General features: G+C 41.3%; 2 protein-coding genes across 18 annotated transcripts; both read right to left on the reverse strand.

The window, feature by feature from the left end:
- Positions 1 to 7,037: 7,037 nt before the first annotated feature.
- Positions 7,038 to 232,305, reverse strand: tenm2a (teneurin transmembrane protein 2a). 16 transcript variants are annotated; one of them, XM_055016437.1, is made up of 40 exons: positions 231,946 to 232,305; positions 182,020 to 182,382; positions 160,716 to 160,760; positions 160,545 to 160,583; positions 159,030 to 159,320; positions 152,395 to 152,445; positions 72,688 to 72,894; positions 64,842 to 65,073; positions 54,935 to 55,173; positions 42,987 to 43,109; positions 41,251 to 41,456; positions 40,393 to 40,588; positions 38,788 to 38,889; positions 38,142 to 38,336; positions 36,621 to 36,821; positions 34,558 to 34,743; positions 33,579 to 33,605; positions 29,162 to 29,308; positions 28,629 to 28,839; positions 26,875 to 26,994; positions 25,177 to 25,438; positions 24,627 to 24,894; positions 23,269 to 23,412; positions 20,852 to 21,101; positions 20,438 to 20,458; positions 20,075 to 20,304; positions 18,787 to 18,941; positions 18,392 to 18,493; positions 17,911 to 18,084; positions 16,998 to 17,635; positions 16,546 to 16,721; positions 13,336 to 13,571; positions 12,941 to 13,237; positions 12,170 to 12,727; positions 11,785 to 12,054; positions 11,218 to 11,628; positions 10,922 to 11,032; positions 10,441 to 10,708; positions 9,949 to 10,079; positions 7,038 to 9,496 (listed from the first exon to the last, which is right to left on the reverse strand). In XM_055016437.1, the coding sequence occupies exons 2-40, from the start codon at positions 182,243 to 182,245 to the stop codon at positions 8,759 to 8,761; spliced, it is 8,484 nt and encodes a 2,827-aa protein (XP_054872412.1). In that variant the 5' UTR covers positions 182,246 to 182,382; positions 231,946 to 232,305; the 3' UTR covers positions 7,038 to 8,758. The 16 variants fall into 16 exon arrangements, with proteins under 16 accessions (XP_054872412.1, XP_054872411.1, XP_054872414.1 ...); XM_055016436.1 differs by having other exon boundaries at positions 41,251 to 41,477; XM_055016439.1 differs by lacking the exon at positions 160,545 to 160,583 and having other exon boundaries at positions 41,251 to 41,477.
- LOC129350328 (uncharacterized) lies at positions 106,035 to 108,630 on the reverse strand. 2 transcript variants are annotated; one of them, XM_055016454.1, is made up of 3 exons: positions 108,391 to 108,630; positions 106,816 to 107,943; positions 106,035 to 106,109 (listed from the first exon to the last, which is right to left on the reverse strand). In XM_055016454.1, exons 1-2 carry the CDS (start codon positions 108,403 to 108,405, stop codon positions 106,984 to 106,986), a joined length of 975 nt encoding a protein of 324 aa, XP_054872429.1. In that variant the 5' UTR covers positions 108,406 to 108,630; the 3' UTR covers positions 106,035 to 106,109; positions 106,816 to 106,983. The 2 variants fall into 2 exon arrangements, with proteins under 2 accessions (XP_054872429.1, XP_054872428.1); XM_055016453.1 differs by lacking the exon at positions 108,391 to 108,630 and having other exon boundaries at positions 106,816 to 108,037.
- Positions 232,306 to 288,358: the final 56,053 nt, after the last annotated feature.

Below are 288,358 nucleotides of genomic sequence, written 5' to 3' on the forward strand. Positions count from 1 at the left end.
TACTATACTATGTCGAAAAAAAAATTTATTTTTCAAACATGTTGTAAAAACGTGCCATATGATGAAATAATGTAAAGGAGGCCGTGAAAAACACTCCAGAAAGGTTTTCTTTCAAAAAAAAATCATCATGAATTTTGGCCCAAAAAAAAACGCCTTACTATACTATGTCGAAAAAAAATTTGATTTTTCAAACATGTTGTAAAAACGTGCCATATGATGAAATAATGTAAAGGAGGCCGTGAAAAACACTCCACAAATGTTTTCTTTAAGAAAAAAATCATCATGAATTTTGGCCCAAAAAAAACGCCTTACTATACTATGTCGAAAAAAAATGTGATTTTTCACACATGTTGTAAAAACGTGCCATATGATGAAATAATGTAAAGGAGGCCGTGAAAAACACTCCAGAAAGGTTTTCTTTCAAATAAAAATCATCATGAATTTTGGCCCAAAAAAAACGCCTTACTATACTATGTCGAAAAAAAATGTGATTTTTCAAACATGTTGTAAAAACGTGCCATATGATGAAATAATGTAAAGGAGGCCGTGAAAAACACTCCACAAACGTTTTCTTTTAAAAAAAAAAATCATCATGAATTTTGGCCCAAAAAAAACGCCTTACTATACTATGTCGAAAAAAAATGTGATTTTTCAAACATGTTGTAAAAACGTGCCATATGATGAAATAATGTAAAGGAGGCCGTGAAAAACACTCCAGAAAGGTTTTCTTTCAAAAAAAAATCATCATGAATTTTGGCCCAAAAAAAACGCCTTACTATACTATGTCGAAAAAAAATTTGATTTTTCAAACATGTTGTAAAAACGTGCCATATGATGAAATAATGTAAAGGAGGCCGTGAAAAACACTCCAGAAAGGTTTTCTTTCAAAAAAAAATCATCATGAATTTTGGCCCAAAAAAAACGCCATGTCGACAAAAAAATTTGATTTTTCAAACATGTTGTAAAAACGTGCCATATGATGAAATAATGTAAAGGAGGCCGTGAAAAACACTCCAGAAAGGTTTTCTTTCAAAAAAAAATCATCATGAATTTTGGCCCAAAAAAAACGCCATGTCGACAAAAAAATGTGATTTTTCAAACATGTTGTAAAAACGTGCCATATGATGAAATAATGTAAAGGAGGCCGTGAAAAACACTCCAGAAAGGTTTTCTTTCAAAAAAAAATCATCATGAATTTTGGCCCAAAAAAAACGCCTTACTATACTATGTCGAAAAAAAATGTGATTTTTCAAACATGTTGTAAAAACGTGCCATATGATGAAATAATGTAAAGGAGGCCGTGAAAAACACTCCACAAACGTTTTCTTTAAAAAAAAAATCATCATGAATTTTGGCCCAAAAAAAACGCCTTACTATACTATGTCGAAAAAAAATGTGATTTTTCAAACATGTTGTAAAAACGTGCCATATGATGAAATAATGTAAAGGAGGCCGTGAAAAACACTCCAGAAAGGTTTTCTTTGAAAAAAAAATCATCATGAATTTTGGCGCAAAAAAAACGCCTTACTATACTATGTCGAAAAAAAATGTGATTTTTCAAACATGTTGTAAAAACGTGCCATATGATGAAATAATGTAAAGGAGGCCGTGAAAAACACTCCACAAATGTTTTCTTTAAAAAAAAAAAAAAATCATCATGAATTTTGGCCCAAAAAAAACGCCATAGTATACCATGTCGAAAAAAAAATGTGATTTTTCAACATTTAAAAACGTGCCATATGATGAAATAATGTAAAGGAGGCCGTGAAAAACACTCCAGAAAGGTTTTCTTTCAAAAAAAAATCATCATGAAGTTTGGCCCAAAAAAAACGCCATGTCGACAAAAAAATGTGATTTTTCAACATGTTGTAAACACGTGCCATATGATGAAATAATGTAAAGGAGGCCGTGAAAAACACTCCAGAAAGGTTTTCTTTGAAAAAAAAATCATCAAGAATTTTGGTGCAAAAAAAACGCCACAGTATACTATGTTGAAAAATGTCATTTTTCAACATGTTGTAAAAATGTCCCATATGATGAAATAATGTAAAGGAGGCCGTGAAAAACACTATGGTAAGGTTTTCTTTGAAAAACAAATCATCAAGAATTTTGGCGCAAAAAAAACGCCATAGTATACTATGTCGAAAAAAAATGTGATTTTTCAACATGTTGTAAACACGTGCCATATGATGAAATATTGTAAAGGAGGACGTGAAAAACACTATGGGAAGGTTTTCTTTGAAAAAAAAATGATCATGAATTTTGGCGCAAAAAAAAACACCATATGTCGAAAAAAAATGCGATTTTTCAACATGTTGCAAAAACGTGCCATATGATGAAATAATGTAAAGGAGGCTGCGAAAAGCACTCCAGAAAAGTTTTCTTTGACAAAAAAAATCATCGTGAATTTTGGCGCAAAAAAACGCCATCGTATACTATGTCGAAAAAAAATGTAATTTTTCAACATGTTGTAAAAACGTGCCATATGATGAAATAATGTAATGCAGGCCGTGAAAAACACTCTAGAAAGGTTTTCTTTGACAAAAAAAAAAACATCATGAATTTTGGCGCAAAAGAAGGCCATAGTATACTGTCGAAAAAAAATGTGATTTTTCAACTTGTAAAAACGTGCCATATGATGAAATAATGTAAAGTGGGCCGTGAAAAACACTCCAGAAAGGTTTTCTTTGAAAAAAAAATCATCATGAACCTTGGGGCAAAAAAACGCCATAGTATACTATGTCGAAAAAAAAATGCGATTTTTCAACATGTTGTAAAAACGTGCCATATGATGAAATAATGTAAAGGAGGCCGTGAAAAACACTCCAGAAAGGTTTTCTTTGAAAGAAAAATCATCATGAACTTAACTATAATTAATGTCAATAACAGTAATAAGTAGTGATAAGAACAATCAGAACAAAAACGTCATAGTTTAGCATGTCGTCCAAAATGTGGAAAAAAATGTCATAATTTAGTATGTCGTCCAAAACGTCACAAAAACGTCATAGTTTAGTATGTCGTCCAAAATATGACAAAAACATCATAGTTTAGTATGTCGTCCAAAATGTGACAAAAACATCATAGTTTAGTATGTTGTCAAAAATGTGGAAAAATGTCATAGTTTAGTATGTCGTCCAAAATGTGGAAAAAGTTTTTAGACCAAAGGCTATATTATGATGTTTTTAGAGTCACATGCTATACTATGACGTTTTTTGGACTAAAAGCTATACTATGACGTTTTTTGAGCGACATGCTATACTGTGACAATTTTAAAGAGACATGCTATACTATGACGTTTTTTGAGCGACATGCTATACTATGACGTTTTTAAAGCGACATGCTATACTACGACGTTTTTAGACCAAAGGCTATACTATGACGTTTTTAGAGTGAGAAGCTATACTATGACGTTGTTTGAGCGACATGCTATACTATGACGTTTTTAGACCAAAGGCTATACTATGACGTTTTTAGAGTGACATGCTATACTATGACGTTTTTAGAGCGACATGCTATACTATGACATTTCAAGAGCGACATGCTATACTATGACGTTTCAAGAGCGACATGCTATACGATGACGTTTTTAGACCAAAGGCTATATTATGACGTTTTTAGAGTGACATGCTATACTATGACGTTTTTTGGGTGACATGCTATACTATGACGTTTTTAGAGCGACATGCTATACTATAATGCTTTTAGAGCGACATGCTATACCATGATGTTTTTTGGACGACATACTATGCTATGACGTTTTTTGGGTGACATGCTATACTATGATGTTTTTAGAGCGACATGCTATACAATGACGTTTTTAGAGAGACATGCTATACTATGACGTTTTTTGGACCAAAGGCCATACTATGACGTTTTTAGAGCGACATGCTATACTATGACGTTTGTTGGGCAACACTCTATACTGTAGGCTTTTTAAATTGACATATTACTATGACTTTTTTTTGTTCTAGTTTTTTTTGTTTTTTAGCAACATATTCTAAGAATTTGAACAGTTTTAAAAATTACTATACTTTTACTTGTGCAATGAAATATTATTCTATGGCATTTTTTAGATGACATATACTCTGTTTTCTTGAAAAACATACTATTTTGACAATATAGTGCACTATGACATTTTTTGAACCACATATACATGACAATTTTAGGCAACATCCTATCATTTTGTACTTTTTGAACCACATAATAATCAGTTGGGTTTTTTGCTGACATGCTATACTATGAACTACAGGCCATACTATGTTATTCTTGAAAAGTATACTATGACATTTTCTGAACTACATTCTATACTATGACGTTATACACAGAGTGCTTTGGTTACATGTTGATTTATAATCTAGATTTTTTTCTGTTTTGTTTTTTGTTGGGATTACCACAGACCTGACCGTGAACACCGTTGACACCCACCCGAGGGAGACGCTGCCTAAGATCTCAAGGCTCCTTGGTCGTGGTCTTTCTGGTCCTTCTCCAGAACGCCTTCATCAACTACGTCTTCTTTTGAAGAGGCCCTCAGATGCTGCAATCTCTGACCTTAAGGAGGAATTGCTACTTTCACTCTAACGAGACGGCGGTTATTTTAAAGACCCAGCTCCTGGCAGCTTTGAGTGAAAGTTTAACACCCATTCAAATGGAACTACAGACCGTTAAATCTGAGCTGTCGGTCAGTATTTCAAACATGAAGTCTGACCCGGCTGCCCTAAAGCACACTGTGGGTGAAACGGAAACTTCACTCTCCACATCACCGACAACATCGTCACACTCCACAGCAGAGCACCTGTCTGCTGAACTTTTAAAAGTGGACTATAAATGTGAAGAATGTGAGCAGCAGCAGCAGCCTGTGAGCAGCGGAACAGATGTGATCAGAAAGAAGTCATTTTCTTTTTTCTTTTCTTTCTGGTTGACTTGATGCTGTCAGATGCAGATGTTGGAGCTGATTCTGATCTTTCAGGATAAAAAGCTGCTTTTCCTTCACAGACTTTTCAGGAAATTATTCTCTCGGGTTTTCTCTGCTATTTATATTTTTATTATCTGTGATTATTTCATTATTTCTTTATTGTAAAAATAAAGTTTGAGGCATAAAGACTAATTTAGTTATTTTAATCCTGAAATCTTTGATGTAGCAGGACTAAACTTCCATTTTCCTTCTTGTACTTCTGATACTAGAACTAAACGTATCTTCAACATGGATCATCTGCTTTTAATGAATCAGCAGCAACATCACAACAAATGAGACAATTTTCAACAAATTAATGAAACTGATGTCATTTAAAACTATCAGTCTGTTTTAGTGTCAAATGAAAGCTGATTACTGACAACTAGAACATTACCGTTACTGTTTTAATCACATTTAAGTTTCCTGAACGTTACATTCATGTCAACCAGCCATAGTTTTATGAACTTAATGAACCACATTACAGGAACACAACACACTTCAGCTGTTTACATGAAACTCAACACATTAGCTTGATGCTACATTAGCTTTAATCAGGCTACGACTGAGCAGCTAGCTCGGATCGCATCGCTAACATTAAAGTTAATATTTACTATGCTAACTTTCTTCTCTGGTCAACACACACTGAAATAAACTCCACCAACATCTGGAGTGCATGGCACACATTACATCTGACACTAAAGCTGCATATAAAGTGCAATAAAAGAGGCACCGATACGAAAATAAACATTAACTTACCGAACTATCAGAGTCCTTTCAGTGTCTGCTGGTAGAATCAGCCGAAGGTAGAAAACTGGTTAAAACAAGCCAACGGGCAGGAAAACTGTCTGTGGAAAATGTTCTGCTGCTCCACCGATAAATAAACCAACAGTTATTATATCAGAATTAATCCAAACGAGGAGAGCAGTGTCTCTGCTGCCGCTTCCATAGGACCTGTCAATCATTCCAGACCAGACTGTCAATCAAGTACTCCCGCCCCCTGGCTTCGCAAAACTTTAACGCTTTATAAAAAAAAAATGAATATTGGTTTATTTTAGGATCGACCACCTGATCTCTCATTTTGACCATGAAAACTCACGGAAAAAAATGTATGTACAGTCTATGCACCGTACTCTGTTTGGCTCCACACTTGCTGATGACCACTTCCGGTCTCAGAAAATGGAAAAACGGACCTTTTTTCGTTTCTGTCTCTTACTGATTTTACTTTCTTGTTATTCTAAATATAAAACGAAAATCAAAGCATTTAAAAAAAAAATCGTATATCCCTTTTTGATCATGAAAAGGAAAAACGCCTTGTATTTCAATTTTACTTTTTGTATTTTAAAACAAAAATCAAATAACCACTCGTTTTTTGTTTATCAATACCCGTTTCAGAACGGAAAATCCCATTACCAGATCCGTACACGGACCGTATACCTACCCTGCAAACATCCTGGTCCCAGATACCACAGGACATCTTCAGAGTTCCTGCGTCCTACAGAATATTAGGTAGGTAGTTTTAATGTTCTGGCTGATTGATGTGAATTCCTACCTTGGCTCATCACTCCAAGCAACTCCTTTGCCATAGTAATCATTTGAGCCATTATTAGAACAAAATATTGATAATAGTGAGAATAATACTGCCAAAAAGTGTTTTGTAGTCAATAAAATACAGTAAAATAACATCAGAAAATACCACGTATCTGCAAGCACTTTACAGTTAACAGGATGTTGGTTAATTTTATTGTGGCACATTATCGTCAGTATCAGTAACTATGTGAAAATGGGAGCTGTGTGTGGTTGTTTACTGAAATGTTCTGCTTTGTCTTTCAAACAAAATGGAGCAAAAATATTCCTTATCAGCGAGTGATGCATAATTAACAAAGAGGGGAGAAAAAAAAAATCCTGCCTGTTTTAATTAACGGAGCTTTCCAGCAAAGATTGCTTTGAAATGCGCGTCGTTGTCGTCCTATGACTAATTTGGATGTATGTTGATAATGATAATGGCTCTCTGTAAAAAAATAACATCAGTAGTCTGCAAACACACACACACAAAAAAAAAATGAGATGAAAGTGAACTACACGTCGCTCAGTTGAAGTAAACAATTATGTTTTATTGATAAGGTTCTCAGAAGAGTCTCGTTTCAGTGAATGTATAAGAATCATCGTTGGATAATACTGATTTGGTACATTATGACATCCAGCACGAGTCTCTTCACAGTGAGAGGGATCCATTACTGCTACTGCTGTTGGGATCTAGGACAGAAACATCTCTGCTTCCAAACAAAAAAACAGTCAAAAACAACAAACTGGGGATTGATTTTGTAGATATGGAGTATCAGAGTGCCACAAAACTCTAGAGTAGTAAGACCAGCTAAAGATTTTGCACATTACAAGCCACTTCCTCTTAGAAATATAAAACTTGATATTCTGAACAATATTCTACTGTGCTGCATAAAGGTAGGTCTATACACTGTACATCGAAATATATTTCGAAAAAACAGATTTCACAGTTTTAAAGACTTTATTTAAAGTATAAACTGTTTTTTTTTAAAACACTTTATTACATAAATTATTCTTTTTGAGAGTGACTATTATTTGCCCTGGCAGCAAACTGAAATTAATACAAAAACAAAATGAACATTTATTACATATTTTACAAAAGAAAATAAACTCATCCATTAATGTTCATTTCGAATAGAACTGGTGACTCATTCATGATTGTCATATAGTACTAAGAATAAATAAATAAAAAACAATAAAATAAAATAAAATAAATACTAACTTAGCATGTTTTCCGGACTCTGTGAGTGTTGTGTTTGATCGTTCTGTACAGAAGTGCCTTGGTGAAAGTCTCACAATTCTACCGCGACTGAAACGTACAAAACTACGGCATCTACAGTATACGCAACATCCTGAAATTTAGTGTAGTCTGACACATATGTAGTAATATGATTCTTCTCCCCATTTCAAAATAAACAATGCTGTGTGATATCACTGTCCACAAATATAGCCATCACTTTTTTGAGTTTGTTTTTTTTTTTTTTTTTAAAAAGTTCATTTTCTCGTCCACAACAACTTGGATTTTCAAGGATGCTGTTAGCCTGTGTGTTGCTTGGTTGGATGTGCACTGCCTTCAACAGCAGAGGACTGGTCCATGGTGGACGATGGGAGGCCTGAGACAGGGAGACGAGTCATAGTATTGGACGACCTTTAACATTACGCTGTCTGTCGTGGTTTATAATGTCCTCCTTTAATGCGGAGTTGTAATGGCTGCACTCTGGAGTGGCTTTGTCTCCGCTTTGGTCCCTTTGCCTTCAGTATCTATTAGAGACAGACAAGCCGCAGATGGCAGAAGCTGCCACAGTACAACTAACTCCCCCGACGTGATCAGTAGCTGTCGTGGTCGCTCTCAGTGTGACCCAAAAAATATGGGCGAAAATATCACTATCTTTTTTAAAAAGGGGAATTTTCTTATTCATTAAGCAACAGTTCTCAAAGTTCTTCAGTGCTTTTTCAGTTCGAAGTTTTTTCAACAACAAAAACAAAAATGAAAAAAAAAATCATCTGACTAAACTTGAAATTTTTTGCCTGTGGCAGTAAAATTAACAATATGTTTTCGGATAAGTCATTCTTTTCAAAAGTCCCTGCAGCGTTCCGTGAATAACCCCGTTTGTTGGTTAATTCTCCATGGGTTTTTCAGAAAAGTAAGGTTGAGGAGGTGGGGTAGGAAAAAAGGAACAGAATTTTCAAGAAGTGATAGTGAGAGAGAGGGAAGAGTCTGCCCTTCAAGTGAGATCAGATGGGCTGTTACCTCCTGCCCATCTCGTTCTGTCTGAGAAACTGGATGTTGTTGCTGCTGTCAGCCAGTTCTGGATACTGCTCCACAGGCAGTACATAGTAGCCATCGTAGCCCTGTACTCTCCCTGTCGTTAGGAGCTGCTGTCTCTCCCCCTCCGTCCAGAGGCGACTGCCTCCCTTCCCATCTCGAGCCCGCTGCTGCTCCTTGGCCCAGCCTCCTGCCAGGGCCCTCTGCCTGGCCAGCTCCAACAGTCTTACCTTCTCTTCGTCCACCACATCCACAGCGAGCCCGTACCGAACGCTCAGTACTAATGATGGAACTGCAAACTCCACAGTTACTCCTCTCCTCGACCTGCCGCTCACCGTCACATTGATGCCGCTCTCCAGTGACTTTCGCCCATTTGTCAGCCCCAGAGCCAACAGGTCGCTGTCAGCAGAGCCTACTTTCACAAAGTAGTGACAGTCCTTCCCATCCTGCGTGTAATGTGTGCCCTCTAGGTACTGGGCACCGTTGAGCACCAGAGCCACTTTGCGGCTGTCGTCACTGGCCAATGCCGACACGCCTGCCACCACTCGGCCCTCCTTCAGTGCCAGCATCACTCCTCTGCCTATTATGGGGGTGCTGGTGCCGAACCAGTGGCCCGGTTTGTCTTTGCGCCGCCGACGCTCCTTGTTGAGCAGTCGACCTTCTAGGGCCATGAAGGCCTGGTTGTGGCGCTCTGCTGCCTGCTGCACACCAGTGATGAGCTGCAAAAGAAAGTGGAAGAAAGCTTTGTCATTTGCAGAAAGAGATGATAATATATTAACACATAAATGACTGTAACTAGTAAATATGGCAGGAGAAAGGTGGAGGATGATTGGTATCTGTATTTGTGTTAAATTCAGGAGAAAATGGTACTTCAGGGCTGAACAGTTTGAGGATTTTTTAATTCAGTCTTCATTATGTAATTGATTGAAAACATGATGAAGAATTACCACAAGATACCATCATAAGCGTGACTGTCACACAAGGATGTTGTGAGTTTGTAAACCCACTGATACGTGAAGCACCCTGCATATTCCAAATTGCTGCCTTTGCGATTTTTACATTGCATTGTTTCAAGATGCAATTTCAAATTTAAATTGATTAAATATTCAGTCCTAGTGTACATTAGACTTCATTATAAGAACAGGTATATCTTTTGCACAGCAGACCGTACCTGTCCATTCTCACAGTGCTGGGTGGCCTGCAGCTCGTACGGTGGCTCCACAAAATAGAGCGAGTGTCGAGGGAACCCTGGGATTATGTTGCTGAGCTGGAAGCCAAACATTACCAGCCAGCTCTTCACATCTACAGCAGCAGACAAGGGGGGGATATTATATCACTGAATGACAAAATTAAACACAGTAGTAGCAAATAAATCATAAATTTTACTCTAAAAAACGTGTGTTTGCCTCTGTGACTCATCTGGTGTTATGCAAAGCTATCAACCACTGTAGAAATATGTAGTCCACAACAATCAGTTTCTACTCAACAATAAAGATCATCAACAGTGGTAGAATATAAAGGAAGTTGAGCTTGTTCTTGAGTGAACTAAAATTACCTGTTTTTTCTGTCTACCTTTTAATAGAAAACCATTTTAGATAGAGTAGATAGAGTAAAATGTCTCAGCATAAATAAAAAACTAAATTAATACATATTAGTCCTTTACCTGTGACATAGTTTTTGACATCCAACATGTCACTGAGTGGGTTGTTGTTTTTGAACATGTACAGATTAAATGGAGAGGGGTCTTTTCCTATCTTGGGCCAGATGCTGTAGTCAGGTGAGGTCCACCGTCCTGCCAAGACGTCATAGTCTCGTTGGGTGAAGTGAACCAGCTTCGTCAAGGGGTCGTACAGCCCACCGTGGAAACCCACCACCAGCGGGAAGTCTGGGTTAGAGTCGAGGTACACTTCGCCGTAGGCTGTGTACTGCACCTGGATGACACAGAGTTAGTTCGCTTTTGGTGATTCTTTGCTCTTTGTGTCACGGCAATGTCAGATTTAGAGTCTCGCTGAAGGGTGCTTTAGCTCAGCAGAAGCCAGAAGTCTTTATTTATGCACTTTTCTTTTGTCTTCAGGAGGAATAACACAGTTTTTGTAGCAGTCATAAAGGTCGAACAATAAATATTAATTTGCTTTGAGTTTTACCTGTTTGATCATCTGTCCATTGCTGCTGAACACTGCCAGCGGTGTACCAGTGTTGTCAGAAGCTATGTAGTATTCCTCCCCGCTGCTCACCTCCATGGCAAACAGATGACCCTGATCATGAGATAGTTAGAAACTCATCTTTAGTTTATCTTTAATATTTTAGGATACATTTTTTTGCCCATTTAACAGTAAATTAGCTTATTTTCCTGGAAAATATTATTCAAAATTTACTGACATACGAAAATCTAAAAATGGGTATTGGTAGACATGGCACGTCTCCGTCCTCTTAAACCTACCTGCAGGTCATAGTAAAGTGACGAGATGTCAGAGCTGGAGTGATTGAAGATGTGTGTAACCCTGGTCGGATGGTTCAGGTCAGCGTAGAAGAACTGAAGGTGTTGCCCCAGGCTGTTCCTCGTGGACACCCTGCGGCCGAGCCCGTCATAGTGATATACAACGCTCCAGCCTCCGGGCCCTCTGTTGTAGGCCCGCAGGAGTTGACCTTTGGAGTTATAGTCAAAAATGTCTGAACCACGCTGGCTGAGGAAACCGTCTTCGTCTAGACGATACTGGACATCTCCCAGGCGTGTAATGCGGTCTCGGAGGTCGTAGCGGAGTGGCAGGATCCGGGCACTGTTTCCAGGATTCAGCAGGTGGAGGTTGCCGTTTAGGTCATAGCTATAGCGCCAGGTAGACCAGTCATTCACCTGGGTAGAACAGTGAGATATATACGTGTATCAGTATAACTTGCTGAGCACTGACAAATAAAAAGGCAGCCACAGATTACAGCTCAAATTAAGTGCAGTGGACACTTCAGCCTGTAAAGTGCCTAACATTCCAGTCTCTCTACACAGAATACTCACCTTGACGCCGCTGAGCTGTCCGTCTCCATCATAATCATAGCGGTACTGAGTGGTGTTGGCATAAGGCCCGATCTTGAGCTCCCTCTTCACCACCCGCCCCATGCTGTCGTACTGCACCGTCATCCAGTACATAAGCGAACGGAAGATCTCGTACTGGACCTCCTTGATGCGACCATGAGTATCAAAATGCTTACTCAGTGTCATAACGGCTGTGGTGATTATCTGATTGATGTCGTAGTAAATGACCCCAAATTTTCCAAAGTGCTCCACCTGGAGGAGGAAGGAGAAGGATTAGAAAAAGGATGAGTCCTCTAGCAGCCAAAAAAAGATACATTGACAGTTGTTTTGCTTTATATTGCGAGAAAAAGGAGCAAAAATTCTTCACCTTTCCAGAAATCTCATCATATCGGTACAAGTCAACAGGAAGTGGTGTCTCACTGATGACTGGCTTCATGCTGGCAATACGGAAGCTGTTGTCATGGTAGGTGTAGTCAAACCTTGCGTTGACCATTCCCTCCTCACTGAAGCGATAGATCTGTTTGTCGATAAGTGGGCCCATTTTGCGATAGCGGATGGTGCAAGAGAAGCCCCCGCTCTGCAGGTTGACCATCTTCAGCACACCGGCTGTCTCGTCATAACCAAAAGTGACGGCAGTGCTATCGTAAATGATCTCTGACAGCTTTGCCAGCTTGCCATATTTGTAGAGGACACGACGGCCAGTGCCCAGATAATGTGTGGCTTGAGGTCTGCCATCCTCGCTGAAGTCGTGGATGATGGAGGCATTGCTCTCTGGAGGGTTGTACGTGTTGCGGATGTAGCCAACTGACACGTGTGTGAACATGGTGTGGCGAGCGACGCTGGGCATTGTGACAGCCGTGACACGACCCGAGGTGTCAAACTCAAAGACGTACTGTCTTTGACTCTGCAGGAGCAGCACCATGGACTGAAAACAGAAAAGGAGATGAAATGCAGATTAATACAATAGCAATAACAGCACCACGAGTAAATTGCTCTCCCTTGACATATCTGAACCTTCCTAACCATGAAAATTATATTTTACTCAGTTCTACAATTTAAATCACTATACTTTCTTGCAATTTCTTCCCTTTGTAAGATTTGACTCTTAGATGACAATGTTAAAGATACGTATGCTTACTTTGTCAAGGTAGCTGTAGCTCCACACCTTCCCGTCCACAAAAGAACGAGACAGGATGCGTCCCTGGGGGTCAAATTCTGTCCTCTCGCTCATGCTTCCCCTCTGCAGCCCAACAAGCTGACCGGTGCTAGAATAGGAAACATTGACTACAGCCAGGCTGCTGCTGGGCAGCCACATAGCTGGCCTTCCCTGAGCATCGTACATGATGCGCAGCGTGAACTTGCGGTGGTCATCGTAAATCTTCTCTGTGCGTGTGTTGCGATCAAAATCGATGGAGAGAAGATTGCGGCCATGAGCCTAAAGTAAAGGCAGATACTTCTCAGTTACGGTTTGATGCCAGAATGCAACTTTTGCAAAATACATGTTAATAATTTAACTGGCCATCGCTGACTTACCCTTAGCTTCCTTCCGAACACGGTGATCTTGCCCTTGGTCTGCTCCTTGCGCAGACGCCACTCAATGGAGTTGAGGCCGTTGTCCGTGGGCAGGGTGATGTTCCTTCGACCAATTGTTGGACTGACAGAGCCTGCCAGGATGTGGGGCTCCGTGTGGAAACTGATGCCCATTCCATTGGCGTACATCACTCTCAGGGTGCCGTTGTTGCACAGCTGATAGCTGTTTCTCACCTGGTCTGTGGGGGAAACAAGTAAACAGAGCGTAAGAGGCAAGGACATCTGAGACTCATCTAATTTCACTAATTTCAGCCTCTTTGTCTTGTCTCCTCTGCCCTCCTGCCTGTAACCCAGAAATCAATGTTGCACAATCACAAAGGACATCTTGACTCCTAAAATGCATCTTGAAGATCGAGGACGTTTGGTGGAGAACCTATAAGCGTGTTTTCCAGACATGTGACAGGAAAGACAGAGCTGGAAAGTACAATTAATGTCCAAAGCAGGTCTGACAAATTTGTCTGGAATATGTGCGTATCACTTAATCATAATATAAGTCACTCTTTGTTTGTCTAGTACTCCTTTGTGTGCAAAAACGCTTTTATCCTTCAATGCATGTGTTTAAAAAAAACAAACATATGGCATCTGTATATTCTCATCACATTCTGTCATGTTGTGGATTGTATTATAAGTGAATATATACTGTTTTAACACTGTTTGACTCATCTGACAGAAATAAAATACAGTGGCTGGTGATGGAAAAAAATTGGACAGGTGTTACAGCTGCTTTAAAACAACGGCTCACAGGTGAGGGTGTCTCATTTTGTTAAATGCCTGTTGTGTCGACTCCTTTCTCCTCATGTATTATCTTCACCTTCTCTATTCACATCTCTAGTGGGAGGGATTAAAATAAGAGGAGAGGCGTTGAGAAAAGGAATAAACTGAAAAATGAGATGGGAGGCTAGTCGTGTTCAGATTCTGCCAACTCCAGAAGAAATGCCAGAAACAAATTCCACACATGGAAGTAACCCAAGGTATTTGATTAGGTTCTCTGACAAAAGATGGCATGTTAGGGACAAAATGCTGAAAAAAAAGAAAAAAATAAGCTGGGTCAAGAGATTAGTTTGATGTGGAGGATATGGACATTGGGTGAGAACATTCATCCTGTATATTGCCCCTAATAGCTGCCATAACCTCCAGATCTAGAAGAAAGGCTCTGTGCTTTCCATTTTTATGACCTTTTAGCTGAGGTTACACAAGATCATCCCTCCTTGATTATTAGATAGAGCCACATGAGAAAGATAAAAAGATTGTGGACTAATTTCGGTTCCCTCAGAAATGTTGTATAATGTTACCGTCACATTTTTCATAAGCCTTGCTGCATTTTTCACCAAGGTTGAGGAAAAATTACATAAGCTTTTGACTTTTTATATTCATCTGATGCTTCTGAGACAAGACAAACTCACAGATCGAGGGCTGTGCTGACAGACCCAGATGTTTACTCTAGCATTTACCACACAGAATCCGAGCTTAAACCTGATCCAGTCAATCACACACGATCTGATAGCACAGCCCTTTCATGTCTACCAACATCTAATCAAAAAGGGAAATTCCAGTCGAAGCGGCTCATGTCAGCAAGGAGCAGATCATGTCCATGAAATGCTTACAGACCTGATTCCTCCTTAAAAAAATATTCTGAATGAAAACCTTCGAGCTAAACAGACATCTCCCTACAATCTCTGTATCGCTACAATTTAATGACTCTCTCACAAGAATAGAAACAGATAAGCCCATGCCTAATGCTGGCTCAATTATTCCTCAGATGTCTGAAAACAGACTTCCAGACGTCCTGATCGCAACGAAGTGATTTAAAGAGATAAAATTGTTTTTAGCTCACTGGGAAGATGCAGAGTTGGAAGCTCTTCTTCTTTTTTTTTTTTTTTTTTTTTTTTTAACAATTTCATTTACAAAAGGTGTGAGGATCAGTTGGATTTTCCTTTTGAAGTCCTGCCATAAATGACAGTAATCCATAAGGCCAATTTGTAATAAAGCTCCAGGCACATTTTAACAATGCCTCAAACAGACAAGTGAAGCTTTTTCCATTGACTTGGCAGCAACAGCCTTTAGATAAATCTTCTGCGCTCTCTCTGTCTGAACAACCTCGTAATAAAACCGAAGTGAGGTAGAGGGAAAGAAAGAGAGAGAAAGGGTGAAATGAGAGCTCGAGGGCCAAGGAGAATTCACTGTGCAGGAGTTAATGAAGAGAGCGAGAAAGAGCGGAAAGAGAGGGAGATGGTTAAGTGAGTATGTCAGCAGAGAGCTGTGCTGAAACCCACACAGTGCAGAGGAAACCTTAAATGACTTACAGCTTTGTGAACAACTCTCCTTCTACCGCAACACAGGTGGATCACTGAATATATCTACAACCTATTCTCAGGCCTTCAGAATGCTACATTCCGAGCTGCATTCATACATCTGTCACGCCGGCTGCACTGGTCAAGGAAAGGGAGACAATTATTCTTCGTCTTTTTCCTCCTCTCTAAACAGACCAAATAAGCTCGGGGATCATGGGAACTGGTTGAGAGCTGTATTTGTATGTCAGTGTGTGTGTGTGCGTGTGTGTGTGTGTGTGTGTGTGTGTGTGTGTGTGTGTGTGTGTGTGTGTGAGGAGAAAGCTTGAGGGATGAGGAGGATTCACTCTACATCAGTTAATGAATTTTGCTGTGATGATACTCAAAAGCAGGATGATCCCAGCTGGGATTAACAATTATATATTGGTAATTTTACTCCATGAGAGGGGGTGGGACAAGGTTGGATGGGGGGGAGTGAAGAGGGAAAATAATCTCCTGGAGCAGATACATAACTGAGTTAAAATTACAACACTTTCAATTACAGTCGGCATTCACATCACAGAGGGTGGCTGTGTTTTTGAATACTAAGATGAAGCAGCTCTCAAGTCTGTGCAAATCTGGCTAAAGCACTGATAGCATAAAAGCAGATCATTTTTTAAGGATCACATAAAAATCGCCCCCAAAATAATCAATAAACAACATTTATATTGAATTTTGCTTCATGCATTTTTATGATGATGACTCCAGCGCAGCATCCGTCCACCTTTGCGCCCCCACACTCTGCAATTTTTACAAGTATTTAAAAATTCATGACCGGATCATTTTCCACTGCATCCCCCCCTCTCCGTGCTGAGTGTGTCTCTACCTTGCACCACAGTGTACGACGCTTCCACAGAGGACAGGTTGGTGATGACCGTGACATCGTCGTCCCTGCTCGAGCTCTCAATGTCGATGTTGATGGAGCGCTCAATCTCGCGGTGCAGACTTGTCACCATGCCCGTGGGATATGTCACATTGGTCAGACGACCCTCGCTGTCATACCTGAGGGGACAGAAGGGGAGAGATTGCAGTGAAGAATTGCAAGGAAGGGACATGTTCCTGCTTGTTCTGCATATTTGTTGCAACATGTGTGTACAACTGAGACGTGCGCTCACAAAAATACTGCTCCAACCTACAGGTCAAGCTACGGGGATTGGTTGCAGTTACAGAACCTAACACTGGGGGGCAGCAGTGCACTGTGTGAGAACATGATGAAAATAAACCCAGCATTCTGTGTTTTAGATGGATAGAAGAGAGAGCTCTGTATCACACACTTACTGGTAAAATGTGGTCCATCCAGTCTCGTCAGCTTTGGTGGCAAGGAGGCCTGTGTTGCCGCTGTAGCCCATCAGAGCCACCTCCTGACCCAAGGCGGACACACTACGCAGTCCCCCAGTGGGGTCCAATCCCAGGGTCACCACTTGATTTTCAGGCAGCAGCACCAATCTGAGCAGGCCGGCTCCTCCTCCCTGGCCCACGCCGTCCCTCCTCACCTTGACAGTATTGTTACAGTTATCCACCAGCATGGCCAGCTCGCCATCAGGGCCGTAGGTGAAGTTAAAAAGAGGCTCTCCGGTCACTAGGCTGATTGTCTGGATGTGAAGACCCTCCCCGTTGAAGACATACAGCTCCTGCTCTCTTGGTGATGCAACTTCATACTGCGCAGATCCCCCGTACCCCACGCTGGAGAGGGCAGGACCGGGCCGGTTTGCCCGGACGGCTCTGATGCGGATGTTGTTGAGATCTGCGATGAACAGTGTCCCATCGGGGGACACAGCCAGGGATGTGGGAGAGTTCAAACCGGCATCGGGGGAGTAGCCATCGTCACCGTAAAAGCAGTTGCAGTTGACGTCGTTTTTGCAGTCGCAGTCAGAGGCAGCACCAGCCAGGAGGGAGATTTCTCCATTTGTGCTCACCTACAAAAGTGCACAGAGGAGAGCAGAATAATAATGAGACTGGAAGAAAAAACACAAGTCACCACTAAATAAAAGAAAATGTATTACTCAAAGCGAAATTCATTTTGAGTTAACAAAATTTAATGTAGTCGGGAGACCTGAAAGAACATCTTAAAAACACCCACACAGCTGCACCAGCTGTGCTGTCAGGTTTGGTGAACAAAAATAACTTTATACCAACAAATTCACTCCAAAACAACCAGACAGCCAATGTTCAGAATCTGTCCATCTCTTACCTGTCGAACTCGGTTTATCTTTTTCTCATCAGTCTCAGCGATGTAGAGGATGCCGGTGTGGGACAGGGCGATGGCGGTGGCGCTCTCCAGGGCTGCATGAATAGCCAGCTTACTGAGGCTGTAGTCGATTCCTGGCACTTGGCAATGCATAGGTCGACCTGCTATAATGCTCACCTGTAGGAAACAACAAATGTTACATCCACATAATGGTGGTAAAATGCAGCTATGTGATTTGCTATTGAAACAGTGCAGATAACATTTTTCATATTGTAGTAAGACTCCAGAGAAGTAGAGAATTTTTACGACTAATTAAGCAGTAATTTTGAGTTCACAGCAAAACTTAAAAAACCGTGTTAGAATTTGAACTTTTACTGTTAAATTGGCTTGAGAAAGCCTAATTGGGACAAAATCTTGTCAAAGCCCTATAGCGAGTGTCCGCCCTAAGGGGTTTGCAGTGGTCATCAAGCCTTGTGGTACGGACCTGGTGGTTCTCGGTGATGCGTAAGATGACATTGTTTTCCAGAACGTAGAGGGAGTTGTCCATGGGGTTCACTGCTAAGTCTGTGGGCCACTCAAGACGCACCTAATAGGCAGAAACAGAACATGAGACAATATCTGCACTGAGGGAGACGTTCTGAATGGATGCCAAGGTTCAGACAAGTCTCTTCTTCATTTTTTAAGTGACTGCAGCACTGCTCACTTCCTTTTGATCCATTAATTTATCCATTGACTCTTTAATCCCTCCCTAAATCAGTCTGTGCCTGACCTCCTGGCTGGCTCGTGTCCATGCAGTCATCATAGCTCAGCACTAAGGAGCGCTCTTAAATCATCATCTATCACACCATCACCTTTTGTCTCTTTTTCATTCCCTCCTACCTGGCTGACGTCCATGCTGGTGTCACAGCTCAGCGGCCGTACGGCGGTCAGATCGTTGGCCCCCAGCAGAGTGGAGATGATCCCATTCTGGTCCACCTTGCGGATCATGGTGGCGTCCACGAAGTACATCAGGCCATTTTTATCCACTGCGATACCTGTCAGCGCCGAGATGAACACCGTGAGTGACGACTCATAACTCAAGCACCGCAAGCAACCCATAGACATTTTAAGTCAATTAAACTTCACTCTTTCCCCTGCTGAAAACGGATAGCAGCCCTGGCAGCTGAATTACTCGATGCTTCAACAAATGAGAGGGAACACAGTGATGAAACGGGCATTGAACTGTTGAGAAGTGTTAGTTTTGGGATGAGTCATCGGGATGCGGAGCTGAGCTCATGCTCCTCTTCTGAGGGCAATTGTAGACTGCAAGCATATTGTCTAGAATGGCAAGTGATCTGCAGCACTCTCCTTCCTTTTCCTGCATTTTTTGTGATCCCCGTTTTTCTGCTTTTCATTAGTTTATACCTCTCTCTGTATTATCGTTTACCGGTGGGGCGGTGTCAGCCTTGTCGGCCCAACAGGCAGCAGGCATTCAGAGAGGTGTGATTGTTCAAGGCAACTGTGCCCCAAAATAACTTCTAGATGCACTGAGACACAAAACAACAGATGGAGGATACAGCGAAGGGCACGGAATAAACGAGAGAGGGATGAAGAAGAAAGAGAGGATGAGTTATAGAAAGAGAGGAAACAGGCAGAGAGAGGGCGAGCTGATTTGCCGGCTGACTTTCTCTGTGACAGGTAAGAAGGAATCAGAGGCGCATTGTCTCCGTCTGTCTTTCCTCATCTTCTCTCGCCAACCACACACACTCATGCATAGTGTATATATACTAACATCTGCAGACCTACATGTACACACACTTGCGTCACTGACAAGAAATGTGACAGTGTGACATCTTTGACAGTTTGGTGTCACAGTGTTCTAAGATCCAATGATCCACAAAAATAATTCCATTATAAGTTCAACATTAACCCGGTTTATAACCTCCTTCTGTGTCTGCCCTGCTTTATTTGAGTCACAAAATGGGCATATTATGAAAGATCTTCCCATCAGTTAAAAATTTAAGGCACAATCAATTCAATCTGAACTGCAAATCACAATCAGAGTAGAGATCTGCCGAACAAAACGCCTTTCCAAGAGGGAATTTCACGATTATTCTCATTATTTTAATTCATCTTTTGAATTCGGGAAAATTAGATTTAAATTGAGATAACTGCAGTTGCTCCTCACCTTTGGGGCTCATGAGTGTAGCTTCAGTAGCCTTTCCACCGTCGCCACAGCGTTCGTCAAAAGGCAAGCACTGCTCCCCTGTCCCGGCCACCACCTCGGCATTGTCCGACAGCAGCCGGCCACCCGTTAATGAGCGAACACGGTAAATTCGTCTGGAGTTGGTGTCTGAGATGAACAATGCTCCAGATACCGGATCCACTGCCAGGAAGTACTTATGGGTGGGGTTATTACTAAGGTGACAGAAAAAAAAAAGACTCCATTAGTATGTCAGTGAAGGGCTCTATTTTATATTTCCACTAAGCATGGTATTTGTGTTTCCTGTATGTGCACTAGATGTTTAGTTCATCATCATAAGGACCCTACCTGTGTCTGAAGTCTTTGTTCCTTCAAAGGAGATAAAAGCACAACAAAACAAATGTTAATTCACACAGTCTGTGGAGAGCAACCTACAGAGAGCAACACAAAGCTAACTGTGGTGTGAACAGCAAAATTTAAACATGTGTAAAAACACCCTGGAGAGATGAAACCTCGTACAGTTTATAATTCCATCTCAGTCTTGCCATCCCCAGTGTCTCACCTCACTTCTTTTATCCAACCTGTTATATGTGCTGAAAATATCTAGTCTTTATCCTTCTTGCTCTTCTGTTGACTGACTTCACTAACCAGCCCTTATTCTGTCACTGTTTTTCCTGCAACATCAAGAAACCCTCTAAATTCAAAATGGCTTTTTTTTTTTTTTTTTTTTTTTTTTTTTAATAATTGATTTGGAATTTTTACCTCAATTCCAGGATGCCAGTAGTGTTCATAGATGGATAAACCCGGCGCACGAAGTTGAGGTCCCCGACATACAAGCTGCCGTCGATGCCCATTGCCAAGGCAACCGGTGCCAGCAGCTTATTGCCGTCCGCGAGGCCGTTACAGCTGGGGCATGAGATGCTGCGCCTGCGGCCATTTCCCATGATGCTGGTGATTACTGGGGGCTGCTCGGTCACAAAGATGTTCTCACCGCTGCCTTTGTGAAGGATGCCTGGATGTGAGGGAAGATGAAGAGGACAAACAGAAACAAATGTTGATTAAGGGTCGTTATTCCAGAGCAGATTTGGGAGCATTCTAGAGTTGTGATGGAAGCTTATGTAACTAATTTCTAGCCATGCTGGTAGAATAGCTCCTTGAACAACCCAATGGTGAGGAATTCTAGCATGGTTTCCCTGAACTCTTTGCTAGTGTCACATATACTTGCTAAATAGTGCAGTGATGAGCTGTAGCGTTTTACTGCGAGTTCACGAGGGCTCCAAATGGTATAAAGAGAAGGAATTGGACAGACTGTGGTGCTTGGAAACAACATATCACCATTGAAGCCAAACTACCAAAAGTCAGGAAAGCCATGAACATGTGTAAATCCTATGGGGACATTTGACTCCAAATACAAACAACTTTGGAAACATGCAATAAACAGCCACAACAGTGACCAGATGGTGCAACTTAGACATAAACTTACTCTTCATGTAAGAACTGCTGAGACTTGTTTTTTTTTCCCTAAACTTTCTCCTTGAAATTCAATCCAAGTAAAGCCTGATCCTCTTCATCTTTCATTGTGTTGTAGCTTTCTTTTTCTTTTTTGCCTTATTTAGAGTTCTCTTTTTTGTTATTGTGTTTATGTCTTGAGGTTTGTTATTTATAATTGTGCATCATTATGGTTCAACTTCTGTTGTTTTAAATGTTTCTAAAGAAATTTGACTTGACTTCCTGGTAGATTACTTGCCTATAAAATCCATGGTTGCAGAGTTAAAAAGGGGACTGGAGCACACTGATGCGTTCTCTGCAAACAGGCATATATTTCAACACTACTGTGTCTTCATCAGGGTCAAGGTGGACGAAGACATGAGGTAAATAGATATATTCAATCTAAACGAGGTGTAAAACTGTCATTGGATAACTGACCAAAAAAGATGTCAGCTTTATTGGATGATAAATCCAACATTAGGAGTTTCCAAAGTCAGTATCCAAGTGCAACGCCATGACAGAAACATAGGGACAAAGACCTCTCTTAAAGTTACAGAGATAAAAGTGTAAAAAGCATCTGAGCAAACATTTGTCAGAGGTGACACTCTAGAGGACACATTAAAAATCAAGTAATGCATTTATGTCAGAGGACTGACATCATGTCAGACACAAAACAAACCTCTCAAAGTTACAAGGATAAAAGCATAAAAGTACAGGTATGAATATCTGTCAAGTATGACAGCTTAGAGAAAACATGACAAATTCAGCTCTTCATTTATGCCAAAGGGCCCCATTGTGTTTAAAAGTGTGGATCCAATATCCCTCAGTTTATGATGTCTCTACCTCTAGGAGAAGGGACGATTATTTTTATACCCCAGTGATGACTTAAATGTTGGGCAAAAGTATAGAAAACATGGATAATGCATTTGGCTGGAAAATGGGGAGAGAATTGTGTTTTTGCCATCCATGCTTGTTTTTTTGTACATCTTGGGAAAATCATGCTTTTTGTAACCGATTTTGCTGTGAATCACAACAAAAGAAATATCTGCACATCTGTTTGATGAGACAGGTGTGTAAAAGAGGGACGAGCATATCTATAAGTTTCAAGCAGACTCCCACACACTGTCTAACTCACAAAATACCTTTATTAGTGCAATGTTTGGTGCTAGACCTTCATCAAACCTTTTTCCTGATGAAGGTCTAGCATTGAAACACTTGAGGAGCACAAAAACGCTGTGAACAATGTGAAAGTCTCTCAAGAAAGTCTGCAGATGGAAGTTCTTAAGTAGATGATGGTAGCTATGCTACTATAGATGAGGCAAAGTAGAATAAGATTTCTTGAAAAAGGAGCCTCTGCCCTCCAAAAGTGGACCCCCTGCTTCACTGCTTCAAGTGGCTGCTGCTGACTGGTTGGAGCACAATTTTAGTAGATGAGGAAGTCATGCTAGGTGAGACAACACAAGCTCTTCCTGTGAAAATCATCACTGTCAGGTAAAAAGAGGTGCCGTGAACCGCAGGAAGCACGGTGTGGTCTAAAACCTCCCCAAGAAAATAGCACGTTTCGTGAGATATACAGTATTGTAAATTCGCCACACATGGGGAGTTAAATAAATATAGACTGGGAGGAACAATGGAGGAGAACCGGTAAAGTCTGCATTCATTTGTGTGCAAATATGAAGGTGTGTACGTACTACTGCGTGTGTTGAGAATATGGTGCTTGTTGAGTGACCAGCCGCCCAGATTGGTGGGATCCAGTTCGTATCCTTGCAGGATGGCGGTCCTCTTCTCCCAGAGGATGAGGCTGGCACATGACTCGTACTCATAGCCCACGGACACTACATGTAGGAAAAGGGAAGAGAAAAGTATGATTAACAAATTAAACAAAGAATCACGTAAGAAGCAACACAGTAAGAAAGGCTACGCAAAACTTCATCAGATCAAAATCTCTCAAGTTCATTTAGTATGTGAAACATGTGATACACAGAGAAGCTAGTTAGCACCTTTACCAAAATCTGCACTCGCACCTAACTAACACCCTGGCATGCTGCTAAATCAATTAAAAACCTTGTTAATTGGAAAAATTGCCCAGTAGGCCTTTAAGACATGGAGGCCACTGTGAAAACTCTGCTGGTAGAAAAACTATGGCCTAATTATGCATCTGTCCTGACTGAGTCTCTTTTCACTTGAATAAATGCGCTGCACATTTAAGAGAAATGAGCTGAGATCAGGTTGATACATTAAGATGTAGATACATGCTGTACAGTATGTGTGAATCCATATGTGTGCAGTTGTGTTCCTACTTGTTAAATGGAAAAGTGTCTCAACACATCAACTCCCACTTGAGTTGCAGTGAGAGTGCTGTTGCCAGCACATTTTCAGCTCCAGTACAAACAGTAATGTAGTATACCTGCATCCGAATCTACGGTTAGCAAAACATAACCTAATCATCCGACATGTATATCCTTTATATTCCTTGGGAAATGCAAAAATGCAAGTTACCCTGGGGAACCTTTGGGATCTTTGAGTGAATGTAATTTCCCAAACAGTACGCCCCTCGTGATTTAAGTCCACACTGAAGCCCCAGATGTCCACTGCATCTGTGGCCTGACAGCAGTGTTTGGCTGACAGCATCTGTGAGCGACTGTGACAGCAGAATGTAATAGCACTGAGGCTCCCCTGGACTCCTGCTTGCTGCTCCAGTAGTTAACTGCTAGCTCACCCTGATGGCTAATAACCCTTCACCACAGTTACGGCTGGCTGAGTGAACCGAACGCAGCTTCAATGAAATATAGACGTACGGAAAAAAAAGAAAAGAAAAAAAAGAAAAGGCAAAGGCACTTTACTGTGGCCATACTGCGAAGTGGATCCAAGCTGGGTTTCTGGTGTATTATCTCTCCTTCAGCCTTCCTAATTAGCCTCTCTCCCTCTGTCATAGCCAGTGCTGCCTTGGTGCTAAAGTGTCTAATGTATTCAGTGAGTGCAAGGCTGGAAAAAAAAAAGCTCAGTGCCCCCCAGCATAACTTTTCCACTATCCATCCCTCTCACTTACCAACAGCTTCAGAAAGACCGAAGACTCTCTGCCCGTACGCATCTGTCTTATCCCAGATGTATGTGTAGGCCAGGTTGGGTGAGGCATGGAACCACTTCTGGAAGAGGTGGCCCTCCACTGCTACCATGAGGTGAACCTTCAGCAGGCCCATGGACACCACCGCTGGGGTCATGGTCACCTTGAGCAGGGAGCAGTAACCCTGGGTCCTGGAACTTAGGTAGCACAGCTTTAAACTTGTGCCAGGCACCTCGATCTGCTCATGCAGCACCTGGAAGACAAAGAGAGGATGACAGGAGAAAGGGATTAGGGGGATTAGAGAGAGAGGGAGTAATGGGGGTCACGCTTCCACTGATGGCTGAAGGACAAGAAATGGGAAAAAAACAATGGAAGGAATAAAGCAATAGGAAAGAGGGGAACAAATGGGGGGAAGCTATGGAAGCGGAAGGAGAAAGAGAGAGCTACAAAAAGATAGGCATATAGGAGGAGTGGGAAGCGAGCGAGGGAACCAGAAGGAAGATTAGCCGGCTGCCAGAGGTCAGTGGTACTGCACCTGTGTCTCCGGTATGATGGGTTTCTCCCCTGGCTTGGAGCTGAAGAAGGAGGAGAGAGGGGATGCAATCACAAGAGGGTCAGGCCTGACGAAGCCGCTCAGGTCACAGCCTGGGATCGTGTTCTCCTCTGTCTTAAGCACCAGAGTGTCCATAGCATAAAACTGGCTCCAGGGCAGCCACACGGTGCGCTCCTGGCTCAGGAAGGGGGCACGCTCGAACCGCAGAGTCAGTGATGCACCACCATTAGCTATCAGGTCAAACCTGGAGAGGTTTGCGAGAAGAGGATGGGAATGAGGTACAAATGAGGAGTGCTGTGGTGGATGGATAGTTATTTGGACAGTGTCAGAGTTTCTTCTTCCTCTTCCTCTAATATAATACACACTCCACTGTTAAAGGAATAATGCAACAACAAATCACCTGAAATAAATACTTTAATATTATTTATTACGGCACAATAAACTGAGACAACACATAACACGCCTACATGTCTAGAAGGCCAGTCTAGACTTCAGTTTGGTCTGAAATATGAATATTGCACGGTTAGAACACTGCACTGAGAGTAGAAGTGATTTTATTAGATGTCATCCTTGAACCTTCTGTCACCAAATTATGGTTAACAGCTGTAGGTTAATGCAGACAAAAAGGTCACATACACAATTGTCATGTCTAATGGGAAAATGGGCAGAGCTTTGTTAAGTGTCTCGAACAGTTGAAGCCTAGAGGAGCCAAGAAAATAGCACTCAGGGAGACCAGAACATGCTTGTTCAAGTCTGTGAAACTGGTAGCTGCGTCTGAAATACAAGGTCAATTAAATGTTACAAGGAGTTCCGATATTTCTGGAAGGGAAAGCTGCAAAGAAACCACTGATAAGAGAAGACTATTGCTTAAAAAATATCAGACAGGAGACACCAAAACTGCATGTTTAATGAGCGGAGGTCAGTCTGGAGAACCAGTGGATCAAATTTGGAAATAACATGTTTGAGATGTCAGACAGCTAAATTCAATATAAGTTGTAGTGGGGAAATTGGACAGAACAGTCAAATCAAAACAGCTCCCTGAACTCCCCAGAAACTGGAAGTCCTGCAGAGGAAATTGAAAGACATGTAAGATGAGCCAACGGAATATGTTTTGAGAGAAGCTGTTAAAGATAAAAAAATATGTTATTTAAGGAATCCGAGACTTTATGGTTGTTCAAGTTTTTTGCTTTAAGCGCTTCTTTGATCCCTCTTATTTTTGGTTTGACAAAATGTTAAATACATCGAACATAATATAATGTGAATCAAAACATTCTCAGTCATGAAATCAAATAAATTTTGTGCTATTAAACATTTGAATAATGAATGAGTGAATTCTGTACATTGCATATCAAGCAGTTTGTGATTCTTTCACTGTATTCACCTTAATGCATATGTTAATTTCTTATATTTTGTCATGAGAGATTGTAGTGTGGTGTTCTTGCTAAATACACTGTCTTCAGTGCTATTACTTTCTTTGCTGTGTCTAATTGTTTGTACCACAGACAGCATAGTTTTCTTATAGGATCAGTTTCCTAATCTAATCTAATCTAATCTAATCTAATCTAATCTAATCTAATCTAATCTAATCTAATCTAATCTAATCTAATCATACAGGACAGCCTATGTGGTGAGGTAGTTTCCAAATTTCAGCAAGCAGTGCTGGGTAGCTGTTGTACATACATTCCATCTTGCCGTGTCAGCGTGTATCCGTAGTGTGGATAGTTGACAAAAGACACGTTCACCCCCACCAGAGGGGTCCCATCTGTAGTCAACACCTGACCCCGGATTAGAGACGCCAAGCTGCAAGGAGACAGAAGAGACGGAGTGAGACAAAAGCGAAAGTCAGTCTATCAATCCCGTCTTCCTCGCCATCCATCATCTGATTTGATTAATCTCTCTATCTTTCAATCATCCAATTTGCCCAGTCATTTATTGCTCTGGTCTTCCTCCACTCATTAATTAGAAACAATCAGCAACCCCCACCATTTAGATGAGCTCGTGTCAATCATGTAAACAAACCATGACAATGGAGATGGATCTGCGCGCACGTCCGCCGATGACTAAGTGTGCGGATGTACGAGTGGCTGCATCCTCGAGAACTGATGCACATAGAATAACATTTAAAACACTGCAGGGTAACATCACGGTGATTAGTTATTTCCTTTGAAACATCTGATGCCGGCTTGTGTAAATATATGCAGACAAAAAAATCCGCACCAGGACGGCACCTCAAAGCTCCACTAAATCTACAGGGAATCTTGGCTTGCTTGCCTTTGGCTCTGGGATTTGTTAAGGTCTTGGACAGCTTTGCAAGCCATTCTGGAGTCTATTTGATATTTGTGTTAGTGAATCTAAAGATAGTATATTCTCCATGCCATGCATTAATTCACTTAAATGTCAGATCTTCTAAGAGCATCAAAGTGCAAATCTCCCAGGGATGCACAATTATTTTTGCATCATATTACTGGCAAAAACACAATGAAAAAGCAACATGTAGTCCACCTGTAATTGGTTTAAGCCCCTATTCAACATGAATGGAAATGTATTCGTCCAAAAAGCAGATTTCTTTTTGCTGACTCCTCCCCTTAAATACATCTAATCAAATCCCAATAGTTTTAGGACAACTAACTAACTAACTAACTAACTAACTAACTAACTAACTAACTAACTAACTAACTAACTAACTAACTAACTAACTAACTAAGATAGGTTAAAAAGCATATTATCTTTAAAAAAAAAAATGACTAAATGACAAAAATGTAAAAACCTAAACTAAGCTTTAAAAAACACAAATTTGTCAAAAATAAATAATTTGCAATAATCAGACAGGTTAAAAATAAATAAATGAATAAATATAAATTCTGTGGTCCTAACCCAACCATTAAGTCATTAGTGTCTCAGCTGTGATCCATAGTCATGTGACAAAAAAATCTGTGACTTTGCGGCTGAACTGCAGGCAGTGTTTACACAGAGAAGATAGGGGACAAGTATGGAAACAAATTTAAAATGTAAAAAGTAAGGGTTATGTTTATTATTTCACTACTGAGAGCACTTGGAAAAATGTTGTTGGGCTGTTTCCATAGAGGTGCGAGTCTTTATATAGCATCGAAAAATGACACCACAGTGAGTAAAAACTGCAAAAAAAAAAAAAAAAGACCAGAAATTGCTTTGGGGTTCAGAGGGTTGGTTATATTTGCAGAAGCTTATGGGCTGAGCCTAACTGATATTGGTTTTTCCTTTGTTCTCCACTTAAATAATCTAGAGATGATCTTACTGTCATTTTACTGTGTTTCATCACTATACACTCATGAGTTGGAGGCTTAATGCTCAAATTTTGAAATGCCGCATCTTAGATCTTTGAAGTCTGAAGGTAGCTTTGTCAGATTCTTCTTAGTTGTAACTGTATACGTTTTCTCGTGTGTTTCCTGCCATACCTGGAGTTGAAAGGGTTTTCCCCCGGGATGACGTGGGTGCTGTCTCGTCCCACAAGCATCTTGACTCGGTCGTAGAAGGATCGGACTCTGGGCTGGGACGTTGGGCTCTGCTGGATGACTTGCAGAGGGTCCCGGGAGCCCCTGCACAAGGGGCTATTCTGGCAGGGACTCTGAATGCAGCAGTCTGGGTCCATGCAGTCTGTCAGTCCATCTGATGGAGGAAGGGAAGAGCAATGATGAGGTGAGGTGCAAAAAACGCTGCCCTAACTTCTTCCATTCTTGATTTAATATTTTGATCATCTTTGTTTCTGTCACAGAGGAAAGTACATTTTTTTCCTATCCGTCATGAGGGTCTCCTCAGGAGGCTTCAATCTTAATTCTATTTCTTGTTCAATTCATTATTTGTAACTGTCATCCATTATTCCTCTCACAAGCGGTTTTTCTTTAATATTTTTTTAAATGCATTCCTAAGTGAAGGCTGCTCTTATAACAGCTCCACCCCTAATTTTTCCTCCCTCTTCTCCTCAGTTTACCTCCTTCGTTGTCCTTGTTGTCAGCGCATGAGGTCTCCATGGCAACGCTGCAGCCGGGGCCCCTCCATCCTGTCTGACATTCGCAATGCCAACTCTGCTGGCCCATGGTGCACTGGCCATTCCCGTTGCACAAGTTAGGACAGCCATCTGGGTGAGGAGGATGGGAGGAAGAGGGAGGCAGGAAAAAGGGAGAGAAAACAGGGGTGATGCTTGTTTGTTTCATCGCTAATGATGCACAGATGAACACATCCTTATACGCACTCATATGGTAATGATAGGATCAATGAGTCTCACTCATTTTAATAACCACATACTGGTAGGATACTGTCAGTGTTGATGGATAAAGAATCAGTGTAAATCAGCAGCTGAGTTTTCATGCACACCTTTCCATCTTTATGCGTCTACACCTGAGGGATGGCTGCTGCGTGCAAGTATGTGTGGACAGAGGTGGATAGATCACTTTATTCACTTACTGGATAGAGCCCCACCCGATCATCACTCTCTCTCTCTCTCTCTCTCTCTTGCAGTCTCTCTCTCTTACTTATGATTCAGTGTAGGTAATGGGATTCTGATGGCCTGAGAGTAATGCTTTCTCATGAAAGAATGAGATTATGTTTGACAGAGTGTGTGTGTGTGCATGAGCGTGAGTGTGTGTGTGATGGCAGTCTATGAACTAATAAACCTTCACTTTAGCTTATGCAAAAAAAAAAAAAAAAACCCAACCAGAATCTAAGGCCCTGGAGCCAAGTAAGTTCTGTAACTAGCATAGCAAGGGCACCCTCAACTCAAGAGTGACTTTAAGGCAAAGAAAAGCAGACATTTTAAGGAGGGCTGGATAAGGGGATTTGCAATTATACAGGGTATGTTCTCATTCTAACATTATCTGGTAATGGTTTATGGCTTGTCATGAAAAACTAAAATAATTTTTTGACAAGAAGATTGATACCGCTCTCACATTTTTCCGTTCAGTATGAGGCTACAACCAGCAGCCAGTTCACTTTGCATAAATACAGGAAACAAGGGAAATAGCTATCAGCACCTCTAAGCAAACTAATTAACATGTTACATCTTGTTTATTTCATTTATACAAAAACCAAAGTGTGAAAACTTAAATTTTGTGATTTCATAAGAGGTGTGTATGTGTGGGACTATTTCTTGCCTGGCAGCAGCGACTTCCTGGAGACTTGTTACTGCACGGTTGCCAGGAAACCAGCAGAGTCTCCTGGAAGTTATTGTGCTTGGCCACGAAGAAGTCCCATGCATAACCCCTCGTAAGACAAAAAAATTTGTTGTTTTTACACTTTTGACAGAACCAGGCTATCTTTTTCTTGTCTTTATGCTAATCCAAGCCAATTAGTTGCTGGCTCCAGATCCACACTGAATAGAGAGATCTGAGCTTGTATCAATCTTCTCATCCAGCTCGTGGCAAGAATTCAAATGCAGTATTTCCCAAAATGTTAATCTATTCCTTTAAAATCATCCCGATATTAAACTAATTTCACTAAATTGGGTTCATAGAACATCTGCTAAATGCCAAGAATTAAATGCTTTTTTTCTGAGACCCTACTGACATTTTTGTATCCCATTTGATTATTTGCATCCATAAAATATTGCCCATCACTGTATTTTTTAAAAATAAAAATCTGTAACTCCTGATAATTTTTCTATATTGCTCCAAATCACACCTTTCTAACTCCAATTTGAGACTGTGTGTTTGCCACGTTACCATCTATCAAGGAGAAGGGGTGGGGGGGCAACATGACACACAATGACAATGTTTTCTCCAGCAGCACAAAGAGCCCCAAACAAACTTGTCACAGTGATTTCCTGTTCAATAAATGAGGGAGCGGGATGCAACACTCCTAAGTCTACCCACAGGAGATAGAGGCAAAGACAGGGTTGACTGATAAAACAATACGTGCATGCACGAAAGGCACACACACACACACACACACACAAACACACACACACACACACACACACACACACACACACACACACACACACACACACACACACACACACACACACACACACACACTCAGCACTCAGCACCCTGGAGATATGACCTGACATTTCTCACTCAGTAGTAGTGTGCCGGCACAGAGTGAGGAAGGACAAAATAACACAGTAAGAGATTATGAATATGAAATGCTTTTCACTGAGTTCTGCTCAGTAGATTATTGAACATATTTTCACTCAAGTTGCACTGTAGGATTTTGCCCTCTAACAAATCGCTGCATCAATAAAGCAATGCATTATGAATACAAATAGTGCAATCTAAACCGTGGCAGCAGCTAAATTAACAGGCATTTCACCCCGATTGGCATTTTATCATATGTCTCAACCACCAGACGATGAGGGGAAAGTCAACAAAGGACTTTGAGGGAGACGCCGCGCCATCTTGTTTCGGGTGGGGAGGCGGGGGAGCTTAACGTCTTTCAGCTCAACTAGAGGAATCAAATCAAAGGTTTTATCTTTAATTATTACCATTTTCTGCATCAGGGGACTACTCATGATGCTGTATTAACAGTCAGGCTGGAATAGATTGTCCCAAAGTATTGAGCTCAGGGAACAAAGGCAGTTAGCAGTGATTGCATGTTAAATGGAGTTGCCATTTAAAGCAGCCAAATACTTATGAAGCACCCGGACAGGACAATCCATAGTGGGCATTGATTGGCTTGCCTGGGCAGGCCGGCACGGGGCTCCTCTCTCTTTAATGCCAGGACCCAGTCGATACCCCCTCATACTAACTAGAATAAAGTGGGATTTCAGAAACTATTAAGTCCACCCTCCCCAGTAATGTAGTTGGACTCTGATGAAATCCCCTTAAAAAGCAGGAGAAATTGCCTTGGGTTATGGGTCAGCACACACACTCTTGTGTAGTATGCAGTGTCTGTGGGTGTGGATATGAAGGGGTATATGACGCGATAGATACTGTGTAAGACTCCGAGGATGAATTGAGAGAGAGAGAAAGAGAGAGAGGCAGAGATAAAGAAAGAGACAGTAAGAATGAGAACAAAGTGTATAAAAGAAACTTGACATTGTACTAAAAAGTTCCACCATTCTCTCCATTCCCCCTGTCTCCTCTAAAGGTCATAAAGTAAAGGTCATGGCCATAAATCCATGATCACAGCTTATAGATGAACCAGATAGTTCTGTACTTTCTTGACTAAACCTCCACTCATCTACTCCTCCTATTCTTAACAAGCTACCTTAGAAATTACATCGATTGCTTTATTCCACGTTGTTCCCTGACCTGTCTCTTGGCTTCCCTTTGGCTCCATCTGTTCTTCTTTACACTCCCTCTGTCTCTTGCTCCCTCTTTAACCCTGCAATTTACCTTTTCTCTGGGCTGGTTCTTCATAAAACAATGAGAGCGATTCCATTAAGCGTAGAGGGTGAGAGGACACTCTCAACGGTGCTCCAGGGACCTGTACTGTCAGGCAATCTGTGCCGCTCCGTGCGACCCGACAGAGGTTCAGCTGCCGGGCTATCTATTAAGCATTCGTGTTGTGTGTGTGAGACAACTCACCCTGGACCTGCATCCTTCTCTGTTTGCATCAATGTCTTAACCTTTGCTGTTATTCTGTTTATCTTTGTGTGATCTGACTAAACTGTATTTTGTAGTTTTTTTCCCCGTGGCTTACGTTGGCAGGGATGGGTTTGATGAAAAGATAGAAAATCTGGAATTAATACCGTACGCTTGCTTGAGTCACGCTCGCAAAATCAAACACACACATGTGCACACAAAATGAATTTATTAGCCACTCTACCATGGCCACAACTGTTGCCACAAATACCCAATGTGAACACACACACACACACACACACACACACACACACACACACACACACACACACACACACACACACACACAGACAGACACGCACATACACGTACACACACACTTAGCGGCTCTGTATTTTTGACACCACATTAGGGCCATGCATCAGTGGCCTATGAAATTCCCCAATTACCTCAAAAGTTCTTTACAACTTTCATCATTTTCTCCTTGTGTGAAGCAGCTGTGTTTACGCCATACATGACTAGAATACCTGAGCGTTGTGTTTGTGTTTTCAGGTTCCACATTAGGAATATTGAGGAGAACACGCTCACACGCATGCACGACCACACATTCACAGCACAGCCCCTCAACACTGCTGATACCACACTAGGCTCTACAGTACCCCACAACACATCAAGGCTCAATGACAGCTAACCCCTGCTGCAGTGCACTGCTGTAAGTGGGAGTGCACTGCATGTAGGGAGTCATCATTGAGACTGGCACCCTAATCTACAAACAGATAGCACCACAGAGTCTACAGAGCCAAGCCAGGCCAAAACCCACAAATGCAGCAGCTAGCTTCTACCACCACAGGCTAAGAAACAAAACACCAGAGTCAGATACGGTACCTGCTTTGTCAACCATGCTCCCATGGTCTGCAGTGGGAGAAAATGTGCAAAAGGTAAGAGATGGGGAGAGTTTTTTTTTTTTTTTTTTTTAAAGTAAATGCAAGCAACATCATGCAGAGCTGAAATGAATAACAGGCAAGCTGAGATAAGCTAACACTGAGAGTGTCTGCTGCTAGTGAAGTGTGCTTTGCACCAAGCTGAGGCCTGACAACTCTTTCATCTTGGGCTGATGCTGCAGTCAAAGCAGCCCTACTTTCTGATGGGGGAAATGGGAAGATCATAAACTGTTATTCCCCTGTGTATATGTATGTGTTGGCGTGCGTGCTTGTGAGTGTATATATGTGCTGCTTTGTGTGTCTTCTGGTGTTTGTTTGGTGTGTGTATCAGATTGCAATCACAGTGCTTCTGGTGACAAGGAAATGAGACTTTGTGTCTCAAAGCACTGCCGGTGAATCAAAGGAATCTGGCACTCATCCATCCAAAGTGACAGTGATGTCAATATGAGACAGTGATTGACTGACAAAAGACACTCACACACACTCTTGCACAACTGTGCGCATGCACACAGACACAAACAATGTGAAAGAGTTATTTTTTGATCACAGTGAGGTGAAGAGTTATGCCTTTCATCACATAACTTTGGTGTTTCAAAGGCCATAAAAAAACTAAGACTCCTGGGGTCTGCAGTTGAGAGGCAGCCTAAAAACAGCTAAATCCTGCTCTTTTGTAATCCTCACACCCCCACGTCTAAGAAGTTTGCTCCTCTTCTCTCTGTTCGCCCACCTTCTACATCAACCCCCTTCTTCAATTCCCTATGGCCTTCCTTTTGCCTCCCTTCTCATTTCCAAATTCCTTCAGCAAAGTGAAAAGGAGCTGCCAGTTTAGACTGACTGGGTGCTGGTGTTTCTGTGCACACCCACGTGTTGACGCACAGACACACATCAAACACGCACCTCCAGACACACACACATACACTTACCGATGGTGCAGTGCTCTCCATTCCAGCCCTGGTGACACTGGCATTTCCCGTCCTTGCAGGTACCATGTTTGATGCAGAGCGGGTTGCACACACGCTGGTCACAGCCGGCACCGGTCCAGCCTTCCTCACAGCGACAGGCTCCGCCCATACACACTCCGTGGGTTCCGCAGTCGACCGAGCAGACCTCTGCAGGAGTCACAAACAACATTTCTAGACTCAGAAATTGATGTTTTGTGTTTGTGTGATGATACTGTTACTCAGTGATTGTGTTTAGATGCCTTTTCAGATGTCTGGGTTGCGTATCTGTTGTTTCAACAGCATCAAAATGACATTTCAAAGTGGAGCAGGTACCACATGATTGTTGAACTAATTGAAATGCCTTTGAAACAGTGGTGACATGTAACCAAGGCATCTTAAATCTTTCAGTTTTAAAAAGAAAATCATAAAATGTGTTATACGCCATCCCATGTGACAGTAAGACTTCAAATTACTTCGACAAGCGCAAAAAAGAGAGTACCTTTAGCTGTAAAACAATCAAATGCACATTACGCAAAATACTATTCTCCATCATGCACCTTTAATTAAAACCAGTGATTGCGGTTTTGTGACGACAGGGTTTATTTCCTGAGCCTCCATTGCAGTCAGTGTCTGGGAGGCTCAGATGTTGAAGGCAGCGACGGTGCATGTGGTGAGCTGTGACAATCCAGCTCATGTGCTCGGGACCCCCCGCTGTGCAGGGAACACACTATGTACAGACATTTTGATGCACGCTTGCTGAGAGATCCTGCGGTGTGAGACAATGTTGTCTTTATTAAAGTTAAGCATTGCTTTTCTCATAACAAATGCCGGCGCTCTGTTTGTGCTCCAGAGATGGGGAAGCGTTCTCGGGCTGGCGTGGTGGAAGCTGCCGTCTCTCCTGCAGTGGGAGCTTTACGGCTTTATTTTATTCAGATAAGAGACTGTGAAAGTTGAGTATTTAATTATAAAATGCATTTGAATGTGAACTCGGCAAGTTTTACAAGAAATATCTGTCTTCTTTTTTTTCACTCCATCCTGGGGTGCAGCTGGGAATTATGAGCGTCGTGCCCAAGAAATAGGACTGCAGACTCCTTCCTACTCTTCTATCCCATCTTTGGTAAACTGTATGTGCCATATCCACAGTATACACACTTGGATCTGGCATTTACTACCTCTTCTGCACTAATATTACCTAACTAGCTCCAAAAGCATAATATAATCAATTTAAAAGTTCCAATAAATCTGACAGCAGTCCAATAATACCTCTCAGGTAATCATGCAATGGCCTTCCAACTGCTCCTATACCATCTAAATCTCGTAAGAAGGCTTCTACTTTGTTCCCAGTAAAACAAACAAACAAACAAACAAAAAACTGCATGCTGATCTGTCACAACTATGTTGCTGGTAAGTTTAGAAACTGCTTATGATTGGTTGCTCTGTGTGTGTGTGTGTGTGCGTGTGTGCGTGTGTGTGTGTGTGTGTGTGTGTGTGTGTGTGTAGGTCTGTGTTTGTTTTGTGTCTGTGGGCTGGGTGCGGGGGTGATTTTGTGATAGTTTTTTTTTCTCTAAAATGTTCTTAATTTTTTTTTCTTTTGTCTTTGCTGCATTTTCTTACATTTCATTTATTACATGTTGTTCCTGTTACGTAAAGCCCACTGGAATGAAAATTTGGAAAGTAAAAGTGCCTTGCTTTGCTCATTTTTTGATTTTGAGCACTACCCTGATAATCATAAAAAATAATAATAATAAAAAATAGAGTCATCATCATACTGTCACTGACGGTCTACCGGGAGAGATGATTTTATATAGTCTTGACAGCAAAAACTTGCCACATTTCTGTTCTGCATGTTCCAATTTGGCATGTTGTGGATTCTGTGGTTTTGTTGATTCAAAATAAAGCGACAAACTAATTAGCAGTGTACCCTGGGACCATGAAATATGTTGGGATGATGGGTCAGAAGCTGTTTCTCTCCAACTCTGACCCTCCATCTTTACTCTGTGTGTTTAACTCTTGCAGCTGAACCAGCGCTGCACTGTTGGACTCACCCATGGAGCAGTCGGGTCCCATCCAGTTGGGGTCACAGCTGCACAGCCCGGTGTCTGGTATGAAGGCACCGTGGCCATGGCACTGGTCTGGGCATTGGGCCCTGGGCAGCTCACAGTGGAGCCCTCCCCAGCCTGGCTTACAGTGGCACTCCCCATTCACACAGATGCCGTTGTTGGAGCATGTCGGATCCAGGCAATCCACTGCATTAAGCCAGTGATACACCAATGTGAAAAAAGAAATAAACAGAAAAAAATGAGTAAAAACTAACACAAGCTCGAAAACGTCACATGAGAGCAGATGATAGAAACAAATTAATAGTTTTTTGAAGCGACAAAGGACACATTTTCATTACTTTTGTATAAAAAAGATAATGAAATAAAGGAAAACATTACCAGACATGTTACCAAAGCAATTAAAGCACACGATAATGAACGGATAAGTCTATAACTGGGGCATAGCGGCAAATGCACTCCAATATCTGAGAGAGCAGTGAGCTTCGCTGACACATCATTCGGTGTGAGCGTTTGCCTTTCGTGCGTCAGCGTGTGGATGCATTTATGTGTATGAGCGAACACACGGGGGAGAACCTGACACTGTCAGTCTGCCAGGTTGACAGGCAGCTCTGAGTCCGTGCAGTGAGTGAAAACCAATTTGACAAATTACCTCCTCCCGGCACAGCGCCCACCCACCCCTCCTCAGGCCTCCTCTCATTGCTCTGTCCCGGTCACTCACATCTTCCCTCTCTCTCCTTGTCCTCTTATGTGTGACACCACTCTCTCCTCCACCTCCCTCCTGCTCCACCACCTCAGGCATGATTGACCCCACCGCACAACTTCGCACACACATATTAATAAAAGCGCACACTCGCCACATAACCTCGGCCCTCCATTTCTGTTTGCCTGGCAGAAATGGCGGATCACAGTTATCGATTTTCATGTCGCTGGCACTTCAGGTAAATTGTTTGAGGGACTCTGCTGTGATGAATATCAGATTTGAGACCAGAGGAGGGGGAAAAAATGGATGAGAGGGAGATGGTGAGAAAAAATGAGGTGCAGAAGAGAAAATGCTGACCTTGTTCCCAGGCCCTGTGTTTTGACTTCTTCTGTCACTCTCCCTCCTTTCTTCCTCTTTGTCTTTCTACTTCACCCTTGGCACGCTGCTTTTTTTTCTCCCTCCTTTTTTCTCCCCTCAATTCTCTCTTTCTTCATACATAGTCACCTCTCGCCACCCCTCCCTGCTTGCCATCTTTTATCTCTCTCTTGCTTTCTGACTGAGAATGTGGTGTGCTGATCCTTCTTAACAAGGATCAATAGAAGCGATTCCAGCCCTGAATAAAATCTCTGATGTGTTTGGCTGCGGTATCATACTTCATCTGTATATATGGAAGAAACGACCCTCACTCGGTGTTAGATTATGCCATGATGAGGTGTCTAACTGGAATCGGAGGGGAGTGTGTTTGTGTGTCCGAAACCCTGACGCACATTTAAACCATCCCTGACAATCACCATTAATGCTCTCACCCTCTGCACAGTTCTGCCCTTTGTAGCCAATGGAGCACACACAGTTTCCATCAGTGCAGGTGCCGTGGCCGCTGCAAAGAGGGTCTATGCACTGCGTGACCGGGACGTCGCACTCGGGTCCTTTCCAGCCGCTGTAACACACACAGGAGCCCTTGTCGTATTGGCCGTTGCCGCTGCACAGCACTGGGCATGCCGCTGGATGGGCAGAGAAAAGGGAGGGAAAGAACGGGGTAGAGATTAAACCCTGTGCATGAGAAAAGAAAGAAAAACAATTAGCGGGCTTTTCAGAGATTCTCAAAAGCCACACTGCCCACCCGCACGCATCCATACCCACCACGCAGGAGGGCGAATAGAGTGGTTAAGGGGCTAGAGAGTGCCAATGACATGAAGAGTAATTACAGGCAGAGGTAACTAAACTATTCATCAAAGCTGTCTATCCCAGGTGAGCGCAGAGCCAGGGAGTCGTTAGCTCGGGGAGCTGCCATTCATCATCAGTCATCTTGTCTCAACTCCACCTAAGGCCATGCGCCATCTTACTGCTCTTAATCCTCTCCCTTCTCCCTGTGTCTGCTCATCTAATTAGACGGTGGAGATTTTTTTCTTTCTTTTTTCTGACGGAGGCAACACATTTGTAAACAGCTAATACCTTTGGAGCAGTCCATGCCATGGAATCCTGGGAAGCAGTGGCACACACCAGAATTACACTCGCCGTTACCATGGCAATTGCGCGGGCACTCTTGCACTGAATCTGTGAAGAAGATGAAGTGAGACAGAGAGAAAGAGGGGAGGGGTTGAGAGAGAGTTTGATGGCGAGCATCAAAGCATTCCATTAAATCATTGGCACCATTCATTCTTTAGGATACTACAAATCGAAGCTCTGCGTCGCACGGTCGCGCAGACATCAAAAAGCAAACACCCTTCTGCCCCTTCAAGATTCCATGTGTTGCCTGTTTTCTGTGCATTTTTCATGGTGTGGGGAGAATGCATTTTGAATTTCTTAAGACGGTATCAGTTACCCATCCGGCAATGCTCTGCACACTGTATCAGAAAATACGAGCGTTCCCTCACTTTGCACCAACCCTTCTCTATATTCTCGCTTCCTTGTTTTGGAAGTTTACTCCTCACTCTTGTCTGGTCCCACCAAGGTCATTAATACTTCATCCAGGTGAGGCTGTTTGGTGCAGCAAGACTCTCTGTGCATATTTCTGCCTGCTTTATGCGTCTTTTAATGCTTTATAACACTTTGGTGGGAAGAAACAGGGTCGATGCTAATGAGGAGGAGGCATTTTCGGACTTTTATCCATTGCTTCTTCCCTTTTGCATTGCTTTTTTTTCTCCCAATTTCCACTCTTCTTACACAAAGCATTACTCAGCCTATCCACGCCGCCAGCCTCTCCTTCTCCCCACTCTCTCTCTCTCCATCTTCAGCCATTTCCCCCCCAAAAATCTAAGCCCCTTGTCTCCCTCTTACCCTAATGCCACCCTCTCTTTCACTCCCCTCTTCAGCTCCTCCTCCTCCCATCCTTCACTCCACTTCATTCCATTCTGGCTTTGCCCCTACCATTATGCATTTCCTCCAACTCCCCCACTCTCACTACTCACTCTAATTCTGCCCTCACCGCCTCTGCCTCTCCATCTTTCCATCTCTTCACTACTCCTACTGCTGAAAGCTCTACCCCCAGATATTGACAGTGAAGGATTCTTTAACTCTGCTTGACTCTCTTCTATCCGTCCCCCTCCCTTGTTCTCACACCCGTGGGCTCCGGCAAAAAAAGGGAAATTATTTGGGATGCCATGTCAGATCCTAAAATTATTGCGTTTACAGGGCTGTGGCACAGTTTTATTTGGATAGGCTTTGGTGCTCCTCAGTGGGTGATTCATCCGCTTCGTGCATTAACACACACTATGTAAGTGATTTTAAGCTTTTTATAATAAAAAGTCGGGTTTCTGAATGCATTTTGTGTCCAAGTATGTATTGGCAAAGCTAAACTTTTAACTCACTGAGTGGTTCTTCCTGCTGGGCAGTTTTACTGTGGTTGTATTACTATTGGGAACATTGTGTACATGCTGCTAGTGAGTATTTTTGCACATTGGGAAGGTGTAAAGTCATTGAGAAACATAGATTTTGTTGACCAAAATACTACTATCCCTGGTCAACTACCTTCTAATCTCATTTTAGCTCCCTGCCTACCTTTCCCTGCCGCCTGCGCCATCCCTTCGCCCACAACAACAAACACCGACTCTGTCTCACCCATGACATTTGTGCTGAAGGAAACTGCCTCTCTCTCCCGGCCGTCATTGTAGAAGGCCAAGTGCCAGGCACCGGCGTCCAGGTACTGGACAAACACTGCCTCATTGAGGACCACAGTCTGGATGCTCCTCCTCTCCCGTGGAGACTCCACCACGCTCCACTTCTCCTTCCCATCGAGGCGCTCCATATAGTCATACTGCAGGGAAGAAGGTATAAGACAATGGAAGTGACAATGCAAGAGGGAAATCTATAATTCAGCTATGAAGTGCTGTGGTGATACTTTTTCGACTTTGGAACATGACCCATAGTTGTACATGCATTAAGATTAAAGACTTGGGGGAAGTAAATGTAGCTCAAAGATTGCCAGGGAAGCATAAAGAATGCAACACAGAGCTGCTAGTGGGTTCTCATTCTCTTTGAGAAACATTTTAGAAACAGTTTTTTACTGCAGCAAAGTAGCCACAACAGCATGGTTTAGCAGCTTAAGTCAGGTCAGGCAGCGAAACAGTTATCTGCATGCAATTATCCCTTCCTGCAAAATGAATTCATTGTTAATTGAGTAGTTTCTAATTAATAGGAAGCAGTAAAAGTTACATTACTGTGAAATTTAATTAAGTATAAATCTTAGTCTAAATGAGTTTTTTCAAACAACTATTATAATGAATCACAAATGGATTCTAACATGTCCCGTGAAACAAGCAAGGTTTTGTTTTTTTTGTCTGCATTCTCCCTTGTATTTGATGAATATGAAGATTGTTCATTCATTATGTAGCTTTTGTAATGAATAAAATAATAATCCTGTGAGTAGCCTATTACCCCAAAGGGGGTTCAGTCTAGATTTGCTGGTACAGATTTTACCTGTGCGTGTGAGGGAGGCAGGCCCTTGCGGATGTAAACTCCGAAAAGGGCGTCCTTGCCGAGGGAGATGTTGAACTTGAGGAATTGGGGTTGGCTGAGGTGGAGCAGGGACCTCCAAAACACTCCAGGAGGGACTTCTTGGGTCACCCGCCTCCCCACCTCGATGTTGCCTGTGTCTATACTGCTGTTCCGGCCGGCCCACGGACCTGGAGCCAGGGGAAAAGAAACTGCATAATCTGTGATTACGGGCATTGATTGGTAGAGCCAGCAGTTAATCATCACTGGAAATAATCTGTTTTGTTTTGTTTTTTAAAAAGAACAAACTGTGCACCATTAGTTCTGCAAACTGTGTGCTAGAGTTGAAGCGAGTGTCGTTATATGTGATGCTGGGATGCAAAGTGATGCATTTGTGTCGAAGCCCGTTGACTTTGTTGTCTGGGCTGAAATAATAGAGGTGCTGGTAGAACTGCAGAGGTTTCCTGAGCAGACAAAGCAGACAGAAAAACATACAGCATCCTGCAATCGGGTCAGTCATCTAACAGCAGAGTGTCGGGGCCCAGACAGAAAAAGACAAAGTGAGAGGAGTGCACGCGCCTGTGTGCAGAATATCGAAGAAACGAAGGTAACAATGAGAAGAACAACAGCAGCATCTGGCCGAGACGGCTGGGGAACACAACACAACAGTCCTCTCATTAATACAGAATACAGACACGCAGCAGCAGCCCACACGTATACCTATAGTACAAGCTGTGTGTTACTGAGGAGAGATCGAGCGAATGAAAGAAGAATAGATAGAAAACCACATGGGGGCTTTAAAAGAGAGGAGGGGAGGAGGTGGAGGGGGGGGAGTGAGAGAGAGAAAGAGAGAGAGTGAGGGGAGTTTTACCTCGGTGCTGACTGAAACGATAAACCGAGCTCAACACAACCCAGCGGAGTGGTTAAACAGCACATACTGATAGCACGGCTCGCACTGCATCATGAATTACAGCAATATTTTAGTTGTGTGAGCCTGTTTGGGTGCAAAAATTAAAAACATAAAAAATCTATTGGGCTGCTTTAGTATTTTATACAGCAGAAGCAGTATTTAAAATCCAAAAAGGATAAGACTGTAGGCATTTCTTTCATTATTGTTTTTGATTTTTAGTAAATCCAACAATCTGTCCTTCAAAACTTCCTGACTTTCCTCCCCTTTCTGTGGCATTCATGCCTCAAGCCAAATGGTTCCTACTGAAGACACAAATCTTCAAAATAGGTCAAAAATACAACATTTTATTTCAGGTAGGAAACAGTGATTTCTGCAAAGAACTATTTACAGCTGTGCATTGGTGCACATTTGGCGTGCTCATTTGTATTTATTGCACGAAACTAATTCAGAGTAAGCTAGTGTCCTTGCTTGAACATGTCACAGTATGCAGCGTGCCAAATTAATATGTCTTTAATAGCTTTTGGACAACAATGAAGCTCTATGGCGCAGAGAAATAAGCTATATAAGGCTTTGGCAACACAAACAGTACTTGTTAGGATCTATTTATTGTTGACTTTGGAACTTTTCATAGGATGTGTTGCTAGGAAGAAAGAAGGCAGAATATCAGCAGTGTAATCCTTTAAGTATATAATTTTTTTTCCACATGTGAAGTATTCAGTGCCACGGGCAGATTGTAGAGCTCAGTGTGTGTGTGTGTGTGTGTGTGTGTGTGTGTGTGTGTCTGTGGGGTAGGGGGGGGTGTAGCTCATACCTCGGCCTCCAGAGGGCAGTGTGGCCACATCGCTGTTGACAGGCAGACCAGCTCCCAGTCCGTTGTTGAGCACGGGGCCGTCGGATGGCTTCAGCTGCCACGTCAAACCCAGCAAGTTGATCGCTGCACACAAAAGACATGGAGAGTGAGGGGATGTGTTTGGGGAGTGGGGGGGAGGGGGAGGTGTTGGGGGAGAGAGTGGGGGACATATGACTTGAATGGTGGATTGTCTACAAGTCAAGGGGATGAAAAAAAAAACCAACAAAACTTCAGTTGAAAGCTCATCAAGCCAAGAGAAATACAAGAGGCCGGCCCTCTTAAGTCTGATCTGCCATTTATCCTGTAGCTTTTATAGAAAGTTGCCTTTATGCTTGCGCCAGCGTGTATCAATCAAACGCATTGTTATCAAAGTGGCAGGTGACCTAAAGCACAAAAAACAGTGGCGCGTCTCACCAAACATACAATTAAAAACCATAAAAATCCCTCCCGTCTTTCTTTACCTCAACCTCTCACAAACCGTCTTTCAGCGTGACAGCATCTTCTGCTTTTATTTGGAAGTCTTTACACCATCTCACAGAGAGCCGGTGACAGATTGCTCTCTGAAGAGAATGCTCTATGACTCTCCTTTTCCCTTCTCCTCTTCTTTTGTCCTCTGTTGTGTTATTGTGCGCTGGTGGTATAAGGCTGCTCGAGTGTGTTCGCTCTTCACTTTGTCAGCTCTTTACTCTCCCCACGTCTCTTCCCTCCTTAGCCTGCTGCCAAGTGTCTCCTCCCCACCCCCCCGCAAAATATGAGGAAAAACTGAACAGAAAGAAAACTGCCTGCTCCCTTACTGTATGCAAAAGTTCAGTCATTTCTTTCTGGTGCATTTCTGTTTGTTGCAAATGACTGTTTTGATCTGCCGAATGCTTTTTGAACTATCTCTGGAGTGGAAAGATTGGATCGTTTGCTTATGTCTGAATATTTAAACTATAGTAAAGGCACAATGTGCTTGCAGTATTGTGTGTATAAATGCATACTGTGACGTGATGATACAAGCAGATGTGTGATTGCCTACAATGCATCATGTAGATGTTGCTGCCAGCTTCCCAGCTTTGGCCTTATCCCCTTTTTCCACACTAGCCTCACAACACCTGCATCTGAAGCCTGGGAATCAATTTCCTTCTTGTCAAATTCTATCTCTACTTGCCCAGGGTTTGCACACACAGGGATGAGCGTAAAAGTTGCAGAAGAAGGGGCATGCGGCTTTAGGATTTGCTGCCGGGGCAGACTCATTCTCACCCCCGATCTCCCCGTCTCTTTCCCTCCCCTCGCTTGGGTTCTTTGTTTCTTCCTTTTTATGTCTCCTCTCTTTCTCCCCTCCTTCGCTCTTGGTCAAAGGAAAGCGCTGACACCTTGGCTGCCGCCCGGCCTCCACTGTCAGCTCTTTTTTCTTATTTTCACAGAAGGGGGGCCCGCATAGAAAACAAGAGGCAGAGTGAGAGAAGCCGAGAGTGCTCCGCCCTCCATCTCCTTTCTCTTATATCCAACTCTTGCCCTGTCCTCTTTCATCGCGCTGACCTTCATCCCTCTACTTCTTTTTCCCTTAATTCTCCCTTTTTTCTTCCTTCTTTTCTTCTTATCTCTGCCTGTCCTTTCCTTGCAGATAACGCAGACATGCATCCACGCACACATGCAGGCAAAGATGCTATCACAGGGAGCAGTCGATAGAAAGATTGCCTATTGAATCGGTTGGAGACAGTAAGCAATTGTGAGTCTATTGTGACGGTGCTCTCAATCTAGGTCATCCCCAAGAACACATCAGACAGCCCTATGGTTAGCTTATTGTGTACGTCTGTCTATTGTGTTTATGTGCCGGTGAGGGCTGGTGCACACGTGTGCTTTTTTTCCCTGAATTAGTTTTTCTTTCCCCCTTCTGCATTTTTTTTTCTTTTTCCCTGTCAGTGGCTGTGAGAAGTTGACCAATAGATGGCACACTTACTCCTCGGTGACAAGAGCACAAAAGCCAACGCTTTGTCAACAGGTTTCTTTGCAGCAAGACACAGAGCAGGAGAGACACAGCGAGAAAGGAAAGACAAAGAGAGACACTTGTTATCATTCTCTTTACAAGTACCATCCCTCATTTTAACAACACTTCCAACTTTGTTAGGGTGTAATTTTAGCTAAAATGAAACTGCTGAAATTGATGTATTTAGCTTTGTGTTGCCATAATTTTAAGCATTTTCTTTTCTGATCATAATTGCCATAATTACTGTTTTCAAGCTGCATTGGAAGGCTTTATTAAATGCCATGCCAATAAAGCCTATCTGAATTGAATTCGACTGACAGACATGGGGAACAAGAGAGATAGTCTGACTTGGGCTGTGTTTCCATTTAATCTCTGTCTTCTCACTCATGTTCATTTTGACAGACACACATACACACACATGCAAAACACGCATGTATAGACACACACATGCAGACAGGGAAAGATCACAGAGAAGCAGGTTTAACAAGCAAACGAGTTGGATTAAAAATAGATCAGTCGCTTCGCAAGGTTTTTATGTAATCTCAATGCATAATTTAGAGAGGTAAAGTGCTTGCTGGTATCATCTGTAAAAGACAGCATCTGAAGAAGCAGCGGCACACGTGATCCTGTGACAAAGAAGAAGAAAAAAAACAAAACAAGAGGACGAATGACAGACAGAGTGACAAGTGAGACAAAGAGGAGGAGGTGGTGGCCGGGATCGGAGAGGGGGCATCGGTCAGGAGCTCTTGGAGAAATTGTGCCGAACCTCTGCACACAAGAGGAGAGGAGCAAGGAACAGACAGAATACAGGAAGACAGCAAGAACTGAGAGAATATTAAAGAACATATAAAATCCCCCGAGGACGGAAAAAAAAGGAGCAGAAAACAGGCTACAGATGATGCTGCGGAGAATGGAGGAAGAGATGAATAAAAGCCCCCACGGATGAAATGAGGAAAAGCAGAAAATGAAGGTGGCAAGTGGAGAAGACAGATTTAAGGGATGAGTGGCCCTGTATTCATTGACTGGTTGGGTAAGAAAACATGGTTGTGATTCATCCTCTGACAGTAAGTGGTTCACAACACAGGCAATCAGACAGAAATACAATGCACATGTGCATGTTTTGAGAAATATTTATATGTCTCCGAGTTAAAGGGTGCAAATGGATTTCTGCATGAAAGGAAAAAAGAGAGCAGTAGAGATGGAGGAAGGTGACTTTGTGGCAGACTGTGCACCGAGTGTCCCCTGACTGGAAAATATTGTATCATCATCATTCTGTTCTCTGGAACATGTTCCAGTGGTTCAAATTCTCCCCCCTCGCTCTCTCTCTTTTTCCTCCTCTCTGTTCTTATGCCTCTTGCCCTTTTCTGTCTCAACTCAACCTTATCATTGCCTATTCAAATGGCGGCATCTCCAGTTCAACTGGTTGTGATGCTCCTAATTGCAGCAAAGGCTGAGGATTGCCCTTTTGCATGTTTTTGCATGTAATCTCTTGCAATGCAAGAAAAATTACAAATAGTGCACAATCGTATGCACTTACACACATGCGTGCACACACATAGGCAACACACTTTGATTTGCCTTCTCCCCTGGCCATCCTGATAAATGTATATTAACTGTTCTAATTCACCACTAAATTAACAACTCTGACCTCAATTAGGGCAGTAATTGTAGCTGAAACCAGCCCCCCATCCTCGGCCGGGCTTCTAATTGGTTTAGGAAACCTTTTCCCTGCATTTCTACCTTTTGCTCGCCCCCCCTTCTCTTCTCCGAGGCTCTCACTTAACAGGCTGGTAGACAGTTTACTGCCCAAAGCAAACACATGCACCAAAAAGCAGCCACCTGAGAAAAAGCACCTCCACTGTGTCTTCCTGCATCACTCGCACCCTCCTCTCCATCTCTGCGGCACAGGGGTGCAGTGCTAATATTGGAGAGACTGAGGAAAAGAACAGTGTGCTGCCTCAGGTTCTCCATATTAAGGCCATTTGGGATGTTTCTTAGAATTTACCACACAATATCCACTTATGTAATCTATAAATAAGGCAGCTTTCTCTCTCTCGGCTATGTTTTGAAGGCGCTGCTTGCTGAGATCATTTAGAGTCTCAGACAGAGGGACGGGGGCGGTGGTTTGCTGCTGCCCTTGGGGGTCATATACACTGAGAGAGACAATTTGTCTGCTTCTGAGTGTGTATCTGCGTATGCATGGTGAAAATTGCATGGTATTAACAACAAGCGCTCGCACACTGCAACCCCCGACGGGACCTCCTCACCCAGCTGATGCAACTGAACTGTAATTGACTGCAACACAAAAGGTTTTGCGTCGCAGCTCCTACCTGCAAAGCTGCATCCAGCGGATAGAAACTCACTCAATCACTCAGCTGAAATGGCTTCCTTATTGGCAATGAAATATTGAGATGGCCTGACGCAGATGTAGCCACGTGTGCTCGTGTGTGTGCATGCATGTGTGTGATTGGCTAAATGAAAAGAGATGTGAATCTGAGTGATGTCCTCCTTTCTGAATCCTCATTTCCTCTTCAGATATCTCTACCCTGACGCTCCCAACCTCACCTCACCCCCACCACATCAACCCACTCTGCCTCGTCTCATCCCGCCCTACCTCGGTCCTTTCCCTCTCATCGATCTGTATTAGAAACAGGATATGAGGAACTATGCTATCTTATCACAGATCAGAGAGTGGGAGAGAATGAGTGAGGACGAAAAAGTACGTTCTGGAGGCCAAGAGACGGAGAAACTGAAAGAAAATGAGAGACAGAAAGAGCATAAAAAGAGAAGGACAGCAAGTTCTTTCACTTCGCCTTCATCCGTCTCCTGTTTCAAACACGGGACTTGTGCAGCACCATGGGCCTAATTGGACTAACGATTGGGGCCAGATAAGACCCGCACTAATGAATAAATGAATGAGGAAATAAATGAATGAAATGAGCCCACGCACGCTAATGCGGGCAAAATGAACACCGCTCAGCAATGACATCAGTGCAAATCCTGGCTTTATGCACACATCAAAGCTTCGAGTATTATGTCCTCCAAAGCACGTACAGCAACTCTGGGTATACTAACAGAAAGTCAAAGGAGGAACACTGATGTTACCACTTAAACAACTGCGCAGCCTGCTTTGTATTACTTGACCAGTGCTGATGACCCCTTTATCTCCCCGGTGCAGATGGTATAGCACCTTGTGCCTGGTCCTGGCCATGCCCTGCCCTTTTCCTGGACTGGCAGCGTGTGGTAAGATCCTAACCTTTATCAGTGCGACAGGCCCTGCTGCTGCCGACACACTCTCCATGTCTGATCTTTATGCCCAGGTTCCTGCATTCACCATATGCCCAACTGTGCCTTCACCTCCACACACACACACACACACACACACACACACACACACACACACACACACACACACACACACACCAAATGTATGTACACAGACACCTACACTGGCATGAGTGACACATCCTGACCTCTAGCTGTTCCACCTTGGATCAGCAGAAGGGAAGCCACATGCAATGTGAGAGGGGAGTTTGGGGTCAAGGAGCTGGCTTTGGAAAGGAGCCACATTGTGAGAGCTGCAGGTCCAACACAACTCAGCACCTGACATGCTCAAGATTTGTATTTACATTTAAAACAAGGGAGAAAATATGTAAAAAAGAGTCACATTTATTATTTTTTTTAAATTAAAAGTTTGACAACTTTTCACTTTGCAAACAAAGAGGAAGTAGTTCTGGTCTAAGGGATGTTTAATATGTTAGGAAAGAACATTTCTTCTTTTCATTTGTGAAATAATGAATAGTTCTATAAGAATATTCAAATAACCTAAGAAGGAAGCATCACTCCTGCTAAGAGGAGACTTTTGTGTATGTACATAATATGAAATTATCAAAAAACTTGTTATATAATTAGCAACTTATTTGCATTTTTCTCAGAGTTTTACTTCTATTTCTAGAAGCTTGTACTACAACGCTGTTTTCCTCACTCAAGGCCAGGCTGCTAAGAAAAATCTCAGGGGTTCAGGGATGATTAATAAGAAAAGGAATAAAGAACAAATCTTGTACTTGTGGTTCAGAAACTCGCAAATTCTCAGTGTTTGCTTCGTCTTTGCTTCTTTATTGTAATATATTGAATAGCTTAATGAATAACTCGCCAACTGGTGACCTCAGTGAATTAAGATGTGGGAAAATGAAGCAGAAACTACAGTTTTGAAAAAAACTATTCACATACGCACTGCAAGGACATTAAGGCTTGCTTTTGTAAGGGGGGGTTTTATGACTTGGTTGTGACATCACTAAAGTGAGAACAATCAGGTAAGGTTATGTTTAACTCCGAGAAATGTGGATTCTAACGGTAGCTTTGAAACTGAAAAGGTCAAAATGTATACTTGTACATATGATGGAGCACAGGTTTATAATTATGAGCCTCCTAGATGTCAAAGAGTTCAGGAACAGACAAGGATTAGAACAGACAACAGCCATCGGTGAGAATTTAATTAGTGGTGTGAGAACAGGTGGAGAGCATGGCAGGTGACCGATGTTAGCTAATGATAGCTGACACGGTGCTTACATTATAGTATTGGTAAGTTCACATATCAGGATAAAACAAAACTAGTCCTGACCATTTAAGGCTGGCAAGAGGACTGATTCTTACCCATAACAAAAACTAATACACTACAGTCATATCTGACGTAAATCATGACGGCATTTTAGGACATGGAGAGAGAGGTGGGAGAGAGCTGACGAATTTGGAAGGTGAAGAAATATCAGAAAATAAGACTTTCGCTGTGCAGTTTGTGTTTCAAATGAGCTGAATTTCTGTGGCAGATCCAGTAGCTGCTGCTGACGGTGGAAGTGAAGCGACTGTGTGCGTCGACGCAACCGAACCCGCTATCAGTCTCACACTTCCAGAACTTCATCGCACCTTTGTGAACATAATCCCGCTGTCTAAAATGAGTGCGGCACACAGCCGAGGTTCTCCTTACAGATGCAGCAGCGAATCCGTCTCCTCACCTGCATCCAGACACTACAGCTAACTCTGTTTCTCTTTCTGTTAGGGAAAGGTGTGGGCTCAGGCTGGAGTTTGTGCATCTTGCGCACTATAACACACATAATTAGATCAACTTGCTAAATCACACCCGCTTGAACTCACTACCACCTCCTACCACACAGTGCACCAAGGCAGAGAGGGTGATATAATGTGGCATAATATGGTGCCTCATGAAAAAAAGAACATTTTTTAGTAGCACTGTTTGAAGTGTCACCTTTTTATCTGAATTTCTGCCTTAAAAAATATTAAATCCTGCATTAACTTTTCAAACAATCATTTCCAAGAAGTATTAATTATACATTAAGTGAATAATTCCACCTGCAAGTTGCTCTTTAACCTCTTGCGGTGTGTGGGAACCTGATTTAATTTCTCTCCATTTTTGGCAGTGCACCAGGCGTGCAATAGATAACTTTGAAAAGAATCAGAATTCAGCAAAAATGTGTAAAAATTCTGATGAATGGCAAAAATATACCAATATGTGTTTGGTTGTATTTAATCTTATCTTAGTGTATTTTTAGCAAACCTACAGAGCTTGGAGCAGGGAAATCATTAACATGTTATTATGTAAGGGAACAGTGATATGAATGCACTGATGTGAAACACTTATAACTGTCAAGAATGGGCAGTAAGCGATTGTGATCAGTCTGGAACAGCGAGACAGCAATGATGGATGGAAAGTGGTCGGCTTAGAGGCATGAAGGTCACACTCGATGACAGTGTATCTGTGTGTCTGAGCGTATGTGTGTGTGTGTGTGTGGTGTGGGTCTGTTTAATCAACAGACAGGGGAGCTGAGAGTAAGACTAAAAATACTTTTGTCTGTGTGTGTGTGTATGTGTGTGTGTGCGCGTGCGTGCGTGCGTGCGTGCATGCATGTGAGTGTGTGTGTGTGCTCTCATTCATCAGTGGTGACAATACCATGTGGAGTATGCCACTGTGCCCGACAAATTCAGCAGTCGCACACACGCACACATTCACACCGACCACTCCTGCAAAGGTGACACCAGCGCCCGCTAGCAAGTTTACTCATTGCAGTCAAGGGCACACCTGTGTCTGTGTGTGTGAATGTATGGGTATGTGAAAACAGTCCACCTGGACACAACCAGTCTGACATGTCCTCGATCTTTCATCTATCAGACCAGCCTTTCCTCTCATTTCTAACCACAATGCATCTCCTTCCTCGCTCCTTCTTTCTGTGCATTTTCTGTCCTCCAAGACTCACATCCTTCTTCTCTTTGTATCCCTTCTAACTTCCTTTGTCATCACCCCCTCCTCCCCTGTTCGTGTCCTCCACAGATTCTTTCTGTCCTTTCGTCTCTCTGTCACACTCCCTCTGTTCTCTGCTCGCTGTGATCAATTAGGAGACATTAGTCCCACAGATATTCCAGGCGACAGAAGCCTCAGGAGGCCACGCTCTCCTTCATCTCTCCTCCTTCTGCCTCCCCTCACTTTCTCCTCTCCTCACCTGGCTGTCTTGTCACTCCTGCTCCTCCTCCCCATCAGCTCCCTCTCTCTTCCTGGCAGTGCAAACAACAGACCTCACTCCCCACCAAACACCAATCTTGTGCTCTCACGCCATACAGTGCTGACAGTGACATATCAGCCTCAGTCCTGCTCTCCTCCATCTCTCCAGTGATCAATCCTCCTTTTCCTTTCCCCTTTATGTGCCCCCCCTGCCCACTGTGCACCAACTCTCTTCCATGCCTTTCCCTTTCCCTCTATCCTGCTCTCTTCAGGTTGCCATTCACAATGATGGACCTGTCTTCCCTCCTGTATGCCAACCGTTCACCTGTATCCTAGCAACCACCTCTCCTTTGGCTCTGTTGCTCCATGCGGAGCAAGCAAACAAGACACCGGGGGAATGAAGAACAAGCACTCTCGTTTATCCTCCTCCCTCCATCCGTTCAGTCATTCCTTCACATGTAAAGAGGAGGCCATACTCCACTGGAGTTTGGAGCAAAACACTTTAACTGAAAATGCAACTGTCTGTCCTCACAAATAAACTCTCTCTAACTCGTACAAACACTAACACGGAATACAGAAATGCACAGACTCACAGCTGCACATGCCTTTCTCTGCCCATTTTGTGTATCTATGTGGGCATGTTTATCTCATCCCCATGGCTCCATCCTAACAGCAGGACATAGTGAATAAGCTTCAAAGAGATATTGTTGGTTGTGCTCCTGAAGCATGCAAAGTCCTGCCTGTCTAAAGGGCTCTCAGTATGTACGTATATATGTGTGTGTCCGTGTTTCTGGAAGACTGTCAAGCAATTTTTGGGGCTTTATTTATGGTCTTCAGAAAATAAGAAAGAATAAAAAACAAACATTTGAAGGATAGCACACCCTCAAAGCTACACAATCAGACACATGCACATTGTATAGGCTGCTCTTGCGGCACTCGCACACATTGGTGCAAAAAAAGAAAAGTGCTGTTCAGGCACATGTGTCCTGGTGTAATTTATGAGTGGGCTCCTGGGCGGACGCCTCAGAGGGGTCCTCTTCACGCTGCATGGCTCTGGGTGCTCTGCACAATCCCCCCAGTGACTGCTGGGCCCACACACACACACACACACACACACACAGCCACACAACACACAAACAAGGTAGCACAAAACCCCCTTATGAGCAGTGAACTCGCCGCACGATTAACGCTACAAAAAGCTAGGTAAACACAAGGGTTTCAGGCTTGGCAGCACTGCTACAGCTCTGTTCACCATAGACAAAGCACCAGAGCAGAAAATATTTCCTTAGAACAGCTGAAAAGAGGGTTTACAGTTAGCAAATGTAATAATAACAATAAAGTATCATATCAGCCTTGTTCGGCTTACTGAATTATAGCCAGCTGGACAATTATGTTTGGTGTTAAAGCACACACATTTGGCGTATAAAAAAACAAAAATACACAAAGTGGAGCTTACAGGAAAACTTATTACAAAGTATTGTGCTTCATTCCCTCCATCAGTTCTATTAAAAGACAACACAATACAGTATATTTAAACTGGATTGTGTGCTTACAAGTCTCTTCTAAATGTAAAAATACACCTATGAATAAAGTAATCTCTTACTGTGGCTAACTACTAATTATTTAGACAGACAGGCCCTGTTGTTAACAAGTTGTATGCATCTGGCAAGTAACCCATTGGTGCACAAACACTGATGTAGTAGTTAAAAAGAAAGTAGCAGCAGCAATTAGTCTTGGAAACAGACACATTTTTCATTATTTTCCTAATTAGATTTATATTTAACAATTAATGTGTTCTGATGAAAACAAATATTTGTGCCACTAAGCACTGCTGGTAAAATGACAGTAATAAAAAAAGATGAATAAACTGAGGTTTTTGGTTGCTGCTGTGCTCCGATACATCCCTGCCCTCGATTATCAACAGGGGAGCTGTTTTTGCACTTTGTGGTACTTGTGGCCTTCCTTCCTCTGCCCATTCCTGTTTTGTAGCTCCATATGTGGCTGTCCAGTGCAGGCAAAGGGCCTTGATCTGCTCCGGAGGACACACACCACTCTCAAGGGCACTCGGTGGGGATACGAAAAAGCACAACAAACCCACACCAATGTGGACACGTGCACACACAGGCACAGATTTGAGCACGCATACACAATTTGGACACATCCAGGCGAGCGGGGCGGCACACGCATGAATGCACATATACAAACTCACTGTGGATGGATAGATGGATGGTGATGTATAAATAAATATATATATATATTTATAAATAATGTAAAATTATATTAATAATGTATGTAGAGGCAATGAGGGGGTTGTTCTTTCTGCTGATGCCACTGTTTCCTAAGATCCCCCCATCTGTTGACTCCGGTCTCTGGGGTGAGAGGCCAATCAGAGGCTCAGTGGCACATCTGCCTCCTTTTACTCACACACACACACACACACACACACACACACACACACACACACACACACACACACACACACACACACACACACACACACACACACACACACACACACACACACACACACACACACACACCCGCATACACTAAAACATACACACTCAGACGTACTTAAATTTTCTCTCTTTTTTTGCTCCTCCTCTTTCTATTGTGTCTCTCTCCTACACAAACACACACACAAGTCTGCCTTCTCTTGACCAGTGAATGGGGTCAAGAAGAAATAAAATCCATGCCCACATTCACACTCCCACACACACTAAGCAATGCTTTCTCTTTCTGCTCACAGATCCACCAGCAGACAGCCATCAGAATCTCTTCCTGATGTGCTTGGTAAGTGCTCTCCTCTGAGTAGCCGCCGTTCTTTTAAGTATGGCTATCGCACGTTGGCTTCAGATCAGTGAAAAACATACGCTTTCCTGCTGGGTCTGTTAGGATTCCTACCTTGACTGATACCTGCTCACGGAAACAGTCCCTGTATGCTGCGGTTTATGCATCTTCCTATCTGCCCTGACTGGCTGTTTGCTGATGCTGAGTGGAGGCCAAGGCTCCTGCTGAGGCCGATTTTGACAGTGCAGCACAAGACTAAAGTGACAAAGCTCACGCCTTCTGAATCTGCTTTGTGTTTAGAACGGGCTGTTAGTTTGACACTTTTTCCTTGCAGTGTGGGGGATGAATAAAAAAAACCCTCAAAGTTCACACGTTGTAGGTCAGAACAAACAGAACTAACCAACCTGAAATAAAAGAGCTGTTTATGTGTGGCAGCACTTGTATTCATTCAGGCGTAATTCTGGTGGGCTTTCTAACACTTCATTGGCTATATATATATATATATATATATATATATATATATATATATATATATATATATATAAAGTCCTAAGTTATTTAAACTCCTCATCAGAAAAAATCCTCTAATTAAAACAGTGAAATTATAATTAACGCTCTTCATGAATAATATTCGCTTACCAATGAAGTAGGACAGTAGGATGGCCAGTAGGGCAGCGGCTGCAATGGCTGTCACTGCGGCGCATTTCCAGCTGCAGTACTTGGACGGCTTCTTTAGCTTGAAGGCTGAGCGGGAGAAGGTGTTTCTGGGTAGCAGGCGAGGAGGTGGAGAGTACACTGTTCCCGAGGTCAGAGGGTAACCGGGGGAGGAGCTACTGAAGAGAGGAGTGGTCCCCGACGACGTCTTGAACAAGAAGTGCCTGTAGACAGTTAAGAAGGGGGGAAATAGGTCATTCCACAGGTAGAAAGACAAAGATGTTATGATATTAGCTGATACTTTCTGAAATACAAAGGTCTGGTGGCTCTGCAGGAAGGTAAACACACCAATCTACCACTCGATCAGAGTCCAGATGACAGGGTCACATATATGCAAGCTTCTGTCCAATTTTTCTTTTCCAATGAAACCTTCCTGCCATATGGGTGTGAACATCCTTGAACGGATTGTGTGTCCAATTCAGCCCTTTTCCAGTCCAAGGTCTCTTTTTAACTTCCACCTGCTTTACCTTTTTTTTAAAATTTCCTTCTGTGCCCTCGCTTCTCTTCTTTTCACCCCACTTATGATGTGCCTTATTTCTGCCCTTGATGGCTGGAGAGGATCAGTGCCGTCCCGCCTTTCCTGTACTCATTGTCCAGGTGGGGTCAGAGCTCAGGGAGAGGATAAAAGCAGGATTTGAACCATCATCCCTTTGCTCATATTACCCATTATCCTCTGCTATCACTGCACCTGCTCACCCAGTTCCTCTCTTCCGCTACTCTCCCTCCCCTCCTCTTACCGATGCCTATGTTAAATCTTTTTTTACCGTCACTCAGCTCTTTCTCCTCAGCATCTTCTCTCTCTAATCATGTTTTCCCTTATTCATTGCATAGAAGATGTCCCTCCCTCCTTTCAGAATCTCTTCTCTCATCTGACCTTGGAGGAACACTGTTGCCTCGGTGAGGAAAAGAAATATTGCACTTGAAGAATATTTTAAAGGACACGGAAAGAAAGAGGGAAAAAACTTTTATGAAACCTTTGTGACATCTTTTGCGACACACACACTCAAAGCACACATGTGGAGTGAGGAGCTGCCCCTACACAGACCTCAGGTGGTTTGACAGAACAAAGCCCTCAGGTGCTTGTGACATATCAGAGGGAGGAAGGTCACCCTACTGCCTCAGAGATGACTGAGGAAGAGGAGTCTTTGTCTGCCAGGTTTGTGGAACTTGCTTGTTTGTGTGTTTGTGAGTGTGAGTGTGGAGGTGTGAATGCTCTCCTACTTCCGTCCTTTTAAATTTCTAACCTTGGGAGTGAGGACATGTCTGATTTTCACTTCGTCTAAGATCAGCCTGAGCCTTCGGGTCTTGATGTTAAACGTGTTGCCATGGGTAATGGACGATCCTGCTTCGTTGCAACTTTCTATACTATACTTCCATAGGTGAAGTGAGAAATATTGACCATCTTGTCACAAGGCAATGTTCTGCTGAGAAACTTTGTGTCTTGGTATTCGTGTGAATGTTGCTTTGACACACCATCCACCTAAACACCTCCAGACAGCAGCAGCCTCCCCCAGCAGGACAATGTTCCCCACCACACTGCAAGGATGCACAATCCAGAAACACAACAAAGAGCCTGAGGCGGTAACTTGGCCTCCAAACTCTCCAGATCTCAATCTGACTAAGCATCTGTGGGATAAACCGGAACAAGCCTGATCCACAGAGGGTCCACCCTGCAGCCCACAGGACCCAAAGGATCCACTGTTCTCAGTGCCAGACACCACAGGACGCCCCCAGAGGTCCAGTATACATGCCCCAATTGGTAAGAGCTGTTTTGGCAGCACAAGGGGGACCTACACAATGCTAGGTGGGTGGTTTGAATGCGTGCCTCATCTGTGTATCAGAAAACAGGCCAAAAAGAAGTGGTCAGACAATAAAACAGCGACTAACCAGCTCAGCTAGAGTATCCATTCCACTTTATTTGGAAGTACACAAGAAAACTACGTTAGGTCAGAGTCGAACTTGGAAGTCAGTTAACTGTGATGGATGTTTGGGCAGTTTAGGCAATTATCTCACAGTCTGCCTGTGTTTTCTTATCCTTTAAGTTTGGCTTATCTAATGGTTTATTTAATACCCAACTGATTATTTAAGTGTGCCTAATCTGGCGTCTTCTTGTTTAGGATGTTACAAGGTTTGCAAAACTAAGCAAATGACTTGGTGATGGCCCAAACAATGCCCAAGACACAATATTCATGGTGAGCAGTGAATGTTATGGTTAGAGAATGTAGTATGAAGAGGTAGGGCAAAATCTTCACTTCATAAATTACAAGTAGTCCTCACTAAATGGTCTTCAATCAAAATCCAAGTGAAGTCCAATAAGTCTCATGTCCTAAACTCGATGTTAAGTCTTCTAATTCGTATTTCAAGCCATGTAAGTAGGAACAACAGCAACACAACTTTACTTCTAGTCATTTATTAATTATCGACAGCTAATGTTGTGGTGATTTATAGCTCTGCATTAGTGTCCATTCGTGCTGCTCTCTGCCTATGTAGACTGAATGATTACAGGAATTCAACCAACTAAAAGGTGACAGAGATACAGTCCTCCAACAAGGCAAAAGCACAATGCCCCTTGCCGATGATGCTATACCTAGGGTGAATACTAATTGGTTAAAAGGACGGTTAGAACCAGAAAGGCATTAACCCCAGCAGGAGTTCACTTCTGCTTGTGGCTGCAGACAATACGAGACCTACAATAAGGCATTCATTGTCCAACAAAAGGAGAAACAACAGCACCATCACAAAGAAAAGCAGCCCAAGTTTCAGGTTGTCCACATATTTTTGACAATGCCCCAAAGTGGCAGCAGACAACTACAATTGGTTGACATTTAATGCAGCACTGACAAGAGTAGCATCTGTTGCCCTTTTGCCATTTTCAGTTGTTAATTATTACTTGGACTACAAAACCTCAGGTGAAAACATTTAGCTGACCACAGCTAATGCATTCCATGTTTGCAAGGCTGAGTTGATTCTATCTGTTGTTTACGTAAACAAGGAGTTAACCTGCAGTACTCCTTCTTGCATTATTTTTAATATTTGGACTTTGGGAGGATAGCGAGTCACTCCAAAAAAAAAAAACAGCAAAAGCCAAGAAAAGTCATGAGTCATTGGTGTTTTTCTTTGTCAAGTGGAGTCAAGTGGAGTTTAAGTCACCACATTTGTGACTCCTCTCTGCCTCCAGACCAAGACACATGACTCATATCTGCACAGATGTGTGTCAGTGCAGTCTTCTCTCTTCTGTAAACCCACTGTGTCATTTATTCAGCCAGGGCTAACCGTGGCCAGTAATAAGCCACCACTTTTACAGGATTGGTCGATCTCTATTCAAAACAGTGCTATACCGCTCTTTGCGGTCTCATATCATTTTGATGCCTTTAATCACTGCTGTGTGTCTAAACATGTGTCTGCTCTTCTAAAAACAGTTGGCGAAAACAGGTAAAATGCTCAGAGCATGAAGATTTGGTTTGGGAGCACCGTTCCACTCTATCAATTATTCAGTCTCTGCCTCTCTCTTTCTCTCTCATCATTTCATGCCACTGAATGTTGGATTGGTATCCTGCTGGATTCTATTCATTTTTTTCCCGCTTTTCCAGCTTCTCCTCTCCTTCCACTTCTCCCTTTACCTGTCAGGTATTCTGTGTGACACCAAGGAAAATAGGCAAAAGAGAAGGGAGAGAAAAAAACTCCACTAGACAGATACAGGCTGAAAGAGCATGAAGGGATGGCACGCAAAGAAATATGAGGTTATTGTCTAAAAATACCACACTCTCGGTGTCACTGCCATCAATTTTTTTTATGCATGCATGAACCTATATGCTCCCAAATGCAAGGAAGCACATGGCAAGCATGTGGATTTGAGCTACCACACACACACACACACACACACACACACACACACACACACACACACACACACACACACACACACACACACACACACACACACACACACACACACACACACACACACACATACACGCGCACACACACACTCTCCAAGGTCAAGCAGCATGCGTCTTTGCTTTAACTCATTTCCACAGCCGCTGAAGCACTCTGTAATGGCAAGGCCAGCGGTAATTAATTACAATACTAATGCATGTGTGAACGCACGGAGAGGGTGAGCGGGTGAATTACTTGCATTCTACGCAGCACAATGCATATGATTTGATGTGCTGGTATGTATTTGAACTTGGGCAGCGGATCCTTTTCATTCCCTGGCTTTGTTGTTTGTGTGCAGAAGCTCCACTGTGAGCTTGGTGTGGGATGGGAATATGTCTATGGGCCATACTAATTACGACTACGAATGGAAAGTGTCTAATGTGCTCTGGGGAGGTAATTGACATTGATTTATGTTGCGGAGGACTATGGAGGGGTTCTATCATAGCAGGCAGCCGGCAATCACAACTCTGTATCATTAGGCTGGGGTGTGTGTGAGTGCGTGGTTTTGTGTGTGCTAGTGCATTTACGTGTGAATATTGTGAGATTTTTTGACAGTGGTCCAGCATGGAAATGTCACACATAATGAGAGAAAGCTGACAGAGACCCCCCTAACTGGTGCCACCTCGTTGTCATGCATCCTGTCTTATACATGCAACACACATACATACAGAAAAAGGAAAAATCTAACTCTCTCACATGCTGACACTTGATTTACACAGACTTAGACATAGGCATCCACCCACGCACAAATAGTAAAAATTCATGTCTTTCATGAGACTGCCCTGTTTGATTTGCATCGTCGCAGCACAAAAAATGGCATAGGCGAAAAACAGAAGATGCAGATGAAGGCTATAGATTAGAGGACAGACAGGGAGAAGAAGGGAGGATGCATTTTCACTCCATTCCAACCCTGCTCCCCATTGAGAGAAAACAGGACCTGGACAATTAACCACAGAACAGAGAGCATGCTGGGTAATTAGCAGGAAGTCAAAGCTCGCATTCCCCTTGAGCGAACAAACGCACACCGCTTTTGTGCGCCCACACGCATACACACACACTGTTCATTTTCTCGGCTCTCGCAAACATGTGGTTGCTTAGGATAGCACTCCGAGAACCATCATCAGACAGAGAGAGCAATTAACAGAGGTGGACGAGATACGGGGGTGACTGGAAAACAGTCTGATCTGGGAATGAAACAAAGGGCTTGTGGAGCGGAGGATGCTCAAGGACGGCGTCCAGAGAATTCTCACCTACTACAATTGTAGGAAAATCAATCGACAGACGGATACAGTGGCATTCATTTGCCGAGTGTTGCTTTGATGAAGGACAGGAGGAAATTCTTAAGTGACTGATGTTTGTAAAAAAGCAAAAAAAAAACAAAAAACAACTAAATGTAGCACTCATCTAGCTTTGTTTGTTTTCTGAAATAATGAGGCTTTCTAGGTTGTATTCTGATTTTTTATTTATTTATTTATTTATTTTTAAAAAAGGAACAGTTGAGAAATGACCACCAGCCTAATTTATTTTACCGATTACTGACTTAAAAAATAAACCAAGTGTTTCTAATATTTTTGCATGGGAAATATTCGGAGCCTGATATGTTTTGAAATCAGCATCTCTCAGCTGTTAGTGGCATTGAAAGGTACTGCTGCATTGGCTTCAGCCCCAAGCCGTGACAGTTGCTACTATGTTGGGAGAAACTTTTTAATATTTGCTTAGTCTTTAAAATGAATTGCTGAAACAAGTGAAAGTGCAGCTATGAAAAAGAGATCTTAGTTTATTATGGTAGTAGTTCTGGATAAAAATGCTGTATATTATGGTTACACTATACTTTATAAATGCAAGGTCATATCATTAATAAACTGCATGATATTAAGCAGTTCTCTAATGCACATTAATGCTTGCATGGCTGGGAATGAATCTTTCCTTGGTCCTCCCTCGTCTTCTTCTTCATTCTGTGGTTCCAACAGGTAGCATCTTCGTATCTGTCCCCGCAGTAATGCATTTGAAAGTAACCTGCAGTAACCCCTACCCCACCCCACCGCATCCTCCACTGCTCTTTCCAGATAAATTGAGATGCTGCAACCTTCTCGGTGATCTTATTTCTCCCCTAGAGTTGTGGCCTACAGTGGAGCGAGCAGGGGAATGTCCTGAGATCACAGAGAGAGATTGAACCTGGCATCAGGCAGCCAAGAGGCTCCAAGGGACCGATTGGAAATCAGGTGCTTTCTCACAAAACGCTGCAACACATGTACACACATGCACTTGCATTCGCATGGAGAAATGCATTCTTTGTCTCTGTTTCTTGTACACACACACACGCACACACGCACGCACACACGCACGCACGCACACATGCGTGCACACACACCTACACACACACACACACACACACACACACATATATAGAGTGGCATCAGCCATCTATAGTCATTTATCTCACACCGGTAAATGTATCCATGTTCTGTGGCCCCCAATCTCCCTCCTCTGCCTTTCTATCTTCTCTCATACACACTCCCCAAAACAATCTCCTTCAATCACCACCTCTCTCCATTTCTCTCCCTCTTTATCTCTCCCTCCTCTACCGTAAACCATTCCTTTACCCCCTCACACACTCCTCCATCCTCCCTTCCACCCCCGCCACTCTCCCGACTTATATTTCTTTGCTATATCACCGCTCCCTCCCTTCGTCTGTTTCTATCTCGCTCCTTCTGTGCCAGTCATCCAAGCCCTAGGGTGTTCTTAGGTGATCAATCTTCATCCTCTCAGCACTGTCACACTGCCGGGTCACGCCAAAACACACACATGCACGCGCGCATGCACACGTTTACTATAATGAGTGGACAACAAATGCCAAGATTTACATATGATTACATTGGGGAGCCGTCACAGTTTAAAAAAAAACAAAAAAACCTCACATGCTTGAAAGTAATGACACACACAAATGTACACAATCACATCCTCCCTTCCTCACATGAGCAGGTTACTCATCTAGCTGCTGGTTATAATGAGATGGAGGACAGCCTCTGCCAGCTCAGGGATGGTGTGACTCTCTGGCTCTGCCCGGCTGGCTTGGACCCAATCGCAAGCTCCAGCAGCTCCAGCGAGTCCACCCAGCCTCCGCCACAGTCTGGACCAGAGCAGAGGGCCCAAATCTGGGCTGGAGGGCGGAGCTGGAAACTCTGGGTGCCGCTCTGGGCTCCATTCGCAGCGACAGGATCGGAGCCATGCCCAACCCCACCACCTGAACATGACCAAATACTGGCGCTGCAGAAGGGCTCAACAGCGTGGGTGTGTGTATGTGACGCTTCATTTAAATCTCTAGAGATGGCAATCACAGACAGCTGCAGTGGAAAGAGGATTCATGAATTTATTTTGGTTTCATCACAGATCAGTGTGTCATTTTGCAGCACTGCAAATCACAAGAACCTACCCTGTCCTCAAATTATGTTATGGCATACATGTCACCGTGGTAACAGGTCTTGATAAGCAGTTGCAACTGGAAATAGCTCCTTTTCAAAGGTCTATGTATTCTTCTTCTTACCCATCATGCACACCGGCACGATGCATCAGCATAGGTTGAGTATGGACCTGAGATCAGTGAGGCTGAATTAAACATGGCGAGGCCTCATAAATACTGCACAGGGCCAGCACTCTGGGGAGCCTATCCGGGCCCATCAGAGCTGGAAGCCCCAGCGCCCAGCAGGAGAAACACAACTACAGCTTGCAGAGTAAATGCTCAGAGAGCAACCGTGCGCATGCTTGCAAGCATGTAGGCAGTGTCCCTCTCACTGCATGCCTCATAAATAGTAATACGCTGCATGAATGCTCTGTTTGCCTGGTAAGTGTTCTTTGTGTACTGGCAAAAGCACACATGTAGTGTGTGTGAAATGATTTGTCTTTGCTGCTTCCTCACTGCAGGTTGCAAGCATAATAGCATTGATACATGTCAACCATTTATGAGTGTCCTGCTTGGAGACGAGGTAGGGAATGCACACTTTTGTGAATCACAGCCCAGAGCAAATTTCCTTCTGGTTTGGAGGTTTGCAGATTGATTTATAACCAAGGAAGGGAGATGTTCAGCAACGCTGTGTACATTTGCATACTTTTCTGTGGTATTGTGGCTGCTCAGTGAACTTGAAAGTATAGATAAATCTTTTATTTGTGATGGTGTTTGAAAAAACTATGATAGTCTTCCAGAGACAAATTAGAGCTGTTCAAGTAAGGAGTTCAGATCTTCTGCCTTTCTTCTTAGCCTCAGATCCGCAACATTCATGCTACTGTATCACTTCCTTGGATGAGTATCCAAGGACATCAGTCTTTCAGACATTCAAGCAATTTGTCGCAAGAAGAATGGTAAATGTATGAACTCATCGTGGGGGAGACAAGCAATGATTGACTGAATGAAAAAATGGTATTAGGTGGGTGTAAAGCAACAAAAAAAAAACATAAAGGACCCAATCACTGCAGCATTTATGAGAGGAAAACATTTCCAAATACCAAGTCAGTTAATTCCAGTGCAATTGCCATGATAAGTGGATTCACTTGTGGAGGCAGAATAATTTGTGTGGTGCTTTGAGGTAGAGTTTGACTATGGCAAACTTTGACTGGCTTAAATCACTTTTTTTTCCCTGCTGATTCTTTATTCATGTTTGGTGAATATTGCTTGGTGTGCTGGAGAAAAGTTTTGTGATGTGTTTCAGTTTTGGTGGATTTGCATTGCTGGTGAAAAGGTCTGCACCCCACTGTGTTCTCAAAGCCAGAGACTGTAGTAACAATGGCAAAGTCCTTACAGGCAAGTCTTGCCATTTGGCAGCTGTCTTGGTCGAACTCTGGGCAGTTATTTCGAGCTAACAAGACTAGAAACTTGTCTGAAAGAATATGAAGAGCTATAGCTGCAAATTCAATGGTCGCCATGACATAAAAACTACATGTAGAGAGTCACTAGTCATATCTGTTGAAAACTGCTTTAAAAGTTTGGCGATTTTGCCCCAAAATAAAATGTTTCCATCCATGAGCACAGTTTCTCGACACTGTGCTTGCATCAGTGTAACAACATGGCTGGCTGGATGTTTTCTGGTTTGGATGATTGGCTTTTTAGTGGGAGGGGTGAGGCATGTGTGGTACCATTGCCATTGTTGTTGATACAGAATTCTCCCCATAGATTTATAGTCAGGATTCTTTAAGTTGTGGGTCTGTGCCTTGTATTATTCCAACAATGCTGATCTCTAAAGGAATGGAAGGTCTAAAATGGAGCTTTTATCCTATTGTGTTGTGTCTTCCAAAACACCAGAGCAGCTAATATACCTCCTGAATAAACATTTGTACTTTAGCAAGCCAGCAAGAAGGCAATTATGGTATGGCTGGCAAGTGAAACTGTTGCTGTGAAGTTATGTGAGCAGATAAGCGGTGGTAGCTTTCAAACTAACCCCATAAGACTACATCACAAAGGGTCCAGCAAGAATTTCATGAATGTATGCTAAAAAAAAATTTGCAACTTTGTGTGGAATTGACCTAAGTGATGTTTTTTTGCCTCCTAACACTGACCTTGACTTGATTTCTATCCCAGGTCACTATGAAGATTGCTTTCCTTATTTGAGTTTATATTCTTAACATTCTTCACTGTACAAGTTTTATGTTCACCTGAGTGTGTCAGGGCTACTTTCACAGTTCTTATTTTCTTTCCTGCCATTTTTCTGTTCAGACACCATCACTCTGTGTTTGCGGGAATGTTGTCGAAGCAGCACAGCTCTGACCTTTCATTCCTTGCTATTGATTACTCAAGTCTTATTCCACCGCTGTGCTTACTGTAAGCGGCTCCAGATATCAACAACAGGTAAACCTGCCTGTTGTAAAAACAGGAGAAAAATATAAGCGAGAACATATTTTTTCTGACCTGGTCTCCAGCGGGACGTTACTGTTGAGCACCCAGCTGTCTTGTAACTGGACTGACTCGGGGGTGGTCGGACCATCTCCAGTGCCGGGAGCCGGGGCGTGGATGGGGTTTCGTCCCCCTCTCAGGGTGTTTCTGTTCAGGCTGTTGGCAGACTGGTGGGACAGGGTGTGGTGGTTGTGTGGAGGGGGCAGTGGAGGCCGCAGTGTGGACTGACTGTGGTGGTTGGCAGCCCCTGAAAGAAAACAAGTAGAGAGAGAAATTTAGGAGATACACTTTTTCCGTCAAAGAGAGAGTCCAAGATTAAAGGAATCGAGGATTTCATTCCAAAATGGTACAAATCCAAAAGTGGAACAGAAATGTTATTTGATATTTGCTGTTTATTTCTCAGTATGTCAAAAGCAACGCTCTCCAGCTAGCAAATAACTTCATTAACATTCCATTATGTGCTACTTTTATCTCTGCCATCATTTGTTCGGTGTTGGTGTCACATTTTCCAAATGGTCGATAACTTATTTGAAAAGGAAATTCCAGCTAAATAGATACACAGAATTCGATAATCATCTTTTCACATTTTGCGCCGCATTTTTCTCTGATTTGTCCATCTTCGTTATTTGCCAGGTCTTCCACTCGCATCCCTCTCTCACTTTCACTCATTCTTCCCAGTTTTCTTTATCACAACTAAGAGAATATTAGAGCACTCAGCACAGCATGTGCCCTCATCTCTTGCTCTCAGACTTGGGGGAACATGTCAGCTAGAATCCAATACCAGCTCTTCCAACAATGAGCTAATGGACTGTTGAGTGAGAGAGCTGAAAAACAAACTCGGATGACTCAGACAAGAACAGCCATTCACACACCACCTTTCTCCCTCTCTCCCTCTCTTTCTCTGAGAATCAGTGGGGGATTTGAGCCCATCTGTAGCATGTGTGTGTGGATTCACACATGAAAATCGATAAACCACATACAATACAGTACAGACGGCCCGAAACAACTGCATCTCTTCTGGTGAACACACTGCCAGGTGCAATACTACACATCTAATGAAAAAAAATATTATAACATGTCATGAACAAACTGTCCAGACCTTCATTCTGCTGCTGCCTGAATGGAAATGTTGATATTACTGCAAAGCGCCCAGTCATTGATCTTACATTTGGCTTTGAGTTCTGGCTTTACAACATAGTTTGCTATTTCTTTCATCAATACTACACATTGCACTTCAATCATTATTTTACACATCTGAGCGTGGAACGCATTATAATGACTGTTTGTTTGCACATTGCCTCTCTCGTATTGATCAAAGGTTGGACTAAGCATGCATATGCACACATACGTGTGAGGTGAAGACAACAAAAGAAACTGCTTTGTCAGGCAGCCTGATCACTCTTGCCCTCCTCCGTTTGTCATCTTCTCTTGAGTTAGATAAGAAAAGAAACAGTGTGCAAGACGCAGAGATGTCTCTGTGAGTTGCACTTTCCTGACCGCTTTTCTGCTTTGATATTTGCCAGTCAAGAGATTCCTAAGAGAAATAAATCATAGCAACTTTACACACACACACACACGCGCACACACACACACACACACACACACACACACACACACACACACACACACACACACACACACACACACAAAGACAAATACACGTTGCAAGCGCATAATGCAAATACACTGAGGAATTAAAGGTATTTATAGTGCTGTCTCCTCATTTCCATTCCTGTAAATGGGTGTTTAGAGCAGATAAGGGGCAGCGAGCGGCTCTGCAACTCCAGCTGTAATGGCAACCAGTTTGTAAGGTGACCTGATTCCTCTGCGATACCAGTGGGACGCAGGTGTCACCAACATGGCGGTGAAGAACAGATGCTCGTGAAAGGAGAGAAGAGGGGAAGGAGATGAGAGAAAGATGGGGCCTGACCCCTGCTACATGGGAGCAACACAAAACATCTGTTTGTGCATGCAAAGATGCTCCTGGGAGGAACCGAGACACATACATGCATGCACACGCTCATATATTCAAACATATACACAGTTAGACACCTGCAGGAAAAAGCTAAACTCTTGCATCATACATGCGGAGCGTAAATTGATATTAAAGTATGCAGCAATTTTTATGTCTTGTACTCCCTCCTCCTCCTGCTTCCTATACAGCCTCATTTCTTCATGAGGATTGTTTCCCTTCTCTTTCATCTTGCTTTTATTTGCATTTTGTTTGTGTCCTTTGCCGAAATGTAAAGCACTTTGAGATAAACCCTGTTTGTTAAAAGCACTTTATAAATAAATTTGACTTGACTTCCCCTCCCTGCAATGCCCCTATAAATGTGAAATAGCTCCTACGGCATCCTATCTGCATAAATACTTTTATCTAGCTTAAGCGTATCAACAATGCACACAACAAAAAAGCCATATACAGGGAGGGGAATAAAAGGCTTGCACGCACACATGCAGGGAAAGACGCAGTCCCTGAGATGCAAAAAATAAAAGTCGGCATCCCTTTGCTCACTCACTAGCCCGCTGTCTCCCATGTTCAAATCTGCGTACAAAAATGCATGCCTTTTGCCTTTGTTCACTTTCCTTCCATAAATATTGAACAGTTTTTTCATTCAAATTCGGATGAATAATATATGGCACACCTTGTATGGAAGACTAATACATGTTTTTTTAGCCCTAGTTTTCCATGAACTGCTGTGGCCTGTGTGTGGGTATTTTTTGTCTCTCTGTATTATGCACCCATAGGCACCCTACACCACCAGGAGAGTGTACTCTTTAACTATCCAGCCACTACACCCTGTACTGTTGCAGAGATTCACATTTGGAAATAAAGACATTTCACTTATGGACCTAAAGAAAAAAAATGGAAACCCTATTATCTATCATCTAGCAGCAAATTCTATTACATGGCTCGAGATAATGTCAGAAAAATGCAAATTCTGAGAAAAGTATTGTCTGCAATTCTATGCATTTACTCTCTTTATAGCCTCCTGGGATGGCCAGAAATGTCAGGTACTGTCATGTTAACTGAACATGATTGTTTTTTTTTTTTTAAATTCCCCACCGAATCAATATTTGCAGAATAGTAATTTCTCATTACTAATGTTTTACTCTTGTTATTGCTGAGACATACAACAGCAAAAAATTACATACTTTTATTCTTCTAAGCCACACAACCTTTGGTAAAAAGTTTCTTTTTTTTTCAAATAAAAGCCTCTCTAGATGTGCTGCAAAATATTTATGATTAGAGACAAATTGCTTACTTTTTGCAGCTACAGCACAGGAGATTGATGTCAAAGAAATTCGTTTTCATGTAGACTTCGAATCCATAAAAAGGATCCTTAGAGCTTGTTGGAGAAAACACAAACACATTGAGAAGTGAGGTCTGCCTGAAGGAGCAAGGCCCTCATACAAGGCTTTTTTTTTTTTTTTTTTTTAATACGAGAACTCCTGGAGAAAACCACAGATTGCTCTGGCGATGCAAACACAAATCTGACTAACCACTGGAACAGCAGCAGTGCACAGCAACGAGTCGTCTGGAGGTAAATGGGTCCAATAAATTAAGATAGGAGACTTAGTCAGATGAATTGTCTGGTTGCTAAACTACAACCCGCAGGTAGGCTAATAGGAACAACCGTTTTACCAGGAACCCGGTCTGATAAAAGACAAAACATGCAACAAGGAAATGGAGCAATTAGTGAGCAGCCAAGCAGATCACATTTTATTCCACTTTATCTTTTCCTCCTTTCTTTCCTCTCCCTTTCACTCGCCGGTGTGTGTAAACAACAATCATGAAAAGATTTCTCTCAACAGCTCTCTGTTTTGTTTTCGCAGCCACTTTTTGTGGAGAAGTCGCTTCTGACTGCTGTTGAAGCCTGACCCAGTTTATTCTGTCCAAGGTCCCCTGGGAGTGGAGATGGAGGGGTTGGAGAGGGGGACGGATGAGGAGGAGGGGGGACCATAGCTGTAAGCTGGTGGGTTTGGCTCGGACTAATCCCTGGAAGTTCATTATGCTCGCCAATTCAAAGAAGCCTCATTCAGTAGAAGGGCATTAGCCTGTCTGCTAACCTGCCATCCCCTGTAAAACACACTGTGCTCGCACACACAAGTGAGAGGCAGGGGCTCACCACACTATATTAATCTCACAGTGTGTGTGTGTGTGTGTGTGTGTGTGTGTGTGTGTGTGTGGCCAGCTGGCAGCAGGATCCAACCAAGGCAAGTTTGTTTTTGCAGCCCTGGATGGGCATACTGTTTATTGACATTTTCTGTGGTTAACAGAGAAAAGTCACAGGGCAGGATGTGCATCTATGTGTGTGTGTGTGTGTGTGTGTGTAGGAAAGAAATGCCCATTCAGCAGTTAAAAAGGGATCATTGCAGGGCTCAGCTCCCACCCCTCACTCCCTCTCACTCCCCCTCTGTCTCTCCATCTCTTTATTTCACGCCCCATATCTCCATTGCTTCCACTTTTTCCCCTCTTTTTTTGAAAAAAAAAAAAACAACCCACAGCACCAACCTTCATTGTTTTTCATGCACCTTGTCTCCGAGCTAATTGCTATGCTCCCCATGTTTTAAAGTGGTATATTCCCATGTGCTGCTGCCGCTTCTGCTTCATACGTCCTCTGTCTCCGAATGTCACATGCTCCTCATTTGTCATTCTTCTCAGAGCTCGGAGGCTGAACACGGAAGAAGGAGAGCTTGAGGTGAATTGCACGCAGAAGCCCCCACATTGGTGACAAAGAGGGTTAACTGTCATACTTTTTTGTTTAAATTACACACAAAATTCCAGTACAAACAGGCACAAAAATAGAGATAAATGTTAACGACATACATTTGCACATGCACACACACACACACACACACACACACATGCACACACATACATCCACCGCCTCGGCCTTGGCTAGTCATCTCTGTCTAATTAGGAGGCAATAATCCGCTAGAGAAGAGTCATCAAATTCAGCCAAAAACAAACACTCTCCATGAGCAGAAATGCATGCGTGCATTTCACCCACACACACATGCATAAGACGATGCGCGCGCAAAAAAAAAAAAGCACAAATCATCCCACTGCTGCGCAAATGTCACCCTTACATAAGCACCATTAGGAAGAACAACATTAGTGGAGAAGAAGGGAATGTGTCTTTGTTGTGCCTTTGTTTCTGTAGATTTGTTTCAACAAAACCATTAAACATTCATTGCTTCGGCAGTGACTTGAGGTGGCTTCCCTGGCAGCGGATAGCTAGCCACTTTAGAAGAGGCTCGGTCTAAAAATAGCTTAGTGTTCCCCATGCATAATGAATGGCCAGAGACAGCGCTAACGCTAGCTCTTTCCAGGAGCGATCTGCTACGCTCCGTTTGGCCGTCTCAGCTCTCCCGGCGTTCCGACGGAGCGTTCCCAGACAGGTGCTCTGAGCCAGACAGTATTCCCATATAAACATTCACAGACCAATTCCCAGCCAATCCTTGGCAACGCCGTTCCGTTCCCATTCACCTGTCATGCTTCACTAGGAAACACAAGTCATGTCTGTCCACCTGTTAGCTTAGGTAATGGTGGACTACTTTGGAGGAACACACACAAACACACACATCCAAACAGCATGCAGCTTCCTGAGGATTATCTCGCTGTGGTCAGTTTCTGCCTGGCTTGGTAAGGCTCATTTCCTGCCCAGCATCCACTCTCTACAGGACCACACCAAACACACACATGCAGACGGCCACGCACATCCACAACACATGCATAAACAATTACTGGTTATAGGTGTTTTATTTGCTCACAGCCTTCCTACATGCCAGTGTATGTTTACGCAGTGCCAGACTGCCACTCTAAACTCATTTAGGTCGATTTTAATGGATGCCCAAAGCCAAGGACTCACTCTGCACCCATTAGATCAGCAGTCCTGGCTGGGAAATGTGGCAATTTGCAATTTCATCTCCATGTTGTTCTCCCTCAGTCCAAATATCTCACCCTCTAAGCTCTCATCAGTTCACCCTTTTTTTGAAAAAGAAAAATTCACATTTCCCCTTTTTCTTCTTTGTGTCTTTTGACTTCTTATGCGTCTTGGTCTCTGTCTCCCTTTTCAGCCCGCTTTCTCCATCTATTTTTACTGGTGCGCTTTGGATGCTTTCTTCTCTCGTTCCTTTTTGATTTTTTCATGCAAGATGTCTCATTAAACAACTTCAAAAGTCAAAGTTTGACTTTCTCTATCTCTGCTCCCATTTGCCTCTTTGTGCCTCTTTTTCCTGCTTCTCTCTCGTTTTTTTTGCCTTTCTTTGTCTCTCTTGCTCGCTGTCTGCGCGTACATGCTCAGCAGAGACTGGAAAGAAGCCCCAGAACAGAAAGTGTGGGTGTATGCGAACAAGAATGAGAGAAAGAGAGAGTGTGCCTGCAAGCCTCACTCTCCCTCTTTGCCAGTGTCTGCCATTAGGGTGTCAGTGGCAGAGTGAATTTATTTGCTGTGCGGTTACTGGGCTAATGATTGATGTTGCCCCAGCAAACAGTAAACCAATTAGAAGGCTGATGTAACGTCATTTTAAAAGCCTCCTAATCACGTTGCTCTTGAACCTGGGACCCGGGCCTTCCCTAATGAAGATTTATACTGGATCAAAGGAGAGCCTAACGCCATTAACAATAGATTGTATTCCACCAAAAATCACATTAGGACTTCTCTGCCCACCCCTCTCCCTCCCATCAGGCCTCTGCTAAATATATCTGCTGATTACAAGTGCAGATGCACAGAGGAATGGAGGAACAGGGGAAGAGCGGGAAAGGGAGGCAGAGAGGGACGGACAGGCAGAGAGTTGGTCCATGGTAGCTAACTGTTGAGAATAAATGTGTGTGCTGATGAACAAACTCATCACTGCAGATGTTTGCATGTGTGTATAAGGCTGTGTGTGTGTGTGTGTGTGTGTGTGTATAAAGCAGAGAGAAATAGTTGTGAGGTGCTGATATAAGCACACAGGGCCTGTAACAGCCAACAAGAGAGAGGCCAGTGATGAAAGAGGAAGCTCAGAGCCAGGGAAACTAACTAGTTTGTCTTTGCTACACTGATCCTCCTGCTGGCACTTAAAATTCATCATCCCCTTACCTTTCACTTTCCGCTGGATTATTGATGTCATATGGAAAATAAGTAGAAGCACACCTACTCAGCGGCAACCAATCTGCACTCTGCACAGTGTCGGGGTTGCTTTCACTTGCATCATTGTTTTCTTTGGCAATAGCTGACAAAGGTGGGAGGGTTACATTTGAATTGTAATCCATTAACAAATCACCAATTGTAGTTGGAAAATTGTCATGAGGGCCACAAAAGAAGTCAAGTTTAGGAGCAGTTTCCTTAAAAAAATCACAGAGCTTTTTTACATACACTCAATGCCACATAATGGATTCTAATTTAATGATGATATATGTATTAAAATATAAGCTGTAAAATTATCTGAACATTAGAAATTTACCCATGAATGACTGCAATTAAACGGTTTATTTGATCTAAATACACCATCCACTACTGACCGATTTTACCTCAAGTCTCCAACTGTACATTTTTATAATCCTCCTACTATTACAAAACAATAAGACCAAACAGACCCTCTTAACTTTGGATTGATTCCAGTGCCCACAAACAAATGCTGACTTCAGAGGAATGCAGAGAAGCAGAAACAAATGCTGAGACGAGAACGAGATGTGACATTAAATTAAAGCGAGGGATCGCTTGGCATTTTCCTGAACAACTAAATCAGATCAGGAAATGGACACATGATGAGGTAATGCAGTGACCCAGGTGATGAACGACATATTGATGTGAAGGTAAAGCAAACGAAGAAGAGAAGAAGAGGATGGAAGTCGAATGGAGCGCTCTCTTACCCGTGGAGGAGGGCTGGGCCCGGAGCAAGTATGAGTCCTCCGGGTGGGGCTCCAGGTGAGAGTGGGTGGAGTTTTTCTCCAGCAGGGGCACCTGGCATTCCCTGATCGGTGGAGACGGGCCGGGGGAGGGGTGGTGGGGAGCGGACGAAGAGGACGGGAGGGACGGAGGGAGCAGGGTGGAGGAAGAGGTTGGAGGGAGTGGACGACCTGGAGGATGGAAGGGACAGAAAAGAGGGCAGAGAAGGACGGAGGGGACGTTAGACAAAACAGATGGCTCTGACTGACAGTGATGCAGAGGCCTGTTCAGAGAGGCAGGTTTAATGAGGTATGTGGATATCTTTGATGAATGTCTTAAAGGGTCAGTTCACTCAAATTACAGAAAATGGTGATTTTCTCTCTGTTAACTCTGGAACTTATCTCTGAATTGCTGCCTCCAACCCATTTCAGCGGCGGGAAGAAGCCATTGGTTTTCACTGGAACTACTTTCGAACAAATATGTAGCTCCCATGAAAACAATGTGTTTTGTGGAGTAACTATATTGAAAAGAAAAGAAAGAAAAAAAAAACTTGGTAAAAAAGCTGCAAAAATCTGGCAGCAAGAGTTCCAGAAAAAGTATGCTTAAAAAGTCTTTCAGAAACTGTAAAAACGGGTATAAAAAAACAGGTTTTAAAAAAATGGTACTTTGGTAGCTTCGTTTTCTTCTTACAGTGTAGAGTTTCTGAGAAAAAAAATACTTTAAATGTGTATGTCTCAAAGTTTACAAACTCTTTCTGCAAAGTGGGATGTAAATAGAAAAGTCTGCATATATCTTAATTGTTTGTAAAATGGATAAAAAAAGACCTGCTGCTGGTTGTATTCAAAGATATCCAGTTAACCCGTAACTAAACTTGCTTCTTGGAACCGCTCCTGATAACGGCAATAAAGCAGCTTGAAAACAAACACAGGATGTTTCTGAGACTCAACACAGAGACAGATTCACACAGAAAGCCTACAGATCTCCTAAACACATTAATGAGCGACAAAGGGAGTTTTTAAGTGCGCACACTGCTGATACTTCAAGAGTTGTTGTGATTTCAGCGCCATTCTCACCAATATTCCATGAATATTTTGTCATGAATTGGTTTATAGACACAAAAATTCTAAAATATTTATTTTTTCTGCTCCATAGAAATGCCAGAAAGAATGCAGTGAGATTTCTGCTACTGTGAATGAAATTAAAAGTCTTTTTGTGCAACAGCAGCTTCTGTAGCCACAGTAGCCATAATTACAAGATAATAATATATACTAAACATTACTATAAGCAGCTTGGAGTCATAAATCAGCCTATTTTTTGTCAGGTATATATTGGTATCTAAGCTACACATCACACCGGACCAAACAAAGCCAGAGTTGCATTTTCAATTAAGCCAGATACACTTTATTCCTCATGAATTCAACTTTTCATTTATAAATGGAGAAATTCACTGTTTCTTCTTCCAAATGTTACACAGTTCCGCTTTAAAAACCAGTGTTGGGAGAAGATTTTCGCGAGGACCTACATCCATTGTATGATTGTCCTCTACATGGGTAAGACAAAAGAAAGTTATCAGCCGAGTCTTTAAATAGTAGGAGCCATGGGATGCGTGGACACAATCAGGCTGTCCCATACACCAGAGAGAGGAAAGAGGGATGGAGAGAATTCACTCTACTCTCCAAAGGTTTGGAATCAAGGACAAAGACAAATCTAATAAATTCTATTTAGAGACGGCTCAAAATATAGAATAATTATGTCTGCCATATTTGCAGCTCAATCAATCAACAATATGGCAAGAATGAGGCCACCGAGTCCAGTCAATCCACCAAAGGGCTCAGGTTATTAGAAGTACTAATTAGATAGGCGACCAAAGACGTTTTAACACAATCACTTATTTTCTCCTGATTCCACATTCCAAAAGAAAAAAAAAAATTATAGCCCTAAGAGCTTGGTGATGTTTTCTTTATGCAGATTAACAAATAACTTTTTTTTTTACTTGTCCTTTACAGCATAAAACCGACTAGCTTGTCTCTAGTTTTACAAACTTCATCCATCATTTTCTTTACTTGCTGAAACCTTCGCCAGGAGAAAAAAAATGGCGAAGCTACAATGCACAGTCTTTCAGGCTCCTTTCCTTTTCATCATCCTCTCTCTTTTCAGAGAGAACAAAAACAGGCAGGAACAGAGGAGGAGAACGACAAAAAAGATCTTGAAGAAAAAGACAAGATAATTGAACATTCATCATCACACTATTTTTCTTTCTTTTCTTCCCTTTCCTTTACTGACGCTTCTTCAGAGAGAACGGATGTGGTGTGATTGTAATTTGACAGCATTCACCTTCCCATCACAGAGTATTGACAGAAATCAAAATCTGTAAAGGCCATGATAGGCCGATATTGCTTGCATCAGGGAAACAGAACCTGAGCGAGGGGATGGGAGGGAGGGGGAAAGATCAATGGAGACATCATTTAAAAAAAGCAACAAAAAAAAACAACCGGTTGGACGTAGTTGTTGGCTAACTTGCCCTTCTGTGCTGTATCAAAATGAAATGCATTAATCATGGAGAATACGTGTTCGACTCCAGGTGCTGTCATGGCTTTGTGGAGATGCATTTGATAGAAACAGAGGCAGAATGATGCTCTGTCCTGCTGTCCGAACTGCTCCAGCTTAGAGCTTTGCGTCATGGAAACCAGAGCTCGGATCGATCCACAGCCCCGCGTTAACTACACCCCAGAGAGATGCCAGCCTTGTCTTCTGTTTAGGTATGTGTGTGTGTGTGTGTGTGTGTGTGTGTTTGTGTGTGTGTGTGTGTGTGTGTGTGTGCGCGTGTGTGCGTGTGTGTGTGTGTGCGTGTGTGTACGGTCAATCTCATCTGAGCAAACAGAGAAAAATGGATAAACAATGGCAAAGTAAACACTGTGGCCGACAGAAGGGAAAAAGGAGATGGACAGGGAGGGACAGGGAGGGACGGTGAGAGACGGATGGCGAGGAGAGACAGTGAGGTCACCGGGGTAACCAAAAGGGGGATGATAGAAATGGAGAGGAGAGAAATGGTCGGAGAGAGAGAAAAGGAGGACAGAGAGGAGAGAGGACAGTCCAGAAGCTATGAGCTGACAAAACTTATTGCCAATAAAAAAACGGTGGAGAAAGCAATAGAGGAGGGGAATTAGGCAATAAGAGGGGACTGAGCAAGATGGAGGACAGAGGGGTAAAAAAAAAAAGGAATAAAGAGGTGAAGAGGGAATATGTAAAAAAAAAAATGATCTAAATGAATCAATCATTCAAAGGAAGGCGAGGAACGATGCGGCTATTTGCATATTTCACAAGGCCTGTAATGAGGCTATTGGTGACAATGAGAGATCAGCGTGTTCACCTTTACTGCATGTTTTTATCACAATTCTGTGCATGCCTCTGCTCTCGTGCACACATACGGGCTATGTGTATGTACTTATTAATATTCTAAATGACTTTAATTACAAAAAAAGGAAAAATTGCACTAGTTGGCCAAAAGCAATTAAGGGAACTTTAATCTCCTTAGCAATTATGCTGTGGGGCATCCTTAACTCAGTCATTTCTGTCCGCTACATTTCTAGAAAGGTCAGTGGAAATTGCTTTGTGTTATTAGAACAAAGACTTGGCAATGAGCTCACGTGGTCCTCTTGACGATTTGTTTCATCGCTATCCTTCAGCCGCCTCCCCGGCCATCTGTATACATCTCTCAATCCTTCACTCGGAGCCTTTAAATCTACAGTTCTCTCGCAAGTGTTGATTAGTGTGAAAAAGAAGTTATCGCGGAGGGTGGGGGGGACAAGAAAAGAAAAAACAACAAAATCTCGGCATCCTAAGACTCTCGCGCTGTATTAAAAGCATTAGCAGTGTCCCTTGGTGATTTGACAACAATGTAAAAACAACACAATCATCATTAGATAGGCTTTGACTTGCTTGTGTGACTCATGCAAGTGTCGTTGCTGTGCTACTGTATGTGTCTACTGAAGCAGCTCAGTGCGAGTTTTGTTTAATCTACTGTTTCTACATGAAGCCATCCCATACTGTGCAATGGCATTAAACACGAGACGTAATTTCTACCTCTTCTCTTCTCTTCGTCCTTGCTTTCTATTTCTATCCCTTCCTCCCTCCCTCCCTCCCTCCCTCCTGCTTCAGTCCGTCCATCCGTCCCCCCATCTGGCTGAGGTGAGGAGTGGTAGGCCGATGAGAGGAGAGTGGAGTCGAGCAAGGGTTGGAGCGACAGCTGGAGCCCAGTCAGACAAGGAGAGACAAATTACCCCTCTAACGAGAGCCATTCATCATCTCTTCATCTCTCCCTTCTTTCATCCCTCTCTTCATCTCACACCTCTACATGAAATACAGTGCACCTGGATAGCAACTCTGGATGTTTTTTTTTTTTGTTGTTGACCAAAAAAAAGTACAAAAAAAACCACAGATCCACCATGTGACTTGTTCTCATTTTGCTACTCCTCCTGTGGTGCTGAGTAAATCCACACGTGCTTCTATAAAGAAAGTAACGGGGGTAAACAACGAGATGAGGGGCGACGCGGAATGATTGAATGAGCCGTGCGCGGTGCAAAAGGGAGGAAAAAGAAGCGACACACCCATGCTGGCACATGCAGAGACTCATTACCATGGCTGCTGTCAGCACAGATGTTGGACTGAGGGGGAGCTGTCAGTCAGTGTGTGTGTGTCTAACTATACACGTACATGTGTGTGTGTGTGCATGTGTGATAGTGCCTGACAGTGATCTGAGGGCTATTTAGACAGCTGCTGACACAATGAGCCCTTTTCTCTATTTATCTATACAGTGCAGTCTGTCTCCTCCATCTCATCTCTCTTCCTGTTCCTCCCTCCCTGCCTTTTTCTCAAGTCCTCGCCTCCTCTTTCCTCTTATTCATTGCTTTTTAATATTTCACATTTAGTTCGACTGTGGCAAGACGCACACCTGTTGTTGCCTTGTATGTGTGAGCAACAAATGGATGTCGCAGCCTATCCAGGAACTGGTCTCCTTCTGCTTTATTCAGCAAATGTGTTCTCCCACAGCCTCTACCTCGCCGTTTTTTTATTCTCCTTTTCTAATCAGTGCCATCGTGGAAAATGAGTGATAAAATGAGTAAAGAGGGAAGGGAGAGATGACAAGATGATTCAACAGACGTGTTTTAATTAATAAAGTTGGGCTTTCATAGCCTAAAGAGACGATTGTATCGCTGGCTCTTTCTTTGATGTGTAACAGAGTGTCTGGGTTCTTCTCTGGCCTAGAGCTCTCCTCTGCTCGCGCTCAGTTCCTCTCTTTCATCTCGCCTGCATCACTTCATGGCTTCACGACTATGGGGCCCCTCTTCCTGAAGGCAGGCAGATCCTCCAAACACACACAAACAGCCGGGAGCTGAGACTGAAGATGCCTTCCAGTTGGGAGAAAAGGTGCTATCCAGATTTGCAGCTTCACACTGTTCTGTTCTACACTGCAGCATTTCTCGATTTCAGCTTTTTAAATTCCTTTCTGAATAACAATCAAGGCTCATCATTTTCAACAGATTTCCACTGAAAAATAATCAGATTTTCACCCGATTTTCACCTAAATGTGTGTTCTGTTCACCCAGAAGTTGTCACTTCCGATGCACTGTAGCCTGCATGTTCTATTCATTTGAACTGACGTTTAACTGGATGTTACTAAACAATATTAAGTGGATTTAAACAAGTCGAATTTGCATTAATCAGCTGTCAGTTTCAGTCATTTATCTATTCATTTTAGCATGCTCGTTAGGCCTCTGCAAGTTTAGAAACTATTTTTGTTCTCTCGACAACACGCATTCTTCAGGTATTGGAGCTATCTAAATATGATTTCAGATTTTCACTGAAACACCCAAATTTCCACCTAAACGTGTTCTGTTTGCTTCTCTGCACCAAAAATTTGTCATTTCTGATGCACTATAGCCTACATGTTCTAATAATTTGAGCTGACATTTAACTGGATGTTACTAAACAATATTAATACATATAAGTGGATTTAAACAAGTCGAGTTTACAACGAACTGCTGTGAAATTCAAATATTTATCCATTTATTTGAACTTGCTGTGTAGGCCTCTGTGCAAGTTTAGAAACTGGTTTTTATTCTCTCTCCACAACACATATTCTTCAGGTGCTAGAGCTATCTAGAAATGTACCACATTATTATTTTCTCCTTTAGAAAGTGCTCCCTGGCTGGGAATAACTGGCTTACAGTAAATTATGTCCTTATTTTTCTTGTAAACAGCTCAGAATATGCTTTGTGTTACAGAAAGCGAAGAGGAAAATAGAAGAAAAATCTCCAATCCGGAAGCAGTTACTGGCTGTTTTTTTTTTTTCTTTTTTTTGCTTCTGTCACATTTTCACTCACTGTGGGCTCATCATTTTTTTCTGCAATACAAAGTCCTGCACTTCTATTAAAACAGCACAGCCATGGCTAAAAGGAGAGAGAATTTTAAAAAAAGTATTTTGTTTGGTATGACACAGTTGTAATACCATGAATCATGAAAAAGAAAATACAAATTTTTCAAAATTTTGAAAAAAAATGCATCATGCTATAGATATTTAACCATTCCTACATTTACAATCTCTTTTTCCACACTGCTACTGCACATCTTCTCCAGAAAGACGTATCTCCAAGCTGAATGTATTTTTCAACATCTGGCTCTTCTGTGTGCTATTTCTTTTTAACCATGCATGCACTTATTTTATAGATCAAGTATCTCTCTCATTTGTTTCCATACCTGTCTTCTCTCTGCTCAGTGTAAATGTAACAGGGTCAGTAGCGCAGCAGTGGTTGTGGGTTAAATATACATGAATTGTTGTATTAGTAAGATATAATATACCATATATATTTAATTGTTCTTCTATTGTTATTATGCTATGACGCCATCTTATGAATTAGTTTTTCCCGCCTTACCTCTCCTCTTTTGTTTATGTGTTCTGAGAGAGAGGAGTACAAGTCTTGTGTGACGAAAGACTTTGTGTGTCTGTTTATCGACTGTAAAGGGCTGTAATAAACAAAGATCGCCTCCAAAAAAACATCTGTGTCGACTGAATTAATACAACGCAAAAAAGAGAAGCCATCGGTTACATAAACACAGCCTGCATTTCAAACTAAAAGTCCCAATGAGCAAATCATGGCTTCTCAGTTGCACCAAGCAGCGCAGAATTTTAATTTTTTTGCAGAGTCTTTTAAGTATAAATGATTTATTTTTGGTGATTTCTAATATGAGAACAGTAGAATAAAGTAATTTGACGAAATACCATTATTTAAGCTTATATTTGGATCATTTACTCATCAGAACTGCAAATCACACACGATTACTTCAAAATCCTACAATTCTTTTTAACTGATTTTGTTCTGGTAAATGGCGGAATTTTGGCACTTTTAAAAAACATAATATCCCTTTCAAACCTGTCAGTGGGTTTTGGGGGTTCAGAGTATTAATACAATAATTGCTCATTTTAAAACCCAGTATTTATCCAAAATTTGCATAATGGACTTTTTAAAGTCTGATTGATTTTCATCATCACCTTTTTTTTTTTAAATCAAAGCTTCTAATAATGAGTTCTCTTTGAAGAAAAAAGACTTAACAAAGTGTCAAATTTGGAAAATCACGACCAACTCAACAGGATGTGCACAAGAAGAACCATCTGCAGAGCAGAGAGATGAAAAGATAAAGGCAGAAAACCTCTAAAGATCTTCGGCGTGTTCCATATTTTCAATCACAAATCAAACCCCACCTCTGTGAAAAATGGCACTGAGGTCATTCTGCAGTAATAGGTTCGGATGATTAGTGACCTCTTAACAATATCCTTTGGCCTTCACACAACGTGAAGTGCACAGGAGTAATGGAGACTAATTACTAACTAATATGAACCAAAGTTTCAACAGAAAGGATGGAAAAAAGGATGAAAGGATGAAAACTAGATAATGAACTGAATAAAAATGCAGAACGTCTCATCGATTTTATGACTCGTTCAATGAAATAATAGAGACAGACCTTTAAAACTGTTTGAAAGTCGCAATGTTGTACAAGACCTTGTGTAACATAGTGTCGACCAACTGTTTTAATTTAGTAATAAAATCATATATTTATTCATGAACAGCCTGTATTGACATTCAGACCCTGCAAACCCACTATACACAGATGGAATGGACAGCTGAAGATGTACAATGCATCCAAAGGCTTAAACACAACCGGATTGAGTGAAGACTGTAAAAGGTGCAGGCCAAAGTTGACTCTACATTCAAAATGTTCCCTTATTTGAATTTGTACAAGCTACACAACCCAGAAAATAACTGAACAAATGATGCATATCCACATATAGCGCATACACATGGACACACATTTACATTCACACAGTCACATACATACAACCCTCGGCATGAATTCTAGCACAACATTTCTCAGTAATTCCAACATGTGGTTCAGGAGGTCGTTCCTCACTGCTGTCTTCACTCGAGAGGCAGTCGTTTTTTTATTTATGTTGAGAGGAGGAGAGATGAGGACAGACTTAACCTGACACTGAGCAATACACTCAACCTTTACCCCCCCCAGGCACGAATGCAGTCCTGGGTCTATCTGCATTTGCTAATTGAAACATGCCTTCCTTCTTACTGGTATGTGCAAATTGCTATGTGTGTGTGCGTGTGTGTGTGTGCGTGTGTGTGTGTGTGTGTGGCTACACCTAGCATTAGGATGCTACAACACACTCATGCTGTCCACTGTCAGAGATGTCCACTGTGTAACTTGGGGCAACCAAGGAGGCTGCATTACCATATAAATTACATCCATGTTGTTGCTGCTGCTGCTGCTGCGGATTGATGGTTTTGTTATGGATTCTACGCATCGGACCCTCATTGAAAACAATCAAAATAAATAGCCTCCTCCTCCCACATAAATGCAAACACACGCACGGACGCATGAGCCAGCACACTTGGCTTACAGGTGCACGTGAAAACACAAAACCTGCACAGACCCTCAACCCAAGGTGCAGGGGGGGTAGACAACTGTCCTCTCAGCATCCTATTACCTCTAAACATGCTCTGTAATGACTGAAAGGTGCAGATCAACGATGGAGGAAATCAAAATCTTTCTGTGTTGGTGTGGAATTTACAAAACGCTCAACGATGCATCTGCTTTTTGCTGCTGTGCTGAGTTCACTAGGCTGCCCAAAGCCTATGAATGATTCAGTCTGACATAAATAATACACATCTGAAACAAAATAACATTCCAACATGGGTAGATAATAAGAGTACCAAACAAAAAACAGAAAAAATATAGTTTTTTTTTTTTACCACTGAATACATGATGGAGTTTAAAAAAAAAAAAAACTAAATTATTTCCAGGTTTGCCATTCTTATTATAAAATACAGTGATAGTAACTTTACAGTACCAAACTATACTTTTCAAAAAAACAGAAGAATCAAATCCAAGCATATCAAATAGTTGGAAATAGATTTTATGACCTCAGCAAGGGTGCTTCCATATTTTCTCACTCGAGAGAAGGGTTGGGAGTGACATATGGACAAATTCCTTGATTACTGGAGATAACACTGGGTCTCGGCACTTAGCGAAGACACTAATAAAACAACAGAAACCTGCCGGCAGCTTTGGACAGACCTTCTTAGATTTATATTGTATCTAGAAGACCAATATCTGTGTCTTTGTTACTTGTACTGGAGAAAGCTTTTAGATGCTGCAGCACAGAAATCAGCAAGATGAAAACCTGTGCAGCGAGTTCTTTCCTCCAATCTGCCGCACTCGTGGAAAGTTTAGTGACATGAGGAAAAATTGTGAAATTGTGTGGTCACGACTTAGGGGAGGATTAATATGCTTCAGTTAAATTTCAAGTCAAGATATTCACCTGCATGTTGTGTTACAAAAACTGGTGAGTTCCAGTTAATTTAAGTTAAAAACCAGCTTCGATTAAAGCTGCAATTAATGTTTACTAGAAGATTAAAGTGAGGCCGGCGCACTGTTCTGACAAAGATCAAGGTGAGAATTTGGAAAGAAAAATGCTTTGCCTAAAATAACAAAAATGAACTCGCTGCTCAAAGCATCTTCACGACTAATTAGCACTAAAATATGAGTCTTCGAAGCCTAAATTAAATGTTTACACCAATGTGAGACATCCCAAATTTACACACAGCTATTGTAGTCATGTCTCTAGCACACAATCATTCTGTTCTGGATAGAAAAACGTCTTTATATTCATTTGGGAAGATCACAATTCATGAAATTTTGAGAGACAAGGCTCCGAGCGAAAACAAAACTACACTACCCACAATCATCTGAAAACACTACAGTCAAGAAAAATCAAATGCATTCAGAAATTGCACATAAAAGAAAACACGAGAAATGTGAAAGCACACAGAGACGCACATTTCCTAGCATTCTGTAGATGCTCACGCTTTCATATTCACACATGCTCAGGTGCCCACACAAATACCTATTCAACCATCCGCCAATTGCTGCAGATGCTACGACAAAGTAGTTCCATAACAAGCACAAAAAAGGACAGAAAACAGCTGAAAAACAAAGACGAAAATTAAAGGAAGGAGGGGAAAATGATTTATAAGAAAAAGAGATGAGAGAAAGATGAAGATGGGAAGTCATCCGTATTTGTTTGGTGCATGCATGGATCTGCTAGTTTGTGACCTTGTGCGGATAGAGATAGCGCTTTGTATTGTGATGTCATGAATAAAGACAATTTCAATGAAATTGTCTTCCTTTGTGTGTGATGTTACATTATGTGTGTGAGGCTGTGAGGCTGAGTCAGCACGGTCTCCTTTGACAATATGCAAACACATGCATGCACACACAGAGAGCCCCTGGTATCCTCTATGTTGGGATTAGCCAAAAGTGGGGTGATGTATTTAGAGCCAGTGGATAATGACTGTACTGTGGCCTGTTGCTGAGAAAAACCTCTACTGTCTTTGATGTTCTGTAGTCGCTATTTATAGTATCAGCAGAAAAAAAGGACTGAGCGCTAGAAAACAGTAAGCCACATTATGTTCTCCCTAACTAGCTTTCTGTTCAGCATTGTTCTCCCTCTCAAGGTGAACAGGCTCCGCTCTCCGGGCAAAATTTATACCTTTTGCACCTCGATTTGGATACACTCTGCTCCTCAGCGCTGTGAGTGCTATTCAGGTGCAGTTTGCCGTCGTCTTGCTTTTGTGGCACGAGTGTTTTGCAAATAATAGGAGGAGACACAATAGAATCTCACTGACTCCACATGATTTGACAAAGGTGCTGTCAATTTGCGAGGGCCATTGTCACAGAGATAATTCTCTCCTTTTAACAAAGGAAAGAAAAACTTAATCAACCTGTATTATAAATTTGAGGAAAAACAGGCAAACTGCAAAGAACTGTAAAGGGTGTCTTCACTGTTTTTTTGTTTAGGGATTAAAAAAAAAAAAAAACTGAAAGAAAAGAAGCGTAGGTGCAAAAAATAGATGACCACGACATTGGGCTCTTTTGTACCACAAAAGATGCAACAAAAAAGCAGTGTGGTCGTTAAAAAGATGAATTTGTTGACGCATACACATGACGCAAGCTTGTATTACACAATATTTCTTTTGTGCAACTTTTAGTTATTTTCCTCCAAAGCTGTTTTAATCACGTCAGCTATTTCACCTTTACATACATTTCTTTAAATAGGTCATTATTACAATTTATCATAATAGACATCCAATTTATTTTCACAGTTTGACTTTAATTCTGGAGCTCAGTTAATGGAATTGACATTTTGGAATATTACTTTTTTTTGGATATCAGACAAATCTTTTGGCAGAACTGCCCCTTTTGCACTCTTCTTCACTTGCTGAATGTGCTTCGGAGGTGAGGTTAATCACTGATTGCATTATTAGCTGCTGCCTTAGTAAATCAGATGTTAATTACATGCAGATTGCAAGCTCAAACAGAATGAATGGTGCAGCACAAAGTTGCACCGCACTGCCATGGATGGAACATAAATCTATCCCGGCCTTCCTCCTCACTGTGTCTAGCCCTTTAAAGTTGCTTTCATCTATCTACCTACCTACCTACCTACGTGTCTGTCTGTCTGTCTGTCTGTCTGTCTGTCTGTCTGTCTGTCTGTCTGTCTGCAGAACATGCAGTTGTCATACAGCATTACAATTAGCACAGCTTGCATCAGCTGACATCAGCTGACTCAGAGGGATCTGGAAGTCCCCATGCTAATGGACTTCACATGGAGTGTTGTGCGTCTCCGTGTATGCCTAAGTGTGTATTTCGGAGCGCTTGTTTGTGGTCCCATTTTGCACAAACACTCTCTTGCAAACGTGATGCAACTCCCCAAGGCACAACCTGCAAAACCCTTTCAGCTCATAAACAGTTGTGCCCAGCCAAGCAGAGGCAAAAGCCTTTACTAGGCATCGGAGGAAACAGGCGGCCCAGTCAAATGTTCACCGTTCGACTATTAGCCTCACCCCTCACTATGAACTACAGACCTCGGAGACAAATAATAAATGCTAATCTTTGTAGGACGAAGCCAAGTCAGTCAGTTTAAGCTGAGAGCGTTGAATGAGATTTTTAATTACTGCATGACCTGGGGTATATTAGCGCATATTAATGAGGATCATTAACCTAGAGGTAACTAAGACCCCTCCTCCTTAACTACAACTGATAGCACCTCTGCTGTCTGATGCTAAACTGTCAGTGTGTGCACGTGTGTGTGCATGCATGTGTGTGTTTTTAGAAAATATTTCATAGTTGGCTTATTCTACCTTTCCTAATAGACCGCATGTCCTTGGTAAAAGGAAATAACTGAAGTAAAGTCTTTTACAGTTGAGGAATTTTTCAGCTGAAAGTATGAACTCTAGGCTAAAAAAACAAACAGTGTTGAATACAGAACCTTGGCTTGTAACTTTTATGTTTTTGTGCCCATTTGCTGCAGATGAAGCATGGCAGGGGCAGACACTGTAGAATTTTTCATCTGTCTTTTATGCAGCCTCACACACACAATTTTTTTTTACAATGGACAGAAAGTAGCTACGGCACAGAATAAAATGACAGACGAGGAAAGAGCAAAGAACAATTTCAATTGACATATGCAAAGGTCAAGGTAATTTCAATGGATAAAGAAGACAAACAGGGAAAAAAAGGAGGAAGTTTTTGAGGTTGAGGAGGAACAGCGGAAGTCTAATTTTGCACCCCCTGCAGTGTAAATGTCAGCGACGATGCTGACGTCATCCAACCATTGTTTCTGAAACCCCACCCCGTCACTTTTCTCCAACCACATGTGCCAGCTTCAGCCTGGTAGTGCCATTACACTGCAGTCTCAGTGGTACAGAGACAGACGCTTTTATCTCAGAAGAGGGCAGACCGGCCGTATTTGGCTTGTAACACACACACACACACACATATTCACAAACTCATTCATGCACAGATGCCTGTGCAAAGACACACACACACACACACACACACACACACACACACACACACACACACACACACACACACACACACACACACACACACACACAGAAGCACACACATACACTTTTTTATCTCTTACTTTGTCCATTTCTCTCCACTCTCCTTTCTCAGCAGTTTATCCTTTCATCTTTACATAACTGTGAGGTCCCTCTGTGACCTGCTCTAAAAGTAGTTGTTCCACAGTATGCACACGCAACACCGCTAATCCGCAGTGCAGAGACCCATCCACCTGAGGCTCATTTCCCACTCCAAATCTATCTCATATCTCCACTCACATCAATATTCCAAGTGGAATACAATACCAATAAGATAATGAGCAGAGGGCCGGTGTGAGGAGACTCAGTCGCACTGATACATACACACATATAGCACTTATACTATAACATATACAGAGCAACACAGCAGAGGGAACAGGGCTCCTTTGTGCTGTGAATCCAAGGAAAGAATGAGACCCATGTTGTTGAGAGTTCTGGGTGGTTATATGCACTATGGAGGCAATCACTTGAGCAGTGAGCTATTCTGTCTTGAGCTGGTATGGCATAATGGGGCATAATACTGCTCTCTGGTAGCCATTTACATTATATAATCTGTAAGTGTAATATGGCTGAATGCACCAGATAGTGTTTGCACTGTGCTTGAATTTAGACTATGGAAAGTGGGGCTGTGGTACGTTTTATGCAAATTGTGTGTTTGAGCGTGTGCAATAGCTCAGTGTGTGTGTATGCATCTTCCTTCAGTACACCGTGCATTAATTGCCATTCCCAGTGGTCGTCAAGAGAGCGCAGGAGTCCTGTGGGACATCTGCACCTTCATTAGACTCTACTGATCATCACACTGCAGTACCAAGAGAGGGCCTGTTCCCCTCTTTCATCACTCCTTCTTCACTTCACTACTCCCTCGCCTCTCTCCCATTTCTGCCACTCCTCGCTATTTCTTTATACGTTGCATTATTTCTCAACCAGACCCTGCAGTGTTGTATTCTTTACAGACTATCTTCGTGGCATTTCTGGCCTTATTAGGCCGCTGCAGACAGAGAAAGAGAGAAAGAAGGATTGGAAAAAGTGAGAAAGTTCTAGAGGAGCTGGACTTGAACATGCTCGCCCTCCTAAACCGCTGCTCCGCTGTGTATCCTTCTCCCTCGATTTGTAATGGCTTATGATTTCACCGCCTCCCCTCTCATCCTTCAATATTTCTGTCACCCCTCTACCCCCCGTTCTGCACTTCCTCTCCCCCCTCATTTCACACGTTCTTTCGCATTTTCATTCCCATCAGCCTTCCTTTCGTCATTATCTCTCAGTTAATACTTCTTACTGTCTCGGTCCCGGTGCAAGTGGTTCTTACCCCCAGGGGGTAGGTTCGCTCTCACTCCACAGACCCCTGCAGACATGTAATGCACCCCCTCCTCCGACTCATCCCACCTCTCTCTCCCTAACTCCCCCTCTCTCTCCCTCTCTCTCCCCTCCTTTTCTCCGCAGTGGTTGAGAGACGCCAGCTGGAGGAAACAGAGAGAAATGTGCCCAATTACAGCATTGGGAACTGAAAGTTGGCTAATTAACTCTAATTCGCTAACAAACTGGTTTTTCACCAAGAATCATCTCTCTCTGTCACATGGCATACACATGCACGAGAATCTGCATTAGCATGCACTGCCAAATTAAAAAAAAACTAAACAAAACTAGAAAATGCGTAGACATCCATCTCACATCCACACAAGTGCAGGTACACATGCACACAAACACAAAAGTAAAGAAAAAAAGAAGGTGCACCCACTCTTTTCCCATTTCCACACATACACATGCCCACACGAACGCACGCAGACCCACTTGCTCAGCTGTATTTACTGCAAGGGCAATATGTTGATTACGTTAGAGTGGCTGATTATTGCACAGTGACAGTAAAGGAAACAAATGTCTTTCATAGGCAGGCATCTATCTCTGCGAGAGGGCTTCGAGCTATAGACTGGAGCGGCAAATGACTGCGCTGTATCCAGCTATGACAGACAAAAGAAAGAGTGCAGGAAGAGGAGGAAGGGGGGAAAATAAAAAAAGAAAAGAAGAGAGCGATTGCACAAATGAGGTGCAGGGAGAACAGAAAAAAAGTCAGAGGAGCCTCAGATGGAGAGGAGAAAATGGAAGAAATAAAGGATGGTATAAAAAATGGAAGGAGAGGCGAGGAGATGGTGTGAGGAGATGGGTAAAGAATGATTCTCTGGATTTTGCACTGAACCTGTAAAGCATTTTTTTTCCCTCCTACAACTGGATAATGGTGGTTAGAGGGGAAAACAATAGGTTTATGTGGAGCAAAGATGCTATCTGGGGTAAAACACAGACACATGCTGTAGGATGTTTCATTACTTATAGACTGTATAGGGAATTAAAGGCAGCATTTGGAGCAAAGAGCTTGTCAGTGTTGAGTTATCAGAACAGGTGTCCAATGGGTGCAACTTCTTTAAAGTGGCATTGTGATTCTGCAGCTACACACACAGTATATATGAGTAGGAAGGATAAAAGCATCTCTTAAAGCCATTGTTAGTGAGTCAGGATATCCTCTCATCCCTCTCAATGAATCGTGAAATCCTCCTAGATTACCAGACATGATAAGCAGCTTCTCACATATGTGTGTGATAATACACGTATGTACATAGGAGGAAGACGCACACACACAGTCAACACAACAGAACAGATGGTTTTAAATGGGGAAATGCCACTTCTCAGCTCCTGCCAAGCCATTTACTTGCATTCCTCTCCCTCGCTTCCCTCTTTGACCACTCTCTTCTCTTCCAATAAATTTCTGCTCCGTGCCTTCCTCTCCAACTCTACCTTTCTCATTGATTCCCCTCGCAATGAGATTGATAGTTACTCTTCTTCTTCTCGCTCGCTCTGTTTCTCTGATCCACCTCCTTTTCATTTTCCACTTGCTCCATCTCTGTCCCTCTCTCACACCTCATTAGTAATGCTAATACCCCAAGTAATAGAGGACACCATTCAGCGTACGTGTGTGTATGTGTGTGTGTATGTGTGTGTGTATGTGTGTGTGTATGTGTGTGTGTCGACATGACCACACACTCTGGAAGGGACTGTGTCTGGGAAGGGGAGATGAGTTTCCCCCTCTGATCCCATTTCTCTGTCTGGGCCCTGTTCTCCTTCTTGCTGGGAGAAATCCGATGGAAATGCAATCACAATCAGTTAGGGTCCAGACGAGGACGGACGAACGCACGAACACACACACACACACACACAAAACGCACACGCATAGCACGCACACACGCAAACATATACTCTACTCCACTACCGCGAGGGAGCCATGCAGAAAATTGTTTTGGACATGGTGATGAGGAGAGGGGGGACGGGGTGTGGTGAGGGGGTACTTTTTAATTTACATTTTTAATGTAAAATATCATTCAAAGAGGGAAAGTTAGGCATCTCATTATACTGCTTCTTTATTACGCGTACGGCACATCAGTCTCAGGGTACTGTGTCCTGGAAAATATGCACACTCACACATGCATAAACACACGTGTGAACAACCTGCGGAGCCCTGCAGCCATAATCACCACGTTAAAAATGGAACTCTTCCTCAGACACCATAAATCTGGAATAATCTACTCCGTCTCCCACATATCATCAATCACAAATAATCTTTGGATTTACTCCCTCCCTTTACTCTGCTCAGGAGCGGTCACTATAGAAAACATTTTGAATAACAGGAAAACTAGCGAGTCTTCAAGTGAGAGGCAAATGTTAAGAATCTCACTTTGAATTTCTGTTCTGCTTGTAAGTGGATAACAAGTGTCCTTACCTTAATGTCAAAACAGATCGTTTGCCGGCTTTTTCAAAAATAATTCAAATGACAAATCTAATCTACCAGAGTTAAGGTTTGGTTAAGTTGAGATAAGGTTAGAGAAAGGTTGTGGTCATTTATAAAAGAATAAAACATTACCTGCAGCTCAGATGTGAGATGTGAAGTTGTGAAGACCCTTTGTGAAACATTTTACATACCTGACTGCACAAGGTGTTCCAATAAATTATTTTTTTTGCACAATCTTAGCTATTTTCCCACTTTCAAACACATTTCCAGTTATTACTACCAACTCTGAAGCAGCTGTAATCAATGTTTTTTGAAAGCTGAAACACTATAAAACAGAAAGACATTAAAACACCCCTTAAAGGTGAGAAAAACTATAGAGTTGGGTGATAATTCTCAATGGATTCATTAGCTGATTCTTTTAACAATACATTTAGTCACTTTTTTCTCAGAATATGAAGTGGTGCAGCTTTATGTGTGAACTCCTCTCAGCAGCTTACATGACACGTCTATACCTCGGAATTTTGAATATCTTTATTGTGGATTGCATTACGTTTTCAGTGTTATCTCGTAGCCAAAAGCATTTAGGAGAATAATGCAATAAGGTTGCTTCTCCTGCAGTGGAAGGAGTGCTTTTTCTTTTTTTTTTTTTTCCTGAGGACAGAGGTGGTTTTCTCTCAAATACAGATGCTTGCCCTGTGTGTTTGCTCTACACAGTCTGTTGATTTCCACGCCACAAATACAATAAACGGTTTCGCGGCAGAAAATCATAATGTCTTCTTTCTAAACTCTTACTCTGCTCAATCAAACGAGGCAGTTTGCGCCCTCAGCGCTGCCCCGCCTCTGAGGTCACAGCCAGTGATGTCATGCCAAAATGAGGCTGCGTGGCCCTCGCAGGCCCCTGGTGCTCCCTGTGGCTGCCAATGTCATCCGCGATCAGCGCTGAGCCATCATTCTGACGTACGGGCCGCCGTGAGGATCCAACACCTGCAGGAACACCAGTGGTGACGCCTCTGATGGCATGTCTTTGCCTTTGAACGTGCAGCACTGTGCCAAAGTTTCAGGCGCTTAAGATGTATAGCTTCTTATCAGTCTCGCAGCACAATCAGGGAGGCATCTGATATTCATTTAGCAGCATGACGACGACCCCAATCAGCCGGAGCCGTAACAAACTATCTTCAGCGAAAAGAAGAACAAAGAGTTCTACAACAGATGGCATGGCCCCCCAAGAGAGCCCTGATCTCAACATCATGGCGTCAGACTGGGATTACATGAAGAGACAGAAGACAATGAGACACAATAATTCCGCACAATAACTGTGGCAAGTTCTCCAAGAAGCTTGGAACGACCAACATGCCAAGAAAAAACTGTGTGCAAGTGTAGCTGGTGGAATTGGTTCTATTTTAAAGGCAAAGGGTGCTGATTGGATTTTTCTGCAATTTGTATGAAGTTAACTGACAAAAAACTACTCATGGCATTATTTTTGAAAGCATCCTCACTTTACCTTCAGCACTGCGAATGACAGCGTTAATGAAGCTGCACGTGCAAGTCTGTGCGTACATTATCAACATCTGCGTGTATCTGTATTGACCGGGATCACACCTGCCCATGTCAGCAGTGATTTGAATGTTCTCTGAGCAGAAGTGTGAGTTGACACGCAGCTAATAAACCATCCATCTGACGGGCTGAGTTTGATTGATGCCAACAACATCAAGCATCTATTTACAACCTGGTCCCAGACATGCAGCGATACAAATACCAACCTGGTGTCCTTATCATGTTGAATAGCAATTTTAAAGCAGCGGGATTTATGCCAGCCCTCTGATAATCATCCCACAAAGACCCTCCTTGTCAAAAAAAAAGTGTAGTTTCACAAAGTAATGCAAACACGCAGTTGGAGGGCGAACCTGACGCTGCCCTTCCTCTCCTTCCTCCTTTTTTCTCTCTCCTTTCATGCTGTTTTTTGTCCTCTACAAGTCTCCTGCAGTTCTTAAAGGCTGAGACGGCACCGTGGGTGTCTCATCACTACTGAGTCCACACGCACACACATAGACGGACACACACATATTGTGAGTTTCTTTTGTGTTGCCTTTTAAAAAAAATGCACCTTTAGAAGTGTGTCTGTCAAAATGAAATTGCTGGCTGCATTACAAGCCTTTGAAGGTATTGAAAACTCATTTTTACAATCACCCCACAGGCAGGTAGAGAGATGTCTGTGTGAGTGCGTGCAGTTAGACAGTTTTCACCAGGTGGGCTTCGGCAATATTCTTTGTTCTTTTAGTCGGTTTGCGACTGATTATGATTGTCCTGTTGTCCTGGGTATAGTTTTGTTGCCAAGCCTGTTGTTGTTGCTCGTCAGACCTCCACCCACCCACCACATCTTCTTCGTCTGGATAATCCTTACCTCCTTCTTCCCTTTTCGAACTCTGAGCAAAGTCATTTCTCCCTGAAACCCCATCGCTGGGGGGAAAAAAAAAAACAAACTTTCAAAGCCGGCCAAACAACGAGTCACACGTACACACATTCCCCTATGAAAAGACACACTCCCGCAGAGGAACATCAAGAGCCGCTGAACGGGCATAATGGTTTTCTGATAATTATTCATAAAGGTGACTTTTGTGCCAGTGCCACTAAGTGCTCGAGCTCAGCAGCATGGAATGAGCCTGGAGTTAGTCACAACACAGGCAGATGACCAACATTATGGTCAGGCTGAAACAGACTGACACACACATACAAACACATACAAACACACACGCACGCACGCACGCACGCACGCACACACACACACACACACACACACACACACACACACACACACAGAGGAGGGCGATCAGTTGAGCTGCACACATAAGATTCCTGCCTCATCGTAACGCTTCAATTAGCTGCAGAGGACAGTCTGGCCCCACACACTGATGGCCATGCCTCCCATCTGGGGTTACTGCAGTCAAACAGGCAGGCGGATGGACGGACAGAATGACGGACAGGCTGATGGCCCTCCACGCTGATTAATTCTGAGAGATGAGCAGGGCGGGGTGAAATCAGAACAGTGATGGAAATAATCAGAAGAGGCAGTGAGCTGTGCTTTTCCCAGAATTACAATGTGGTCGCGGGGAGCATATGGTTGTTCTCCATTTCACTTTCTGCTAGCGTTACACCTCCGGCTCTACGGTTATATAAGTCGAATTCCTCTCTTTGAAAACAATCTTTAAAACTTATCTCTTCCACATTCTGTCTGAACCCACTTTTGTTTGCAGTTGCCGGGACATAAGCGGGATCCATAGCGATGCAACAACAACAACTGTCCCGAAGGAGCCGGGGGGAGGGAGGAGGGCTGCATCGCCCCTCCATGATCTGTCCCTTGAGAGCCCCCCCACCTTCCCTCACATTTCTATTCACAGTGTTTTTTCTCCATCTTTGGTTTCTAGAGCGGTGCTTTATCGTTCCCGTATGGAAGTTGTTACAGAATGATTGTGGTGGAAAAAGAAAAAGATCAATGAAAAATGGCAAGGACAAACTCCCCCTCCTGTCTATCTGCTCACCTCTCTGTCCGGACCCCTCCTCATCTCCCTCCCATTCTCCCTCCATCTCTCTCTCTCCATCACCCTCTCTGTGGTGCAGGATAGTAATCCCATTAGGATCAATATTCCAGGCGAGTGAGCATCCTTTCACTGCAGCAATTACAAACCTTTAGAGACATAAAGGAGAGCATTTCTTCACAGCTTAGACCATCAATCAACTATTTAGCTTCACAGGCAAAGGATGTTGTGTCTGTGTGTGTGTGTTAGAGAGAGGGAAAGTGTGTGTGCGTGCACGTGCATCTGAATTCTGCAGTACTGTTCCGTCTGCGTTACTGAAATGACTGTTGGGATTTTCGTCTTATAGATCCTATTATGGGTGTATGAATACATGAGAGAGCGTCTTAATGCACACTTCCCATCTGGCGGTGCAACAAGGCCCTATCATCTCCCTTGTGAATGCATGTATTAGCATTGTCCACAGTGGGATTTCACAGACGGCTAAGCTTGGGTGTTTAGCCAGGGGTTAATATTTCATGCCTTCACGTTATCTCCCCCACCCTCCGCCCTCCTCTCCTGCCAGCCTGTGCACCGAACCCATGCCTCTGCAGCAGCAACACTTCATTGCTATGCCAGTGTGATAAACATACAGTATGCTAATTTAACAATCTTTGAACTCAGTTCCTTGACAGCTGTGGAGCCTTCCCATGATTGTAATTCTACTAAAAAATTGGTTCCTTGCTAACATAAATACCGCAGACAGACTCCCTCTCTCGTCTCCCTCTGAATACTCTCTTCCCTCCTTTTTTTTTCTCCCCTTCCGTCTCTAATGAGGTGGCGTGACTGACAGGAATGTGAGGGCATATCACTTCTCATCTTGTCAGCTCTGCGGCCACTTGTGCCCCTCAATGTCACAGGGCTCCTCTTTGCCTGGAGGCCCCTGGCTTCCATCTATCTGGCTGCTCCACAACCCCCATCTGGCACGTTTCGCTCTGAGACAGAGGCAGCCTTGAGTTGGGCCACATCTGGAGGCGCCCTCTGTAAGCAGCCTCTGGAGCGCACAATGGCCAAGATAACGCTAAGACAACGGGAAAATGCAATTCATTAAAGGGCTTTATATACATTCTCGGCAGTGAAAATTTAATCTGTCTGGGTTAAAATTTGTTAGAGAGTATTACAATTTAATCAGTTCTTTACTGGAGCAGAAAATAGAAACTGCTATACTGTAGGTCTGATCAGCAGTGTGGGTTACAGTAGATCCTAAAACAACAAACACTAAATATTAAGGCTTACAAAAAAACAGCCAGGAAATGACAGATCCAAATGGCTCGCTATTTTTGTCGACAATTCAGAGCTGCATCATAGCCTGTGGCTCACACTGTCAAAATGATCGTTCTAATTCTTTGCCATGAAAAAATTCAATTAGACTATCATTAGACCAGGCTGATGATGAGGTTCTGTTTATCGTTAACTGCACATTATTCGATTCTTCATTTAACAGGCAGCGCCTCATTTACTGATGATCCATTTAACAAATGCTTTTCTAAAAGTTTCTTTTTGGCTGAAAATGTGGGGAGTTTTTGAATGTGTTTGTCTGGAGCGTTCCACAGAAAATCAGGGTGAATTGTCGTGTTTTCTGTTTGACACATGCTATCCGCCTTACGTCGCACAATGACAAATTCCCCTTTCCTGCCAGTCTGACTCAGAAATTCGAGCATATGACTACATGTGAAAAAGCGAAGGGAGTGGCAAAGGGGTTAGCAGTTGGATGGCTGTATACAGTCCAGAGAAAAGGGAAGTGGAGCCAATGGCGTGTATGCATGTATGGAAGAGTGTTAGTGAAAGCAGCAGAAGGGGCTTGATGGCACTTGTGGTAGTGGATTAACTGTTACATCCACAACAGAAAGCCGTAGCAGGAGAGAAGAGGGCTGAGGCTAAAGCCAAGCCCTCTTTTCGGAAGGGATTTTTTTTTAACCAACAATGAAGTAGGAGAACAGATTGACTCCTATAGGGCCAGCACTGTCTGTTCTTGTTTTCCTTTGTCCCGTTTCTATAAATCTCCAAATTCTGCACTCCAAGAATGGAATCCGCTGCAGTTGGAGGATGGTGGCGACTAATTATTTGGCTTTACAACCCTTGTCCTTTCTGGTGAATCTACCAGATGCAGCTCCCGCAGATCCATTCCTTTAGCTTCCTGTCACATTATCTCACTTCAAGCATGTACATATTTCCACACACACCGCAGGTCCCCATACCGATCACCCACTCGCTCCTCTGAATACCCAGGAGACGGAGAACACAGGCTAACAAGGGAACAGGGGATGAAAACAGAGCGCCTGAAGAAATGGAGCGCTGGAGGAAAAAGTGGCAGGGTTGAGGACATCTTTCCTCAGAATCAAACTGTGCATATTTTCATCTTTGCTCATAGACCGACTCCCACAGGACATCAGTACGCCAAACCAAAAGCCTGCTGTGTCTGTTTACTCTGCGCTACAAGAGAGGAGACAGAATCAAACTCATTTTCAAGAAAAAAAAGAATTATATCTCCTTTGATACCATTGTGTGTGAAGGCAAAATCTGCGAGCAAAGCCGACTCATCGAGCTACTAAGTCTGGTTCCAATACTTTTGAGGCGCTAAATGCCAGCTTGACAAATATGAACTAAACACTAGTTTGTGTAACATACTGGTCAAATATAGAGGAAGGCGGGCAAAAGACAGGGAAAACGGTCACAGTCAAGCGCAATAATAGAGAGATGACATTTTTGATTTTAGCCAAACAAGGTGAAAATTGAATATACAGTGTGACTGCTTTTATGGAGTGCATATTCACAGCCTTAGAGACTGTTTACAGAGGCGACTGGCAATAATTGTTATATGGTGGCTTCAAAAAAGTAGATAACATCTACCATATCACATACACTGCAGCCTGGAACACAAACAATGGCTTTAATATTTATCTCCTCTCACATTCTCCCAATTATAATGTCAAGAAAATCATCCCTGTGAATCAGCAAATTTTCCCTTTTGACAAAAGGCCTGCAAAACATATTTAGAAGAAATAAATGCATGGAAATGGAACTCAGTAATATGAGCAAATTCGATGCTTTGTTTGTGTTCTTGCCTTTTTTCACCAGCTTTTTCTTGCCGCTCTCATGCTGTGTGTTAAGTGTGTGCATGCGTATGTTTGTGAATAGATATGTGCTGACAGGCTGGAGCCTTCATCAGACCCTGCATCTTTGTCAGACCGCAGGCTGACTGACTGATGAGGAGAAGAGCAGCAAAGTGGAAAATGAGAGAAGAGGAGCAAGAAAAAAGAAGGAGGAGGCGTGAAGAAAAGAGCGGAAGAAGGAGGAGAAGGAGGACAAAGCTGGACAAGAGGATGTGACAAGGGTGACTGAAAAGTGCCATGAAAAATAGGCTCAAAATCATGGCTGCGCTTGTGCTCGAACCATGGTGACGAAGCACAGGTGAGGAGGAGATGAGATTGTAGCCATCAACGGATGCGATGGAGGAATGGAAGGGAACAGTGTTGTGGTGACTCATCTACAAAAAAGCAACTAAAAAAGACGAGTCTGCTTTTAGCGCTACTGTAGGTGTGTGAGTCCGTGTTTGTTTGTGTTGCCTGTAGCCGGAACTGGTTTAGATGAGTGGCAGAGTGTAATAAGAAATGTGACCTATTGATTGGTTGTAGAAAGATGTCAGTGTGTGCGTGTGGATGACGAGGCAGCAGTCGTGGCACTGGGACAACAACAAAATGGCTCTCTCTTTTCCTTTTTTTTGGGGTATTTTTTATCATCACACATCTTTAGCATGTAACTCAAGACTTGGCTTAGCGACAGATAAAATCAGATTATTATATGATTATGATGTGTGGTTAAGGTAACAGCGCCTGCGGGCTGCGGTGCTTTATTATATGTGAGTGTTAAACAGAGGAGGAAGTGGGCTTCCCCCAGATTGACACTCCAATTAAATGACTGTGCGGCGTGTTAAGAGCAGCTGCAGACCACCCGGGGAAGCAATAAATAATACTACGTTGCTGGCCTGACTATAGTCGATGTTTGAAGAGCCAGCTGTGGGAGAAAAACATTTACAACATAGCTAGTATAGAACGCTTACATCACCCTCTCTGTTCTTCCTGGATATCAGTGTGTGTGTGTAAGCAACAGATGCAGGATGAAAGCGTCTGTGTTGAACTTGATGCTGCTGCTTGACTCTCCGTATTGTTGATGAAAGCAAAAGTGACTGTCCAGAATGTACTGAAAGCTCTTGTGCAGCGAGCTTCTTCTTTCATGCTTCATCTTGTCAGTGTTCCTGTGTTTGCAGGAGAAGAGATCAGAGGAGTAAGCACACAGGAAGCCTAAAGAGTGACCAAACAATCCAAATGCCACGCAGCTGATTGATTAGCGGACCTGACCTGGACTCCAGCGTCAATGAGATGGATCATGAAAGAGGATGAAAGAGGAGGATGTTTGTGTGTGTGCGTGTGTGTGTGTGTGTGTGTGTGTGTGTGTGTGTGTGTGATGGACTCCTAATACTACTATAAAAGGCCGTTCAGAGCTGATCAACTGCGAGACACTTGGTCAATTATTGATGAGGTTGTCTGACATTTCCAGAAGAGGAGAGAGTGAGACAAACTTTCTTTATCTGTGCCTTAATTTTTCTTCCCCATCCACTCTTTCGCAACTATTTTTTTTAAACTACCATCCAATTTATGGGTAGATGCTTCTATTCCAGCTTCTTTAGCTCATGAATAGGGGTTTGGGGATTTTGTGTTCAGAAAGTATTTCCTTTAAGGTTCGTGATATGAGGGATAATTTTATTTAAAAGCATCCAAGTTTCCCTAGTTTAAAGGGGAAAACAATCTTTGGTGCCACTATGAACCAAAATCCTTTTGAAACAAGCGGCCCAAAAACCAGAATGTTTGGGAACTACTAATTTCATCTTCAACAATATGCTATATTTTATAAGCTAAACTAAAGCTTGTATGGAAAATAGTAATATAAAGTAACACATAGTAAGTAAGGCGGCTGCGGAATAAAAAGAACAATGCATCTCTCTGTCATGTAATGAGATTTATAGTACTATAAAATGGAGGCACTAAATTGAATTACCAGATTTGAGTACAGATGAGTAATTGTACTTTATTTTCTCCAATTTCTCTACACTAGTGGTTTGTACTGCTATGTCTGAGAAGGAGCTCCTCAAAGTCTTCAAAATAACTGTGATGATCATGTCATGGGGATGGGATCAGTGTCTTATCTGGACTTGGAGGCTACACACTTGCAACAGGAAGCTCGGGATACAAATGTGGAGTTTGAGAGATGCGGATGTTTACCAGTTCAAGAGGAGAAGGCTACTAACGAGACGCAATTGAGCTGCTTAAGTTAATTATGGAATAGGATCCAGCATTCTTAGGGCTTGACCCTTATTAGTAAGTGAAAATCAGGATATCTCACCCTCTGCTGCACAGACTCTGACCATTCCTTTTAAAATTTGTCTCTGGTGAGAGTGTGATACGAAATCGCTACACTGCCAATTTAGAATTTGCATGAATATTGTGAGGCTGATTTGTCGACGCTATTAAGTGAGCGGTGGTTTCACAGGCACAGGAACCTACAGATTTGACACTGAATGTGATTTAAGGTTCCCCTGAAGTATCACCATCCTTGAAACCAGATGAAGGCACGAAGACAAAATATGTTGGGTGAGAGAAGGAACAGATTTTATTTGCATAGAGCAGAGTCAAGTGCATCCTTCATTGTTTCCTGTAAGCCTTATGTTGCACCACATATCCGATGCACTGTGCATGTTCCCTTTTATCTGCGTCTTGAGTTTATGATCCTCCCCGCCTTGTTCCTTCCAATATCTGCTTGGCAGCAACCAAACCGTGTCGACCAATTTATGTGGAGACGCATTGTCCCATACGGGGCCCATCTAGACAATCAAGGGTACCTGATGAGACCCTGGGGGAGATGAAGGGAGGGCGGTGTGAGGAAGGAAGGATGGAGGGGAAGCATATACAGGCGTTGGAGAGGGGAGGAAGATGAGGGTGGGAAACAGGCGCCGAAAAACAATGAGGCAAAATCAGAAGATAAACGAGGCGCTATTTCAGTGGCAGGATTTATGTACTGTCAACATTACCCTCGCTATTAGGGGGAATCCAATTACTCTGCGCCTCTCCTCTCCTTTCTCTTTGGGAGAGAGGGAATAAGGGAGCAAAAGAGTGAAGGATGAAAAGAAAATGGATACAGAGAGAGCGAACACCTCTGCATGATTTATCCAATTTCCATCACATATTTAGATATTAAGGAGAGGGAGCGGAAGACGGAAGGCAGAATGGACTCCAAAACTGAGTAAAACAGACAGGGAGAAGCAGGAAGCAACAACAACAGCGCAGAGCAAAAGGATAACACAGAGAGTAAAAGGACGAGACTGAGAGCTCATGTAAAAGAGAGAGAGGGGAGGGAGAAATTATGAAAGGGACAGAGGAAGGGCAGATTTGCAAAGACAGAGGCTCCCTCTAGATTTAATTGCATGCACCTCCGCTTTTAAACGACTGATAAATTATACATGAAGGATGCTAAGACAATAATTATGAGCAGTTTTAGCGCAGAACAGCGGGATGAGGACAGACAGACTACGGTGGAGGAGTGGAAAGCTCAAGTCGGCCAAGAAATTCTCCACGGAGAAATCTCTGGAGAGCACACAGGGTCCAGGAGTGGAGGAATCACAGTGCATTATCATGATATTATGGAGACTACGCAGCGCAAGCCAGTAATGGGTAATCGCGCTGGAGCACGCGCATTGAGCAGCACAAATAAAGAAGTGCGCACACACACACACACACACACACACACACACACACAGGCATTGGATTTCTTTTCAATACACAGCCTTCAGGTTATAGCCCCAGCAGCTTTGGCCCTTCACATTTTTGGCTTTATTTGTGTGACCTAGCCTGCAGCACACATGCACACCAAGGATCCCTGCATTTACAGTTCTCTTTTAGTGTTTTCTCTAACATCTCCTTGACTGAACTACATTTTTTTTTTGCCCGCTCACTTCATCCATCCGTGCCCTCTATCAGTAGACTTTTAAGCAGGAACAATATATTCTCCCTCAGTCTCCTGATAATCATTATAAATCTCTATTAAACCCCCACCTTCTGGATAGATGGGGAGCGTCAGCCCACATCTGGCGCTCCGAGTGTGTGTGTGTGTGTGTGTGTGTGTGTGTGTGTGTGTGTGTGTGTGTGTGTGTGTGTGTGTGTGTGTGTGTGTGTGTGTGAGGTGTTTGAAATCTATAAATGAGAGTGTGGGAGAAAAGGAGAGGAAATGAGATAAATACAAATTGACAATCTAGCAAAAACAAAGCGATGACAGAAAATCAAACATCTCTTCCCCGCACACTGTCCGTCCGCTCTCGCTTCAGTGTGTGTCGCTCGTCAGCTCGTGTGTGTGTGTGTGTGTGTGTGTGTGTGTGTGTGTGTGTGTGTTTTCATGAGCCCTTTATCTTGTTTTGCAGGGCTCATTCCAAAGCTGTACGGGAGCAGTCAGTGATCGCAGCAGTGCTGTTGTGCCCTTAAGCACAGCCACTTAACCCAGACTAACTCACTCACTCAATACACTCAATGCCCAGTCGGGTAAAAATGGAAAGCCTGCAATGGCATGCTGCTTAGCATAAAAGCTAAAAAAAAGGGCATAAAGCCTCGCTAATGCTGTGTCCACCGTCCGTGCACTTGTCATATCTGCTATAGCTGAAGGTGAAAGGCTGTGTGTGTGTGTGTGTGTGTGTGTGTGTGTGTGTGTGTGTGTGTGTGTGTGTGTGTGTGTGTGTGTGTGTGTATGTGTGTCTGTATATGTGTGTGTGATCCTTAGTGGGTAGCTAGGGGCACTGCCACAGTGGATGGTACCATCAGCTCCGAGGCAAATAGTGACTTAGCTCTAACTGCTTCCCTCTGCTTTGTGTACTAACACACACTCATGCACACTCATGCGTACACACACACACATGCACACTCACGTGTACACACACACGCACGCACGCACGCAGGCACGCACGCACACATGTTGAAAAGAAAGGTCAATTTCTTGCCACACCACTGGTCTGCCCAAGAAACCTGAATTGATTGATTTGACTCAATTCTACCGCAGGCTGAGACAGAGATAGATAGAGTGGGAGAAAGTAGACAGATGGACAGACAGATAGAGCATATATATATATATATATATATATATATATATATATATATATATACATATATACATATATACATATATACATATATACATATATACATATATATATATATATATATATATATATATATGAAGAGAGAGAGAGAGAGGACTAAGGTTCTAGAGAGAGGTTGCAGCAGAGTCACAAAGAAATATGTTTTCTTGCGTGTGTTTCTTCTTGTAAAATCTACAGAAAAAAACAGTTCTGTCATTATCTATTATCATCACTATCACACACACACACACAGACAGACACACACCTACCTACACACCTTGGTGTGAACCTGGCATCAGAGAGGTGTGTGAGGAGAGGTGCAATTGGATCCCTCTATTCTAGTCGTGGTGTCAGAGAGGGGAGATTTTGTGTGAACAGATGGTGTTTACCTAGTAGCAGGTTGGTTGGATCACCTAAACACCCCCCTCTGCCGACCATACCATTTTAGCAACCATACAACTAACACATAGACAGCATACACACACACACACACACACACACACACACACACATGGATAGGAAAGCTTATGCAAAAGAAGCACACAGACTAAAACAAAAAAGAAAAGACATACACGCCATTCCTCTCATCTGAATGAGGGGTGATAACTCACCAAGCCGCTGTCGGGGAAAAGGATAGAGATAAACGAGGGGTGACGAAATGAGAGAGAAACAGAGCAGCTACAGAGGGAGCAGCAGAGACAGAGAGAATGAGGGAGAGGAGAGGAGAATTGGGCCATTGGTGTTTTTTTTTCTTTCTGGTCTGTAGTTATGTAGGTCACTTTTTCCTCCAACTCGGGTGTGGAGAATTTGTAAATCTGACATAATAAGGCATTTGGCCCGCAGTGATGCTTCTGAAAATCTTCCGTCTTTCCTGCTCATTTTCACTGCACCATTGCACAGGCAGCCGAACGCTGCTTTACCTGGTGATCTGAGGAGTCAGAGTGGGGGTGAGCGAGAGAGGGAGGATGAATGGAAGGGCGATGGCTGATTAGTTTTTTTTTTTCTTCTTTTTGCTGGGGGAGTGTGAAGAGGAGGAAAAGAAAAGAGAATATTTAAATGGAAATAAGAGTCCACACACACACACACACACACACACACACACACACACACACATTCTTGTATGGGCACCAAAGTGAGATCCGAGTATATTAACCTAGGAAGTGAGGACCACCCTTTCTGCTATACTTAGAGAGAAATGAATGTTACATTTCGACAGTAGGTGGCTCCCTGATTCCAGTTATCACCTCAGATTCCTCAAAAAACAAAGAATAAAAATCACTATAGTCAATCACAGATTACCACTGAGGTGAGGACTTTTTTGTAGGGTGTGCTATGAGGTTCGCCCAGCAGGGGGTGCAGTTGGGGTCATTTCTTATTAGAGCATAGAACTATGTTATGACTTTGGCTATCATAATCATACTTTGCTACTATTTAAATTTCACAGTACAGACAAATAATTGAATAATATGTAAGTTTAAATGTTGTAGACAAGAGTTGTACAGTTTGAGGAGAATAGACAAGCAGAATACTAACTCTACATACTAATACTGTCACCATAAACAGTGCACAAAGACACAATGTACTTGTGCCAATTCTAGTGACCAGCACCTTATTTATTTATTTCAGTCAGTTCAAACTCAGCTGCTGCTTTTGTTCATCCCATGCCATTAAACTTTGACAAAATAAATCCAAAGGTATCGCCTTGGAAATACTTCCTTCATTAAGCATTTGTTGTGTAATATGTGTGAACATTTTGAAATTGCCTGACTGTAAATAAATGTTAATTGCACATTCAAACATCTTAGTGCCATGAACTACAAAAATGCAGAACAATCCAAACAGCATCAACAAGCAAGAAAGTGCGACTTATTGAACCGGATAACTAGAACATGTATTATACTGTACATTGAAGATCTTCAAAGTGCAATTTTCTTCCTAGCAGACCTGCAGTTCAAAGTGACTATTGTGTTGTACACAAAGTTCTTTATGTCCTTCCAGGTTCTTCCATCCAAGGCGCTCTCCTTTTTAAGACATTGCAGACAGGGCTCTTTCCGTGGAACTCGTCGCTCTGCGATAAAATTAGCAAGGTGTTTATGTACCGCACTCCTTTCAGCGTCACTCCACCGTCTCTTCACCTTTAAAACAGGTTTCTCTACAAACAGCAAAGACAGAAAAGACAAAGAATGGCTTCAAAATCAGTCACAAAAAACACATAACTGTAGTTTTGAAGCACAGTGCAGTCACACAGTTATTGACATATAGATGCAGATAGATGCTCCTCTATTTTAATGTTTGCTGATTTTATATCTAGTGTCTTTGAGTGTTTTGAAAAGTGTCATAGAAACAAACTGTTATTATTATTATTATTATTATTATTATTATTATTATTATTATTATTATTATTAATGATAATAATAATAATAATAATAATAACAACAATAATAATAATAAATTATAGCTTGGCACTTTAAGAGTAGTAGTAGTAACTGATGCTGCATTTCAAATTAAATGAGCACAGAGCATGAAGACAAAAAAGCTAACCGCTCAATTCATTACACTCTGGACTGTTTATGTTTTTGAAGAACTTACCCAGCACACCCTCTTCCACAGTCTTATTCTGTTTCCCTCCCTTCTTCTTCTTCTTCTGGCAGCGTTTCTGTCTTGTTCCTGGACTCTGATCTACTGCAACAACTGTAACAGACAAACATTAGCACCTGTTAATAAAATCTCAGGGACAATGTGTGTTCAGTTAACTGTTAACATGCTAAAATTCAGAGGCAGCAGCTCTTCACAGGGATATTACTTTAATAGACAACTATTAAAAAGGACAGAATATATTTTCTGTAATGGAACATTCATCTCATAATTGAAATAAGCAGCAAGGATAAAGGGAAAGAAATGGTGTTTCCTAATTAGTAGACTTGAGAGGAAAGTAGTGTTCTTCTTTTTACTAACATAGTGAATCCCAAACAAATTGTTTATTGTGTATTTCATGATGAACACCATTTCACTCACCATCCAGTTCTGATGAGAGGTCTGAGCCACCATCTGGAAAACAAGAGCAAAGATAAAGTGAGACCTCATCCTCTGCAGTGTATAAAAAGAAGACAGCTGAAGCATAAAACTGTGTAAAGAGGCCTACAATTTCAGATTCATGATACATCACAAGGCATGAGCTGATGTCCCTTCCAGGTGACACCAAGCCCTTACAACCACTGAGTAGTCAGACAAACCTGCTATTCCTACAATGAATGTGCAGCTTTATTGATATATTTGATCTTTGCTGAAAGAGGAATAAAATAATTCAGTAACACATAAATCAACTTTCATGTCCGTGTACATACACAATCTGACTGAAGGGCAAACTCCAGAATTCCTCATATTAAAATTCTAAGGGACATGAATGCAATTTCTGTTGCAAGCCTTTTGCACATATAGTCACAGAAAGCTCTTAAGACAGCTTTGAAGGTTTACAGAATTTACCTGTTGATTCCACAGTCTTGGTCTGTTTTCCTCTCTTTTTCTTCCTCTTCTTCTTTTGTGGGGTTCTGTTAACCAGATGTGTTCCTGGACGCTGATCTACAACAGGTGACAGACAATAGCACCTATTAGAAAAGTCTCAGGTGATGGATATTCAGGGTCCATGTGTAATCAGGTGCTGACTGTAAAATCTGATTACCACCACCTGACAGTTGGCTGTTAACATTTACTTTCTTTGGTCAAAACTATAAGCAGCAGGACAGGATGATGATTTAACATTAAAAGGCATACTAGATATTTACTGTGATGGAACATCACTCACATAACTGTATATGAGTATCAAACTGTGCTGACACCTTTGTACTTCATACACTTGAGAAAACTATTGCTCTTCTTTTAACTGAAGTATAGAAACATCAAACAGGGTCCTTTGCCAAAGAAAATAGTTTTTTGTATACATCATAATGACGCCATTTCACTCACCATCTAAATCTGAACTCCCATCGTCATTGCAGGGCTCACATCTCCTCTCAGGGGATGAGAGTTCTGAACCACCATCTGGAAAACAAAAGCAAAAAAAAAGTAACTATCTGTACCATTTATGACCTCTATTTTAGTATTTATGACCTTTATCTGTCTTCATGGTGTTGACCTCTGTTAATTTTAACATCTTTTGTCTGCCTGCATGAACCCATTTAGTTTGCCGGCACTCACTGATTATCTACATTGTCATGCTCAGCTTAATGAAATGATTACTAGACAATAAAATGGTGGGCACAGCTGTGATATAGACTGCATCTATAAACTCCATGTCACTCACCATCTGAATGCAAATTCCTATTTTCACTGCAGAGCTCATGTCTCTTTTTGGGGGATGAGAGGTCAGAACCTCCATCTGAAAAACAACAGAACACACACACCGATCACCCACAACATTATGACCACTGACAGTTGAAGTGAATAACACTGATAATCTTGTTTTAATGTTATAATGCACTATTCTTCTGGGAAACCTTGAGTCCTGACATTCATGTGGATGTTTGACATGTACCACCAACCTAAACATGGCAGGCCAACAACCTCCCTCCCCCCATAGCAACAGCAGTTCTAGATGCCAGTTTCCACCCTCAGCAGGTCAATGCACCCCGACACACCACAAAACCTGCTCAGGAATGGCCCGGGGAACATGACAGAGCTAAGCTGTTCACCCGGGTTCCACACTCCCCAGATCCAGATCTGATTAAGCATATATATATATATATATATATATATATATATATATATATATATATATATATATATATATATATATATCATCCAATACAACACCACCTTTAACTGCAAATGTGAACTGACATGTCAACAGTAACTGAGGGTAGGCATTAGAGTTATTTGTCCATACTGTTTACATAATAGCCCAGGCATTCAAACTATAATTTAAATAAAAAAAGAAAAGCATCATCCTCACATTTGTGAAAGTAGAACAAGAAGACTGCGTGGCAAAAATTATTGAAAGAATAAGCAGTAACTGAAAAAATTGCAAATTTTTTGGACTACTGCAGCTCTTATATAAATGCATTTAATATGAACTGTGTTTTTACCTTCATCCACCTCTTCACCATGTTTCCTCTTCCTCTGTTGGACACTCTCAGAAGTTGGTACATGACTTTTACCTAAAAAAGAAAACAGAAGTCATATATCAGTGTTCAGTGTCCTGTTACAAAGACTATTGCTCATTAAAACAGCTCTACTGTACTACTGACCCTTGTTCAGGAGTATATTACAGTTAAACTAATGGTGTTCAGCAGGACTAAGTGAGCGTAAATACCACATGCAGAAGGATCAAGTGTATTGAGGTTCCTTCCTGATAAGGTGGCCATGCCTTGTTCCATCCCAAAAGGAGGTTTACTGATTTTTTGCAGTGTGCAGTGCCCCATGAACCTTGCAACTTGTTCCAGCAGTTGTTCGCAGAGATCCAGAAGCTTACAGAGTGTTGCAACATTTTTTCGTAGCTTAGCTGACCTCAGGAGTTCAGGGTTTTCTGCCTTGCTTTCCTTTGTGTATTTTCCCAGACAGTCACGTATGTTTGTCTTCACACCGGGTCTTGCACAGAGGCACGGATTTTCAGCAAGTATACCAGCAAAAATCCCAGAACAAAAAGAGCCAGGCATGTAGTCCTGAACAGAAGCCTTATCAGATAAGTGCTGCCATGTCACTAGGTCACCTCTGCCTTTAGCCAGGACTATGGCGTTGTGCTTAAAGTCACCTAAGTTTCGCAGTTGTCCCAAAAGAACCTTTCTTTGTTTTGATCCTAAAGGAAAGCTGAAGGCATATGCTACATCCTTCTGCTCCATATGTTTGTGCTGCAAATGCCTTGCCATCTTTGTAGATGGTTTGCCACAGTAGAGGCAGAAATACCTTCTGTACACTCTAACTTTTTGGTTTCCATTTTGTTTCTTGTTTTTTCTTTTCACATAAGTTGTTGGATCCTTTTGTCTTTGAAAGTTGCACATGCCTCTTTGCTGATCGCCATCTGCACTTGAATTTGTGTCTGAACCTTTGACCGCTTCTTCAGTGGACAATTTCTGAGATTGGTTTGGACTTTTCAAATCTTCCTTGTCACTGGGTGATGGTGGTGTCTGAGGTGGAAGGTATTCTATGTCCAATACTGACTCACTACATTCAACCTCTGGTGGACACAAGTCTGCATCATGGAGGACACAATCCAGCTGTAAGTAAAAAAACATAATTAGGAAAAATGTAATTCACTGAGCATGTGGAACATCAGAGAGTTATCATTACTCATCATTTTGGGAAAATGGATTATTCTACTTTGATATTCAGTGATATTATGTGAAGTTAACTGAAAGTACTAAAGTTGTAATAAGTAAAAATTGATTACAATTGAGATATATATATATATATATATATATATATATATATATATATATATATATATATATATATATATATATATACAGTATAAAATACATCAAAACACACCATACAGTAATGATGTGTTTTGTCTGAGTACACTCATATAACTTAACATGTGTGCACATCTCCTCTCTTTAAACTGACTTATTAGAGGGACATGAGGAAGCAAAACAATTCATATTGAGCAATGTCCCATTCAGTCAGTCTGGATAGAGCAAACATTTTAGAAAGGCACGTACCTGTGTTTGCGTCATAGCCGTTGCTTCCTCGACCTAACACCAAAAGGAAGATTGCAAATGTATTATTTGTTTTCTATTAAATATCATAAAACAAATTATTCCACTCACAGGTAGCAATATGTAGCATGTTTTATGTTGTTTCATGCTTACGTATTAACTGCATGCTACATTTAAAGTTGCCTCCATAAATTTCACGTATAAATGACAATATAAAACATTAGATTAGCACTGAACGCCTTTTTAAAGTGAATTGTTACACCCATATATATATATATATATATATATATATATATATATATATATATATATATATATATGTGTGTGTCTGTGTGTGTGTGTTCTTTTTTAAGCATCCTGAATGAATAAAACTACTTTTTACTGCCATATATGTATTGTAGTAAGAGGTCCCATCAGAGAAAATCTGTATGATTCAAAAACATTTTGACAATATTTATTGCTACTTACCACTTGAGTATACAGATATGTCAGGCTCATTAGGTAAAAGAAGGGCTGCATTTAAAGAGAACTTTTTAAAGTTCATAATTTGAGAAAAATAGTGTAGCAGCATCTATTTTTCCCTCATTCTTTAACTGTCTCACATCTTGACTGAACAGTCTCAACCAACTGTACAATTTATAAATCTCAACAAATTTTAACAATTGAATACTTTTTCTTTCCCTATTATATCCCACTCCCCATGTTCTGTTGCTTAGTGACAGAACTGAGCTGTAGCTTGTCTTGCCAGGATATTAAATCTAGGCCTAAATGGTGTCAGGGCCATTCTCATGCACGTCTGGAGGTCATTGGTAAAACTGGAACCATATTTAGTCTGAATTATGTTCACGACCTAACTTTCATGCAGTTGGTTTGTGTGTTTCCTGAGGGCAAAATTAAGTGAGATTAATGGGCTAGCAGGTATGTTGAGCATTAAGTCAGAATTTTCAGTGAACGTGGATCTGCTTAAACCTGCTAGATCTCCATGGTAACTGATGCTGTGGAGCTACATCTCCATGGTTACTGATGCCGTGGAGCTAGATCTCCATGGTTACTGATGTGTTGGAACTAACCTGGTCCAGATCAGGTTATGTTCAGTTGTTAGTTTACTAAGTGTTTCCTCACAATTTTTTATGAGTGATACAAATTCTCAGCTGATGAATTAGGTTTTATCTGTAAACTTGCCAATCTGTCCATTGCTAAAACCACTGAATGAAGCTGTTGCAGTATCACACGTTGGATGAATTGCGTTGCCGTGGGAACTGACATGTATGCGGTTGGTAATGCAGAAAACGTATAAATGTGTTTCATTCTGAGTTGTTGTCAAGTCTGTTTACTCTGCTGGTACTGCAGCGGATAGAACACTGGTTAGAACATTGATTATTTATCAGTATTCATTACAGAGAACATTAATCAGTAACTTTAGTTTCACTTTGATTTAATTCAAATTAAAGTGATTTCCTTCATTATGACACAGTGTCCGACCTACATGCACTTCAGTACAATATCGTGTTTAAATATCTGCTGCTGTCAGTTTGAAATAGTTGGCTGCATTCATCAATAAAATAAATTCATTACACACGTTTATCAGTTTTCTACCAGCATTCCTATCACATCGTTTCCAATAGTATCTTTTTACCATCATAAATTAGTATGTTCCTCATAGTTCTCCATTAAAACAACCTGTTGACTGAAGCATCTGAACATTGATTCATTTAGTGCAGAAAACAAGTCAAATGATGCCTTAAATTCTCCTATTTGTGTGACAAGTTCATAACCACCTTCATACCTGTTAACTCTGACAAGTTTTAGTTTTTGTCAAGCTGAATTCTACAAATAAAGCCTGACTGTGTTAAACTGCCTTCATAGTTCAGTCCTCTGGCCTGCTAAATACTGTAAACAGTAGAAAAGCTGCATCAGTTAAAATAGAAGCATCTTGTCAAATTTAAAATCCCCTTCTACTATACTGATTATAGCTCTGGGTCAGTTCAATGTTGCTTAAAATTCACGTTATTATACAAAATAATCTACATTACAGTAGTAGTTATAAGTGACTACAACTTAACTGAAGTTAACAACCCTGTTTTACAATAAAAACACAAATGTTTTAAGTTTCTTTTTTGCACAATAGTTTCACATAAACAGCATTAACAGACTTGTAAAAACAGAAATCTGAGCTTTCAGTCTTACCTTTACATGCTTTGTTAAAATCGTCTTCCACTGATGAGTCAAAGTTTAAATCCCACAACTCTGCTCTTCAGCGTTAGTCCTGCTTGTTGCTGTTCAGCCTCGCCCTGCAGTGTGGAGGAGGGAAGCCTGACCCTGAAGGGAGGGGAGCCTGGTCCTGAAGGTGGAGGAGGGGAGCCTGACCCTGAAACCAGCAGTGAAGGTGCAGGGGGGGAGCCCCTCCCCTTGATGGGCCATCAGCCACCACTTAAGGAGCAGCAGAAACTGCTCACAGTATTCACCCTAAACAGCAGCATTCACCTCAGCATGTATACACTGTTTACTGGCTGCAGAGCTGGAAACTCACTGAATTAACTGTCAAATCTGAATGTTAACAGTAAAGTCCCTCTCTTGAAGTTTAACAGTAGTTAACACCCATTATCAATGTTGGAAATTCTTTGGTGAAGTAACAGTAACAACACTGCAGAATGAACATACTATGAGTTAAAGTTGTGCATTCAAAAGTTTTATTTTTTTAAACAAAAAAACCTAAATCAAACATGTTAAACTGAAAGGTGGGGGAAGGGCAGGTTCCTGCAGAAAAGTGAAAAAGTGAAGATTGGAGAGGCAGCAGCAGTGAAGGTGCAGGGGGGGACCCCTCCCCATGATGGGCCATCAGTGAAGGCTGAGCTGCAGAAACACAAAACTCTCTGAACCACAGCATTCAGCCTAAACTATAGTATTCACCCTAAACTACAGTATTAACCCTAAACCACAGTATTCAGCCTGAACTACAGTATTCAGTTTAAACTACAGTATTCAGCCTAAACTACAATATTCAGCTTAAACTGCAGTATTCAGCCCAAACTACAATATTCAGCTTAAGCTGCAGTATTCAGTCTAAACTACAGTATTCAGCTCAAACTACAGCAGTATTCAGTCAAAACTATAATATTCAGCTTAAACTGCAGTATTCAGTATAAACTACAGTATTTAGTCTAAACTACAATATCCAGCCTCAAATACAGTTCAGTCTAAAACTACAGTGTTCAGCCTCAATTACAGTATTCAGCCTAAACTACAATATTCAGCCTGTTGGAATTCAGCCTATTCTGAAATTAGTCATAAAAGAATAAAACAATGTGTTAGGCTGTTTCCTCCTGTTCTTTTGATGGAGTAGTCAGGAGAATTCAATTCAGGTTAAAAAGAGTCTTTATTACACCAAGATTGAATGTGCAATACAGAGGTCTGGGTCTGAATGCCTTTTCCTAACAGACAACAAGTGTTCAGTCAGTTCGAGCAGAGTCAGACTGGCTATTTCTCCCCGACCCAGTTTTTTACACTCTAACAGAGTTGTGTGACTATCTAAGCGTTGATGCGCAGGCGGCTGGGCTAGCTTAGGTTCCTCCCTTCTCTGATGTGCTGCTGACTCGCTTCCCTGGCCTTGGTTCTTCTTCTGTTTTCCTGTAAAACAATGATACTCTGCACAGCAACAAAAACTACTTTTCTACTGCTGTTCAAAAAAATGTCAAGGGCACTCTGTGTGTTAGAAATGAATCAATATCACTCAGTATAATCAGCATTGTATATTTGTTTAGCAAATACATCTTTCTGATTAACTATTATAAGCAATTTAGCAGTAAGCATCCAACATTATCAAACATTGAGTATATATTCCCACAAGCCTCAGTTACACTATTCACCCTAAACTACAGTATTCAGCCTAAACTACAATATTCACCATAAACTACATTAACCTTATACTACAATATTCAGCCTAAACTGCAATATAATACTACAGTATTAACCTTGCTGCTGTCATACATACATACATACATACATACATACATACATACATACATACATACATACATCCTTACATACATACATCCTTACATACATACATACATACATACATACATACATACATACAGTCATTTATTAATTCATTCATTCATTCACATAAAGGGTAATATTTTGATGACTAAATTTTTCGCTATATTTGATATAAAGCAAGCCTAAAAATATTTTACATTCCAAAATGTACCGAAAGCTACTAAATAGCACTGGTGAATGTTTGATTATATTAACTTTATCAATGATACAAACATTGGGCAGAATTTTAGGAAAATGTTCCATAATTTCTGGAAGGCCAATAATTTTGGCTTCAACTGTACAGGTGGAGGTGCCACTCACTCTACTGATCCCTGAGCAACACACACTGAGACCATGTGCTATACATAGAACAGTGTTCCTGCCCTGTAGCTGCTGTACATTCTTTCAACATTCAATTCATATGTGTTTAATGATAAGCAGGCTAGTCTAAGGGAGAAAACTGGATTTTCAATATCGTAGCAACAAGCAGTCCAAGCACTGTTCTTCAGATGCATGTCAGTTTAAATAATCTGTGAAAGCCTTGTTATCTTTCAGTTCTGTCCAGCTGTGTTTGTGCTAGATTACGTGAGCAAAGCGGAAACAATTAGGAGGTTTTGGGTTTAGAAAGTACAATATGTATTTTACTGTTGATGATAAAACATGTTTTGTTTGAAATGTTTTATAGTTTCATCTGCATGACCACAAAATATAACATTTCTCTAAAAATGCAGAAAAGCTAAGTGAAGGCACCAGGTTTTTACTCTGGATGCTATCAATGTCATTGTCAGTATCTTGATATTGTTATTACTAAAATGCTGTGGTCTTCAGTTCTTTAAATGAATAAGAGTAATCACACTGTACTGTGGAGAAAATATAGGGCACTCTCTCCACAGTAGTTACAACAGAAGGGCCTTCCAGGTTTATAGACTTTCAGTCTGGAGTCAAATGATCGTTAAACTTACTGTACTTCATCCTGAGTATTACCTGTATGTTTGTGATATGTTTTATGCCAATCCATCTCATAGGTGAAGATATTTCACTCTCAATAAAACCTCTGTATACAAGGCATCCTCTGATGACCTTGCAACATTCAGAGCAATCCAGCAGATAGTTTTTGAAGTGTCCATGTATCTCAATAGTGACATAGAGAGAGAGAGAGCGAGATAAGAGATGCAGAGAACCCAACCTTTATTTTTAGTTTCCCTGTCAGGCACCAGGACAGCAAAAGTCAAGTTTGTCTTCTTTCCATGAGCAAAGTAAAGTTAATGAATGAAGCTCAACACTTCAAATGGTCACATTAAATGTGCAATTTTGCTCGAGTAGGAAAAAAATGAAGTGACCAGTGAAGAACACAAAGATATTATTCTCATTAAGGAGATATAGCAGGCTGAACAGAGGTCATTGTATTGATGACATCATGCAACAAAATAGACACACTGAATTTACCATGGAACCCTTTGTAGTTAGCATGGCTAGCATTTATGTTAGCCATGCTAACTACATTATCTAGTTTCATTATCTCTGAACAACCTTCTCAATAAAGAACTCTGTGAACCAACAGAGATGTCCATTGGGGTCTGATTAGAAACCTTGTTCCATATATACTTTGTAAGAGTTAATATTGTTGCAGTTTAAATCTCAGTAAGTCATGTATGAACACCTAAACATACATGTTTAGGTGCTCATTTGGAACTGATTCTGCAAGGCTTGACATATTAATGTTGACACATCATTTCAGTATTATGGAAATCAGCTTCTAATGCATTCATAGCTGTCACATGTAAAGAACATACACCTAAAACTATACATCTTTAATATCTGTTATCTTTATCTCAGCATGTGTAAAATCCTCTTTTAACACTTGTTTACTTGCTCAGAGGTTTAGACCACAATTACAGTTGTGCTCATAAGTTTACATACCCACAATTTGTAAATATGTACTGTTCTTTAATGAAAACATGAATGATCAGAGCAAATACATTTTCATGATAGTAAATAACTTTTATCTGACCACTAACCCTAACTGAAAGAAATGTTTTTCCATGATCAAATATATTTTCTGAAAAAATGTACAATATTTCACAAATTTGCCAGTGTATGTAAACTTATGAGCACAACTGTAATAGTACATGCTCATACTGTAGATAAATAATAGGAGTACTGTGTAAATATTCTAAAAGGGAAAGCTACTTCAGGGTGCACCAGAGTCAGAAACACCAGCCACTTAGTGACAATGGTAGCGTAATGTGATCACAAATTATTTAAATTCCTTATTTATATTTTCATACTGTCACACTCTGTGTTTTAATTTTATGCTTAAATTCTGTAATTTATTTGAAAAATACCAGTAATAAGTACATTATATTGAGTATAGTGACAATAAACAGATTCTTTCTGAACTGTACACCCTTCTCTTGTGCACCGACTGTGCTGAGAAGTAAAACAGAGAATGAAACCTCCTTAATATGCTGTCTGATAGGCCGTAAGGTCACAGACATTTCTCACAGGCAGCCTATACATGAAGAAGAAACACAGTCAAACACAAGTCATGTGAATTTTACACTGAAAGAGGTTTTAGGTTGAGATTCATTATCATGAATGTAAGTCAATTAAATTCAAACTCTTTTTTTATTATTTGTAAAGTGAGACATAATATTAAACTACCATGCAATTCCATACAATGTACTTCATTGAACTCAACCCTCTGTCTCCTTCTATTGTTATGATCGCATGGGTGCAGTAACTGCAATGACCAAAGAGGGAGCCAGAGAGCAAAACATATTTTTCTGGCTCAGGCCATTGCAGTAACTGCAATGGCCAAAGAGGGAGCCAGAGAGCAAAATATATTTTTCTGGCTCAGGCCTTTAGAGGCCGCTAGAGAGTGGAGAAACGATTTTTCTCACTTGGGTACAGTACAGTAGGGGGCAATAGAGAGTAAAAAGTGTGTGTATTCAGAATATATACACACACCAAAGTGTGTGTATTTTTTTAGGGTTTACTATTTTTGTGAGGACCAGTCTGAAACTTTGTCAGAAGCATAGATATGACCTCTGGAAGCCATTGCAGTGAAAATAAAGTGAGGACCGGCCTAAATGTCCTCACTTTGTAGTTTGGTCCTCACTCCAAGGGTTAAAAATTCACACTGGTCCTCACCATGATAGCCGTACAAACACACACACACACACACACGCACACACACACACACACATATACATACAGTGAGGTTTGCAAGCTCCAAAAAAACCCACAAATTCCTTGATGGCTGCTGAATTTTCAGTGAAGGCCAAGAATGTTTGGTATTTCATGCTTGCCTTCCTTCAGAGACTTTTCTTGTAAGAAGCAGTGGGAGATCTGAAGTAGAACGACAATTCCTCCTCTCATTAATAATTCACCTGTAGATTTGACTGGTCCATGACAGAGGTAGGAATAAAAAGAAAGAAAGAAAGAAAGAAAGAAAGAAAGAAAATACTTAGAAAATACTTAGAAAATACTTGAAATTCCAAACCTGATGTGGAAATGTTTTCTTGATGACACTGCGGTCCTGAAACATCGGAAAATGTGCACATACATGGAACTGCAGAACCAGAAACATACACACACATACACACACATACACACACACACACACACACACACACACACACACACACACACAGAGGGGCAGACGGCACAGTGTATGAGGTCTGACAGTGTTCTCCAAGGACCAGCTTGTGTTGCTAAAATAAGGCCGTGTCTGGAAAGAGGTGGATTCCCCTGGAGTGGGGCACAGAAGAGCACTAAAAGCTAAGTGGAGATGAAAAAAAATAGCCTCTAGAACTGGAGGAGAGTGAGAGGATGACGGAGAAAAGCAGGAGAGAAGGTGAAGGGCAGGAGAGGAGGTGGAAACAAAATCAAGGACAGATGAGGAAAAGGGAAAGAAATGAGAGGGAATGTGGGAGAAAACACATAATTCTAAGTAAAACCTTCGGAGCGCACTTTATGTGGTGTACTTTTACTTTCAAAGACGATAAAATTTCATCCATAGCATATCGGCGGCTACGCGATATAAACGGCCATTATCTATGTAATGTGCAACGATAAAATTACTACAACTGAGGAGGATTTGATGCGTAGAAATTATGGTAAAGAGAATGAAAAAAATAAAACCGCTGCACGGCTGCGTTAGCCAGGATGCGATGTAAATGTGAGCGATAATCAAACAGGGAAAAGAATGTGATACAAGTTGCATATTGCATTAGAGCAGAGGAGTTGATCGAAGGACTTTGACAATCTAATAAGAGTGACTTCTAAAGCAGACTGTCAAAAAGTAGCTGGTTGTGTAGCTCCATAACTATTAGAAATGTTTTATTTAAGCGCATGAGGTGCAAACGGCATTGTAGAAAGTTATTTGAACACTGAAATGAGCAACAGGCTGCAAAACTTTATATCTTTAGTAGGTTAAGTGGTGGGTTGCTTTATGAATTTTGCAGTAAATGTGTGTGTGTATAGAACACACTTTGAATATTATTATTAATCTTTGATATTCTTTTTTGCAATCAACCTCGGAGAGTTCATGCAAAGAGGAAAAAAGTACATAGATGGACACTAAAAAAAAATTCTACCCAACCGATTTAGAAACATCACCTCACAGGAGAGGTGAAACTGTGATGTGCAGCTTTTATTATTTGCATTTCTTGCTCTGTTTTTTTTACACTAAATAAATCATACATTAGTGAGTCGCAGTCCTACGTATCCACAAGTCTGCACGTGCACGTATGATCGAAGTGAGCGCACACAGACTGCCACTTTACAACTTGGAGCAAAAGCCACGGAAACCCACGGAACAAGGGTGTTACATTGGCAACATGTCTGAGAGCTTTTTACTCTCTTCTCCGCTCCACCGTTGCGGCCCCCCTCCTGCTTCTATCCTTCTGTTTCTACAAGGCTCTGTCCTTCTTCCTTTTGCCCCTACGTACCCTCGCCCCCTCTCTCTCTTTCTCTCTCTCCATCTGTGCCTGTGTGTACGTACATTCCTTCTCCATTAGCTGCTTTTGTTGCTGTACCAGGGGACACCAAAGGGAGGTCTGGAGAAACGAGTAAGAGAGAGAGGGATGACAGAAAATAAGAGATATGGTTGAATGCAGCACCTTGTCCACATACCTGCTCTCATGCAGGAGCCACTAGAAAATTACAGGGTTTAAGGGTTAGGATTGTGTGGAAAACAAGAGCCAAAAACAGCAGAACAAGGAACTAAAATAATAGCTTTTGCAGATTGGCAGCATTGCAGCACTGTCTTTAACTGGGCTTGTTTTGGGCATTTGTAATTTTTTTTTTATGCGCTTGTGTATGTATCCATTGTTTTAAGAAAACATGAGGCATTAGTGGGCCGGCTGCTGGTTGAGGCTGGAAAACAAAAAACATTCAAATGAGCTGCTTTTAAAGTCGCACTTGAAAAAAACAAAAAACAAAAAAAACAACACAAAACAACTGCCTTGATCCCTTTCACTGGGCCGTCACTCATGTGGCATGTTTTGATTTCCCACTTTATTTATTCCACGCCACATTTGCTTGTATTGCTTGTTTGTTCTCAAAGATGAGGTTGCGGGCCCTGAAATTGGCTAGTGGTGCTTTAAATTTGTGCGGCCGCGAACGGGTCACGCAGCTAACTAAAGAGGCACAGAGGAGTGAATTTTGGTCATAGAGCCTTAGCTGTGTTTTTAAAAACATTCTTAAGCTTTTATCAGGAAAGCCTCGGCATCTGCGCTCAGCTCCGGCGGCCGAAGTCATCTCCTTCCGGCCAGCTATTCTAATTGAGACTGCGACAAAATGAAACGACAAGTCTCCTGTCTGATGCTGATGCGGCCTGGGTAATATCCTTGCTGTGTCCCTAGTGCGCTGTTTCAATTTCACCCAGTCGGTGTGAGTACGATAGAACGAGATATGAGCGCATGGGCGCCGGTTGGGGGGCGAGAAAGAGGAAAAGAAAAAAGAAGTGTGGCTGTAAACAACCTCAACCTGTTCTCCAAGCGCTCCCTGTCTATGTCTGCACAGAGAGCGACGAGAGACCCAGAGATAGGGATGAGACGAGCTGGAGTGTGTTTGAGGAGAAGCACTCCTCCTACTGTCTCCTCTGTCTGCCTTTTCTCTCTGCAATCCCTCTTTCCCTGCAAGCCAGTGTGTGTGTGTTTGAGTGGGTGAAACACCGCCACAGTCCTATAGTCTCCCGTGAGACACTACTTCAAACAGACTGCAGAAGTACTGCCAAGGGTTCACTTGCTGGATATGTGTGTGTGTATCCATCATCCATGTGTGGAGCATTGTGTCTATATGCAGAGATGCTCTTTAGGCCTCCGTGTCCTGCTCCTATAGCGGTTTTAAATTCATTAAATTACAGAAAACAAACTGCCATCAAAGCGGCACACTGAAGCACCCTGACTCTCTCTCCTCCCTAAACACACATGACACTTGCACATCTACAGACAGACGTAATTAAACAAATCCATGGTGTCTATTAGGCGTGAAGGCCTCCCTGCTGCGAGAGGCATATTAAAACTAGGATTCGTCCAAAACAATTACAAAAGCCCATAGATCCGGTCTCCGTAACCCCCCCGGATGCCATATGTGTGTGAGTGTGTGTGTCAGATCGCCTCTATCACCTTGTGTGGGCTTTACACGGGGAACACGGGTTCCTTTGCTCACATTGCTCTTATGTCTCATGTTTTATTTAATACTTGGCAGTTGTTGATGAGAAAAGGCAGTGGGGACCTTGAAGCAGTATGCTGCACTAAATAAAAACCACTTTGAACAGCGCAATGGCAATGACTCAAGTCTCATTATATTTGAATATGTGCTGTTACGTTCAAACACTGATTTTGTGCAGTTAACAATGTGAAGAGCTACGACAAAAAGAGCAAAGGCAGATTAACTGACACAAATATACAAACACGCAAGGTGGAGGAATGATTTTCTCCCATTACTGGATCAGGGAATTTTATTTTTTTTATTTTTTATTTTTGCACCACCTGGAAAATACAAAACCATTACCCACCATCCTTCTCCCTCCCTTCCCCCCCTTTTAACACACTTCTACACCAGTTTTTCAGAAATTGCAGTGTGTCACAGCGTAGAAAAAAAATCTGACGCCATGTCTATAAATCATTAAATGACTTTGCCCCAAGATGCAATGCTGACTTGCTTGTACAATATGAAACTACTAGAGCTCTTAGATCATCTGAAGCTAGTCTGTTTTCTGTTCCCTGAGTAAGAACAGAGATAAGTGGGGCTACTTCGTGCATGTGGAACAACCACCAAAGGTCTGAAGTGTTAATTTCCATGAATGTATGTATGCATGTATTCATTTTGTCTCATTGTGTGGATGACTTTTGAAACAAGATCTTCAAATAACCATTTTCCCAATGTCTCTTATGTAACGTGTAAATATTTGATTACAAGTATTTTTTGCATGTGAAATCCATCAAACTGCATCATGGTATGAATTCTGCAGTAACAGTAAATGATTTTCCTCTTGATTTCTTTCCTCTCCGTTCTGTCCGTCCATCCATCTCTACCTCGCCATTCTCTCTGCCTCTCCATCTCCTCCTCAGCAGAAGAAGTGGGAAGTCTACCTGCTGGATAATCCTGCATTACATCCTTAATCCCCTCAACGTGTTCACATACACACACACATATACACACACACACACACACACACACACACACACACACACACACACACACACACACACACACACACACACACACACACACACACACACACACACACACACACACACACACACACACAGTGCTAAACAATAGATGCAGCTGTTGGAGGATTTGCACACACCTGCATGTGCAGCATAATTTTTTTTCTGGAAATAGTAGGTAATATTAATAGTACGTGCACTGTCGAGTGTCAGGTTTTATTCAGTCTCCTTTTGACTATATTCTTCCTAGTGAACACATACTGTGACTGGATATAGAAGCACTGTTTTCTCCTGCTGTGACACTCATAGATTGGACAAGAACAGCCGCTGCCACTGGAGGGTCTGACAGTGGGCTGTCGAAGAATATTTTAAAGAAAATAAAACAGAGGTGTACTAAAGTTTGAAGCGTGTGTGTGTGTGTGTGTTTATGTGCATACGAGCGTGTTTCTCTGGTGGGCAAAAAGGGCAAAAGGTGAGAGAAATGAAAGCGCTAGAAAATAAAAACAGTGTGAGGGATAGAGACGGAGCAGCAGGCGAGAAATAGACAGAGAGAGCGAAGCAGAGACGGAGAGAGTATGGAGATCTCTGAGCAGTGGTTCTCATTAAGAAGTTGCTCCGGGGTCCAGTCACTCGCCATTGATTTGTTTAAAATCCAAAGCTCAGCCATCGACAACCTCGCCGTCTTCAAGTCCCTGTCAAAGCCAACAGCCACACACATCGCACACAAGCTGCTCTAACAACAAATAACGAGTCATATCGCTGAGATTTTTCATTTTCCAAGCACAGTATAACATTATATTTTCAAAATAGAAATAATGATATATTCAACTAGACATGCAGGACATTAGAAGTCAAACAGATACAAGAAAACTGAACCAAAAGTCTGAACTTCTCAATCATTTCAGACTGTGTGTGGGTTCACATACTCCAGACCTACTCTAGTGCACGAGCGTGTGCGCCTCTGTCTGAACAGCCAGTGAATGGAGGCCAGTGTCAATCAATAGCAATCTACGGCCAGCCTTCACAATGCTAATGGAAATATGCGATAGCTGGCATTTTGGCCAGCACCATCACTGCAGCATCAGTCTGGAAGCACACATTTGTACATAGACACAGAGAAAGGTTAGACAGACAGAGGTGAGAGTCACAATGTGTGTCAATATGAGACACACACACATATACAGAGAGATGAATGTGCTGTGTGACATTGTTTAGGTGATCAAGAATGATCGATGGAATCATTTCACTGCCCCCTCTGCCCTGCTGCATGGCCCATCTACCCTCATCTCCCCCTTAAGCACTGGTCATTAGTAACACATACACACACATGCACAGACTGAGTTTCACTTTGTCATCATCCCTAAGGCAAGGTCACAGTGCCCTGTCTCCTCAAAACACACCTTCTGTTTAGTGTGGCAGCTGGAGCCATTCTGTGGTGAAACTTGTGTGTTTGTGTGTTAATTCATTCAAGCCTGTGAACTGTGATGAGACAGAGATGAATGCTGGTGATGGAGAGAAGGAAATCGTATGTAGCTTTATGTTATGCACTGAGCAACAAAGCTGTTTAATGCTTTATTTGTGTAGCACGACTGCAGTGACCTTTACAACTCTTTTCAAAGTCGCACTCTATGGTTCAAAGTGAATATAATGCAGAATCTAGTGAGTAAATCCCTCCTGAGCTGTAAATAGGCCTACACTGTGACTGAATGAAAAAAGAAAGAAAATGGAAGCCGTGATGTTTCTCCGTTTTATCGTCTCCTTGTGGAAGTGAGAACATTACGTCGGCTTAATTGAGGGAAAAGTGAAAAAACATTTTAGCTCAATGTGTCATCCACCTCGCAAAAATGATGGACGGCTAATGTATCTTTTTCGGATGAGCCATTTTAGTGTGTTCATCAAAGTAATTCAAAAGTAATAAAACTAACTCTGTAATGCATTACTGTCTGCATGCAGACAAGCTCGAAGTCCTTCCCGTGATTTAAAGCACACATGCGATCGATGATATCTTCCTTAAGAATGGATGTGACAGCAGTCCAGCGAGGAGATGAATATAGCATTGTAGAGAAGCAGTTCCCTCCCTCACGTTTGCACTTACCCCACTGCCATTTATGCATTAAGCCACTCCATTATTCAAATACTGCTCCCCATGGTTGGGAATTACCTCGATAAGGTTTACCCTGACACAACAAGGGCAAATATAGAATAGCATCACTTACAAGAGTAGGCTCATTTCCTCTATTGCTTAGCAGAAACAGCTCCCTTTCTGTGCTTGTGAAACAATACTATATTTGACCTATTTTTGCTCCAGAAGCAGCACAGCGATCTACCTGACTGTTCAGCAGCAGCACAGTTCTTTATATCTGCTGGATGCAAGCCTCTGTAACGCACGAGCCATTGTCCTCACCCCATCCCTTTAAATCGGTTTCACATCTGCGGCGACTTGACAGCCAGGGAAGCAGCCTGTAGCTGGCAGGGCAGAGTGACTCAGTCTGGGCTGGAGGGAAAAGGTAGTCTCTCCTCCTTTTTTATGTTAATAACACAGACCTGAGGAAAGTGTTCAGTGGAAGGGAGGAAGAGATGCAGGCGAGAGAACAAAAGAAAAGGTGAAGAGTTCAGGAAGCTGGAGTCAGTGCTTTGGGGAGAAGGATATTAAAGATGAAGGGAGGTGCTGAGAAGGATACGTGGACGGGAGCTAGTAGCAGCAGCAGCAGCAGAGAGGCAGCGATAGCAGAGAAACGGGAAACATTAGATAAGATGAAGAATGGAATGGAGAATGGTTAGTCGGGTTCCGAGTTTACAAACAACAGTGTGATGAGTCAATGAGTCACGGCTGTCGCTGCAACACCAGAAGGTATAATGAGGCTGTGTAGATGAACGATGGCGTCTCTAAGACAAAAACTCCTTTCCAGCAGAAACGCAGGGATCAATTTATCACTTCAGCCTGACTGTAATTGTGACACTTTCATCTGTCTCATAGTTAGCTTTGGCATGGATCGATCACTTAGAGCGTTAGTGTTGCATAGCTAACAAATGGTGTGACGCTGCATCCTACCCAGCTGCACTGATTGGGGATATGATGGTTTGTTGCTTAAGGGAAAATTAAAAGGTGAATAAAAATGATGAACAGCCATGTATAAATATTATTCTTGGTTATTAATATGCAGCGTAAAGTAAGTGAAAGGATTTAAATTAACTGCGATGTCAGCTTTTGTTTTCCTTGTCTTTTTATAAATTAGCTTTTTAAATGAAAGCAGAGAAGCCGGCGAGATAAGAAGACAATGAGACAGTGTCAGGTGTGGATGGAGGGATGGGTAGAGATATGAGAGGAGTGGGATGTGTTGGGGTATAGGTGACACACATGGCAGCGCCACATGCAGATGGTACACATGGATGAGCAGCCAGGGTAGTGAAGCATAAAACCAGCCAGCTCACTGATCAGCCACACACACACACACACACACACACACACACACACACACACACACACACACACACACACACACACACACACACACACACACACACACACACACACACACACACACACTCAAAAGCATGCTGAGAACGCCAGTTAGCTTGCCAGCCCTTTACTCACCCAAATCACCACTGTGAAAATTAATACCTCCAACCGTCCATACGAAAACCAGTCACACACTTTATAGCAGACACACATACACACCAGAGGAATCAATAAACACATTAAATATTTACGTAGGAAAATGCATCTATAAAATTTGTGAGGAAACCTTTTTGAAACATTTCACTTTTAAAGCATGTTCAATAAAAAACACTCCAAGATCCGAACGTCTTAATATCAGCTGTGTTTAATCGTAACGATTTCCCTTCCTTCCCCATTTGCTTTTCTTCGAAACCGACTTGAAAACTGAGATCGACTGCCAAGCTGACTGCCTTTCCATCAGCGAGCCACGCGCACACAAACACAACCACATTCCCGCTTACCTGATGACAGACGGGACAGACTGAACAAGACAAAACACAACCCGTAATTTCACGATTTCAAACATGCACAAACGCATTATACGCCACCACTGACGGCCATGCACACAATAAAACATGGCGAGTTGGTGAGGACACAGGGGGCCTGAAAGCAATCTTCCAAATGACCTTGAGTGGGGAGGACAAAACGCGTGATGGAGGGAGAAAAAAAAAGCCAATGCGACGAAAAGCAGTGAAATACATAATCTATCTCCCCTGGCAGAGGGAAACAAATGCTTTCAGTGTGATTGAGGACACATCGCCCTCACACATCAACACACACAAACTTCTACACACATTTTGGCTTTAAGAAGATAGGGTGGAAAGTAGAGAGAAAACTCATTTTCCTAAAGCGGGATGGGAACAGAGAGGAGGAATTGAATGTGATGGAGAACGAAGGGAAGAATCAGTGGGTGAAGAGAATACAAGAGTCAGTAAAGAGGCCAAAATAGGTGGAAACAAAGAAGGAGAGGGAGCGAAGCAGACAGAGACAGATGGACGGAGTAAAGACGGGGAAGGGAGAAAGAGAGATGACTGCTAGTGACCGGCCTTTGTAGATGACTGTCGTTGCTCACTTTTGAGTCAGCTTCGCCGAGGCAAAGTCTTAATGACTCACGGCCCAATACTCTGCATAATCAAGCTGTGCGTCTGCGGGTCTGTGTGTGTCGACGTGTGTGTGTGTGTGTGTGTGTGTGTGTGTGTGTGTGTGTGTGTGTGTGTGTGTGTGTGTTGCGCATACGAGCCACTAGTCTTGTAACAGAGAACTTTATTACCATCTGTTCCCACACATGCTTATTTGTTTAGCCGTGACACGCACGTCTTCTTCAATCGCTTTGCTATTTTCTCTCTCTCCCACTCTGTGCCTCTTCCAATCACCTCTCCTTTTGTGTCCTCTCCTCCCCTCTGCCTCGCTCCCCGTGTGGAGGGGTTGTGTTCCAATAAATAGCGTCCGACCACAGAAAAAAAAAAAAGGAAAAAAAATAATCACGGCCATTATCTCAGTGGCTTCCTAACTACCTCGCTCATCTTTGGAACCGTGCTCCAGCCATTTTAATCAAAGCGTGTGTGTGCATGTCAGCCAGTCTGAATGTTGAGTGTGTGTGTGTGTGTGTGTGTGTGTTGCCTTAGTACCTGTAGAGGCCATTAGGTGGAGCTGGTGCCTGACTGAGAGAAAAGGGAGAGAGAGGCAAGACAGAGTGCAACCGAAGGGAAGTCTCACTCTTTTCTACCTGTTATTGCAACATTTTTCTGGCACTGTGTTTTTTAAGGTGTCCGACTGTGTGTTGTAGGCTGGAGCGCTCGTGTCCAGGAGCATTATTATTTATGGTACAGCAAGTATCACTTGGTAGTAGAGATGTTGGTTGTAGAGAAGAAGAAGAAAAAAACCCTTTTTGTGGATCTTTAAAAAAAAAAAAAACTAAACATTTTTTGTGACTTGTATTTAATTAGTCACAGCAGGAAAAGCAAAACATTACAGGTGTAGCTAACAATAACATGTCCAATTAAGCCTCATGCCGGGAAACAAACCTGCACAACACTGGAAGGAACAACCTAATGCAGCCATCATTATATTTTAAATTACACCTATATTTTGCCAGCTATGACTCACGAAAAGCTGTGCATTGAAACAAATAAATATATATGTAAATTATTGATACATCAGATGTCTGTCAAGTAATAGAGGACATTATCATTTACTTTTCCACTGAGAAGGCTCTTTTGAATTTGAGCTTTTGCCAGTGTGCTTGAAATCGGCTCGACACAGTGTGAAATTCTTCACAATGAAATTCAGACATCTCAGCAACACACAGACCATCCTCGAATTTGTGAAAAAAAACAAAACAAAAAAACACACAAAAAAAACCACACACAGACGCACATGCACCTGTGCAACCACAGATCTTGTTGGCAGTTCAGAGAAAAAGGGACGGTAGCCTGGAGGAAGGGCAGGTGTCCACAGATGGAGCTCTCCCTGTGTCTCTCTCTCTTTCTCCGCCACAGATGGACCCAATCACACCTATTTCTCTCTCACATGCCCCATAGCTACATAATCAGCACGAGTGTGTGTGTGAGCGCTTCTCTGACTTGTTTATTGTCGCATAAAAGGGGTGTCTTCTGAATGAGTCTCTAAATATGCATACGTCTAGGGCGAGTTTAGCCTACAGCGGAGCACATGTGGTGTTTACTGTGTGAAGTATTGGCTGAGCAATGTAGAAATACTAGGCTTCTATTTACCTATCAGTGTGATCAAACCAAAGCAAATCTTACAGAAAATATGGGGTCAGTCAGGTGGGTTTACTTTCGTAAAACACACATCAGTGTTTCATACAAATTTAATCTTCAGATTGAAATCTGTCTTAATTTTCTGCATATTTGGTGACAGCTGAACACGTGGATGGCGGCCTGCAGAGGCTCTGTCTGTCTCAGACGGCAGGGGGTCCCGCCAGCCAATGGGACCACCCGATCTGTAAAGCAGGAAGTGAGCCACCCGATCTGTCATCTGTCTTCATAAACCCACCAGTCAGGACCCTCCTAATTAGTCACCATGGAAACCATGGCTAATTCCCTGGTCTGCCATGCCAATCACGTCCTGTCTGTGGCAGCAATCAGAAAGGCCCATTTATCCACCGCTGGGCCGGATCCCTATAACAGATGTGTGTGTGTTGGTGGGTGCTTTTGTGTGCAAGTGTATGCGTGTGGGCGGTTCAGGGAGTTTGTGTGTGTGAGCTTGTCAAAGGCCTGTATTTCCTTAGACAATGTTGCCTTTATCTTCTAAAAAAAACAAAAAAGAACAGCACATTATGCCTGTCTAGCTTGTAAATTCATAATGTTTGTTCAGATAGGAGGCAGATGTGTCAGAGCTGCTAAGAGGGGTGTGTGCCACGTTGTGATTGTCTGTGGGAACTGTTTGATTAGCTTGACGAGTCCTAGCAGTCCCCTCACACCCACAAAGCAATCAAAGAACTATTATATGACTCGCACACAAACACAAATACACACCCGGATACAGACACAGAGGCATGCTGAAGAAACACTTAACCTTTTCCCTCGGAGGTCAGATTCTTCTGTGAGACAATACGGCCCGCTAAATATGACCCCCGCTGATCTAAAACAACCTGCTCAATTTACACGCCGCTTTGATTTTCAAATGAAAAGCCCCATCACATCTAAATATCCAATCAATTAATCAGAATTGAATTAGAAAAGGCAAATACCTCAAAATAACCTTGTAAATATTGAGGGACACACACATGAATAAATTATGGATTGATTTGGGAGAGGGGAAACCCGTGTTGCGACCATTTCTTCCCATCAGCCACCTGTCAATCACTGTAATCACCATCAATTGGAACGAGCTCACCAGAAAGCTGAGGTGGGTGCGGGGGGCCTGACACACAAAGATGCACTGCACTAACTTCAAATCAATGACCAAAAAAAAAAAAAAAAAAAAACCCAACACATTCACAATCGCAATACTGGCATTTGCGGATGCCAATCTCAACTTCAAGGGCACATCAAAGCCAAGTTCTATTCAGATGTATGCCGTTTGATCACCACCACCGCCTCCACCATGAACTCGCACATTCTCGCACACACACGCCATCATATGTGTATATAACCTACATCATGGCGAGGCATTAAAATTCAAGATGTGTAAGTTGGAAAAATGAGAAATAATTCAAATTCCGCATGTGTCCATCCACAGCAGGAGAAATAGGGCTGGATCGGCTACAGTCAAGTTGCAGCGTGGCTCTATTGTTCCGTACAGTGCTGTCTACAGAGAATATAGCACAATGCCATCTGATCGCTGTAGTGACAAAGAAGTATGTGCGGGGTCTTACCTGTCTCATGAGAGAGGGTCTTGGTTCTTCCTGTGTTGCCTGCGTGATGCATCGCTCCGTACTTGTCGCTCTCTCTGATTAACCCTCGACCCTTATCTCCTCTCCTCCACGCTCCACTCCTCTCTGCTCCCGTAAGAGTCCTCTTTTCTTGATTCTCAATCTTTCGCGCCCCTTGTTTTCCCCCCTTTCCTGCCAAAGTCCTTGCCGCTCGCCGGCTCGCTCGCCTTCTCCCTCTCGCCGCTGTTCTTCTTCACTCTTGTTTCCCCTTTCTTCTCCCCTCTCTGTCTGTTTTCAGTCAGCTCTGTGAAGCCACAATCCGCTACCTGAGCGCCGTGGCAGGAGGAGAGAGAGGAGAGCGATAGAGCAGGAGGACGCACACACTCTTCGCGCTGCACTGTGGATCGACACACCAGCACACGTGTAGCTGTTGCACTGCTGCAGAGATGAACGCCACACACCAAAAGACCAAAGGGAAAAGAAAAGACGAGCGCAATGCCCTGCACTGCTTTTTTTCCAGGAGACTGCAGGTCTTTTTTTTTTGTCTCCCTCCTGTTTTCTAGTCCTCAGTCCTTCTTTTTTTGCTCAATCCGTCACAGATCAAGGCCAGTTCGGGCACTGGGGGGGAATGGATGGATGAGGAAACACTGAGAGTGAGAGTGCCTTTCAGCCTGTGGCAGGCAGAGCAGAAGACAAGGAGAGATGTGGCTGTGGCTCCATCCTCCATCTGCCCACAGCTGAGACTGAGAGCAGACTCAACACACCCGCTCTCTCTCTCTCTCTCTCTCTCTCTCTCTCTCTCTCCGAGCAGCGTCGCACCACCGAGATGGAGGGGGAGGAAGGATGACGGCGGGAGCTAACGAATGAGCCAAGGGAGAGAGGAAAAAAGAGGAAAGGGTGAGACAGTGAAAGAGGGCGAGCGTGGTGGTGGAAAGAAGGAGGAGGTAGGAGGTGGCAACAAGGGCGGGAACACGCAATGGAGCCCACGAGCGCTCTGGAGTGAAAGAGTGACAGAATCATGGGAATGTGACAAAGCATGAACATCAAAGGCGAGCGGGGGAAAAAAAGAGGGAGACTGAGAGAGATGGGGGGAGAAAGGATTAAATGATATATAGGAGATACAAGCGAGTGGGCGGTGACAGGAAAAGAAAGGAGTTGAGGCAAGGTGGAAGGAGAGGAAAAGACAGGGCTCAGGTTAAAAGGAGAAAAGATGAGGCAGCGGAGCAGGGATGCGGAGCGGGAAAGGAGGGAGGAAGGGCAGAGGACACTGCGGCGATGAAGCCAGTAATATGTCAGATCTCACATGGGCGCGCTCACATCCACACAATGTCCCTAAACAGGAGCAGAACAATGTCAAACAAAGCAGGAGGATGGCAGCCACAGAAATATGTTTTTTTTTTTTTTTTTTTTAGCAAACTCTCACCCTGCAACCAAACATCAACCTCACAGAATAAAAACATGATTAAAAAGGAGGAATCATTTTCATTTTGAGATAAATAACAAAGGATTTTTTCGCATCGCAGGCACACATAAACAGCACACTGTGCATGAAGCCAGCAAGATAAAGCCACAAAGATGCATTTCTCTCCTCTTTCTCCCTCACAGACTCCAGCCACCAGCTCAGGTAGCAGGTTACCAGGTGATTGAAGGTCCTCACGCTGCCCAGTAGAGGGCAGACATCCTGTCACATATGAAGCACAAGACCGAGGTCAGTCGGCTCATCATGCTATTATAATATTAACATAATCCCACATTACTGCGCACATTAATCAGCATTCAGTATGCATCCAGACACATCACTTAACTCACTTATAAGACATTATACAGCCCTGCATCATCAAAGCTCTTCATCATCTAGAAATAATTCAGCATCAGTGAGATGAATGATATTTAAGATAGTCAGTTAATGCTAAAATAATCTGGAATATTGGTGTTTTTTACTCTGTTTTTAACATTATGGACAGTAAAGTTTGGATACTAGTGTCACAGAAATAAATGTGATCCAAGAGACATTCACATGGCCACACTCACACAGGCTGAAGAGTAGTTATAAAATTGCTGCTCGAAAGAAAAGCCATAACTGACACAAAGCAAGTGTGCGTGTGTGTGTGTGTGTCTGTATGTGTGTGTGTTACACTACAGAGGGAGGATAGGATGAGAGGTAAAGGACGATCCTGGAGCCACCACTCCAGAGGACCACTGTCAGCCTCATTTTCCATTTCTTCATGTGACATTCTCCGACGCATCTATTATCCTCAACGAGTCCCACAATGACTCGTGCACGACGCGCCGCAGCACCCCGACATGCACATATGTGGTTGATATGTGTGACCACGCACACATGCTCACACATATGCATGCGGAGATCAAGAGCGGCACACACAGGGCCAGATACTCCCTCCTCGGTACACACACTTGCATACACAGGTGTTGAGAGTCGATTTGCAGCAGGAAAGAAGGGAAGGAAGGGAGGAAGGGGAGGAGGGGTTGGCTCATGGTTATGACTTCATCGTATTAAAGTTGAGAGCGCGGCCCAGGTAGAATCGGAGGGAGCGCGGGGAGGAGACGCTGGATTTCTAGATGAGGTTCACGTCGATTTGTCATGATAAAAAACCCATCTGAGACAGAAACAAATTGCTTTCTTGAAAACACCTTGTAATACTTCATCATGCACACATACACACACTCCTGCGCGCATACACATGTACGTACGCACACATGTGAGCGCAGAGTGATACATTTTCTCACGCAGGTTATTTATCAATGCCATTCAACATCATTATACCTGGCATATCTGTATAACCATATATATTGGATGTATATGTGGGCTACAGAGAGGCTCCCACTCTTTGTGATTCACTAGAGAGTCAATTCAACCTGCTGTAATTCAGTATGGAGGACATGAGACTGTACAGAAAGGATGTAAAGAGAAGAGCAGGAATATGTTCAAGGAACGATGAAAGAGAGCACATGGAAAGGTCACGCAGGCAAAGGTGTGCGAGGATCATGTAGAAGCATGAGATGAAATAAAACCTCTGCATGTTAAGCCTTTTATGTAGATTTACACTTCCTCTCACTCTTTATCTCCCTGTTACACTCTGAGGTTAATAACAGGTTTTTTTAAATCTCAAACTATGCAGGTCGAAACGCAAGGTGTCAATTTATACAATCCTAGTGTGTTATTTTGTATATTTCCAATTCTTTATTTCTTGCTGTTTCTTCACTTCACAATTCTTTTCTTCACTCAGTGACACTTCTTGTTCTTTCCCCCCCTTTCCCTTTGCCTGTTCCCATCCACCTACCTCCTCTTGTTTCTCCTCCCTCTACCTGCCTCCTGAACTGAAACACCAAGGGATAGCAACGAAGTGGGAGGGAGGGATAGGGGAAGGTGTGCTGTAAGGTGCCCCGTGGGTTGAACATGGTCATTTGTCATGAGGCTGAAAGCTTAAGAAAAGACTAGTTAACCTTTACAGCTGATCCCCGTGAGACACAGAAAAAACACAGCCCAGCAAAACACCTCCAGGAGAAGGTGGACCCTGCACGCACACTCACATGCAGCATATTCTGCAGAAATCGATAGTGGTGAAACCGTTCTACGGGAAGCAAGAGGAGGTTACCCTTTTTTTTTTTTTTTGTTGTTTGTTTCTTGTTTTCACTCCACCCTCCCCACTCCAACTCTGGCTCTTTTCCCTCAGTGGAAAGCCTTTCTGTCTCTATAGTCCTTTTCCTTCCTCCTTCACCCCGCCATCCTTGTCATCCCCACACCCTGCCAGAGTAATTAATCACCTTGTGCTAATGAGCTATTAACTAATGACAGATTGACATGCCTCTGTCTGTGTGCGCATGTCTGATTGTGTGTGCGTGAGTGTGTCTTTGTAGGCATGTGTGAGTGTCGCCAGAGCCACCCTCAGCACACTAATGTGATTAATAAGGTTAAGCTCTTATTAGGCAGGGTGTGCACGGAGTACATGCACAAGTGCCACAAAAGGCAAACCCCACCCCACCTCAAAAAAAAAAAAAAAAACACAAAACACAAAACATTCATCTTTGGGCACAAAAAGAAAACATTTCTTTCATCCACAGGGCAAAGAATGACTGGTGTCAGCTCAGTGTAAGTCTTCGTATGAGTAAAACTAGGGCACAGGAAAAAAAAAAGAAAGAATCGCATCAAATCCTTTACGTTTCACCATACATTCTCATTACCCAGAGGCTGACTCTGCTATACACTATCACATCTCAGGGAAAAAGAGGGGAAGCAATCCAGTAATGCACTTCACTACAACCGAGTTGAAACCTTGCTTTAAAAAAACAACAAAAAGAACTGCTGTTGTTTCTATGTCAACATTTTCATTCGTTTGTCAACATTTCAACATTTTTACACTCATTCCGTTGACGAATCATATGAGCCCATGAAGATCAACAAAGCGCTGTGTGCTTATCTTGCTGTTCTCGGCAAGAAAAAAGTCTCCTCTATCCGTATACACTATCACATCTCAGGGAAAAAGAGGGGAAGCAATCCAGTAATGCACTTCACTACAACTGAGTTGAAACCTTGCTTTAAAAAAACAACAAAAAGAACTGCTGTTGTTTCTATGTCAACATTTTCATTCGTTTGTCAACATTTCAACATTTTTACACTCATTCCATTGACGAATCATATGAGCCCATGAAGATCAACAAAGCGCTGTGTGCTTATCTTGCTGTTCTCTGCAAGAAAAAAGTCTCCTCTATCCGCACACACACACACACACACACACACACACACACACACACACACACACACACACACACACACACACACACACACACACACACACACACACACACACACACACACACACACACACACAACACACACACACACACGCACACACACACACACACACACACAACACACGCACACCGTGCTCTATCACCTGAAGACTGGTTTCAGCACCACGGACAGCAACACAGCAGAGGCGCTTTATAAACACATCGCATGTGTCCTTAGAACAATGTCCTTGTTTCAGTTCACAGTGTGAGACTCCTTTTTTCGGAATAACGCTCACATCCTAATAGAGCAAAACAATTACAGTGCGAAAGGGAGGCACTTTGTGAAACTGTAACACAAATAGGAACGTGTTGCTGGAGACAGGTAGTTACAGTGGAAGAAGTCTGTACCTGGAGTCTGTTTAATCAGACGTATTGGACTTTAAAGCCTCTCTTCTGCAATTCCAAGAGAAATGTAGTTACAGCACGATCATTTGATACTCAAGAGAATCCTTGCACTACATAATAGGGAGGCTAACCTAGCTGCATGTGAGTGCACAATTGTAACTGCACGCGCCAGCACATGCACTGTACTGTATGCGCTAGTGTGTGTGTCTGACCTAACAGTGCGTCCCTCCGGAGAAGTTTTGGCGCATACCGAGACTCATTTGCATTCTTGCAGCTCTCTCATTTTTTTCCGTGGCTTTAGAAGAGAACAGCTGCTTAATGGTCATAGCTCTTCAGAGACAGGACATTGGGAAGCACAGAGGGGGTTAGCCAGAGTTTCTGCACTGCCAAGCACACGCGTACATGGGCGCAGGCGTAGACACACACACGCTGATGCACACACCAGGTAAAGTCTGTTTCAGCTGCATTTCTGAGAGTGAGATGTGACCATTTAGCAGATGTTCTCCTTCCCAGTAGTGACTTTGGAGGCTTTCCACACTGTTTCATTTAACTACAATGGAAGACAAACCTAGATGCTCATGCATTATATTGCAGCCGCTGTGACAACAACGGCGAGAGATCCTTTGCTCGGTACAGCAAAAACAACACTGGCTTTGTTTTTAACAGGGTAGAATTAATGCATATGTTAACAGTAAGCAGTATACTACATGTTCCAAGCAACTGATAGTGGGAATAATACTGATTCTGTACACCAGTGAAATCACTGAAATCTGGAGTTTGGAGAGGATGGATGGGTGGACGGAGCAGTGGAGGGTGTTTGTAAAACCTGATTTAAAAAGCAAAGGAGGGGATTGTCAGGGAGGTTGAGTGCTTTTTCTATTTTATGTTGAGCTCACGAATTTAAACCCTGCACCACAGACACACTGACACACATCCAAGCACAAGTACATGAAATGGCCTTCATCTCCATGCTCATTTGACTGTTTGACTTGCTGACACACACCGACGCACTGTTTCACGAGATGTTAAAAGAAGGGTTTTGGTGAAATAAAAGCGAAGTAAAAGAGGGTTATCACCTCACAACAGGGAGTGCGGAGAGCCACCATGGTTCTATAGTGTTCTCCTCAGAACAGAACTTTGACCTTTATATCTCCAACATTACTCAAACATCCTCATATTGTCAACAGAATGCCAATGCAGAACCAGACACGTGCACAAAAAGCAACGGAGTGATGATTGATGGAACACTGCCTGTCTAAATGAAGGCTGTATCTGGAGGATGATCTGACTTAACCCTAACATTCTATGTGTGGTCTTTATGAAAAATTCATAACAACCCTGTCTCCCAAATATTACGCTCTTATACGCTGAAACTGCATCATCAATTATGCTTTAAGGGGAACATATCGTCTGCCAGGTTACGTGTGTGAAATATCACAAATAAATCTCTAATTAACATGTATTTGCCATTTATTTTACTGCTTTACTGTCAGTGATTTTTAGCCAACCAATCACGTATTAGATGGGATGGCATTCTTTACCTTGGTGACCCAGAAACCGAGGATTAGCTTCAAATATGCTGTAAAAGGGCTGTATTCAAACTCCAACTGTACTTTTTCCTAAACTTAACCAAGTCTTCTAACATGTAGTTCTCATTGTGAACGTGTCAACCAAGATGACAAATCAACCGATTTAACCAACTTAACCGAACAAAGTTAAGTTTAGTGCCTAAATTAACCAAACTTTAGGTGAAAAGAAAACTTAAACTAAGACAAACTCTCTAATCAACCTATCTTTTTCATTTATTTTATAGCTTTGCTCCTGTTCAGCCAAGCAATCATATATTAGACTTTAAAAAAATGTTTTTTTTCAGTTTTATCAGATTTTTAGTGATGGGTACACTTCACATGTGCCAGCATGTGCACAATATTATCATTGTTCTTTTTTCAGAAGACAATTTCCCATCCAATAAAATAAAATAAAACTAACAGAAACATGAACATCTTTATGGACATTAGGGAGTGACCATTACATTGTCTTTAATTTTTTAGACTCAAAATTAAATTGGGCTTTTTAATTTATATATACACAACCCATTTTTCTCAACATGCTACAAACCAATCTTGTTTTTTATTTACAAATGCTGTCATCTCTTCCATTTTATAAATATCCAGTGTTATATCCCACCATGTTGACATAGACTCTTTAATTTGATAACCTTCATCTTTCAGACTAGAAGCCTCGCCTACTAAATTATGCACTTTTCAAAAGTAGATGAGAATACAGTTTAGTTGTATAATATAATTCTTGCAAACTGTGGTGACTTATAAGCAGGATTTCTTGAAAATATTATATTCAAAGGATGTGTCTATGCTCTGCACTGTTAACTAATATTGTCAGCCATTACTACACAGCACTACAAAGTCCCACATGTCTATTTAAATATCTGTTCAAGAGGCTGTTATTAAACACTTCTCTGTGGTCCATTTCTGCAGATATTTCACAAATTACAGACATTTATGTGTTGGTAAAATCAAAACATCTCACTGGCAGCGCCACTTCACCATCAGCCTGCCACAAACTGTGATGGCATCATCAGCAGATTTGTTGACCGTCCAGCAACAGCTGGTTAAACCATCCAAACCTCTTGCCATGTTGGAGGACAGGTCTGCACTATGACTCCAACAACTGTGTTTGGTTGTGATTCATGGTTACTGGATGAAGCCAACTTATTTTTGTGAAACCCTTGTGCCTCACTTGAAAAAAAAAGTGTTGTTTTGTTGTTGTTAGAGGCCAAAAATGTCTGTGTCAACACAACTGCAGCAAAAATATTATACATTTCACACGCTCAGATCTTTTAACTAGCTTCAGTCCTGAGCATCACCACCAAATGTTCAGTCATTTTCAGAATTTCAATCCTTTAAATGCCAGTTTGTTTACACGTTGCTTGCAGAGAAAGAGGCTGGATTGATATTAGGATACGAAATCATCAAATTTTCAGTATAGATGTGTAAGAACAAGAACATAGAACACATCAACAACATCAATCTAATGTTTGTAGTCATGGTACTGTGTGTGTGACTCAACTTTTTACATTCTTAGGCTGTAAACATTTTGACCTTAGCTTGTTGCTTCCAATGACACTTTTCTGGTCTCATGAGCTCAACATGGCAGTTTTTCCTGACACTAAACATGCAACAGCAGTTTCAGGATAACAACAGACAGATGCATAGGCATAGATTCCCCTCCAATAAAAACAAGAAAGAAGCAGAAGTCTGGATCTTCATTTAATTATGAGCTCAAACAACCACCATATATATAGTGGAGAATTGAATTAGATCCATATATATCACATTATATTTTGATTTGTCACTTGGTGCCTGAATATTGAGTTTTCCTCGACATAAATAAAGACATTTCTACCACAAATTGATGCAGTAAAGACACAAATTGGAGCATTAAGATTCACCAGGAGCAGGAAATGAAGTGTTTGACACAATTTTCCTGTGGGAGAACCTCAAGACTTAATGTGTTGTATTTAAATGACACCTACATTTATGGAAGAATGAATGAAGTCAGACAGGACCATTAGACCAACAGTGAAAAAGTTTTAGGCATTTAAAGTAAAGAAAGGACAGTTTCGAACCTAATGCCATTAATAGAGTCTATTGATCAAATAACTTCATACAAAGTGACATGCCAACTGTTGCAGGATTGTTTGTTCATCTCTGAGGTATTTTGTTATTACTCCAGCTGCATGTTTAGTGTCATTGCCATGCACTGCATTATGAATCTGGGAACCAACAAGTTGCCTCGTTGATGGTACCGCACAATAGAAAAGATTCTAAAGTGCATAAAATATTTGCACCTTACCGCAGAGGAATTTAAATGGCAGAAATAAAAGCAGCAAAGAAAGATATAAATACAAAAGACAATCTCAGATGCTCACATATCTGGATGTTGATGAGCACCCGAGAGGGTTTGGAGAACCCAGATAGGACAAAAGCAGGGTGGGAGGGAGACGAGACAGCTCTAACATAGAGACAAATGACCTCCCAGCATCACAAACATAGTGGGTCTGAGGTGTACAAGGTAAATACAAGTCTGTCTACACAGAATAGAGAAGGAAAAACACACAAAGGGAGACGCTGAGAGCTAGATCAAACACGAGGATTGATGGGCTTGTAATTTTCTCTTTTCTGTCCGCTAAAGATGATGAATCCCTCTATGAGGAATTTAATCAAACTCCAACAAAGAACACAGGTACTGCAACAAACCTGTCATGGGTAAGTAAACAGAGCAGCACAAACAAATACAAAGCCTGTGTGTATCCTAAGGGGGAAAACACACACACAAATATTCTTAAAGTCTAAACTCAATTAAAAGCTTCAGTGTCCTTCCATAAACAAACACTATATTTAAAAAAATGTGCATTTTCCAGGAAACAAGGAGCTGATTTCCAGCTGGAAAGTGTATGTGTGTGTATATATATTTGTCCTGTATTTGCTCTTTACTGGGCACAGTGAGGAGATTATGATGCCTAAGTCACACAGATCAATACACACAAACTACAGCCAAATGAATTGCTCGAGACAACGTAAGGACATCTACAAAAATCGTGCACGGACGAAAATCAGCCTTCGATGGAGAGCACTGTAGACGTCCTGTCCATGTGAGCTCATTGTTGCTCTGAGCGGTGTGCGCTTAAAATAGTTATTGTCAGTCGATAAGCAATTTCTGTGTGAGAGCCTTGAATGTACCATCCATTAATTCATTCACAGTACAAATTCCCAATAAAAAATGAACAATAAAATATGCATAAAAATAGAAGAGATGCAGGAAAGAGAGAAAGATGGTGGAGGAGAGAGAAAAAAACGCAAGTGGGTTTGGGGGTTTCTGTCATTATGATGGATAGATCGAGTGAATCGGGGCTCCCAGAAGGAGAAGTATAAAAATAGGATAGCACCTCTCCCTTGACACCGCTCCTCGCTGCACATTTATCGAATCACAAGTCTCCTCTTCCTCTCGTTCCCGCCTCCTGCTCTCCTTTCACCTGTGACTCCCCTGCACCTTCCGCCCTGTTCTCCACTGCTTTCTAGACATCACCTCGCAGCAGCCTTCCTCCTCTGAGCCGTTTCTTCGTCCGCTTACACCTTCACCCAGCACAGAAACGAGCTAAACCTCCGTCCCACAGGGGCTTCTTCTTCAGCACACTCAGCCATAGAGGATTTAACCATTTTACTGATCCCAGATGACACACTAATACTGCACACTGGCTTCTTTTTTTTCATAAAAAAAACTATATTTACACCCAGGGATTGCTTAGAGACCCTTCTGTCCTTTTATCTCAGCTGCCTTGCCCTGCTTTGTATTCATGCTGCTACACAGATACAACACATTCAAACTAGTGGTCTATGAGGGATACTAATGGAAGCCGTTCAGAGCACCACTTATTGTCCTGTGTGTCTCAAATGCTCAACAAAGCAAACAGCACTGAGACCACTAAGGCAGGAAGAGGCAGTTCTCTGCCGCGGCTTTCCCCAAGTTTTTCACTCAAGCCTCACTTCCATTCTTCCTCTGTCCTCCCCAATATCTATCACTTTCTCACTCATTAACCACACCCCTCTTTAGCCATCCCCCCCATTCCTCTTCCTCTCTCCGGAGAGGAAAAACAAACAGCTGTCAGGGTCAGGCTTGCAGATGAATTCCAAATGACTTTGAAGGGCAGAGGGGCCGACCAACTTTCTCTAGAGGAGAGGCCGGTTACATTCGCGCATGTGCATGAATACAAGCACACAAACAGCATAGAATAAATATGGTCCAGGCCTCCGACCCGCAAACACACACACAGATGCACACGAGGCGGCAGAGTGCAGTTACTCTTTTAATCAATACTGCATCTTAAGTCAGCCTACTGTCAAGGTGAAGGCAGCTTGTGTGTGTAAAGTGAATCCGCGGCCGGCTGCACACACATCGTGCAAAAGTGTGTGTTGTGTGTATGAGTGGCTAAAGCTCCCATGTGATGACACAGATGATGTAAATCTCAGTAACAGAAATGCATTGTGCACAGGTTTGCCCACTTCCTCTCATTTAGATTTATTTCACGAGCCCTCCTCCAAACTTTCTAAAGACATAAGAAGTCGATTTCTCCTTCGCTGGCTTGCCACCCATGGCTCTATTTGCAGCTCCTCGCTGTGTCAAGATGAGTCGATGAATCATTTTTCATCTTATCAATCATATCTATGCAGTATCTCTCCATCTTGTCTGTTGAGTCCACTCTCTATCACTGTCTGTTGCCATTCATCCATCATGAATAAGAGAGACCTTTAAATGATTCAGTGGAGCTAAGCAAAGGTTTAATCAAGATATTTGCATCAGTCTTAATTCTTCTCTGCTGTTTTCTCACCGTTGGAGCCCTCTGAAAGGGGGCCTCGAAGGTCTTTGTTTCTGGGATTATTTTTTCTTCTCTTGATCAGGATCAACTAAAAAATGACGCCATTTTGCTCTGATTCATGTCGCGGTCACACTGACTTATTACAGTCAAACCACGACATGTAAACAGAGTCACATGGACTGACAGGTAACTCAGTGATTGAGCTGTGTTCTAAAGTCCAGTCATAGAGATTTATTGCACTAGTGTAACAAAGTGCTCATGAAGAAACAACTGATCATGACCAGTTGTTTTGTTCTTGCTAGAATAAGTTTTCATGCCAGCCCAAACAAACCAAACCAAACAAAATGGTGCTGCATAGTTAATGTGGACTGTACCAACCACATTTGGTGTGAAAGAACAAGGCATGTGTAGAAAGCCTGGTATTTATATCTGTATTTTTTGAGGCAGAAAAAATTATTTACAGAAAAAAGTGGAATTAGGCAAAATAATCCAGTGTGTCGTTTCTACACTCCTATTATTAAGATACTTATGTGTTAATATTGGAGTTCTTTAATAAACTATTATAATATTTCTGAGTATTTAAATGAAATATTGGTTTAGGTTTTCAATAAATCCAGTAATAAACATGATTAATCATTTCTCCAGTGTGCTACATAGCTAGACTAAGAAGTATACTGTTAGAGCTAACAGGCCTAACAAAATCTGCTTCATATTTGCAAGTTCAACAGGACACAAATGACAAGTAATGTTTTAACTTCCTCAGCAAACAATAAAAATATGCAACCATGGCTATGTACTACGTTTTGCTTCTGTTTTGTTTTGCATCGGTACAAGCAGGTCTTCCAAAAATGATGCTCCAACAACTGCATTCTCATTCATGTTTTCACAGAAACATCATTTTGTTCCGAAATAAACTAATCTCATGAGACTAAATTGTTTTCACTCAAAGTTTGGTTAGGTTTAGGCATCAAAACTTCTTTGTTATTTTAGCAGATTTCCAGGCTGTGGTTGATATTTTCACAGAAAGTACTTGGCTCATATTTTGCACCAAAACTACTTTGTTAGGTTGAGCAAAATAGTAGTTTAGGTCAAAATACGACCCTTTTGCAGCACTGTTTGAAGCTTTTCCTCTGTTTTCTGGGTTGCCAGGGTAACATTCCCACCCCATCTAATATATGAATAGCTGACTGCAAAAGAGTGACAGTAAAGCAATAGAAGAAATGGCAAAGATGTTAATTAGAAACAGTATTTACAATATGTCACAAACAAACATAACCTGAAAGACAATGTGTTTCCCTCAGATTCATTTTAGTTATATAGGAACATGAGTTTTGACAGGGCTGAGCAGGTGAAGCACAAATACTCATCTTACAGGGAACACCAGCTAGTTGACAGATTTAGTTTTTTTTCCTGAAAACAAATAATTTTTAAAAATACTTGTGGGAAACACATATTTACAGAAACCCACCATTCGTGCTCTGCTGAACAGTGTATTCAGATATGCATCCACATCTCGTCTGACCTAAAAAACAAACTCCAGAGGAGCTTCAGTGTTCCTTGACAAGAATTTCCTGGACCTTTTCCAAAAAAAAAAAAAAAAAAAAAAAAAAAAGGAGCGTTCACTTGGTTTGCACATACGATTCACATCTTTTTCATATTACAGTGCAGTCAGTCACCCATTGTGCCCTGTATGGGTGCACGTAAACTTATTATGCTAATTTGCCGCCCATCGGTATATTTTATAAGAACCCCACTGCGATGCAATACAGGCGTACTACATGTTCGTGCTTCCACCTGCATTTGTCTTTCTGCAGCTGTAGAAAAGATCGTAATGTTGGACTGGTTTCAACGTTAAAAAAATCTATATTTTTTGGAATAATTTTCAAACCACATGTTACTTGTACTTACGCCTCGTGGAGCAGATTTCAACAGTGGCTGACGAAACTTAATTCAAGACTTTATAGTGCTTGGGTATATGTCTGTGTGTACGTGTCTGCTCGTGTGTGTCTGTTAGACCTTCCAAGTCTTTGAGTTTTGGCAGGAAGATCAGAGAAAACGTGTGTTGTTCTGTTTGTGTGTGCATGCATGATTGTATGTGTGTGTGTGTGTGTATGTGTGTGTGTGTGTGTGTGTGTGTATGTGTGTGTGTGTGTGTGACCGAGAGAGAGAGAGAGAGAGAGAGAGGGAGAACCGAGTAGGCATGAAAGTGAGATTCTGCTCTGAGACGTTTGATGTCGAAGAACAGCGTCTGCTGTCTGTCTGCCAACTGCCAACCCTCTATCACCGTCCCAACACATGGCCTCCGCAAAGTGTGTTCATGTGTGTTTGTGTGTGTGTGTGTGTGTAAGGGGCCTGATTAGGCAGGGACTTGGCTTTGCGACATCGCTACAGAGCTAGTTCGACTCACAATGCACACCTCGCTGTGTAACGTGTGGGCCTGAGAACACAAAATAGGATTTAGTTTTGAATCACATGACAGAGACAAGGAGAGATGAGGGAAAAGATGGGTGTGCATGTGTTTGTGTGTGTGTGTGTGTGTGTGTGTGTGTGCATGTGGGTGTATTGGAAAGGGTGAGTAATCTCTCACTTTTCATACCTCTCATCCCACACCAGCAATCTTTGGATGGGTCCTTAACATACAGAGTCAAGAGCACTTGGGGCTAATTGTTAACTGATGTATCTGTGGTTCTGTGCACATGTATGTGAGCATTTCTGCGTGTGTTTTCACGTATGTATAGGTTTTGTGCAACACTGTGTGCGACACAATACTCCAGCATGGCTGATATTACAAACATGCTACCCTTGTTTACATCTCACAACTTTGTCCAAGTACAATAAATGAGCACAAAACACATATAAGACAAAATAAAAGAGATGATGAAATTTAAAAAAAAAGTAAATGAAAGATGCCATCATCTATATTTGGCCTCAGAAGGCCAAGGGATGCTTTCATGATGAATTCTAGTTAGGTGGGAAGAAAAAAAAGATCCAGCAGATGTGTGAAGAACTGAAAGATGGAGGAACAAAAGCAATGAGAGAGAAATGGAGAAGAAAGGCAGAAATGGGATCTGTTAAAAAGTCAAACACTTGTCATTGACTCACACTCGCAGACACGCATGCCTACGCAAAGTTACACAAGTAAACAAAACAAAAAACAGTGATTGAGGTACTAACATACACACACAAACATAAAAACATACTGAGATACTGGCAGAGCAAAGGCTAAAAGATCAGGTGAATCTACTGAGCAAAGACACACTGAGCTTTCTTTTGCACACTTCTTGACATTTTCAGTGTGATAGGGCCAGATATAGCTTTTCTGCCTCCTCACAGGAACTCACAAAAACACACACAGTGTGAGAATGAATAGCTGGAGACCAAGTGAGGTATTTTGGAATGAAAAAAAACAGAATATGGTTTAAAAAAAAAAAAAGATTAAAAAAAAAAAGGCAACGTTGGAAACGTCCTGTGGCAGCAGACAAATAAGTGCTGCTACTGGAGTGATCCCAGCACCTTGGGTCAGTTACACTGATGAGGAAATTCACAATGTTGAAAGGCTTGAGAAATTGAAGGAGAAAAAGAAGAGAGGGGGCCTTGAATCAAAAGTAAGTAAAATCAATATAGAGGCTCATGACAAGATGCAGAAGGACTCGAGTCTGAAAAGTGCATTACGCTGAATAGATAAAGACGTGTCGCTCTTTTTTTCCTCAATTGTCTCAGCGTTTTTGTGTCCTCTGGGTTAAACTCGGTACGCTTGCAATGTCATGTCTCGTGTCTTTGGACAGAAATAGAGAGGCGTTAGAGGCCTACCGATCTGCAATTAGTCAATTCATTTTTAATAGGTTCAGATGGTTGGGTTGCATTAATTAAGCCCAGAGGTGACTGAAGCATACTAATATCGATCTGGTTGGATGATTCTGATTTAGTCCATTGCTGAGGTGTGCAGTAACATGTTACTTGATAACTATTGCTGAAAACAGAATGTGTCAGTATCATCCAATCTGACTGCTGTTGCTAGATTGATCAGTTAGATCATCTAGTTTGGGGTCAAACTGCCATTTTATTCATTTCAGTGTTTATTTGCATTTATTGCAGCATGTTATAGAATTACATGAGGATATAAAGGTTCTACAGTACAATTATTTTGTCATGTCTTTCAAAAAATATGTAATACCAGTTTAAAAATTGACTAATAGCCATTTTCTGTCAATTCCTGTTGACCAGCAGCCGTATTAGATGTACAGTTCTGAATTAAACACTGCAGGAACACTTTGGATCATTAAATTAAAGGTCATTCTATGCAAACTCACCTCACCCTCAAAGTTCATGTCATAATATTTCTTGAAAAAAATCATGTTAAAGCTTCTATTAACTTCATTTGATCTTTTTTGGAATGTACTTTTGTTTTTTAGTTATGAGCTTTTGAAGGTTGGCCCTCAAACATAAATTTAATCATTTCTGTGATTCCTTCCAGGCCTCAACAATTGATTATTTTTACCGAATTGCATTAAAACTGGAAAGCAAACTGATTTTTTTTTTACAATAAATAGTTTTCTACCCAAATGAAAGATCTTCAAATTTTTTAAATTCATAACTCTAGTTTTTGTAACTAAATTACATTCTATATCATATTAATTGGCACATTTGGTTGTGTATAAAAACATTCCTGCCATAGATCCTGCTAAATATGTCTTCATAGCAAAAAAAAAGCACATTTTGATGCTATATTTTACTGTGAAGAATTATTTGTACTTACAATTTTTTTCACGAAAACTCATGACATGAACTAGGAGAATTAGGTGAGTTGGCATGGAATAGCCCTTAGTTTTAAGATATTAAGATACTGCACATGGAATAGTTTTGTGTTAATACCTTCTTTAAACACCAAATAATGATGTGTTTTTATATAGCATGTCTTATAATCAAGTGGTTGTGTACTGAGGAGCATCAGAGCAGATGTATGCTGGCATGAAGTTTTAAACATGATGTGAACACTCTCCAAATTCCTTGCGTGTGTTTTCAATCAACAACTGCAGCTTTATGGAGTGACAATCTCATAAAACGTTGCCGAAATAGACACAAAGCTAATGCATGTTTCAATTCAGAACAGGTCTGGTTGCCTTGCTTGCTGACTTCCTGGGTGGGTAGCTTCCCTGAAAGTGGGTGCAACTATTTATGAGAATGTGTTTTGTTTACACACATGTGCATAAAGACACGGGCTGCTGGGTTCTTAGCTCGTGCCAATCGTGCTTTGATTTGCTGTGCAACTGATCTCAAAGATCATCTTGGGATTTATGTACTGTATGTATTGTTATTGATCACAGTGGCTTGCTGCTGTCTGCCCTAAAATAGATAGTTATGACTTTGCGAAAGGATCACTTGGGACGAAGCCTGGGCTAGTCTAGGCTGACCCATTGATTACGTATAAAGGTGACCGAGGTGCACTATTGATTGTAACTAGTGGGACGGATATATCACCGCATAAGGTGGACTAAGCTCTCAGTTTGATGATTAAAGGAGGAGAGGGGTGAAGGCGGACTAAACACTTCTCATGTGCCTGTTTGCAAAAATCAAGAAATTATGAAAATGGGAAAATCCAAAACAGCTGACACCGATCCAAAAAGTCACAGTCCTCTGTTTTGTGGGCTTACGCCTGACTGCCTGTACAACTGATACTTGGCTTAGCCGTGGAAAGGGTTCAGAGAGGGAGATTTGGGACCAGCTGAGATACCAGTCTGTCTCCATGCTTGGTTATAGAGATGGAAGATAAAGTCAGATACTTGTCTGATGATTAGCCAGCTCTGAGAATTAAGTGGCAAAACAAAGAGGACTTGCACAATCAGAGGTTAGAGACTCTAATATAGATTTATTCATCTCTTCTCTTTCCTCCCGTTTGACTCTCTGCAAAACAAAGCCAACCTATTAAAGCAAGTATTGAGTGGAGAAGAAACAGTTTTAACTGAAATATTGACATCAGTGCTGCCGCTTTCTTTTTTCCTCCATTTTTTCTGCTGAATAGTATGGTTTTAATCACGGTCTGTTTCTTTGCTTGGTATCCATAAGATGACGGAGCAGAGTGGTTGTGAAGGCACACTATTGCAAAGAAACATATTTGGTAAATCTCAATAAATTGATTCCACATCAGTCAGTTTCTTACTCTGTTTACCTATAATGAAGACCCAATAGATTGTGTTAGATTTGATTTTTGACGTGTCTTTTCATCATCATGTCCCTTGTGGGTTAGAGTAGCTGAGGTATAGTGGAGCTTATCCAGTCTTTCTTTTAGCACTACAGCAATGGTGCCAATAGGAAAAAAGTAACTGCCCAATCAAAGCTAATTACCTAAATTTCCTACTCAATGCTAAACATGCCCGGAAGCTTCAGAGTCAGTATGTGTGAACACTAAGCATCAATAGCAAGAGAACCTCTTTAATCTCAGCCCAGCCATGGTGTTCTATAGCCGTGTGCATGTGTGCCGTATGTGCTCATGAAAACCTGAAGCGAAAACATTGCACTCTGCTGTTTCTGTATATCACATACTATCTCAATCTTTCTTTCTATTTCACACGTAAACAAACATCGGCCAGCAGAGACTTGCAAGGTAACGCCACGGCATGCCTCGCCATGCTGTGTGGTGCCCCGCGGTGCTGCGCTCCATTCGGTGAGACAGCATGAAGCACAAATCAATATGGATTAAAACTCTGTAAGGAGCTATCTACTGACTCCTCCTCGCTGCACACGGAGGAAAAAAGCAAAAAAAAAAAAAAACATTAAAAAAAAAAACAAAAAAACGTATGCACTTATTATGCTGGATTGCAGATTTCCCCCCTTTTAAAACATCAAAAGTGAAGAGTTGGAGATTAACTAGCTCTGGACTAAGGGCCATCCTGACACTTCAGATAAATGCCTGTGCAACGTCCGCCTCATGCCACCCGTGGGCCGTATCCATCAGGCTGCTTAGAGTGCAGCGTGGTGGGGGGGCTGGAATCAGCACCTCATTCCACCTGCCACACCTAGACTGAGTGTCACACATGAGGACGCGCACTCGTACACACACACACACACATACACACATACACATACACACACAGTGACAGCCCTGGCAGTGGGCCTCAACCCCCACAGCAGTGGTGGGCTTCCCACAGTGCACCGCGGGACACCAGAGATCATCCCGGCGCTTGCAGACAGTCACAGAATGTTAATCCTCAGCCATCTCTTCTACTGTACTGTTAAATCTGGATCTTACTCTCAATTGCTTCTCCTTAGCTCCCCTCTTTCTTTATCCATTACTCTCCACCCTCCCCGACAATCCCCTAGAATCTTCCCCACATTACCAGCCCTAACCCCCTTTCCATCATCTGTTTTTAACTCCATCCTCTCCTCCCCTAAAATCTCCTGATCCGTGTCCTATTCGAAAGCGACAAGACCTCATCCCCATTCTGTCTTATCCTTTCCTCGCCGCTCCCGGCCCAGCCCTCGCTATCAGCCCCACATTGATCTCCTCATCCCCAAGAACACAAAACACCAATCAGCCTGTCATAATCACTCCGCTGGAGGAGGAAGTGCTGAACACCAAGCGCAGCTGCTACGTGCTGAAGTAGAGACAGTGGAAAAGCCTAACAGTGCAGCAAAGGGTAGCGGTGGAGTTTTTATGTTTTTTTTTATTTGGCCCAACATTTGCTGGATGTGTTCTATTTTTAAAATACGTTAAAAAAAACGGGAATATGAAGGTTTATTAACTACACTGTTGATTCCTTTCTGCTAATGATGATACTGATTCTCATTTCTTTTTTATTTGTATCGTGGAACAATAAAGTGACAGCTGCTGGAACTGTTCATTCTAAAAATTACAGAAAAACAACCTCTGAATGATATCTGGTCTCCCACAGCTTCGCTTCTCTATTCACTCTGATTTTCTCTCATAAAAATTGCTTTCTACAGCTTGTACAGTTTTTTTCCCCGTTTTTTTTTTTTTTACTACTTGTCTCACAGGACTTTTCATCAGGACACTGTGCCTGCTAACTTCCAAACAATAAATGCAGTTTATGATCTGTCAGCAGTCTCCAGACTGTTACTCGGGTCACACTGTGCTTTGTTGTCATACAAAACACATGGATTGCAAAGTTTATGTCTTCACATACCTCAGCATCTTTCCACCATGGGGGGATCTGGCAGATCTGCTAAAACAGGAGCTGAAATGTTTGCTGTGATGCATTTAGACCTTACTTAGACCTTGTGAAATACTGTAAAACTGCAATTTTTACCCTTACATTTACCCTTCAGTTGGTACAGAGTTTCTCTCCCATGCTCTTTGATGCCTCTGCACTTACGACTGGTGTCTGCTCGGTTTGTCCCAGCAAGTTTTTCTGGTTGGCTCACACACAAACTGAGTGAAACCTCCAAATGAAAACTCCACTATTTACGCTTTTAGTTAGTACTGATGGACACAGCATAGAATTTGCAGGCATGAAAAGGTTAATGTACACTGATTCGTTGATAACTGAATTATCAATTAGCTGCACATTACAGTACAATTCTCAGTCTTTACTGTCTTTAATTTTCTACTACACAGACCATTTGATAGAGAAGATTAGAGAGCCAAAGCAAAACAGCAATATAAAATTCAAACATAACTCTCCAAGCAGTTTCTGCAAAGATCGATACGGTTGTTCATTACAGTTCAAGGCAACTTCCATCTTGTTGGGGTACATTCATGAGCACAGGAAGGTAACTGCATTAAAACGGCTTCGTTCTCAAGACTTCTTTTCTTCCCAATAGTGAACATGTCAACACTTCAACCAGTGGTGGTACTCAGCAGTGCTCTGACATTATATGTGCATTTCCATTTCTTCTTTCTCCACTCAGATCCTGATGTATTGTGAAACAAACAAAATAACTACATGATACAGTGATGTCTGAGAGCAGAATCAAACTATAAAATTACTCCGGGGATGTTGTATGCGTTTGTGAATTTTTTTTTATTATTATTTTTCTCAACAATGTGTGCACTTCAAGATGTTTTGCTGCTGTTTGTTTCTTTCTGACAAACTGCTGGTTTGCTGGTGTATTTCCAACCGAAATATTTGTAGAATGAACAAATATCGATGTGTTTTATATCTGTGGATATATTTTTAAAGCTGCTGCACTGATGTACGTTTACTTCAGTTTCTTTCAGAAGAATAACTCACTCATTATTAATGATCAAATACCTACAGCCATTACACAACAAAAACATCACACAGCCTCAGCGCAAGAGTCCTCAAATTAATTAGGAACGACCATTTTCATGCATATGGCACAGTTAATTCTTTATGCAATTGTTTTTTTTTTTATTACTTTCACTGTTAATTCGAAGTTCAACATGCAGAAAAAGAGAGGCAAATCTGTGGGCAGCAAGGGATCAGACTGTACTGACCGGTAAGTCATTTCAAGTATGTATAGCTGAATGAGGTTTTGTTGTATCACTCTGGACTGAAAAGAGTTAAATACGAACTAGATCAGAAGCCACAATAGCTGGAATATCTACAGTATGGCACATCTGAATATATGCAAATGTATAAAACAAATGTCATTATACTATATGTAAACATCATTAAAAACTGTTATCATGGGATTTACCCCGAGTCTGTAATCCAAACAGTAAAACTTAATATTAATTAGATATGGTGGTAATATGGTGTTGCCTGGGATTTACTGTCTGACTGTCCGTCATGATTAAACCAATTAAGGTAAATGATTTTGCACATGCAGCCATGTTGACCAGATGTGTCTGGGAGCAGCAACAGGAGGCTCAGAGGGAACTGTTTCCTTAGGGTAGCTAATGCGGTGAGCACCAGAAAACTTCTGATTACAAGGTATTTATGCTAAGTAAACAGCTAAAATAGCTGCAGGAAGCAAGGTGCACAGCTGTTAATGGCATGTCTTCTCACACTGCTCGATTGGTAAGGTCTAGTTTTTAGATATTTCTGTCTGGAATAAAAAGGTGCTACATGTTTCACTGACCAACGCTGCCACACCAGTAATGTGTTTAAAGAAAGGCTGTAAAGACAACATAATGTTCATTTTCAAGCACCCTAGAAAAAAGCCATTTACCATTACATAGCTTATAGGCTACAGGTTAGACATATGGACACGACATGAATTTCCATACATTAACATATAATGAGTCTAAAAAGCAAAAGTGCCATGACCATTGTATAGATGTTTCAAGTGTACTCTGTAGGTACCTATGTACATCCAGCGTGGAAGCTACTGCCAATATGCCAGTCCAGAAGATTAATGACAGTCTAGGCTGCTGTCCTCTACAGTCACTGGTGGGGTTGTATATCATTCCTTGGACATCTGACATCTGTATGAATGATTCATCTTGCAGACACTTAATTAATTGTTAAATCACATTCTGTACTTTGGTAAAGACTGTCATTTTGAGAGATGTGCATAGAGTTAGTCTGCTGTTTTATGTGAACATGAAGTATATCTATAGCCACAACATTAAAACCACAGGTAACAGGTGAAGTGAAAACCATTGATCATGTTGTTATGATGCAATCAGCTGCTGGGAAACTTTGGGTTCATGTGGATGGACGGGGCAGAGCTGTTTCCAGGTGGTTTTAATGTTGTGGCTGATCGGTAGAAGCATATGACAATCATATTTCAGTGTATACACTGGATCCAATGTCTTATAAAAACTGAATATTCCTTATTTCAATTGAAATATAAGTTAAGGGATAAATTTTGAAAGTCCACAGTGTCAGTCAGAGTAGCTTTTGTTAGAAACTGAGTGCTACTGAAGAGCTGGAAAGCTAAAAATGTACTGAAATGAAATACAGCTTTAATATTTGCAAAAATGATAGAAGGAGAATGAAAGTTTTTCATTTGTATAGTTTCAGGCTTGGGCCATTGACAGTACAGTATGTTCTATGTAACCATCAGGAATAAAATGACGATTCAGATCATTAGCTTCATGACACATCTTAAGCAAGAAAAAAGAAAGGAAGAAAGAAAACCCCTGCATTTAATATACAACTTTTAAGTAAAAGTTGATTTGATAGTGTTTCATTTGGCTATTAATTCCTAAAGAAAAAGCACTAGCATACAAAAAAAGGTAAAGATTAAACAAAATTACCCCTTGGAGTTATTGCACCCTATACTGAATAAGCATTACAGTAAATGTATTTCAAGACTTTAATTTCCACAGAAGTGGAGCTATTTTCTCACCACAGAACAACGTGCACTGCAAATAGTTTATTTCTGACCTGCTTCCACAGACAGAAAGTAATAAAATAAGGCACGGAGGGAAATTAACATCAGTAAATATCAGCGATGAAAATGCTGCCATGTAAAAGTATTTTAATTCAAGCAGAAGCACACAATGTGTGAATTTATATTCACAGCAATTTCACTCAAAGGCGTCAATGTCATAACGCTCCATTGTTCAGTTATGTTAGAGGCCAAAATAAATGAAGTGGTGTTCAAGCCGCGTATTTATGTGGATCACTATATTATCTAATATGTACATTACCATCCGAAAATTTGGCGTCACCCAGAGAATTTCATGTTTTCTATGAAAACTCACATTAATTCATGCGCTAACTTAATTGCACAAGGGTTTTCTAATCATCAATGAGCCTTTCAGCACCATTAGCTAACACAATGTAGCATTAGAACACAGGAGTGATGGTTGCTGGAAATGTTCCTCTGTACCTCTATGGAGATATTCCATTAAAAATCAGCCATTTCCAGCTAGAATAGTCATTTACCACATTAACAATGTGTACACTGTATTTCTGATTCATTTAATGTCATCTTCAATATTTTTCTTTCAAAAATAAGGACGTCTAAGTGACCCCAAACTTTTGAACGACAGTGTACATGTGAGGCTCATATAGTAGCTGTGCGTTGCTGTCACAGTACGTATTGTTAAGTAAATTCACCTTTTTTTCTTTCAATTCAAAAGAGCTTAAAGATAATAAACCTTCAAATGATCCCATTTAGATAATCTTTGCTCCAACATCTCCTCATCTCTTTCTGCCATGAACATGAATGCCTCCTTTCTTCTTCACTTCAAGGTTGTGACCTTACTATTAAGTCTAGCATGTAAAAAAAAAAAAAAAAACTTATTACACAAACCTCATGGCATAAAATAGAAAAAATAACCCTCACCTTCAAACATACTAATGTTTTCCTTTTTTTCTTTTGCACTACACACTCTGCTCTTACTCACTTCTAACTAATGAAAACAGACGAAAACTCCACAGCCCAATAACACGAGCATTAACACTAATTCATGCTCACAGAGACAAACAATCTACGAAACACGAGTAAATACGGCTGACTTTCCAATAGTGGAGGAGGGAAAAGAAAAAAAAAAAACGAAACACCCTCTGGGAAATTTTCTCTGATCAAGCACAAAGAGATTAACCAGTTGGACGTGTGCTAATGAACAGGAGATCATAATGAAAGCTGCTCGTAAATGTAGATGAGGCATGAGAAGGAGAACAGTTGCTTTACCTTGTATCAGATGAAACAAGAGTAATGTGCAGAAACTAATTATTTCACTGTTCTCTTTTCCTTTCATCGCCGACATTCTGACAACTTTTAAAAAACGGTCTAAAGAGAAATGTAGTGTTTTGATTTACGACATGAATGTTACAGCAATTACAGCAATCTGCGCAATCATACTTCTAAAAAAAAGTAATACTGTACTTTCTCAGCTGGAGCCCAGAGAGGAGCTATTACTCTGTGTGCAACAGCCTGTTTCATAGACAGCAACTAGTAGACAATACAGTCAATCACGCACAGACAAGTACAGCAAAAGGGAACAAACGCACATGAAATACAATCACTGTAAAATGGGTGGACTAATCAAGGGGGAGGCTACAGTTAGAATGTGACTTACTGATCACATAGTCGCCAAATGGATCGTCATCCTCCTCATCATCGAGGTAAGCTGCAGGTGAAGAAATGGAAAGAAAAAAATCGAGAGGGGAAAAGAAACAAACAAACATAAGATTATGAGAAATCAAGATTTGAAAGTGTGATTTGGAGAACAGAAACATAACTGAACTGGACAGCACAGACAAAAATAAAAAGTATATAAAGTGAATGCCAGTTATGGTTAAAGAAAAAAACAACAATGTGAATGCAGCCTTCATCATCTACCTTTTTTGCCTCATTCTTACTCTCAGTTTGAAACCTCCAGCCTTCATTAGGAGGCAAAGCGCTGAGCATTAAACTACAAAAGTAGTTTCAGCGGCATGCAGAGGAAAATATGATCATTCATAATTGACTGGAGAATTCTCAATTTGCTCTTGGTGCTCCCTCTCCCTCTCTTTCCTCCTCTCTTTCCCTGGCAGGTCCGAAGATGGTATGAGAGGGCATTACGGCTCACTAAATTCACTATTAGGGTGGCAGCACAGTCGTCAGCAAGTTACAAGTCCGACGCAGAAAATATTTCACCGCGCCTGCTACTCTTTTTGCCTCATAATAATACTGGTAGTTGCTGGTGAACCTCCGCCACCTGCTTACACCATCAAGCATGCACAATAACACATATTTGAACGCCTTTATTGTTATCTGTACCTGAAAATCCTTCCATCATCTTTCCACTTGTTTGTCATATAGGTTTGCTTTTGCTTCTTCTTCTCTCACCATCACTCCAGGCTCCATGTGAGTTAGCATCCATCTACTCTGATCAATATCCCTTGGCTTCTGTTAAACACTGCTCTCATGCATCTCTGTGTGTGTGTCTGTCCTTGTGTTCAATATCAGCTTTGGTCCAACAATGTCTTTATTGAGCCAGAGACACTCTACAAGGACTGTGATTTTTGCTTTTTTATCCATCACTGCCATGTTGTGTGTAAGCATGTATGAGGGCTGCGTTCAGCATGTTGAATAGGCCAATCATTATTGATCCGGACTGCAGGGCGTTTTTCAAACCCCTAGACTTCAACCAAAGATGTACACGTGCAGATACACGTGTGTGTGTGTCCATCACTACTTTTCTCATTCCAGCATTCATAGCTCTCAGTGCATGAACAAAAAGTCCTTGAACCAGTGGGTGAAGTATAGAGGTGTACGGACGCTCACACACACACTCCTGCATGCACACACTCTCAGCGGTGTGTATTTGTGCAAGCGAGCTGTCAGTGCTGCTCTCACACACCATTCATCACGAGCTACTAATTCTGTTAGACCATTGTCGAGCCTTTCGCACCCCACGTTGCTCTCTGAAAACTCAATCAGAGGCTAATGCCCCCAACCCTCCTAACACACACACATACTTGTGAGCTCTCACTTTCAGTTTCTTGCTCACACACACTCGCAGAGACCCTGAGGGGACAGCAGTGATCTTATGGGACCCCACCAGCCCAACTCTATAAGTGTTGCTTGAATTTGATAGACAGGAGCTACATGAACCAAGTTACTAGTGTTCTGGAGTGGCTGCAGTAGAAATCTAACTCGCAACACCTGAACCGAAAGGGTCCAACAATCACTGTGTGACTTATGATTATAATCTGTATTCACACAATGGAGCACTTTTTGTTCAAAATGAAAATGATCATAATTAAACATTATCTTAATCTCCTTGATTACGAAACAGCCTTTTCACACTTTTCTAAGGTAAAAAAAAGAATAACACATCAGCTTCTGTGAATGTGGTTTGATTTATGGTGTGGTTCACTTAAAAAAAAAAGAACAAAGAAGATGGCACTGGTGCAGGCACTCTGCCACCTGTGCTAGTAGATTTGATTAGTTAATCAGAGGAATCACTTTGCACAGCTCGGCTTTTATAAAGCATAATTACCACTCTGGGTACAACCCCCCGCAAAACAAAAAAAAAAAAAAAAAAAAAAAAAAAAAAGCTTCTGACTGCAGATGTTTTAAGGGGCATTTAAAAAGTTTTTTTCCCTCCACTGTCAAAAAAGAAAATTAACATAAAGTTTAAAAGCATCACAGAAAGACTCCTAAGAAAAATCGACAGTTAAAAAATAAAAAAGGGGGCGTCTCTGAGGAAAACCAGGCAATTGAACATGCCCAGATGGGGGCAGGGTTAGGCAGAAAGGCCAGACTAAATTTAGCGCCACCTTTTCATTCTTTAATTATGAGATTAATACATCCTGTCACATACGTCACAATACTACCCCATGATTTATTATCCAGTCGAGCAGATGGAGAGATTGGAGGAGAGGGAGATCGTCTGAAAGCAGCTAATCAGCATACATGTGTGATTGGATGGAGCAGCGAGCGGCCAGTCTGTGTCTGTGTATATAAAGTAGGCCTTATGAGTGAAACCAAGATTTATTGATGGAAAACAATGTTGAAGTTGAATTAGATTCTGTCTGTTTCCTTAACAGGCTGCTGTTTAACGAGAGGGGAACACAGAGGCATATGGACCGCCACACACACAAGCATATGTAGAGCACTGGACTATGGATTGTGGCCATAAAGTCTGCCCTGAGGCTCAGGTTTAAATCAATGTCGAAGCCTGATCTTATTTCATCTAATGCATGTTTTAATCATTCTCCGTCCTGATCAATGCAGTTTGGATGCGGCTATCAGGCACTGCTGTGGGAATTTACAAGCGCTTCCATTCTGCTGCCTGTGTTTCCAGACGGACGTTTTATGAGGCAGTGCACAGTGTGACAGTAAATCTCTTCCTCCACTTTGCCAAAATGAAATCTCCCAAAGCTGCTCTCTATGCCCATATTTGTTTGTCTCACAGAGCTCATGCAAAAGGAGCTAGCATTGGCTCTGCCAAGTCAACGTTCTAGTCTCTTTATTTTAATAGTGTCTGGAAGGGGCAATAAAAGAGAAGTGTCTTTATTCAATACTCGACAATAAAGCTGGATGTAGAGAAACTTTGAAATCCCTGAGTTGCATTTACAAAACTAATTTAACAGGCTTTACATACTTCTCTGTAATTGGAATTTGGCAGTAAATGAATAAAAAAGCCAACCACAAACTAACAAAAAATAAATAAATAAAAAAATCACAGTTTCAGTTCAGAAACTGATTTAACAGATGCTAGACACAACTACAGAGGAAACTACATGAGCACAACACACTCTGAATTAGGAGCTTGCACACAATCAGATGCATCTGTATATAAATCTGTTGTTTATATCTGTAATGATGTAAGATGTAAAATAAATAAATACAAATTTATTTCGTGTTTCAAGTCTTCATAGCCTTTGATAGTCAGTCTGAGTGTAGACATTATATGCATGTCTATGTACGTGTTGGAGCTGGTCAATAACTTTGTTTATCAGCTGTTCTTAGAATATTGTTTGTTTTTGATTATTATCACTTCAAAGCAGCTTGTGATTGAAACTATGAGTGAAGTTTCAATATTGTGTAATGTGATGACAACCGAACCATCTACAACAGAAAAAACAACAAGTGAACGTTTGTATGTCACATATATTTGCCATATTGTGGTTTAAATAAATACTGAAATTGGGAAAAAAACAAGGTTCTTATTTATTGTCATCAACTATAAGAGCTTAGATGTGAATGAAACATTAGAACTGCATGTATTGTATGTACATTGGCAGTTGAGTTTAACAGCATTACTGAGTGCATGTATACTTCCAGAACCATATAGCTGTATTCAAGGTTCACACATACCACTGAAGTGACTTCTGGTTATTTCAGGTGTATATGTGGTGCTAATTGTGTTGAGACTATAAAGCACCAGGCACTGTGGCTTCTACCCATCAAAAGAATAACACGTTTTAATTTGATATTGACTCCGTTTGGATGTGTTTGTTTCAGCTCCTCCAGAATCAAGACTTAAAAATAGCACATGCAGTTAATTAACCTGAAATATACAGGAAACATCCATCCACCCATCCATCCATCCATCCATCGCTTTACCCTCATTAAGGTTGCGGGGGGGCTGGAGTCTATCCCAGCTGACTTACGGTGAAGGCAGGATACACCCTGGACAGGTCACCAGTCTATCACAGGACAACACATAAAGACAAACAAGGACTCTCACATTCACACCTACGGACAATTTAGAATCACCAATTAACTTCAGCCTGTTTTTGGACTGTGGGAGGAAGCCGGAATACACGGAGAACTCACATACACAGGGAGAACATGCGGGAAACAACTATTTACACTTTATGTTGTAGTCCTTTAGTAATTATAATGACAGAAAATCACAGATACGAGGTTTAATAAATATATATAAATTGGTTACTCTGCAGCCAGTTGCCCTGGTGACACACAGACAGACAAAATAAAATCAGACACACACAAACTATAGCAACCCAGAGGTTAGTAATATGTGTCACCCTTTCTCTGGGTTTTTCTATTTTGGTGCTGAGATCTGCAATAGAGTACACTTGCACATTCATCCGCATGCACGCTGGTGCCCTGAAGGGAAACCCTAGACCCTTAAACCGACACCTGTCATTCACGGCGCCGAGCTGCACTGACAGGAGCGTAACTAGAGGTGGTGAGAGGCGCAGTGTGCAGCGAACAGAAGAGGAAGCTTGAAAAGCTGCAGAAGAAAGACGGCGGAGGAGGGAGGAGGGAGATGAAGAGGAGGAGGAGGAGAAGCAAGTGGAGGTGAGACTTGTGAAGATCGTTAGAGATGCAGCGAGATGAGAGTGGTGCAGCGTGCCGTTTGGTGTTTTCACTGTCTTTTTGATTTGTTAGCATGTGTTTAAGATGTTGTTTCTCTGTCTGCCTCTGTCAATCTCTATTATTAGACCCTCAGATCCTCCTCCTGCTGTTTTGACACTCCAGTTGCCCTGTTTCACACTCACATGTACAGGGCCTGGGCACATACACTCTCACACCCACGCATGGGCAAAAAAACATATAGAAAGACAATGACAGTAGCATATAGACACATGCAAATTCGGCACCCACACTGCTTGGGGGAACACGCTAAGGTTGGATGCAGTGGGAGTGAAATCTTTTCGTCTGGGTGCTTTCAGATACCCTCGGTATCAGGCGTTTTGTTTGGAGGGAGATGCAGGAGCAAAGGGTGAGATTTCCTCATTCAGAGCAACTAAATAAGTAACGAATTGATGTGATCAGACGCACGCACACACCTGGTCTTTTTATCGGGCTGCTACGCTGCCTCTGATCTCTTCATGCTGGCAGAGACACAAGTGCAGGAGCCCGATTTAAATCTCCAGCCTGTGAAACCATGAGATGAGCCTCGAGGCGTGAGCTGGTGGTTCCCCTGAACGCCTCTATAGAAGGCAAGCTTTTGAAGTCTAGAATTAAATTTAATTGACTTTGATTTGACACATGTTCTGTATAATCATAAAAATGAATTGCAGCAAAAGACAAGTGTGTGTTTAGGCCCTGTAGGAGCACAAAAAACACACATGAATAACACTTTTTGGCAAAGTTTCTTCTAGAAAACCAAAAAAATAAAAAAAAACAACCTAACAACAACTTTTGATCTAACAATCAACACTCAGTGACATCATACTGCAAGCAAATGATTATCACAATACAGAGTTGGATTAAGAAGCTAATTTTACAAGGTCTGGAAATGCCAGCGACAGAGTGCTCAATGGCGTTCTTCTGGCCCTGAGACAGAGAAAGTGAGAGCGGCGTCTGCAGCTGATATCTGTGGCTGCAAGATTAGCTTGGTAATTAACCACAAAGCAATTATCGGGTGGTGCGATGAGAGGCGCGTCTCAGGGAAGGTGTTTCTTGACGTGTTTAATAGGTGTTGAGTAGTTTGATCAGCCAACAGAAGTTGTTTCTGATTCAGAGGCCCGCGGTCCAACAGAGGTTGATCCACAGCTGATATGTGCTGCTGCCGAGAATTCAATTAATTAGACTGTTGCTCTTCCTTCAATCCACTTTTCATTAACCTCCATTGACACCTCGACGGAGCTTGTGCACAGGTTTACGACTGCGTAAGGTTTAACAAGGAAATGGGAAGCTGGCAATAAACAAAGTTGCCAGAGGAAGGCATTCCCGCTGGGAACATCACACTCTCACACTCGTTGAGAGACTCGGAGAACAGATAAGCTCGAGACGTAAATATTAGCTTCTCTCCGACTGCATTTTGGTTGGTGTTGGATCACAAAATGCTTCAGCGTTACCATGTCCAAAAAAATCCAAAAGATTTTTTCGAGAACACTGACAGGCCAGTGGTAAGATATCAGCAGATAAGTGGTTTAAAAGGGTGGAGTTCGAGAGCTTTGGCTAAGTGCTATTGATGAAAATAAGGATGGCTCTCTGGGGTGCACAACAACTGTTCTTCAGATCAAAAACAGACTCAATCAATGAATCCAACTCTCTTGCAATTCATAAAATGGTTGTGTGTTTGAGAGGTCTTCTGAAGATTATACCAGTGTTGACAAACTTTTGTCACATTCGTACATACGTTCTCTCTCACAAGCATTGAACAAAATATCAATCCAACTCTTTCTTCGCAGTTTGTTCTTCATCATCAAGTCTTATTCACTGTGTTACTCATTTTTTCTCAAATAAGTGGGCCTGTACTTTGGCACACTGATCACATACAAGCTTGACCACACTTCCTCCTACCTGACTCATCGTCAGACTTGTCATTCTCAGAGTCGGTGAGGGTGAGGGCTGAGTTCTCACGGCTGGACACTCCTGAGCTGCGACGGGACTTCACCCCTCCTCGTCCGGCCCAAAGCTGGATGGCTCGCTCCGGAGACAGCGGCCCCTCGGGGTCCGAGTCGGCATCCGAGCCGGCACTGAGGGAGTACCCCCTCTGGAGGAGGCCCAGGTCGGGGCAGTAGGGAACAGCAGCGGGATGCGGAGGGGGAGTTGGTTCACATACTCCCAGCTCAGCCAGAGTGAAGTTACCCCCTGTGTTCGAGACAAAAAATAGTGAGCCAGGTGGAGTGTCGACGGTCATGTACGCAAACTGCACCAACAAATGGTCGCACAAGCAAATGCTCACGCGTGTCTAGGAAAAAAACCCACAATCACACGCAGAGAAGCACACTAATTATGAAACTATGGAGGCGGAGGATGAAAATTGGGCTTTGTTGTGGCAGGCAGGAGGGGGAGAGATGACGCAGCATGAATCAGGCATAAAATACAAACTAGCTGCTGGAAGGAATATGTATTGGCCTGCAGGCCTGTTAAGGCTGGCTTAAAAGGCCTGCCTCCCTCGCTTTACTGATCCACATTGGCATTCATGAGGTGTTGATGTGAGATCAAAGAGCTGTTCACTTGAGGCCTCTCAGACTGTAGTGGAGCTGCTTTGCTGCCTTCTGGGTTTGATAATCTCCCCACCTCGTTGCCATCACACACCGGACCCCAGGCTCGCTGGATATACTGCAGCCTGCTGCAGTACTGGCCCTGCTGCCTAACACTCTCCCCCTCAAGACAAACCGACTCGTCACGTCCAAAATAAATATATAAAATTATCCAAATTAAAGCACATCAAAGGAGATCAATAAACAGTGCTGCAGCCCAATTAAATCCAAGCTGAGGAAAAAGCAATTAAGGAAAAAGGCATGCTCAACCAATTTATTCTCTATACTAATTAAAAGAGTATTGTGGATGCAATCGCTCACCATCAGCTGTTAGGGTAAAGGGATCGGAGGAAAAACAGTTGAGATTCACTTCATTAGCAGTTTGTGAGGGAGGGGAAAGGAAGAGGAGAGTGAAGAGACGTTGGCATTGTGATGGCACACTGTATGAATCAGTGCGCCGGGAATCACGCAGCTGTGCGACTGGGTTAACTGTGACTCATCAGGCGTACGGACGCAATCAGAGAGAGAGGAATTAAACAGATGAAAATCGTCTGCTGGATCTTCACAGCTCCTCTTCATAGCCTCGCCGAAACTCAAGAGTTGTTCTGAAAGTAATGACGAGGGGGGAGGGCCTGGAAGGAAACTTAGCTCGGGAAGTGGTGAAAGGCTCTATACTTCTACTCAGACAAACAGATGGACGAGACTAGAGAGCAGAGGCAAGTGAATAACTCCACAGGTGGATTCAGCTAATACGCCACAGCTTGCCAAGCTTTGAGCCAGCTACAGTGCAAAAGGCACCCAAGCACTGCGAGACAGCAGGGAACATTACCATTCCTCATCTTCCTTGCTTCGTTGTCTTTTCCTCCCACTTATCAGAAAAGGATGAGAAAAGGAACTTTTTTTTAAAGCTATATGTGACACTAGGGGCATCTACAAATTGTTGATAATTTACTCTACAGTGCTGCTACACAGGATCTAACTATAGCGGTTGAACCCATACCTGAGATGAAGTATCGGAGGAGGACGGGAGAAAACTCCAGGAGGCCTGAGAGAGTGAAGCACATGTGTTCTTTAACATCAGTCAGCAAATTATCCTGAACTGAACAGCTTGCTAGAAAAGTATCTACTCCACAATCACAGTTAGGGTTTAGTCTTTATGCAGATCATCTCATCCAGCTACAATGACAATAACTGGGCCACACTCACACTAACACAGCTGGTCTAAACAAACGCTATGTGGACACAGTTGCACAACATTAATGTGTGTGTGTGTGTGTGTGTGAGTCAGTGTGTGTGGGTGTGTACGCTTGCCACACATATCTAATGTTGCATCCCATAGGACACTGCTCTGTACAATTAACATCTCATAAGCAGTGATTACACATGTAAAATCCAATCTCTTCATATCCCCATCAGCTGTAAACGAGGCCCGATGTACCATGTACTCAAAGAAAGATGGATCGGTGCGAGTGGCTGAAGCAGACATGAAAATCTATCTCAGTTATTCCACAAATAGAAAACCAATTGCATGTTTGTTACATGATATCATGACAGATGTGGGGGCAAAATGCAGCGCTGCATTCTAATCAAATCAATGCCTGTCTATCTATATGACACTGCCGCTGTCATACTTGCACTTATAATGCAAATTAATGTGTGTTTTAAGCGTTCTGCAGCTTCGGCAGCTGCCCCGGGGCCATGAACATCTGTGGGTGTTCATTGTGTATGTGCTGGCATGTACAGAAGGGTCTAAATAAGCCTTGTCATTCCAGCAAGACTTGACAGTGTCTCAGTGAGATTTATATGACGTCAGGAATAGTTGTCACCCATAAATGTTCATTGGGGTTAAGGTCAGATGGAGGAAAGTCTGTGACAGTCAGCACACCTTGGTGTACTTTATTCTTTGTGTAGTTCTTGCACAGCTTTGTGATGCATTTGGAGCCATTATCCTGCTGCAGTAGGAATCCTTCTCCACAAAGATGTAAACCAGAGATAGTAGAGCATGTCCCTTGGTCATGGTGGAGTCGATTCCGTGCAGATGTTCAACTACAGAGTAAGCAAAACACGTCCAGACTTGAATATTCCCACCACCTTGTTACACTACCATTTTGTCGCTTTACTGCGTATTATTCTCTCTCCTGTTTGTATCCTTACCTACACTCGTCTGCTGCTGCCACAAATCTCAAACTTGTATTCATCAGTAAATAGGACTTTTTTTTTCCAATTATCCGCCGTGAAATGCTGGTAGGTCTTCGACAACCCCCAAGCATTTGGCCTTGTTTCCCCTCCTGATCGATGGTTTAGGGACGCTGCGTGTCCACTGAGGCCGCTGCGAGACAGCCTTTCTTTGACAGTACTTCTGCTGATTGCAGACTTGCTTTCTTTATTTAGCAAATTCTGCATCTGTGATGAAGTTGCTTTTCAACCTCTCAGTTTACAAATAATGATGTATTGATCTTCTGATGGCGTGCTCACTTTTGGTCTGCCTGATCGTGCTTTGGATACAACTGATCCAGTTTGAACAAAGCATCTTCGGCTGCCATGCACTGCCCCCTTGATTTGACACTAAGAAAGCAGTTAGCCGTTTAGTTCTATGCCATGTTTCCCATTATTAGTGATCAATGTTCTGCTAAAAATTTGTGGCACAGCCAAATTTATAACAGGTTAACAATGGCTGCAAATTGAGTTAATTTAACAAGCATCTGATGAGTAGATCAAATCCATGTCACGACTGTCATCTGAATAAGCACTTCAAGGATAAAATGCAACTTAAGAAAATCTGACCTTTCGTACAATGAAGTTGCCAAAAAGGCTAAAAATGTGCTTAAAATTGATTGCTGAGCTAGAAATAGTGCAGAATTTTAATCATTTATTTTTGTTTTGCATGTCAGAACTTGATTTTTATTTTTAATCTCTCATTATATCCAGGTTTCCATGACAGCATGACAGATATCCGATGTGATCTTAGGCTTTTGGAACCCACTGCACATTTGTCTGTTAATTGATCTGTGCGTTCCATAAAAATATGTGGTATATAGAAATTGTGCAAATGTGTGTAAATGTGCTACAAGGCGAGAGCATCGAGAATGCTTCAGTGAATGGCTTTTACTTAAAGGGAGAGAAAAGTGAAGGACAGAGCGAAGGGAAGTGAGAGAAACAAAACTGATGTGACAAAAGAAAACAAGCTAATATGTGAGCGTGAGTGTGAAAAAGAGGAATAAGAGAATAGACAGTTACTGATTTAGGTGCTGAGTGTCAGTGCAAATTGAAACAAGAGCACAAGATGAACAAGACTGGTAATCAGTATAATCAGAGTCGAATTCAAATGAGAATAGGCTTTAATAAATAAAATAGAAATAACAAGGGAGAAAAAAACATGTGCACAGCATGAACTAACAGAACTAGAAAGTGGGTTAGCAGTGTCTGTATGTGTGTGAACATCTGCATTCCACTGCGCAATAGAGTGAAAGCAGGAAGAAAAGAAGGAACAGTGCACCAAGTGAATAGGGTTAGGAAAAGACCATGGTTTGGGTTGAGGACATATTTCAGGTTAGATAACCCACTTTGGTTTTGGTTAATATTGCTGCAGTAATTCACTAACTTTAGGAAATGCTGACATCGTGGCTACAAGAGTAAACACTTGGTTTAGAGTGAGAAGGGTTTTAAACGAAACCCCATCTTGACTGTTGGTTTGACTTCCTACTTTAAACATAAACATATGTATGTCATTTACAATCACTTGCTGAGATGATTTGCTATTGCTAATCAAAAACATGCACACAAATGCATTTTCCCGGTTGCAGTTTCGTGATTATTTTGCCCGTCTTCATGATCATCATGAGGAAAGATAAAGTGATTACCAACATACTAACTTTCCAGAGCAGTACAATCCTCTCTGGTTATATTATAAACCACTGTGCAGTGTTTTGCCATCTGATAAGCTTTCAGACTTCTGGATCTATTTCCCCAACAGGGCTTCTTGGTCGTTTTTTTATCGTCTCACTGGTACCTGGGGCCCCTAGTGGTTTTTATTTATTTATTTTTGAAACAAATACTTGTCACACAGTGTGTTATATATTTACAGTGATTTACCTTCGTAGGCTCATTGTTTGGCTGAAACATTACAAGAGCGAAGCTGCAGTTTTACTTGTTTCTTTGCTCAGCAGTAACTTTACTTTCCTGCACCTGAGATACATCATCATTTGGAGTATTTATGCACCACGCAGTGCCTCAGAAAAAGAATAAAAAAGTGACATGGGGAAATAGAAGCATCTTGTTGGAACTTAGAATAGCGTGAGTGGATATGGGTTTGGCAGTGATCCATTCAACCAAATGTACTTCCCTTGATAAAACTCATTAAGTATGTGTGTGGGAGTGAGTGTGTGCGATGTGTGGTGTATGTGTCTGAGTACGGCTGTTTGTGAAAAGGCAGCTTAGTGGGATAGAGGGGCCTATCATTAAAAAATCATTTGTGCTTGTTAGCAGTTTGACAGGCAAAGTATAGGCAGCAGGACTCTGCATTATGCTGGTTGACTTTGCCTCACCCCACAGCGTAATTCTGTAAAGGATGTAAAGCAGGCAGAACTGGCGAGCCCCATTGCCTGCAATTATGTTGCTTTTTCCAGATTGAATAGTTTACGGTCCAGGCCACCCTCGGACATGCAATTTTGAGCATTCGGGGGAGTGCCAGTTCAGATCAAGTCCTGATATGTCCTGAAGTGCCGAACTAGTGAACTGATTTGCTACTTGGAGGAGGATGCATTAAAATCAGGAAGTAAATGCAGCTGTGCACGGTAGATTCTCCAACAATCACCTGAAATAGCTGAAATTACTGTTAATAACAGTAAAAGCCTTATTTTTCTTTGTCACAGCTAAGAAAATGCTGGAATTTGTGGTTAATAGCAGTCAAAATGTGTCATTTCTTAATGTTTTCCATTTTCATTTGCATCCAATTCAAAATTCATCTGTGCTGCACTTTAGTATCCCTGAAGAAAAATGAACTTTTCTTTTGTGTTGTCTTTTATGTGAATTTTGCAATAAAATATACATATATATTCCTTTCTAATACAAGAGAGCTTAAGTGAAGAATTGTTTCAACAGATAGGAGAAAGAAAGCGACAGGAGAGTCGGGGCAACAGTGGAAATGACAAAGTAGAGACAATTTAGTAGTTAGGACCCAACTTTAAGGGGTCACATATTCCTGCTCCCCTAGGATCAACTGAAGCTCTTCTCCTTTGTCTCCCATAATCTGTCAAGCTGTCTACCCTCCTAGTCGCTCAGTACAAAACAGCAACAAAAAAAATCACTGAGTTCTTCAGTTCACTACTGAAAAAATATAGCAAAGCTGGATTGGTTGTACATAATTTTCAAAAATGTTTGCACAACTAAATCCAGATACATTGAATATGACAGAATAACATGTTCAGAAAAACCTTTATCTTTACTATAGTAGTGGCAAAGTCTCCTATCAGCAACAACACACTTGAAAGCAAGAAAAACACTCAGAGAGCAGTACTCCTCCAAGGCTGCTCAGTCGTATCATTTCCGATGGCTGAAATCTTGAAAAAAATTGTGGCAGAAATCATAGCACCATAGAATGCGGCCATTTAATATAAATATATAGGTTTACCCACAAACGGTATGACCTTGCACTGAGCACAGGCGTGTGTTATGCATGTGTACATTATGTATGGATACAGTATCGCGTGAACTAAATTGATTGATGGAACTCAGAAACACACGCACAATTTAATCAATTGTTCCTTGTATCATTTCTGATGTATAAGTCCCGATAAGTCCACAGCGGTGGATTTGTAGTAGGATCATGTGAGCGTCATCAAGCAGCTGATGTAGTGTTCACTTGTTGTCATAGTTACAGTGACGCCGTGCCGCTATCTCGCAATGATACAGAAATCTTTAACAAATCCATGGATCCAGACTATAAGCCGCATCACTGCCAGAATCTAATCACTTGGTCCTTGTGTCATTTCTGACCTTCCTTGAAAATTTCATCCAAATCTATTAGTCCGTTTTTGAGTAATGTTGTGCACAGATGGAATAACAGACGGCCAGACAAATGTACACCGATCGACACATAACTCCGCCGCGTTCCTTGCCAGAGTAATAACAATAACAATGTGCAATGCACTTTACAGTATGAACTATACAATTGTGCATCAAAGATACTTCAATATATTTAGGGTTTTTCATGAAAATATAGATAATTAAATTGCTATATTATGCAACATTAAAATAATGTGCGTATACCAAAGGTACATACTGTTTGTCTACTGTAGCTCTGACTAATAATAGCTCCGAACTCATCTCAGACTATACTACAGATGATCTTCCTTTCAGTCGCCTTGTCTCCATCTCACTCCCATGGGCATTATTCATGATCAATGCAATTAGGATAAGAAAACGAACATGTAAACATATACAATCGGGATGCGGATACAGTCCAAAGACAACTGCTGAGAATTTGAGCGAGAAAATCCATAAAGTCACGAATCTCAAAAGACGTGGTGATTGAATTCATTTTGTGTCAAACCAATGGAAAATGTTCCACAGTTTAGTTTGTGCAGACTGCTGCTGCACTACACTGTGTGAAGATGAGAAAAATGTACTTCCTCTCATGTTGATAGGAGGGGGAAAAAAAGGGAGCGAAACGGGTACTGAGGCAAGCTGATGACGAAAAAGGGGGATCATAAGATGAGGTAGTGAAGACTGATGAAATCCTTGGTCATGGTAAACACTTTTTTTTTTCAGGGAGCGAGAAGAAAATGGAGACAGAGCAGAAAAACAGAGCAGGACTGTGTGCACCTGAACAATACGCCAAAATAATGGAAGCACCTGAGCAGGGAGACAAACAGCAAAGGAAGACAGGTTGGCGTTAGCTTGAATACATGTTAGAGAGGGCTCAGTGTCACTGTTACCTGTCTGAGTGAGCTGAGAATGGAGTTTGGCATTGTTGTGCAGCTACTGTTATTGCACTTAGCATTATTATTGACACATATACACACGCGCACACCAAAACACCAGTGCAGCAGTGGAGAATACTAATAAACAGCTTCACAAATCGGGGTTTCCATGGTGATGAGTTCAAGGAGAGTATAAAATGAAGTGAATGTTGCATGGCTACATATGTGCACACATCAGAGGTGAGGATGCTAATGAACAACACGTCTTCCAATGTTAATAATGAAACATCTGACTGACTTATACACAAAATGCTTGTTTTGAATTTCTAAATAAGTCTTCAGTTCTACACAGAAGCAGCCCAGCATCCCGACACACATGTTGGAAATTCTGCTCTGCAGACACATCTAATGTAGTGTGCATGTAACAAGGTTGAGATCAGGGTTGTGGATATATTGTTTAGCACTTCCAGTTCTCATGCAGTACACCAGAGGTCAAATGAAGTAACAATTATTTTTTTGTTTGCTTGTAACCACAATCCGTCCCTGACCTTAAAGCTGCTATGATCAATATTTTCATAGTAACAATGGATCAAATGACAAGGCGCAATGTGAAAAGGGTCACCCAACTCAAAGGAACCTTTTGTTCTGTCTCTTAGCTCATTGTTTCCCTCACTGTACAACCCAAACTTTGCTGTTTTGGTCCAGTTTTGGCTCTTTCATTTCCTGACGCAGCTCCAATATAGCAGCTGTACGATACACGCCCAGCACCAAACAACAGGGGACAAAAGCAACAAGCTGGGGAGCTAAAAAAATAAGCTGAAGGCGACCAATGTGAAAATAAACTCAATCATAGGCTCTTACGCTATCAAATATTCATAAGTGAATCATCTATTCATAAACAGGTACTTACATGTTTACTTGATTTTAGAGGAACTAAATGCATGTGTGTTCTCAGGTTAAAGATGACTACTGCTTTCAGCTATGTGACCGGTGTGTGGTACATAGACAGTGTCAGAAACAGAGACCTCCAGCCCTTTTGCAGAAGCTTCTTTGTCAATGTATGGAAAGATTTAGGTTCAGGCATTGTCAAGCTGAATTCCACAGGTTACACTTGTATAACCATCTGAAACACACCTCCAAACACACGTTAATATGTTGTTAACATGTTTGCTTTGTGTTTGCTTGTTGCATAGGTAAGCAACAGCAGATAACAGCAAAATAATGTGCTGAGGGGTCAGTGTTGCCTTTGCAGCATGTTCAGCTACTGTAAACTTGGACAAACAATGCAGCTTTAAATTTGTGTTTTAGTTTCCTAAGCTTAGCTATATGGCAACTATATTTAATTTTCTACAGCCGCAATACTTGTTAACGGTGTTTGAGTTAAATAACAATTAGTCAAAGTGCAAATATCATAGAAAGACAGTATTTTTAAACTTTGGCATTGGGCTTTTAAAAAGATAGCTCAGTGTGTGTACATTTTTAAAGCTAGAGTACGAGACTTTTACATATAATTGAACCTCTGTTACATTCAAGTCCTTAGAAACAAGTTAACACAAAAATGATTAAGTCTATCAATGTCAGGTAAATCTCTGCATTTTGTGCTACAGTTTTAAATGTTGTTTTGATGCTGATATTTTCATGCTGGTGCAAAAGTAGTGATCCATTTTACACCATCCAGCAATGGTTGAGCAGATTAGCCTGCAGCAGGAAAGGTTCAGAAATATAACAAGAAAAAAGAAACCTGTGTTCAGAGAAAGGATTAGCATCTAAAAACAGAAGCGGCCAACAGCAAGGTATATGTCGTAAGTGTGCATCAACAGTGTTTGAGTGATTACTTTCACTGCCAGAGGGGGAGACAAAGGTTCCACACTGCAACTTCAATTACTACAATATCTATAATTTACATAGTAAAACACTGGTAAGACCTATTAGCCATTAAGACAACAACAACAATGACATCTGTTGTCTAGTCAACCTGCAATCTCTTATTTAGAGCACTAAGGCATTTTATAGTATTATTGTACACTTTTTTTCTGTATGTCTAAATAACTTATTTAAGTCCTGATTTGTTGCACGATCATCGGAGAACCATAATTTTAATTCAGAACACTGTTACTTAACTTATGTTTGCTGGGACTGAAAACAAAGTAGCACTATAAAGTATCACATTTAAAATGATATCTTAACTTCTGAAAACTAAACATTTGCATCTTGCTGTCACAAGTAAATAAAGTTTTTGCAGTCCCACCAATGCTCATGTTGCACTAAGAAGCAACTCAATTGAAAAAAATAGTTGCATGAAATTTGAATGTGAACATGAATGTGTTGATTAAATGGCTCAGTATCCGTCTGCTGTTATAGCTTCTTTCCATCATTATTTGTCTCCTGAAGCGCCTGTTGCTGTTCATAGTGAGTGAGAGAGTGTCAGTAGCCAAGCTGTTACATTACCTTTACTGCTTAACTGACAGGATGTCGAGCAACACTGACAGTTAACCTGGCACAGCTCGGTGATGACTGATTATCAAAAATCTATGTCTGCACACATACATATCCCATAGCATGTGGCATGCCATTAACGCCACCATTAACAGCACAGTAACGACTTAACAGTTATGTCCAAATAGGAGTGTCATGGTCAGACACTTCCCACACCTCCCAGATGACATCCGTTCTTTTGGTTCCCGCCTGAGCCACGGGGGCCCTTGCACCTCCTAATGAGGAGACCAAAATAGGTGTGACAAATGTCACCCATTCCTGGGCTAGTTCTCCTCCTGCCCAGGAGGACAGCAGCCTGGGTTGGATAGGACATGACAGGACATGACACAACACCATGCACTCTGGAGGAGGTCTTGTCACTGAAAGGCAAAGCTCGAAGCAGTGAAACACCTCTCATCCATGAACGTGGAGGCCAAAGTTGTCTAGACTGGGAGACATGCTTCACTGGTTAGAACAATAGAATTCTCCACTTACATCTTCTGGCGAATCAATTAGAAAATTAATGCCTTTCAGGAATCCTGAAAATGGCACAAGCTGCCCAAGACACACTTCAAAATGGGATTTAAAAAAAAAAAAAGATTTGCAGATACTGAAGATTTGGACCAGGTTGGGATGAGAGCTATAAATGTTCACTGTTGATGGACAGAAATATGTAAACCGCAACCTACAAATTCATGTAGGCATTGCACTGCTGTCAGTGAACAAGCCCTTGGGTGGTGTTTGTCTCCTTTTACTGATTTTTGTGCTCAGATTGAACAACCCAATTGATGTTGTTAGAATTGTTTTGTTCACTATATATCAAAAAGGTATCAAGGTTTTGCACTTCTCTTTGGAAATTGCTACATTGGAGGCCATGGCCAAAAAAAAGAAAAGATTTTTGGGTAAAATAACTATGATTTATGAATTTTCTAACTACCTTAAATACCAGATGAAATAAATTGCGCTATTTACCTCAGATGACTTGTGTCAAAGTGATGCAAACTATCATTTGTGTTGCTGACCATTGCAGTTTTATTAATCAACAAAGTGAATAGGGCCAAACTATCTATGCATGAAAACTTGATTAAATTACAAAATTTAATTCTGAACAGAGTTATAAAAATATGCAAAGAAAACATGACAATCAGCATTCACAGTTTGTCAGTCAGGAGGCGGTTAAGTTATATATGTGTGTGGTTATGATTGACAATAAATGCAGTTGTTTACATGAGCCTTGTAAATATATGTTTTGCATTTTAAGAACATCCTCCAGTGAAAATGTAATTTCTGATCTAGTTAAAATGTCCACATTATCGTTTCCTACTGGAAGACAGACGAGTGAAATAAGCACTAAAGACCATGGTAGAGCAACTAAACTTTAAATTTGCAGAGCACCGATTTTAAAAAAAAAAAAAAAAAGAAAAAAACAAGGATTCAATGACAGAATCACTCCAAAGTTACACCTCGCAATATTGTAAGGCAGTATAGTTCTATAGGTGAGCCGGTGTGCTGGAGCTGCAGCATAGAATGGAGGTGTAGGTGGAGAAAGGTGCAGGGATTTTATAGTTTGCATATTCTAAAAGAAACTAGAATTAGGCAGGAACTGATTATTTTCATTGAAAACTTTTAAACATTTCAATACGAATAGAGCTTTTAGGGGTTTAATTGATGACAGGAGAGGAACTCAGAGGATATGATTATGGTGACCCTGAGAGCTAAACAGACTGTAGCTTAAGAAAACACAGGCAAACAGATAAAACACAAATACACTAATAAAACATCTTCTCCAATTTTTCAACACATGCAGCAAAAGCAACAAAAACAAATACTAAAATGTGCTGCAAATAAAGAAAGAACACCAGCAAATAGAGAAAGTAGCTCCGAACAGCACAGCACAATTTGGATTTAAGAAGCACTCTAACTCTCACTGCAAGGTACATTAAAGTCCCTCTCTGGGTATTGATTAAACTCCTAAATACTCACCTCTGTGCATCAGCGTTACATATTAAGAAGCTTTATTTTCATGACGATAATCCCTTCATGCCTTAAACTGGCTTAGATGGAACTACACTTTTGCTTCCCTTAAAATGTGTGGATCTATGAATTCCCCACCTGCAGCTCAAGGACACCAGCTCACCTGCGATGTTCAAACGCTGTGAAATTACCCTAAAATACTCAAGAAAAATACTCGCATAGGAAGCCTCATGCTGCTAGGTGACAGGATTGGTTCTTTAGCTTTGCTACGTATAAACTCCTAGTTTTCTGTATCTGTGTTTCTAAGACTGTTGCCGGTATGCTGCAGTTTGAGGGCAAAACGTTCCGTCATGGCGTTGACTGCTTATTTTCTGCTCATGATGGTTCTTATAGCATGTAAAAAACACCATATGGACATGTTAACAAGATGAAAAAAAAAAAATAAGAAGTTGATTTTCATCTGAGGGGATCTTTAAACGGCAGGTAACCACGGCAACGACAATGTTAGAAAATAGAAATACGGGGTTTAGTACAAAGAAGAAAAAGAAAGATGACTTTGAACCAGAATCTATCTTTTTGTCAGTGATCAGTGTATGAGTTGTGCACATCTCAGCACTCCAGAAGATTTCCACTGTCTGCTCAGAACACTGTAGGGGAAAATGTGTACCAGGGGCCAAATCAAGGTTTAAATCTTAAATTACTGCAGACTGCGCAAGCTGTGTAAATGTTTTAAACCTTTGTGTCACCACAGGCATTGTACGAATTTATCAAGAAAACAAAAGACATTCACGCAGTAATGACCTTTTGACTCTTGCATTAAGATTTTTGCGTAGGGAATGGAGTCCTCAGAGGAAAAGCTGCTCCTGTTAGTGGCATTCTTTCCCCCCTCTGCCATTTTCCGACATTATCACAAAATCCTCTCTTCTTTCATCTTTTCATCTTCTGCCATATAGTTTCTGAAACACCTTTCTTTGTACAAAGAGCGTCATTCTTTATGCATGCCTTTATCTGCATGGCAGTCGCATAGCATCTGAAGCCTGTTTACGCATGCACCAACATCAGTTGGAAAACAGATAATTTTTATCGCTAAAGCAAGGACAGAGGCAACATCAAAACACATATAGACTTGGGTAAGAAATGTGTGTACACAAAGACATACACACACGTTTAAATTCTGTAGCTGGGGAACATGTTTAATTACAGCCTAGGAAGCAAGTGACTGCTGAGAGAAGAAAAAAAAACACTTGATAACAGTGACATTTACAATCTGCCTCATTTATCAAAAGCTGCCAAAGCAGAGTCAAAGAGGGTCATTACATAGTAAACATAGATTAACTCAACTCTCACAAAACCCACACAAAATTGTCTGATAAATGATTTTTATTCTAAGAAAATTACAGATGTCAGCATGCATTTCCCTGGACTCTGCCAATTAATTGTCTTGTTGGTTACCCAACATTTGTGCGCGTATGTGTGTGTGTGTGTGTGTGTGCGTGTCTGCGAATAGGAGCCAGCATCGGTGCTAAATAGCTGCCACCTTCAGCATGCATCTCCCCGGCCTCTTCCTATTATTTGTCTCATTTGTTACCCAGTGTTTGCATGTGTGTGTGTGCATGCACCTGTGCCAACATCACTGCTAATAGCCAGCACTTTAGCAGTTTATAGCACAGACAGGAGTTGACAAACTACGCTGAGGTGTATTTTGGTGTGTGGATGTTGTTATAGACTGAATCCCAAAGGTATGTCATGTTCTGACAGATTTGCACTTAGTGCCAAAACAACTAATAATCACTCTCACTCTTTCACAAATGCAATTTATGAAGATAAATTTGTAATTCAGGGAAAAGAGTTTAAGTGAGTCTGTAAATTGGGCCCCTTTAACATGTACAGTAGCCTAAGTGTGAGTCTATGAAAGCCAAACGCTGGACCAGATGTTACTTTGAGTTGTAGCCCCTTGTAAGGACCCCTGGGCATGACAGGGGCCACACATGCAAAACCACATGAGCGGTTTCCTGTCTAAAAGAGTGAATTTGGGGATGGGGTGAGTAGGAGTGCATTGAGGATTGGAGGAGTGGAGCAGTGTCAGCCCCAGGATATTCTTCAGCAACTCCGTTGCTCTATTGCTGCAGCTACGGGATGCTTTTGAGTGTCAGCAGCTGGCAGAGGCACAGAATGCCAGGGAGAAGACAAAGATAAAGAGGGATCGGAGGAAGAGGGGAGGGATTGTATTTAATCTCACCGCCATTTATTTTTAATAGCATGCAGCTGCTTTGTTCTCTCTTTGATCATCAGCAGTCCAGGTTGACTGTAACCTAGTGGAATGCACGGACACACACAGGCACAGATACACACAAAGGCTCGCACGTAACGTTCTTGTGAATTTTTGTTCGGCACTTGTTTACTCTCAACATCCAACATCCCTGTGCACTGCAGTCCTTGTCACTGTCATCTATACTGTTGGCCCGTGAAGGGCTGCAAACAGTCATGTGCTCCTTCTGTGACACAAGATGTCACCAGCCGCTGCAAGCGATAAGCATCACCAGGGGGTGAACATGTGGTAGGTACATGCCGTTCCCCTAATTCAACCAAGGACTGTGAAAGAGCCTCAGCCAAAAAGAAGAAGTGCAAGGGAAGCATCAAGGACAAGAACTCTCACTGGCTTCACACTGCCAATCTGCAGTTGTGCTTTTTTGCAGCTGGAGGCCCTTAACATTTGTGCTGTAAGGACCTCAACCAGAAATTACACACTGGGTTTGTGCACTGGTGGAAGAGGATACACAACTGTACCCACAACAGACAGAGAGACAGACATACAGACAGACAGACAGACAGACAGACTTTATTCATCCGGTACGGGAAACCCCAGAACTGACAGAATATCGGGCCTTTTCTTCCACTTCCCTGCATGTGTCTCCTCTATGACTAAGTAATCATTAAAATAGATTTTACTCTTATGTGATTTGTGTTCACTATTCTACTAATATACTGCTATATTAAATCACAGTTGTACCTTGAATTTCTAGCAGTTGAGAGCTTCATTGAGCTCAAATGTTACATTTAAGAAAAATAAGGAAATTGCCAGTAAAAGAAATAAGGTGCTAAATTGTGATAGTATTTACAATAAAAACAATTACTAAAAAATTTAAGTACAGTATAAAAATAGAGATAACAATAAGCATACTGGAGTTTGTTATAAAGGGGAATGCCACCAATTTCACACTTGAAAATCTGTTCAGAAGTCAGTAGTCTAGTCCATGTGCAAAAGAAAGTTTTACAAAGCTGTTTTTTGCTCCAGAGGGACCTGCCTTAGATTTGATAGTTTTGTTATTTGAATCTCAACATTGCAAGATGGAAAATGAAAAATAAAAAAAACCTTGTCCCTGGTGCTGCTCATCTCTACTCGAGGCTACATCTGAATCTCCACCAAAACAGTTACTGGTCGAATTGCATAATATGAAAATGCCCCCCACGAATCTGTCAATATAACAGGAGTGCAATATTAAACCAATGGAGTACTCTTAATGGAATTAGGTCTTCAGTCAGTTTGGTAAACACATCCTTCTGGCCCAGAAGTGACTTGAAATAGTGAAAGATGCCACACTTAGATCACATAATAGACTTAATCAAATGTATTATGCATGTTCCTTTCATCTTTTCATGGAGGATTCTGCAAACACTGTCACATAGGGAGTTGCTCTCTGCAGAGTGGTAGGGTTAGTCCCTGAATCTTGCTGAAGAGGACACGTTACCAGAGATTGCTCCTGCAGAGAGGTTGCAGATACTTGGAAGCGTCCCCACAGAATGAAGAGGACAGAGGAAACAAAGGCTGCCTCTCTAACATAAAGCCTCCTCTCAGCCACCTAGCAGAGCATTTTTATTCTCATTCGGTCTTGAACACAGACAGTGGAGGCGATCTTGCCAGGATACGAGTGGCAGAGTTTGGCACAGTTTTTGGACAAAGCAATCCTTGGCTTCTCCAGTCATTTGTCACATCAAAGTCAAGGAAGAAACAGGAATGCGAAATGAGGGAAACATAGCCAAACAGAATGTGTAGGGCAGATTTTTAGATTTGAATGGGCTCAATCTGATAATATCAGCTCATACAATGCTGTTAAAGTGCGAGAGGTCAAACCTATAGAGCTCACAAAGCAGGAGAGACCTGTGTGAAATCAAACATGAAGACACCCCATGCACTCAAATCCATAGAGGGCCTCAACATAACAAATGTGTGCTATGAACACTAAAGCAACAATACAGGAACAGCAAGGGTGAGAGAAATGGGGAGGGAAAGGATGTGACGGAGAAAGCAGACATGAAAGGTGTGACAGAAGAGCAAAAAAGGACATAAAAGAAAGTGAGAAAAAGGCGCAAGATAGAAGGAGAGAGACACAGAGCGACACAGTTGAGAAGGGACAGTAGATGAGGTTGAATGTTGTCCAGGCAGTGAGGTAGGCAGCAGGGTGCTGGATTCTCTGTGTGGTTTCCAGCCCTGGGGGCAAAGCAGCAGAGGAGAATGTAGAGGGGCTCATTTAGATCCCTCTGAAAAGGAAAGGCCAAAGCTTCTACAGACTGCAGTGGCTGTGATAATGCCTGCTATCTAGAGGTGGACCAGTAGGGATGACACACTCCTGGGATGTGCTAAATAGGAGAGAGACAAAGAGATGCAGCATGAGTTGTATGAGAAGAAGAGCCGAGAGATGGAGAAGTGAAAGACAACTGCCGAACAAAGAGAGACTGCAGTAGGAGAGTACGAAGTTGTGTGCTACTGTTCACTGCTCAGAGTGATATATTGGCGTTTACACATTTGTCATATCTGTATTTCTGTCATGGGATCTGTTTAGCAATGATTCATGCTGCCAGCTAAACCACCGAAAAAAATATGCCAGAGAAATTAGACATATTCCAGTTTTATGTGTAAAATAAAGCCAACAAGAGTGTCTGGTATATCTGGTTATATGAGAATGAGACTTCTGCCTTATTGGGATCACTGGTGGTTTCAAATATGCTGTTAAATAGTGAACACTTGTAATGAGCTTTCCAGGCGGCTGCATGTTATGTTGAGGAAAGAATGTGTTATTTGGCTGTGCTTATCCAAGCAGACTAGGTAATAAGTCTGTAATGGGGAAACAGTGGAGTTGAGATGCAATGAAAGTGGGGGGTCTGCTGAAAGATACAACAGAACCTACTTTATCAGGATCTCCAAGGAGCCACTGGGGACAGCTAGTTTTCAAACACTGAAAATAAACTGAAATGAAAAAGGGCTTATTTCAAATGTGCACATATTCAGTATGTTTAGCCTGGTGCAGCTGCATGATTTGAAACAGGGACTCCAGTATCATTCCACAATGCACCAATCAGCCAAAAACCACTGACAGCGAGATGAATACCACTGATTATCTTGTTACAATGACACGTCAAGGGGGTGGGATATATTAAGCAGCAAGTGAACAGTCAGTTCTTGAAGTTCATGTGTTGGAAGAGGAAAAATGAGCAAGTGTAAAAACCTGAGCTATCTCGTCAAACGGCAAATTATGATGGCCTGGCTATGATGAAAATTACATACTGCAGCTGAAAACGAGTCAGAGTGTCCATGCAAACCTCTGTCCACCACTAAAAGAGCCTACAATGGGCACACAAGCATCAGAACTGGACCATGGAGCAATGCGGGATAGTTGCCTGGTCTGTTTTCTTTCACATTGTGTGGACTGCCAGGGACCTGTGCATTTGTTTGTGGAAGAGATAGCAGCAGGATGTATTATGGGAAAAAATGCAAGCCAACACAGGCATTGTGATTCTCTGGTTCTGCTAGAAAATCCTGGGTCGTGGCACTTATGTTACTTTGACACATATCACCCACCTAAGCATTTTTGCAGAGCACCCTCATGGTGACAGTGTTCCCTGACAGCAGTGGTCTCCTTCAACGGGATAATGTGCCCTGACACACTGCAAAAATTTGTTCAGGAATGGTTTGACGACCCTGACAAAGGGTTAAATGTATTGACTCTAAATTCCCCAGATTTCAGTAGGATTGAGCATCTGTGGGAGGTGCTGGAAAAACAAGTCCAATCTGTGGGAGGCCCACCTAGGAAGTTAAAGAACTTAAATGGTCTCCTGCTTTGAGCCTGATAAGACAGGGCACCGTCAGAGGTCCTGTGGAGTCAATGCCTCCACAGGCCAACCTGTCTCACTTGTTGTCAGGACTTTAAATGGCCATTATAAGTTGTAATAATGTCCATGGTTATCTGAGTAGGTGGCTTTCTCCATTGTGCAGTAGACTCAGTCACCTGTCATGATCTTATAACGTAAGTGTGCTCTTTTGTCACTTAATTTAGTGGTGGAGGTACTGAATGTGTACATGTATTAAGAGGACACAGTTTATGGCTCTCTACCCAGGAGACGTGAGGTCCAGTCTAGTCTGCGGTCATTAGTTTTGGATTATTTTTCATTTACAGTTTCACTTTCACTTTCATTTTTCACTTGCTCTGCCTTTCAAGTCGCTATTTGGAAAAGTTTAAATTACATGACTCCAAGAGACTGCCTGCTTAATCTACGTTACTTTCTGTTAATGACTGAATACAACGGATGATAACACACCTTCTGGCGTGTTAGCATCAACAAGTAAATCTTTATGAAATGTCATTTGTGGGTTAAATCTTAATTGCAGATCATGTAAAGTAGCTGCAGACTTCCTATTGTATCTCTCAATACTAGATTTAAGATACAAGGGCATTTCAAAAAGTTACCCAAAACAAGATAGCACGTGCATGAGGGAACATATTGCATATACACCAATCAGCCACAACATTCTGACCACTGACAGGTGAAGAGAATAACATTGATCATCTTGTTATAATGCAATGTTCTGCTAGGAAACCTGGAGTCCTGACATTCATGTGGTTGTTTGACATGGACCACCCACCTAAACATTGCAGGTAATGCAACCCCCTAAACTCTAACTCAGCTAAGCTGTTCATCCTGGTTTCAAACTCCCAAGATCCAGATCTTATTGAGCATCTGTGGGATGTGCCAGGATAAGCCTGATCTAAGAAGGTCCCCCCTTGCAACCCAAAGGACCAACAGAATTCACTGCTACCATCCCGGTGTCACAGGACATCCCCAGAGGTCCTGTGTCCATACACCACTGAGTCAGAGGATTTTTAGCAGCATAAAGGGAACGGACACAATATTAGGCTGGTGGTCATAATGTTATGCCTGAACGGTGTATATACAGTATATTGCAAAACACAACACTATCCTCTAAACTCTAAAAAATGATATCCAGATAATCAAACCAAACTGCTAAAGCTGATGCTTCATGCCATTTATTCAGCATAAAATTGTGTTAGTGTTTGCTGAGTGATTACTTTGCCTCAACTGTGTAGCTGGTTAAGTATCTCAGAAGATACAGTAGTCGTTGCTATGGTTGCTAGGAGCACTAAATATTTGTTGGAACATGATTTTAAAAATATATCTATTTCAGAGTTATCAAAATTATTACAACTTGTAGATTTGTGTTGACCATGCCTATGTTTGTCACTATTTGTTACTGTTTGCTGCTTTAAATGAATGCACCCAGATACATTGCTAAGCTAGTGTTTTGTAGTGTGATATGTTTGCAGCCTGTTTTTCATGTAGATGTACAATTAGCATATTATAATACTATGTCTTAAACATAGCAGAGAATACAGAGATATATTATGTTGTTAAAAACGCAAATATTCATTACCCCGAAATGACTCCCACGCACACTTGAAATATGCTTCCAAAGGGAGATGATGTGCCTTTTTAGTTGAATTTATGCTTCAGGAAACACTGGAATTCCACTGAAGCTTTTCATGCATAATTATGTGAAGGAAGTAAGTTGGTTTGGAATGCAATGGAATTGGAGTAACATGAAAATTATACTTTGCACAACTGTTTTGCATGTCTAGAAACAGAGAGAAAAGCAACTGTTTGTGTAAGTTGTATAGATGATCAAAAATAAACTGATTATGCATACAATGTACTCAATTATAAACCTTATTAATTCAAGGGGAAAAAAAGAGAGTTTTTCTCAAAGAACTGCATCCCAAGATTCTTTGTTTGGCTCAGGACACATCCTGAGGACATCTGCAATACTCCTAATTTGCACGGTATAACTTCAATGACTTTTCAGAATTATAAAAACATGCCCGAAAAATTTGACTTGTAAAAATCTGCATTATGTTTCCCTAAGCAGCAGTTGCATGGCTACTTATCAGTGAACTGAACTTTTCTCCAGCTGCTGCAGGTGAGTCAACAAGCTATTGAAGAACATGAACCTAACAGCTCAACAATGTAGTACTGTGTGTCAATTTACAGCTACACATGCTCAGTGGGTGTTCCTGTTCCATTTGTGCATGACTTGTGCCTTTTTCGCCTCACACACAAATCTAATGACGGCTGTAAGGACAAGTCAATATGCATTAACACACCACAGAAATGTGAATTGGTTTGTGCTGCACAGAAACCATAGCAAAGTAACAGTCTGAGAATAGCTTCAGATGACCTCAAAACTTCTCAATAAGAAGCAGAACCTCCATGATGGCTCACCCAACCAAAAGAACAACATCATTATAATTTAATCAAAGTTAATCATATTTTCAAGTGTGGTCTCCGTCAGCCATGAATAACTAATATCGCAGGTCAGTTCAGACAAAGTGTCTCCTTCAAACCATTTGTTAGATATTCAATAACACAAAAGGGAAGCGATCTGAAATCTGTCTCTATAATGTTACAGAAAATAAAGTTTCTGTCTGCTCTTGCTTCTCAACTACAAGCTGTTCAAAAAAAGGACCACACTGTTTCAAATACTCTCATTCCCTACTCATGAAAAATCTCTAGTCAGAAGATAAGGAAAACAGTTATCTGCTGCTTCTCTCACTCTGTCTTTCTCACTCTAACTCCTTCTCTTTCTCCATCCTTCCAGCACTACTCCTCCTCCCGTAGTGTCACAGTCCATATGGTGCTGCAACACTGTTGGTCTCCTGTGGCCACACTTCCCACGATGCATCTGTGGCTCTGGGCTTTCGAAGGAGCCGATAGGCTGAGAGGACTGTGGTATCGACCAGCTATCGCCTGGTGTGAGGTCAGCTCAGTGCAGCATTGGAGTGTGTCCGAACAGCATACACCACTGACTTCCAGTCTTTCAACCATTACGACAATCAATCCTCCATTTTCTGTTGTTACCTTTGCCTCTGACGAAGTACGTTCGTCTGTTGTATTCCTTTCTTTAAAAAGCCTTTCTTCCCTGTAAGTGTGCCATTGCACTAAACTAAACTACTGCCAGTTTGACCCATTTCTCTAATTTCTAGAAAGCACAGACACTCAGACGTGAATCCTTGGAAGTAGGTTTATCTTTTCAAGCTGTAGAGGCGACATTTCATTTGGAGAATACCGCCAAGGACTCTTTGTCATATAAATTTATTTATGTTTAAGGGAGATTCTAGTGGTATTGTACTATCTTCTGCATTATTGTTGTGTTGTATTGCTCTAGACTGGCTTCCTCTCCTGTCTGTGCCCATGTAGAGAAAACAGAGCTTAGCACAGATCAATCCCATTGAGTCTGACTCCTTTCACAAGCCAAGGATCAATACTGCCTGTTTCATGTCCCTTCGCAATATACACATGTGCACAAACACACAAATACACAGACACACAGTTTAAAGACATGGCTATGAGAGCCAACCCACCCCTTCAGAAATGACCTATCGGCCTATCGGCTAACTCGCTCACCAGGGGATACAGAAGTTCATTATGACAGTCTTGCCAGTGCTAAAGGTCTGCTTTGGTCTTCTGCTGCAAAGTGCAACATTTACAGCATCTGATTACATTAACAGCTTGCCACAGAAGACTTGCAAGAAACGCAGAGTGCCTGAAAGTAGTCTACAGCTGGAAACCGTTTACACATGCAACAGTGTGACAGTATGTGACTGAAGGTGTCCGTGTGATGTTGGACCACAAAACAGGACTGGGGGGGATCACTGGGTTCAACCACATGTGCTGGAGAGAAAAATTACATTTTTTTTTTGCTGAAATTGCAATCACAGTGGACATAATTGTTGAAATTTTGACAGAAAATGAGGCAACCCTGAGTTTTCAGTTTTACCTTTTAGCTGCAATTAATAGCCCTCATTATCTGTTACATCCAGACAGGATTTTACAACCCTGGAACCATATTTCATTCACTCCATTTTTGATAAAGCCTGCAAAGAATCTCTTCAATGCTTAATACAAATATAGGTTTTATGCAAATGAACAGGGATTAATTAGAGGAATAGTTTGGGGAATGTGGTTAATGGCTTTCTTGCCAAGAACTAGACAAGAAAATCAATACCCATGTACTGTAAATTAATACAGTAGATGAGGCTATCACCAGTAGCTAGTTAGCTTAGACAGGCTTGCTATTTGCCTCTACCTGAGTCCAGACAGCCATGAGAGTTCATCAGAATTTTCATCCAGCTCTAGGTAAAACACAGAAGCATGTTTCCCAAAATATTGAAGTAGTCCTTTAAGATCATAAATATGACTTGATTTTCTATGCTATGTCTTCAGTCCAGCACTGTATGGATTAAGCCCAATCCTGGACTGTACAGACAAGAAAAAAACAGTATATGTACAGTAAATAAATACAGTAAATAGACTACCACCAGCAGCTGGTTAGTTCAACCAGGCTAGCTGTTTTGTCTTTGGAGGTTTTGGCGATAGCTTCATACAGACTTGAGAGTGGTATTGATGTTCTCATCCAACCCTCAGTAAGAAAGCAAACAAGCATGTTTCCCAAAATATTGAACTGGCCCTTGAAGGTTATAAAACCGACTTGATTTTCTGTCTACAGTCCAGCATAGTATGGATTAAGCCCAATTCAGGACTGCACAATGAAGTATTTGAAAGCAATACTTTGCTCCACAAACCCACCTTGTCTGGAATACTCATCAGCCTCATGGTGCACCAGGTCGGTCACGCAGCCGCCATAGTGCAGTCTCTGCTCATGGTCGAAGGCCTTGAGTGTCTCGCTGGAGCTGTAGGACTTCTGGGTGGGCACACGGCACTCGTCTGCATCCAAGGAGGAGGTGTTGTACTGGGAGTCTTTGGAGCAGCGACCCCTGGTCAGGGAGCGGTGCCTCCGGTCCTTCAGATCCATGCTGAGGTTCAGCAAAGGGGCGGGGATGCAGGGAGGAGAGGTGGATGCAGAGGAGAAGGAGGAAAAGGCGGTGGGGAGGGGAGATGGAGGGGGGCCTCCTAAAGGGCCTCCGTAATGTCAATCTCCACTTCAGTCACCTAGAAAACAGAGATAGGAAGAGGAAGAGACAGAGAGAGTGGAAGAGACAGTGAAAGGTTGGTATAAAATTAATGGATGCACTGCTGTGACTCACTCTTGCCTTGCGCTCCCTATAGAGTTTACAGGGAAAGTTAGGTAAGAGGGAGCACTGTGAATGGACATTTGAGCAACCAGGCAAATATGCAACACATCGGAGTATTGATGCAGGATAAGTAAGGCTATTGTGGGGAGAAACAGAGCTGCCAGCACTGTGGTCCACAGAGATAGTCAGCCATCGACCGCGCTGATGAAAAATGGTCAGCAAGCATTTAAATCTATTACACAAAAACAGAGAGTGACTCAAACATTGGTCCAGTCATCCTAAACTAATGTTTGTGGGGCATGACTACAACAAAAGTGGCCAGAAACCTGAGAAAAGATGGGCAGACTCATGGCAACACAAACAGATTATCTAGATTGGGGAAAAAAAAACAAAAACGGTAAAAGGCAACACAGAAAGAAAAGCAACTGGATGCAACAGGAAGGATGGAAGAAGAGGAGAAATGACTTGAGGGCATTGGTAGTCTCTCTCTCATTATCAGAGTGAGAATGAATCCAGCTCCCTTAGAGGCTGTAAGGGATAATCAAACACACCCAAATGCAGATACACAAACAGAGAACATCACAAATACACAAAGATGCACATATACAGTACGAAGGCACCTGAGATAACAGTGTTACCTGAACTCGACACTGCTTGTAAAACAACTTGTCGCACAGCCCCAACATGAATAGTATGAAATTATCTAGCCTTTGTTAATGCCTGATCTGTCCAATTGCTGCTGCAACACCAGCCCACTTTTAATCTATTCAAACCTTACGCTTGTGGATGCAGATTACACATGATTGTGATGCTAATAAAGCCTGATACTAGCGGAACAGCCTTGAGCTACGCATTACACCAGCAGCTAAAGATCAAAGTCGAACAATATAGCAACCAGCAGTAATTGACAGGAACACTTCCAGCAGCTGCCTGTATGGGATATTTAGGGTAATAAATAGGTCATCCATGGTTTCATTAATTGAGCCTGAGGAAAGTCTCGTCCACCCACTGCATTATATACTGCAAAACATCTCACAGTCTGGACAGTATTTGTCAGTGACAGAGCAGGAGAGTGCATTTGTGAAGAACAGGCAGTATTTGATGGACAATATGTGATGTAGCTAATTGCACACTGGAATAGAAGGAGAATAAGAAGGCAAAAACGAGAGAGAAGGATACAGAATGCGAGTCAATCTATTCAAAGAGGGCTCATTTTAAAATGCTTAGAAGGTAGTATTGAAAAGTGCCCTGCTATGTCCATTGATTAACAGTAGGTATTAAGTCTCATAAAGAGCTCATTATGTTCGGGCATCCATCACACAGGCTATTAGGAGTTCAACCTTAATGTGTTTGTACCTTGAATGGAGGGCGAGGAAATCGAGTGGGATACTGGCTCTGGGAGATGTGGGGACATTCTGACTTGTTTTTATGCAAACAATGGACAAACAAACAAACAAAGCTCTGTTGTAGTGGGGAGTGTGTATGTGTGTCAAGTGCATATGGTAAGAATTTCCGTCTGTAAAAATAATAAAAACAATTAAAAAGATACATAACCAGATAGATACAATGATAAATGACATATATAATGATTAAAAACTAATAGACTACTAATATTTCTAGATATTATTTACTGATAAAAACACATTCATACATGTTCGTTGTAAAAAAAAATCTATGTAATATTACAAAACCAACATTTCTTTTATTGTTAATTGTCACTAATTGTACCAAATTTTAGGAATATATTTATAATATCGAATGGAATTAAACATTATACAAAAAAAATTTAAAAAAAAAATCAACATCTTTTACTTTTTTCCCAAAAAAATGTTATTACATATGTTATGCTCATTCACAGTTATAGATATTTATTTATGTATTTACATTAGACATGTAAATTCATGGTGTGTATTTGTAATGTTACTGATATTTTTGTCTATTTCAGAATTAATGGGGGAAAACATGAAGAAGAAAGCTTCATCTTGTTTATTTAACGCATACACCAAATAAAATAGATCAACATTTTATCCAACCACATGTACAGTGTTGGTAATTCCAATGCTGATTACAACAAAGACAACACGAATCCAGGAAGTAAATTTATTGAACAGTAAGTTTTATGTATTTTAAGATTTTAAAGAAGAATTTTAATGAAAAATGCATGAACAAATAAAAATCTTATTAGGTATTTAATGCTTCTGTTTTTCTGGAGAGACCAAATGATATATGCTAGAGACAGCAGACACAACCCAAAAGTTAGACAAATTACATTAAAAGAAAACTTAGATGTAATGGATAACTAGGAAACTAAATTACAATAATATCCTCATACTCCCACTTTGTCATGGGAGCAGTATTAAATTGTATGCTAACAATTTAATAAATGCTGACAAACCTTTCAAGCGGACTAATGGCTGAGGTCAGAAAAGTCTCAGCTTCTGAAAGGACATGTGATGCTACATGTTAATTTATTTTAAAATAGCTTGCAAACCTCTGGAATAGATCACTTTTTCTCTTGTTATTTCAAAAAGACTGATGAAAGGATTGCTCATGTTTCTTCACTTAGATGTTTGAGCTCCACTGACCAGAACACATGCTTGACACTATGAGGCCGTTACCATATTCAGGGGATTCAGTGATGTGGACATTTGAAGCATGCATTTCACAAAGAAAAAAATCTAGACTTAAAGTAATGTAGAAGACTTCTTGTATCCAATGGATAAACTTCTGAAAATTTGAAAAATAAACCGATATATTTGCATAGTCTGGATTTTTCAACAAGGTAGGAAGCGTAGACATCAATTTAACAGGTCACTGAACTTATTTTAATGAAAAAAAAAACATATACCAGACATAAATTATTATTTAAAGCAGAATATATTTCTGTATCTTCCAACGTACCTGGAGGGGATTTATTCTAAGTCTAATGATACACAGTTAGCAGGTACATGTGCATGGCAGTCGAAGTGGAAGAAGTTCAACAGCAGTTTGTAGGGAAGTTGAGTAGGAGGAGAAGAAAAGACACACACTAGGAGATTGATGGATCGAGTGGAGAAAGCTGAGAGGGACAACCAGCAGATCTGGAACACATATCAATCACGTCCCATCCACGTAGGTGTTTCGCTCAAGGTCGCTGCAGCACACACCTTCGTACACGTACGGCAAACTTTTTCTACTTAATTACTCCGGTGACAGCCCTGATCACCACAGCGAGGGGGATTATTTAATTTTTCAGAAGGACAATGACTTCCTATCGCATACGTTAATTTAACAGCATACCACCAATCAGGCCAATGCATATTCCTAAACAAACACCTAGACATACTCAGAAAACAGACGGACAAACAGACACACAAATGCAAAACCGTACTGTAAACACCTGCATGAGCTTGCACGGAGCTGCGTTTCCTTGACTGGCGAGAAACAGCGGGTAGGCAAAGGAGAAAAGGGACATGCATGCAGCCGTGAAGTGACCATGAAATCCAGGCAGAATGAGAAATGTAATTGGAAGATGACAGTGAGGGTGGAGAATTCATTTTCAAAATTACAGAGGTGAAGTTTGGTACAGACAATGGCCTTTTCTCTGAAAATAACAGCTTTAGAAGAGAAATATGGGTAACGGCACAATGTAAATCCACTGTAACTAGAAATCACACCCACTTAATAGGAAGTTAATGACATCAATGGATTAGTGAGCATCAAACAAGATGGTTTCCCATTCAACATAATCAACCTCTAAAAAGAGCATAATTCTAATATTAAAGAAAAGCAGACTTCGTTTTAAATGTGAATGAAACTAATTAGAGGAAACATTGTGTTATTATATGGTTTATATGTTTGTTGCATGTGGAAAATATGCATGTAATTTTCTTAACCTGTCAAAATCAACATATTTCCAACAAATTCTGCCGCAATAGGTTTTATACAGATTAATAACAAGCCTACTTGTTTTTTAACTAACAAACTATATTGTCCACTTGGCAGAAAAATGCCAGCAGTAAATCAGAAATGTCTCAGCTGTAGGTGCAGTGGTGCATTTATGGCTTGAAATTGCCTCAGGTATTTTGTGTTTTGTTGCATCATGCCTCAAATATGCCTGAAGAAAGCGCTGCAGAGACACTCTGCTCTGGGAACAAGCTGATCACAATCGACCGGGCTCGGCTCTGCATATTATTTCACTGCATTTGTAATGGTTACATGTACATTGGCATGATACCCAAAGACAATTAGCTGCAAAGATTTCATCCAGCCCCTGCACTCATTTATCAAGCAAATAAGCATGGAGGCGATATGTGAGTGCTAGTATAGATGCTGTTTAGGGCCATAACACTGTGGGAGGCTTCCTGTCCAGATGACTCCAACCGCAGCCAACTAAGAGGGTGCACAAACAGGGCATGTTCACACTGCAAGCTACAAACTAAGATGACATTTATTCTTATACTCTGGACAAATATAGACCACACGGCTTGCAAGTTTCTCCAGTGCTTTTAGTAGTTTAGTATATAAGCTGCTTGTGCTATGCACCTTCAGTTCCACAACTAATAAACATTATTGATTGTTTTGCATATTATTTTCTGATGAATCTTGTGGCCTGTAAAATATCAGAAACTACTGAAAATTGCATTTCCTGTCTTCCTAACATCCAACATTTCATCTTTAAATATCTTGTTTTCTTCCCCTGACCTTTCAAAATCCTAAAATAGTCTCTTTGCTGTGAAAAAAAACAAGGAAAATCATAACAGTTGCAGTTCTGTCATTCAACTAATAGATTTATTGCTCTATATACTTAATATCATTATCTCTATACATTTTTATAGGATATATGCATCATCCGGCATAAATAGATCTGATTCTCATTATTCTTGCTCTTGTTTTAAGTTGTTATACTAATTTCACAAATATAATATTGCTGTCATTTAAAAAAAATCTGTAATTTGACTCCAACTTCAGATATTATTTTGCATGCTTTGGTTCTGCAATACAAGATTTTGTTTGCAGCATTAAATAATTATATTTTTCTCATTAGGTATTTTCATTTCTTGTAATTGTTTTAATCTTTTATCTCCCATGAGCTTCTTATCTTATCTTATCTTATCTTATCTTATCTTATCTTATCTTATCTTATCTTATCTTATCTTATCTTATCTTATCTTATCTTATCTTATCTTATCTTATCTTATCTTATCTTATCTTATCCTTTCTTGTCTTGTCTTGCCGTTAGATTAGAAGAGCCTGTAATGCAGCCATTACCTGGCTCATTTAATTCAATTGTAACCATACCAAAAGGGACAATCAGCCAACAAGACTGGCAGCTAAAAGCCTGATAAAACACAGCATGGAGCCTTTCCATCAGAAAATTCATCCACTCTTCCAGCAGTCTTTGTCATGGGGAGATGAAGTTGTTCATTTGGTGTCTTTTTCTTTCTACTTCTCTCTGTCGCTCTCATTTTTTTTCCCCCTTAAATTTGAATGGAATTTGTATAGCAAAAGATAGCCTATTGAAAACCTGGTCCTGTTATCACAAAAGACAAAATTGTGGCTATAAAGCGCTTGGCTTCAATTTTCTGCTGTTTTTGTGCTGCCACTGAAATTAAGTTGTTTACACAGTTTGTTCACAAAGACAAAGAGAGGAAGACACAGAGTGACTGAGAGAAACAAAAGAGTAGACGGGGAGAGAGCTGAGTACAGAGAGGTTGCATGAGAATAAAGAGGGGAAAACAAATCCTTGAATGAGACTTGTACCCAATTACACATCAGCGAAAAACCTGTGTGAATTTTGACTTCAGAAAGAGCATCCAACTGAACATCCAAATATGGCTAAGATTAAAATATTATATACACACAGTTCATTGCAGCATCCAATTACATGTTTATATTCCCCCTAAGAGCTGTGTGCTTGACACCACATCTTTAAGTGTAAATCCTTATTATGCTTAAACATAATTTATTCTCTTCACCGTGGAATCGCTCTTTTATGGGGGTGCATACTGAACCAATGTAATTAGTTTTAACAATGTATGGCAATTGATAGCTCTTTCAATAAATATCTCATTATGTGCATTAAATTTCACCGCGTGGATGGCAAATTTAAACTGTATAGATGAATGCGTGTCTAAAGACAAAGCTCGGAGGAGCTGCACTGTCAAGGGAATGTCTGGGCATCCTGATTAGTTCCCTTACTGAGATATAAGCCCGTGTTTGTGTGTGTGAGAGTGTGTATACAGAATATATAAGCATATATAAATATTCCCACATGCATACGAATTCATAGATGCACTATGACCTCTATTACTCCCTGTGAATGCATACACAAACCTGTCTCGTTGCACTGGGCTCTGACTGAGAGGCTCCTCAGCATGAAGAGTCATTAATCATGTCTTCGATCTCGGGTGGCATTGAGTTCATGCACAGGCACAAAGACACACAAAAAATATGTACCTACACACATATACACACGTACACCAGGCATAAAAAGATGGCTAGGGATGCTTGGATGGCTCCGGTTCAACTGGAAACCGTAGCCCATTTTGGATCCAAGATGTTCCATGAGCCAACAGCTGAGGGGTGTGCAGGACAGGAAACATTTCATCTCTCTCCCTCTGTCTCCCATACCCCATTACCTTCAACACCTCTTTGAGCCAAATAGGTAAAAATCACTTGCTTATTAAGTGTGATATGCCATTATATTCACTGGTTCTGTCGCTGTTTATTGGCATGTGTATTTCTGTCATTGACGCTGTTGTCATATGGGTGCACTAAAGTCATTTGAGTACAAAGAAAATTGATTTTATAATAGCAAATCGCAATGCGAATACGAAAATAATATTGCCGCTGAAATGCATGAGGGTTGTCAAATTTCTATGATAATTTTAATGATGTCAGTGTTTGATTATTGTGTACATTCAGGGTTTAAATGTGCTACAACAAAGTCTCTGAGTGCAGTTATGTGCAGCAAACTCCCATATCTCAATTTTTTTAGACCCTCATTAGCAAGTGAGCACATAATAAGTCACTAGTAGATTTTACAAATTAGGCTTTCTTTTATCTGCACTGCCACACAACAATAAGGTCACTTACAAAAATAAAACTAGATATATTCTCTGTAATTGAACCCAGTTCTATTGGGTTTCATGCCCCGGCAAGTGAATTTCATACTGCACTGAAATAGAACGGAAAGCCAAACATATTCATTTGTCTACAATAGTGCTGCAGGTTTTAGAAAATGCTCAGCAGAAATGTGGACAAGATGTGATTTTTTTTTGTGGGCTAATGGTTGTGTTTTCCTGTTCGGCTTCAGAGTTAATGCAGAATACTTGTTCTGTGTATTACTTGTGCTTTGCTTAGTATTATATGTACATGAGGGAGCATTTGCTGTGATCAGCCAGACTGAATGCTGTTAGTTATGAAGCATTGCTGAGGTCATGCAAGAATATGGGATAAGAGTTACAGATCCCCAGGTCTGCATATGTGGGTTGTGGTCCCTGCAGGGTGCTGAGAAGGATGAAAGTTGCCACACAGATCAGCAACTGTGAACAGACCCCATCCACCTTCCATTTTCTCCCCTATGTCTCCTCTCTCATCCTCTCATTTGTCAGGATGGAAATGAACGAGGGATGGAGGGGTAGGGGGTGGGCAATCCATCCCTCTCTCTTCCTTGCTCTTGGTGCCTGTGTAATCTCCACACTGGGCTGCAGAGTGCCACAGAGCCTCTGTTTATTAGACTAATCCTTAAATCCACATTCTGCAGGCCTCGCAAACGCCTCGCAAAGCTCTAATCTGACTCAAAACAAAGGGATTAGAGACGACAAGGTCCCTCTCTCTGTCTCTCTGTGTCTGCCAGAGTGGGCTCGGGGTGACGCACACATGTGCTGAGAAACACACTTGCACTGTTGCATACTCTTGCCTGTCACACCCATATTTGCTAAAGACTGATTGGCACATGCAAACCCTCACGCACACACACATGCTTCCTGTGAACACAAGCTGGCTGCGACAAGACAGGCAGTTAGAGCCAAGGTGCAAACAAACTGGGTAATTACACATAGCTCAAAAACTCCTGGGAGAAATGACGGACAAGATGAGAATGAGCTGTGGGAATGGGACACGGCGACAGCAGGGAGGATATACTCAGAATAACTCAACAAACCAGGCTTATATTATAGACTTACACTGTTGCAAAAACAACCCAATTTTTTCCCTCAGCAGCAGCAAATTGCAGGGGTCCACGTTGGGGGCCACTGGCTTGATATAATTTACACATAATATAAAGTGCCAACAAATCAATATTTGTCCAGTATTTATCTGTATTAAAGGACCTTCACATCCACAACACTAACGTTTGAATATTCTGCACATTTACAGCTCAGTTGAGTCACTCCACGAAAGCCATAAAACCCATTTCAGTCAGATGCCACAGCTGACAGGCATACAAGAAACTTCTTTTCCCTCCCTCTGTGTTCTCCGCACAATTTCAGCCACAATTTCATTCTGTTTCTCCTCAATATGGCAAGTGAATAATGCACGAAAAAATTGTGCTCACTCAGTTGTTAATCCTAATTTTACACTATAATCTTTAAGTAACAGCGAGGCCATTTTGCAAATGTAGCATGTAATAATGTTGACAAGTGGGCTCAGTGTATTTTCTGGCTACTTTAACACGCTGGCTTGTGTCTTCATGGAGAAACTTTTAAAATACTTTTCTTTTAATCAGATACAAAACATGGAACTTCGCAACTAAATACTGCCAAACAGTGCCAGTATGTGGGCATGCTAACATAACGCTAACATTACTGGAAACAATTTTGCATGATCTTTTCCAGCACTCGCAAGCTGTTTGTCCCGAATGATGTCTTCATATAACAGACGGTTTAATATGGTCTTCTTACAGATATTTGCCTCTCTCTCTAGTGCACCTTGGTATGAATCCTCAGCAACGGGGACTGTTGCCACAGCTTCTGCTACACAATCTGCCATTGTTTGATCGTCAGCTGATAAGGATCCAACCTAACACCTGTCAGCAGAACTTCAATTAAGCGGCTCTCCCTGCCTTTACTGCTACAGGTACGTAGCATGCAAACAAGGCAAAAGACATCCTCTGAAAGTCCTCCAATGATACAGTGCAGAGATGAACTTTTGGAGTTTTTGCTTGCAACAGTATGAGACAGAATGTGCAGAATGTGAGTGGAAAGGATTTGACCATAGTGTGACACTGGGGTATCATATTCTAAGGTTATGGTGCACATCCATGCTGGGCTGTGGCATCTGACGAGGATGTTAGCGCAGGTGAAGGTCAGGTGTGATATAGAAAAGCATGGCAGTCTGCAGATGGATAATGTCAGTAGAGGGGTCACGGAGCTTGTTCTTTTATTCATTGAGGGAATTCCTGCTCATCCCCGTTCAGAGGAATCACACCCACGGTAGTGTGTGTGTGCACCTGCAAGTGTGTTTTCACCTATGCCCCAGGAACTAGCTTCAGCACAGAGAGTCAGGGCAAACTTTGCTGCGGTACTGCCAGTGAGTTATTAAAACAATCGAGTGCTGACAAGCCCTGCATTCTGTCGCAGAGGGAGAGGGCTAGGGCTTAATAACTCAGTGTCACGCCTTGACATTCTTACCATCTGTCTGGGTAAAATATTCAAATGTGCAATAAATGTCACTGGGGACAGACGGTGACACTGTCTAATTAACACTATGACAGAGGTGACACACTGAAGGCTTTGGCTGGCTTTTACAGTACAACATGCATCGCTTGTGTGCGTGCATGCCTGCGTGCGTGTGACTGTATGCAGAGGTGAAATGCTGAGGGACAATGTAGCGATTTTCACTGCCTTCCTGCCTCTTTAGAGGAAAGTCAGCTATTGTTTAAGTAAACAGAAAAGTGTAGCACTAACACACATATTAAAAAGTGTAAATGACAGCAGCTATAGGGCTGTGGAACCCCGGAGCAGTGAATAAATGCCAGCAAAGATTCATTTCTTCAGGCTGAAATGTCAAATAGGGGGAGAGCAAGGAGGAGACCAGATTGTCAGCCACATATGGGTGTCTTACTTTAGCTCAGGTAGACGCATGTAGGTCAAAAACAAGCTACGGTGATTCATACCCAAACCTGAGCATAACTAGTTAATTTTGCGATCCATTTTTTTTTTATCTTGTGGGTAGGAATCTTAAGAAATAGGGAATGTGAAATTGCTAAATTAAAGCAGAATAAAAGCTGAGAGGATTTCAAGTAAGCAGACCTGGACTTATTTGTTGCTTGTATAACAAGACATGTCATCGGCTTAGCTGTTTTTTCTTTTTGCAAATCATACAATCTGACCTTACATATGAAATTAAATGACCATGAAGACCACACAGGCTTTAGTTTGAGTATTTCCAGAAGAATGTAAAAAATAGAAGGTCAAAAGCCCTTCAAACATTGTGTAATAAAGTAGGTAACGCAGGTAAATACAAAACCAATGAGTAGCATTCAGGTCTGTCTCCAGGATTTACATTTTAACTTGCAAATATGTTGCTCTTAACACACTGCAGCATTCTCATATTCAGTATAATATCACACATCCTCCTGTGCCATTGCTTTAAAACATAATTTGGCCGCTACTGAGTCTGATATGAACAGCAGCAGCTCATTTTTAGTTAGAAAAGCTAACATTAACAGTGACGAAACATTTTAATACTGTTATCCTCTACAAATCACACAGAGACACTCTTCATAATACTCATCCATGCTTACATTAGTACAATTTTATACAATCAAAAAAGTGTCACTGCTGTATGTTTTACCATCCCAAAAAAATAATAAAAATGAATCCGGGTATGAGAATTACACATGTACAGCAGAATGTGTTTTAACTTTGAGCACCTAACAAATTCATGGCTCTTCTACTCTGTGTTTCCCTCTCAGTCTGTTCTGTTCTCACTTCCCTCTCTCTGTATTCTGTGAGAGGCTGTTGTATGAAGCACCTTTAATGGGTTTGTGAGGGATATATTGGACTTCAGTAGGAGATTTGACACACTGTGTGTGCGTGCCAGTGTGTGTACCTATAAATGTGTGTGCTTTTTGGATTGTCATGTAGGGTCCTATATTACGGTGCTTTTCCACTTGTGTTACTGTGTGCACTCACACTCCAAAGCCATTAGATTCTATACAAAATCCTGAAGCTGAGAACTTTGAAGCTGAGAGCAGTGCAATCGACAGGCTGGTCTCCCACCGAGTATGTCTCTCCGCTCTTGATCTCTGGTACAGTACCGATCTCTGCTGGAGCTACAGTTGCACTTTCACATACACATTTTGACTCTGTTACTTTATCTATTCTCTACAGCCCACACATGGGTGCCTCTGTCTCTGGGTACATGTGTGGCACCAACATTTCAGAGCTACCACGGATAAGTGCTCACCTGCTTGGGTCTATATTGTTCATGCCTGCTATACTGTGAATGCTTCTAATGCCGCCGACTCATCGTCTTGGAGTGTTTGTGCCTTCGGGGCCAATAGAAGACAGCCCTGGCCACTCTAGCACCAATGACATAGCTGACTGGTCCCATTTAGCATGCTAGATTTAGCTTCATTAGGGAGGATGTGGCTGGGAAGGCACACAGAAGAAATGAAATGAGGGGTAAGAGGGGGAGACGCGAGAACGACGCAAAGCTTTTGCAAGGGCCACTTTGCTGTAGAGCTGGACAAAAAGCCAAAAGCTGTCTCATAAAGATACTTTATAAAGCAGCCATATCCATAATGGCTACCCAATAGAGAGAAATGGATGAATGAATGAAATTAATGCAGCAGTTGGAGTTAAGTTAAAAGCGCACCACACTGGGCTTGATTATGGCATCACTATCTGCAGGAAGCACTTCTCAGGTTTCCATGGTGTACCCAGGGCTGCAGTGAGTCATAATGTTAAAAAAAAAACAAAATATGAAAAATACACTATGCAATCCAGCAGAAATTATGAAAACTAATTAAAGACTTAAAAAAGCTATTCATCCAAAATTAATTATCTTTCAAATTTTATTCAGTCTTCCAAAAAACTCACCACAAATAGGGACATGAACAATCTACCCAATGGGGTAGACATATTACATCATCTCTTATGCAATAAGTGCTCTGATCGCTAATCTTTTAAACTGTGTCTTAATTTTAAAAATGTCCCACTTTGCCATGACAGAAACAAATGAGTTATCACATCCAATTGGCAGATTTGTTTCTCTGCTATTAAGGAAAATATGTCTGTAAAACTGAAAATAAGGATACATGATTTGACAACATGGGTAATGTTTGTGGTGACGAGGCAGAGGGGGGTTGTGGCGATTAATGTGTGGGTGTTTGAAAGGTTATCTAGGAATGACGGTAACCGTAGGATGGTAGCTGAGAAAAAATCCATTATTTGGAGCAGCACAAAGAGGAAAAGGATAAAATAGGCTCCTCAAAGGTCACACATCAGGACAGGAACATGTTCACCTTTAGTCTTACTCCTAACATCTGTGCATGCACTTAAACACGCATGTCACCATATGCACTTACGCGCACAAAGTCCCACTACAGTGCTTGAGGCAAATAAACCGACACAAAAAGGCAGCAGATATGCGAACGCTCAGGCCTTTATGTCTGGTCTCCTGAAGTACACATGCTCCAGAAACAGAAGTACACAGGTCACAGAAAGGCACCGTGCAACAAATGGTGTGAGGTCATCTCACTTCACCCTGGCCCTTGCTCCGGGTCAATGTCACAATAACTGCTGGTGATAAAGGGGTTTCCATGGTAACCAGAGGGTTTTCAGCAAATCAGGGAGGAGAAAGGACTCCTCGGGGTGTTCTTGCAGTGAACCAGACCCCTGGTGATTCATTCCTCACAGATTCTGTACCGCACTAAACCATTAGGACACTGTGATAAGAGATGGACAAAGTCTAGGACAGAGCTGGTGGTGCAGATAAGAGAAAACACAGCCTGCTCAATGCCATGTGAAATCTCATCTATACTGGTCAAGCTGGATGTTTTTTGTAGAATGGCTGGAGTGTCTAACATCAGAATTTCGAGCTGTTAATAGCACTGACACTATACAAGCAGTCACTGATTTTTTTTTTTGGTGGTTATTGTGACTGCAGTCGACATAATATGCAAAAGCAGTGAAAAAAGTTGCTTTTTTTGTCTGACGCCTATATGGGCACTTTACCGTGTTTATGGAAATATAATTATATTAAATTTAACCCTGCAAAGAGAACATGAAATGTTTCAAATCAACAGTACTAGAGGACATGTTTAAAGGGCCACAAGTGATCTTAAGACATTTATAAGAACTAATGGAGTTCTTTTGTCTGATTAGCTGGAGAGATTCATTACAACTCTGTGGGGAACTCGTGCAACCAGAACCCTTGCAGAGCAGTCCTTTTCTTATGTGCAGTAAAAGAAATAGCAGGTTGTACTGGTGTTGGTAGTATCAGATGTGGCATGGAGTGGTCAAAATAATAGTGCCCGTATTTTTGGTGGCTATAGCCACACCAGTCTTGTATAGTGCTATATTGATGAAGATTGGAGTGGAGTGTTCTCCCTCCTCCTCCACACACAGGCCTATATTGGATTTCACGCTGGCTGCCCATTCACCAGACACTGCAGTGCATTCCTAACCAAAGGCCTGGAGGCAATACGGCTGCTTTATTTGTTTATAATGTTTAGGCTTCCCGCAAATGGCTTGCGCTGCAGTCCCGGTAACTGTGCATAGTTACATTTAAGCAATCGACTAGGCTCGTTTCGACATGAGCGCCGCAGCTCAATTCATTTGGAATGGACTAAAAATCCAATAGAGTTATCTAAGTGGGAGGACGAAAAAGGAGGGGAGGAGAGAAGTATGGATGTAGGAAAATGGAGAAATAAAGAACAAAGGGAGGGGAAGGGTCAGTGTTTCCGATACTGTAATTTAAAAAGGATAACCTGTGCTGATAGACCTCTGCTGCGAAAGTTATCCACAGGAAAAAAGACAAAAAAAAAAAAAAACCAAAAACTTAGATCTTTTCCCCCTACTGAAATATGATTGACAGATAAAATATAGATGACCTCCCACTGCTCTTGGTTACTAAGCTGCCCTCTCCAAGTTGCACAGTTCTCCGATATGTAGCCCTCTGGCTATAGCCGCACTAATAAAATCCATAAAGCGCAAACTGCCGACTTTCACAACTTCAGGTCCATTATATGACACATTCCCTGGAAACACTTGGTGAAGTGAAACTCTAATTTACTGAACTGATGACAGATGATGACATGCGGGTGACAAGGCAGGAGAAATTAAGTTAGCCTTGTTGCGGTAGGTTGTCTCCAAGATGACACACAAATGACGACATCTGGGAAGCGAACTGGTGTGACTCACGTCACTTGTTGTGTGTACCACCAGCTTGAATCATCATTGATGTGTGTGTGTGCATGCGAATCTCCCATCTTCTTCCTCACTAGCCTACTCCTTGTCCTCTGCCAGCTGCTCAACTTCTCACTCCATTTGCTCCAGACTTCATACACATCTGCCCACCAAATCCATCCATGTCTCACACACATTCACACACACACTACTCGCGACCATAAAGATGCCCAAAGGCCATTGGTCGAATCGAAGCAGAGCATTCGGTGTGGTGCATCACATAACTCCTAACCACTTATTGCCAGCTTGTGACATAAACAAAGTGAACAACAGTGGCTGGCGCTAAGCAAGGTCAGCCAAAAAAAACAAAAAATTCTACCTTTCTCCCTAATTACTTTTGCCTTTTCTCAAGTTCAGTGCACATTCTTCCTCTGTGAAATGGAACGTCCTTGCAAACTTTAGGCGATGTCTCAGAAATTCCTTTTCTACGTGGTTGTTGCAAATAAAAAATCTGAAGCCTCCCAAAGGCTCTTGTGAAGTGAAGGATGAAAGCCAGTGAGCAGGAGAGTGGGTAGAAAGCTGGAGTGAGGGGTTTGATGCAGTCTCCTGAGTGAGGGGAAGGTAGAGAGAGAGGGAGAGAAAAGGAAAATGCAGGGGAAAAAGTGTCCTCTGAAAAAAAATAAAGTAAAAAGAAATAGCTCATTCATGCAACCATTTCCCCTTAACCTCAAACGGCAAGATACAGAGCTAAGAAAGGCGGAAACCAGGGAGTTTTCTTGAAAAAGAAAGGAGAAAAAGGAATCCGTCCCTTTGCCTTTTCTCCTCTTCCACCCTCCTTCCTCGCCTTTTCTTTAGGCTCTTTGAGCAAGAGCAGGAGCATCTCTCAGAAAAATGACAGTCCTTATACAGGAATTTGGTTCTGTAATTAACCTGCTCATTTGCTAATTTGACTGTAATCAAGCCTCTCATCTTTCCCAGCGGGGTGCCAGAGCTCTTTGAGCAGACAAGGCAGGAGACAGTAGCAGCGAGCTCAGTGATGAGTTGCATCAAGTGCCTTCTCTCCTTTACTTCACCTTCCACAAAACTGCGTGCTCACAGGAATGAGCAAACAACTTCTGCTAAAATGCATAGTGGCGGTCGACACATATGGTCTAAGCGTTTAAAAAAAAAAAAAAACAGCCACTGAAGGACGAGACTGTCCTTAGGGCTGTTCATGTCTGCTATAGCTCTGCTGTGTCTCAGCCCCACAGCCTCCGTTAGACGCACACACAAACATTTTAAGAGAAAAAACACAAGCAGACATAGGTATTCTCCATCTGAAACGATTCAAACCAAACTATCCAGCTGACATTTACATCTGTCAAGACCCAGCATGTGTTCTTTTCTTCTCCCTGAATGATCAGAATCCAGCATATCTCTTTTGATTCCCTCTTTATATTGCTCTTTTATTCTGTCTCTTTTGCTGAGTCTGTGTCTATCTCCTCTCTCGCTCACATTCAAACACGGCAGCAGACTCTCTAAACAAAGCCATACTCTATTGGTTGCCAGTGGCAACAGAAGCGTGTGGTGATGGCATCAGACTGGCTATTAGTTTTGATGTGAACTTCATAGTTAACAATTATGAGAGCACAAGAGAGACCGAGCCACTGGGGCAACACTGACATGCTGCCTGTTAATCCATTAATGGGGCTGATTGAGCTGCACTCCAAATGCAACGCTTCAGCTGGAGAGTAACCTGATCAGCTTCAAGTCAAGCTCAGATTTTGATTGGGCGGGAGCTTGGCCGCCTTAGCCCACTGAAAATCTGTTCATTGGATGAATTTTAGATTAATAGCTCCACGTAATTGTTGATTGCATCAGACAGCTCAGACGCATTCGCTTCATGTAGAAAAAAAAAAAAAAAGATTTGTGGTTACAAAGAGAATAATATGCACATGCAGGCACTACATTTTCAAGGGCTTGTTAGCATGATTTCAATTAAAGATTATGTGTAAAATTTTAATTTATAGCCAAAACCAACCTAATACATGGGTGGTTCTATGTACGGTGTGTGCTTACCATTAGCATGACAGGCTGACGTGATAAAAAGGGTTTTAATCCAATTAGGTGATCAGCTAAACAGGCTTTAAGAACCAACATACTTGCAAACTCATTTAAATATAATACAGATCAAATTAGATAAGTCTTTGGTGGTCTGCCTCTAATTGGCATAAGTATAGTCAGACAGAGAGAGCTGGAGGGAGGCAGACAGAGATGAGAAAGAAGTTATTTAAGAACAGAGAGGGTCTGACTCAGAAACCGGCTGCCTGACTGTCGGTTTCAAGAAACAGATAAAATCTCTTTGACGTATCGAGTGTGACTGAGGAAGTTCTACTCATTCAAGCCTTTCCTCTGTCATTCTCTTTATGTCTAATAGTTTTTATATATAATTGCTAAGCTTCTTGATTGCTTCTTTTCTCTTTCCTATCATCTCCTTTTCTTTTTTCTTCTTGTCTTCTTTTTCTTCCGCACTGATCTGCGGTGATTCCTTCTCTCCAGATGTCAACACAGCAGGTGTTACAGTTTGAAGGGATCAGCCTGTCTCAGTCCAATCGGATGCTTGGAGAGGTGTCCAGGAAGAAGGAGTAATCCCCTAATGAGACGAGCACACTGACATAGTTGTACCACTCGCAAAATGTGCCACACAGACACATGCCCACGTGAGATGTAGTTCGTGCCACTGACACATTTACTGAGACTCGGTAACCTATAGAGAGGTGCCAAGCTGCTCTAATAGAGAAACTGAGTTCACCCTGCGACACAAAGGAATCAGCCCAAACAGGTGAGGATGCATACTGGGATCTAATGATTGGTGCATTTTGCTGTGTTGTGTGAGGCATCTCCATGCGGTTGCCATCTCTACACTAAATGGGAACGGCACAAAAGCAAAGTGGTTGGTTGGCATGACGACAGCACAGTGTCAAAGTCTAACAAGCTATTGGGCCCAATTTTGAATGTTCGGTCAAATGTGCATGTGAGAGCACACCCACACACATGCGCACACACACAAATGGACGCGCACATGAGTAACGTCCTCGCAGATAGTTGTAAAGGTGAGCAAAAAATGTCTCTCAAAATATAACCCTGCTTTTCAAACTCTCCCAGGTAGTCCCTGAGCATCATCTGCAGCCTGACAATTTCACCTGACCACCATCTGCCGTTCCAGTCCAAAAGTGACCCCGAGAAGGACCCTTACCCACCCTTGACATGCTAAAACGTTTTCCATCAGAGTGTTTTTGCATTCTTTCTGTGCAAAAAAAAGTGTTTCTCTGAAGTACAGTGTGCAGTCTCCAAAAAAAAGAGAAACATTTGCTGCCTCCAACAAAAAAAGGTACAAAAAAATTGAATATGGGATTTAAAAAAGAAATAAAGAAACTTGTGCTACTTTTAGTTTCACTTAAATCTTTGCAGCAGTCATTGCTTCTGGGCCCTTGGCTTTACTGTTCTCTTCCTCCTTTCTTTACACTATACAGAGACATAACTCGCCTACTCTTCAAAATACTGAGCCGCATCAGGGCCGCATAAAAAATTCCCTGATGAAGCAAGATCCAAATGAGCTGTGTATTGCAGTGGAGGAGAAGTCAATAAAAGTAGATGGATTTTCAACCAGGGAACAATTATGTGTTTTTGTTGTGGGATGATGTTTACCTCAGTATTTTGTGTGGTCTGTATGTGTATATTTTCGTATGTATGAGGATATTTCAACATTTTTTTCCTCGTTTTTATATTCAGAGGTGTAGTCCTCCAAACAGCAACAACAAAGTATGCCTTCACATATTGGACCTCCGAGCTTTTATGTGTGCACACATGCAGGTGAAACAATTCCTTGAACCGTGCAGCTTTTACCCAGCAGTCCTCCACCTCCAACCCTTGCAGGCCTGGCCAGACGGGCGATGAGGATGGAAGACAAAACTCACTTACACACTCCCACTCCTGTGGGATTATGACTATTTTTAGATAAGCGCCCCCTGGCTGTGCTGGACCTGTGACTAATCCATAACACTAGCATGCAAACAACACACACAGAAACTCTGCTTGAATGCAAGCACACAGGTTTGCCCATGCATGCTAATGAAAAAGATAACACTCGATACATGTTCTTAAAGGCACATGTCACTATATTTGAAAGTGACTTTGCAGCAAACGCAGATAAAAAAAAAATCAAACGAGGGTGGACAAATGGAAGCTTTTTTTTCTCATTTTGAAACGGAACTGTCTGTGTGGTGCACCTCTCGGTCTGTTGACCCCTTCACCCCAAGACAAACCGCAGTTGCCACAGTAGCAGTGTCGCCACCTAACCCTTCCCCTCTGCTCTCACCTCTACAGTTAGAGAGGTCCCATCTAAGTTTCAAACCCTCTAAAATATTCATCAGCACCAAAAAAGGAAAACTTTTAATACACATGAAACAAGACCCCGCTACCTTTGTTGTCGCTCTCTATCTCTTCGCTCCCTCTCTCTGCTCTCTTCCTCCCGTTTTCCTGGTCCCTCTCTGTGGTTCTCATGAATAATGAAGACCTATAGAATCCAGTGGCTCAGATTGTCCCTGCAGTCGGATACAGCTCTCCTGTATTGATTAAATAAGACTCCTTAAATAATTAACCAAGCCTTTGTCATGCAAATGAGTGGCCGCAGCAGCGAGTGTGTTCGTTTGTGTGGCTGTTACTTCCAAACATTAGAAGTTGCTGAAGGTTCATGTTGGGGCCTGCAAACAAGTTGCACCTTATATCCCATGTAAGACACATTCAACTATAACCCCTATAACTACACACAAATCAAGCACTAATCAATAAATATGTCAACTAAAAAATAGATCTCTACATTGCATCCCTTTTCTTTCTCAATCTTCCCTTCTCCTCCTATCTTTCCCAGTTTTCAGTGGTAATGAATATAATAAATGGTAGCAGTGAGCAAGCACAAGATAAAGCAACAAGGCCAAACACAACAGGAAAAAAGCGTAATTTCTACCTGCATATGTGCTGAGTCTCTGGTTTGCAAACTATGAGACTCGTGAGATAACTTTCATTCATTGTGCATCTTATTCATCCCTGCTCTTCAATAGTTCTGGCACCACACGAGCGTTTGGAAAGAGGAAACTGCCACACGGTTCTTTTCTTCCAAGGACAGACTCTTTTGTAATGCAACAGTTCTTTGGAACAAACAGCTCATTTTCATTCAACCCCCATTTTCTCATCCTGTGACTTCTGTTTGATACAAATGGGTGTCTTTTCTTGTGGTCCTTTTACCTTTTCGGTTACCTTTTTCTTTTCTAGGGGCAAAGCTCATTATCCGAGTGGCAGCACCAATATTATTTTGATTCAATAATAAAGCCTCTTTGGGGTTTTTGGCTAACTTTCTCTGACTATAGCTGCAGCAGGAAAAGTCAATAGCTGCCAAAAGAACAACAATAAAAAAAGACTACTTCTGTTTCATTTAGCTGCAAATGAGTGCCATTTTTCCTACTATTCGTTGGTTTTCTTTTTTGATACTGACAAATGAAAAATCAAACTGAAATGTCCAATCTTGACTTCCATTTTTTACCGTCTTTGTGTATATCATATTAATTCTTTAATAATTACATACAACTACATCATAACAAACTATGGATATATGTTTTTAAATCACTTGCTAGTATGTGATGCTACCAAAATGTTGCAAAACTCAGCGAAAACTTTTGGGAACTCTGTAACACTGAAAATTTCTTCATCTGCGCTGCAAAGATTTCTTCAGCACTCCCAGGAGACATAGTTGGCAGCATCATATGCAAGTTTAAAGCTCATGGTAAAGACACATAGTCTGGAGTTCAGAGGAAAGAGCAAGATTTCTCCATGGGGAACCAAAGATTTAAAAATAAACAGCTAAGAAAAAAAGCGGGGAGCTGGCAAGATGGTGGACCTCAAGCAGGGAGGTCTTGTGTTCTGCAGTGCAGATGTTGCTCTTTTTCATGGATTGAACAAGATTCCATTCTAATAATGTTAGATACCAACACCTTACGTTGGTTAGAGACAAATTTGAACATTTCTAGATGCACTAGATATTCAAACAACAAAAACGGAGTACTTACTGTTTTGTGACATCTACAGAAAAAAACTTTTGTTTAGCTGAAACATTGCAGTGGACTGTAGTTCACTATAACATCAACTATTTAACTGGTATGACTAACATTCCAGCACAAGCAGGCCAGCTAATTGTGACATAATGGATAAGATGGGGCCGTATCTCCACTTTTAGACCGAAACTAAAATTAGATCCTGTGTTAGCACGCTAGGATGACACAAAAGTCCTCTGCTTTCGAAAGTTTTTGAGCCACTACTGTGGGTGTTTCGAGATAATTGCTTACAATAGAAATCTGCACACCCAAATCCTGAATGAAAGAATCAAAATAACTTGACAGGAGAGGAAGTTGGCAATATGACAATGAATCCAGACTTCCTGGGGTCCAATAGAATCTAACAGAATGCCTAGAACATATTTTAAAGCGGAAGATAGAGCAACAAAACACACCCAGATGCTGAAAATAATCCTCTGTGAAGGATGGCAGAGCATCTCTCCACAGACTTGTGCAAAGCTGGTATCATCAGTGCCCTGGAGGATTGAATCTGTCATCCAAGACAACGGTGAGCGTGCAAAACTATTAAAAAACTAAAAGAATAAAATCATGAAGGGTGTACACACTTTTGGGGAACAACTTACTGTACCTTCAAGAACATTTATTAAAGAACTTGCTATGAATCAAATTTTATAGCATGTGGTTTTTTTCCTATTAAATTTTTCTTCAATATAATTTTGTTCAGGAATAATAATAATAATAATAATAATAATAATAATAATAATAATAATAATAATAATAATAATAATAATAATAATAATAATAATAATAATAATAATAACTTTATTTATAGAGCACCATTAAGAACAGCGTTCACAAAGTGCTTTGACAGTTAAAACATGCAACATAAACAATCAAGCAAGATACAGAGGACAAGTCAGAGCCGTCAATTAAAATAAATAGTAAAAATGACAATAAATTAAATGAATAATTAGCTAAATTGGTACTCAAATCAAACAGGGGAACTAGGCAGTTTGAAAATTAAAGAAATAAGTTTGAGGGTTAGAATTAAAAGTCAAAAAATTGGAGAATTAAAGAATTAAAGAGACAACATCACACCAAAGAACCAGGCAGCTAAAATTAAAATAAAACAAGAGAGAACATCTAAAATAAACAGGACATAATACAAAATAGAACACTAAGACTAAATAAAGCTAAAAGTAAACTTCACTTACATGCAAGTCTATAAAAGTGGGTTTTAAGAATTGCTCCTGGAGTGTCCTTAAATGTCCATCTCAATACCCAGATTGGAATTACACAGAAAATATTGTGTGGAATTTAAAGAAAGCAGTGAAATTATGGAGGTTTAACAGTATTACTGAATTTGAAGCTGTTGTGTTTTAGAAACAGGGTGAAATTTTAAAAGAGAGGTGTCAAAAACTAGTTAGGAAACTGCCAGAAATGTTCACCAGAGGTCATAAAGGTTAAAATGTATTTCCATTAAATATTGATTTTGCGGGTTGAAAACTCTTGTGGCTTCTTAGATAACATTTTATCTATCTTTAGCTCAATTAGTGAGCTCTACATTATGTTAAAAAACATTGCTTAAATATGCATTACATCTCTAGGACTTATTTTTACCACATGGAGCTGCAAGCATGGCTGTGGACTTTAAAGAATGTTTTACTCTTTTGTTTCACTCTTATATTGTGAAATATTGCATTGTTTTTATATCTTCAGAACCTAAAGCTAAAACAAAAAATCAAACAATAAAAGCTGATAGTTTGATAGTTTGCTTAAAAGCCTCATGAATGCATTCAAATTTGTTTTATTGCTGTAATCAATGAGCGACCTTGGGTTTTTAATGCTGAATTTGGTGACTGATAAAACAAAAATATGTACAATAATAATAGAAAAAAGTAACAAACACATGCATGAGTGCTGCATTCCAGTTTTCTAATTATTTAATTTGCTCAATTAAACTGATATTAGAAATGCTGAATAAGCACTGCCAGTGTTACCCCGTACTTGATAGAACTTTAATTAGGGAAATCTGATGTTAAAATATTATTATAAGGTTAGTTTTTGTATGTATTTCCAATATCATCTGCCTCCACACTGAGAGCAGATTACAATGATATGGCCTTGTTTTGGGGGAAATATGACTACAAATATTAACACATAAATACTTATTATTCTTAAGTTTATTTATATTTCCAACAGCATGAGTCGTCATGAAGACAGTGGTTCAGATGGTTACTGAATTCAGTGACCTCAACATTAGCCTCTATACTGCTCTTTTTATGCTTTGCTCTTTCCTCACACCAATTCACTGAACTTTAGATACGGTGAATGACAACCAATGGCTCAACTTTGACTGCTATCTCTTCAACTCATTTTTCATTTCCATGGCAACTGGCAGTATGTACTCTGTTCTCTTTTAATCCTTTCCTTTCCTCATTATGCTAATTAAGACCAACTCATAAGGATTACACCAATAAGTGCTCTTTTCTCTATTTTCGTCTCTCCAGCTCCTCTTCCCCTCTGTGCTTTACTCTGCTCATTTAATCACGATGGCTCAGAGAGTTAGGAGCATAAAAACACAGTTTTAACCCTGCTGCCATTGATGCACTGTTCATGCTGAATGGTGTTAAAAGCTGATTTCATAGCAAATTAAATGTTAATTTCACCCTGCATAGCTGAGCAGTAATTTGCTTCTTTTGTGCGGATATAACGTGAATGTAGCTGCATGTGTTGCATGTTACCTGTGTGTGTGTGCAAAAGTGCTGCAAGTGCATGCTCGAGTGCCTACGAACACACATGCCAACAGAACTGTGTCTTAAATGTTACTGTGTGTTTCAGGGGATATCAAGCAAACACTTCCCATGAAAACTTGAACAATTCTCCCAGGGCAACTTTTGCAGCAACATAAGTGTTGCCTCAGCACTCAGCTTTGATCAGCACAATGCATTTTGTTGCTGTGTTCATTTTTATCATGTGTTGCTGAGGGTGTTAATGATTTATATCCACCACGTGCACATTTGTGTAGCTTTGCTGTACTCAGAAAGATCTAAAAAGTCCCTAAACGTTGATGTCTTGCCTCTCTTAAGGCCCAGCGAACCTGCTATGGCTATTTCTCTTTCTCTCTCCAGCTGTGAGTAGCCAAAGGAGAAAAATCACACTCCAAAAGAGGGACAAAGCTAGAAACAGAGATAGCCACTGGGAAGGAGACACAGAAAGAGAGACATCATCTCTGAAAGAAGCAAGGTGTGTTCACTTCTGTCTTTATCTTTCTGCCAAAATGCTTGTGTTTCACAGTGAGGCTACAAAAGAAACTGTTTCAGCATCAACACTGCCATGTGTGCATGTGTAGTAGTCGCTGGGTGTGAAGTAAGGAAACATCATGTAACAACTTTTGGTTTTTTTGTTGCTGGATACAATTGGATTCATTTTTCATGACTAATATAGCAAAGATGTCTGTCTATAGAGCACAATTTACTTGAGTCCACAAGTGCAAAGCAGAATGAGCAAGGAATGGTGAAGAAACCCTAAAAAGAAGAATTTAGTTTCAATATTAGTACTTCTCTATCAGTATTTGTACTTTTCAAGATCATATTGTATCATATTCTAAAAAGAAATGTAATGTCTGTAGTATGGAAATATTTCACCTACAGCAGAATAAATTTGTCAAAAGACATATTTAAATGTCATCTAAAGCTAAAAACTATTTTGGATGCCTTTCCCAATGTTATATCACATGAGAAAGATTCTAAAGATTCTATTTTCTTAAATATTCTTTTATATTCAATGTAGATGCACTCCCTCACAAAATCATCCCAATCGCTCTAGAATATTTATTTTTTTCCAAATAGATTTAGTCAAGTCATCTGTTGGAAATCCATCTATTTTTTCATGTTGCAATGTCTAAAACAAAATATCGCAATGTCAGTTTTGCCTAATATCTTGCAACCCTATTTGTCAGCAACTGCCTTTCCCTGTGACTTTCCAGCCCCCCAAACGAGCTATTTATTCGACAACATGGGTAAATAACATGAAATCGGAATGGAAAGGGGCAGTTGACATTTACGCAGATTTTTGTCAATAAGCATTGTCACCCCTGGACACCCCATGTTTAACAGCAGCAGACCTTGATTTAATTACTACTCTAGACCCACATCTATTCACTGTCACTCACACACCATAGCACAAATGCCAAAGAGACAAGGGAAGCATGATTAGAGTGATGTAAGGGATGAGGTTTTTGGGGGAGGCTTGAAAATGCCACATTCTTTGTCTTTTTCACAGTTACCGAACAACACACCAACCTGTTGGAAAGTTAATTTTTTTTCACGAAAAGATGACATGATGACACGAGACTGCAAAAATTAACTCCATGTACCATAATTATGCAAAATTCAGCAGGAATCTAATAATTAAAAATGTCACCAAATTATCAACCTCAAGCAGCTTATTTCAGCCCTGCTGCCTTTTTTATTGCAGTGATTTCTTTAATATTGTTAAGACTTCTAATAGCTTCATGTTTCATGTTCATTTTCTGTTGGCCAACATATGGTTCTTTGGTTATGGTTCTTCTAATTTCTGTGTTTACTAGCAAAGTCTTCAATCAGTTTACTCGCTGAAACAGCTTTGCTCTCCTCTCTGTTTGCAACTCACGCATGCCTACAGGGACCAAAAGCATTCATCCCCCTCAGCTATTCTTAACATGCTCACTTGTTGGCTTTAGTACACAAATGCACACACACGTACACACCCATAAACACACCGAGAGAACTCAGGCCTTGCCAGGGGATGGCAGGCAAACTTTCCCCCAGCGCTGCGACATCTCCCCAGGACTGGAAAAGTAAATGAACGAGAGTGATTTGTGTGTAAGTGTGGAACCAAACACACAATGTGTTTTCCTGTAAAGCTTTTCTGTCAGCTCTGCAGGCTCTGAGAGCGCATGGCCCATACAAATAGGCTGCCCCAGGGCTGGCTCCTCTAATACGCCACAACTATCAGCAACAGATGACAGAGCGGGGAGGGGAGAAACATGGAAAACGAAACAAAAGCTAGATCACCCCTAACAGAGGGAGACAGAAGGCTGGCTGGGGGTGGAGGGAGTGCAACATAAGATGGAGCAGCACACAGATATATACGTGAAAGTTTGATGTCAGGAATACCTAAAGACTTTCACAAGTAGCTAAAAAGAAAACGGAAAAAAGACATACTCCAGGAGCAACAGTCCGGCACGGCGTGGTTCACATGCAGATAGCAAATAGAATGAATTTGGAGGCATTTAATGCCAAGACAGAAAGGCAGCAGACAGAGCAACGAAAGTGATAAACAAGCAAACAATATGATTGCCAAAATGTTTCAGAAAGGTAGATAATGAAAGAAGGGGACTGAAATAAAAGGAAGAGACAGTGAGTGACTGAAAGACAGGAGGAGAGACACTGGCGAGGAGACTTTGCTATGACAACCTTCACAGAACTCAGCATGCTCCCAAATGTAAAGCCGAAATGTCACCAGCACTAAGCAAGAGACTGCGCTACACAGAGAGAAAGACATATCTGCAGCACACAGGCGATACAGCTGACAAAACCGAATCACACACTAGGAGGAGCGAAAATCTGGTCAATTCTGAGGCAAAATAAAATCCATATCTCAATGTAAGCCAGAGGAAATTCTGACTGACTCATTTAAACTGTGCATGTGTGTGTGTGCTTTGCGTTGCTTGTGACCACGTTAAGAAGTGTCCCACCTGCTTGAGCACCTTTTAATGATTATTGATGAAGTTGCTCAGTTAAAGAGAAAAACAATTAAGACCCTGCCAGTGTAGAGTCCACACTGCTAATGAGCGGGAGCATGCCTGGGCTCGCTCGTCCTGCTGCTGACTAGTGTGTAAAACCTAATGGAAGCAACACTTGTTTTAATCGCAGCTGAATCCTGAAGGCTCGAGGTAGCTGTCACCGTCAATGTCTTTACAGGACTTTAGCTTATGGGGCTAAGGCAACAGCAGATGGGCGAGGGTTTCGGGAGCAGCAACACAAGACGAGTCCTTGACTGTGCAGCTCGCTGGAGCCCGGGGTGGTGGCGTGTGCAGGCGCTTTTTCACATCTGCTGTTTACACATGGGCAACCTGACCCTTCCCCTCTCCCGCAGGCCCCCGAAGAACCCAATAAAATCATCAGCCCCTGCTGAAGACGACTGCTTTTGCCTCCCGCAGCATTTCGGAGATTTTTCTTTTTTTCCTGCTGCTGCCCTCCTCCCTGTCATCTCCTCTTTGCTCTCTTGTCTCCAGTTTGCCTAACCTCCGTATTCTCACCACCTTTTGCTTCTTTCCTCATGCTCTGTGATTTCCCAACCCCCTCCCCCTTTTTGCCGTCCTTGTTACTTATTCTGCTATAAGATGATCCTAAGAATCCAACAGCAGCTTCATAATTTATAGCAGAACCACTGGCTGGCTGACCTTTCCACCTCCAGCTGTTTCCTCCTCCCTCTGGCCTCTCTCATCCCCCCTCTCTCTTTCACTTTCTGCCCATCTACATGCAGAAAATAGGGCCTCAGAGTGACATTGTGTTATACAATGTGCGTGCGTGTGTTAGCAAAAAAAAAAAGTGTGAGTAATAGAGCTAGAGGGGCAAGCAAGAGAGAACAAATAACATCGTCCTCCAAAGAGCTGCGTCTGAGAAACATTAGCGCTTCCTCAGTGTAGGTATGGGTAAGTGTGTGTGTCACATAGACAGCACCAGGCCTGACTGGAGGATTAACAGAGCCCATATGTGGGATTCACCCTCCCACAGACACACACACACACACACACACACACACACACACACACACACACACACACACACACACACACACACACAGAGTCACAACAGCAAAATCCTCAGCTGGATTTGTGAGCATCATTCTGTCTTTCTTACTGTCCGCTCATTCCCTCGTTCTGAACCCCCAATCTCATCTAGGAGAGGATTTATGAGGGGGCGCACCTCATCCCTCCAACACAACACAATCTCAATTGGACTGAGTACAGCCTTATTCCAAACCAGACATCCATTAAACCAAGGTATTACTGTAATACAACTATCGGACAACTCTATCTCTTTCTATCTGCCTCTGTCTCTCTCATTCAGGCTGAACATCAGTGAGAGTGATGTTATTAATATAGATTCCGCTATAGTGTGCAGACATTTCATTTCTATGTATATCAGATTAAAATGGCTGACAGTAAAGGCCTTATATATTTAAATAGGGAAGGCTGCTGGGATCATGATTAGGTTTGGGCCTTGTTTAGTGTTGGTGTTGAATTCTATCAACTAAATGAGTGTGTAATACTGTCCATAGCCCCTCTTGGCTGACAGGCTCAGGAGACAGGGATTTTAGCCCCCGCCTTCTCCCCAGTGTCTATCCTCCTCCCCAAAGACTTTCCGATCCAATTACCAACCTGGCACTGCTTGGCTCAGCACTGACTCTGCCAACCTGGGTGAACTATGTCTTTTCTACTTTGTCTCTCTTATTTCCCTTCATTCAGTCCCTCTACTTTTATCTCTGATTCGCTCTTCGTTCATCCCGCTATGTGACGCCGTCACGCTCTGTCAGCCTGCAGCGTTTTTTGGTTGTTGTTGTTTTGTTTTTTTTGCATTGTAATGTTGTGTGTCTGTGTATGTGTTTGTCAGCTGTGCGCTGGGAGGGAGTTTCAGGCTGATTAAAGAGATGATTTATAGGAGCATGATGTTGGTGGAATTCCCTGATCACTCCTCAAATCGCGTCTTCTAAAATGAGCTCTCTTCATTCAACCACAGTCAGCTGCAGAAGAAATTCACCCCCAAGACACATGCATACATACGCATGCAGACGTGTTCACACGCACACACAGGAATATCATTTTATCTGTACACCTATTACCCTACATCTACAGAGCTGAGAAGTAGCTCAGATTTTTCCAATGATTTAGAGCACTTATATTTCTGAGTCACTGAGTGAAAATGTCAGATCTATGCAAAGCCTCACACTTGATTACCTTTGTATTTTTGAGCTTTACAGGATCAATCTGGGGTTGGGAAAAATGTCTTCACTCCCACTTCTTCTGCGCACTTTACTTTTGTAGGCTTGTAACAAGTTAAAGGAGCAAACAGCATAAAGTGTCTTAGTAAGGTGTTGGGCCACTATGTGCCACCACAACAGCTCTAATTTTCCTTGGCATTCAAGTTTCTGAAACTCTGCTGGAGGAATAAAACACCATTCATCCAAAAGACAAACCCTCATTAGGTGTTTTGATCATCTGTCCAACATGTCAGTCCCAAATCTTCCATAAGTGTTGAAGTGGGTTGAGATGTGGTGACGGTGAAGGTCAAAACAGCGACCCTTTGTGATTTATAGATGGGTGCACTGTCATCTTCGAAGACACTACTCCCACCAAGACAGAAATGTTTCATAATGCAATAAAGGGAAATCAAAGTAAAAAGAGATTTTAACCGTACAACAGATGTTGACATGTAAAACGATGCCAGAAATTTCCAATCTATGTTGAATCAGTCACTGGGAGTCAAGGCTGTGTCTTCGTCCAGAAAATTGTCACGTGAAAGGAGTGACTGATCAGGGAACAATAGGTACTGACCCAATCAGAAAGCCAATGTGGGTCTTACATGATTTCCAAAAGTCTAGTTTTCTGCCTGTCCAGACTGAAGGGAATACTCTGAGCCGTCAAAGTAAAACAAGGTTAGCAACATTTCCAAAGTTTCTCTTTTAGGGCTCCTAACATGCCATAGCAGTGTAGATGCTAAGTATAAACGGAGCAAAAGTTATGCATTTCACAATGAAAACATATTAGCGTGGACGTACCGTAAACTCCAAACCATGCTAGTAAAATGTCCCTGTCACAGCAGAGCAGAGCTACTGGACCCTATCACTGTCAAGGTCAAACATTCAGGAGAAAGAGTCGCTCTTCTGTTGTATCTGATATATCGCACGAATTCCTGAGCATCACTATCATCATATGCATGCTGTCAATAATTTCAGACCATAATTAAAGGGTTAAATGTAGATGCCACGCTTGTCACTGTTTCTACACTCACCAGCTGAGCAATCTTTGTGACTGAAGCTCCTGCCATCTGTGCCCCAACAATGAACCCTATTTCAAAGTCACTTAGATCTTTTCCTTTTGCTACTTTGATGCAAAATCAGCTGAGCCTGCTCTGCATTTTCTTGCACGCCACAGGGCACGACTAAAATAAATTGCATCTGTTTGGAAGCATCTGCATTCAGTGTGTCTCTCTACTCATTTATTCAGGTTTTTCTTTTAATTTGCCACCCGTCTACACCTTGAAAATGTTTACATCTATCCACTGCATTACTATAAAGTGAAATAAAATTACCCTTTGCATAAAATATTCTGTAAATCAGATGTTGATATCAAAAAAAATATTTTGTTCAATTTCCATTATATTAAAAGCATAGAAAATGTATTTCTCAATCATCTTTCTATCAGTGATGTGGTTCTACCTGAAGACAATATTTTCTGCCAAAGCTGAAACAGTGATTATTTCAGCTGTGAGCACTGTTTATGTAATTCTGTATTTTAATAGATATGGTATTTGACTAAAATGAATCATTATGCATTTGCCCGTCTTGTCCCATTGCAGCTTATTTAATTCGTGCTTCTTCTCTTATTAAATAATAATGACAGTAATGGAGGAATTTGGTTTCGAATAAGTCTGATAAGTTGGTAGCAAAACAGAGAATACAGCTCCTCTGTACAGCATGAACTTTGTTCATACTGTGAACCACAGTATGGATGTTTCTTTTATTACCAAGCATAGCACTGTCATGGAGACAAAAACAATGGGCTTAATTGGGACAGCAGAGTAGTGAGCTGAATTCAGTACTGCAATGCTGCTGAGCGAATGAGCCAGAGATGTAAACAATGAGAAATTAAAACAGGACTGCCAGAACCACTAAAAAGAACTAAACAGAAAACACTTTCATATTATCTTTTTAAGGAGAAATCCAAATCTCAGCTACTTCTATTAGCTTGTGACATTTTAACATTCCACAAGTTAATTTGTGATTAAACTGCATAATTTACTTTTCTATTGTATCTATTTTCTCTCAGCCATTCTTAGCCTACTTCTGCTTCAGATAGTGATTTCCTATATTTCCCAGGATGCCTGTCGACATACACCAGAAAGCATACCTGGGTTGGTTTACCTGGATTATACAGCCCTGATTCTGAGAGTGATATTGACAATTTACACATCTATTTTTTTTCTAATTAAAACTAATTCCAGCACCAGTAATATATGCATTAATTCACATTGTCTATATTTGTTAACTACAGTGAAATCATGCAAACACAGCATCACTCAGATTTTTTTTTCCTTTCTGCCAGAAACCTTCATTTATTTTATCCATTTCAGAAATGTACAGTAGATTGGGACCGTAATGCACTGGAAACACAGGAAAACGGGTTGCTTTATGCTATCACACAAGGCAGAGTCAACATAGATCATGGGTATTTAAGATCTATCATGAATAGATAGCAAAACATCCACTTTGTCTAACTGGCACGTCTTTGGAGTGGAAAAAAGCAGACGGCGAGGATACTTAGATGGAACCACACCGATCTTCCCAGTAATCTCTTTTCCATTTCCTTGTCATCCGTCTGCAAACATCTTTTGTATCGGTCTAATATCCACTGATCATAGGGAACCCGGCTCTTTTGCAGAAGGGCTAATTCTCCAGTAACGTACAATCAATAGCCACTGTCTTGTTGTGCTTTATAACTGCTATAAGCAAATTATGTGTTTGATGGAAAATATAGACAAGCTGCGTGCATTTCTTAAATGTCCCCAGTCGCTTAAGGTAATTTCGTCTCTACTGGGAAAGCCATTCGATTTTTGACATATTGGGAGTGTTTATTTTTTTTCAGTTTTTCTTCTGGAGCCTGTGGAGAAAGGGAGGGAAAGGCCTTGAACAGTGATGAGAGCACGCTGTAATGCAACTTCAGTTCAGTTGAGAGATTCATTAACGAAGTCTGATGAATTTTCTTATTTTTTTTGCCACATCACTCTCAGCACAGGGGTTTTGGCTGATTTAAAAAAAAAACATTATCCTCTCTCAAGGTTATGCTTTCTCTCATTTCCCCTGATTCCTCTGTTTCTTCTTGAAAGTAATTGTTTCATGCTATGGCTGTATTCAGGCTATGCGAGTTATTAGCTGAATCCTCCGGCAGGAGTGTGGGCTAAATGGAATGGTGTCAAGAGGCTGGCTGCCCTGCTGTGTGGGAGGATGACTGGGAGTTAAGTAACAATGGCCAAGTGAACGCACTGCGATTTTTTAGCATTTGGTCGTCAGTACATGTGTCTATCATAGATTTTTACATTTTTTCCCCCAATGCAGCATGTCCCAAGCAACAGTTCAACCAAAATGTCAAATTCCAGTACATACCATGACTGTTTTTGATGCTACAACAAATTACTATGTATTTTTGGTCAGTCAAAGCACGCTGTTGTAAGTGGGAATGGTATATATGTGAACGTGTGTGGGATGCAAGGGGATATGGTGTTAAAGAAGAGATGTTTGCAGTGACAGCAGCTATACCTAGAGGGTAGAAAAAGGGAGAAAAAAATAGGAGAAGTACATATTTGTGGCATTCATCCTGAGACACAAGAAAAGAAGCACGCTGTGGGGATGATAACAAGCATTAACAAGATGAAAATAAAATCATGAAGGAAATGTAGAGACGTTGATAAGCAACTGATAGCTTTCATTGCTTGATAAAGTAAGCCAGTCCTAACAGAGAAACAAGCTGTTTCTAAGCAATTATATGGCAGGTTTTTTTAATAACGAACAGCCACCCTTTCCCAAAATAACTGAGTTAGGTAAAAAAGTACCCTACCCTTCTCCCCATCATGTGTAATACATCAAGTATGCCACTGACTTTTTGATTGCAAAAGATGTAGAGCTGATAGATCCCCTTTGAAAATAAGAGAGCACAATTCTTTGCCATTTTTCAGAGCCTAATACTTAAAATAGCAGCGATTTAGAATTGCACTCATACCACTAGTCCGACTCATTGGGCAGTTTAAAAAAAAAGGATCAAAGCTGACACAGCAGAACTAGACATATTGTCCTTTTTTATTGTTCTTCCTTTGCAAAAACCTGGCACCTACATTACCCACAGTCCAACATAACTGCTTTCACTTTGGTGAGAGGGAGTCTGGGTGTGGTAGCAGCTGGTCCTGCCTCCACCCGCTAGCCTTTAAACTTGTCTATCGATAATAACCAATTAAAGGGATAAAAAAAATAAAGTGGTAAAATCTGTTGCCATATTGCCCAGCATCGGGTTGCTGTCACCTTTGAAGGCCCACTCTCCTACTGTAGTGCTACCTGCTGGTATTTCCCCTTCAAGTAAGAGAAAAAAAAAACAGATACAAAGTCCCATTGATGCTCACTATGCTCCTCCTCTGCTCTTTCTGTCAGTCTCTGATTCACTCACACACAGAGAGATGCCCTATTAAAAGCTACAGAAAAAAAGCAGGCCGCCTTTGTCCCATTACTGTGTAGTGGCGCTGATGTTAGTGAAGTTGGCAGCCTTGGATGACTGGGAGCCACCAAGGCCTTGGTCAACTGACATTATCCTGCCCCTCAAATGTTACCCGGGCCCGCAGCAGCGTCTGCCTCTGCATGTGCACCCACGGTACTATTTGTCCTTGTCCAAATGCAACTTCAGGACGGCGGCGCCATTTGTGGCTAGGTGGACAGAAGAGAAAAAAAAAGGAGGGGAGTGGGTGCAGAGAGAGAGAGAGAAAGAGAGAGAGAGAGTGAGTGAGAGCGACAAAGAAGGTGGTAATCTGAGTGGATCTGAGCACTGATCCTCTTTGGCCCTCATACAGTGTGCAGGGGGTCACATAGTTGGAGCTCTGGGATAAGATGGGTATAAAAAAGCAGAGGAGATACAATATTTGGACGCAAGCTAAAATCACCAGCAACAGATTGAAAAGGATCAGCTTTATAGCATCATGGAAAAAATATGGAAAAATAATTTGAGTTATCCGCCTGTATTCTTTATATCTATGTGTGTGTTGCTATGGCTGAGGCAAGAATCACATCTGCCACTGGATTACACACACACACACACACACACACACACACACACACACACACACACACACACACACACACACACACACACACACACACACACACACACACACACACACACACACACACACACACACACACACCACATACTGAGCCACGGCAAATCGTCCGAGGTATATTAGGTCAATGACCATTCAAATTTTGTCACAGCTGTAATGCCGAAAGGTCTGAATGGAGTAAAGGCAGCAGAGATGAGCTTTCCGTACTCCAACTGTAGTCCAGGGATGAGGCTCAAACCCTGCAAACAGTCCAGATGGGTCAACAGCGCAGAGCCAAAGCCCTCCTTAACCTGCTGGATCAGGGAATCAGCCATACTTCACAGCTAAGGCAGAGATCACACACAATCTCCCGCAAACACACATGCAGACTCGCTCGTCCACCTGCAAACACACCCACGAATTCTGGCCAGGTGTAGCCTATCGGATCGCTTAAAAAATTCTGTCCACGCGGCTGAAATGAAAAGTAATAAAACCCCAGCTCACTAGTTTGTTTATGGTAACTGCTGTAAAATAGCTATCGCCTTGCTTTATAGATTGAATGTTATAAAAAAGATCAATTTGCTTCTTTGGGAATAAGCAATAATACAGTGCATTTAATATTCCTTTTTACAGACTTGTTTATTTTCATGTAGACTGGAGCATTAGAGATGCCATTATAAGGCTGTCTAAATTGGTCCACCGAGGCTTGGTCGAGCCCATAACAAGCACCGCGATTCTAAAACATTTATGCAACATCGCCCAACATTACAGCTTTTAGTATTTGCTACGGAGAATTGTTTGGTCCCTATAGATGATCAAGGATGTTGTAGATGCATGAAGCAGTTTTTCTGCCACTTAAGTCTTCCTTCTTTAGTCATGTGGAACCGCACGAAGAAAGACATTTTGTGCCCCATTCCCACCCTAAAACATCCATTAACTTGTTTTGGCTTTTCGCAGTTTATCACTCATTAATGCAGAATTAGGCTGACTGTCCTGAAAACTTCCGAGTCGTCAGGAAGAGGTTTTGAAAGTAGTTTTCTCTCCCTCACCCGTCTCTAAACGTGTGATTATGCATATCAGCTGCCGCTCTGCCTTGCTGCAGTCAGAGCAGAGAGGGAAAAAGGGAATGTGTGCACGTACATTGTTAGCCTTTTTTTTTTTTCCAGAATAATCGTCAGGCAATTGAGGGGCACACAGAATAAATAAGAACATAAGTCAGGTTTAGGGCACATTGTTATCACAGCTAGGCCAGTGCTGTGACTGTGAAATGGAGAATACGGTTCCCCTGCTCTCAAAAAATCACTCTCGCCCACTAGGCCAGTGTTCCTCTCCAGTACAGCTCACCCAGAGTGATATCCTCTTGCCGAGGGTGAGTGCAGGGTCCTGAAATTCCATCCTACACTGATTTACCAAAGACATTATGCTGTTTTTTTTTTTTTTTTTTTAATATATTTTTTTTTTGGCTTGAGCTAAGCAATGCCAGCACATTCCACTAAACAACAGCAGTTTTTATAGTACTTCCACACCACAGAAATCCTTGTTTTTCTAGTAGTGATAAATATAAGAAAAGGGGGGCAAGACAAATTCCCAATTCTATCTCTTTTTGGGGGAGAAAACATAAAATAACCAATCCATTATCTGAGCACCACCCCTGCTGCGTTCCCCTGATTCCTTCTAGCTATTAGCAGCTTAGGACACAAATAGATCACACAAGATATTAAAAAGCAGCGGGAATCTAACAGTTTAAAAGCTCCACCGTAATCCGTGCTGTGGAACAAAAACATGTCTGAATGCAGACAAATTATTTTTTTCCGCTGATTCTTTCGTCTTTTTTACGGTTATTGTTTAGTATTCAGATTTTATAGTGCATGTTTTTGTCAGAGATGGCATTTACAGATGACACATAAAGGAGATGGGAGGCAACCGGGGCGATAAGCCCGGAGTTAAACCCGCTCAAAATCAGTTGAGCTCCCTCGTAAACCCTGACAGTATATACGATTTATCTGTTTTTAATTTCATTTTTTTATTCTTTTCCCAAGTAAACATAAGTCAAATGAATAGATGGCGTTATTTTAAAGCAATTGTGCCAGAACTGTGAAAGTATCCGTGGCAGTATTGAGGCAGGTTCAATAATAAAAAACTCAGGAGACGAATATAATGTTGTTTATAAGAATGAAAATCTACAGATATACGACTGTATTGGATTTCAAAGCTTTGCCTTCCAAACCTCAGCCACAGATTTGTGCTTGACAGGAAATAAAACATTCTGTCATAACTGATGAAGGACTCAAGTGGCGAGTGAGGCAGACACTAACAGTTGTTGGCATAATTTAATTGACAGCACCTGCAACCCTAATATTGGTTCAACTGTTAAACAAGTACAAATATGACACCGTTCTTTAACATGAATGTGGGGGAAATAGACAAGACTGTTCTCACTTCAAGGTACGTAGAAAAAATGAGAGAATTTACGATGTCCTTGAGGTCTTTGATGGCCTCTGGGATGTTGTAAATGAAAACACAGAATGCCACCATCCATGCTCCTCTAGCCCTGATTTAATGACTCTATTACCATTCTGCTTCAAACTCTCACTGGATTTAGCTCCTTTTTGGGTTATAAAATCCATGTTGAGAAAAATAAAATACTGGCAGACAAAATAAACATGAAGGCAGTTTAAGTGATTATGTCGGTGCGCCTTCACAAGCTAAATCCATGAAAATCCATATAGCTAAATCCATGAAAATAGAGTGAGTATTTGCTCTAAGATGTAGTGTGAGTAGTTAGAAGCAAAGGGCTAATTTTTAGATCAAAATTGCACTTAAGCCTTCTCACATATCTTACACTGACCTTACAGCAGATGATATTTGAAGTGATTTTGCTTTTAGGCAAATTTCCAATTTAGAGTCTGATCACAGAGCCGAGCTCTGCTGTCACAGCACTTTAGGGGTAAAACTAATGCAGACGTAATGTAGCCTTTTTCTCAAGTTGACTGTTTTGACAAGATAGAACTCGTTCAACAACATAATGCCACTTTAGTTTTGATCAAAAGATCCATGATAACCAATTATGTGATTTACCTTTTTACACCATCAGCAGTCAAGAGTTGATGGTATGTTAAAATATGGTCACCCTGCAGCTGCAAAGAATTCTGTTCTTATACAACTAAACTGTGTTCTCAATTCCATTTTCAAAGAAACCTAACATTTCACAGTAATGTAACAAGACTCTCACCTGGGATTATTGGTTTGTGTCCTCAAACCGTTATTCTCAGATTTCATTTGCTGTTTGATAGGTTAAAGCACCAAAATTACTTGGTTAGGTTTGCAAAAATATCAAAAATTTAGGCTGAAATACAACCCTTTCACAACATGTTTAAAACATTTTTTTCCATTTTATGGTTTACCAGGTTGAAATATTCCATCCCATCTACTATATGATTGTTTGGCGAAAAAGGAGTGACAGTTTGAAAGCAGAAAAATAAGAAGTCAAAATATGCTGACTATAAATATATCTCTGACACGACTTAAACAAGTGACATTCAGGAGAAAATGTATTTCCCTCAAAACACAACTAAGAATGCAGTTTCAATGTATAAGAACATAATTGTTGTTGGAGTCACATGTCCATTCTGTTAGGAAACTTGAAACTCATTTCAAACTCCATTTATCTTTCCTATTCATGCTTGCTGAAAGACATTTACAGGAATTTTTGAAAGTAACTATTTTTGGCAAAATCAGTTTTGCTCTTTGTCAGAGCAGAGCTTAAATGTTTAAACTAACATGAACAATCTGAATCCTCTATAAGTGTCACACAGTGTTCATTTTTCTTGTTTAAAAAAAAGAAAAACCCTTTAACTCCTGTCTTGCGTGTAGCAGCAGGACTAATAATTGTTTATTAAGCACCTAATTTGGCTGCAACGTCACAGACTCTCAAGTCAAATAACATAATCAATTGATACTGTAATGAGCTACATTGCAAAACAATTATTCCAACTGCTGTGACAGATTGCCTAATCAGTCAGATTCTGACCATTTAAATTACTCATATCTTTACATTTAACATTGCTTCATTGATCTGTATAGACACTAAAGCTGCATTATAGTAGTGAATCCATATATTTTCATGTTTTAATTGGACTGAATAGGATAGGTTACAAATGCAAATTCCTGTTCCCTTGAAACGCAGATTCATTTAATCATGACACTGTCAAAGCCAGACAAGCTATAAAAATGGCTGTGAATAAAGTTTTTTTAATCAAGCAAAGGTAAATTCTCAATGAGAACATCAAATAAAACTTGCTTCAAAACCAACAATTCAAACTTGAAACAGCCCGATGGCTTCACAGTATGAATCAAAGACACTGTTCTCAAAAACTGTCCTCGGTCCTTATCAGACCTCCTTCCTCAATTACAGACATATTCTTAAATCAATGCTGAAAGGCAGAAGCGTAAAAAAAAAAAAAAAAAAAAAGATACTGAAGTGGACTCGAAGACTATTCTGCCTGGATACACACACAAACAGGGTGAAGTGAAGTGTGCGTATTGTATACGATGTCACATCACACCGTGAGCCCCATCAGGACCTGACACTTACACAAATAAAGAGACGTCTTAAGGCGCAACGACACCTGGTCACAATTAAAAGCTGAGGAATTAACCTTAAGAGCAAATGTTCTAAGCTGAAGTTACAAATATAACTCGGGCACACTCACACACGATTGAAGACGCACACAAAAAAATCTCACAGGACGAATTCAACTGCAAGTACAATAACATCATAATATCCAGTCATGTTATTACTGTTACTTTATGGTATAGACAAGTCATCTGTATGTGTGTCTGTGTGCTCTGAGAATACAATCATCTGGGACATTCATCTATTCTGTAGCTGCTGAGGAGACTGAGTGAGGTTGGGTGATACGATGGCACTTTCACAAAGGATTACATTACTGTTATTCATTCCATTCATACAGTACTCGTTTGCTCTTCCCCCCAATCTCTGCATTTGATAATGGACACTGCCTATGTTTTGAATTGAGTTGGTAGTAGTCACAGGATTAACACCCACAGAAATAAAGCTATATGCACATGTGTGACTGTATGTTTATGTTTGATATGACTTACTGATCTTATTTTTTTCCTTTTACCAAGTGGTGTTAATCCTCCACTTTCACAGCTGTATCACGAGCGAGATAGCGTGAGCACTTGCAGGCTAATCACACTGTTAATCAGATAGAGTTTTTTATTATACTTTTCTATTTCAGGCTGCATTCAAAAGCAGTTCAAAGCCTATTCAATGGAGAGTCATCTCATATTGCTAATACCGTTGAGGGGAAAAAGGAAAAGTGTCCCACAGGGATAGCATGAATGGAGCTATGGCATGATGTTTTGAGTACTATCTGTGCACATGTGACATTATAGTGGAGATGATTAAATGCATGTCTAAATGCTTCTGGTGTTGTAGGAATCACAATAAATGTGAGCATTAGTTAATGAAATAGGTTTCAATCTAGTGGCAGCTGCAGATCACATTATAACAGCTAGAAACAGTAAATATGTATGCATGTACTAAAAGCTGCTCTGTTATGTACAGTATGTGTAGCTTTTAGTGCACTATTGAACAGCAGCAATTGCTTGTAAATAAAGTCCTGAAATTGCTATTTTTAAAATCTTATAGTCAAAACCCTTTTGTTACTGTCAATAATCATCTTTTCCATGTGGTCACATCCTATATAAGAATATAATTTTCATTATAATCAAAAGTCAGCCAATCTTAGATATGAGTCAAACCAAGAAGATGCGGCATGTTTTGACAGCAGTTCAGTTCTGAGTAAAGCCGGGAGTAATGAAATTGTAGTTGGCAATAAACTGTTGAATGAAAAGTTGCAGATTAAAGGTTGCAAACCTCCAACCTCTCTGCAAGATAACATACTAACTGTAACTACCCATCAGGGAGGCGGACTACGATTCAGACTGCAGTTGCAATTACTATTGATTGACCTCTTGATTAAAACAGTGTGAGTTTGTTTGTTTGCTCTCTAAACAGCTATATCAGTTGCTATCAATTTTTGACAAAGCAGCTGCTCAATAAGTGTTTGCCGTATTGTAAAGCACATTCGTCACCACCAGTAATCATGGGTCTCGCCAAAACGACCACGACTGAATGTGTAAGGATTATAACTTTAATAACAACAAATATGCAGCGTGTTTGTCTTGATGGGTTTCTCAAGCGATATTTTCTGACAGGAGATTCACTGTGAGGTTGTATATGGACATAAAATATTGGAGAGATGCAGGTGTTTTGAAGTTTCTGTTGTGAAGATGGCTGACTCATGCAGTGATATATTTAATATTTAAAACAAACCTCACATACACTCCATCTTTGAAATGGATCATAACTTGTTTTAATTTAACATTATCAGTCATGTTGTCATTTGCCGATTATCTGGTGCTGCATTTTCTTTGCTTTGCACATTTCCTCCCAATAAATCACACTTTATATGACACAAGGCCTCAATAATAACATTTAATTTCATGACAGCTTGTTTCCAAAAATTCTAAATCTCTCTAAATCCCGTTCGCATGAAAATTCCCAGTCTCAAGGGAGAGAAGGTCACCATGTCCACAGTGTGTGTCCGGTCAGTAGAAAAAATGGAAAGACATGCTAACAAAGACAGATGCGGCCATAGATAATGAGATAGTAATGACAAAAGCATCGAAATCTAAGCTACAGTTGTCTGTAAATGCTCTCCATTACAATAAATGACTTCATTACAATAAAGATGCGTTCAGCCACCCTCTGTGTTTCAATGAGTATAACTGTGGAACAATTTGTTGAAGTGTGCTCAAGTAATAGAGCTTCAGATGCTGCCTGTGGTATTTACACTTATCCTCTCAATGTGCTAGCCCAGGACTGCCAAAGAGTATTTGTACCTGTGCAAAGCACCTGAGTAGGCACACTTTCGCACACAGAGACAGCTGTATTACACAGATACAGGCCATTCCCTGCCTTTCTCTGTGCTTATTAAGACATTGAAGCTTTTAGCACCTAGCAGCACTAATCCTATAGCCTTATGCTCACTGTGTACTGGAGCCAAATGGCCTTATACAGAGTCTCTCTCACCCTGTCTTTCTCACTCTCCTCCTCCCTATGTGAGTGCGAGCATCTGTGACTGTTTGTGATGAATGGACAAGGCGAAAGAGGAGAGGGGTGAATGTGAGACATTGCACCACTGAGGCCAGTGAGGAGAGAGGAGGGAGGGGAAAAAAAAGACAGAATGAAAGAGGGAGGCAGGGACTAAAAGAGGATGGGTGTACGCAGGGGTTGTGTATGTGTGTCAGGGGAGGAGGGGGTGGTGGGCTGTTGCACACCAATTGCATACAAAAGCACCTACATGCACTCTGGCCCTGCGTTTATGTCCTGTTTGTCAGGCATGCAGGGCGCGTGTGTGCTTACGCCCGTGTGTGTTTGCGTTGTCGCGTCCACGGCCGCGTGTGTGTGTGTGTACATGCGCGTGCAGGGCCGAGGTAGGTTAAACTTGTACTCGTGAAGTGTTCCCAGAAGAGATTAATCATCCTGTGCTGGAATGCAGCATCGCGGTCATAAATCATCACCTGACCTCTCTCTCTCTGTCTCTCTCTCTCTCTGTCTCACCCTCTCTGCCACACGTAGCAGTGAAGTCAGGGTAAAAGGAGTGTCATTGCATATCTGCAGTAAACAAACAGCCCACAGCCTTGACGGAAGTGTGAAAGGTTGGAAGCTGCTCTAATTAACACACATTGGTGTCGAATCGCAATCAAATGTTAAAGAAACCTGATAAGGATAAGGTCAAGATTATTTTAAAAACAGATTTTTTTTAAGTGCTTTTGTAAATCTACATTTGAGGGAAAAGTAAAATGCTGTCCTTCAGCTGCTTCAGCCACAGCTGAAGAGAAGAAAAGCAGAGCCATGACCTCCAAAAGCTGGCGGATGCTCTAAAAGACTAAAGGGATATATTTTGTCTGGAGATGCCTCACTAACCACGTTGCAACAACCACATGATTACTGCTGACTGATTCACGACTGATTTTGCTATGAGAAGTTAGAGGTTGTATACAGTATGATACACTACAATACAATAAGAATTTATGAATCGTAGTGGGAAAATCTGCATTGTTACAATAGCATTGGGGATAGTGTAAACATTTAAGAAATATCAGTTGACAAAATATACGTAAGTATTCATTCAGATTGTCCAAATGGATGCCATGGATGTGGAAATCACAATATTGCTCATATCAATGGTACTGCAAAAAAATACTGATAGACGGTATTAATATTTCCACAAATATATGATTTTTTTTTTCAAAAATATGTAAAATTTCAGAAATATGTGTTTGTCATTGTTTATTCTGTACTCTAAAAAAGCATAATCTGTCTTACTTAAGTGACAAGGTATGGTGTTACAAATTTTTCTTTCTCTAATCTTGTATTATTATTGTTGTTATTATTTATTTATTTACTTATTTATTGAGTAACCAGTAATTATTGGTCTATTAAAGTCTCTTGTATGAATGCAGGTGTATTCCATGTCCATCCATCACGCTCTTAGATTCCAACTTTTGACTTAAAGGTGAGATAAACTAACATTAGACATAAACTGTGTTGCAAAATCATTCAACCACAATACAAAGAATCTGTTAGATTTTAGGGAGATATTATTGATTTCTGACTTTCAAATCAATCATATAGTGATGACCATATAATATTCATCTACAGATTTGTGTTCTGCCTAAATTAATGCATAGGCTGTAAGTATAAAACTGTATGTTACAGAGGTGGTAAAGAGGAATGCCATCTAATATTAAATTTGGCATTTTCACCCCTGGCCCCTCCATGTGCCAAGTGTCCTTGGGCAAAGCACTGAACCCCAGGTTGACTCCAATGGCAGGTAAGCATTTAACTAAATTAGTGATGCAAGTTTTTGCTTTACCAATATGAAAAATTTAGTCTTGTATAATAATAGAACATGAATAATTGCTTTGAAAATTGCAATTATGCATACATTTTCTTGATGCTCTGATATTTATTGATGTGAAAAAATATTCTCATCAATCATAATAGTGATTTGGCTGCACACTGCCCAGAACTACCTGGGTTTTTACCCAGGTAAAGTGTTGATTCTTTTTTTTAGAATCAGACTGCATGGTTGATTGGTTTGACCGGGTAAAGACAATACTTTGAAATAGATATTGTGAGATGAAGTATATCCTTCAAAAGCATGTTTGCAAGAAACTGTAGCCCAATGTCACATTTTTAAGCATTTAGAATGAACCAAAACCACTGGAGAAGTCACGAGAGAACATTTTGAAGAGTGCATGAAATCTGAATTTTACAAATCTACCTGCATCCTCTTTAATCTTGACTTGCAGAGTGACTGCAGCTTGAATCTGGATTTATTCTTTTCATAGTTTTATCATTGATGAAGAATGACATTCCTCTATTCCTGTGACTACTCCATTTTCTGTGACTGTGCTTAGAACAAGCAATATTTCCAGCTGCTGCACAAATGTCTGAGGGTGGGTGGGAGTGAAAAGACGCAGTTAAACAAGCATTTTCCTCGGACCTTTACATCTTCCCCTAGTAAGAACAGGAAGCTAGCCGGAAGTCAGCTCTGTACTGAGCATGTTGCTTCACAGGTAGAAGAAAGGACCTTTTTACTTGGTTATGTTCAAGAAAAGGAAATTGATTCTTTAATATTAAAAATTCAACAGCTGAGTTTCATTACTTTTCTGAGTCTATTCCCTTTCCCTGGTGGAGTGGGAAAATATCACAGTTTATTAAATTACTTCTCTGAAAAGTCTCTGGGGATGCCATCTTAACTCCCGTCCTCCTTCACAAGGCCATTTTAGACTGTAACTAGACATGTCTGCTTAGAAGAGAGAGACGGAGAGAAAGAGAGAGCGCATAAGCAACAGAGGGATGGAAGGTACGGTGCATTTCCAGATTTCATTGGCTGCCAGAGAGAGTTTGCGGTTATTCCATTGGCTGTGAAAGGCATGGAATTCAATGATACCACAAATCAAGGGTAAGGAGTAGTGTAAACAGAAAAGCCACAGTAATGCCTAACTGAAATTGAGACCGTGTGTGTGTACGCCTGGATGCATATTCTCTTGGATGTGTCCATTAGCCGATATGTCTTCTACTAGCAGGTCACAGCAGGGACTTGTTTAGCCCGAACAACACTTCAACTGGACAGAGTGCCTTTAGTAAGTTCACCAATACAAAAGATCTTCAAGTATCATCAGCGATTGCTCTAAGTGCACCTTCTGTCCAAAGGAGCAAAGAGGTCACAGCCTCTTAAGGGCAAAAAAGGACACTTTTCACTGCATTCCTCAGAGAACAGAAGTAGAGGGATTTGTAATGTGTAAGGGAGACTACATAGCTCTCCACACTCATGGGGAGTACTTTCTAAAAGAAAACCCTCCACTCCTACAATAGAAAGCTTAAGGGTCTTTTTGGTTACGTTTTGTGGAAGCTTGCTTGACACAGTGAGCTAAGAAATTCAGTTTGATTCATTGTGACTCAATGAGGCTTGATGCATGTTTTGCATGTGTTGGCTGTCTGTTCAATGGGACCGAACTATTTGACAATAAGATCGGCCTTCAGTCAGTTTTCATACACTGTATTGCAGGTGTCATTTCAACTGACAGATGACTGACAGTGCTCTTCTTTGCTCAGGCATCAGCATGAAAACTGAGCACCTAAATGAGAGAACACATCACTCATTGGACCGTCATTAGGGTGTGTTAAGGAGAACAAAATTTTTCCTACATGATCTGCTGAAACTGGAAATAGTTCAATCTATGGTACAAAACTAAGACATTATCCACAAGCACATGTGCAAGTTGGCACATGAGCAAGATACTTTATTTTTGCCCAACTTCAATGTAACCAGGAAGCTCCGTAAGCCTGCAAGGAGGATGAATTAAAACCAGTCGGTCAGCTGTCAGACAGATGTAGTAAATATCATCCCACTCTGCCATCACTTCCAACACAAAAACCCACAGGATCCATAGGCATGGTAATCCAAGATGAAGGCTGCTCTCTACAAGCGTCACTTTCTCTGAAGCACAACTAATGCTGGGTGTCACACATGCAGACATACACACACACACACACACACACATACACTCATCACACTACAGTGGAGCATGAGCAACACAAAAACCCCTTCGAAGAAAAACACGGGCCACAAAGGTCGCGAGGGAACACGCAAGAGACAGATGGGAGATAAGCTCATGGCTTTCAGATTTCGTATTGGTTTAGGAAAAATCGGAGAGAAACAGCACAACATGAACAACGCTGGAGAATCTCAGGCTACTGTGTGTTCCAAAGTCTCAGCTCTTCAACTACAGCATTTCCAATTGTTTTCACATTGAGTTGGGTTAAATTTCACTTCTTCTATTGTGTGTTTTGGCAGCTATTTTGAGAATCATTGTTACAATAAAGATATATCCGGGGCTCTGTTTTAGTGGCAGTGCTGATCTCTCCTTTTTAATTAAAAAACATAAGACTACAAGGAGCACCAGTCATGTGTGTCACAGTCTTTTGTCCAAAGATGTGAAGGTGATATGCTGCGCAAATTTGATTGGACCATTCAAGCCACAAGTCATGTAAACACCATTATTGAAGAGAACTGTTAGTTGACACAATTATGAAAGTGCCTCAAACACACAAATTTGACTGCAGTGGTAAATTTGACTCTTACAATCTTACAAACACTTAAGGACAAAAAAAAACAACATCCTCTTAGATTTTCCCTTTGTCTTTTTGTCAGAAAGCCATGAGATATGCCATCTACTATTGTTTGATCCTCTGTGGTTTCTACCCATCTACCCACCAATTAATCAATTACTGCAATTAATATAATTTGCTCCTTCAGCAGCTCGTCTTTGTAATTTTAGCCTCTCGAAAAACCACAGCATGCTATTGCTACATATCCCTTGGCAAGCTCCCCTCAGGAGGACAATTAATGGTGAAAGTTGAAATGTTGAAATATGACACAGAGAGGACAATGGAGCATGAATGGATCAAATTGAGGACTCGACAGACAAAGGAGGGAAATGTAGAGAAGCTCAACTGGTTAATTGAGTCGGTCCATCCTAGTAAAAGCCTTTCTGTCACTGCTGTATGTCATGCTGTCCAAACTCTACTCTGCAGGAGTCCGAACAGGGCAGCACCATAGGAATGAATCCATTTCTGCAGCAGCTCTGCTATCTGGATGTGTATTCATGACACTCAGTAAATTGTGAGTCTAGCTCAGAAAAGCCCTGAGCTTGTGAAACAGCTGACAGATCTTCCCATAAGGGAGCCATGTCACCGAGCTTAGTATTTTCTATTTACCTGCACGTTCTGATAATTACAGCAACAGTATCAACATTATCGGCCTCTCTCTATATTCTGACACAAAGAACATCATTTTCACCCACCTCTCCTCCCTCTAAAGGTCAGTGTTCTTAGTTAATCAGTAGTGACAAGAGGTTGTTTCTGCCTCCATTACTACCTATCCTGTTGTGTCCAAAAGGATAAAGTGCCGAGGTCTAATGTACCATATAATAGCAGTATTTGCTATATTTCTAAAAAAAAAATTCTATTTAGCTCTGAACCATTTAAGACCTGGTTGTGAAAACAGCGTAAAAACACAAAAAAAAACTGGATATTTCAAGCTGCAGGAGTGTAGATCTGCTGGGGATGATTGCTTGCTTTATCCTCTCTTGCATCTTCATGGAAAAATACAACTCTAAACTTGGCCCCACCGCCTAAATCTGATGGACTTAAGGTATTTTAAAACTTGCTAATGTTGCTATGGTTGCACTGTCAGTAGCAACAATGTTTAGTGTTTCACACCGCATTGAAATGTCCAGGTAAAGGGAAAAATGTTAACACTATGCAGCAAATAGGCAAATAGCTTTTTTCCCCTCCTAAACCAAACCAGTCAACACATGAAATCATACAAAGCCTTCAAATAAGAGGCACTTTACTGCTCTCAGATAATTATACCTGAGAGACATATAAGCAGTTTTTTGTTATGACATCAATTAACATGATGCAATGTAGTTCTAGTTGACAGAATTTGAAACAATGAACACAGTAGTGCCTAGTTTGCGTTTGAAAGGGACTTTTTGGCTCTAGATCGGCGACAAAATTGCACTGGCCTTGTCACAAACATTCAGCCCACTATGGTGGTTCATTTTCTAACACTGAGTGGGATCTGAATTGGTTGAGAAGGACAAAATGTATTAACTGGGCTCTGTGCACCAATACAGGTCACGCCTGCAGTGTGAAAATGACATTATTGAAATTGGACCTTTGAGGTTTTCTAATGCTGTTTTCCATCTGTGGACGAGGACAGTCCGGCACAACGCTGGACAGCACTGGATCTCACTGACCTCTTCACGGCACCGCAGCCCCAAATTCAAGTGTGTGTTTGTTTGCGAGCGCGTGTGCTTTGCTGACGCGCACATGCATTAGGGTTATTGTGTGAAGTCTCCAGTCTTTAATCCCCTAATCTGCTGAACCCTGGAAATCACTGCAGTCATCTGTCAGCCGGGTCAGAGCAGACCACAGAGCTGAACGCAAGCAAATGTGTACACGCGTGTACACACACACACACACACACACACACACACACACACACACACACACACACACACACACGGCAAACACACACGCTCACACTCTCAATGCTAGTCATTTATTCAACAAGGCCAGTCTCATTTCCGTCTAATGAAGATTGATGCTCCTCTTTCCAGGCCTCACAGGTGTTGCGGTAAAATGTACGTATAAATATGTAACCCACATAGAGGAGGTGAGAGAAAGGAAATGGCTAGATTAACAGAAAGACATTCACTCTCTAATCAAATTTATGCATGAATTAATATCATTAAGTGCATCTATGCACGTCAAAGTTTCCAAATCATGTCAATCTGTGCTGCATCTCCATGGTAACAGCATAGAGTTAATCTTTTTGATTAGCTGTGAAGGTTCAACAAGGACAAGGACTTAGGGAACCTTTAGAGCTCAGACCCTTGAGTCAAGTCTAAACATCTCAGGCCTATTTGTGTGTGTGTGTGTGGCCTTGTGTGTGTGAATAGTCGCGCCAAATAGGACACCCTGAGGGCTCGTCTGGAGATTGTGGTTGACACGGCCTGCTGCCATCCACCGTGAGCTCCTATTAGCCCTTAAGACTGAGGATCGCAACGCATATGCACATACAAACACAACACATTGGTCATAATGATTCCACCTGGCAGGGCAAACGCTGTGGGAAACGGCTGATTTGTGAGCAAAACAGACACGGAGTCGAAGCACAACTTGTTTTCCTATCTGCACGTGTTTGTATGTGCATTATTTGTAAGTGTGTCAGTAAAGATCACACTCCAATCTGAGGGCTTCACTTCGCTTCTTGATTTATTTGCCCCTGTCAAAAGCTCAAGATGGAGGGATGGAAAAAGCAGGAGGGAGATCAAAGAGCGTTAGAGATCACACAGACGCAGGCAGGCTTGAAGAGAGCTAAAGGTGGAGGAGGAGATAGAAGGGCCACAGAGAGAAACTGTACTGGTTAGATTGAAGTGTGAATCTCAGCAGGGCGTCTCATCATCAAGATCCTCGTGGCATCTGTGTGTCTGTGTGTGTTTTCATGTCATAAAGTGCTGATGACTGCCAGGCTCTGGGATCTACAGCTGGTGTGTGGGCCTCATCCCTTGACACCCTACTTGATACACAACCGAGTTCAAAAGTTTCTTCCTAATGCATCCCTAAACTTTATGCATGCATATGGCATCAAACCCTCATGCTCAATGAATATTCATTCCTGGGTGTCCTACGGTGCTATGTTCCCCTGCAGTTGGAGGGAAAAGGGGGCAGCTGGGCTGTGACTTCCAGCCTCTGTGTCACCCAATAAAATAAAATAGAAACACAGGTCAGGAGAGAAAACACATAAAACTGAGTGCAACACAGCCTACTCTACCTTGACCTCTGATTTTAGCTCACTACTGCGAGTAATGCAATGCATTGTTTCTAACTCACTGTACTGAGAGCAAGTGGGTGAAATATTAATGAGTATAAAAACTGTATAAAATATAGACTAAAGTGCAGTGTGAGCAAATCGATGCTTTGGAGGAAGGTGAGAGACAGGATGCAGCTGCTGCGTCCGAGTGGAGTAATCGCGGCGACGCAAAGCTGTGGCAATCCTGAGAGGAGAGGAGACAAGCGGTAATGATGGGTCAAGCAGCCAATTAAAGCCCACCAATAACTCCCGTCATTGCCGTGATTAAGTGAAAGCATGTTTTTTTTTTCTCTCTCGTTTTCCCCGAAGGACACTCAGCAGTGGAATGAGTGATGCTGCGCTGCGGTAGCCATAAAAAAAGCGCCTCCGACAGAGCCGAGCTCCTCATCATGAGTCACGACAGGTCTGCACAGTCCACCTGGACCCTTTGAGAAAAGAGATGCAATTTCTGAGGTGTCTTGTGCGTTGCGGTGGCGTGCACGTAGAAACTGGCGTGTGAGAACCTCTCCAACAACAACAAACTCCGTTATTATAAGGTCATTTCAAGCGTTAACCTACACGGCCCGATAAATGGCACTGGATCGACACTGCGGACGCGCACAGGGAGCCCTCTGTGACCAATGCCCGTCAAGTGTTGGCTCACATGAGGACCACAAATGTTATTCCGATAAAAGGCACCTCAATGTCATCGCTCCTCGCTGCCCTCCCTCCATCCATCCCACCTCCCCAGTCCTCCTACTTGCCACGAGAACTGATCGTATCTACACATGTGCTGTTTGTGGCCACAGAAGCTGGCGTGTAAACAACAGCAGCACGTAAGCATCGTTGCCATAGGAATATATTTCCAAAATACCACGTACCTGTTCACAGCTATGCGCGGCACTCACTGCATAATCCTCCTCCTCCTCCTTCAACTTGAACTTTTCCTTTTTTTCCTCCAATCGAACAGCCCGCAGCTACTTGACACTTGTTTATTGCATACTTTTTCTTTTTTTCTTCTTCTTCTTTTGCCCTGTCTATTCCTGACAAGCCCGCTATTGCACGCAGAGTGAGATGACAGCGCGGGGGGTGAGCTGGTGGAGAGGGCAGGCAGGGAGCCTCCGGTTCAACATCTCACCAAATCGTAGGAATCAAACGGAACAATCCATTCCGCGGCGGCGATCGCTATAGGAGGAAAAACAGTGCTGACTTGACTGGCGAGGATGGACCAAAAAAAAAAAAAAAAAAAGACACCACACACACACCGGACAGCTGTGCGCACGCGCCTTCCGTTTTAGTTTCTCTTCGGACCCGGAGAAACGGCGGGCAAAGCGGACATGCTCTGTACGTGAGCGACGACCGATCGGTAAAGGCTGCGCGCAGCGGCACCCAGGGAGCGACCGTCCGCGCACAGCAGGCTATAGAGGAATGACCGAGGCTCGCTGAGCTGCGCGTTCACGGCCGAGCCAAGTCAATGGTCATTATAAGCGCATGTGGAGAGTAATCCACTGTGGGGCTGTTGACTGCAGCTGCATCCCAAGCTGACACGCGGGGATCAGCAGTGGCAGCGATTAAACAGTTAGAAATGCTGATGTGATCCATCTCTCTCCTCAAATGGAAATGATTTTACGCGTAAATATGACATTACATTACAATCACTTGACAATATATGCCATATGCTGATTAAATATTGTGCTTTCTGCTGTTTTGCCACGCTGAGATGCAGCACTGAATATTAATACATGATTACTTGCATACTTTTAGGAAATAAAAGGTCAGTTTCATTACGCCAAATAGGCTGCAGCAACATTGCCACATGTATTTACAGCCTAACAGCCAAAGTTGAATCTCACTGTAATTTCCAGAGCTCCAACATGCCTGCTTTGGGTGTTAGTGCCCTCCTTCTATGGCCTGGAGCTCATTACAGTGGTCCTCAAGCATTTCTTTTTAAATAGCGCACCCACTGCACTGCAGGCTACTGTTCACATTAGCACACTGCCTAATGGGCTTTCTCTGTATTAGCAGCAATAGAAAAGTGCAATAACAGAAGCATGCAATTATGCACCATAACTAGGGAAAACATTGTTAACAGTTACCCTATTGCCTCTCACTCTCCAAGCTGTAAATGCATATTTCCCAATGGAGGTATGATAATAACGCCTGCTTATTTGAAAACACCTTGTAAGGAGAACCTTGTGGCTCTTTTGATAAAGATTTCATTTCAGCGGCATTTTTATGCATAACTGGGGATTGGCAGGGGACATAAACCTCCCACTTTTTGGCTTTATTTATTTAATTTTTTTTTTGGACTTTCTCATTTCCTATATCCATTTGACAATCCATTCCCTCCCACACGCCAGTGATATATTGATTGAGACAAATAAGGGTGGCAGCTTATGGATAAGTAAATCTCGAAACATGGAATTGATCTGAATTCTCAGATGGCATGGGCAAATCCAGAGAGAAAGGTGAAAGGAAAGAGGAAGGCATCATTGGATCTCTAGTGGGTAACACAGGTGCAGTACGAGATGAAAAATGCAGATGAGGGTAGGATGATGTACTGAACCATTTTAAAGTCCCCAAGTGATAACCTAAAAAAACTGCTATGACTTGGGCTCATGGTACCCATTTTTAATCATGCAGGTGCAGCTTGTCCGGAGCTCTACAGTTGCCCCAAATTGTCCATCACGGAGTTTTGTAGTCTTAAAGACCCCCTCCGGTGAAAATCATGTTGTTTTTTTTTACCTCGTTAACATGCCCGTATGGTGTTTTTAATATGCTAGAAGACGCATCATGAGGGAAATAAGCAGTTAACACCATGGCTGAGCATTTCCAAACTAAAACCTGAGTGTAGCAATGATGGTCTCAAAAACACAGATTCAGACTTCTGGGGTTTCATTCATAACAAACCAACCCTGTTAATCTACAGGGTGGGGCTGTCCGTATCATTATTCTTGTTTGGAATCGGTTTCTGGTAGTGTAGTTTTACAGTGTTTGAGCAGACTTGAAAGTAAGCTGGTGTGCTTGAGTTGTAGTGAGTTACATTTAAACTATGTTAAGGTATGACAGGATTTATATTCAAGCTTATAAATATGTAACTTTGATATGCAAGGAGGACTTTTAAGGGGTTCAATTAATCAATGACCAGAGAGGGACATTAATTATAATGAATAAGTACAGCCCTATTAGGGTACAGCAATGTGGTAAACAAAAATATAGAATTATCTGCAGTAGTTACTTTCACCCGTTCATAACTCTGCTCCACAAACCATAAGAACAAGGATTAATAGGATTATAAATGATAACACAGGCAGCCTCCCCTACCTCCCCTTCTGACTTCCTAGGGTGTTAATGTGGACTTAAAAGTAATGATGTCAGCAGTATCAAATCTGTCCTTTCTATCCATCTGCACTTAAGTCCCTGCATATGGACACACCTAGAGATTAGCCCCAATATGTCCCTATAACAGGCCAACACTTAGCCAGTGAGATGTGGAGACCGGCCAGTGAACAAACCCAGATTAGATCACCTAGAAGCGGCAACCACGGGTGGCTGACTGGCATTTTGCTCATCGGTTTTAATCAACCTCAGACCAGACAGCTGCCAGCTTCTGCTTACAGGCTGCCTATGAGCGTCCTCTCTGCCATAAAGCAGGATCAGTGGTGGCAATCCTCCATCTTCTCTTGTACTCACTCCTAATTTTATACCAGTGTTAAGCAAATTGGTTTTCTCCTATCAAACAATGAAGAGATTCTGGTGCTAATGAGTTAGGACTGCAGTTCTTAACCTGGGGGAGGTCCCATGGAGGGAGCTGATGGGGTGCTGAAGTAAGTTTATGTGAAACAACGCTACTTAAAACCAGATTCTGAGTTTTGCCTCGCTCTCCTGTCAGGCCCTCCCTTGTCAGCTCTCTGTGGCTCACATACACAAACAAACATGACTGTACCTTTGTGAGGGCATTCACTGACGACATGCATTTTCCCTTTCACTAACCTTAAGCATCACAAATAACCCCAACCTTTACCTCAACCTGATCCTAACCTGAACCCACAGACCAACACTTAACCCTTAAGCAGCCCTTTAATGGGGTGTGAGGAAGTGAGGATCGACCGAAATGTCACCACTTTCTCAATATACCCTCACTCCGATGGCCTAAAACTGAAGCTCAACCAGATAGGTGTACAAATACACACACACGCACACACGCACACACGCACACACGCACACACGCACACACACGCACACACACGCACACACACGCACACACACGCACACACACGCACACACACGCACACACACGCACACACACGCACACACACACACACACACACACACACACACACACACACACACACGGGAGACAGCCTCTGGTTGACAACAATGCTTGTTATCCAGACTTGGAAAAAGAAACAAAACACCAATAATGAGATAAGCAATTAATCAAACACCTGTTGAAGAAGTATTAAACAAACTGGCAGAAATGCTCATTTTAGCAAGCTGTTGTGAACAAACAAAAAAAAATGCAAATTGTATATACCATTTCAGTCTAATTAGCTTTGTAGGTGAAAATTAGTTGGATTCTTGTATATTTTAACCCATCCCCTCTCCTTTCTGTCCAGAAGAGGCTCTTATGTTAGCAGCAGCAGAGAGAAAAGTAAAGGGGCAACAGAATATTAGCCAGTTTAATGTAAAATACTTTATTTTTTTAAGTATTTGTCCATTATGGCATTATGCACTCTTCAACTACCCATTCTGTTCCTCAAAAGGAGGTCACACAAGAGGTTAAGAAGCACAGATTTAGATACCATGTCTTCTTACCTAACCCTTTCACGTTATGCCATAACTAGAAACGACTATCTTAAAAGTGAAGCATTGTCGTAACATCTGACCCTTGCATGAATGCGTTGTTCAAGACTTGCTCAAATGAGGAAAAAAATAACCCTCTGGCATCTTGTGAGATGGTATACGTACAGATGAGTTTGCTGACCTTTCTCTATTATCAGCCAATATTAGCACAAGCCATTATAACCTATCAAAAACTAATGCTTATAGCCAAGGCTCAGGGGTCCTTGAGCCTCACAGCACTCAAGCTGCGAACTGTGTTCCCAGCGCTATCTCCACTGTTACAGGCTGCACTGTGTCAAGGTTCTATTTAACCTTGTGCAATGAGTTCCTTCCCATAGATACGCAGCTACCAATCATATCTGCATCCTCAAGGGTTGATTCTCAAGAAAGACAGTCTCTGTGGGTGCTGTGGGTGTTTATGTGTGCCTGGCCCACACTGAGAAGAAGATGCATTGTGCTGTTAATTACATAATCAATTTGATTAATTCTCAAAATGCAAATTTGCTAATTAAAGGACCTGAACTTATAGAATTACTGCTGATTAGCAGGCTAAGCACTATTGCTGCCCTTTGGTTACACCCTTATTAAGCTATATTAACTGTGCCTTTCACACTGTAGTGGAGATATAAAACATATAATCAGTCAAAATAATACAAAAAGAATACAAGACACACATTTAGACTTTCATGCAGCAAAAATAATAAGAAAAAAGCAGTGATGCACAGAGTAATGAGTGCAAAGAAAGTATCTTAAGCCAATTTGTGCCCACGCTAACCTTTGCTGCACAAAATAAAGCTGGTTATTTAAGACCATATTAACAAGCTTTTGGGTATTTCTTTCAGCCTGCCTTTCCTCTGTATGTCTGCTTGTTTGTCTCTTTAGTAAATAAAGCTTTGACTTTGTATTTTCTGCTCCTCCGATTTCACTTCTCTCTCATCTCACCCTTGGTGCTGCAAGTGCTCCGGCTGTTGTGGGAGCAGGCTTATGTGAGACGGTAACAGGTACATCGGGGGAGTGGGGAGAGAGTGATGGGAGATGAAGGGAGCCGGAGCTGGTCGGCGCACGAGTCTGCTGAAATTACATCAGGTGGACAAATGAGCATTTAGAGTATATTAGAGGGACAGGCTATGTGTTTGTAGCTGGCATGTTTTCATTTATGATCATGTGTGCACACGTCTACACATTCACATGTGTGTTGTGGGGGGAAGCATTAGATCCATCAGCATGAGTCTAGAAGCTTACAGGCAGCTTACAGAGCAGCGGGGGGTTTGCGGCAGGGGGTAGTAGAGAAGGAGGGGATTGGGGGGGTAAGACATGAGAGCAGGGAGGGGGGGTGAGGAAGACTGGAGGGCTTACAGAGGAATAAGGCACAGCTGGTTTTTAATTGAGTCTCCCCCTCTACTTTGCCATGCGTACGTGTGTGTGCACACAAACACACACCCACTTATTTTTACTCAGCAATTTCCCAGCTGATGGCTCGGAGGAACTAAACACTTCGGTATGGCAGCAACCTTCACACAAAACCCTCCACACAGGCACTGTTTTGGTCACGTGACTGATAAAGCTCTCCACCAATCAAGGCCTCCGACAGCTGCACGCTCCCATGAAACTCGCTGCTTAGTCTCAGCACGAGCCGAGACAACCTGCCTCCTGCTTTAACTCGGCTTGTGATCTCAGCTGGAAGGACCAGGGGTTACACCCAAATCAAACCTTTTTTTCTTTTCTCGTAGTTCATGGCTAGTTATGAGATGATGCAGCCTAAAATTCTATTTGCTTATTTACTTAGATTTTTTTTTTCACAGCATAGGTAAACTGGTTGCAGTTTGTTAAATACACATTTTTCATCAGTCAACCTCTCACCAACCAAAAGTAAAACTACAGGCTGATTTGTAAAGACTCAGCCTGTAGCTTTTTGATAAAATACATTTCAGTTTTACTGGTCGAAACCCCTGCACAGTGGCTTGGTAGTTAGCACTGTTGCTTGCTGCTAGAACATCCCTGTTTCACGTCCCAGCCTTCCAGGGATCTTTCCGTATGGAGTTTGCATGTTTTCTTTGTGCATGCATGGGTTTTCTCCTGGTACTCCGGCTTCCTCCCACAGTCCAAATACACGTTGAGGTTAACTGTTAACTCTAAATTGTCCGTAGGTGTGAATGCGAGTGTGATTGTTTGTCTGTATATGTAGCCCTGCGACAGACTGGTGACCTGTCCAGGTGTCCCCTGCCTTCACCCCAAGTCAGGTGGGAGAGACTCCAGCCCCCTGTGACCCTAATGATGATTAAGCAGTGTATAGATAATGGATGGATCAATGGCTGGATGGCCAAAGCCCAAACACAGTAATTATCATTTATACTATACCATGAAAGAAGCACGTGAGCTCATGTATGTAAACATGCACACAGGTTTTGTTTTCTGTGAACTCTAGAAGCCATTGCACTTACTGTACACTTAATCACAGAAAAACAGTCAACTAAATGGCTAAATCCAGAGAGCTATAAGTGAAAACTAGATTTAAAATGACTGATTTTTCTTAGCTGTTATCTGTAATCAAGAAATGTCATTTTTGATGAACCTACATCTTGCTATTTTTTTTTCTTTCATTTCCACACATCACTAAATTAGGGTGTAGCTTAATCCAATTATAATGACAAATGAATAGTTTAGCAGAGTGGTAATAGCTGCCATCCCAGCTTTTGTCTCCAGTAAAATTAATGCAAAAAACGGTACATTTAAGCTGCTTTTAAATCACACATTTAAACCTAACAAATTGCTAATTAATATTTCATATTGGTTTTAATGTAGAGGTGGCAGCCAAATGTTAAATGGATAGACAGCAAAACAGAATAATAAAGAAATGTCTGAACTTTATGTATGAAGTTTATTTTACTTAACAAATGTCTTAAAATGGAGAAAACTGAAAGAATACCAGACACAACATTGGCTGCATTTATCAATTATGTAGAAGAAATAATCAACCTAATAAAGACTGAAATGTAATGTTTATATCTCACAACAGCCTTAAATACAATGCACTGTAAGTTAAAAATATCTGCAATTTGTGCTTTTCACTTTATAATTACAAACAGGTTTTTCTCACAAACTTACAGCATCAGTGTTGGTCAATGTGATAAAAAAGACCCATCAGTCTATGTGGAAGTGATGGCACGTTGCAATCCTTTGTTTTGATATGTAGCTTGTGGAATACTTGTACATTTTCATCAGCAGATTGCACATTTAACACTTAATTAGCAACAAACAATGGCACTTATTGCAGCAACATGATTGCTCCGTACTTAAAGAGAACATATGTCATTAGGGCACATAATGTGTGAAGCGGCTGTAACTGTATATACACTGCAGAGTTACATCACGGTCAACAATTCAAATCCGTGTTAAAGCCACAATTTAAAGTGTGAAAAGGTCAGAAATGGCAGTACAGTCAAGGACTTTTTGGTTACTAGTGCAAATAGTTCAAATTTGTATATTCACGATGTAGCATGAGTACAAAAAGGCAAACAAACAAATAAAAACATCTCTTTGTTTTCATGTGTTGTGAGAAAATATGTGTGACATTTTGAATGGAACGTGCAGAGATTGGAGCACTAACACAGCACTGTTTTTCCTGGATTTCATCAGCAGACTGGGAACATATCTCCTCACAAGTATAAAACAACATCAATTATATACTCTAAATCTTCCCGTGTGGTTAAAACTCACTGAAATGGTGATTTAGACAATTATCTTTGCTTCCAATGACTACACAGTTCATTTTTCACTTGTGCTTGGACATTAATTGTTTGCTTGCTTCATTAAAATAAATCCTATTTTCTGGTTTTTATAGGCGTCATTGTGGAGTAATGTACGACCACGCTATTATTAGCGTATAGATAAGTACGGCAACACAACTAAAAATCCGGCTGATGCAAGAACTGGCTAATATGCTCTTGGTCCCTTGTGGCCTACTTGTTTATTCTTTACCGGATCTGAATGCTGTCAAGGGCCCCTTTTTGCGATCTGCCCGTGATATGCCAATTTGCATAGACACACAAATGATGCACACACAAACAAACACACACATGGACCCACAACAATATGATGAGCCCATTCCGCTTTGTCTACACTGCTCTTTCGCAGTGGAGCTGACACCACATGACTGCCACCTCATTAGAGGCTTTAGCCCGTGAGCTAACAGGCCACAGAGACAGTGGGCCATGCCACATTTGCTAATTATAATAATAACAATAACACTGCCTTAGGATGCTACTTGCTTTTCTTTTCAATTAATTTTATCAGATTCACTCAAGGGGAAAGAAGTGGAAGAGGCAGAGGGAGGGGTAGCCGCAACACGCTGCCTCTATAGGTGGGAAATGATGTGTTTATTCTACACACTTGGCCAGATGACAGGCCGTATAATTGCTGCCAAATAACAATAGTTAACCTGCTTTTGAGTAAAAATCATTATCGCCTGACAATACTGTTGATGTGAATGATACTACGTTGTACCACCAGTTGCAGATAACTAAAGCTCTGGTAATTCTTCAATAAAGCTGCAGATATGCGGCATCCAGAGGGAGCCTCTTCAGCCCCATGAAAGGGTTGATGATTTGCCCAAGATGGGGAGGTCCTGCCGAGGTACGCTGAAGTGACTGTGCAGGAGAGCGGCACCAATAAACAGATGTTTCTGAATGGAAGCTGAGGCCATCTGTGAGATATTGCTTTTGATATTCCTCAACTTTCCCCTGGATCAGAGTTCAGCCTTTGCTATTTCATGTTATTATGTTTGGAATAGATAGCGGTTATCCACAGGTGCCTCCTCAACACAGATATTGTGCAGCTCCTAAATCTGTACATGGGCACAAAAATATACACTGAATCACACTCAGATTGTGTTGTGATAATGTATTCAGATATGATATGTGTGTCTTGGAGAAATGTATAATTTATTTTGACACTTTTGTCAGCCGTATTACCGTTTCCTGGCATACACTGTAACAAACGGGGTAAAACACTATTCTCACTCTGTCAGGGTGAGATTTCGAAACAACAGCAGCAACTCCAAGAGCGTTACACTACCTACATTGTTTCTTTGTACAAAAGCTTGTCTTCAAAAAAATAAATAAAAACACCTCAGAGGATTTCAAAGATGATTAATGCAGGTTTACAGGATCATCACAACAGAAGTAAACCAATTACAATTACACAACTAGATAACAAATGCAATTACACTGATATACTGTAAACACTGCTCTATGAAAATTTAGTCTCAGGCATTTTTGACTATATATTGGATAGTGCCAGTGCAGAAAAAAAAAATAAAACAGGAGAGAGCAGAGGAGTGACGCACAACAAATGGTCCCCAGCCGGGATTCAACCCAGGGATGCACTGCTCAGAGCATATGTGCTCATGTGGTATGTGCTCCATCACTCAGCCATCAGGTTGTCCCAGCCATATTGCATTCTCAGTTTAACATGCAAAAAAACAGAAAACAAGACATTATGGCTTAAAAAGCATCAGCATTTTGCTTACTGTCAACAGCCAACTCAAAACTATCCCCACGGACTGCATGACGCACTCCGGAAGTCCTGTTGGAGTGAAACTATGGGGGCGGAAACACTCACAACCTCCTGACAAAATTTGTTTATTTCCTAATTCCTGAGGCCTGTGCAAAAAGAAGTTCAACCAAACCTAGATTTTCTGTACGTCATCTGCCTTCATTAAATCTGGCAACCACAGTCAGGCCAAGCGGTAACACAAAGCTACATGTCAGTTCTGTAAGTCAGCTCCAGGTTTCTAAATCTAGCGATAAGTGTGCTCAACAGAGGACCAATCACAAACATAGACAGGTCTCGAACTGCAAATCCCTTACATGTAGAACAAATTCCAATCATATAACCAAAATGAAGAGCTTAAAATACAATACAGGTTTAAAGTACCATAGCTTTTGGAGCCAAAGTCGAGAAGGAAAGCTAGGGGGAAAAAAAATCTGCACACTGTACAAATATGTAATTAATAGTCTCATCAATATCACTGTCCCATTGTGATTAGATATAGGTTTTTTTTGTTCAAGATTCAGTTTAATTATCATCATGCATCACAAGCTTGTATAACAAAATTACAGATGTAATCCCATTCTGAGACTCACAAAAAGACAAAGAATACAAAACAATACTATTTTCATGGTTATGTGGAGGATAAATTCAGTAATCTCACTTTCAGTCTGATGACGTGTGGCAATTTTAGCGTTATTCTTTCTGCTGCAAGGAAAAAGGTGTTAAAAGGTCTTGGTAGCAAGAACAAATATAAAAACCCAATTCAAACCGACAAGTAGACTTACTGTAAATCTTATGAGGTCAACAAGGAAGTGCAAGGTTTTAGTGTTTTATTCAGGTTCTGTTTCAGGATTATATCACTCTGTAAAGGCATATAGAACAATGAACTGGCTTTGAAACTGCTTGCAGCACTAAAAGCTCTCACTCTCTCTCATTATCTGTACACCGAGCTCTGCAGGAGAAACCCAGAGTTAAACCTGAAGTTATAGCTCTAACCTCCAATCCTGCTTCATAGTACAGGCCTCTGAAGAACTAAAAAATAAATTCACCAGTTTAGTCTGTCAAATACAGGCACAGAGAAGGGTTACAGAGAAATGACTTTTTGAGCTATGAGGTTATGAGCTCACATTTATGAGAATGATTCATTTGGTGTGTGTATATCCTATGCCAGAAAAAGTGTGGGCTTTAACTTTGTAATAAGATACTGTGGTTTCTTGCAATGATGGTCTGCAGCCTTCTTCCAGAAAGTGATGAGAAAAGCCATTAGCAGGGGTCCTGCTTGAAAAATGGAGTGGAAGTCCACCATGGCTGAGTAAAATTCTTAAGTATTAATTTAAAACCTAAATAACTTAGCAACAACTTTATAATAGAAGTTTTGTGAGGTTGTCTTGTTTGGGTCAGAAACCAGGCTGGTTTGAATTATATCACAGCTCAATGATATATTCAGCCTGGCTGTTAAGACAGGAGGCCCATGTGTCCTTTATTTAGATGGCTGTGAAACACTGTCGCTGTGCTTGTGTTATATTGTTCTGTCACATTAAATATCCTGCCAAGGAGGCACTGAAAGTAAAGGAGGTCTATCAAAGGTATATTACTGTAGCTCTCTGTGTTCACATCCTCTTCTCTTACTTGATCTCACAAACATAAGAGGTTCTGAGACTGTTAGAAATGGGAAATCTGCCAAAAAGTTTTTTCAGTCATTTCCACATCCTAATGAAATTAAATTTTTAGGAAACCAAAGAAAAAAATCAGTGTCTTAAATTAGTTAAAAAAAAAAAAAAAAAACTCAAAGAGGAGGCTGATTAATAGAAAGCCAAGATGACACATCCATTTGACTGACCTGAGAAAGCGAGAGAGGGATTAAAAAAATACTGTTAGGAAGAGAAAAAAACTATAATTAAGTAAATTAAGCCCTGTCTTATTTGCATGATCTCAATTAATGTGCAGTCCATGTAGCTGCAACAGGCACACACACCAGAAATCAAATTAGCAGAGATGAGACAGCATCTGTCTTTGGCTCCTATGTCCCTCTGGACTGGCAAGGATGGTAGGGCTGGCTCCAAACAGCCCATTGTTTTCACAAGAGCTTGATGAATGGGTGGATGACAGCATGCTGCATGTCAGTCACACAGACAAACTTACTCTGTTCAAAAGCAGGACAGCAGACATATTAGAGAACAAGATGGTGATTTAATTAACTGCCACACTGTCAGTTACTGTATATGTGATCGGTTGTGATAATGCAAGCTCAAGAGTCTGAGCCTATTTGTAGGAAAATATAGTAACAACACATTTTCACTTTAAAGGCACATTAGAGCCCATGGGTAATGATACATATTGTGGTTTGAAAAAAAGCTTTGTTTTTTTTAATCTCTGTGGATAGGTCACACATACCAGTTTGTCAGTCATTAGAGTGCTGGCTATTAAATTTAAAAGAGTTCCCACTTTATCCATATGTGATGAGTACTTGACATGAGTCACTTTTAGTGTGATATTCTGATTTGTGTGAACAGAGAAACTACATAAATTCCATCTATCCACCCATCAATTAGGTGTATCCTTTAGAGGAGCGTGGGGTGGGGGGGTGGGGGGTGGCCGACTGACAGGCATCTGCAACACATTTATTTGAAGAACTGTAAACTGAGACAGATGGAATTACAAAAAGGTGTTTGTGCTTTTATTTGTGTGTGAATGTTCTCGCAGATATAGATGTATCTCACGACTGTCAGTGAAAACTGTATTCTAAGTGCAAGGAAACATCAATTTATGTACCTCAGCAATTGTGTGACCTTGTGAGGTTTCTCATTTACTGTCCATGTGTGCACACAGGTACATTTGTACATGTGTGCAAACAAACACTCAGTGTGCTTGTTTGTATGTCTGTGCGACTGGTGCTGAACTTAGCGGATCTTACCCCCATGGAAATAGGCCAATTTTCTCTGTGAGGCGTCTTGTGACCGCTTTGAAAGAGAAGATGGAGATTCCTTCTAGTTCCAGCTTGGCCAGTAAATGGCGCATGTCTCCTCCCATCAATCACAGAGCTGCACTAACAGACAGCTGGCTGCCTAATATACACCTCCATTAGGAGTATCTGCTCCACGCCAAAAATCACTGAAATCCGAGCAGATACTGCAAGTATACGGAGGATTTGTCCTGAGGCACATTTGCCTACCTTTCCAGCTGAAGGTGTGGATGACTGTCAGGATTTCAGTTAACAGATTTTCAGCCTCAAACACTTGCAATGAACATCAATGGCAGCAGTGAATTGCAGAGCTGCCACTGATGGCTGAAGACAAATGAACCTGACAGCTTGTAAAAAGAATTTTATTTTAAGATGAGACTTTGAGTCTGAATGTTGACTTTTGGAAAAATATTAGTTCTTTAAACCCAAGTAGGGCAAGTCATTTAAATTATTTATTACCACAGTAAATATTTAATCTATATACTGTATACTCCCTATGCCAGTGGTTGCATTAATGACTTCTGTGACGACACCACTGAGTACATTTGCTTTGTTGTCTTTGCCTTGCAGGTAACTAAAAAACAAAGTTGGAAGGGTGAAGCCTCTAACATCTTGCGCTGAAGTTCAGATAAGGCTGTCTTTCTAGGGCAGTGAAAATCATTTTACTGCCTCAGCAGTCTACTGAGCCTACATCATCTATTTATTCTGCTTGCTAAAATGTACATTCGCTTCTTTACTTAACCATACGTCAAACAAAATATGGATATGTTCAAGTTTTGCACACTTACCTTTTGGGTTATTTAGTATTTATTATTTTTTCATTGATGTTATTCTATGCAACATCCTGTTTTTGCTGATGTATCAATAATTTGTACTACAAGTTAGAACTAAACATGTCAGTACTCCTAAAATGTTTGAGATGTTTGGTTGCTATTTACCTGCACAATGCAGTGGCTTAAGCCTTGATTATACTCTGTTTCAGATGTAGGCATAGGCAGCTGCATACACCATGGACCTGTAGTTGTTGTTATTAGGCCAGCGCTATACTTTACGGCGAGGGCACGTATGGTTGAAATTTCATTATCTTCCTGAGTCCTCCACGGACTTGTGCCTACACACGGACTACTACAAAGGCAGTAGTGTTCATGCAAGAAATGCACGGATGCCAGCCTACTGCATATGTATGAACAGATTCCTTTGAGTGGACTCTAACCATACTATATAGCATAGCATAATAACAACAGCTATGCGTCCATGGTGTCTGCAGCTGTTGGTGTGCGTATAAACACACTAGAAGAAGCACAACAGAGGTTTCATGCTACTTTCTAGTCTGCTTTGATTCCACTAGGAGGACTCTGTTAACTACATGCACCGTAGGTTGTATTGATATAGGCAAAATAAACACTACTGCAGAGTATCCTTGCAGACGCACATTTCGACATCCACAGAGAGGTCTAGATGCTCGCAGACTTGGAGAGAAGATGAAATTTATGTCACATGGACCCTAGCGGACTCCTGCATACTAGCAGACACGAAAAAGCAAAACACTGGCCTAACTGTTTGAAGTATTCGTTTAAGAAATGGTCATTTGCTAAGTCCTGCCCCCTTTTGGTGCTGGGAATGTGTACTGCATATACACGACCATTCAAAAGTTTTGGGTAGCTTAGAAATGTCCTTAGTTTTGAATGAAAAGCATTTTTTTTTTCAATGAAGACAACTGAATCATAAATCCAGTCTAGACATTGCCGATGAGGTAAACGACTGTTCTAGCTGGAAATGGCTGATTTTTAATGGAATATCCACCTATTAAGAGGCCCATTTCTAGCAACCATCACTCCTGTGTTCTAATTGTACATTGTGTTAGCTAATCATGTTAAAAGGCTCATTGATGATTAGAAAACCCTTGTGCAGTTATGTTAGCACATGAATAAAAGTGTGAGTTTTCATGGAAAACATGAAATTGTCTGGGTGACCTCAAACTTTTGAACGGTAGTGTATGCAGTTTACAGAATCATTTTACTTATTCATTGGTCTTAGATTTGGCACACCAGTAAATCAATGCACGCTTCTTACTTATTGCAAGTGACTATGGATTATAATTACCCACACATAGTTGAAGCTAATGCTAACACACCATGAAGCAGAGATATTTAGATTTCTAGTCAACTTTTATTGTTTTCAGCTGAAAATGAGCAAACTACTGTAGATAGTAAGGCAGTTAGCTGGGCATATCAGCATTTCTAGCTTATGTTAACACACAGTGTGTAATGTTTTTATTGTTTTTGGGTTTGTATCTTGACAGTTTGTAGTCTGTTCAAGTTTTGCTCTTACGCACCGTTTCTACATGCAAAGAATTCCAAAGATTGATGGACCTGTTGTGCCTAGTTGCAGTTGCTGAGCTATGACTGGAGAATCTCTGTTTAGAGGTCAGAGTTAGATAACGGTCAGTTACAGGTCTATCAGATTGTGTGCACCAAACTTTTTTGTTGAAGGTATCAAATTGTATACTACAAAGAAAGTAGGCTAAGCTAGCTTCTTTGTTATATTGTGGTTGAGAGTATACGCTAATAGAAAAAGCACTTGGGTAGAAACATTCGATTGCAGCTGCAGTATTGGTGTGGTAATAACAATAAGACAATTTTGTTAATTTGTCCTTAGAGTGAAGTACTGTATCACAGCACAATAGCAGCTTCTCTTTTGTAAGAATCAGTGGTTCGTGGGTCAAGGCAAAACAAGAGATGATGTGTTGTGCAGAGACAGATGTGTATTGACTGTCACACCTCAGCCATATCAAACAACCATTATTACTCTTCCACATAAAATAAAGACACAGGAAAAGGAAACAAACAGCAATTTCATTGCTGTTCTTATGAAGTGTGCACTTTGTGAGAAGACACAATGAACACTCAGTCAATCAATACCTCCCCTCTCTTCCTGCTGTCTCTCAGTAATATATTGGAAATGGAGTTAGAAAGATTGATTTTGTACACAGCGCTACAGGCCAAAGGAAAATTAAATGAAAATGTAAATGAAGACTGCTGTGTTTGGTGCGTTTTCTCCCTCAACTTGTTACCCTACTCTAAGGCCTTTGTCATAGCCATTTGGTTTTTGGTTAATTTGCTATCTCTATGAATACATTCGCAGAGTGACAGAAAGACAGAGAGAAGAGAGGGCAAAAGGAGGTAGGGGGTAGGATGTCTAGATAGAAATTGTAATCGTTATTAAACATAGCTAATGCATAACGTCAGACATGTGCTGCGGTTAGAAAGAGAGCACAAGTAAGAGCCATCGATTTAGGAGAGGAGGATATGGCTGACAGCACAAAAGAGGAAGAAAAACTTCATGGAAAGGTCAGAAAGCTATTTCTGACAAAAAATCATGCATCTGCCACACAAACTTGCACAGGCACACACACATGCGCGCACACACATATAAAGACACAAAAGCAAACAAATACAATCACCTTGCCTCAGGGTGAAAGGGAACTGTTCTTCACCTCTGTACAGCCACTCAAGTTGTCAAAAAATGGCTTTCAGCTAGGAATGAAAAACTTCAAATCCTAGGAACCTTTTTTTTTATAGTTACAGAGGTTAATGTCTGATCCACATAAACTGAGAAATGGCAAAAAATTCTCTCCTAATTTCTGTTTAGTGAGAAAGTCTATTGTTCATTCTCATTGAACTTCTCTCTGCATAAATATGGGAACAGTAGGTCTAAGTTCAAGGACACATGCGATGATGTTTGCATCAGTGAAGAAAATGAATGCATTTTGCAGCTATTTGTCCCTGAAGATTTTCTGTGATTAATTTATATTTTCATTTCAAGCAAATATATTTGATAGCGCAATAACAGAAAAGTGTTTGTTTTTTTGTTTTTTGTTTTTTGTTTTTGTTTTTGTTTTTTTTTGGGGGGGGGGGATTTTGCACATAAAAACTGATTTTTTTTTTTTTAACATGTCCTGGAATAACTGCTGAAATTTTGATACAACCAGATGTCTGTACTGCACTTTGAGCCAGTTGCTAACATCAGCATACTAACATTCTCACATGTCCAAATTTAGCAGATTTTTCTATTTTCTAATCAGCTGTAAACACATTAAATCCAATCGATTCCATTTACCAGTTGTGCAGATTTTTCTCTCCAAATAACAACTGGCAATAGAGGAATCATCCTCTAGCCATCATGGATATCTGTACAACTTACATGGAAATCCACCCGTTAGTTTATTTCTGGACCAAACTGGTGGTCTGATTGATAGACCAACAATGGCATCTCTCAACTCACACCTCTAGCACAGCAGAAAAATATAGCCGGGATATTGTAAGGAATAGAACTGCACTTATAAAGACACAAAATGTCATCCTACTGCTGCAATCTTTGGCAGGAAATCTCTATTGCAATACAGATGACATTTTGAAAGTAACCTTCTCAGCCCTGCCAATACATAGTTCTTATTTCAGGATTAGACAGTTTCATTTGGTTTAGCACATTAACATTTTCCAGGTAGATTCTCTCTGACTAATCCTCTTCATATGGTCTGTGGCAGGCCTTCTGCAAGCATCCCTACATCCTGTTCTACAAGAAGTGAGATCTGCGGATGACAGTCTGCTATAATACCTCATGTGAAGGTGTTGTTTGTCTAGATTAAAACCTCTCAGTAATGTATTGTAAGAAGCCGTTCTTCCATTTAAAACCTGTATAATCCCTGCAGGAAGGTGACAGGCCTATAATAGTGGAGCACAGATCCCGGCATTGATGTATACAATGGTGTTAACCTCACACATCTCTATTAGTGTGCCCACTGACACAGGCATTACAATCCCCCATGGGAAGTCAACTAAGATAAACAGTGGAGAGTAGCAGAACCGATGCTCATGCTTCAAAAATAGCCGCTCATTTTTCAAAACACAGCAGGTGGCGATACTTCAAATGTGATAGGGCATCTGTCTAGTTTTGAGTTAGTTCCATTTAATCTCATGGTTATTCTGCAGAAAGTTGCTGCATAACAAAAAAAAAAAAGGGAGGGGGGGGTATTACCAGAGAATACTGCATGCTAAAAAAAAAAAAAAGTGCATCAGGTGTGTCTGTCAATGAGAGTGTATGTGGGTGCATGTGACTGTGCCTTTGTAATAATGTTTGGAGTCTGTAGGGATGCACAAAGACTTTGATATGCAACCGTGACACACATTAGTTATGTGTGCATAGATCTGCATGTGTTATGTGTCTCTGTGTGCGGATGTGGTGGGTGTGTGGGTGCCTTTGACTGTGGCACAAACCTGTGCATCTGTGTGGGGCCTTGAGTGCTGGAAAATTGGCCTAACATCTGTGAGGATGTAAAACAACTTTTATCCACGGTGGGGACATGGAAGGGATCACAAAGGCCCACAGGGAGGCCGAGGGTTTCTGGTTGAGTCCATACCTCCCGCTGGGGGACCAGTGAAGGAAAGGGGGGAGGATCAGAGAGAAGTTGAGGACTCGTTTTTTAATGGCTGTGGGCCACCGATGAGCAGGGCGGAGCAGAGAGAAACAGGGATCTGGCTTTTCGCTACACAGAAATACTTCCCTCCCTTATACACCCGCCTCCCACTCTGATTTCCTCTGGCTTGCCCCCAGTATTTCAGCCAAGAAAAAGGGGGAGTTAATGTGTGTCTTGGAGTGAAGACGGGGTGGGTTCTGCCTTATTTGCTAACATGGTCCAGCCCAACAGAAGGCAAATCACATTCTGTGGGGGTGTCTGTCCTGTTCCCATGGCAGAATTTTTTCGCTTTGTGCCACTCGACAATAAATCACTCCACCCCCCTGGAAGGTTTGGACATGCCACCGCTGGCAACTAAAACAAGCACTTCACTCACTCTGATTTATTCCTCCTATTGCAAGGAGGAGAAGAGGAGGTGCTAACAGGGTCCCAGGGAATGGTGAGCAGAAGGTGCTTGGTTGCATGTGTATCTGAGTATGTGCTCATGTATGTCTTCTTAAATTGTGTATAGATGCAGAGAGAGAGAGAGAGAGAGAGAGAAAAAAGGAGGACAAACAGACAGCTCTGTTATTCTAAGTTTAGACCACCCTCGGATCTTTCTACTGCTCCACAAGGTAGCTGCAGTGTGTGGCTGGCACACAAGTCTTAGTCTGGCTCTGTGCTGGACTCACCCTGGCACCTGTGGAGGCTGGAACAAGACCTCCTCCAAACAAAGAATTAAGAGCCACACACAGAGGCATAGAGTGCAAATGCGTGTGCACACAAGCACTCAGTGAAATGGGCATAACTGAGTTGATATGCCTGAGAAAAGGCTTCCTCCAGATACCAAATTAATCAGCAGGCTGGAAGATGCAAATGACTGGCCTACATGGAACCAGCAGCACGAAGCCAGAACTCACACAGCACCATGGACAGATGGCCTGCAGGACCACACCAGCACTCACACACCTCTCCCTCATTCTATGTCTCTCCTGCTCTATCTGTGCCATCCCTCTCATCAGCACCTCATTCTATCTCAATCTCCTTGTCTTTCTCTTTTTCTAAGTCATTCTGTCTCTGTCTGTGGCTTGAGTTCACTTTCTGTCTCTTTCTCCTCCTCTTCTCATTTGTCTTCCTTTCTGTGTCTTTCCTCGTCCTATCTCTAACTAAATATACAGAACTTCTAGGTTGTAAAGGCACACCTACTGAGCATCTTGTAAACACAGACGCTTGTATAAAACCAAAATGCGGTGTATCAAAATCTGCTGGAACAGTTGGATTTTTAGTTCATATGAGGCAATGTGAAGTTAAACAGATTGTTTCCCCATTCTTGCCCTTTCTCACTCTTTCTAGCAGTCTGCGGCACAGCTAGCATGGTGCAGAAGGCAGGGAGCAGAGTCTCTGACCTATTTAGGAAACTGGCAAGAGAGCAGCCAGGGAACATCAAAATACTTCAAAGGCTCCCTTTGAATCCATCGTTACGCCCAACTTAGTGTGAGCGTGTGCACACACACACAAACACGCACACGGGCACGTACAAACACATCGCCTACGTGCACACACAAACTTCATCAGCCAGCCTGCACGCTTTTCTCATACACACAGTAATACACACACATACACACAGCTTCCCTGATATATTCTGTCTGAGCTCTTCGTTTGAACTGTGTCCCACATTGCTAAGTACGGAGAAGTCAGAGAAATCACATTAAACGGTGGGTCTGCCACCAGCATCATGACTCAGGCTGTAGCTTGGAAACTCTTCCCCTGACCCAGCTGTATAGCATCTATAGTGTCCCCTTGCCCTTCACTTATATAACTTTACTTCTTGCACTGGTAAAAATATATTTCTGAAAGAATTCATATAAAACTAAACTTAAAAGTTACTTGAAAAGAAAAAAATTCTTTGTTGAAATCGTATTTAAAATTTTGGCTATTAAAAAGCCCCAGCTATTTTCCTGAGATAACATTTAATTCATGAAAAGTATAATTTCCACACCACACACGTTTCTTGCCACTGCACAGCAAGTAGAAGCCAAAGCAGGTTTCAGAACCATGGACAACTCCTGTGCTACATCAGCTGGTCAGGACCTTGGACAGCACCACGAAGCACGTCTCTGCTCTCAAAAGCAGACATCACAACCTTGGAAAACTGCAGCAGCCTGTTGTGTGGGTGCAAGTGTGTATGTGTTTGCATGTTTATGCGTGCTCAGATACGCATCCTTTTGTGGAATTTCTAGCACAAAAGCATATTTATTGCTTTGAATTAAAAGGCTGAATGCTGTGTGTGTTTGGACTCACTTCTGACACTTTCACCTAACATCACAGATCGATAGAAATGAGATGAAGAGTGGGATTCAACGGATGAGAAATATAGAGACTGAGGAAAAAGGGGACACAAATGTATGAAGTCTTTGAGCTTTGCTTTTCTTTTACTAAGGCATGTGTTCGGCTGAACTGTTTTGGCCTGGGAGCACTCGTCCATGTGTTTATTCGTGTGTTTGTGCATGCACAAATAATGAGACATATCAGTGGCTTTCTTTGAGGTCTCACTACAATGCATCTTTACAGTTTAAAAATGTGTGTAAATGTGCTGGCTTGCTTGAAAGATTATTTTCACATTTTTCAGTGTTCAGGTCAGTATGTCCGTGCAAGAAAGAGAACACAGAGGAAACCACTGGAGGAAGGATATGTACGTCTTAGCGCATGTTGTTTTGCGAGCAGTGCATTGTACCAGGGGGCATTTCTTTACGCAGGGTTCCTGTGCCTTGGAGCATTAAATAAATGGTAGACGGAGCAGAAAGCATTAGCAGGCCTTTTAGTTTGAAATGTCAACAGGGCAATATAGGCACAGTGCTACTTACTGGGCATGTGGCACGCAGGTTGACCAGGACAAACTCAATATTTGTTTGTAGGCGAATTCTTCTGCATGCGTGTATCTGTAGTGTAAAAAGAGGCAATGACAGAGAAAAAGAAATAACATCAAACTATATTCGGATTTGTCTGTGTCTGTGGCGTGTTTGTGTCAGAGATTTTCAAGTGGTAACTGGAGCAAGCCCAAATGGACCCCATGGTTGTTAGGGAGAATGCTGCATCCCGCTGAGAGGGATCTGGGACAAAGGAGGGGGTTACAAAGCCTTGGGCAGAAGAATTGAGGGGTGACTCCGGGTAACATGGAAGATAAGTGGGTACTCTGGGGTGAATGGCCGGGGTCATGAATGTATTCAGGACACAGGACATAAAAGGAGTGTATCTGGCATGGTAATTATGGCACTATTTAATCCAGAGAGGACAAATTCTCAATAAAGACAGGAGGAATGCTAGGCCAGATTTTGGAGCTTGGGGGTTACTAAGCTGCTTGTAAAAGCTGTGCATCTTGCTCAGTAATTAAAGAAACATACGTACCAGCCAAATCAAACATGCATGAATACATAACAGGACTTTAATATAATGCAGTAACAGATATGCCACCTTGTTAAATGGTGCATGCATTGTTGTTAACACAAACTTCTTCAAAATGTCATTATTTATTGTATGCTGTCAAATATAAATAGTTTCAATGCTATAAAAACACTTCTATAAAATGTTATGATAAGTAGAAAAACACAATTTGTTTATTAAACACAGCCAAATGTTTTCTAACTCTGGTTTTAGTGTGGTTTACTTAGGTTGGTTTGTGTATTCTACTTCCTTTGTAGTTACTAAAATTTGAGAATCTATTTCAGGTTAATTAAAATGGTCTGTTGTGTAAACTCGTCTTGGTTCATTTGACTCAGGTTAGTTAATTGAGCCACTTTAAAAATATATTTGTTTGAACTTGGAAGTTTGTTTCACATTAACCAGAAAGATCAATTTACTTGACTAATTTTTCTTATCATATTCAATACAGTGGACAATGCCTTGGACTTCTCATCACCCATTTCAGCAAAACAAATTTTACTCATTATATTCAGTCTGTCTTTGACCTTAGATTTTTGTACATGTATTTAAATCCATCTTCAATTTCCACTTCAAAATTTATTTGAGATTATATATTTGACATAATTCTATACTTAGCAAAACCTAACTAAAACAACATCATTAAATAAGATAAATGTTCTTAAAATAAGTGTCACGGCAACCAATCATTTCACTCATCACGTTTGTTTCACAAACATCACAACTACTCATTATCATACAACATTTATTGCCGTCTTACTCTCAACAAATGTAATAGAAGTAATTGCTTTGACATGGAGAAATGCATGCTGCTAAAATGTTTTCAGTTACTGTGAAAAGATACGGGCATTTAAAAAAAACATCTGTTCCAGTCTGATCAAACAAAAAGCCCAAAGGAACATTTAACAGACTGATGTGCTTGTCTGAGTTGACCCTTTCAGGGTTCACACTTACACTATTGTTCACAGGAATGAGTTTTTAAAAACATGAATAAGTGAGGGACACTGTCCTTCATCAATGTTCTTGAAGACTTTTTCAGTGATTTTAAAGGTGTATCGCATTTTCATTAGATAGACCTTCCTGAGCACAAAAAGTGAGACTAATGTAAAAGCAACAGTGCTTGGGAAGCCCAAGTGTAAAATTCTGCTGTCCAGTCTGATCATTTGGTAATGTTCAAAAGTGAACATGAGTCTTGCCAGTATAAAGCAAAGCAGCAAAACAGGAGCTTAAAAAACGTTTAAAAATAAAAAATCATTTCTTTCTAAAACTCAGACAGTTGCTGGAGTTGAGCGGTCACAGTATAGCTTCACAAGGTTTTCAACAGAGTGTGGTTGTTAAAATGTGGACCTTCACAATGAATTCAAAGGTGTACCTAGGTTCCTTTGCATAGTCTGTGTTGACAGCAAATAGTAGACCCATCAGCATGGAAGTGGCGCTCAGGAAGTCCTTCAGAGCAGACAGAATTATTACCTCCTCAAGGACCACCAGTACACTGATGTCATCTCCTTCTTTCACCATCACAATGCCAACTATTATTCCTGTAGTGAAGAAAGACAGACATTATGAAATACAATGAAGATGTATAGACAGGAAACTATATCAATAAATTCACTGAACCTATTAGTCAGAGTTTCAGATCCATGGTAATAGTGTTAAGTTGTAATATCTAATTAAATTATTTCAAAATGAATTGGTTAACTCCGCTGATATCACCCACTTAATGGTTTACTGAATACTGATTAACTTGATTGGATTATGATTAGTCTACATGGATATTCAATTAAGGTAAATTCTGCAGGGTTTTCAGCAATATGAAAAGACACAAAAAAGTGATTTACCCTTTCACATCTGATGTATAATAAAAACCCCACGATGACACTTGGCTAAATGCACCTAAAGGAAGAAGAAAAGTAAATAAGTTACACTTGTATTTTTGTAACTGTGCAGTAATGTCTCCAGATATTATTTCCTAAGTAAGTGTCACACATATAGGCAATGGTCTTTCTATTACAGCACGCAGGCTATACAAATGCAGCAAGTCAGTGAGACTATTCCAGTAACTGCTGCAGTATCCCATGTCAGAATTGGTATTTGTGTCATCATGCAATTCCTATATCACAAGTCCTAACAGCTCTTTTATTATGGAAACACACACATCATCATCTGACCATCCCTATGATCACAAACCTAACATAACCTTAACTTTCTCAACCGACCTCAGCTCACTGTATGCACAAACTCTACTGATCACAGCAGGAGTAAACAGAAAACAGCTGATAAAAAGCACAGCGGCTAAGCCATAAAAACATTCACAAACCAAGGCAACTTTGTAAGAAAACCCTGGAACAGGAGCATCAAAACAAGCAAATAATATGCATCAAGTAACTCGGCAAAGACAAGTAAAGAATTTTTCCATTTAGAAAGAAGTATCACATACATTTAGCACAACAATGGATTACTGCAAACAACTCTAACATCCGCCAACACAACATTACATGGCTAATTCAAGTAACAAATGTTGATTAGCTCAATAACTTTGTCAGCAAATGCGGTCAGGACTTTGGCCAAATGTTAGCTGTTTTAAAACTGCATTTCAGTCCATGCTACATTTCCTCCACAATGTTTGAAAGCTTAGACATGCTAATTTATTAGATTAAATTTGCCTGTAGCACTCAAACCGGACCTTGTCGGCTAACGTTACATTAGCTAACTTTTTAGCAACGTCGCAGCCGGAAGTTGGCACGAACACACATTTTAAAAGTGTTCCAGCTTTTGTATATGCCGTCTGTTTGGAGTTATAACCGAGTTTACTCACCTTCAAAACAGACACCGAGTAAGCATCCAATTATACGAGTGTCTTTTCTACCGCCAAACCTCCATGGCGTTAATACGTCACTGAAACGTAATGACGCAACCACACTTGACGCCGGCATGTAGACACCTTTCACCCATATGTTTCCTTCATGGTCAAGTTAACGGACATTATTGATAATGATATAATGAATATTCAAAACAACGCCGTTGTCAATTTGAAATTCTGTGTTGTCACAACAACATACGTAATCATTTGCCATTCTGGTGTGAAGTAATCTGATATATTATAAGTAAATAAGATAACCAGCGTGCAAAGTTACATATTACAGTGTATGAATGCTGGAAACAGTCTTGAAATAGTAATGACTAATGTTTTTAATGAATAAAAAAATCAATACAAGTGTAAAACAGCAGGTTATATTTAAGGTACATTTTATTACTCCTGCCAGTCAGATAGTATTATTCAGTACCTGCACGTGACTAATTTGTACAGAATCCTAGGGTGCCTGGGCATTTTCTGTTGCAGCCTGAGTGTGTCTGTGTGTGCATTCTGAGCAGATGTAATGCAAATTGATGCTCATTATTCAAAATACATAAATCTGACCACTTTAGTTAAATTAAAGCCTAAACTAGTATATTAAGGAGACCTCCCTCTGCTCTCTGCACTTGTGGGTGGGTATGGGGTGGTGGTTATATAATCAAGGAGAACCTCTAAAGCATATTGCAATGTGATTGAATTTACACCTTTGGCTGTCACTGCCACATATCAATGTCAGGAGACACACATTTTCTTTTCTTTTTCTTTTTTTTTTCAAATTTTGCTTACGGGAAAGTGAGGTCATTGGTTTTATTACTTTTGAAGTATTTCTTCTAAATTAAATTGTATCAAACACATTGATATTTGAGATACAGTGTTAGGCACTGGTCTATGATGTCTGTTTGTTTGCGCAGGTCTCGGGAAAAGCATGGGTCCACTCTGGGCTTTAAAAGCACATGACTCATTCAAAAAATATTGACCTTTGTATGTTGAAGCAACAAACTCCTGTCTGGTCAAACAATTTATGGAACCTACTACCGTCTATGTTGCCCATGCTTAATATACCCTATTCATCTGTGCCACAGAGCGTCAGTGCAGTTCAAAAACTATTAAAAACCCATCAGCAAACTGCACCTTTGCACTGTGTGACATATCACTTCCTTAAGTTGAACATGGGCACTGTTGTAAAGATAAACAGCACAAAATCCACTAATGGGGTTCCAGAAGAAAGCACAATTTACTCTTTTTTGACAGAAATTTGTAATGGAAAAAAAAGACTGTTTTGGGAAATTATTTTAAGATCTTTTATTGTGCCCATTTCAGCAAATTAAGGGTTTCGTCTGTCCACCGAATGTATTTCAAGTCACAGAACACTGCAAAGATGGTTAATTTTACCATGACTGTATGACCTCTGGTTTTATTCCTGTTCTAAAAGAGCTGTATCAGTGTCTTAAGCTGTAAATGGAGCAAAGCTGCTGTTGTGTATGCCCCCTTCAGGAAGAAAACGCTCTCTGCATCTGTGATCGACAGCATGGACCACAACAGTAGACTGCATGGCAGAAAGAATGGCGGAAGTAAATGTCTTTATATCTTAACAGCTTTTATTTTACACCTGCAAGTTTATAACAACCTCAAAACACAACATAAATGGATTTTCATCATATGGGACTTTCAACAATTTTTAAAGTTTTTTTGTTTTTTTATTATTCATTAATTGCAGTTATTATTTTTAAATAGGTATTTAAATAGGTAGCTATATCTTTGTGACTGTTTCATTCATGTACTGCCTTCATGTATTCAGTAGGAACAAATATTGTTGGGCTGAAGCCGACAAACAAGATGAGAAAGACAGAAAGTTTTGATACGGTATAATGTTAGCTTTGTACTTTCCATGAGATTTGTGGACAATAACAAAAACATAGATGCCTCATTCTGTGTCCACATATCCTCAGTGCATCTACTACAATACCTGTACTGTGTGGTATAGTGGCTCTATAATGCAACACCAGGTGTAAACACAAGGCTGTCTGAATTCAAAACAGGACTATGCTGAAGAAAAGGATTACTATATGTTCATGGTAAACCTTTACTTGATAAATAAATGTTTGAAATCACATTATTTCCCTGTTTGAGTGAAATTACAGTAATGGCATTCAATCGACATCCAAGAGTACCAGGCAAACAGACTTTAACAGCTTTCCTTTGGAAATTAAGATATTGATAAGACTGCATGGCTGAAAATATTGGCATATGAAATCAGACAGTCACTATCATGAAGCAGTAGACAGAAAGAGAGTGCTTTCTCTCGAAGTCTTTTGCAAATCAATTGGTTGATGGATAATGTGTCTTTTGTGAAATGGACTGGCCTGCCTGTCTCTCACTTGAAGAAATTGCTTTTGAATAGCAAAATGGCAGTTTGAACCATCATGGATCCTCTAGACCTAGTGATTTGTAACATTATGGTTTGGTTGAAGAGTACATGCAGCACAATAATAGGCTGAACCATCCACAAATCTGAAAGTAAATGAACTCCCATTGGATTTCCCCCAAAAAGCTAAAGTGCAAGCCTTGATGCAGCTAAATGGCTTTCCATAGTCACTGATTTTCAGCTTTCTCAAGATACAAAGACACACACACACACACACACACACACACACACACATTGTCCCTTCACACACAGAGCTGCCACAGCTGGCTGATGGGATAAGGGCAGACACAGGTAGGCCAGCCAGGCTCTGTGCCATGGCTCCCAGCTCCAGGGCAGTGGTCTGTCTCACAACTTGGAGGACAGGGGAGCAGACAGGAGTCAGAGCCACCACTACTCTATCCCTGGGCTGTGTGGCACAGCAATCACTGCCACAGCCCTGACACAAGCCCCAGCCAAAGATGATGGCTTCGTGCCCCTTGCTGCAGACCTCTGCCTCAGCCATTCACTTCAGCCGAACACCTTCAGAGCCTCCTCCATCCGTGACACGAGGCCCTGTATGTAACACTTACACAATACATCTTCCACCTTGAGAATTAGACAACACGACCTGGATGAAGAAAAGCACCTAGTGCAAAGTTATGCTGGTTTTGTAGAGTCAGTGAGATGAATGAGAAACACTGAAAATTAAATGCAGCTGGATCCAGGTTTTCATGCCTTGGGCTACAAGTCTGCTGTCGGCCTCCATCCCCTTTTTCCAGACACTCACCGTCAGTGTTTCAGGCAGAGCCGAGCCTCTAGGGTACGGACCCTCTGTATGCATACTGACGAACCCATAAACAGGCCATTTATTCCCATGACACACTACACACTCATGTCTGACAGCATGTGGGTAGATTGCTCTAACAACATCTTTAGACCATCTTTGAGAAATATGTACACGTTCACCGCCCACACACTGTTAAAAAGCCTCTTGCTATTTTAGCTATGTACAGTACACAACACAAATATATTCACTACTATGTGATAACTATGCAATGTTTTTCTTCCTTGCCAGTGCTGGATATGATGCACGTATCTTCTGTGAACCAACATTTTAGTGGATGAAATGTTGCCTGTGGCTACTTCATGACACAATTGCACATTTCTATGAAAGATGACCACTACTGCAGGTAAAGTGCGATAATAAGCATATATAGACAAAACAACGTATTGGGGTTTGTGTTCTTTTGTTCATCTGCACAATTTGCATTTCACTTAAAAATATCAACTGGATAAATGCAATTTTTAATTTTAAAAGCATTTAAACTATAGAAAATGATGCTGGAATAAAAATAATAATAATTGAGAGATTGAGAGACATACTGTGAGAGCTATGAAAGATAGAGCGGCGGGGTTGAGCGGGAGATAAACGGGGAAAAAGCGGTCGTAAATGCCAGCTGATTGAGTGGAGGCTGAACTGGGAAGAACAGTGAGCTATGTGTGCTAGAGAGCAGCTCTGCCACTGAGAGAAGGGGAAAGTCAGCCAGCATGTGCATCACACACACACACTGAGGAAAACACACTGAATAGGGTCCTCATAGCCAATGTTTCCTTCTTTGCTTCAGTCTCCTTGAACTGTCGCTATACTTATACTGAACTACGAGACACTGCTGAGGAAATGACACTAGTTGTCCCCTGCAATACCCGCTAGAGAGCTGTGTGTGTGCTTTTTTTTTGTCTTATAGTGGTTTTGTAACTAGGTCAGACGGTTGGAAAACGCATAGACCCAGCAGGCTGCAGCTGATAACGTCCTCAGCATGGCCTACAGAGGTGAGCACAGTCAGTCATCTCATCTGTCAGCTTTAATAACACGTTTGTTTTCGACATACTAAGATACAAGCAGTGTCTAATATTCTACAGACAGTCAGACATGCCTGTAAAAGTACAGCAGAACTAATAAGAAAGTTCAGTTTTGTTGTGAATATCATGGTCCAGTGTTGATACAGTGATACACCGGGTGTGAGTTGAAGCGCCTCAGGCAAGGTTCCTATTAGCAGACGCCTGCAGCACAAAAAAAAAAAAAAAGAGCCAAATAACTGAAATGAACTAGAGACTGGCAGGGGAGTCTCTGGTAGTATTAACGTAGACACTGCTTAGAATGCAACATAGTCAAGTGTTGTTGAGCTAGTAGACACATGCTGTTCTCAATTAGGAAAACAGCATGGAGGCTAGATGGTCAAACAAATGCATCCCCTGACTTTTTATGGTGAGGTGTTAAAATACAATGACTAATCTACTCAATCAGACATTCTTAGGCCCACAACATACATCACTCAGCCACAGCAATAAAACTACTGTCAGATAAACTGTATAACATTGAGGCAATGCAGTGTTGTGCTGAGAAACCTGGTTTCTGGCATACATGTGGATGTTATTTTAAACATCCGAGCTCAACGACAGCAGCACCTGCCCCAGCAGGACAGCGTCACACCCCAAACTGCCCAGAAACAACTCGAGGTACACGACAAAGACATTGACCCAGCTTCCAGACTCCCCAAATCCCAGTTGGAGCAAGCATCTGTGGGATGCGCCAGGACAAGCTTGATCCACTGAAGCTTCACCCTGCAGCCCACAGGACACTGAATCTACTGCCACCGTCCCGGTGCCAGATACCACAGGACATCCCCAGAGGTCCTGTGTCCGTGACCTACACGATATAAGTCAGTTGTGGCTGATCAGTGTGTCTTTCACAGGAGTGCCAACACAGCATGAAAGAAACTTGCAATACTGATAATATTCTCTTTGCTGAATTGTTCCTCCAGCATGAAACATACTAGATTTTGCAAAACACGGTAGTCTAAAATAACAGAAGCCTCCGTGGCTCAATTCCTACCTGAGTTTGTGAGATAATAGCATGTTATAATACCTTGTGTCAATATGAGCTCCATTAGGCACCCTGTCGTGAAACACGGACCCATCTGAATTGTCAGGTTTGGGTAAGTGCTCTCGGTGTGATGAAAAGATTAATGCATTGTAAGTTATCATTGAATGTTGAGTAAAAAAGAAATGTCTTGTAATCATGTAAAACCAAACCCAAAAAAAACCCTGAAAGTATCACAATAGAGTCTCTGTCAAGAGTATGAAATTTTGAGTGCTTATAATTCATATGAAATTACAGAGTTAAAGTATAACTATTTATTTGAAAAACATAGTCTTTGAAATTTAAATGACAAAATGAAATGAAAATCTGAATGGCAGGAGGGGCATTAACTTCAAACTTACTATAGGGTTTGGCAATGTTCAGACACTTAATGCAAATTTTAATTAAATGCACTGATGCTGCTTTGTAAGTGAACTGGCAACTGATGTATCATTTTGACTGGGATTACACAATATCTTATCAAATGTGTTTTCATACAAATTGTTCCTTCTTTAGCAATATTAATAATTACAGAAACCACATCACACTTCATGTTACAATAGTGGTTGTACAATGCAAAAACAAACAAACAAAAAACATAACTTCAGTTTAAGATTCAAATTAAACAAAAAATCACTATCCACAACACAGATGGTTCTTGAAACCCTGTCCACTACCAGTGTTTATTGATTAGAACCTGTCTGCCTGCTTTGTCAATTTGTAATTGGTAATTTCATTACATGACTAATAAAATGAATCAATCAATTAAGGGCTATAATATGACAACCACTAACCTGATGCACCACAGAGGCGCAATTAAATTAATCAACCACCACCCTCTGATCAATTTATATGGACAAAGCTGCATTTCCTGCACTTCGGCACACACAGACACCCACAAATGCACAGCTAGGCCTATAAACAGAGGCGAAAACCCCACTGAATAAGGCTAGACTGAAGTAGATTATGTCATGTTTAACATTCTTTATTGCTGATACTATACGCTCAATGGTTGGAAAAGACTTGCTCCACTACACACAGAGTTCCCTGCAAGCTGAGGTTAATATTTTAGCATCTTAGCACTTCTAGAAGGATGAGGCTAAGCATTACTTTGTCTTTTAAATGCACAATACCGCTACAATCAAGCAATGCTGTTAATTAATTAATTGAGCTTATTGTTAGCGGCTATGCCAGAAGCCAAACAAGCACACCAGCTAATGTTGGAGCATACTTACTTTTTAGCCTGCCGAGTGCTCTTGTGTTTCTGTGAGCACTCTTGGTCTTTGAAAAACTTTCACTTCCTCTTGCTGTCATAAAATCTAAAAGTCAATTGGATTCTCAGCAAAAATCGAAACACGTGTGATGAGTTTTCTCTTGAGAAAATTCTACTTTTAACTCTTTACTTGTAATGGATTATTTTTGGAGTGTTGCTACTTTCTGAATACTTCCTCCATCACTCATCAACACACATCCCCATGCCTGCTGGTGTAATGCTGTTATCTGATATTATATTTTCGGTGTATCGTCCCCTTCTGGAGATTTGTCTCTCTATGGTTTGCAGCAATGATAAGTGTTGGCAGATGTTTTGTTCTTATTGACAGTGTTTATGTTTGCTTTGTAACCTTATGGGTTATGGAATGACTAAGGAAAGGCAATTTGTTCCCAGAGTTTGTCCTTTATACAGTGTTCTCTCCAGAGGGTACTTTGTAGATGTATCATGAACCTGGTCCTACTCCCAGTTCATGACATACAGCCGCTTTGTAGGGACCTCTCAGCATCATATTTGAACATACTGGGTACCCTTTAGAGTTATATTTCATTAAAAATCATTAGAAAAAAAAAAAACATAGCTCAAGAAATAGAGGCCATGAGTCAGTAGCCAAATGTTTTCTGCAGGTGCTGTCACAGTGGTTCCTTGTCAGATAAGAAAAAGTTAAAGACATGTAGTTTATGTTATTAAAAGGTATAGTTTAACCCAAACAGGATCTTTTCCTAACTTTAGCCAAGACGTTTTGGTGCCTAAACTTAACCAACTGCATGTAAAATGAGACCTCACAAAATAAAACAAAGCTAAATGAAAGAGTAATGGTCCAACATGGGACATGGACTTCAGTTTCCTTGGTGAAAGTTCCAATAATTTGGAACACGTCTAACCCTCCAATCTCCTTATGAAGCTCTTTTAAACTGACTTAACTATGTACGTGGGTGGCATATGCGACCCCATCTTTGAGATGCCAGTGGCTTTGACAATATGAATGATAGTGGGTTAGTATTATGGACACTGGGCTCAAAGATGGTATCAATTCACTTGAATGAAAATGCATTGCCTGGTACGGAAGCTAAGAAAATGTTTCTAGCTTCAGGATTTGCTTCTGCATGCAAATAATCATTCCTTGATGCTCTGGGAAAGTTTTATAAATAGGAAATCTTCACATTAAAAGTCCATGCATTAAAAGTCAATAATAGAATTTTTTATTACAGTACTGTTAGTGACCACTGTGCAACCGCAGAAATGTGAAAAACTGCGGTTAGTCAAATGACCACTTGTGGCTGGCTCCAAAAGTAAGTCGATCCTCAGGGATGCCCATGTTAAAATCACCAACTTTACAGCAGAGATAAGCATGTTTCCAGCCTGGTTCAAAAATGGTTTTGCCCTCAATAACGAAAGTTCCTGTTCACAACTTTAAAGGGGGAGAAGTTTTATATAATTCTTCTCTTTAAATTGTACTAAGGTTTAAACTTATGTCAAATTAAGGATGTGATAGCTCTGAGTGGCAGGTGGCTCCAACTCTGTGTTGACTTTTGAGTCAGCAGTGAGTTAGGAGGAGTGAGGCACTGCCAAGATGGCAAAGGCCAAAGCTACAACGCTAAGCTTCAAAACTTTTTGGTGAAGCAATGCAGGGTTAATCAATCTTTATATAAGGTCTATGGTGTCAACCACAAATAGGGAGATAATGTGATTCTTTTAATAGTGCTGCGGAGCATGGGGAAAGAAATTAGCATGCAGGATCCTTTGTCATGAAGGTCAGCTGCAGTTATTCAGGTTCATTGTAGTGGATGGACCTTGTCATGATCTACCGATGCAATATTTTCTAAAAAACTCATTAATATGAAAAGCATTTGTAATTTGGATGATGCTATATCAATCACAATAAAATCCTTTTGGATAGTGATACGGTTTCATAGTTGGAGTTTCACAACAAATATGTACATTTGAATTCAAATGACATTCAACAAGATATTGTGGTTCATCATCCATTATACATAATATGCACTCTAATTTGATGTAAATACATTTAAAAGGAAACACAAATAGAATTTAATGGTATTGTTTTCCCTCTAAATTAATCACAGTGGTTTTGGAATGAAGGCCTGCTCAGCGCATTCTGCATTCTGTACACAATCTGTATTGTTCCTTACCAGCGACAATGTATTCATGGAAACGCAACTGTAGACTGCCAGAGAACCTGCTTTGCCCAGTAGATTATGGTTTTGCTTGTGTGTAGTTGTGCATTACTTATGTCAAGAGCATCCATCAACGAGCGCAATCACTATTGCTCAGGTAGTATTGGGCCATCTTCTGGACAGATTGCCACATGTGAAATACAAGTCTGCCTGAAAAATCACTGCAGTTTAAAAAAAAAGTAGACTTGGATCCACTTACAAAGTTAATCATTTTATAATGCACACCATAAGGTAATTGCCAAAAGTAGCTTTAATCTTTTAAAAGTGTTTTGAGGTGGATTTATGGCCATTAGAATTATATACTCCTACTTGTGTTGATGTCGAACATCACACACTGACCATTTTTAATGAGGAAAATTCCCCAGCAGCATAACAGCAAACAGTGGTAGATTTGGTTGTGTTATACTGAGAGAAGATGAATTCTACCTGCAGAGGCCTATCTCCTTTCATTTCCTGTCATTTCCCATTTATTTAACCCACCCTCCCCTCCCAGCCGTCTTTAATATCACCATCAACCTCTGAACCGCGCTCACACACCACAACTCTTTGCCTCCCCTCTTTTCTGGTGAACCCGTCCCACTTCCTCTCCTGCCACACACCCATGCACATTCGCAAACATACATACATCCCGCTGTGCCACAATCAGTCTACACCACCCACTGAAGCAAAAAGACAGAAAGACAAGATGTCACTCAACCCTGACCTTGCACCCAGGGGGCAAGCAGGCTCATAACTGTTGTCAGGGCAACACTGCAGGGTGTCTTTCAGGTGTCACCAGTGATGGAAAAGGTAACCCCCCGCCCACATCACTGCATCGCTGAATATGGATCGTTCCATGTGGTTACGCTCCTCCTGCTCATGGTGCCCTCCTTTTACCATTTATGCTTGAGCGACAGGAACAGGTAGCGCTCTGGCTCGTCGGTGGGTGAGGTGATCGACAACTTCTCCTATCTGGGAACTGTCTGCTCTTTCTACTTCAATAACTTTGATCAGCTTCTGGAGGATGGGAGGTCTAGTTCTTCAGGCCTGAAGACCTTTCACTGAATGACAACTGTCCTGCATAAGATGCTTCTCTCTCTTGTACATTGGCAGGAATTTCATATGCATCTGCCTTCTTCTCAGTAAGCCAGCCAGCAAGACAGACAGCTTGGAGAATGAGGGCTGATAAACGCCCCATTAGACAGGTAATTGGCAGAGTATTCTTTAAATCTTAATTACATTTCATGTCAACAGTGATGCCATGTTGTGATAAAGAGACAGATGTTCAAAACACAAGATTTTCACCCTTTTGTGTCTTTATAAAAAATATTGTATATATACACTCAGTAATTTTACCATTTTTTAGAGACATACTTCTATGGTTTGCTCTTAAAATGGCCTCAATCCCTCATGGCAGGGACTCCACAAGATCTGGAAACATTCCTATGGGATTGTGGTTCATGTTGGTTGCATTATATATGCTGAATATTTGTCAGTTTCACACCAGATGCAGCAAATTTCTTGTTCTACCACATCTGAAAGGTGTTCTACTGGATTTTAATCTGGTAACAAGGGAGGCAAGTGAAGTCCACTGAGCATGCTGTCATGTTCATAAATTGTTAAATTTTAGATGACTGTTCCTTTGTGTTTTAATTGTGAAAATGGGCATTAGAAGGTGGTAAATTGTTGCCATACAGGGGAGCACATGGTCAACAACGATACTCAGATAGGCTGTGGCATTCAAACCATGACTGATTGGTATTAAGGGGCCCAAACCGTGCCAAGAAAACATTTCCCACACCATTACACCACCACCACCACCAGCTGTTGACACAAGGCACAGATTCATGCTGTTGACGCCAGTGACTGACCTAACCATCTGCAGCCTTAGCAGAAAAGGGAGATTCATCAGACCAGTCAGTGACCCATCTTTATTTGTCCAGTTTTGGTGAATCTGCAGCCTTAGATTTTGGTTCTTGGCTGGCAGCAGTGAAGTTTGACTTGGTCTTCTGCTGCTGTGGTGATCTGAGTTGCAGTAGCCCTTCAATCAACTCAAACCAGTCTGGCCATTCTCCTATGATCTCTCTCATCCATTTAGGCTTTTCTGTCTACAGACCTGCCAGTGACTGTGGACTGTTGTGTGTGAAAGTCCTAGGAGATCAGCAGTTTTAGAAACTCAAACCAGTCCATGTGGCATCAACAACCGTGCCACAATCCAACTGACTGATATCATGTATTCCCCACTGCAATGTTTGATGTGAACATTAATTGATGTGAACATTAACTAAAGCTCCTGGTCTTTTTCTGTATGCCTTTATAAATTGCACTGTTCCCACATGATTGGCCAATTGCATAATTGCATGAAAAAGGAAGTGCAGAGGTGTTATTTATAAAGTTTTTCATGTGTGTGCAGTTCTTTGGACAAGTTTTAGACACTTTCACAGGTGAGGATGCTTTCAAAAACAATTCCATGAATTTTTTTAATTTTTCTTTTAATCAATGACTCAATTTCATGCAGGATGCTCCAAACACTCTTTCCCTTTAAGATAGCAGCAGTTCTTCAATGTGCTTTCACGCAGTTTTTCAAATTATTCAGTAGTTACATTGTTTCAGGTATCTTGAACTTGCACCACTTCCAGTGTGGATTTAGGCTGTCTCATTTGCTTCTATCTCTTCATGTAATCTCAGACTCCCAGTGAGCACCAACCTGGATTTCCATGTCAATTTGAAAACTCGGTGATATTCGATCTGAAAGTCTAAGATCTCTTTTCATCCTCCTTTCAACCTGCCAAAATGCGGTAACAGCGAAATACATATTTGTGTAATCATTTTGCTAATTGTTCCAGTTGTAGGTGGAAAAAAATAGATGATATTGATTAGTGTAAAGGAATCTCTTCGAAGTCATGTTGCACTGTAAAATGTGGTCCACAAGTAGATGTTGTTCAATGTTTCATATAAAATGTCATCACTATGGAACTATACCAACAAGAAACTTCAAGGACATCATAATGGGAGTAGGTCTATACCTTGATGTGAAAAAAGAAATTGTGCTGAAGTAGATCTGCCCTCCATTCTTCCAATATAAGCAATAGAAGAACGTGGTATGTGTTGCATCTTTACAATAGCTTAGTTCTTTAGCTTGGGCATGGTTAGCAATAACAAGGTCACAGGTACAGCCCCTGCTTCAGCCATAGTTTTTATTATTGGTTCCCTTTGCTAGCTTTGTTGTTGTTGGGAAGACTCCAAAATGATGATGGATTTTTATTTGCACAATGGAAGATGAGACTATTATCCCTATTGCAAATTCAAGTGAAATATGGTCAAAATGTGAATGGTCTTTGTTTTATTCTTGTTATTGATATTTTTTATTGTATAGTTTTTCAAACTATTGTCATTGATTTTTATTCCTCTGTAAAGTGTCCTTGAGTTCCTTGAAAAGCGCTTAAAATAAAATGTATTATTATTATTATTATTGGTCAAATTGCGTCTTTGAATACCCAGTGGAAAAGCTTTCGCATTTGATTGTCCAGTGATCACAATGTTTGTTTCAATAAAAGTATTTTCAATTTAAAAAAAAAAATGCTCATTGGGTTGGATTGATGATGTTCAGATCAAGGCTCTGTGGGGGTTCATACAGAGATGCAGAGCTTTTTTCTTCTCATTTTATTGCTGAAGATGTATGGTTGGAGTAATCTAAAATGGATCAGACATCTCCCTAACGGCACTGTGTGATGGATAATAATCTGTCTTTGTAGTAGACGTTTAGAGGTACATATGTGTCTATTTTCATGCAAACATAGAGAAACTTATAAGCAACACATAAAAAGTAAGCCTTACTATATATATATATATATATATATATATATATATATATATATATATATATATATATATATATATATATATATATATATATATATATATATATATAAAAGAAAAAAATAAAAACAACAACAAAAAAACATAGAAGGGGAAATCTGATGTACTGCCCCACAGCCCCAGCAATCCACTCCCCACCAGGAGTAGGTCACAAGGAGACAGAAGGGAGAGATGCTGTGGCGCCCAGGGCACAAGCAATATCCTCAACCCCACAGGACAATCCCAGCCCAGGCAGGCTTCCATCCACGTTACACTTATGCTATTTTTACCTAGTTTAAATTTTCTCTCCTCCCTTTTTCCTGCCTTTTATCACCCCTGCCCCCATTTTTTGTTCCTCTTTTTCTTTCCATTCCCTGTGCCACTCTTTTATTTTTTCCCCTTGTTATATGCCTGTTTATGTTAGATGTTCATGTGTCAGCACTCGGCTAGCGCAATGCATTAAAAGAAGCAAGGCTTGCAATATGGATTTAACCCAGGGCAGAAAACCAAGCGAGGCAAGGTGTGGGCACCCATGGCTTCCACTGCATCCACCCACAATCCAGTCACCTTCGGGGGGGCCCACCCAGACGTGAGGCAAGGCCAGGTTTGCTTAATCAACCTTGGGCAACAACTAGCTTAAGGTAAGGAAGAAAATACACAATAAAAAGGAGTGAGGGATTGAGATGAACATTGTGCGTTTAAGCTTATACCATAACAAAACTAATTAAATGATAATTAAAAAATAGAATAAATAAGATAAATTAAAAAAAACAATAATAACTAAAGGAAAAATAATATCCAATTAATTGAAAATATGAATTGATGAAATTATAGAAGAAAATAAGAGGGGTTTTGTAGGACTCAAAGTTGTTATTACAGCAACAATACTTGCAATATGAGTGTTAAAATAGTTGATGAAAGGCAAACTAACAAGGGAAGGGTATTGAAAATGTCAATAAATGGGTGTTGTGACCAATAATAGGCAGGATCAATAATATTTATAATAATGGACATGTATACTGTATGATTAAATAGGTGCATTGCTGTAAAGTGAATAAATGTACTGACTTCCAATTTTGATGGATAAGAATATAAAAATCCAAAGTGTCTAGAACCTCTGCACAGCACTGAAAGACAGAATAAAGTGAGTAAATTAAATCTTAGCAAACCAAAGTCTAGCATATAGGAGAGCGTGCCATGATAGATTCTCCAAACTTCACACTGTTGTTTACAAGTGTTTTCTATGAAAAAAACTGTAATTCACTGTTATTGCAATGGCTGCAGTAGGCATTTGTAATAACAAGACAAATGGGCCAACAAATAACATATTTTTGCCCTTTTGTTTGGCTGAAGGAATAAGCACAGGTTGGAACAAGAAAAAGAACATTCATATGCCCTTTTCATACCTGACAGGTTCTCCATTTGCAGTAGCCCGCCATAACACATATTGAGTATTAATGAATAAACTCCAATCCACGCACTGGCTCCCTTACTGCAATTTACTATTGTTATAATGACTGAAATAGCTATTCTGGCAAAGGAACAAAGTACCACATAGCAGCCAAATTCCATACAGCTGCATAAAAGGGTCAGAGGTTTACCAGGCTTTCAACAATTTCACACTGTAGATGAAACTAAACTAATGACTGCCTAATAACCTTCTCTGGGGACTCAGGAGAACACAGCCCAGCACAGATAAGGATTTACCGTACAGTTAAGGTTCAACTCTTGTTAAAAATACAAGACCGATTGCAGGAGGAATCCAATAAGACTCACAGAGCTTAGAGTTGATCTAACAGAGGCCCGTGCTTTTCATTTTCCTCATTCAGATTTTAGTCATTTCCTGAAATTAGTGAAGTGAATAGAATCGAGTGAAAGGCGCCTCGCGAAAATGGAATGCTGTGAATACGTGGAAAGTGGCTGCTTTGTTTTTGAGTGTATACCGAACACATGGAAGCACCCTGAGCAATGAAGGTGTAAGGCAGTGAAGCTCATCTTCATTTTGACAGCTTCCCCTCTGGTGGTAATGACATTAAGTGATGTGAGTCAATCTAGCGTGTTGCTATTTCCTGGTCCCTACATTGAGAATCTTCCTGATTGGCCTCATGCTGTACGAAAAAAGCTTTAAAGCTTGTTGATGCATTTGATGGGGAAATTGATTGAGCTAATTCAAACAGTGGGCAGTAACAAACTACTATGTCTTAAACTTGACCAAAAAATAAAGGGCTTTCTTTCCAAAGTCAACATACCAGGATTGAAGACAGACCCAAAGGACATTTGCCTAGTCAACTTTGGATTCCGTCCGTCATTTACCTAATCCTGATGTTCACACTCCAGTGGTGTGAATTGAGGGACAAGGAGACGGGTGATGAGAGGATGAGAGACAGCGAGAGACCAGGGTTGTGATGGCTGTCTGTGGATGGTCCCAGGAGTGCGAGGAGGGCTGGGGCTGGCTGGACCAGGCTGGCCAGGAGCTAGAGCATGCCTGACAAGCCGAATCGGAGCCACTGACACATCTCCAAGTCTGAGCACTGACTCAAGTGGACACTACAGGATGCAACGCAGCTAGAATCTCAAACACAGTCATCCAGGCAGGGCCATTTGAATGACATTACTGCGGGTTCTACAAAGTGTCATAAATAGATTCAGAGAGAAAGTCTGACTCTTTAAAACAATCTAGAAATTAAATCTTTATGTCCAACAAATCATGTTTGGTTAAAAAAAAAAGTGTGTTTCTTTTCTGTTCAAAAATACTGTGTTAGATTTTTTTCTGTACTTTTTTCTGGACTGTGACTGATTCGCATAAGTCATATTTATACAGCAGAGCTAGAGACTGCACTGGGACTGGGATCCCACAGGATGCTACGCAAATCTCGTGGGAGAGGGCGGTTTTCACTTGCTGCAGGCAGTCAAAAAATAAACTACTGGTCCCAGGATTTAGCACTAACCACAAGAACTTTAACAAATAAAGTTGCAAAGAAGACTGAAATGGGTTTTTACATTACAAAAGCAAAGCAAAGCATGTAGAAAAGCATCCCATTTGTCACTGACACTGTTGGAAATAAATTTTAATGCGACAAATGTGCTGACATACACAGACAAACCTGACATCTCTGGGTTGGGGCAACATCTACTGTGAGCTCCCAGGTCAAAGTAAGCCCCTCCTTTAACGATAAAGCCATTTTTTGCATACATTAAACAAGACACTATTGAGAAACGTGAACTTATTACCCTAGATCAGGGGTGCTCAACCTTTTTTGACCCAAGATCTACTTTTCAAGTAGCCAACCTCCCGAGATCTACCAGTCCAGTGTCAACATCGCAAACCCACACACATCGTTTCCAGCCTGCAGTCAAGAACCGAACCACATTTTTTCTTCTTGTCACAAAACCTCTCGACATCACATCACAAACCCTCCCTCTCTCAAACACACACAGACACAAATTCCTCTCACAGTTTGCATAGTGCGCTGTAGCACAAACCCACTCTCTCTGCTCCTCTTTCTCACACGCATATGCCAATCTGCATGGTGCGCAATAGCCATAACTGACCTTAATATGAACTAAACAGAAAAACAAACGAGATACAAAACAGGTAGATCTCTGAGTTTGAAAAAAGGAAATCACTTCCTACCTTAGTGGGAGACCTGGCACTGGGAGGAGGAGGCTAGCTTCTCGTAGTCAGGAGTGTAGGAGCTGGTTGCCAGGCGTAGTCAGGCTGCAAGGTGGTCATCTGTCATTGCTGATCTGTACTTGGACTTGATGATTGTCATGTACGAGAAAGCAGACTCGCACAAATAAGTTGATCCAAAAAGAGCTGTCAGGTTCAAGGCACATCTTCTGAGATTGGGATATTTCTCCTCCACCAGTAGTTTCCAGAACACCACATGCTCTCCAGGTTGAGCAGATGTTGATCTGGCTTTAATCTGAATGCCATTTTGCAATGTCAGAATCTCATCCTCAAGAGCGGAGCTTTCCAAGTCAAAAAGTGATTTGACTTTGGCAGCAATGTCACCAACATCAATACTTGCACCAAATGGATAACACATATATAGCTGGCTACAGGCTCGATGGACGCAAAGTCAGTAAAATGTCTCTCAAACTCTGAGGAGATGCTCTGAACATGCTCTTCATAATGTGCACTGTCAAGCTGTGTCACACCTTTACCTTGAAGTTGTAGTTCTGCTTGCATGTGAGGGAAGTTGTGCAGGCTTTCTATGGTAATCCACGTGTTTTGCAAGCTTCAGGAAGTCCTTGATTTAAGGCAACAGCTCCGTAAATCTGGCCAAAAATCTACCTCTGCTTGACCACCTAAAATCAGTGTGAAGCAGCAGGACTGTGAGCACGGAAAAGCCGAACACACAATCTTCATCGCAATATCCATCATTTCTTTCATATTTAAAATCTTTCCACACAATGCTTGCTGGTTAATTATACAATGATAATTCAGGATATCTGGGAAAGATTCACATTCTTTGCACAGTGCAATAAACCCACTGGTTCGGCCCATCAGGTGTGATGAGATCAGCTTGAAGAGGGCAGTTTTGTCTCGCTAACAAAGCCCATGAAAGCATTAAAAATATCCTCACCTCTAATATGTCCTTTTAATGGTAAAATGGTGGGTAGCTCTTCCTTTGCGCTCATATCTTCAAAAACCATCCTGATGAAAACACACAATTGAGCCACATCCACCACATCAGTCGACTCGTCAGATTGGAGGGAAAAACACTCGTAAGCGTCAATATCCTTCTTCAGTTGCTCCTCCACATCCACATCCATTCCCTCACATCGCCTTGTAGTAGTAATGTGGGAGAGTTGCACTTCTTTAATGGCCTTCACGATCTCAGCTTTATTTTTAAAGTCGCCAAACAAGCTATCCGCTGCCTCGAGAAAGGCTTCCTTCACAATATCGCCGTCACCGAATGACTTCTTGTGTTTAACAAGGACGTGACTGACGCGACAGGAAGCAATAGTTGCGGCCTTATATCACCCTGGATCTTCGGTTTGGTGAACACTGAGTCTTGCTGCAAGCTGCGCTTTCAAATCCTTCACTTTTGTGGCGTGCAAAGGCGTTTCTGTCGGGAAATCCCTCTCGTAACTCCCGTGTACTGTTTTAAAATGCCGCTCCAGATTGCCTTTCTTTGCCAAAGCCACCGTTGCATTGCATATCAAACAAATAGGCTTTGAATGAGAGTAAGCACAAAAAAAAATAAAAAAATCATCCTCCCATTCAGGGTGAAAATGGTAGGTCTTGGCTCGTTTCCCTTTGGCCACGTTCACGTTTAGGAGTACGTGACCGCTCTGATGGCTAGCTGCTAGCTGCTAGCTACTGTTGACAGCTGTCAACTTCCTGTCATGCATGTCACGCGCTACCATAGGTTAAACATGACCTACTTTTTTCTTTTTCTCCTTTTTTAAAATACTTGTTTTTTTTAATGTGGAAGTGTTTAAGAGACTGATAGGGTGCGCAACAAAACATACAGGCACACATTAAAAAAAAAAACAAAAAAACTTTATTTAAAAAAAAAAAAAAAAATCCTACAACCCTCCCGGTGGACTTGGGATCAGCCCGCGGTCGACCAGTAGACCAAGATCGACTGGTTGGGCACTCCTGCCCTAGAATATCAAATTCTTAAAGATAAAAATGCCATTTTGCTATGTTATTATTGGAAGGTGTGCTCATTACTCATTAATACTCATTAATAATACTCAGTAAAATGGGTTTTCTATATGAAATATGTATTTTCATTGCAGGACAGGAGAAAACATAATCAGTGGAATCTGAATTGAGCGGTCCAGGCAAAAGTAGAACACAAACTTTGTGGGAGTAGCTGGCAATGTACAGAAATCCAGCAGTCTAGAAGGAACCCACATGTAACCCATTCCATTAACTAAACCCACATAGTAACACTGTTATGTATGGCACAATGCTGATTTTGTTTCTCAAAATGGCAATGAAATAGATGTCATAGTCGAAAACAATTCACTGAAATTTAGGCTAGTTTCCAAAGATATCTTGATATATTTTCACCAACCAAAAATACACTTACATTGGTCTGTGATGCATCAGTTTCACAAGGATGTACAATTGTGAAATTCCTATTTTGGCTACACCATGTGACTCATGATTCACATCTGGTGGTACATAGCTAGGTTTTCCACTTTACATATTAAAAGAGCGACAGAGGCCATATAGCAAAACCACAGGGGTGGTAGTGAGATCATCCACAGAATTTTCACCCAGGAGACCACGGTTCAGGTCTTGTGCAGGACTTTCACTTTCGGTCACTGCTTTATGTTGCTGTATGCTTTTGTTTATGCTACAAAACTACTTCCCTAAATTTAGGCACCAAAACCACTTGGTTAAATTTAGGAAAAGATCGCAGTTTGGGTAAAAAAATTAAAAAATACACCCCTGCAAATGCTTCCTAGTTGATGTTTGCTCTGTTTTCATTTGGTATTTTTAGTCATTGTGTTCATGTTTTTCCTCACTGGTTGCTTTTGTTAGTACTTGGCTATTTTTTAGCCAGATATGTTGGACTAAAACTACTTGGTTAGGCTCAAGAAACATTAATGGTTTGGGTTAAAATACACCCATGCAAACACTAATCAAAGCGCTCTGGTTGGTTTTGTACTTTGACGGATGCCCTAAGAATAGGCAGTAATACATGTTTTGCACTGTGGATCAATGCATCACAATCTAGTACTGCACTAATTTGTATATCTTACCTGCAGAGGATGACTAAAAGCATTAGTTTCAGTTTATCTCAGCTAAACTATTTTTTCTTCTTCTTCTTCTTGTATAACAGACTAGCAATTGCCTGAAAGCTGACCCAGGGACCTGTATGTTGTGTATTAATAATTGCTTTTGCAGTGTCTTGGTTAATGAATTTGCAGTTAAACAAACAAAGCTGGTAACTGTGGTCAGTGTCTGATTGCTGTTATACATTGCTGTATAGAGGGATTGCTTATCTTTTAAAATTTGTGCTTTGCAAATGTTCTCACAAAGAGTCTCGTTTATCTGTTCTTTGTTTCTTGTAAAAGTTTAAGTCGGGCATCTCACACTGTGCTTGTTGGTGGGTGTAGTCTAGACAATATCCCTTTTGATCCAATGTAGTAAGCAAAAGAATGAAAAAAAAACAGAAAACAAAACACAACCTCCACAAACATCTCAAAAGTCTTTGGGAAAATCACTTCTTATCGTTCTTTTCTTGCCGATTCAAGTTTCTTATTTTATACATCAGAGAAAGTTTGCTTTAACCTGCAGAGTGCAAATTGCTGTCACTCACTTTGCACTACTACTCTTCCACCTGGTATCCCTGTGCTTCAATCTCTGGAAACATCTTTTCTGAGATGGGCTTGTGCTGGGAGATTCATTTGGGCCTGGAATTGCACACATCACCGCAATATTGAATCTAACCAAGCCAGACTGCAGCAAAAGGACATTTGGACTGGGTGAAATTGGATATTCTAGTAGTTCAATAAGTTTGAGGCCAGAACTGGATGGAGGCAAAGGCAATTATTCATGTTCGACAGTGAAGTTGGCCAAAGTCCGGATTACTTTTGAATAAAACAACATAATTGAATGCTATCATCGCTGCTATCTGTAGAGCTCTTGGATGAAACGCCTTTAAAAACAAGCAAGTCCATCTGTTTAAGAACTTCTACTTCTCCTATGACATGCAGGATTGAGAATATTCATAGGTGTTATTTCTGTCCCACTCTTCTCCTACAGGGGCCAGATTTTACTACCTCCCATGGGTGAGAATCACCCTTCCTCAGCAGCATTTCTAAATAGAGAAATTGTTTGTTAGAAAAGGTCAACACTGTTAATTATACACCTCGCAATGATGCATGTCCCAGTGAGATTGAAGCTGGTGTTCATAAACTCGCTCCAAACAGAATAGACAGGTTTGAATCTTTAATGTTGCCATTACTGTTCTTTGAGGCATGCTCTCTGAAACGATTTGAGCATGATCATTTCTAACTTATGCAGGGAGAAATTTCAAGTCTATTAGGCGTGAAAGTACAAGGCCCTTAGACAGTGGCTCTTGAAGAGAAATTAGAATGTGAGGAATGTAATTTTAACCACATTTCACAGTTCTTTTGCCTTTGTTTAAATTGCATTTGTTTAATAGACTTAAATAATTCAAGCTTTGAATTCAGCTTCATATCTCTGACAGGCAGGCCCGTTCTAATTACAGACCATATATTTTATTGTGATTACAAATTCAGGCAAGAGAGAAAGAAATAAAGGAAACTTTTCCCTACACGTGTCACTGGCAGTTCTCAAGATGGGCGAAAATGATGAATAATCTGAAAAGATTCTTATTAACATGGAGGCTTCTTGTTGCCAATCACTTTGCGACCGCCCTGTGATGCTGCTTTAGAACACCAGAAAAAGAGAAAAACATTGATCACATTTCTAATGAGCGCCTTGATCATTAGCATTAGTGAAAAGAGCAAAACTACTTCCTTCACTTTGATGAGATATTTTTAAAAAATGTCCTGATTGTGATCATTTTAGAGAAGATTGGATCTCTTTTTTTTCAAAGGCCAGATTGCGTCTCATCACTGCCGGTGTTGTCCACAGTTCTGGCGACTAATGACAAATGATTTATGGGTGACGCATCAGGATAAGAAGCGGAAGTTTTGGCCCATTTTTTCCCTCCTGCATGTTACGCAAGCACATAATGCAATCTATATGATTTAATGGAACGCGAGATAAAACACTGAATCAAAAAGATGCATTGCACTGCGCACTAATGGAATATGTAAGTGAATCCTGAAATGTCGAACTGTATCTTTAGTGCACTTACCAGGAGCTGAGTGAGCTGGCTGATATTATTTGTTTGCTCTCAGAGTGATCCGAGGCCGGGCTGCTGCGCTGTGGGGATGGAGCTTGATGGACGTTGAGAGGTGCTTGGCTGTGGCCTACTGTAGTGGCTGATCTGTCTGGGATCAATAGTAGCTAATTACAGCCCACATTGATCCAGAAGGCTCACTAATTTAGAGTCGAGCCCAGGCCCTCTCCATACAGAGCCAGTGAAGCAACTCCAATCCCAACCCTCTGGCCCTCCAAACATCTTACTCAGCACTCAGCAGCTCATTATCTCCAAGGAGCAACTAGTGGGGCATTTGTCTGTCTCCTGGGATCAGCTGCAATACTGGAAGACTGGATACCTGTATGGCATGTTATAGATTTTTCAGCTGTCACCTTGATCTGCTTATTTTTTTTCTATTCTCTGTGGGGTAATTCTGAGCAGGGCCACCAAGTGTTTATTCTATTGAATCCCATGTTAACTATTACAGTCGAGCATCTGCTTTTGAGTGAATAAATTAACAAATCCAGTGACCCTCACCTGACTTTATTTGCTCTTTTGTTGAATGTGCAGTTGCATCTTAATGCAATTCAAGTTTCTGATGGACCACATTCCTGCTGACTGCCTGAGTTACCGATTCTATCCAATAAGCCTGAATCATGTTTTCTGTTATGTTCTCAAAAAAAAAACTTTTAATTTAGAGCTCCCCTTTGAAACCATCTGGATGAGCCGTACGGTGGCATTACATCCATTTGGCTTCCTGTTGCAGTGTGCATGTATGTGAACATGTTTTGGCTTGTGTGTCTCTAAGATCAAGGCCAAAATCTTTTCATCCTCTGCCCTCCTGCAAGCAAGCTTTGATCTGACATTTGAATGTTGCACCTTCTGTTCTTCCACCGTTGTGTCCTCACACACCTAAATCTTTGCTGCAGCTGCCTTTGGGATGTTTGGTAGAAGTTTGCTGTGGTCTTTTCAAAAAGGTGTTCTGAGGTCAGTGACCCATCCTGACCCCACCTGAGGAGCACAAATAGAGAAAGGTAAGCAAGTGGAAAATAGTAGAGCTCACAAATTCACCATCGGCTCTCACACAGGGCAGACGTGGGCAGCCTAACCATGTTAGATGCATCTGTCCTTCAGCATGTGACCTCTGCTTCACAATAGCATCCAGCTCAGACTAAACTCTGTTTTTACCATTCCATCTTAGCACTTTCAACACTATTCAACTCCACAAGATTGCCTCGCTCTGCAGCTATTATAGCACATCGGCACTCTTCCAGATTGAGCGTTTTCACTCACACACCTATCCCTCTCCTCTCCTGTTTTTCATCCGTCTCACCCCATTTCCGTCTCTTGCTCCAATTGCCGGATCACCCCAGGCTCTCCTAAAAGTCCACATTCACAGCAGCTAAATTCAGCTGAAGGGGAGCTGGGGGTGTAATTGCTTTTTGTACTGTAGCGTGGTCACCTAATAGCACCGGTAAGCACATGCATGCACACAAACACACAAATGAACACACATGAAAAGGCCTAAATCTACTCTCTCAGAGAGGTGAACACACAAAATACCATTATAGGAAAAAGGTTGTCATTATTTTGGTAAGGGCTTAAGTGTCTCTTACCCTGCTGTGCCAGACGGAAGCAGAAATGGAAGTCGGTGCTAATAGCATGTGATGAATAGGCCACACAAAGCACTTTTAATTCCTTGTGGATTTTTTAAATATGCATTCACCTCAAGTGGTCTTGATAGAAGAGTCATTTGTAGCCTAAAGGTTGGGAAGGTTGGAGTTTTGGAAAACGTAGCACTATGGATTCTGAGATTCGGAATTGTTTTTAGGAAGTACAAATAAAAAAAAGTGCACAGGCTGCATTTTACAACAGATTGTAGAGTTCCATTAATGAGGTAAGGCAAAATATAGTATGTGAGTCCATTGGATTGTTCTCATCTCAGCAGAGCCAGCGTTAGAAAAAGGTCAAATGAGTCTCACTCCCAGAGCTGTGCACAATCAGAGACAATGATAAAGTTTCAGAGTATACCTCTCACACACACAGATCTTTGGACAGAAAACATGCTCACGCTGGTGAAATACACACAGACAGTAGTGAAAAGAAACTCACACAGTAAAACCTCATGAGCATAACTGTAATGCTTCATGTTTGGCAAAGTTTTCCTCCATTGTGCTGACACTAATACACTGCATCTGTTTGTGTGAGTATTGGACGGACATACATTTTTTATAGACAGAGAGCAGCATTTAAAAAAAAAGGACATAAACACAATGCAACATTTTAAAAGTTCATTCGTGTATGCATTTGGTTTGCTTATGCATGTGCAGGTATTCACTTGTGTATGTGGTACAAGGTTTCACCCGTGTGAGCGAGAGATGAGAGTTGAGGGAACGTTTATATCGTGTCCCTTAGGCCACCTCATAAGAATCCATTCCATAATGTTGAGTCCTGTTTTTTCCAACGCTGTAAATTGGACAATATCAACAAACAATGTGAGGCATTGTTTCTGGTGATGTCACTAGGAGAGGATTAAAAATCTATCTGACACATGGACTCTTTCACGCACTGTGCTTTCTTGCATTTCTGGGTTCTCTGTCAGTACAATGACACAAAAGAGACAGTTTTGGCCATTTTTACTTACGCTCCATTAAAATGCCTGAAAATGTAATACAGGCAAATGCAGACCAAAATAGTTCTTGAATATGCACTTGCATACTGCACGAAATCTCAGAATTAACTGGTTTTGTTAGTAATTGCTTAAGATTTGTTTTTTGTTTTTTCCTGTTGTTGTCAGATGAATCCCCACAATTTTAAACTACTGCCATAATTTTATAATACTCCTTTGAGATCAAGCATGATAAACTGTAGTGGTGAATGGTAGTGCAATACTAGAAAGATACCGTAATACTCTGTCTTTAAAACCACACTATATCCTGTTTTGTCAGGATCACATTTAATAGAAGTTGCATTTTTTATAAGTGGCCTCAATGTGCAATAGCACGTAAGTACTGTATGGGTCAGTTTGTCCTGTCACATGGCTCTATACAGTTTTTGAATGGCTGTGACTTTGCTTTTTGAAAAAAAATTTACAGAATTTAGCATCTACTTACACATTGGGCTGCAGCACTGTGTCACAGTTATTATTCCTAAGGTGTTTTTGACACAGTGGACAGACTTAGCACAGGATATTTGGAGAATTTGGAGCTGTCCACTGTGTTTTGGCATGTGCATATCAAAGCACCTCCAAAGCCTGGCAGGGACTACTTACAACCTTTAAATTGTGAATTATAAAGGTGTGTATGACAGCAAATCTCCTGGCACAGTTTCTCCTCAACAAGCATTTGTTTTAGGCCTCATTTGTTTTCCTGGTGCATGTGTATTCAGCGTGCTTGCAGTGCAGACAGTCTGTGTGGTCGTATATTTTAGGCTGCAAGTGGACATCCGCCGAAGGCTTCCAATGGAGCTTCACAGACTCACGTCACAGGCAACATTGCGGACACGTGTTTGCGGGAAGCATGAATTGACCGTATGTGAGTGCAGCGCTTTGCTTCCGCTCCCTGCAGGCTTAACGAGCGTGCCAAGCGTTTTCTTTTTCTGTCATATGCATGCTGCATCAGCTTTCACAGTGACTACATGAGAGGCATGGCTGCAAATAGAAGCACTCTCGCCGGCCGTCCACGACTTCTCGACAAAGCAGACGCACCAAGCTAAATATGGCATTTTATTGCTTCCATAGCTGACAGTCGGGGCAGACTCACACACCACAAAGCCTTTCTGTTTTTAAAAAGATCTTTACAGTTATGCAGACCAAGGGGGCCAACACATCCAAAGCATCTCACCAACAGACCTGCCAACTTGTTCAAAGAGATCACAGAGGGAAAGATAAGCAATGTGCTAGACAGCATAATCATGCCCATGTCTGCAGACATAAGTCAATGAAGCAAACTGTTCTCACAGTTAAAGTTTGATGAAGCAGTCAAGGATGATAGCTGATCTTTTTGGCTAACCTACCAGCATTTCTATAGGAAACATAATGTCAAAACTGGTAACGTAAACGTCCTGTACCAATAAAGTGCCAACTGAATTCCTGCGAAAGAATGAAAGTATGATTAAAAATTTCACTAAAGCGCTGCTCTCACTCATCTCTGCAAGAATTTACCCTTTTCTAAGCAGCAGTGTGTAAAGAGCTGATCTTAATTAAGAGTTCCTCCAGTCCTGGTTGGATATTAAAATGTATGAACACACTGTGGTACAATAATTCACTCCTGTTGTTTTATGACTTTCTTCCCCCCACATCCTCCACTGCCTTGCAAAGATATTGTCAAATTATATTTTTCTTTTATCAAATTAATCGAAAAAAATAATCATTTTAAGAACCATCTATGGATCTATTTCTTATTCTGATGTTTTATATTTTTGCTGAGGTGTCATTTATATTTTGGCTACGAGATTTCACTTCAACGTCAAAATATTGGTACTGTGACAGTTACGCTAAAATAGTGATGCATCAGTCTACAAACACATGCATGCATACATGTAATTGCAGGCATTAGTTAAAGTCAGTACCACTTAAAAACACTTGAGTTCAGTTTTGTTCTTGGTTAAACTCTGACTCACCTACTAGTGCCTACTCTCTTTGTCTCCCTGCATCTCTTGTAATGCTGCTCTTTTTTCATCTTTGACTAAATGTGCATAAATGTTGATTGAAGTCAATGCTTCAATTTTTATGACCTAAAGCCAGGCTGTGTCCAACCTGGGTTAAACCTGAGGTGGATGACACACATTAACCCTTCCTAATTGTCCACCAGTGTAAATTTAACCTGCATTACTGTCTTTAATGAGCATAAATAACCCGTGACTCAAATGTTTTTGGGTTCCAAAACCCATCTATTTTCCAGGCAGGTCTTCTTGTATGGCAGGATGTTGAAACAATCATGCTAATGGCACTGTCTCATTTTAATGCATGTGCTAATGTATTTCTGAATTGTTGTTTTCCCCCACTCCACGGACAAAGTACATTTTACAACTTCTTGAAAACATGTTAAATTAGTAAACAGGTAAACAAAGTGCCTGCGCTTGTGGACCTCTCCATCGTCTTATCTGAAAGGTTTTTTCGGGTGCTTTTCAAGTATTGTTTTTCCTCAATGATACTTCTTCTCTCTGAAACATCTTTGTCCACGGATGAGGACACTGTTTTTCCCCAGATTTTAGCAGGAGGAGCTTGAGACAATGGAATACATTTCCACATGAAAAGCTGGGGACAGAAAAGGAGCAGGAGGATGTACAGAGTATTGTGCCCCTCATTCGTGTTACCATGGGGATTAACTGTACTGCATCCTCCAGGACTCTAATTGGCTGAAGAGGGTTCTATTTGGCCTCTTAGAGTCCCACTCACGGGTTCTTTCCATCACATGTTCCATCTAGGCACTTCACTGTCCTATTCACATGAAAAATAGAGATCTTGGATGCACTGATAAAGCACTTTGAGGACAACTTCTTTTTTCAAAAAATCTCGTCGCTCATACACTGTGCTATCTCAGCCAGCGTCTTCGAGAGCACTTTACCATCCACACAGAAAGTGAACTTGTACCCAAAAAAATGTTCCCAACAAACAACTGAGCACAAAAAAACAACACAGAAACCTGTTGCAAAAGGTCAATCAAGACATTTGGAGGCACTGGTCAATGCTACAAAAGGCATTCAGATAAAATGTTTGATGATACAATCACTTCTTCTCCATTTTTATTTACGCCTGCCCACACTCACCCACACACTGCTATTCAAATTATATTCACAAAAGGTTATTTCACCAAATCCGCGCACATAGCCCTTTTCCGTTATCAAGATGAACTACTGATGTGCCTCAGTGCAGAAGACAAATGTGCAAAGTCAGACAGCACTCTGCCTGTCTGCAAAAGAATGCCCTCCGTCAGACAAACGCGCCTATCTCAGATGTATTCTCACAAACTTCCGTGTGCTGACAAAGAAGTTCAACTTTAGGCTCGAGTTTTGCTTGACACGTGTCAAAATATTACGGAGACACAGCGCCGAGCGTTGACATCACCCTATTGTAGGACCTTTTATCATGTTTACACCAGAGGTAAGGGGATTCAAAGTCACTGTATTTAATTTTACTCTGACTTTGAAGGCTGTTTCTATTTTGCCTTTTCTTGTCCTTCAGGGTAATATCTGCAGCGTTCCTCATGCATTCAATCAGAAATTAGTGTGTGTCACTTCTCTCAGTGTTATGACATTCTCCATGACAAACACACACAGACTATCTGCTCACAGTACCTACAATCTGGATGATTCACTGTATCATACTGGATCTAATTAAATGTTGGGCACCAGCTGTCTGTCTTTCTTTCCCTTCATCTGTTGTTTTAGTTTTTTTTTCTTTTCTACTTTTTAGGCATGTAGGTCTCATTGCTCTAAAGATGGCAAAGTTGGACCGTTGGATGGTGTCCACAGGGGTGTTTTTGTACACGTGGAGTCATGCTGCTTCCTACCATTGGAGGCATAGTGGACATACGATTGGGTAATGTCACATCTGATGTGAGTAGATGCCCTCCAACAGGTAACCAATACAGGCCACAACCGTACAAACATTGGCTGCACATGATGGGACAAATACTAAATTCACGGTCTGTCTGATCCTACAACCAACATGGCTGCTTGCCTCAACCAAAACACATCAACAAAATATGTTTCTGAAAAGATTTGAGGAAAGAAAAAAGCCCAGCAGTTGCTGAATCCATTTTCATTTTAAGGTTGACAAGGGCTGGTTTCTCTGGAGCTTGCAGAAGTGGCAGCTGGATGCCCCTAATTTGCATAAAGTAGCCTCGACCTCAACTTTATACAAATGAGGAGCAGGCAATGCAACAAGACATTCCATTTCTTGAAATGCAGCACAACACTGCCAGAATGCATTGCACTGCTGCTTGCACTAGGAAACGTAGAAATGACAGATCATTTGTCCACTAATTTGGTCCCAGCTGAAAATCCATGGATTGCCATGTCATATGGAACATCTTGTGGTCCGTGCTTCCACTGAATTTGGTGATCCTTTAGTGTTTTTTACCAATCAAGTGAAATATCATGGTCCCCAATAAATGAAGCACTCTGACTTTTCTTCTAGTGCTTCTAGTAAAGATCACAGTTACGATTTTGAGGAGAAAGTGTCAACAACTTTTGGTTTATTGACATGAAACTTGGTACATGCATTGAGATCATCCCCTAACCTCCAGCTCCATCAGGTCACTTTTTTAAAAAATTATAGATCTTCAGTCAAAGAATTTGGTTCTTTCTCTTGTCACTGGGGATTTCCTATATATGTATAGCAGGAAAATATGTGGCAGTCACAGTAGCAGAGCATGTAAAACAAATAAGATCAAGAAAAATGCAAACAATAAATAAATGCCTCAGAACAATGTTGTGAAAACACCCCCCTGAAAAAAAAAAAAAAAACCCCACCCTAGACTGCTATTCTCTGTCTCTCACTCTGTAGTTAGAACACAGTCAAGCCTTAGAGTTGTAGGTTCAGGAGCTTGACATGTAAGACAGATAGTGGTTTGAAATGTTTTCAGAAAACACACATTATACATAGAGTACTTTGAATATGGTCGAGAATAAACTGAGAACTCATATGCTAAAAATGATGTTCCAGACAGAGGAGTCTCCTCCGGCGCTGACGCAGTCTGATCTGCCTATCTAACTACCAGACACTGTGACCTGAATACAGCGAGTGGGAAACTGTCAGCACTGTCTTCTTTTCTGGGCTCATTTGCTAGTTGAACAGATGCACAGGCCCTAAAGCAGAGACAATGAGATCATGCGATAGGTTCCGTCAGACACATTCTGACAAATACAATTGACCTTGGTGTAATGGCTCTGTTTCGAGCAGCTTTTCTGCTCAATCACAAAAAAAAAACAAAAACAAAAAAACACACATCCTACTGGGAAAATAAGCAAAACATCAGTGGGGGTGAAAATAAAATACTGCTATGTGTTATCAGCACAACATAATGACAGATACAAGATGATGAAATTAAAGTGGCTCGTGTAAATCACGATAAGAGCTAATGCAGAGATAAGAGTTAATGAATCACTCTACATTTAAAAACATATGGGGGAACCTTCAGCATCTAGTTGGAACAGTGACTAGAAGGAGACAGGTTGGGGTTATGGGTGAAGATTGTCCATTGCACTGCATGACAGCCACAGTCACAACACAACCAACATAAAAAACAATCAGCAAACACTGCTTAAACTGAATAACAACGTTGCGATCATTCATTCCCAGCAACAAATCGGAATGACACATGACTTTACCAGGGACCACAGAAAATTGAACTAATTTATTATAATCTATGTTCTTAATCAAACCTCTTATCAAGAACTCCCATTTGTGCACAAGATCAACAACAGCACGCCCAAACTAAAAGGGGTTTATTTAGCCATTTTGATTATAGTCATAATCACTGACTTCTGTGAATTCTAACTCTTTGATACTACACCAGATTTAGAGAGGCACAAAAGAGGTAACAAATTACTGTAGCCTGTTATTATTATTATTATTTTTTGTTATTGTTCTATTGTGGATGCACCCCTGTTATAAAACAGGCAGCTGTTCTTACAGTTGTATTTGAATCTTGAAATTGTTAACAGAAATCAGATTGCAAGTGTTCTCTTTACTGAATCAGTGGGATTTTTTCGCTTGCCATCTCAAAGAACAAGTAGCAAATAACAAATAATACCTTTTTACCACTGCTACTGGATAGCTAGTCTGGAACTACTTAATATGTAAGTTAGTCAGTATACACATTTGTTACATATTGATCATTGGATGCTGGATGCTTCATACACTGATTAGCCGCAACATCACAACCACCTTGCTAATATTGTGTTGGTATCTTTTAATGCCACCAGTGGACTCCATAAGATCTCCTTTGGGATCCGGCACCTAAACGTTAGCAGCAGATTTTTTAAGTAATGGAAGTCACAGGGTGAGGTCTCCATGGATCGGACTAGTTTTCTGACACCTCCCACTAATGCTTGATTGGACTGATATCTGTGGAATTCAGAGGTCAGATCACACCTTGAATTCTTGCTTGTCAAACCAGTCCTGAATGATTTCTGCAGCGTGACATTACCCTGCTGGAAGAGGCCACTTTCAACATTGAATACCGCTGCTATGCTGGGGTGTATTTGGTCTGTAACTTTGCACTTCCTATTCTGACACCTTCCCATGACAGCGTGCATTCAGGTTTTGGGAGAAACAGACCAGCCCTAACTCCCTGCATGCATCAGTGAGTCATGGGTGCCCATGACCTTGTTGTTGGTTCACTGACTGTCCTTTCCTAGATCACTTTTGGCAAATACTAACCACAGCATACCAGGAACACCCCATAAGACCTGCTGTTTTAGAGATGCTCAGACCCATTTGTTCAGCAATCACGAACTGGTCTTGTCAGAGTCCCTCAGATCCTCACACTTGCTTTCTTTTCCTACTTCCAGCACATCAACTTCAAGAACTGACTGTAGTGTATTCAGTACTCCGGTCAGCGGTTTTAATGTTATAGATGATCAATGATTGGTGTATGCTCTTAGTAGTTATCTTTATTTTTAAAGTACAAGAATGAAAGCTTGTGTCTCTGTTCACAGCCAGCAGTGATGTTACTGGCACACCCCTGAGAACATCACTGCAGAAAGGTGAGAGGTTTTACCCGCAGAGGTCAACAAAATAAGGATTTTCAGCAGATGGTGCTTGGTCAGTACCAAATAAATGTAACTGTGGTCTACCTCTGTTTGAGGATGTGTTTAACTCCCACCTCCTCACAAAAGTCTGAAGGTAGCAGCCACTTCTGTTACACATGCAAGTGCAGCTAAATGTTTTCTGGCAACCAATCAATCTTCACAGAGGAGAAGCAGGATTTCATAAAAATTCCCCTAACAACAACAAACATGAAGAAAGCGCCGGTGGAGAAATTTGTTGTTGTAATAATTAAACATTGCCAAATAATCTAACATGCTTATAACAAGGCAACAGGTAAAGAGAAATTAGCAGCCTGTTGTTATGGAAACAAGATGTGTGTTGCACTTCTTATTACTTCTCACAAGAAAACACTGCAGGCAGTGTTTTCTTTTTCCCCACATAAAGGATGCTAAATATGATTTCAACCTTACTCTTACTTACTCTTCCTCTAACAGCCTCATAACTTTGTTTGCTAACATAAATGCAGAATTATTGGACATGAATAACAGAGTATTTCCTGTTTTAGAACTAAGGTTTATTGTCTTCAGATGTAAGCAGGAGAGTTTACACAGTTCCATGTTTTAGTGTCTGATCCCAACAAACACATCTATGCACAAGGTTGTATTTAAAAGTTTTTGTTCTCTACAAGAAACACAAATAGTATTTAACGAGAATGAAAACGTTGCTCGCAGTGATTTTCTTACTTAGCCCCTGCAAACCTTTCGTCAGTGCTTTACCTCTTTCACGCTTGAATAAAAGGCATCTTCGAAGTGCACTTATGGAAATTTCTCATCATAAACTCAGCTATGGGCCATAATTCACCCAAATTTACTTCAAATGCTCTCAGCCAATGGAATAATGAAAGGTATTTTGCAAACAGTTGCTCCCTCTTTTCCCACTGTGCACCAAAGAGGAAAAAGAGCAGTGACTGAGTGAGCTGTGACATTGTGCTAGCATCAGCAAGCTCTCATGGAACTGCACT

The sequence above is a fragment of the Amphiprion ocellaris genome, chromosome 13 (genome assembly GCF_022539595.1).
Source record: "Amphiprion ocellaris isolate individual 3 ecotype Okinawa chromosome 13, ASM2253959v1, whole genome shotgun sequence".
NCBI classification, from domain to species: Eukaryota; Metazoa; Chordata; class Actinopteri; family Pomacentridae; genus Amphiprion; species Amphiprion ocellaris.

What these genes read in the sequence shown, in the direction of transcription:
- tenm2a (XM_055016436.1), bottom strand. Translation starts at nt 182,245, where the DNA reads ATGGATCTGAAGGACCGGAGGCACCGCTCCCTGACCAGGGGTCGCTGC. An exon ending in CCTACTGTCCTACTTCATTG is followed by an intron (nt 43,110 to 54,934) that starts GTAAGCGAATAT and finishes TTTTGTGTGCAG; the next exon opens with CGATCAACTTGCTGGGTTTG. An exon ending in GTCGTACACTGTGGTGCAAG is followed by an intron (nt 13,572 to 16,545) that starts GTAGAGACACAC and finishes TTTCCCCCACAG; the next exon opens with ACCAGGTGAGAAACAGCTAT.
- LOC129350328 (XM_055016453.1), bottom strand. Translation starts at nt 107,961, where the DNA reads ATGTTTTTTTACTTACAGCTGGATTGTGTCCTCCATGATGCAGACTTG.